Raw genomic sequence first — 208,823 nt, 5'->3', positions numbered from 1 at the left:
CCACAATAAATAAAAGCCAACTTTACTACAGAAGTGTTTTCAGGAATATATATATACAGAGATATTACTTGATTTGCTCTCCTGAAGCCCTTCTGTTACAAACGGTGCCGGAGCCAATAAACAACAATCAGCAACTTAACAATAGAGGAGAGATAACTAAATGGGGAGGAATAACTGTGCAGATCCTGAGAACAGAAAGTTAAGATGGCTTCTAGAGTGCTATACACATACAGCGGGTTTCTAATTCATAGATTAGCTTGTTTCCAAGGCTGATGAAGCCGGGACGCCGTTGAACTTTGGCCGCTGTGACTACAATTTTTTCCGCGTTAAAACACTTGGCGACATAACCCTGCCCTGTCCTCGGCATACATTATGCTAAACAGCCAGCCATATGTTACAAACGCCAGTCCCACCAATGCACCAACAGGTCGCATTCTAAACGCCCCAGGTGGAGGTTTAAGTGCCCTGGATGGCCACAATTTGACCCAGGCAAGAGGCCAAGTATATGTGGCGGCATTCCTCACCGGATCCCGGGAATATCATGGGGCAACCAAGAAAACGACGCTGCCTCAGTGCCTCCCCCATCCGTCTAAACTTGGTTTCATGCTTTGGGTACGAAGTCCAAATGCTCAACCTTCCAAATTTTTCCATATTATTTTAACAAACATGTAAGGAAGTTTTATTCTACAGAAATGGTAGTAGATAAATAGAACAGCCTCCCGGCAGAAGTGGTAGAGGGTAATACAGTGAGGGGATTAAACATGCAGGGGACAGACATACGGCTCCTGAATCTAAGACGAGACCAACGACTGATTAAGGTTTGAGTCTTTACAGCAGGAGAAACGGGCGACTAGACAGGGGCCAACTGAGGGCCGCAACCCCAAAGTCTGGTCAGAACCTCCAAATATACATAAAAAAAGATATTCAGATTTTGGGCTGATTCACTTAACGGTAAGCAACATACTCAAGTAAAATCAGATAGGACTCGGGGTCGATGCGGCCGGATATGGCAATTTATGGCCGTAGAGTGGGATAAAATCTAAGCCAATTCTGCCCCAGATAAGGGCTTTTAAAGAGTATTTGCTGGGTGTGCGCTGAGTTCTCGCTTCGTTTGTTTCAAGAAGATTCTCTCATTGAAAGGAAGGAAACAAAAGAGAAACATTGTTACCTAAAGCATCTAAAGCTGCCCCATTATACTCCGTGGGATCGGCCATTATTATTATTATTATTATTACGGACTTAGTGTAATGGAAACAGAGGGGTGGAATAAACCGATCGCAAGAATAACAGAGGGGTGGAATAAACCGATCGCAAGAATAACAGAGGGGTGGAATAAAGGAGAAACGCCCGACGGTAAGCGCCAGGGCTCTGTCCTCCCCACCCGCTCTTCCCACCGCCTTTTACCTCGTGACGTGGTGGAGCTGTTGGACCTGAAAGAACTCATCGAGGTCCATTAAGGTCAATCTTTTCCCAATCCTCTCTCTCTTTTTTGTTTTTTGTTTGGGACTAAAACACTTGCGTTAAATGGGCTCGGGCGTTAAAGGAGCGGGACGGGGCGAGTAAACAAACCACACCAAAAGTCTCCCATTCATCATAAAGAACAAAAGGAAGATCATTTCTTTGGGAGGGTTGGAAAGGGCGCTGAGATTATCGAGTGACTCCGATTTATTTTTAATTGCCTGAATATTCGATCCATTATATATTATCCATGTTTTATGAGGACGTTGATGGGGGGAGGGGGTCTGGTTTTCACTTATGGTCTTTGGTAACATAGTGGATCTGCCGCTTCCCTCTAACCATTCTCTCTAACACCGAACAGTCTACATACTAAATAAACTGATATATACAGTAGTAGTGGTTATTTATGTATTTGAAACCCGTGTTATGTGTATCTGACGGGAGCAGGCATCTCAACTTCCTGTTCTCGGGCGCAGCGCGAATATTCCTCCCCCTCTGAGTTATCTCTCCCCTGTTGTTATGTCGCTGATTGTGGTTGATTGGTTCCGACTGCTTTCGTAAGCGGGATAACCTCAGGACAGGCACCCGATTAGCCATCCAGAGACACCAGCGTCACGAGGAGCCTATGTAGGATCTGTAAAGGGGGTATGTGCTGCATCAGAGGATCTCCCCAACTGGCTCATGTCTGCAAAAGTGGGACAGCTGCCCAGGAGAGCGCCCAAAAATCGTGACTGTCCCGTAGAACCCGGGATTGTTGGTATGCTATCGTAATAGATATTTCAAGACTATGAGAATGTTGGTAAATAACTACAAGCGCCTCATTCAGGCGGCTAGTGGGTTATAGCCCAATGAGCCACAAACACCCATATATTATTTTTACAGCTATTAAGTGTATTAATTTTAGTCAAACAAATTATAGGAACCAAGAAGCGGATAAAATAATAATAATAATAATAATAATAATAATAATAATAATAATATCACATAAATAAACTATGACTGTAATTATATAACATATAACAGTGTGGCAAATGATCATTCACAATTTACAAAGAAAAAAAATACATTTTTATCCATGTCTCTGAATTGGCTCATGAAAATTATTTATTTTCTCCATGTCTAGTTACAATTGGATCACTGTGAAAGAGTTTTACGTCACTGAGAGTGTAGTAGATAGACGGAACAGCCTCCCATCACAAGTGGTAATGCCTGTATGGGATAGGCTCCTGAATCTGAAATGAGACCAACGACTGATTAAGGTTTGAGTCTTTACAGTAGAAGAAACGGGCCGAATGGGGCCGATCTGATGGAAGATTCTATGTTTCTATGATCCTTATCCATGCTTTTGCAAGGGGGACTTCATCAAAATTTTAGGGGACTTCTGAGCTATGATATGCATACGAAAAACTGCAGAATATGTGAAATATTTTACAATAAAATATTTTTTAATTATTTTTTTTTTCTGCCATTCTCCACCGCGGGATATCTTTTGGTTATTAATTATACATCATACCCTCCCCCGATCAATTTCTCTTTAATATAAAACCATTTCAAACACCACTGCGCTCCTCCTCGTCGTACAAAAAACGGATATCGTATTTCAATGCCTTTCGCGGGGAAAATTCCATATCTAATTCCCCAGCGCGTTTGGCGTCGGGAAGCAGTTCTATTCAATTAGGAACTTCTGAAGACGCGGAGACTGAAGAAGGCACAAAAAAAATAAATAAATAATAAAAAAAAAGTCTGAAAAGCGCAGATTAGTGCTTTAATGCGGCTTTCAAACAATAGGCGTACTGTACGCGCATGGGAGAGCCGGGCTTAAAGGCGTCTGACTGCGGCAGTTCTAGTTTCCCGGGGACGGAAGAAAGGAACACAAGTGCTCGGCAGGTTAAATGACTCAGCGGGGCAGTTGCTAGCAATTTGCCGGTTGCTATTTTAAAATCCTGTTTTATTGCCTTCGTACAGAACAGGCATTTTCCTCCCCGGTACCGTGTAACAATGTAGCCCAGCGGCTAACAGCGGGGACGTACAAATGTTAACATGTGTGACTCAATTCTATCAATTTAGATCTTCCCACACAATCCCACGGCAACGAACACCTAACCGGCTCGGAAAAACCTGCCTTCGGCAAAAAAAAAAATAAAATAGAGAAACAGGGGCTCCTATTGTTCGGCCCAAACGCAGGGTCCGGAATAGCAAACTGTAGCTAACAACGGCGAGCGAATGTCTGCGAAAGGATTAGAAACTTCATGTTTTCAGCTTGGAGATCGGGCTTCGGTAGTCTAGGAGAAGATCAAGTGCTTAGTTCATCGGCATTATCATTTATTGATTTGTATAGCGCCGTCGTATTCTGCAGCGCAGTACAATGGATTAACAGGACACAATCAGTGTTACAATGTATAACAATTTAAAAAAAAACCAAAAAAACACTATTGTTGCGTTTGGAAAATTATCGGATCCCCCCCCCCCCAATGGAATTTCACCAAAAGAATATTTAAAGCTAGAAAATGGGTTCGGTTTTGAGGTTTTCTGTGCATTTTGAGAGATAGGCCCTACTGGGTAAATCCTTCCCAGATCTTACCGAGGCTGTCTTCCCCATAAAGGCGTCTAAGCACTTGTTAAGCGCGTTACGTTGTGAGGGGTAGGCCCAGGCTGCCCATTCCCACCAAACGGGACGGGGCCTAAACGGGACGGGGCCTAAAGGGGACGGGGGCCACGGCCCTGCAGCATTAAGCTCCGGTACAGATACTGGGTAGTTTGGAGCTCATTTGCAAGCGTGTAGGCCATGTGTGTCTTAGGCATGCACAGTTAACATGCGACGCTGCCTGTGCGGGACTGCTGGCAGGTATGCCATTTGGCTGAGAACGGCATGCACTCACCTGATCTGCAGCTCCGCGACCAACAGCTGTATATGCCCGGCCACATGCTACGTGGGCACAAAAATATAGTGCGTGGCCGCGCATGTCCAGCCGTCGGCAGCACTGGCGTCATCCTTAAAGTGCCGGGGGCTGCCCCACCTTTTGCCAGTCCGGCCCTGGCCCTGCTGCTGGGAAAATCAACTAAGCTTAAAGCGCCACTAAACTTTTAAACAACATTGGTTGTTTTGAAGACGCAGAAGTTTTTTTTTTTTTTTGTATGATTTCGAGGAAGCAGCTCGTTCTTTAGAGGTTACGAGCTGCTTTCTCAGGGAAACCTCCACTGTCTGCTGGAAGGCAGCGATCTGGCAGCCGACGGTCATCCGCTGCTCCTGCGCCAAAGAAAAACCTAGCTCAATAATCGGAACTAGATCACCTCTACCACCAAGAGCCATAAAAAGGATCCCTCACCGGAGGAACAGCCAGAGATCTCTTGGTCTGGGTCCAGCCTCAGTGGATTGGTTGAGACACATTATCCAATGGGAAGTAAGGAATAACTTTGGGATCTATAAGTTTTAAATGGCCTTTTTTTTACACTTCTTAAACTCAATGCACAAAACCCTTTATGTTACCCTGAAGGACCACCGATATTTGTGCCATGGGGCAATCAGAATGCTGGGTTTTGCCCTGTTTGTACCACTTCAAACTTAATCCTCGTTACAAAATTCCTGCAGAACGAGACTCCTCTTCTTCGAAATAAGTTCATGCCCTTAAAAGAAAGAATCTCCGATAAACCCGATGCATTACGCTAACAGCCCCGTCAGCGTTTCCCATACCGGACGCATTAGAGCGCGCAGGAGAGTGCAGCAGAGTGCAGCAGAGTGCCCGATCAAATACAGCTGTTTAAGAAGTAACATTTAGAAATCTAATGACAGAATCTATAACCCGCCTGATCAAAACGAAATGATTAATTGCAGCTTAGCTCGGATTGGGACAAACTACAAAGAAGACGGTTTTATTGCTTTCCAGATGTAAAGACGCTGATGGACTCAACCACCTTAATATATTCTTAATATGTTTCCTTATAATAGGGGCAGAGAGGAGAGTTAAAAGCATAACAAATTAAATATTACGAGATTAGAGTTCGTCGTTTCGGGGAAAAAGAACGGTTGCGAGGATTTTGACTTTCTCTTATGTTTTCAGATAACCCTTTCTCTCCCCGATAATTTGATATAATGTAAGGAATTTTTACTTTATTGACAGGGTGGTAGATACGTGGAACAGCATCCCAGCAGAATCGGTAGAGGGTAATACGGTGAGGGGATTTAAACATGCGCGGGATAGACATACGGCTCCTGAACCTAAGCCGTAGTTGAACGCATAGAATATACGTTATGATCTGTTACAAATCACTCCAAGAGGTGAACAAGATGGTCCTGAGTATAGATCCCTCCTGTCAGAGGTGCAGCTTTAACATAAGTACCATATTTGTTGGGAATGCACCATAAAATGAAGACAGTTTGGACGCAGGGATATTCAACAGAAGCCAGTGGACTCTCCTCTTCCTTTACTCTCCCTCTTTCTTCCCTACCCGGTCTCTTCTTCCCTTTCTTCTTCCTGGAGACCTGACTCCAGAGATTCTGGTGAGATCAGGAGACCAAACATGATCACTGCCCAGTCCTCAAGAAGTAGTCAAGATCCCACCATCTTTGTAAATTCCCAATTCTGCAAGGGAATTATAGGACATTTACGGCTGGGATGGATTTTTGGAACCTAAGACCCTCAACCACGATTAACATACATTCATTATTTAGGGCAGCGCCATCCGGGTTATCCTGGTCTAACTTGTTGGAAACATAATAGAAACATAGAATTTGACGACCAGGTCATCTTTCTTTCTAACTACATATTTTGTCTCTTTTGTACATGAAGATTTTCATGCAAACATAAATTCACAAACACGTATTCACGAATAACAGCTGAAGAACACGACTGTAAACTCATGGAGCCAAACTGTGCTAGAACCGCCATCACTGGAACTTTGTTGTGCTTCACAGAACATGAGCAGGATATTGGGGTAAGTCTGCGATTGCCCCCTGGTCTCCTCTGATTGAAGATTTTGGGTCATTGCCTGAAATGTTTTATATTTTCCCTGTAATTACACAAATACCCAACTGGGTTCTTTGCAGATTCTCATGCAAGTTCTTCTTGGCAACATGTATAGAACCGTTCTACATACACAGTGGAGATGCCATGACTCCCAAATGTTTTTTGGGCTGCTCCAGTATTGGGCTGTTTGACATATTTTGGCCAGTTTAGGCAATCTAAAAATAAAAATGAATTATTATTATTATTGGATCATCAAACAATGGTCATATGACGTCATACAGCCACTGCATCAAAGGTCCACAAAGCTGTCATGGTTTTAATCCTTTGTACCATTAAAATATAATTATATTAATAGTTTGTTGTTTTCATAATAGTAGAAATTATAGGTTTCATTACCTAATAAGGGAAAAAAAAAAATTTATTTATTTTTTTTTTTTTAAAAGTCGGTCCTTTAAGAAAATTACAATGCATTTATATTTGAAATCATTTAACTGCATTGCTCTGCCTTGTATCGTTTAGACAGTTCATCATTCGCTTTCACAAACAATCATAACAGATGCACCTTATAAATTGGAATTAAATTCTATAAATGTTATTTATTGATATAAAAAAGACTGGTTCCAACTAAAGCTTAACTTGCCAAGTGAACATAACGGCACATGGTACTGTCTGGAATCAGAGGATGGAGATGCGTCCATGTTTAAAAAACACAAAATGAAGAAGCGGAATAATGAGAAGCGTAATAATCCAAGCCAACGGGTTCAGGCAGGGAGTGCGGGGCAGAGATGTATGTAACAAAATAACAATACCAAATCACCACTTCGAATAACATTCCAGCGCTCCAACGGTTAACCGCTGCTGCTTAATTGCGCGCAATAAAAATAGTTCCATCATAAAATATGTACCGTATTTTTTTTATTGTAAACACGGAATGTCTAGAGTTTAAAAACCTTTTTGGCTGTCAACTTCTGCGTTCTTTTAAATAATGAATCAATAGTAGCTGATTGTACCTATTATTCCGGCTTTTTTTTTTCTTTTCTCCTTTATAAATGCTATTTCTTTTCAACTCATTAAAAAAGAAAATAACAAAATAACAAAAAAAAAACAAACATAAATTGGGAACAATAAAATTTTATATTTGTAGAAGCCTTTTATGAGCTGTCTTTTAACATGAAGTTTTAAATACGTTCATTGTTATATTTAATTATGCAAGGAGAATTATTTTTTTATTTTTTTTTTTAACAAAGGCAAATACGCTCCTTAGCCTTTTCTGAATTGTAAAGAGATTTACGAAGGCATATCGTTTTTAATTGTATTTATCTTTTTTGGTCAAGTTTGTTTCTAAATGTTAATAATCAGTAACAATGTATTATTAACAAAAGCATTCTAAAACCACAAATTAGCCTTTTTTCTAATTAAAAAGCAGAGACGTTATGCGAGTATACCACGTGTACATCTCCTGTGCAGCACATAGCTGGGAGTCAGCGAGGGGGGCAAATACATGGGGGGGGGGGCAATTCTGCACAATGGGGACCATGTGCAGGTTTAAAGGGACCACTCAGCTATCATAGCATTAAAGTTCATATAAAGGCAGAGAGTCCCTTTAACAAATAAATCATAAGTAAGTACCTGTTTTTACCTGATTTTAAATGCATTCTACTGACTCTCATTGTAAAGCGCTACGGCATCTGCTGGTGCTATAGCAATAAATGTAATATAACAGCCACGGAATGTATTTTTCTATGAGGCTTTGGGGCAGACGTTCAAATCTTCTTCTCCAGTAGTTATGAATCATGTTGGGATCATTTGGAAAGACACTTGGTTAGCAGCCAATCAGGACAATGAGATTCTGCGCATGCCGGTCCTTATTAGGTTCTAGACCAGCGGCAGCCAACAACTCATTTTCCAGCTGTTCTAGAACAATGATTCCCATGATGTTTAGCCAGCCATAGACAGTGTTTGCCAGCACTAGCAAAACTGCTAGCCCTGTTTGCTGGTTTTACTGTAAAGTGCTTCACATGTTAGAGGCATCAATAGGAAAAATCAATAAAAAAAAAAAAAAAAAAAAAAGATAACATGGAAAAAAGATGGAACATAGAAAAAGACACTGATCCTCACCAATCCTTTGACCCTCAATCTTTGTGATGCTGGACTAATGTAAATATCAAGAGAGAACTAATTAATAGCTAATTATGATACCTGAAAATTCTCTGTGGCTGGGCCTCTGGAGCTATCCTTCTGCTCCTCATGGGAGGTAGAAAGGGTGTGTCTTGTTAGGGAGGCGGGGCCAACAAAAATAATTTAAAAGGAGTTTAAAAGGAAGGGATCAAGGCAAGACCTGGGTGGAGAGCAGTCTCTGTAGATGAATCATACTGACCTAGAGGCCTGATTTCAGATAGGAGAGTATGGCAGTGTTCTACATCCCTAAAAGTCACAATAATGTGTATAAAACCAGCAGGGATTATAATTATGTAAATTAATCACATTATTCTTCTTCTGATTTAGTCAGTTGCATAATTATTTATAGACCACAAAGTCACATAAACGGTGGTTTTATTATTATTTATTTAAAGAGGGCCAGCAGATTCCGTAAAACCCTGCCCCTGAGTAACCTCTCTAACCCCACCCCCTAGGCACTAATTAGTATATTTTATTTATATAGTGCCAACAATTCCTGCAGATCTTCTTACAGTCCATACGTTCAAAGGGTCTGACAAAACTACAACTGACAGACAAAGACAAGCAGCTACATTAGGTAAAGGGGACCCGGCTCCCAAGAGCTTACAGTCTAGATATTCCAAAGAAAAGAAGGCTAATACCTTTAAACCCTTGTCTTACATAGCTGTAGCACTTAGCCTTTTGTATATAGCATTCTGTTTATGTCCTCGGGGTTAACGGGTTAAAGACATAACCTGAGTAATTGTTTAACTGCATGAGTTCTTGCTAAAGTAACTAAACTGACCACTAATGTGGATTTAAGATCAATTATTATTACAAAACCTTCAAGTTATTTCTTAAAATCAATTTTCCCATTCGTGGTCGATTCATACAAAATAATCATGTTGGCGATTCAGCGTAGGAGTCAAGGCATGTAAGAATATGCCATTTTACAGCTCAAATTTTTTTTTTTAAATCCCAACAGTGCAAATAATGAGTAACGTAGAACAGGGATATATTTTGCCAGCGACCAGTCTCACTACTAGTAAGTTTTCTAACTTAAGTCTTAATCAGTCGTTGGTCCCGTCTTAGAATCAGGATCCATATGCCTATCCCATACATGCTTAAATTCCCTCATTCTATTAGCCTCTACCACTTCTGCTGGGAGACCGTTTCACTTACCTACTAGCCTCTCGGTAAAGCCCTTTTACATGCATCATTCACATATGCATAGTTATGATGCAACATTTAATGCTACTAAGTCTCCAGTTTATATGTGTATGTGCAAGAAAGCATGCAAGTGTATGCTAGGATGTTTGTGTGTAAGGGCAAGTGTGAATACATGTGTGTCTATGGGCAGGTGTTTGTGAAAGCGCAGTGTATATGTGTGTGTGTATCCTGACAGTCTATCTATTACTATTTCTAACCTAGGGGTAATAAAGTATTTAATATTATTTTTAATTAAACATGTCTTTCACTAGGAGTAAAAAACAAAGTAAAAAATAAATAAATAAATATATAATATAATATACATTATATTATATTACATATGTATTCTAGCACCATACGATTGCTTTTTTTTTTTCTATTTTCAGTAATCGGTTTTATTTAAGTTTCACGCAGCCGTCATAATCCCCAGGATATCAGAAAAAAAAAAAAAAAACAACTAAAGGACTATTAAGCAGTCTATAAAAACAAGGCTACAATGTACATGAAAAAAAAATCGGATTATTGTACAGTAAAGATATCACTTATTCGCATGACACATAGTTTTCTGCTTTGATGGGTCTCTAAAAGCGTTATAAAAAAAAATTAAAATGGCAAATCAGCAAGTACTCTATTAGCCATGCATCAAAACTAGCACTTTTGTTGAAATAGGTCCTTAGTAATGTTTTTAAGAGGTGCAATTAGCTGGGATATAGCTTACATGAAAGCGACTGAAGTGTAATTGATCATTGTGTGGTTTTCTCACATTAAGGTGGGACGACGCATTTTTCGCTATACTAGCTATATTATAATAACACGGCCGCAATATGGCATGGAACCATTAAACAGAATGGGGGGGGATTTTTTCCCTCTTTTCTTTCCCTTTTTCATTTTTTCTCCTCCTCTTATTTTCCTTTTTTTTACTCCCTTTTGCCTCCATTCCTGGGGGCATTTTTGGGGTTTTCTCTATAAATAATGGCCTGACTTAGATATCACTTCATTTGTATTTCATGAAAACCGATAATTTAATTAAAAGAAAAATAAGAAACAAGCCGAAATGTGTTTTGGGGTTCACAATAATGGCCTTTTAGTTACTGTAAGAGTAGTATGGCTAAATTTAGATAAATAATTGATTTTCTATCTTCCCTTAGTCATGTTTACAGATACAGAAAGTAATCATTTTATGTGGAGTCAACGTACAGCAACTCACGCTTACATCATAGATACACAGGGCTAATGATCTGGGGCTGCTCTCAGGGTTTGGGCTACGAAATGTTGATGCTACGGCATACAAAGACATTTTAGACTATTGTATATTCCGTCTTCGTGGCCGCAGTTTGGGTGAAGGTCCTCTCCTGTTCCAGCACGACTGGTCCCTGCGCAGAAAAGCAAGGTCCATAAAGACATGGTGTGACAAGTTTGGCGCTGACCTTAACCGACCTTGCATACCTTTGGGATGAAGTGGAATGCTCTTTTGGCTGAATAGCTATGCATTCCCACAGAAACGCTCCAACGTCTTGTGGAAAGCCTTCCCAAGAAGATTGAAAGCTGGTATGGCCGCAAAGTGGGGGAGCAAATCCCATATCAATGCCCATGGTCTTGGAATGAGATGTCCAACAAGTTCATATAGGTGTGATGGTCAGGTGTCCACATGGCCAGGACTGGCCATCTGACACATCGAGCAAAAGCCTAATGGTCCGGTGGTCGAGAGGGCTGCATACTTACCTAGACTGGCGCTCCAGGCGCATATCAGAGTTTTAAAACCCCAATGCTGCAACTTACCCTGCCGATGCCGCTGGTCTCCCTCCCTGTTCAATTAGTTAAATGTCCGTACGAGCGACTTTATTGTTCGCTCGTACGGACATTTAATTAATTAAACAGGGAGGGAGACCAGTAGGATGTGCCGGGTAAGTTGCAGCATTGGGGTTTTAAAACCCCAATGCTGCAACTTACCCTGCAGATGCCACTGGTCTCCCTCCCTGTTCAATTAGTTAAAGACCAGTGGCATCTGCAGGGCAAGTTGCAGCATTGGGGTTTTAAAACCTCAATGCTGCAACTTACCCTGCCGATGCCACTGGTCTCCCTCCCTGTTCCATTAGTTACATGTCCATACGAGCGACCTTATTGTTCGCTCGTACGGACATTTAATTAATTGAACAGGGAGGGAGACCAGTGGGATGTGCCGGGTAAGTTGCAGCATTGGGGTTTTAAAAGTCTGCACGAGCGACCAACAGAGTGGCTCGTGCAGACTTTTAAAACCCCAATGCTGCAACTTACCCGGCACATCCCACTGGTCTCCCTGTTCTATCAGTTAAATGTCCGTACGAACAACTTTATTGGTCGCTCGTACGGACATTTAACTGATAGAACAGGGAGACCGGTGGGATGTGCCGGGTAAGTTACAGCACCAGGACCCTAAAAGTCTGTACGAGCGACCAACAGAGTCGCTCGTACAGACTTTTAAAATCCCAATGCTGCAACTTACCCGACAGATCCCACTGGTCTCCCTGTTCTACGGCACCAGGAGTTTAACAGTCTGAACGAGCGACCCTATTGGTCGCCAGCAGGGGGCTCGTCTGCCATCAACCAATGGCAGACGAGCCCCCTGCTGACGACCAATAGAGTTGCTCATACGGACATTTAAACTCCTGGCGCCAGAGCGGCTTTAACCCCGTTTTAACCCCTTAACCGGGGAAAACGAAGAAAACCCGAACACGAAGAATGTCCGCGAATATTCGCCCGAAGAGAAGACAGGACCAGGCGAATATTCGCGGAATACGAAGTTTTTTTTTGTTGCCGAAGACGAGCACGAAGACGAACACGAAGAGCCCCCTGGTGCCCAAGTCTACACCCAAGTGCCTCTTCCCAAAACGCAGCTGCTCCACTCAGCTGTGTTGTGCTGCTTGTGGCACTGCTGCTGATGCTGCTGCTAGGGGTAGCAGACCACATCATCTCTTCCTCCTCCTGCACCTCTCCCTCCTCGGACAGCATTCCCATTTTACGCTGCCAGTCACGCACCTTGTTGACCAATTGCTCCCGGTAGCTACTGAGAACATTGAATTTCAAAGCTAGCTTTCCCTTAATTCTTGGATCGTAAAGGCACGCTAGCATCATTTCGGGACTCTCTTCCATTCGCTTGCGAAGGTGTACTTTTAGCAGATCCTTCAGCTTCCTGACTATGGCTGCTACGTCAGGATGTAGAGTGCCACCTTGAACAGCCTCACGGTTTCCAAGGAACACATCCATCTTGCTGCCTAGATGGGAGAACACTGGGATTACCTGGGCCAGACTGGCAGTGTTTGAGCTTAAATTTTCTGTGGCATCCCTGAATGGTTTAAGGACTGCCACTAGCTGGGCGATCACTGTCCAATCCTCCCTATTCAATGGAGATGTAATCCCAATTGTGCTCTGAGCCAAGATTATGGATTGCCCTCTGCTGCTCCAAAATCCTCTCGAGCATGTCTAACGTGGAGTTCCACCGTGTACTGACATCCTGACGTAGGCAGTGTACGGGAAGACCTGACCTCTCTTGCTCTTCCCTCAAAAGTTGGCTAGCCTTAACACTATGGTGAAAGTGCCCAGCGATCTTTCTGCAGCGGGACAGAACTACTGCTGCCACATTAGTTCCTTCTGACATTGCTGCCTTCACTACAAGATGGATGATGTGGGCTGCACAGCGCACACCAACAATATGACCATCTTGCAGCGCTTTCACCATATTGGCACCTCCGTCAGTTACCACAAAACCAACTTCAACATTGGTGCCCGCCTCTGCTCCCACCCAAAGGCTAAACATTTTCCTCATCGCATGCAGAATGTTTTGGGAAGTGTGCTTTTCATCCATCACTTCTGCATGGAGAAGGAAAGATCGGTAGCCTGCTGCAGCAGCTTCCTTAGACACACCGGGCTGCCACCAGTGTGCTGTCAAAGAAAGAAAGGCATGCTGGGCGCTAGGTGCACTCCACAAATCTGTAGTGAAATGAACACACTGACCAGCAGCCTTGGAAAGCTCCTCTTTCACTGCTGCAACACAGGACCGATACAATGAGGGGACAATGTTCCTGCTGAAAGTGGAACGTGACGGAACTGTATATTGTGGAGCCACAGCCGCCATCAATTGTTTGAAAGGCTCCCCTTCGATCATAGAGAAGGATGCCCCTCCAACAGCAATGAACTGACCAATCAGTCGCGTTACTTTATTGGCCTGCTGTTTGGGCATTGACCTTTTGGATTGGAATGCCACAAATTGTTCCAGGGTGGGCTGGACATGCAGTGCTCCAACCTGCCTTGGTCTCTGGCTGCCCGCACTAGCTGCTGCTGCTGCTGCTGCTGCTATTGGCTCAGAAGAAGAAGCTGTTGGGGTTTTTCCACGGCCACCAGCTATGCTGCCTGCACTAAGTTTTACTTCTGCATCTTTCCCCAATAGCACAGCGTTGTGTTGAGTGCTGAGGTGATGCTTCATGCTAGCACTGGTAAAATGGCCAGACACTTTCCCTCTGCTTATTAGCTTCCCACAATGTTTGCACTTTCCATAGCGCCCTTCTTCAACATTTTCAAAGTGCTCCCAAATTGGGGCGTGCATAGCCTTGGAGTGTGCCTTGGGTGCTGCTCTTACTGCTCGGGGTGGATGAACAGAGGCAGAACTAGTGGTGGTGGGACTGGTGGTAACAGTACTGGCCATAGTGGGACTGCTAATTGCTTTAGCTTTAGATTTGCTAGGTTTTGCTGCTGCTGGTGGTGGTGATGGTGATGATTGTAGCGGAGAAGGTGGAGGCTCAGGGGAAAATTGTGCACTAGTCATTTGGACACTGCTCCCTGAGGATTCCTGATCACTCATCTCCTCTACTTCCTCTGGCTCATAGTCTAGTTCTTCATTAGCCAGATCGAATGGAATTCCTGCTAGGCTGGAGCTAAGACTGATATCGTCGTGAGACGCGTGACTAGTAGTAGTGCGAGCAGGAAGAATAGACTCTGCACTTGGCCTCTCAGTCTCAGGCTCCTCTGCTACCTCGCTAGGTGGAGTTCCACTATGTGTAGCCCTCTCTCTAACTGTCTTTACAAAAATATTGTAAGGACTTGGTGGCTTGCTAGAGGTACTAGGAGGACACCGGTGGGAACAGTAGGCACAGCACTAGTGGTGGTGGTGGTGGTGGTTTTCCCTACAAAGGAATGAGATCGCTTTGGTTTGGGACCCCTCTGAGTCTTGCTGATAATTTGGCTCTGCTTGGTACCTTGCATGCTGCTCGTGGATGGGGAAGATGCTGCTTGGGGCAAAAGGCACTTCTTTTTACTCACTGGGCTAGTAGAAGTACTAGTTGTGCTACCCTTTAACTTTGAACGTGCTTCTGGTGCTTTACGCTTTCCGTAAAAAACCATAGAGCTTGTGGGCCTAGCCGCACTACTACTGCCTGCTTTTGGTGCCTTTCCTTTACTTGATGATCCTTCAAGCAATGCTTCCCCAAATGATAAGCGAGAGCTTGGCCTACTTGGCCGACTAGACTGACGCAAAGGCTGCGTCTTAGAACTGGTGGTGGTGCTGGTGGTGCTGGTGGTAGATGGAGCTTGTCCCTCCTTAGTCCCAAAAGGAGGATGCATTTCAAATTTTGTGTTGTGTGTGTAGTGTAGTGTTTAAAAAAACTTAAATAAATAAAATAAAAAAAATAAATAAAAAAAAAGGGGGATAAAAAAAAATTAAAGACTTTGAATTTACACGGGCCTAAGAGCCTATCCTACTACTATGCTAAACCTAAAGCTATATTAGTATTCTAGTCTAACTCTAGGCAGACGCTCTCAAGCCCACTAAGCTAAAGTGAGGTTATATATTATATTATATTTATAGATTAGAATTACTTATATTATGGATTATAGATAGAATATAGATTATGAATTAGAAAGAATTACTTATATATATTATAGATTATGAATTAGAATTTATATGATATATAATATATTATAGATTAAAAAGATTAAATTATTATTTTAGTACTACAGCTAGTAGCTTGAAGCTTTGCTTAGTACAGTAGTTGTCGTCACACAGTCAATTTTTCTTGAAAAGAAATTAGAAATAAAATAAAATGTCACAGCAAAACAGTTAGCTTCACTGCTTGCTGAAACACACAGCACTTATGCGGCTGCACTCACTAGCCCAACAAGTTCACTTCACTGATGGACTGAGGTGAGCAAAACAAATGAAATAAAATGAAAGATTATTAATTAAGAAAAATTGACTTGGTCTCTTGCTGTTGCTAAAACAAAGCACAAACTATAGAGCTGCAGCACCAGTACTAATAAGATTAGCTGAACTATAAGATAGTAGTAATTATTAATTATATTTTTTATAGCTAATTTAATTAACTATTAAGATAAGAATTATAGAATTATTGATATTAATGATTTTAGATTAGACACTAGTAGATGTCTTGAATGTCTGCAGTACACTCTACACTAGTATACTATTACTAACTATAACTGACAAATATATATATAATTTTATAATGTATTCAATTATTAATTATTAATATTACTGATTTTAGATTAGACACTAGTAGATGTCTTGAATGTGTACAGTACACGCTACACTAGTATACTATAGTATATAATATATATATATGACTGACAAATATATATATATTATAATGTACTATTAAATTATAGACTCTATTAAATTATTATTTATAAATTCTATTTAATTTATTTAAGCAGGACAGGCAGTAAGCACTAGTGCCAGCCCAGGGCAAGGGCACCCCAGTGCCACTGAGACACTGGGTGCACTGTCAACTCAACAGCACTACACAGTTGATGAGAAATAAAAAAAAAAAAAAATTAAATTAATCAAATTATTATTATTAAATATATTAATTAAGTAGCACTGAAGTGAGGATGAAGTACACTGTGAGAAATGGCAGGCTAAGGCTTACCAGTCTCACACAGAACAGAACAATCTCTCTCTGTAACGCTCGGATGCAGCACAGCAGTGTTGCCAAAGCAGTCACAGCGAAAAATGAATGGATCTCTCAGGCAAGCTCTGGTCTTATAAAGGCGCCTTCAGAATTAAAAAAACAGCAGCACAGGCATTGGACGAGACCCTTAGCGTGACGTCACAAGAGCGAGCTGATTGGACAGACGAGATCAGCTCACTCCTGTTTGAAATTTTGGCGGCTGCGCGAATCTTCGATTCTTCGTGGTTGTGAGTCTTCGTCTTCTCCTACGTTTTGCCGGCACTGTATTCTCTTCGGCGCGTCTTCGGCACGAACAAAAAAACGGCCTCTTCGAGCTCGTTTTCATGTTCGCCCGAAGACGAATGCGCAAGTCTACTAAAGACTCAGAGACTGAGGTGTAATGTAGAGAAGTCATACTTTATCGGGAGGGTGGCAGGAACAGCCTCCCAGCAGAGGTGGTAGAGGGTAATACAGTGAGGGGATTTAAACCGGCATGGGATAGGCATTTGGCTGCACCTGAGGAGGACAGGTCTGTCCTAGGAGGATCTCTGAGGCTGGGGGAAGGGTGGAGGTGTGACGCAGGTGTTGGTTATGATGGTACACGCCGGTACCTGAGCGATGGGATACTTTACCTCTCAGGTATCAGATTTAGAGTCCGGACTCGGATGATGGAAGACCGTTGCCCTTTGACATTCTTTCCATGGATGTTAAATGAACTCTGACATCCTGATCCTGACTTCTGCCCAGAGGCTAAATTACCCTCCCCCCCCCCAATACCAGTAGCAACCAGTCCAACTTTAATGACCTGTAGACTCTACACCCAAATATTCCCCCCCCCCCGGGAATCAGACCGGGATTATCACTTACATTAACAGCTGTGACAAGAAAACCACTTCTGATACTTTGTACCAGAATCCCTTTATAATCGTACCTCCTACATGTGCTGAGCTCAAAACATGGGAGTGTTGGCAGCTATTGAGGAGGGGTCCCTCTTGTTTATGCCGGTACATGCCGGTACCTGAGTAATGGGTTTACTTCTCACTTTACTGAGATTCAGATGATGGAACGCTCTCACCCTTCGACATTCCATCCAGGAAATTTAACCCATTAAAGACCGTGCGATGCGAGCCGGTACATGCACGGGTTTTGTTGTGAAGGGGTTAAATGAAGGTATCTATAAAATGTACGTGTAACAGCCAAAAAAATAAGCCTGCAACAATGTTAAAAAGAAGAATGCCGTCCGTTATATTGTGAAGGAATTGAAAATGATAATAATGACACTTTTTTTCCCCAAAACGGAGGATTCTACCAGTTTTCAAAATTGTGCCGCTGAAACGTGACCTTAACGTGAACCAAGTCATGCCACATGCGTGTAAATGCAATACATATACGGAAAGGTTTCACACTCGGAATATATATTAAAGGAAACGGCCCTAATCGGCCCCCGTCTAGTCGCCCGTTTCTCCTGCTGTAAAGACTTAAACCTTAATCAGTCGTTGGTCTCGTCTTAGATTTAGGAGCCGTATGCCCATCCCGCGCATGTTTAATACCCTCACTGTATTACCCTCTACCACTTCTGCTGGGATGCTGTTCCACTTATCTACTACGCTCTCAGTAAAGCAAATCTCAAATATAAAGCAGATATTAATATTAATAAGTAGCGCCAGTTGATTCTTTTTAATTCTTTATTTATAGGATTCGGACCAGTTACAGGCAACAGAGACTTAAAAAGAAATGTATCCGACATACCCAAAACTCCAATAAATATGTCTCGCATTTCAATCATATTAAATTCATTTTAAGGCCAATATTTAAATTTTTAAAAATAAAAAAATAAGCTGATGAGGATTATTATTATGTTCCATTTATTTAAGGACATTTAAAGGAAATGTAAAAATATATATTTATATATTGAAATATAATTTTGGTTTAAGAGGGTTTCAGGAGGCCACAAACCGAGAACAGAAACGTCAAACGCGGGCTTTTAAACTAAAATCGGGGACTTTTGGTCAGCCTTTATGCACATGACGGGGGGCGTGCGATGCAGTCCATTCTAACGTACGCATAATGTATATAACGAGCATTAAAGGGCCGGCCTGTTTAGGAGACGGCCGTTTTTAATAGATAGTTTGCTTGTAAATCTTTCATTGAGTGGATTAATGAGTCCTCTGGCTGCTTCGCTCTTTAGTAAATAATAGATATGCCACAATAATGCTCTGGATGGATTTGATTTCAGTCGCACAGAACGATGGGAATGAAAGAATCCGCTGCTTAATACACAGAAAAAGGACGTACGCCGGGTACGGGACGCTTAAAGCTGCAGTTCCACTCAGATACCAAGTAAAGCAAATACACCTCAGCAGATCGGTCATTCTTTTGACCTCTCTTTTTGGGGGGGTTTCCCCTTTTTATGGCAACAACCTATCAGCGCCTGCTTTTTGTGTCACGTGACAAATAGGTCTACCCGGTAAAAATGATGAATTATGAGACTAAATTTTATATGATTAAATAATTATTTGTGGGAGGGTTTGGGGCATTCAGCAGAACTAAGGATAATGTTTCTGATAGTACATTTATTAGAAAAGTGGACAAATCTGTGACAAATCTTTAAACTTTCTATATATCCAGTACACCAGATCTGAAAATAATGGTGCGACTCTGCCACCCAAAGCTCCATTGTCTCCCGTACAATTGCCCCTACCTCCCCAATGCCGCTCCTGCCAACAGAGATCAGACTGTGCCCCCGATGCCCCCAAATGACCTATGAGTCCGGAGCGTATGACCCCATTCATAGAGTTTGCGGGGAAGAATACAAACTTTATCCACAAAACCAATTATAAGATCCAGAAAAAAATGGAGTCTATTCAATGAGATGGACCCTGAAAATCTGACAGTTTGGGGTATTCAGTGATTTATCCCCAGATGCAACAAATTCAGCATTTAATTATTGGATTTTGCTTAAAATGTAGTGGGGGACGAAGCCATATATGGGCGTATAGTGTGACGGAATTCACAATATTTTTTTTAATGCCATTTGCTGCAGATGCCCCGAATTCTAGCTTTGTTTTATCTACATGGTTTGGTTCTGGAGGAGAAACTGTAGAAAGTAGGATTTTGGAAAAGTGACATTTATTATTATTTTATTATGATTATTATGATTATTATTATTATTATTATTAATTTATTATAATTATTTTATTATGATGATTATTATTATTATTATAATTATTATTATTATGATGATGATGATTATTATAATTATTATTATTATGTATTGTTTTATATATAGGGCCATCAGATTCAGAAGCGTGGCGTCACTTGGTTTATTCCTCATGGATCTGCTGTTTATTTGGCTTTTGCGGCTATTGTTTTACGAGATTTATACAGCAAACTACAATTGTACGTTATTAATACACCCCCCCCTGTAAAAGAATGTCGCGGGTACTGCATTTAACGGGCTAACAGCCTATAATTGCAATCCTTAAACAGTCAAAACAGAAACCCAAAGTCAGCGCACCTTGCCAATCATTTCCCGCTATTATTATTATTTGATCTAAAGGAAATCAGCAGATTTGTGGATTTGCGCTCCCGCCGTTTGTTGCCCTGATTTGAGATGATCGTGGATTTTTAAGATTTTTATAGAAATCTGATACATGATTTAAAAAGTCCACCTGGTGGATTCCCAGAGGGCGTGAGGATGGAGTTGGGGCTAAAGGTCGCCAATGGACCTGGATTCTTCATGTTTTGTGGTTATCATATAAGGAATTTTCTCTTTTCTTTGCTGATTTTTGAGGATCGGGTCCGGGTCCACCTGCAGCTCCTCTGCTTTTGGCTGAACGGAACTTCCTTCACATACCTTTCTAGACGTCTTTGTTTCGGACGATCAGGGCCACCCCCGAGGTTCCTAGTAGCCTAGGTGAAACATATCTTAGATGTCTCCTCCTTGCCACTGATCCTAATACCCTTCTTTCCTCCCCTGATGCCCCTCTTTCCTGTCCTGATGCCCTTCTTTCCTCTCACGATCCCCCTCTTTCCTCTCCTGATGCCCCTCTTTCTGCCCCTGATGCCCCTCTTTCCGCCCCTGATGCCCCTCTTTACTAGGAGGTCGGAATGTTTGCTGGGTATGAGGGTATCGCAGGGTTCTACAGCCCTAAAAGCCCTGATAATGTATAAAGGATCAGCAGACAAGTGTTTTTTTTTAAAGTAACTCATCCAAATAAAGACATTCTTCTTCTAAATGATTGAATTAATTATTAACAGCACAATTGGACCTCACCACTTTGGGTTGGATTGATTATAAACCCTTATTTCCAGTTTTCAGCTCCTTGAAGTTCACCCTCCAAGCCTAAAAAGCCAATATAATCTCCTTGGTCTGGAAATTTCCATGTTCCGTTTGTTTCTATGCGATCACCATGGAGATTATTTCATGGAGATGTTTCATCTCTTTCCATGTCAAAGGTCACGCTTCCACGTTTCGGAAAGTTTTGGATGCGAGAAAGAACGGTTTACGGATTTTCACATTCCAAATATTTTTTTCTCTAAAGTTGGTAAAAAAAAAACAACAATACTGCAGATGACCGAATTCCGTTCTTGCTGGGTGTTCTAAATTCTATAAAACATAATAGAATTTTGGGTATCTTTATTCCATAAAAATAAGCGGGTCCTTGAAAACCTGTGAAGAGGAGGGACGTGAATGCAATTAAATTATTTTAGTAAGAGACGATCAAACGTTCAATGATTCAGTATTTATTCAAAGTGCTGAAATTCCAGTCATTTATAATTGGTTACTCCTAAAAATATTTTTCAGGGGTTTTTTTATGTTTTAAGGATTTCTGGCGATTCGTTGCAATTTATAAGAATACATTTTATTTTGTCTGTTTCCAATACCATCGGAATGATTTGTTGCAACGCTCCAATAGCTTCACTCTGAACTCTAGGGCTGGCAGGGGGGCAGGAGGTAGAAAATTGCCCCCGGTGCTGCTTTAGTTTCAAGATTCTGGGACGCTACTGCATTTTTTTAGGTATTTTTTTGGTGCATTTTGTTTGTAGTGTTTACACCATGCCTGGATCCTTTCCGTGTTCCTTTTACGGGACCCTTATTCTGTGCAGACCCCTTTTGGTTCATGTGTGAACTGGGTCACTTTGTGTTTGTTGTATCCTGATCTGTTAATGGGCCACCTGGCTTGGTTCAACCAGGCCAAATGGTGCCAGTCCTCCCCTGCTGGCTGCGTTTTGGTCGCGTCACCGCTTACTATTTGGGGGTCGACCTGTAGCTCCTGTGTTTCGTGTTTTCATTGGTGGAAATCCTCGGAGTTGGAGTCTTTCTTTCAGTGGTGTTGATGGCATCAACGGGCGTGGTTGAAGAATATGCCTCCAAGAATATAAAATGGACATCATTACCCATGAACTATTTGCCACCTAGCATGACCTCTCGTGAAACCTTCTGAATTCTCACCATGGCAGAACTCTAGCTCTTGGGGATCTCTCCGCTGAAACATTCTCAGCCCCGCTACATCACCTTGGCGTGGGGCTATAACGAATTTACGCCCATCATGCTGCAGGTCTCCCTGACCCTAAACTCTTTTGTAACTTTGTATCTAAGCTAACGAGGTGAGGTCTCGAGCCCAATGGTGTTACTAAGTAAGGCCACAGATGAGTAGGGCAAACAATTGAGAAAAGTGGTCTCCCTGCTTGCCCCAGGATTTGGGGAGGGGGGGCAGAGCTGATAGGTGTGATGGGTCAGCTGGCCCCTTGTCACCCTTTCGTCTACGTCTTGTCATTGGCGTGTCTGCTCTAGATGTTGGAAAATTGCCCCCCGGCACTTTAAGACCAGTGGCCGAAAAGTCGGACGCTTGTGGCTGCATGCTGGAAACGCCCATGCGCACGCTTTTAGTCCGGCCACCTTTACGAGAAGAGTAGCGTGCAGCCACGTGCATCCGGCCAGTGTCCACACGCTAAAGGATTTAATCATCGGCTCATTAAGTATTTGCCCCGTATGCCGGATGGCCAGTCCAGACACGAACCAATGTCAGAAGAAAATACCTGTTCCTTTTTAACCAAAAGTCTTTGGGGCTGTCGTGTATCAAAAACTCAAGTCTGCCATTTCTCCAACCCGTCATGGATAAATAATCTATTTAAATTAACAGGTTAAAAAAATGATGATTCAGCAAATTAAATCACGGCATCCTTTATCATGTCCTGTCTGCCCATTGTACAGCGCTAGGGAATATGATGGCGCTATATAAAACAATAAATAATAAGAAGAATATATGGATACAGTTACAATAAATTAAGGGGATATACAGAGGACTTTGGCCAGAATTCATCTCACTAACTTGTTTGACTGACCCTCAAAACATCGAAATATTGTTGTCGATTATGTATACTGTACATAGTTTTACATATTTTACGTATTCTTTAACATTTTGTGCATTTTAGGTCATGTTACTTCCTCCAGCCCTCGAGAACCGCACGTGCCACGATCAGACGCTGTCCACCATGATGAATGGGTGGCGACTTCCATCACTTGGGTCAACGCTCGCTCAGTGACCAATAGCCACTAGGAATATCTAGAAAAAAACTACATTATTGAGAGGGTTGCGGGTCAGTGGAACAGCCTCCCAGCAGAAGTGGTAGAGGCGAGTACAACGAGGGAATTTAAACATGCATGGGATAGGCGTATGGCTCCTGAATGTAAGATTTTGAGTCTTCACAGCAGGAAAAACAGGCGCACCAGACGGGCCGAATGACAGCAGAGAAAGAAACTTTGTCCGCAGACTTGGCCGCGTGTGATCCTAAAGGTTCCCAGGGGCGCACACGGAGATTCTGTTTGTTTTAAAAAGGGAGCAGGTGGCCTAAAATCTAATCAGCGAAGCCAAAGGGGCAAAGGGTTCTTCATTTGACCAGTTGGTAGAGATGTTTTTGTGTATAGAGCATGGGGCAGATATGGAGAAATTGATTGCTACGGTTACTGCACAGCTTTTACCCCTGCGGACTAGAATCAGGGACGGGCTAAACCGAGAGGCAATTGCCCCCGGGGTCGGTCCTAATTATCCAAGCAGTGCTGGCCACAGTGGTCACAAAATGCATGAAGCCCCCCCCCCCACTGTCCCAAGAAACATGTTTTAGACACAAATTAAGCATAATTATAAGGACCCACACGAGACACTCCAGCCATGCATTCTACAACTCATGCAGTTCTTCATTTGACCAGTTGGTGGCGATGTAGTACTTTACAAAAAAAAAAAACACCACAAAGCCAACCAATAAAAAAATAAAGATTTCAATAGAACAAATTTATTAGCGTACCAAAAGCCTTCCAAAATCTTTCACAAAGACACTACGTGAATCCTTGATAATTTAATTTTTCAAATATTCCAAGGACTGGTTGCATAACAATAAAAAAAAAAAATCTAAACAAAGTACAAAGTACGTCCTTTAATAAGTGGATTTGGATACTTGGTATTTTTTGGAATCACTGGCTAAAGCTGTTTCATCAAATGTAGTGTCGTCTTGTGATATATAATAAAGTATATATATATATATATAGATAGATATATAGATATAAATGTATAGATAGATATATTTATACTGGCACACAACTTTGTGATACATTATCGCTCTCGCTGGCAAGTTTCTCCTCTAAGAATGATGTACAATGTATAGTTTAATAGAAGGGTGACTTTTAAGAAATCTAATTTAAGTATGCTTCGTATAGGGCCACCCAAGCTAATCCTGTCTCTCGTGCATCATGATGTCAGCGGTCCGGCTTCAATGTTCCTGCAGGAGTTGCCAGTGGAAGGGGTTAATTGTCCGCTTTCCACCGTAAGATGCAGGAACTCACTTCTCGTACAGCTCTCTCTCTATACGTAACCCTCCATAGGTGCCGGCAGCCACGTGCTTTCGGAGGATGAGGTCACTGGTTCTTCCTGAGAGCGAAGACCAAAAAAAAAAGAGCATTTCATGTAAGTGATGTAAGACGTTCGCATCGCATATGACACATGTGTGGTTTATCTCCGATGAGCGCGTTGTGGAATCGCGTACTTTTACCAAAGCTCTTTTCTCCATTAATTCTTCAGGCCAAGGCTTTTTTTTTCTCTGCCCGTCCCCTCTATATGGAGTATACGTTAATGTGCGGAGATACTTTAACACATTCATTGCCATCATCCATAGCAAAAATATCTAAAAATAAGCTCTAAAAATAGTAAAAAGCAGACTCCGTCGGCAATGGGCCCGCTAATTTTTAGTATTCGTGGGCAGAAATGTTATGTTGGGCATATTTTTTGCTGTTACAAAATTATCAGAACGATTGTAAGGCAAAAAAAATACACAGGCAGCCCCGATAACGAACACGCGCACAGCTTAGAGGGGGCATTGCCTGTCGGGGTACCTAAGTAATTTCAACCACAAAATCCTTACTACCTTCTGATTCAGACAAAAAGCTAAACATTGAGAAATACACCATTGGTTTCCATGGTTACTGCTCCACTTTTGAATAGTTGGAGCGGTGCCTACCTCTCCACTTGTCCAGGGCCTACGTTTGGAAAGAGACCTGTCATATGATGTCATAGTTTTGATTTGTGTTAGTGGAGTCACTGATCACATGTCCCCTTCCCAGTAGCTGATGACGGATGACAGTCCATGATTTTCTAGAGGAGCTCCGGCAGAACACGCTGTCCTCCGCAGAACCACCAACCTCTACCCAAGAAAACCCACTATTACTGGATGTTATCTCTTGTTGCCTAACAGCATCATCAGTCTAAACCCCCCCCCTGAGGCGTGCGTCTCTCTAATAGCACCGATGACCATTATTTATTTAAAATACTACAAAAAAAAAACCATTTGCAAATATTTTCTAGAATCTCGCCAAATTCCGCATCATGTCGGCATCATAGAATTTCACATAACAAGATCCCTTTAAATCATGAATTTAAGGGTAATTTGATCCAGTGGGCAAAATTCAAGCAAAAATGTGATTTATGGGAGAAGTATAAGACGATCCCTTTTTCCACCGTGGAAAGGAGGCAGCCTTTTATTTTTAGAGAATGGCTAAAATAATCATCGGCAAATGGGATCGGAGGAAGTTTGGCGGTTATTTTTAGTTTAGCACAGAATGGCCTTCGAAAAAAAAACCTGTAAATATTTAAAAATATGAAATATTTGTGCCGTACGGAGCTGTTTGCACACATGCTCACGTACCATCGCATTTCACGGACACTTGTTCACGGAGACATTTGGCACTGGAAGCTCTTGTTGTCCGAAGTGTGCAGCGAGCAGCCACCTGCCCTGGAATGTGTCTGAATGTCAGTTGGAGAGAAGAGATAAGGCTGCATATTCCCTAATAATATAAAAAAGGAACGTATGTGCCGTTTACACCGTGACGGGATACCTGGCGGAAGAAATATTATTTTTCTGATTTATTTAAAACATAGGATCAGTCATAATTTATACTTCATTTTAATCTTGAATGGAAATTCTTCATTCTCATTTATTCCCATTTGTGCTGCTGGGTTCAGTAAGTGGAACAAAACTCAGCATTAGGGCACAGAGCCCTAAGTGTCCCTGTTTAGTTTGACAAGCCCCTCTTTGGACCCCCAAAGTACTGCACCCCTCTTTCCTCCCCTGAGACTCTTTGCTTGGTGCTCAGAATGTTTGATGGGTGTGAGGATATCATGGGTTTTAAAGCCCTAAAAGTCACAATAATGTATAAAGAGACAGCAAGGGACACCTCGGAGCAATTTGGCCTGGGGAGACCAATGGCTTTGGCACCAGGATTTAAAAGGTCTGTAAGAGCGACTCTATTGGTCGCCGGCAAGGGGCTCCTCTGGCATCAACCAGTGAAGGGCAGCTGCACTTCATTAGTTGATGCCAGACAAGCGCCCTGTCGGCGACCAATAGAGTCGCTCTTACGGACCTTAAATCCCATAGCTCCATAGATGCTGCTAACTGTTACAGTGTTAATCCCACATTAACCCTTGCTGGGAAACCGGCAGAAAACGAAGAGAGGGTATACGAATATTTGCCCGAAATCTACGTGGAAATGTGTCGACCCAGTTTATTTTACCGTCTTCCTCCCTGTCATTCAGATTGACATGTATTAACTGAAAAAAAAACTATAGTGTTTTTCTTATGTTAAATATTCTAATGTCTATGCTACATTACTTGCTGTCTAAAAATTGTGCAGCGATACTCATACTGGATGAATTCTGCAGAGCATTTCATGTTACGTTCCAAAAGTTATTACAAATGAAAACCTTTGTAAACTTTCTAACTAGTGCACGCAAAAAAATCTATTCCATGGAGAAAAGAATCCAGGTCAAGTTTGGACCTCGTGGATATCCTGAGAGTCTGCTACGAGGACGATTCGTTTCTCTTGAGTACAATTTTATATTTCCTTTCATGTTAGGAAAGAGGTGAGCTACACGCTTATTTTTAAAACGTAGTTAACGCAAGACAGTGCTGCAGAGCCACCATTCAATAAGAGGTTTATTTATCATGAGACTTCACCGTCCCTAGAAAGTATACGTGTGTTCTGTGCCAGGCATGTCGACCCCAATTTAAAAAGAAAGTTTCATCAAAAAAATAAAATACTATTATTAGATTAAAAATATGTTTTCAAAAATATTGTGCCGGGTTTTTTTTTACAGTGTTTGCCCCATAATATAATGTTTTTAATCTCACTCTGTTATCTGAGCCCCAATCTACTAGTCAACCCCCCCGACTCCTTATCATTGAAGGAACAATAGAATGGCTCTGTTTTAATCACCCAACCGGACACTCAGACTAATGAAAGTCTACATCACTGCATGCACAAAAATATTATATTTAATGATATTTCTATATTTTTTCCCATCTGACTCCCACTTTAAACGTTAAAGATCTAAAGTTGCAATTTTACAAAAAAAATTTGGGTTTAGAAATTATTTGACTGTAATAATCTTGTGTTTCAATTCTAAATTAGATAATAACAAGCTTCATCTCTTGTTCCTTTAAATACTTCCATTGTGCCCATAGCCATGGATGGAGTAATTTTATCATGAAAATATGGTCACCAAGACGCACCATATGTAAATGAATGAATGCAATGGAAGATACTTTCTTTATATAAGGTGCCACATGGCGATATAACCCAAATCCGGCGAGTTTGGGTTATCACCATGTGGCACCTTATGTAAAGAAAGTATTCTCCATTGCATTCATTCATTCATTCATTCATTCATTCATTCATTTACATATGGTGCCTCTTGGTGACCATACTTTCATGATGTAAACCCCATTTTAGGAAGCAACTCAGTTGTTAATCTATGCAAATATAATCATTACATAAGTTATGGTGGGTAAAGGTGATGGAAAACCCTTCCACTAAAATTAAGGCGGTAGTAGAAGTATTATTAAATACTCATCTACAGACACCAGACAAGCCAGAAGGGTTGTTTTTCCCTCAGAAATCTCATGGTGCTGCCACAACCACAAAGGATTCTGGGTAGATACATGCAAATAAGGTCAACAATTATCACCTTTGCCTCTATATCTACTTTATACATGGACCATTTTTCTTGGTGTGTATGATTTGTGTTTGCATACGCCGGCCATGGTGGTGCACAAGCTGCGCCACACTACACCGTCGGAAATGTCCATGGCACAAAGACCATCCCGACAAGCTGAGGTCTCAAAACAACGACTGCTTGTCGGAACCAAATTTTTGTAAATATTTCCAAAATCTGAAAACCCTTCCTAAAAGGTACGCTAATAAAATTGATCTTAATTACACCCTCATATATTAGTTCCAACATCTCAAGGCCATGACCTTCAATCTGGATGCAGAATGCATGTGAGTGAAATTACATTGAAGAACCAAAGGTTCCTCTTTAACATTTCCATTTAAAAAATGGCATTAACATCTTTTTTTCCTTTTACAAATTCCACGAATAATCTTCTTTTTCAGTTTATTTGCTTCAAGCTGACATTTTTAACAAAACTGTTTTCTACAAAATAATTTGCAGATCCAGCTTTAAAAAAACACAACAGATTTGAAGAAGCATTATGGAAATAAATAGCAATTTCTTTCCTAAAAAAATAAAATGATAACTGTGACCCGAGAAACAGCTCTTCTCAGGTCAGATAAAACCAGAATTTTAAGGCATTTTCATTTGGTGCTCAACTGCCGTTAATAAAACTCAATTAGAAGTTATTTGATTAAAGTAACAAATAAAAGATGGATGTTTCATGTGGAGCACCCTTCTCTTATTGGCTTATACCCTACATAAAAAGGTTTCTGCAAGATTCTATGGACATTTATTGTGCATTCCTCTGCTTTAATAAAAGCTTTGTGCTATCAGCCGTATGTCTGAACAGCCTCCCAGCAGAAGTGGTAGAGGCTAATAAAGTAAGGGAATTTAAGCATGCATGCGATAGGTCATGACCTCAACCCCATCAAACACCCTTGGGATGAACTGGAATGGAGATTGCGAGCCGGGCGTCTCGTCCGACATCAGTGTCTGACCTCACAAACCCTCTATTGGATGAACGGGCAAAAATCCCACAGAAACTCCCCAAAATCTTGTGGAAATCCTTCCCAGAAGAGTGGAAGCCGTTAAAGCTGCAAAGGGGGGGCCGACTTCAGATTAATGTCTATGTATTTAGAATGTGATGTCATCAAAGCCTCTGTTGGGGTAATGGTCAGGTGTCCCAATACTTTTGTCCATATAGTTTCTAACAAACTAACCAGTATTATAGAATGAACACATCGACTTATTTACAAAACAAACAAGTTATGCCATCATTATGTCAATGGTTGTCCTAAGAAGAAGCTCGAGAGATCCATGGTAAGCCTGATCTTATGATCAGACTTTTAAACATTGGTGGGTCAAAGGTCATCATGTTGGTGGATGTGGTTTAACATATTTTTGGACAGGTTGTAAGTATTATGTGACAAAAGAATGTTAAAAGCAAAGCCTTAAGTAAATATTAATGAGCCTCCCCTCAGACAGGGTTTCTGCCTTCTTGCTGGGTGTGTAGATATTATTACCCCCACGCCCCAGACTGGCCATCTGGCACACTGGGACCACTAGCCAACAGCACCCCATACACACCCAATCTACCACTCCAGATCCACCCGTCACCCGCACATATGTCATTGCGTGGCCACCGGAGTCCACCAATTGTTTAGTGGGTACGCTACGGACCCTCTCCGGCGGCTATTCTAGAACCTGGGTTATCTCAGAAGCCTAAACTGTGCAAATAGGACCAAAAAATGGAACACAATAGAGTTTTAAGGAGAATAACATAACACTTTAAGTTGGAGGGGAGTTTATGATTCTTTCTTGTATATCTTTCTCCTCTTTGACAAAACACAATGATTAAAATCACATATCACGTTGTACTTAACTTCTTTCTGTACTTCTCTGTAGGCTTTATAAACCGTTGACTCTCTCTATTATCTGAATTGAACCTCCTACCTTAAGTATTATCACTAGAAACACACAGAGGCACAAATACATTAAATAACAGGAAATATCAATATATCAATGCGTTCCGTGTAATTACCAGTTTCATAGAGTGATAGGGAAAGCTGAATGGCGTAATTTTTCTATAAACGTTGTTCCTTTGTGCATATAGGTAGCTTTCGACAGCCGTATCAAAAAGCAGACATCTCTCGGATGAAAAGAAATGATGACAAGTAGGCGAGGGTATTGTCACGTTATGAATTCATTACTAACTACATGCCTAAGCGATAACATTTCTCTCTCAAAGAACATGCTTATTTCATGCTGTATATTAGTTTGGTTATTATATGTTATGCTGTTTGTTTTTTTTCATTGTTTCCCCGCCATTATACTCACCAGGACTGTGGTTCTAGGAACCCAAAACGCCAGCATTTTAAAGAGACAACTTTGCGTTCAAGATGGGTTTGAGCGACTGGACTGGAGTCACTGGAGTTGGCTGTAATGGAGCTATGGGTTGTCAACTCAACCACAGTTCAAGTCAACTCATCAAACTTATCTGCCAACGTTCCGCAGCCGAGTTGCCCGTCAAGTTACTCCTCCAATGGGGAGAATCTGATCGCAAACTCCATAAACGCAATAGGACTTCTAGAACTCCTTCACTCCACTTTTTTTGGCAAAAAATTACATTTGGTCAAAAGAATAATAAAACAACGTTTTTTTGGATGGCCCAAGGAAAGGGCCATCTTAATGAATCTACCTTCCACATTAGTGAATTATCCCCCAATAATTCAATGTAGATGAATGGAACAGCCTCCCAGCAGAAGTGGTAGAGAGTAATACAGTGAGGGTATTAAACATGCATGGGATAGACATACGGCTCCTGAATCTAAAACGAGACCAACGACTGATGAAGGTTTGAGTCTTTAGAGCAGGAGAAACGGGCGACTAGATGGCTGTATCTGCCGTCAGATTCTATGTTTCCGTGTTTGATTGTTTGATTATCTGTTAAATAGAGAAAACAGAAATATTTCAAAAGAATTTCAGACATTATTTAGAATATATTTTCGAAGAGAAATAATTAAGTAGAGAATAAACAATTAATTTCGAAGCACAGCTGTGGAAATGTCCTTTATAACATCATCGGATAGGCATTCAAGCTTCAGGAACATCTTCTCAGTATGGAGTATGGAATCTGCCAGAATGTATTCACCCTACCAAGCATCAAGCATATCACCTTCATTATTCCAAATCAGACTCTTTCTTGTAAACATGGAGATCCGCAGCATATATATATATATATATATATATATATTCTTCGTATAATGGCTAAACTATCATCCTCCTAGATGTTCTGTGGTTGGTATTGCTTTTGACTTGATAAAGGGAGGTTGATTCTGTTGAACGTTCGTCTCTTAAAATGGAATGTTAGTCTAATAAAAAGGTATTATTTTATATTGCAGTACTCTTTTTTTTTTTTATTCAGTTTACACTACTGGACCAACACTGCTGTCCCGAGCAACGTAATAATAAATAATATACTCAGAATAGGCAACACAAAGAGAAACCGTAATAAAAATCGAGAGGACTCCAAATTAGAATTCCATGGAAACAAGAGATGGCAATGAACGGGAGAGAAGAACGGCGCATGGAAACAAAGTGGCATTTTATAACATTTTATCACACTGATGGAACGCGCTGATCTGCATTAATCATTGATGACGGAGGGACATGTATCAGGCAAAAAGCTTAAGGTCCGTATGGATCATGTATGTTTTAGTAGTGGAAGTGACTACATACAAAGCTCGTCACCTGTTTTATGGACCATGCCATTCATTGGTATGGTGACAAAGCCAGGTTTCAGAGATCTCATTTTGGAGATCTTCTTTATAACCAGCCCATCAAGCGGTGATGATCTGCCCCTGGTTTTGTGGAAGGGTAGACTACTGCCCCACTGACCTGCTGCCCTAGGGCTAGTTGGCCAAGAGTAGAATACGTTACTGCCCCCAATGACTCCTAAATCTCTCTCCTGTTGCCAGTACAACATTGGAATTGGTAACTTCTGCGTAACAGTTAAAGTTTTAGAAAAAATTGACTTATACAGTCTTCTGGTTGGATGTATGGATGCTGTAGAGCTGTAGATGGGATTATGGATGTGTTTCGCTTTGTTTTGTTGAATACATGCGGTAATAAAGGCTTGAAATCTTGTTGTCAATCCAAGAGTCTGTGGCTGTTTGTTCTGCCAAATTGACTATGAAGGTCTTGGTAATTGGCTATTCAGAATTTGCAGTTATGAATTCCAAATACAAGCGATGATGGGAATAAGTCTCTCCGTACCGGGTGTCCCAGACATTGTCCGGATATTAATAATAAAAACCAACACACTGTAAAGCGGGGATTGCGTACCGCAGATCAGTGCGATTGGGAAGTTTTTTTTGTTTTTTTTTACACATTTCATGGGAATTGGTAACTTCTGCGTAACACTTAAAGTTTTAGATACTTTACTATAGTAGTAACAAGGATCCTTTTGCTTGCTTTGGAAAATGCACGTTTACCTTGATTTTGCTTACATAACAAGCAATTTCACTCTGTTGTGTATTTCTGCTTTCTTTATCGTCGAGAGCAAGGGGTTTATTCTGTATCAGGATGAAGCAGCCATTTCTAGACAGAAGAATCAAATATAAGATACATTGGAAATGCACGGACATGCGCAACCCTCCAGCGGAGCTGCCACGGTCTGTCCATGGTGGACGCTGAGATTGATGGCACTGGACTGGCATTATCTGATGAATTTCCTATTCGGTCAGGGAGTTCCGTTCCTCCATAACACCCTTAGAAAGCCTTACCGAACCAATCAGAAACAATCAGCAACTTAACATTAGGGGAGAGATATCTTAATAAAGAAGAATAATCATGTAGAACCTGAGAACATGAAGTAGAGTTGGCTGCTCTTATGTCACATAGGATAGATTTCTATAATTATATTATTTAACTCTTTAAGCATGAGAACTATAAAATGTATAGACTCAGGTTAGTGACAGATCCACGTTAAGAGATTATGGGCTGAGTTTGACCCCTAAATTTGGTCATCGGTTGCTGACCACTTTTCGGCTTTTGTAAGCTAATTTAGATAGTTGAAAATGTAACGGTCTCCTAGCAACCGGCTGTATTTTCGTCGTCACCCTCCTATTCCTTTCTCTCCTTTTATAGAATTAGAATTCGCCGAAATATCCCGTGACCTAGTCCTACAAGGGTGCCAAGTAAAAGGTGACACAATGTCTTGCGGTTCTAACGACACCGGCGGTGGGTCATGTACTATAAAGTGTGCCTTATTGCGATGAGTGCTCTACTTAAAAATCCCCACCGATCCATGTAGCCGTATCACTTCATGGTTTGCAGCTGATGCGGACACCTTGTGATTAACTGTTTCGCTGACGTACAATGAAAACCTTTAATCAGTGTAAAAAAAACGCTAAAAACTGAGCATAAGAAGGCCGAGGGACGTAAAAAATCCTTTAACTTCTTCTGTAATAAAAATGTGTATTAATATATCGAAGCTACATACCTGTCCATCATTTGGTTACTCAAAACCAGTTCCCAATAACCATTTTTGTTTATTGCTATATAGTTTTCTTTTCTTATATATTAATTAAAAATCATTTTTGCCTTAAAGGAGCTGGTTTTTGCATCAGATTTTTCCCTAACATAAAAGAGCACATAAACATTTGGGGGGGGGGGGTTCCTGCTGCTATGGCAACAATATTTTTCCACTTGATAGGCCTCGCCGCTTCTTCTCCTCCAAAAGTATACAATACAGTGTCACAAAAAATATGAATGGGGCAAAACTCAGCATTCAATTCATTGTTTTTCAACATAGTTCAAACTCGGGGGGATTTTTCTAATACTGAATTTGATGATGTTCAAAAGAGAAGGTGGAAGAAAATTATAATTATTATTATTAATATTATTATTTATATAGCACCATTATATTCCGCAGCAATGTACAACGGGGTAAACCGAAAATAAAAGGTCGTACAATCTATTAAGTTATAAAAATGATCAAATAACACTGAAAATGCCTCTTTTAAGAAGTAATGTACGCTCACATATGGTTACAAAATATCTGTCTAGTTCTTCCCTTGAAGCTTTGATGATCAGTTACCGGTTACAGATATCTTATCTGCTCCTTTGAAAGCTTAGGTGATGACAAGGACCAAGTGCTTGTACTTGTTTCCTAGCTAATGACCCGGGTAATAAATCACAGCTGGTAACAGATTTTGGCACGTTAAGAAATTCCTTGTATTACGAAACTTGCTTTTTCTTTCTATTGTTCCTTAAGGCTAAAAAACAAGTAAATAAAAACAATAAAAATAATAATAATTCTGATTGGACAACTGGAAATCACGATGGTTTAATTTTTATTTATTTTAAGTATTTGTCATTAAATTAATATAGCAATAGATATGTTTTTTGCTTTCTCAGAAGTGAAGCAGAAAATAGCTGTAATTTATTCTCTAGATTGTAAGCTCTTTTGAGCAGGGCTCTCCTTGCCTCTTGTTTCTGTAAGTCAAATTGTTATGTTATATACAACTTATTATGTCCTGTTTACCCATTGTACAACGCTATGGAATTTGATGGAGGTATATAAAATAATAAATAATAATAATTTAGTTTATATTCCCCTCTAGATTGTAAATTTGTGAGTAGGATTCTCTTTTTTGGTTTGACTTTGCAGGGCGCACCGAGGCAGGTGCGAGGGGTGCCCTCAACCTAGGGGCCATGAGGGCTGGTCTGGGTAGCAGGAGCCCAGGAGGCACCCCCTGCCCCATGAGCAGGACCAGTTGGGGAGATCATGGATCTCCATCTAACTGGCCCAACTTTAATGGAGTATGTGGTCTGTCACTTCAGACCTCTGATTTCATGCTCCCTTGAACTATGTGCCGGCAATTGATGCCGAGCCCCGGGATACAATGTTATACCCCGGCACTCAGCACTGACGCCACGGTCGCACTCCAGGACAGGATGAAGGAGCAGAAGGAAAAAGGAGAGGAAGAAAAGGGGGTAGGTGACAGTGAGAAAAGGTAGAGCTACAGGAAAATGAGACAAGAAAGTGAAGAGATAATGAGAAAGTGTAAGGGCACTGTATATGTTTATATATGGGCAGTGCATATATATGTGTGTGTGTATGGTCAGGAGTTTGTAATGGCAGTGTATATATGTGTGTGTATGGTTAGGAGTTTGTAATGGCAGTGCATATATGTGTGTGTGTATGGGCAGGCCTGTGTATGTGCATATGTGTTTATTTTGCCAATCTATCCATACCTTTACTGCTTTTGAGCCTAAGAATATTGCCTGGGGTGCCACTTGGTCTGGGACCAGCCCTGGGTGTCACTAAAACAAAAGCACTGCGAGTTGAATCCGGGGGTAGGCGAGGTTGAGCGGGGTCATGAAATTTTTTTTGGCAATCTTCCATTATTTGTACCCAGCATGGCTTAGACATTTAGGTGTCTGATATGTTATGTGATGTCCCGCGCACAATGCGGGTGGAAAGATGTCCCTACAATAACGTCTAAGGTGCCACCTTGAAGTGAGGAAGAATGGGTTGCCCAGGACCCTGCCAGCTCCAAAGCCCGACTCCTTCATGGGTACCATTCAAAATAACATAATTATTTATAAAACATACCCGATGTTTTATAAACCCTGACCCGCATATCCCACAAAGAACCCAAAGAGTTTGTATTGCACTTCGGATTTGATCTTTCAACGAGGTGTTTGTCAGTTTTGATTGCGACTTATAACTGACACATTGTCACCGTGGCCACCGCCTGTACTTGTCAGAATTGTACGGATACTTCATGTAAGAGTAATGTAAGTGCTTGCAGCTTCTCATTTTATGAACTGCCTTCGGGCGCTAAAAGGTTAGCAACAGTTTTCCAAGCACCCGAAGGATAATACAAGTATTTTGAAATATATGGCAAATAACTTCCATTATAAAGGCTATTCTTAGTGAAGAATGGGATCAACTGCTTAGAGAGACTTTTAGCCGCCATTCATAAAAAAAACATGCCAGGCCAAGCATGCAGCTTAAACGGCTGAAGTGGAATTAAGGCTTAGTCAGCACGATTTTAAGCTTGGCTAAGAAACTTTGACATGTTTAATAGTAAAGTTGTTCTGTCTTCGATGAGGAAAGCTCTTAACTGTGGAAGAAGTGGTGGGGCGGCTGGCCGTTCCTGGGTGCCTCTGCCACCACCTTTCCAGGACACACAGTCGGTGGCGATCTGGGGGTAAAGGCAGGGGAGGGCTGGCAGCCTAAGGCCTGGGGGGCAAGTCAAGTGAAGTGGCTCCGCCCCCTCGCACTCACCTTTCACCCTTCACGCTACTCCCATCACTATGCGGCCATCAGACTGCTGGAAAACTGATCTAAACGGCCGCTGGGTGCTGATGCCACCGGCCGGAGCTACTTTAATCCTTTTTTTTTATTTATTTAATATGCCGGATCGGCTTGCCATATTAAAAATAATTAAATAAAGTATTAAAGTAGCGCCGGCCGGCAGCATCAGCACCCAGCGGCCGTTTAGATTCGATTTCCAACAATCTGATGGCCGCATAGTGATGGGAGCAGCGTGAGGGGTGAAAGGTGAGTGCGAGGGGGCGGAGCTTTCACCCCTCACGCTGCTCCCATCACTTGGCGGCCATCGCACACGGCCGCTGAGTGCTGATGCCTCCGGCCGGCGCTGCTTTAATACTATTTTTTTTTTCATTTAATAGCCGATCCGGCTTGCCATATTAAATTTTTTAAAAAAAGTATTAAAGTAGCGCCGGCCGGCGGCATCAGCACCCAGCGGCCGTTTAGATTATATTTCGGGCGGCCTGGGGGGCAATTGCCCCCCTGCCCCCCGGCCCAGCCCGCCCCTGGGTAAAGGAACCCAGAGATGTTCTTTGCTATCGTGCGATGACCTCATTTCCACTATCTGAATTTATGACTTCACCACGGCCAGCGTGGAGAAACAGGAAAAGAAGTCTCAATGGTTTCTTACCCTACAATTAGGGGGTTCATGGAGGTAAAAAGTTGCTAAGCTAAGTTCCTAACTTGGGGACCTGTCGAAGCTGATAATGACATCTGATATGATGCCTGCTTGCCTAGTTTTACTCCGGTGATCGCAATGTTTGTGTGATCCGGAAAGCAGGGCAGCAGAGCACCGCTTCCTGATCCCTCGGTGATCAAGTGAGATCAGAGAGGTCACAGTGGAAAGCAAAAAAAGTAGATCTTTCTTCAGAACAAAAATGAATAGTTAAAATAAATGATAATGAACATTTTTTAAAGGATTAAAAATATATGAACCGACCCTGGTGATGTCATTACTATCCTTCTAGTTACAAATCCATGAAGATTTTCATTCGAACTTAAAAATAATGTCCCAAATTTAAAAAAAGGAGGAAAACCCTTAGAACAAAAAATTTTTTGCTGCCCTCTGACCAAAAAGTATAGGCGTATGGCTCCTGAATCTGGGATGAAGCAGACTAGATGGGCCGAATTATACATGCCAAACCTACGTTTCGACCCAGGCCACTGTTGTCAGTCATGTGATTTTTTGGGTGACTTTCCCTGTTCAAACACCACACTGAGCTGATGCTTTATGTCGATGATAATGAAATCCTGCTTATCTAATGAAATCCTTTCCTCAATAGACCTTCGTGAGTCAGAGGGTCCCTCTTGGTGATTAAAACACAGACATTCTATTGTTCACTATGACGCAGTGAAATAAGAAGTCAGGGGGATGCATACAGCACTGGCTCTGTGATACTGTAGGGTCGCCACTTTAGGGTAAAATACATTTATATGATCCTTTTTGTATATATATATAAAGGAATGTAACTGTAAAATACTTTAGAATAAACATTTGCATTGAAATACAGTGGCAATGGTTTGTATGTGACTGTGAGTGGTGTGTGTGTGTGTGTGTGCGCTAGAAGTGTGATCTATGTGACTAGTATGTGTGATGTATGTGCTGGAGGGTGATCTGTGTAGCTGTGAGTGGCGTGAGTGTGAGTGGTGTGTGGTAGAGAGTGCCTTGTGTGGCTGAGTGGTGTGGGTAAAGTGTGATATCTGTATGGCTCAGGGTGTTATGTATGGTATCGTATGCTTTGTGCAGCTGAATGTGGTGTGTATGTCACAATACACACACTATACATGGGGTACATATATACACATATAGTACACATAAATACACATCCATACCAGATATACAGTAGACACACACACTATGAACCAATAATTATGGGTCCATAAGGTCCTAACAAACTGATATTTAAGAATTAAAGAGACTACCCCGATCCCGCAAGCCCCCGAGGAGGTGATAAGATCCCACGCCACTGCCCTTCCAATGAACTCATGGGATTTGCTCCTTTGTTTAAGTTTTTCTGGAGCTGCCATTCCAGAAAGAAGCTGGCTGCCTGCTGAGCCCCCAGAGCCACAACCAATGGATTCCGTCCGCGTTACAGCTGTTACAATGTACTTCGTCTTCATTGTCAGTGTCAAAGTGATACATATGGTTTTGATGGTACTTATGTTATGCAACAGTGTTTTATGGGGTATCATGACCAGAAATATCTTTTTTTTTGTATTGGATTCCCGGGTTTATGACTCTGCGGGGAAGATTCTTGTCTCCATTCCCTCTGGTTACCGCAGAGCATTCAAAACTTGGTTTAAGAGTTGTGTGTAGTGTTTGTGGTTTGTGTAACAAGAGCCACGATGGGTGTGACGTTAGAAAGACATTTATTTATTTTAAAGTAAAAGTCTGGTTCCAAAATCAACTTTTTAAATATATATATATATATAAATGTTCAGCTTCAACTCCATTGAAGTCAAGGATGGTTGTGATTAAGGTTGCCATCTTCTGCCGAGCTGTTTCCTGGACACCTAGGAGCCATGGCGGAGGAATGGTCAGGGTATGGTTTCCCATGGTTTCCCATTGACAGTGAAAATGTTTGGTTAAGAAGAGAGAAAGACATAGAAGTAGAGTTAGAATGGAGGAGGGGGCAAGAGAAAAGAGAGAGAGTAAAGAGAGAAGAGGAGGGAAAGGGGGTGAGATGAATAAGAGGATGAACAGAAAAAAGAAGAAAGAAGAGAAAAAGAAGAAGAGAGAGAGAATAGAAGAAAGAAAGGAGAGACAAGAAGGGGAATAGAACAAATAGGAGAGAAATGGGAAGAAGGAGAGGAGAGAGAGAGAGAGAGAACAAAATATATAAATGTAAAAGGAAAGAGAAGAGAAAAAAAGAGGAAAAAAGGTAAAACAAGAAATAAGAGAGAGTGGGATAAAAACCCTTTTAATTGGTTTAATGCTCCCCCACACACCCTGACTCCCCCAATCAAATGCCTTCCAGGACCCCACAAGGTGCATCAATGAGCCACTTTAACTTCTCAAAAGGCCGCCCACCACCTCAGCATTTTCCGGGACATAAAGAGGTGCATTTGGGACCTGGGTTTTACCTCTTAACTCTATCGCTGTCCAGCTGAAAAGTAAACAGATGAGCTTCCACCGAAATCAGTCCCAGCGGCCAGTCACAAGTATCCCGAGAAAACATCTGCGTTCAGATAGCGTGCATGCACTTGGCTGCCATTACTTCCATTTATTGATATGGGAGCTCATACAGTGCTACATACATAACAACACTCATACATACCAACACTCCCTGCTTTTTAGTAAAGGCAGCCATTTTTTACCTCCAGTAATTAGAGAATGCCAGCACCGACATGCCCTGGAGTCTATAAATAATGGACTCTAAGAAGAACTTAACACGAAAACAGGGTCGGAGCGGACCTTCAAGAAATATTTTGTCTTCTCTTCCATATGTCCATAAGAAAGTCTGTGTGCACTGAAAATTAGGGGGGTTACCCTAATTTCCCTACCTGGAATCCTGGTAGGTTGTGTGTGTCTAAAAAGGTCAATTAACAGGGGAAAAAAAATACTAAAAACACATCTATTGCTAGAAAGCAGTCTGCTCACTTAGGCGCACCAGAAAGCCAACATATGATTCATAAGAAACCCTAAAATTACCCATAACTGCGTCAGCTTTCTAAATCTTTACCACGAATCTGGAAAAAGTTTTTTGTTTTTTTTTAACTGATTTTAAATAGGATCCAGTCATTCTATTTTGTGACATTATATCAATAATACTCTTCCTGTTCAATGAATACATTACTCTGCAGACTTGCTCAGCAAATAATGGTCCGCTTTGATCTTTTTTTTTGTCTGCAACTTGTTTTAAGTCATTAAGGTAAGGGCCGCTGTATTTTTTTTTTTTATTATTATTTTTACAACTACTGCAATAAGATTTTTTTTTTTATATATATACACAGGATATTTGCCGCTACAGGAAATTATAGTTCTTTATAGTAGATTTAGCTCGTGTCTCCAGCTTATTGAAATACCTGGGAAATAGCGTAGGTTTGTCATGGATAAAACTGGAGCTCAGGAAGACGGGGGAAGGATTTAATCACCTGTCTAAACCTAAATTGGTGTCAATGATATGATTTCCATCTCAACTTCCTAACTAATCCTCAAATAATGATTTAGGATTCTGGGCCACGATAAAAAAAAAAAAAAGAATCTACATTCTGATCAACCAAAAACAACCTCTACTGTATTGATAAGTATTAGCGTGAATAAATAGATACATTTTTACACGTTCATTCCAGATTCTACTGTACATATTGTAGAAAGATCGGGCATGTAAATGTATATAGAGGATGATCTAGCTCTTATGATGTCTACACTGTAGCATGAAAAAAGCCATAATACTACATCATATGACCATTAAGTCTGGTCCTGCTAAGACTAAGCTTTGGATAAGAGGCCATGGCTTCCGACCGGGGGAGAGGAGGATGTGTTCCGGGATGCTTGGTTAATGGAGAAGATAGCGGGGAGAAGTGGACCAAGAGAGAAAGAGAAAACAGAAGGACAAAAAGAGGAGCTCCAAAAAAAGGAGACAGGGACACGGAAGCGGTTGGCGGAAAGGTAGGGGGACATTGTGAGAGACTATGACAGAGAGTGTGAGAGAGTGAATGAAGGGAGAGAGTGCGAGAGAGTGAATGAGGGTAAGTGACAATAAAGTTTGTTTTTTCAGCATGGTACATAAGGCATATCAAATGTTATTATTTTGCAGTATTTTGTGCTATAATGTTAACCCCGCTTACTAGTTCCCCCAAAATGTCTATAGCCTCAGAAAGGAATCTTTATGCCGAAAAGAACATAAACGCGAGGAGTTTATGGATTTCTTGGCATGAACGTTGAGATAATGGATCAAACTGCAAAATGAGCAAGTTTTACATCATCCAAATGAATCGCCGTCGCTGATTAAACGTTAACACACAAACACTACAAAAAAAAAAAAAAGATAACAATTACGGTTATCACTGATATGGGAAACAAGCAAAAGTGAAATCAATTATTACAAACATTGCGGTTAAATACAATTCTAGTCTGTTTGTTTTTCTGATGGGGTGATTCATAATAAACAATGAATCATACAAAAATGGGAGATTTGCCATCAAATCAATAGGGTTTAATTCCTTTATGCAATAACATTTCTTGACATGCCTACCATTCACACGCTTCCACACACTCTTCCTCTGGACAGATTTCCTAAAACAAGAGGTGCCCAGTCCCATCGTTTCGGTTCATCACAGGCTTAGGTCCCCAACTACACAATAATGACCCATACGACTATCATACATCCCAAGTGTCCCTTTTTTTGGCCCTCAGCGCACCCTCACCGTGCCCCTCTTTTCTAGGAATGCACAAAACGTCCTCCATTGGCGCTATAGTGCTAATGAATGACCCTATAAATGGGCACCAAGCAAATCCATCATTGCTTGGTTGACCCTTGGATTGACTCCAGATTACGTTATTTCCCACCTGCCCCGACCTGTGCTTGTCTGATCATTTATGAAATTGTCTCTGCCTGCCCTTGACCTCTTGACCTCTGGGCCATCTGACCATTCTTTGGTGTTTGGCCTTCATGCTTCTGCTGCTGCTTGGATGGTCTTGCCACATTTTAGACTGCTCAGGTTATGGAGATCCATTACCCAACTTATCGTGCTGACATCTGGTCTCCGTAACAATACCTCCAAGACAATTCCACTAGTGAACAATATATATATATATATAAATATAAATATATATATATATATATAAGTATGCTATTTGAAGCTTCAATAAATTAATGTAGTTATTGTAAGCCCCCTTAATGAATAAGCTTCTGACTCCCCCCTTCTATCTACTTGGTAAATTTGCTATTGAAAATGGTTGCCTTTTTTTAGCTTTAGCTGAAATTGTACAATTCCAGGTCATGCTGTGTTTTTCTGACTTGAACAAACATGAATTTCAAGTGGCTTCAAACATCTACCTTTTCTGAAATAGTCTAAAAGAAAAAAAAAATCTATAGAGAGTCACTAATCGTAACTTCGAACGGGAAAGCTGACATTTAGCATCAATTGTTCTCGAAACCATGTGAATTCATCAGCTATTTCTTATTACGCAATCCCATACAAAAATTCTGATAAATCATGTTCTATAAGAAAATATTTTTCTAATTTTTTATTTTTTTAAAAAATCTCTCCCTCTTTCGCCATTTACAGCGTTTTTATGGGTCTTAATCCATTTAGTTGTTACAAATCCCTTTGGGAGCAGAATCATAATCTGTATTCCGACAAGTGATGGCAGACCATCGCTGTCAGTGTGCACGTATGTAAAGGCCAAGCACATATAAAAGCTATGCGGTATATGCGAATGTTTATACAGATTTGGAGATTACCGGAAATTCTTAAGTACACTGAGATTCGATGCTCTTGTATCTATGTTGAGAAAAGTCCATTAATATGTGTAATGCAAAAGCAATCTTCGTTAATTTACTCTTCTCTGTGTAAGAACAAGGCAGTGATAAATAGTAACATTTCTGTTAACTCTTCCATGCCAGTAAAGTAAAATCCGGAGGTGTTTTCAATGCAATAATACATCGTATGGACAAAAGTATTGGGACACCTAACCATTACACCAACAGGGACTTTGATGACATCACATTCTAAATACATAGACATTAATATGAAGTTGGTCCCCGGTTTGTGGCTATAACGGCTTCTGCTCTTCTGGGAAGGCTTTCCACAAGATTTTGGGGAGTTTCTGTGGGATTTTTGCCCGTTCATCCAGTAGAGCATTAGTGAGGTCAGGCGCTGATGTTGGACGAGACGTCCGGCTCACAATCTCCGCTCCAGTTCATCCCAAAGGGGGTCGATGGGGTTGAGGTCGGGGCTCTGTGCCGCTGGTCAAGTTCTTCCCACCAAACTCATCCAACCCTGACTTTATGGACCTTTCTTTTTCCACTGGGGCGCAGTCATGCTGGAATAGAAGAGGGTCTTCCCAAACTGTTCCCTCAAAGTTGGAAGTATAGCATTGTCCAAAATGTCTTCGTGTGCTGAAGCGGACATACCAAGATATTTTTCACAATGCTATGCTTCCGAATGAGACAAGCTGGAGTCAGGAGTGCTAAATGCTGAAGCAAAGCTGGAAACAGGACCACTGGGAAGTACGATAACTGAACAATGGATCCATATTGTTTATATAGGTGCTGGTGATTGCTCAGCAGCCATGCATGTGCTCACAGGTAGAGACAATGGTCTAATAATCAGGAGGCAGAGAACAGGGCCACAGTTCACCGTGGCTCACTATATAGAAACCCAGAATTTCCCATCACAAGGTCACAGGTTCACATTTGGTCCATCTGCTGGAGTGCCCATGATGGAAACCTACTTGGGCTGATCATGTCTGAGCTTGGTCCAATTTGTATGGGTGCTTTTTTCAGTCAACTTGACCGCCCTCGTTTAGTAACTTGGGAACTAGAGTTGAAGTGCTAAATCTGGAGCAATCATTACAGAAACTCATGCCTCCTGCTACAAATGTAACCAACCACTCCAGAATAGTTACCGGTTTTCTGTGAAAATCAGTGGCAATTATGTTTTGTAGAAACCCAAAGAACTATGTTTCAGAATTTAAGCCACACGCTGCTTTATTTACCCAAAAATGTCGCATACCAAAGACCCTTTCAGCATCTATCAAAACAAAATCAATAACAAAACTAATCCTGTATATGGCTGATACACCCCGTGCAAAGAAAAAAAGCCCCGAGGTCTTTTGAAAACAGACCGCAATGATTACTTACAGCTACATTTTATTCTCCTAAATAAGTGGACACTCAAGATCACGGGGATTATTTATTATGCTGTAAACTTTCCTCGCCGAGTTGAAAGCAGCTTGGAAAAAACGCGGACGCCGGTTTCGCTGAGCATTAACCCGAAATTGCAGCCTGAAATGTTCGACTGGAAATACCCGGCAATAAAATTATTTATAAGGGAGCACAGCTGTATACAAAAATAAAAACTTCTTACAGTCTTGTGATTTAATCAGAGAGAGATTCAGTCGAACCTTAATGGAGTTGCTACAGCAACCCGATGTGGCAGCCGTACACACAAAGCCATCAGATATTCGAAGGAGTATCAACCTCCCGTATCCTGCAGGGCTTGGAATTAATTTTTACATCCAATGTTTCCAATCCAAGAGACTGGAACATAATTCGATATACGAGATTACCTTAAAATGGTTAAGAGAGAGAGAAAAAAAAAAAGATTTACGGAAGAACATCCAGGAGACATTTTGTGGTTTTTTAGTAATTTTTAGTAATTTTATTTTATTTTTTATTTTTTTAAATATATATATAATTATAATTATAATTAAAAATATAATTTTTGGGGGGAAAAAGTCACTGTGTTAAAGAAATTAAGAATCATTAATTAAATTACTGAATTAAAGACATCATTTTCAAAAAAAAATTTGAAAAATTTGTTGAATGGTTGAAAAAAGCTGGATCATTCTGTAGAGGCAGGGACCATTACAAGTGTAGAATGAGAAGTTTGGTGAGTTAAAAACATGGAAGTTCTGTGTTTTTTGGAATAGATGAAAAAATATATTATGATTTTATTCAAAATAACTCTAAATAAGTTTGGTGAATTTGTGTTCCTTATATGTATCCAGCCATGCCATCATTGGCCCTGGTGCTTTAAGGCCAAGGGCGTAAAAAGATGGCTAGATTGATGCGAGGGACACCATTGGGAGCCAGCCCACTGTGAACCTCCCCCCATGGCCAAAATGCCTACTCAGCTACTTACCAAAAAACATCTTTATATTTTTCCCCAAATTATTAGCATTTAAAAAAAAAAAAAACATATTATCTTTTGTCCATAAACACATTTTGTTAAAGTTTATGGTATATCCTACAGCTAGTAGAAAAATGATGTCATGCATTAGAAACCATGTCAGAAACGGAGTCCAACGGATTAATTCTATTCACACTGGAAAACCTAAAGGTGACCTGTAGGGTCCCCACCATCATTTTACTTCCAATCTGCCAGCTGCGACCGAAATACCAGGCGCTCGAATAAAAGTAACGGATTTAATCTGTTTTGCACAGCTAACGCTAATTGCAAGGCACCTGTTGATCTTGGATGAAAAGCTGATGCTTATAATGCTTATTATATTTCTAAATGAATTGTGGGAGTTTGTATAATGGAAAGAGAAATGTCACAACTTGCAAACATTAATTTGATGATTTATATACCAAGGTAACCTGATTGTCTTCAACCTGCGGAATAAAACATTTGTTTTTAAATCTGTACGGAGCAAATTGGTTTTGCTTCTTGTGCGCTTCACCCACGCTCGAGAGATAACAGAAGTAATGAGGAACATTCCGATCGTAGCTCTGTCCTGTATTAGTATAAGTAGAATTCTACTTACTTACAAAGGTTTGCAGTACATCGGACGATCTGGCTAATAAAATTCTATGGAGGGATGGACTTCATTAGCATTGCCATAAAGCATCAGCTCAGTGCGGTGTTTGAGCCGGGAAAGTCACTCAAAATATCACATGACTGACAGCAACAGCGGCTCCAGGTCTGCAGATAAAGGGAGTTTATTGGAACAAATTCCATTTTTAAGCCCTTTGGTGCCATTTTATTTTACGTTACACTTGCCTGGTAAGCGGTTATCGGTTTCTATTTATACCAAACAATTTTTTGTATTAAATTTGGTTAATATGTAAGTTTTTGGGAGTGTGATATGTACGTTTTCTTCAATTTGTCTTTTTTTTGGCAATAATCACTACCCTTGTATGCAAAGAGTTGAAGGCTGGTGGCAGTCTCTGGCAGGAAATCTGTTTGTCTCGCAGTGGCCTGTCAGCGGGATCGGACGTGTTGTGTCGTATTCCACGGGTTGGAGTGTTCGGAACGTTTCAGAAGCTGTTGATAAGAAGCAGGATATATTCTCAGTACTGGAGACTCTGGTGTTCCAAATCTAATCAAAGGCACTTGAAATGCATTCTGCACGTACACTTCAAACTAAACCACCAAAGATTGGCCAATAAAGACCTCACTCTCCGAGTGGAAACCAGGACATTTGAAAAGTATGAAAATACATTTTGTAATAATGGTGTGGGGAGCAACTGTGGGTGAGATTGAACCCTAAACAATCCAAAAAAAGGGATTCTAGACAAGGCACAAGACATGCGCACTCCAATCGTTCTGCCAGATGCTACCATAAAGTCTTCTTTTGTTTGAACGCTTGTAGGTTGTTGCCATAGAAACTGAAAAAGGCTTCCTAAAAGTTTCTGTGTTGTTTATGTGATTAAAAACATACAGATTTGGCAGATCGAAGATAGAAGGTGTGGAAGCGGAGGTGGTCGGCAGAGAAGGTACAGAAAGATGTAGAGAGCATGAGAGCGAGTGAACGAGAATGAGATTGTGAGAATGAATGTGGGCGCTCATCCAATGTTATAACGACTACTGAATATCCAAATATAATCAAGTATCGTTCATAGTGGCTACTAAGCTGATATAAATAGACGCACAAAGGCATACATGCAGCTATATGTGTCCTTACAGAGTCACCCCTACAAAAATACACTCGGCCCCCATAAATATTCACACTGTCATATTAAGATTCACATGCACATACACGCATTATTACAATGTATCTCTGCTCCTGCTGCCTGAGGTATCCTCACATAATGAGCCTTGCTTTTTACTTACAGCGAGAGCTATGTCCCTTCCACTCCTATTTACTATAATATGTGATCTTGTCACATGACGGGAAGTGAGAAGCTCCATCTGCCTGTTCATACTCCAGCAATGGGTTCTGTCTATGTCTCCGCCATTGCCCCTGTTGCAGGAGAGGGGCTAAATCCACCAAGTGGCCCCCAGAAATACACAAGAGCTGTGTTCCTGCTGTGCAGTGCCGGCAAATATATGAAAGGCACAACTAGTAAGATGCGAGGGGGGGTCCCTTTCCACAAGATACCCAATGGAAGTTAACCCTTAAATGACCCATCTTGACCTCGTATTGAATAAACTATCATGCTAAAAAAGCATTTTTGGACTTTTGCGGATATTAAAAATTGAATTAATATCAATGTTTTATCTTAATTATGTATGTGTAACACTCTTTATGCGTATTAGAGCAACCACAAGACTACCTAGAAGTGGACGACACATCTCCGCACTTTTCAACGGACATAGAGGGTAATAAAACATTATTGTTTTATGTGACTTTTTAGTCTATCGATAGCTGTTTCTGTAACAGGGTAAAGCATTTAGATAAAAAAAATAATGTATTTTATTTACACAGTTTCCTTGATAAAAAACATTTATATTTCTATACACATTATCGGGGCTTTTTGGGCTGTAGAACCCTGTGAGACCCTCATACCCAGCAAACATTCTGACCTCCTAGAACACGGAATTTCAGGCGAGGGAAGGGGCAGATGGTCTTAGGAAGAATGCACCTCGATACAATGCTAACGCTCTGTCAATGAGAGGCTTGAAAAAGGCAAAATATTGCGTGTCACGGCTCAGCTCCCGGTCTTACTCAGAAAACCCGACACTTGTAAGCAGCGGCTGCATTAATCGGATTCCTAGATCTGTGATTCATGGTGACACTTGGAGCTCGTTCTTGCATTACCTCTTCTCCTGTTACTCCGAGCACTTTCACTTCCTGTATTTTATTTCTGGGATATCTTCGTCGCATTCTCGTTATACCCCCAGCATCTAATTGGTAAATTAAGACAGGCAGTTGTCCGCACTAAAATTTAACTGTCAGCCAAGGGACGTAGTGACTAAACTGAGAGTTTGCTAGAGAGGGGAACATGTCGTCTTCCCGGGCTTCTCCGTGAGGGCCAACCTCGGTGGACATCTCCTGCATGAACATCTGAGATGGCCCCTTTGTAATGTATAGATAACGTGGGGGATCTGTTTTCTTTATACTGCTCAGATAAGCTACAAGGCAAACAGTTTACCGTATGATATACTTTATTGGATCGGTTGTCTTAAATGTCAAAACTGTTTTCTATGGAATAATATACCCATGTGTATTTTGATACATGACTGTAAAATGCCAATAAACTTTAATTAAAGTGCGGAGATTTCTTAAAAGACACCTTACAGAAGCTAAGCAATTCTTGCTGAAGAAGCTGACTCAAGTAGGCCCTACGTATTGACATGCATTATATGACCAAAAGCGTATGGACACCTGACCATCACACCTAAATGAGCTTGTTGGACATCCCATCCCAAAACCATAAGCATTAATATTCAGCTGTACTATATCAGCCTCAACTTTTCTTTAAAGGCTTTCCACAAGCTTTTAGGGTGTTTCTGGGAATTTGTGCACAAAAAAGCATTTCTGAAGTCAGCAATGATGTTGGATGAGAAGGTCTGTCTCACAAATGGTGTTCTAATTCATCCTAAAGGTGTTCGCTGGGGTTGAGGTCAGGTCTCTGTACGGCTGGTCAAGTTCCTCCACACCAAACTTATCCAACCATGTCTCTATGGACCTTGCTTTATGGGCAGCGTCCAGTCATGCCGAAACAGAAAAGAACCTTTCTCAAGCTGGAACCACAAAGCTGGAAGCAGAGCATTGTCTAAAATGCCTTGGTGGAGAAGCATTAAGATTACTCTTCACTGGAGCTGAAGGTCCAAACCCTAAAAAATAGCCACGGACCATTATCTGTCCTGCACCAATCTTTACAGTAGACACTATGTGTTTAGGTAACATTCTCCTGACATCCCCAATTCCAGATAGAATTGTATAGATTTAGGACAGGGGCATATTGAACCTCATAATTTTCACCTGCCTTTCACTGCTCCAATCTGTTCTGAAAACCACTTCTTCTTATCCCATTGCTCTTCACACATATCGGCCATTAAGAGTTTTGGAGTCCATCGCTACAAGACAAGGAGAAAGCAGCACCTACGGTAATTTTTAATCCTTTGGCATCAATAATGTTGGAATTTAGGATCAGGTTTTTAACAGGTGCCTTTATCACCATATTAACTAGTTTAAGGGTGACAAATGTCATGTGACCTATATATTAAACCATAATAACCCCAAATGGCACTCTTTCCAAATTTCTCCAACGTATTCGACGAAAGGAAATGTTTACTGATTTACGTCCAATATGTTTTCTTGAGCCGTTCGTCTCCGCTGAGCTTGATTGACACTCGACCGGTTGTAGCCACAACACTTCTTGGTTGGATTAAGATGGAATGCAAGAATAACGGATGTTCAGGACGCACGCAACTGACCAGCAACATTACCAACGCGATACAACATCACATAGTAATGCGGGGTGATTTCACTATCCGGAAAATACCGTAAACAGAATTAGGTTCAGCCCCCGTTGCTCCCGTAGAGACACCGTCAACATTTTTTTCTGAAGACCACTTAAGCGTTTAAAGCTAGCGAGACCGGTCGCGGTTAGAAGCAGGTGTGAGCCGTAACACAGGCGGCGTTGAAAGGAATCTCTGCGTTCTTGAAACTAGTCTAGTTTGCTTACATCTGCTTACAGGAAGCACGATCATTGTTCAAGGGCTGTATGGGAAAAACATAAATAATTAACAACACTTATTTTTTAAGGTTTTTTTAAAAATAAAAAAAATAATTGTAGTACTGTAGATGTGACCTATACACAGACCATTTTTGGGGGGGATATCAAGAAAGATTTAATTTTGTTGAAATGATTTTTCTAAAATATAAAGTGCTTATATATAATATATAAAATAATATTTTCATATAAAATGTATATAAAATATATAAATACTTTTAAAAAGAATTAATAATTGTAGTGCCGTAGATGTGACCTATACAGAGAACATTTCAGGGTGGGGATGTCAAGAAAGATTTAATTTTAATTAAGATCTGGCTTTTGATTTCAGCAGGAGACAAAATTAAGATTTGTTTATTTGGAAGTCAAAATGGTAATTATTATATATATATATTTATATATATATATTATACTGGCGATGACGGAGCAGCGCTGGGCCTTTAAGGCCAGCGGCTGCCAGGTGGCATAAGTGCGGCCGATGACAGGATTTGCCCAACGCTCGCTATGTTTTTACCCTAATGTAGCTTAATACGGGTCATTCTGTGTTTATTTTCGGGTTCCTTATTTTTTGTAACATGTATATGAAACACAAAGTTTTGATAAATAGGGAAACGTACTCAGTACACAGCCCCGCACCTGTAAATACGTTATTTTCCATAAGATCAGCTTACAGAGTGGCCACAGAGGTACTGAAGATAGAGAATGGCAACCTGGATGAGGTAATCGGTTGGATTAGGTTTTGGTGGATACATACATTACCCTAACATGGTAATAAGAGTTAATCGTTCATTAGGGCTATGATTGAAGCGGAGTGACGACTCTCCTTCCCGGTACACGGCGAGCGACGTAACTGGAATTCTTCCCTGTCTATTCCCAATAGGACCGGATAACAGCTGCGGCTACGTGAGAGGCTGCGGTCCTCGCGATCCAGACAGCGCTACTGAAAGCCTTATTCACGTCGAGGAAGCCAAGCTGACTCAGAAGCTTACAAGTTGCCATGATTTTTTTTTTTTTTCTGGAGGGTTCTGATGATGCAAGATCTTCTCATTATGAGAATACAAGGGGTCCCGAAGGGTAGGGTGGCCAGAGACCCCCCATACACACCAGACCGCCCGACTGAGAGCTCTCTCCCTGACTTCTGTTTGTCCTTGAATCCTTTTTAACCCCTTAATGACAAAGCCCGTACATGTACAGGCTCAAAATGCATTGTTTTCAATGGGTTTAGGGACCGCCCATTGTCCTTAAGGGGTTAAACCTAAACGAAATTTATTTTTCAACTTTTTTTTTAAGGTGAGAAAAATTCTACTCTTAAAATAAAATGGTGATTTATAACAAATAACATAAATCAGACAAAACAAATATATTTCTCATCATTTTTCCTTACATTTCTTTTTTTGTTACACAATGTATACGTGTCTAATGCTAATTCGCCCACACCTGATGAAATCATAGAAAAGGACATTTAACGGGAAATCGCATCAAATTTGCTATTCCTTCTATCAGATTAAAAATAAGGTTTCAAACATATGGTGCTGTTTGTTATGTTGTTTTTGCCCCATAATATAAAGTTTTCAGGCAGCTGCATATCAGCCATTTGTATGATTCTCACTCTGTTATCCGATCTACTAAACACTGCGACACAGACTGCCTGTGGGAAACAAAAGATTTGCTTAGTCTTAATCACCTAGCCAGGTTATTACTGTTGTATACAGCACTAGGGGTTATGCCCAAGGAGAAAAATCTTTCTCATAATGGGACTTTTGGATTTCAGAGGGACGAGGATAAAAAGCCTGTGCCCCCTATCGCTGACTATCATTTCCTAAATGTGTTTCTAATCATGCGTTAGTAAATAGATTCATAAATTATCGGACCTTTCTCCAGACCCTAAAGGCAGCCGCACAGCTTGGGTTTATTTGATTTAATGGGAGTTTAACTGCGACGTGGACTAATAATGTGATAATATCACATGTAGTCCACCGATAACGAGGTAATACCATTAGATTAGTCAGCTTTATCTCTGTCTATGACTAGGGGGTATTCATGGTTTTATTTAGCGGCCTAGTACTGTCTTTCTCCCTCATAATCGTTCTATCTGGGCATTTCCAAGGGTGGGCCATCCAGAGCTCTCTCTTCTCGGGGTGGCTTCTGGTGGAGATGGGGCTGTCCATGAATGGTTAGTCTTATATAGGACAGGGCTGACCACACATGTGGGCGGGGCTAGCACCAGGCTGCCTTTACAGAGGTGAAAGTAGGAGGGGAAGTGAGGGGGAGTGGGCGGGGTCAATCACCGCGCCCCATCCAGGGAAAGAGACGAGGGACCCGGAGACCCGGGGAAGCAGAATTTCACCCTGAGACTCCAGGTCACACCTGTAGACTGTAAGCTCGTCTGAGCAGGGCCCTCCTCACCTGTTGTCTCTGTTAGTCAATTTGTTATGTTACACACTACTTGTCATGTCCTGGCTACCCATTGTACAGCGCTACGGAATTTGATGGCGCTATATAAAACAGTAAATAATAATAATATATATATGAATATAGTGTACCCCACTCCACCCGATTAGACGAAGAGGTACACTTCTGATTTAGGGGGTGTGATTAGAGGCATGGAGTTTTTTAAAGCTTTTAGAAGAAGAAATGGGTTTTATTTGAAATCACACACAATAACAAACTGGTACAGAAGGATACGAAGACTGCTGTCCTTTAATTTTTATGTGTAGTAGGCCCTGTCAGTCTGGTAGCCTTTTTTTCTGGAAGGTTTTTAAGGAAGCGTATATATAAGAGACTTGGGAGCGTCTATCAGTTTTATCCATACAGAGAATCAAAATATTACGTTTCTGCTGCTAATTGAGTTCTTCTGTGATGGGTAACTGTTGTTGTCACAGTGTAATTCTTTTAAAAATAACTAGTTTTTAACTCACGGAAAGTATACCATCTAAGATCTACCTCTCAATGTGGCAAAAAAATCCGTAACCTAATAGAGGAGAGATACAGGACGTTAAGATTTCTGCTTCCAAAGCTATCTTTTTTTTAAAAAATTATCTTTTGTAATAATACATATTAAAGTACTCTTTAATAAGCATTTTTTCTTTGGGGGGCCGTCAGGCACGGTACGCTGTCTCTTTAAAGAGTTTAGCTTTGTTTGTGTTTTGTTGTGCCTTTTTGCCATTAGGGAGCAGACAGGGCCCATAAGGCAGGTGATAACAAGAGGGATATCATCTAAATGTAGCCCAAGACTATTTGTTCATTCCCAATTAAATATCGCACTTCCCGGGGGGAAAAGGTCACCCAGCCAAACACCTTACAAAACGAGGGACACGCATGTGAGTGCTCATTCCAAACATACATAGGAGAAAGATTCATGATATGAAGTGGGCAGCTGTCAAGGAGAAGTATGTATAGTGTTTGTCATATGTCAGCTATAGTCTAATTTGGGTATCTTAGATGTCCCGCACACCATGAGAGCTCCAGCAGACCAGGAGGTTCCTGCTCTACCATATACGCCTTCGTCAAGCCAGGCTTTGAGTCAAAAAGTCACGGTAAGTATGCGGCCTGGTCTTTGAAACTAAATGCTGATGGCTTTTCTCCTTTAATGTGGTTACTGGGATACCGTGGATATCCCCGCGTGTGTTATAACATATACCATGTCCGATGGAATTCCAGAATTGGAGGGTTCTTATCTGCCGACAAATTCTGTGTATTTCTTTTAAAAATAAACTACATGTTTTAAAAGTTTCGTGTGTGTGGCTGAGTGTGATCTGTGTCCTGGTGTGTGTGTATAGGTGTTGGTGTGGCAGAGCCTGTCCTGGTGTGTGTTTGGGTGTTGGTGTGGCAGAGCCTGTCCTGGTATGTGTTTGGGTGTTGGTGTGGCAGAGCTTGTCCTGGTGTGTGTGTCTGGGTGTTGGTGTGGCAGAGCCTGTGTTGGTGTGTGTGTTTGGTCATCTGTTTCCTGGGACTTAACTTACAGTAGGAATTATTTAATTTATATTTATCCTGAGATAAAATGCCCTCCTGAAGTTGTAGTGACTTCAGGGGACAAAACATTCAAGGCCCTGGAATCATTTAGTGGAAAAGTTATTTATTGTGTTATAATATTTATTTCAAGGATTAGTCGCACTCAATTGTGGCTTCAGGCTTCCCATGTTGAATGATCAAGTATTATTTTAGCCCAATAACAAAAGTATAATTCCATAGCACATTACTTTTGGAAATTATGAATGCCCCCCCAGTTTGACTGTGGTATCTTGTGTGCCCCCCCTATATATTGTTTCTAGAGTCGCCACTGTACACACGGTATACATATTCATACACACACACTACACACTACACAATAAAGGGGGAGAATCTCGCCATTTTAATTCAACTTCTTCTACGCTATTATTTCTTGTATCCATGGCAACCCAGAAGGATGAATGAGATTTCTGAAAACGAAAATGTTGGACAAATTTTTTCCGAACAGAAGATGGAGACGGACGAATTTCATTGAAAACAAAGAACATTTTTTTTTCCCTCTGAACTCGAGAGTCTAATGCTTACATGTTTAAATTTACTCATTGTATTAACCTTTATGCCTCCTGCTTGGAGGTTGTTCCACTTATCCACCACCCTCTAAGTAAAGTAAAAGACAGGTGAGGAGGCTAGGTGCACAATGGGAAATATTCCATTTTAAGCAGTATAGGATGCCACATTCGGTGGACTAGGCCCATTCTCAGAGAATTCACCAAAATAAGAGGTGCTTAGCAGTAGCCCCGCCCACTCTTTTACAAGACCCACCCTTATTTGAACAAGTTCCGCTAATTTGTGAGCCTGATACCAAACCTTACCTTTACTGATTGTTTAGAGGGGGGGACAAGATACAGTTTATGCCCACGGTACCTGGAGTATCGTTCAGGTTCGAGACTGGAAACAGTGTAACTATGTTATTAACCCCTTAATGACAAAGCCTGCACATGTACGGGCTCAAAATGCATTGTTTTCAATGGGTTTAGGGACCGCCCATTGTCCTTGAGGGGTTAAAATATTTAGAACCCGTGAAGCCATGTTAAGGATGCTAAAAAAAAATGGATCTGCTGAACAGATCTGTCTCATTGCACTTAATCCCATGGATGACGTCGGAAGGACTGCTTTCGTAGGTTGCCAGGGTTATCTATAGTCTTGTCTCAAAAGTTCTTAAACCCTTTCTGTGAGGGATGCTGTCAAGAGAAGGATTTCGACTAAGGACACGCTCCCTAATGATACATATGGAATAATTTAAATGTGATTAACGGAAGCACGGCGTGTGCCCTCGGGGGCAAGTGGTCTATGGGTCTCCTGAACATGAGTTTGGTTTTTTTCTTGTTTTAATTGGTTCTTTGACTGAAGGCTGCATTTAATTGTTATTCCATTAGTACATCTGTTTTTATTGATCTTGGCTGAGTATACATGTTAATTGTGAATAAGAAACATACATTACCAAAAATCTGTTTATTGGTATTGTTTAGACCCTATGGTGCCAGAAGTCATATTTTCTTAATGAGGAAGGAAGCTTGGGATCTATGCCGGGGGGCATCTGGGGTTAGGAAAGGACAAAATCAAACGCAGCCCTTTACCTCCTTTACTAAGAGCTACTTTGATCCTTGATAAGGGATCCAAAGGATTAGTAAACTGGTTGGCGATGTTCACATTCAGGAGCACAGGGCTGGGTATATATATTTATATAGCGCCAGCAGATTCTGTATCGCTGTTACAATCAGTGGAATAATTATAAAATCACAAACAATAACAAACTGGTACAAAAGGAGAAGAGGACGCTGCTCTTGTGAGCTTACAATCTAGTCTGTTGTGGGGGGTGAAAAAGGAGAGGACGGCTTGGGCAGGGATGAGTTGGCCAAGTCTGGATCAGCTGTTGAGGTTGTTGGTTGTTCAGATGGCTTGATTAGGATGCCGGCTGAGAGTGTTAGGAGGAAAGGATCTACGCTTCTCGGAAAAAGTGGGTTTTCAGAGAGCTTTTGAAAGTCGCGTACGATGGAGAACTGGCGGACCAGGGAAGGGAATCCCAGAGAAGGAGTGCAGCGCCGTTGAAATCCAGGTGAGGAAGACGTAATGACAGTAGAAAAGAGACGAAGGTCATGCGAGGATCAAAGAGAGCGGTTAGAGGGGTATTTGGATCGGAGGGTAGAGAAGAAACACGATGGAATCCAATCTATGGTTTCAGTCTGTAGGGTTGGCAGCCACCTTGTGCCGGGTGTCACCTCTGGTTTCTTCGGTGGGTTTTATGAGTTCTCCAAGTGAACAAACAGTTGTATCTCCAAGTCTCCGGTTGTTTCATTCCCCTGTCTATGACACTAAAGGTGCTGCTTAGAAACAAAACGGAGACCGGAGAGTTCCCAGGTACGATTCTGAGAGCGCTCGCACGTGGCAGCCTTCTTATCCGTATGCCAATATGTTCTAAAGTTCACTAATAATTGTGCATTAGGAGGCGATGCTCAATAAAACAAATGGCTTTGTGTGGATTTTATGAGACGTTCTCTACTCTAAGAATGATTTATCTGTTTAAAGCAAAAACTCTGAACATAACTTCATATAATTTCTATTATTACCCTTATTATAGAAAAAAAAATTATATTGATACAATGGAATTTAAAATATTTTGAACCTTATCAAAGGAGTACAAAACTTTATATATATTTGCAAATCAATTCACCTTATAATCATCCGATAAAATGTTCATTTTACCTGCTGTTTTCCTTTGTTCAAAAGAGCGTAATCATTTTTTGACTGCCACTTAATACAAACTAAAATGAAACATTTTAATACATTAAATTAATGCCAAGGATGCAAACTAAAGCTGTAATTTGCGCTCTGGTTCCTGTAGTGCAAACGTTTAATTTAAATAATTATCGACTTCAAAAAAAACCCCAAAAAAGGTCAAAAGTTTCCAATGCACTCCAATGGTGCTGTTCCACCTATTCTGCTCAGTTTAGGAGTAAATGCATTAGAAACATCATTCCCGGTACTGCTGAATGCCCAAATTTATGGCTTATTTATAATTTAACCGGGAATGCTTAAATGCCATGTGACATAAAAGTAGACCCTGATAGCTTGTTGCCGTAGAAACTGAAACAGCCTCTTTTTGTTCAGTGCAGGAAATGTTTAGTGACTTTTTTTTTGGCCCTTTCTCTCTTTTAATACAGAATATATTGTGTGATTCTCTCTGTTCTTCCTCCTAAAGCGAGGTCCGCTTGGCTTCTCCCTATCAGTGTAATTAGTATTGTAAGGGTCATAGGTTTAGGGGACAAATGAGCAAAGATTGGTCAAAATTAGTAGTTAGAATTTTAACCAGCTCACTGCCGGCCCACGCTCCTCTTCTTTTTTAATGATGATTCTTGATGGATCAGTCCAGCTATAATGACCCTCAAGCAATATGTTCTAATATATATATATATGTATATATCTAATATATATACATTCTAATAATATACTGAATGATTGGTTGGACTGAGATTATCCATGGGATTCATTTTCTACACGATGCTCCTAATAAGATGCACTAGAGACTGAAATAATCCTTGGTTAATAACATTTTTTGATTAACCCCTTAATGACAAATGTCAAAATGCATTGTTTTCAATGGGTTTAGGGACCGCCCATTGTCCTAAAGGGGTTAAATTGTACAACATGCAGCATCATGGGAGCTGAAGCCGGTTCCTCCGAAGCATCAGAGGATTGAAAGCAAAAAGAAAAATGCCAACAGTTACCAAAATACTTTTTTTTTTGCCAAAAAAAGTCTACCAAATTGCACTTGTTCTAGCTTCAGCGCCGGTTAACAGAACATCGGGGGGGAAAAAGCCATGTTTCTTTATTTTTGATTTTGGATTTCTTGGTTGCTTTTAGTCCTAGTAGTAATTCACATGCATAATCTAAATGGATTAAAAAAAAAACCGACTTCATTTCATTAAAATGTTCATTCCTATTGAAACCGCATCAATGAAACCTGCGTGGAGACATAACGCGTTCATTTTCTCACTGCCTTCAAATGGATATCTCCCGTAGGTGAGAATAATGCGATATAAGTGGTTATCTGCTAAAGAATATAATGATACTCGGTCTGATTGCAGCTTTCATTCCAGATTGTGAGACCACTTCCCTCATCTGATGTCTGCACTCAAATGTCAGCTCGGATAATAAATCCCGTATTTTAAGAAAATAAGTCAATCAAAGAGCAAAGAAATTATAACAGATGTTACACTGACTCCTTCTAAGAGTTAATCCCTTACATTTATTATACTATGCATTTGTTGTGGTTTGCCTCATAGAAGAGTCGGTCTCTGCTTTGGGGACTATAAAAATGAGTGATCTGATTTCTATGTAAGCTGGAAAAGGAAGGAAGGAGAAAAGGAAAGAAAGAGACTGAAAAAGAGAACGAAAGAAAGGAGATAAAGAACAAAAGTGGAAAAGGAAAGATAATAGAGACAAAGACATGAGTTAAAGAAATGAGAAAAGGCAAGGAAGGAAAGTAAGATGAGATTGAAATACCGTATTTGCTCGATTATAAGACGAGGTTTTTTTCAGAGCAAATGCTCTGAAAAATACCCCTCGTCTTCTAATCGGGGTCGTCTTCTAATCAGACCTCAAATAGAGTCTGATTAGGAGACTAAGATCCAGATCCCCCGCACCGCTGCAGGGGACCTGGATCCTCCTGTCTCACCCCCCCCCCCCCATCATACACACTTACCGGTGCTTCCTGCTGTATTGCCGGGGCAGCGGGTTGACGTCTACGCGATCCGCGTAGACAACGTCCGCTGCAGCCGGAAGGAGGTGTGGCTAGCAGCGGGGGTTGTCTGCGTCCGTCGCGTAGACCTTCCCCGACTGTCAGAGATCTCTGATCTCTGACAGCCGGGGAAAGTATACGCGACGGACGCATACAAACCCCCGCTGCCAACTCCACCTCCTTCCGGCTGCAGCAGAAGGCGACGTCAACCCGCTGCCCCGGCTGGAAGCACCGGTAAGAGAGGGCTGAGAGGGGAGAGAGGGGAGAGAGGAGAGAGGAGAGGAGAGGAGAGGAGAGGGGAGGGGAGGGGGGGGAGAGAGTGTGTGTGTGTGTGTTAGTTAAATGGGGGCATAGGGCATTTCTGGAGTGGCGTTAAGGGGGCATTTAATAGAGCACTCTGCCTCCTGAAATGCCTTATACCTCCCTATATGCCACTCTGCCCCATAATATGCCTTTTAACCCCCTAAATGCCAGAGTGGCATATAGGGGTATAAGGCATTTCTGGAGGCAGAGTGCTCTATACAATGCCTTTTAACTCCCTTAATGCCACTCTGCCTCCTGAAATGCCTTATACCTCCCTATATGCCACTCTGCCCCATAATATGCATTTTAACCCCCTAAATGCCAGAATGGGATATAGGGGTATAAGGCATTTCTGGAGGCAGAGTGGCATATAGGGGGTCAAAAGGCATACCATGGGGCACAGTGGCATATAGAGGGTTAAAAGGCATATCATGGGCCACAGTGCCATATTGGTGTGGCAAGCCTGGGGGCAGATGTGCGTAACTGGGGGACAGGCTGGAAAATACAAGAAATAAAAACAAAAAAAATATTTTTCTCAATCATAGCTTTTATTAAAAAAAATAGTTTACATGAATTAACATTTACTGGTAAAACTTTTTTCCTTTAGGGTCGTCTTATATTCAGGCTTTTTCTTTTTTCCTAAGTTAATATTCAGATTTTGGGGGGTCGTCTTATAATCAGGGTCGTCTTATAATCGAGCAAATACGGTAAAGAAAGAAAGAATGAAAAGATACAAGGAGAAAGGGAATGAAATGAGAGAAAGGAGAAAATAAAGAAAGGAGAGGATGCATTCTGCTGGATAAAACATGACTAAGAAAAAGTGGAGGCTATGAGTGGTTTACGGAACACATGCTTATGATCTAATATATACTGTATATATATATATATATATATATATATATTAATATATATGCACCTATAGAGACGAAAGCTTCTGGCAAGCTTTGTCATCTTAGTGTACGCACACAAATTATATTTTGACTTTTAAAAAGGAACATGCAAGACATACACCCATCATTCAGTATAAATAAAACATTTATTTTTGTTAATATTTTTTCTCCCCGCCCTACATTAAACACCCAAAATCTACGTAATCCCCTGCATTATAATGCCAATACTTTGCATTTATACACAAACGCATTTCATTTATTCACTGTAAAAACCTGTTCACTGATACATTGTAACACTTCTTGGTCTGTCTCTCTGCTTCGCCATGGGATTGAGCCACGTAGAGAGGACTCCAGCCACTGGCTACCGTATGTTATACCAGCTGTGATTGGTTATATCAGGTACGTTACACCAGCTGTGATTGGTTATGAGATCCTCGCCAGCGAGGCGGCCCCCCGCATCTGGAAGCAGCGGGAACGCGAGTGATCATGGAGACTCATGTGGCAGATTTCCTCATTCCTTACCATGGCAATTGCCTAAAAGCCAACATTTACAGCTATAATTGTACTGCATTTTTTGTTTCCAGGATAGTCTAGCCCTAAATAATCTTCTAGATTTTTTAAATATATTTGAAACGCAAAATACAAAAGCAGTTCTGATCAGATTGGCCCACCATTTATTTTCCTACCCTGTGGTAGAAGCTGGTTACCTAGCGGTCTAAGCTGGACCCGGGAGACCCATGCATTTGTTACCTGGACCGTTTACCATCTTTGATTGCCCTCCTCGTGATAGCCGCCAGTACCATAGATGTTGTAGGTGATGGCACCGGGCTGTTATGTTACAACCTTACAACCTAGACCCTTTGTGCACTTGGTGGGAAGGGGCAAAAAAAAAGGGGGGTTTTTTCTGAAAGGTGCACAGTTCCTGTTCTTATGCTAGACATCAAGGGATCGTGGCTACAAGACATACCCCCCCCCAGGGGCAGGAAGGTAGTATAAGCATTAGTGGGGACAAAAATATTTTGGACACACGGAACCCAAAAACTAGATACACCGCCGGTTATGTTTGATGAGACCCTTGCTTAGAATTTATCACGCATTAGGTATCCCCTTTTTGAAATCTTTATTTGTATTCATGCCAAGCAATAACATATCAGCTTGTAATAAACAGTTCAAATATCTTATAACAATTTCAGCAGCAAGATCCGAGAGTTCTCCATTGTTTATTCTTCGTCACTCGTTATTGTTTCTTTTTTTTATTTTTTTCCATTTTCTTTTTATTATTACATCATCCGATTGTTCAGAATGCAGATCTTTAAATATGGATCCGCCCCCCCCCCCACCCCTCCATCATGGGAAAAAAAGAGAACATTGTTTTTATTTTATGTAAAAAAAATATCAAATATAAATTTATGAAAGACCATTCATGACATATACAGTAAGTGTATACATTTTGCTACGGCAGCCTGTGATATTTGGAATTAATTTAGAATGGTCATATATTACCCTTTTTTTTTTTTTTTTTTTTAAACTAAACACACTAATAATATAAGACCATAAATGAATGTATACAGTCAGGCATCTTTCTGTGTATCGAGATACACTGCGTTACTCTTTACAATTAAGTATAATTCATAATCACACCACTGTTTTATTAATTCTTTGACTAAGGTTTTTTTTCCATGTAGAAATATAAACCTTAAAGTTGACTGCGCTCGACGGTTGTAAAAGCATTCGGTTCCCAGTAGTTCAGAGAAAATAAAAGTCATTCGCAACTACATTTCATAGAATGGCTGTCCAAACATTTTGTGCACTTACGTCTTTTTGTAAACAATACCTGAAAGCATTTTTTTTTATTTTTTTTTTTAAAAACAAGAAAAAAAACAAAACATTGATTATACAAATGATTCTTTATCTGGATCTGCACGTATTTTACAGTCATCATTTTGTGTCGAGTCTTCCCGTTTTAACAACGTGCTGTCGCTCGTGTCTCTAGTCACGCTGTCATAGGACGGTGGGAAGGAAGTCGAAGATATAGATTCTGTTTTATCGAGGGAGCGGCCGTAATGCTCATTCATCATGAGCGCAATGAGTCCCTCTTTTTCCGGGGCGTCCTCTTCAATAATGTTACCATCAGAGGACCTGTGACGGTATAAGAATGAGGCCTGCTTCATGGAACGGCGAAGCAGGTGCCTCCTGTAGGCCCTCTGAATCACACAGATGGAGACCTCTTCTTGTTTCCGTCTTAGGGTGGTTGTAATTGGTTCATAGGAAATTTTGGACGGGTTGGCCGCCATGAATTTTTCTTCCATTTGTGCTTTTAGCGTATCCATCTCTCCGGATTCACCAAGGACCCTTTTGGTGAAGGCAAACAATATATCCAAGCAATGGATCCTGTCCCCGCTGACCATGGGAAGATCCATGGCGATGAGTTTAATCTTATTTGGTATTGGTATGCGCAAAGGCTCCGCCAGGGAATCAGCGAACTCCGAGAGGCGGGAGTAACTGATGAATTGTGTCGCTTCGGGGTCAAATTTTTCCCAAACTTCGTAGAACATCTCGAAGTCGTCTTCGCTTAAGGGTTCCGTGCTTTCCTCCGTAGCAACGCTAAAGTTTTCAAGGATGATGGCAATGTACATATTTACAACAATGAGAAAGGATATGATTATGTAGCTGACAAAAAATACAATTCCCACGGAGGGGTTCCCGCAGTTTCCGACAGTAAGGCTTCCAGAGTTGATAAAGTGTGGGTCGCAGTCTGGAGGTCCGCTGTTTAATATCGGGCTGAGAAGACCGTCCCAGCCAGCAGACGTTGTAATCTGGAAAAGGCATATCATGCTGTTTCCAAAAGTCTGGAAGTTGAACATGTCATCGATGCCAGCTTCCATCTTCACGTAGGCAAAGTTAGCCATGCCGAAAATAGCGTATATGAACATGACCAGAAATAGCAATAGGCCAATATTAAATAAAGCGGGAAGTGACATCATTAAGGCAAACAAAAGGGTTCTAATTCCCTTAGCTCCGCGTATAAGTCTGAGTACACGTCCGATTCGAGCTAAACGGATTACCCTGAACAGAGTTGGAGACACAAAATATTTTTCGATAATGTCCGAAAGTACAATTCCTGGAAGAAGCAAAGAAATAGGTAATTAGTATAACTAATCTAAGCGCAAATGCTAATTCATTAAAACGACAGGGAAAAGGGTGGAGTCAAACTATACATACACTGTGTGTATATTATATATATATATATATATATATATATCATATATTATCGATATGATATATTATATAACATATTATATATCTAATATATATAATATATTATATATCTAATATATAATATTTATTATATATCTAATATATAATACATATATATAATACATAATATATTTATAATATATAATACATTAGATATATACATATATATAAAACATATATAACACATAATATATATAATATATATATATATATATATATATGATACGTAATATATATATAGTCCCCCTGTTGCTTTAAGTACATATATTTCATGTAATCCAAGGATAATACATCCATTTGTTACATTTTAACCAACTGGCAAGGGGTCAGAAAAAAACACATTGTTTTGCAAACTGTAAGTGAATGAATTCTATATTTTTAATACTTTTAATACACAAATATGTCAAAGCTCTGAATGTATCACAGATGTGAAATTTGTGTTGTAAAGCATTCCGTGTGCCAAACAATGCAGTTAATGACACAATACTCAATATGGTGATATATGTTTAATTTGCCACGGAAAATGAAAACCATGTGCTGACGTTATTAATGTGCGCGCATGTTAATTGGACACAGACAGCGACATGCGCGCCAGGCAAGGCTGTTTATTAAGAATTTCTACGTTTTGTCACAATCAAGCTCGTATGTAAATCCCTGTTAAATTTCATTACAATAATTAAAAACGTGTCAACAGCTTTTTAAAGGAATGAAAGTATTTTGATTAGAAGGGAGATATTTATTTTGCTCACGTTTTTAATGATCGTTTGTTTTGGACACTTACCCACAATGGAAAGGATCACAACCACAAAGTCGAAAATATTCCATCCGATGGTGAAGAAATAATACCTGAGGGCCAGGATTTTAAGACAGCATTCTCCAGAGAAAATAATCACAAACGCCAAATTGATCTTATAAAGTAATGACTCTATGTCTTGGCTCTGCTCATCAGTCTCCACCATCATGGTGACCATGTTCAGGCAGATAAGGACCATGATGATGATGTCGAAAGCTTGTTTCGTCACCACGTCAAAGACGAAACCTTGAAACTTGTTCTGTGAGATGATAAAAAATATATGTCAGAAATAGCATGGGGAAAAAAAATGTCACACAAAGTTGTTACTTTACGAAAATCTCCGAAATACTAAATTATTTTTTTGTTTCTTTTAAAATTAAATCCACTAATAATCCTTTTCCCAAAGTCATAACCTTACTTTTCTTGTTGTGATATAAAATTCCCATTACATTATGTATCACGTCATCAGGTTATGTAGGGCTATTACAATAAGGGAGAATAACATTAAAATTAACAAAATCAGTAGATAATTCTCCGTTTTGGGCTTGGCAGAACTCTGGGAAACATTATGCCGTTAGTTCTACTGGTATTGCGCAATATTAACAGCGCAGTACGTATATATATATAATAAATATTAATGCTCGGGTCTTACGTGGGGCCTGGGAATTGGCTTTTGCGGTTTCTTTGACCCCAGTTTTTTCATGGCATTGTAGTATTTTTTTTGCTCCTCAGTCATGAAGATGTCCTGACCCCCTAAGTAAACAGATACACAAAACGTTAATTGGAAGAATATTCACCAAAAGTAACAGATTGGGAATTATATTATTCACTGGATCCTTACTTTCAACCTAATTAACCCCTTAATGGCAAAATGCATTGTTTTCAATGGTTTTAGGGACCGGCCATTGTCCATGGGTTCCACAATAACATATTTGAGTTTCTGGCCTTAATGACCACTTTCTAAACTTTGCAACAGTAACATGTCGACTATTCATTTAATCTATTAAAAGTTTGTACATTTCGTAACATAGAATTTTCCTGTATATTTTTTTTATTTTCGAGTATAAGCTCTAAAAATCAACAAAAAAATACAATAAGGCAAATCCAGCAGATTAAAGAATAATAGACATTTGAAAGTCTTTTTTTTCCCCCCAACCTAAAATACTAACTAAGACTAATTCTATTGAAGTAAAAACTGGTGTCATATTTGTTTTTTCCGGAAAGATGGTAACAAAACAAGACGAACGATAAGACGTTAAACTAAGTAGGTATGTTCTGGGCTTATGTTATATATATAGATAACGTCTCAGATGATAATGATGTTGATTCATTCTGGTGCGACATGTTTATATATAAATTACTGGATCAACTGGCGGAAATTAGATTGGCGACGCACACTAATACTGTATCGGTTTCAATTAGCGTTCCGCCGGCTTTTTCAGAACGTTCCATATAGAGATGTTATTGAGTGGTATATGTTCTACGTGATGTTTTCTTATTTAAAAGCACATGTTCTTGTAATAAAGTAGCGATAGCCCCCCCCCCGGCAGAAATATTACATTTGATTCCTGCCTTCTCTATGGCTTCTATTTAGGTAATTTATTCCAGTGAGTCACATCGCCCAGAACACGACTTCGTGAAAAGGGACGGCTCGCTTATCTGATGGAGCAGCGCAAATCCGGGATTTGATGTCTAACGCGAGTAAATGGATACCGTATATTCATTCATTCGCCGTATAAGCCGTCCACAGATCACAGCTAAACCGGGGGGTTTTGTTATCTTTTGTAAAAAGGACGGAATGCTGGTAATTACTATGCTACATGCACATTTTTTTCCCAAAACCTATTAAAAATAATTGTAGTGTTTTACATAACTAAAAATGCATAGTTTGTATTGACAATCAGGCTGCGAATTTAAATCTCCACAAATACAACAAACAGCATCAGACGACACGCCGGATTCTTTCTGTTGTGACTTTGACCGCACGCCATCATAGTTAGTGTTTTGTGACAAAACCGTTGGACGCCATATTTTTCTACGTTGCTTTGTGACATCTGTAAATGTCAGCCTTTGTATTGGCTGACATGCTTATGCGTCAATCGGTGCCTCTACCGTCATACTGGAGCTAGCCTAGGGTATTCTGTATACATAGTAGAGGGTATGAAGGTGAAGAATGAAATACCCCCACCACTACTTACATTATTAACATGCCTGGCAGGGGTGGGATTATTTTAACTCAACCCTCAGCCATATATAAAGTCTAGCCGACCCTATTCACTAAGGAGAAGGAGGTCAGAAGAGTTGTGGTTCCAATTATCATCTTCACCCTGGAGGTCCAGCTGCAGGGTGATTCTACAGCAGGAAGAGCATGGCTGGCCCTGTATAATGTATAGTTAAATCATTAATAGTGAAGAGAGGGAGTTAAAACAACAACTCTCCTAAAGATTTAGCTTTTAGCGAATGAACTCAAAGGCCTGTTATTTCATACACGTTTTTCTCAGTCGCTTGTTAAATTATCCAATTTGTCTGTCCGTTCCCACCCGCGGTGACTCGCTGGAACTATATCTGACCTGAGTTACAGCACTCCGAAGACGATACATTTTCAGATGTGCGGAATTTAATATTTTTTTTATTAATCTAATTAAGTGTTAAGGCACTAACTAAAAGTTCTGTGTTAAGAGAAGCCCAACGGCAGCAATCGGGTTAGTGCAGGTTCGAGAAGGTCCAGGTCTTGAAGACATAAAGCTAACGTGAGCCCAGCTTCTCGGATCTTTACAGAAATAACAAGAACGCATTTTTGTCGTTTCTTACATGTGAAAAAAAGCCAGGAGGAGGTATTTTGAGACGGTATAATACAAGAAAGTGACCGATTGATACTTGAGCTAACAATACCATAGGTCAGATACTTATCTTCTTCTTTTGTTGGTTAAAATTGTCAATGATTACACCGATAAACAGGTTCAGCGTGAAGAAAGAGCCGAAGATGATAAAAATCACAAAATACAAGTACATATACTTGTTTATTTCATATATCGGCTGAAGTTCAATCTAAAGGGAAAAAGAAAAAAGAAGAAATAACACACAATGAGTTAAATAATGGTGCTTTCTATGATTTTTATACATACATACAATAGAAGGCTTTCTATGCTATTGTATCTTCTGCATTTTTATATAAAAAAATAAATAAAATGATTTTGTAGGTTTTTATATACGACGAACAGTGAGGTTATTTGAGGTTAATATTTAATTCTCCCAATTATTCACATTATTGGGGGTCTCTATTATGATTTAATGTACACGGAGTTGGTCCGACTTGTGATTTATGGTCAATGGTTTCTTGGTGGCTTAAGCAGAAGGAATGGGACGCTAGTTGGTTTTAGGACTGGAAAGTCATTGGCTTCTCTATATAGAGGTCACATGGGATGCTGTTAGGACTGTGTCCAAATCCTCGGTGGCCCAGAGTCCCCAGTGTTTAGTAGGGTGGCTCAGAAGACCCTGTGGGTACATAACATGGATCTGTCTATCCTGCCATCCTCATGGGTTGCCCGCTCTAGCACAGAATATGACATCATATGATGGACGACTGTAAGGGAGCATGAAAGATGTCTACGCTACTCATGCGCAGGTCTACTGCCCCACACTACATAGAGGTAGTTGGGAGTTCCTGTTCTTAACGCCTCACACCCATCCTGCAGTGTGTTTTAGGTGGTAGATGCCCCACAGCATAGCCCGGGAAGCTCTTCCAGCCATACCCTGAGGTCCTCTGTTCTAGGTGCCAGGACATGGCACAACATCCCAGCGCTCTCTGTCAGAAGGAAGCGTGGGGGAAGGGTGCAACAATGGCTGCGCTTTCATCGTCCCAACTGGCCCATTCAGTAAGTGGAGCTCCAGGGAGTCTTAAAACCCAATAGGGTGATCTGGCTCATTAATGTGGGTTGCCCCCATATCTGCCCCCATATCTGCCACCATTTGTCTAGTTGGCCCAGGCCAGAATGTGCACTATGTGCCCATATTTACACAAGGCAATTCCTTGCATTGTTATGCCTCAAGGGAGATATAAAATCATTGGATTTAGGATTTTTTCCACTTTTTAATAGAAAGGTTATGCCCTCTCCGTCTAAACACACCATGCCCTCGGGAAGAGGTTTCGCCAGCGCAGCTTGTTGCAATTCCGTCCAATGTTGTTTTTTTTTTTTTGTAGAACAATTTGTTTAAATGACTAAATGTCTGCATTTCTGAAGGAAAATTATAATTTACATTAAGCAATTAACTCGACGGTTCAACGCAGGTAAGTTTTCATAAAATTAATGAGGCACAGTGGGAGCTCGTTTGTTCGTTAGAGTAAAAAGAAAAAATATATATAAATTAAACTGGAATCCTGCTTACCTGTGAACCCAGCGTTAAAGGCATATTCAAAATCAGAATTTTAAAGTATTTTTATTTATTCATTTTACAAAATGTGTTTTCCCTCACATGTGACATATTTGTCCCTTTGTGAAAGTAGAAGACGCAGAGATTCTTGTTTCTGAATTTCTCGGCACTGAGAATCCTATACCTGGTGGGTGATTTTTTGCAATGCATGGGGGGGGGGATTAACCACAAGGCAACCAGGGCTACTGCCAAGGTCTCCCAGCCAAATTATAGGCATCACCAAGTCATACTGCGCTCTCACAGCTCACCCAGGTGGGGACGCTCTCTTAAGTTTTGACCTCTTTTAGCTTCCCCTGAAATCCCATTGCTTTATGGGACATGACCTTTGTTGTTTCTCCCTCTTCTCTATGTCTGTCTCCCTCTCCGCTCCATGCATCTCTCCCCACTATGGCTTTCTCACTCCTCTCTGCCCATTTCTCTCCCTCTCCCCTATCTCCATCTTTCTCGTTCTCCTCTACGTTCAATCTCTCCCTCTTCTCTACATCAATCTCTATGTCTATTTCTCTTTCCTTTGTCCACCTTTTCTTCCATATGCCAATTTCACTCTTTCTTCCCTATATCAACTTCTCTCTCTCTCTCTTCCCTGTGTCCATTTCTCTCCCTTATGCCAGTCCCTCTTCCTCTCCCCTATGTCTTTCACCCTCCACTCAATGCCTATTTCTCTCCTCTGCCCCATGACCATTTCACCGAAACGTCCATTTGGCTCCCTATGACCTTCTCTCTATGTCCACCTTGTCTCCTGTCTCCTGTGTGTATTTCCCATCTGATCGTTATTACCCCTCCACATTTTATTTGACTGGCCTCGTCATCCCACTTTCCCAATTCTTGTCGTTTTCTCCTTTCCTTTGATCTTTCCTCTTTTGGCATGGACACTTTGCCTATCAATGTTTGGCCCGCAAACTCTATTACTATTATTTATTTTGGACACACAGCAAGACCAACCTTACGTTGGCATTGAGAACTTGAAATTTAGATCTTCAGGAAGGATAAAGCTAATGAATAAATGGTGGCTGATATACTAGATCTACAGCTCAGCTCTTGTACTTTATACAGTCTTCCCTGTGAAGTCTCAGCCCACCGCATATCATTAATAAGCGGCCCCCAAAGAACTCTGGATACATATTATCCTTGACCCAAATGGTAACGTTATCCTCAAATAAAAATAAGCCTGAGATTTGGAAGACTATGTGTCTTAATTTGGCTTTCGATACAACTTTAGACATTTGGATCATATTATTTCCATTGTCTAATTAACCACAAACCTCCCAAATAAAGCCCTTCTGTTAAGTCATAAATGTAGAATTGGACTTTTTTTTTTTTTAGTATAACAATATTTGTTTATTGTAAAAAAGCAAAATTGTGGAATGTCATTCTGTTACTACAAAATACTATTTTTTTTATTTTTTTTTTAGATTTAATTCTTAAAGTAAAATTTAGCTAAACATCATAAATCCTCCGAGTAATAATCCTCCTGTAATTCTCCAAGTATGAAATGTGTATGGGGCAACGAAATAATTAGTTAAATCTGGGTAATTAAATGTATTTTTACGATGGAGCCTAAACCTCAATCGAGCCCATTGTTATATATCGTTTGGAAATGAAATCCGTGTAATAAAAATCACGTGTGGGTTAAAGGGAGTGAAAAACCGAACATACACAAATCAATTGAATTAGTAAATTACATATTGTAATGAAAAGAGACCACCGGGTTAGAACGAGAGTGGAAGACCAACAGAGAACTTTGTGATGACTGAAGGTTGTTTTTGGTGCAAAATATATATACTATATACTATATGCATTTATATATATATGTGTGTGTATATATATATATATATATATATATATATATATATATATATATAGCCGTGAAATATGGGTTGGGATCGTTCCCTTAATTCAAACTTTAACACAAATGATCTCTGCGTGTCCAGTATGCGACCCCATCGAGCTTCTCCTCCGCAATGCGCTGGCCCTGTATAATGTATAATTAATGTTGTGACGTGATCGGGCCAGATGCATGCAGATGTCGTCGCATAAGCTTTCGGTTGCCCCGAAGAAAAGTAACACCATCGACTATGGACACCATCGCTGACAACGGATATGAACCAATCCTGTACTGACCTTATCGCGCGAGTCCACCGCTGCATACATGATATTCATCCATCCTTTAAATGTCGCCTGTAGAAAAAGTAGCGTGTGATCAGCTCAAAGCATTAGAAACATAGAACCTGCCAGCAGATCGGCCCCATTCGGCCCCCGTCTAGTCGCCCGCTTTTCCTGCTGTAAAGACTCAGTCGTTGGTCTCGTCTTAAATTCAGGAGCCGTATGTCTATCCCGCGCATGTTTAAATCCCCTCACTGTATTACCCTCTACCACTTCTGCTGGGAGGCTGTTCCACTTATCTACCACCTTCTCTGTGAAGTCAAACTTTACATTACAAGCCTCGAACGCTCTAATTTGACATGCTATGGCCATTGCTAATATTCCAAATGAGAAATATATTACCATCCTATATCAAAAAGAGTATGTATATTTTAGACCCGGCGTGACTCTGGGAATCTCGTAATAAAAAGACCCTTACATAAATCTTTAAATCAGCATAAAAAATGGCTTTAAAAAAAAAAAAAAGAAGAAGAAGTTTTTACAATGCCTCCCATTCCTGTACTCAAAAAGAAACAGCTGCGTCTCTCCGCCAAGGGGGGGAAAAAACAGAACAATGCTGAAGTTTAACGCCGGAGAAATGGCTGACGGGGTGCCAGCAAAGCATCATCGTGTCTGAAGTCTCCATATTGCAGTAATTAGCACCGTGTCTATGTACATATTACATTACTGAAAATCTATGTCAGCCTTGGCAGAGCTCTAACCCTAACCGATCGCTGCTACAACGAAACGCAGCGCATTCCTCGACCGCTTAGGAGCCGGACGCAAAAAGCCAAAACAAAAAATTTAAAATTGCTCATTTTTTATTTGGATCTAAGGATGTTTTGACTCATTCTGCACATGACCTGACCATCGTCCTTAATGTTTGTTTTCCATAACGAATAAGCGAATGAATTATACAACAAATAAGCTATAAATTATGTAAAGATCCCCCCAAAACAGCCAGAATATCTCAATAAAAATATATTTCCAAAACTTTTCTCCCCCCCCCCCCCATTGTGTGAACAGAATTAGGTTTCTAAACCGGGTTCCAAATCCCAACCACGGCCTGATAAGTAAAGGTGGGGATTCTAGTTGATTACAGATCAGTTCTAGTGATCTATAGACTTCGGTAAGGCGATACCATGTCTCCTGTGCTATATCGTATTATATTATATATATTATATATATTATATATATGTTATATATACGGCGCTTAAGCTGGAAGCGCCCAAAAAAAATTGATGGACGCTCTTGTGATTGGAAACCCAGTTTTAGAATCCTGACCATAATAATGGCCGACAAACGGAAGCCCGTCCAGTAAACTCGAGACACGGTGTAGCAGATGACTACAATCATAATTCATCATTAAATAATCATTTGAAATTTAAACGACGCAAAGAACACTTTTGGCCATTTATATGGGATAACGGGTCCTACACGTACCACTTGTAGTAATGCGAGGTATCCCGCGCCAACATTGTCAAAGTTGACCTTCTCTTTTGTCCAGTAGGCCACCGAGTCACCGAGGGCATCGCATTGAGTTTTGTTTTCAACAAATTCGTATGACAATTGCTCCTTGGTCGTGGCGTTAATGCACTTGCCAAACTTTCCGGCAAATAAATTCACTCCCATGATGCTAAAAATGAGCCAGAAAATCAGACAGACCAGCAGGACGTTCATGATGGACGGGATAGCCCCCATCAGGGCGTTTACTACAACCTTGGACAAATGGAGCAGAAGAAAAATGGAATTATTTTATAGGGGGGAAAAAAACTAACAAATTGATTCAGATTAGCTTGATTTTTCCTTAATTTTAATACCAATTATGTTTGATTTAAAATAAAAATGATACCCCACCATGCTTAAAACCCCGTCTAGGTTTTGGAACTGGTTGCAAATATGTAGTGACGATTAGAACATCACTGCAAATGTTCTTAAAACAGGGTTTTTTTTCCTATTAAAAACCCCAGCTAACATTTTTGTTTTTTTAAACATATCAGTAAAAATCAAGCTAACACATAGAACGTAGTTTCATCATCACAAAATAATTTTATTACAAATTATAACTCTAGTCTAACACATCCAATGTTAGCTGTAAAACCAAAAATAACAAAAAGTGAAAATCTGCCGAAGACAAAATGAAATTAAGGGTTTGTTTTTTTTTGATGAATAATAATAATGGGAAAATTCTCTCTTTGTAAAGTTTTTATCGAGAGTGTGCGGGGCCCCCGGTATAACTTAGTCGTCGGCAGATTTTAATGATGATAATTATGGCTTTAATAGCCCAAGCAATAAATTAATTCCATACATAGTCATTCACAGAGTCACCATCATAGGAACTTATATTTTTAACCAACGGTTTTGGAGATCGTTCAAAATGAAATCAGAGACCCTTTCGACAATCTCGGCATAGAAGATCCCAGGACGTCTTGTGGGTTTATGATGGTGATTCTTATTCCGCATTGCATTCTATTAGTAGGGTCTGCATCGGTCATGGTATTGATGTTGAATAGTGGATCAAATTTAATAATTTCTAAGTGAAATTGAAAGATTCTGTATCTGTAGGTTAGTCTTCTGTATTAGAACACCGTGCAGCCAATGTGAGATAAGCCGCGTTCTCTTATTGGCATCATCCACTTTTACCAATGGACGTCTTCAAGCCGATGGGACTTACATACCGTCCATGTTACACCAATAGAAATAATATCAAATACGCATGTATTTTATGGCTTCGATGTATCAACGATGTAACATTTAAGATTTTTGTTTGCATTTTTTTTTTTAAAGCTTTCCTTTCGGTCACCATGACATATGCATGCCCTTCATGGGGGTTATATGCAGAAAGAAAAATAGGTAAACATTCTTTTTTTCCGAAAAAGGAAACAACGCTGTTAAAATATTTAAATATATATTTTATATATATATATATATATATATATATTTATTTTATATATTTTTATATATAAAATATTATATTATATATATATATATATTAATTTTATATATGTTTATATATAAAATATTATATTTATATATATATATATATATATATATATATAATCATTTCAAGTCCTAAATTTCATTAAAAAATCACAAAGAACATGTTAAGTGCAAATACGCCAAATAACAATTAAGAAGTATTTAGCAAACCGGTGAGAATACGATCATTACAAGACTATCGTTCCTAAAAGTGCATTTAGTTATTGTGGTTTGATGTTAATGACCGAGAAGAAGGGGCTCCTTGTTCATGGGATATCATCTGGTCCTTTACAGGAGGACTCCGAGATATTTGGGGGAAGGGACTGAAGTTTGTGAGTCTGATTTCTAATCCCACTTAGCAAAAGTATCCATGACCGACAATAAGGACGATTCACTGTGAAAGTTAAAACTGCTTCGGTGCCGGGATAACAACAATAGAATCGTTTATGCCAGCTGATAAATACAACAGATAAATGGGAGGAAAATAGTTAAAGGCGGGTGTTAGTGGCGCGCATGCACATGGGCAGAGCGGGACGCAAACATGCAGATCAGGCAAGGTACAGACTAAGCATAGAGGGGTAGAAAGATGAAACTTTTCAGAATGCTAGAGGTATACAAAGCATAAAATTTCTATATTCTAGAGCAATTACGAGCTCCTACAGGACAGAGCAGCAACTGGAACGCACAAATTACAACAAGGATGTTTGGTATACATCTCACTCCTTAATAAAGTCAACTTTTTATGAAGAAAGAGGAAAATAACAATTTTAAGGCCTCTTTTATAGATATAGCTTTTTTTTGTTAGTCCGTTTGTTGCTGATGGCTGAAGGATACTCCACAGTACTATATAGTAAAAATTACCATTAATATAATAATTGCCCTGGTTTTTTTTAGCTCCAAATGCAAAACCTAAAGCTTGTCTATGTTGAGCAACTAACAGATCTACTTTTATTCAAAGCATATTAAATTAGATAGATAGATAGATAGATAGATAGATAGATAGATAGATAGATAGATAGATAGATAGATAGATAGATAGGGTAGATAGATAGATAGATAGATAGATAGATAGATAGATAGATAGATAGATAGATAGATAGATAGATACAGTAGATAGGGTAGATAGATAGATAGATAGATAGATAGATAGATAGATAGATAGATAGATAGATAGATACAGTAGATAGGGTAGATAGATAGATAGATAGATAGATAGATAGATAGATAGATAGATAGATAGATAGATAGATAGATAGATAGAATATATACTGTATGGATAGATAGATAGATAATAGATAGATAGATAGAGTAGATAGATAGATAGATAGATAGATAGATACAGTAGATAGGGAGAATAGATAGATAGATAGATAGATAGATAGATAGACAGATACAGTACATAGGGTAGATAGATAGATAGATAGATAGATAGATAGATAGATAGAGTAGATAGGGTAGATAGATAGAAGTATATATATACTGTATAGATAGATAGACAGATAGATAGATAGATAGATAGATAGATAGATAGATAGATAGATAGATAGATAGGTAGACAGAGACAGTAGATAGGGTAGATAGATAGAAGTATATATATACTGTATAGATAGATAGACAGATAGATAGATAGATAGATAGATAGATAGATAGATAGATACAGTAGATAGGGTAGATAGATAGATGTATATATACTGTATAGATAGATAGATAGATAGATAGATAGATAGATAGATAGATAATAGACAGATAGATAGCTAGATAGATAGATAGATAGATAGATAGATAGATAGATAGATAGATACAGTAGATAGGGTAGATAGATACATGTATATATACTGTATAGATAGATAGATAGATAGATAGATAGAGTAGATAGATAGATACAGTAGATAGGGTAGATAGATAGATAGATAGATAGATAGATAGATAGACAGATACAGTAGATAGGGTCGATAGATAGATGTATATATATATATATATACTGTATAGATAGATAGATAGATAGATAGATAGATAGATAGGTAGATAGACAGATACAGTAGATAGGGTAGATAGATAGATGTATATATATATATATACTGTATAGATAGATAGATAGATAGATAGATAGATAGATAGATAGATAGATAGATAGATAGATAGATAGATAGATAGAGTAGATAGATAGATAGATAGATAGATAGATAGATAGATAGATAGATATGCTTATATATGAATGGTTCTCGGTGATGGTAGAATTTACAGTCTCTTTAAACTGGATATTCTGCTTATTAATTTGCTCTTAATTGACTTTGCTAAACCGTGTGGTTTTTTTGAGGGTTTAAAGTACAGACAGACTTTTGTACTGCAGCGCGGTGCATTCAGAAACCCAGAGCCCGGGCTCTGCTTTTATTCCCTTCAATTAAGGGTGACAGGGCCAAGCGCGGCTGCCAGCGACAATAGTCAGAGACCAGGCAAAGGCCAAATCTTTAGACACTTTAATGGCAAATGAATTAGCTCATTGTGCTCTAATTAAAAACACGAGAAACTGCTTCGTTTCAACGTTAATTATCTAGAAATCAGAAGCGAGAGCCTGCAGCATACCTGTTGTTGATAGACTATAAATCCCATCATCCTCAACAATATATATTTTTTTAGATTAAATGTAACAACAATACACTATAATGTATTTTTTAATGTAGGTATTCTCAAATCAGATCTCTGAGGATCAATTATTTATATTTTTTTTATAAATTTATAATTTTTACTTTTTTTAAGCCATTTATTATGCTTGACAGAATTCTCTATCTTTACTGCTCTCTCTGTAATCAATCATTTCTGCTTCTTCCTCATCTTATTTCTAATGTGCGCTCGGCTTGTAGTCAGCTGATGTGTAACTTTACCCCCTATTTTAATTATTTAAGACCCAGTGGATGGGTTTCCTTACTGAAATAATAGTCATCCAGTATAAAAACATCTCCATCATCCCCATTTACCTTTAGAACCATCATTAGAGTCTAAACAATGGCAAAAGATCTCATTTTGTGGGTTTCTTTGAAATGTTATTGGCTGAGGACCACAGCTCAGCCAACGAGGACCTCAAGGACTTCACGTCACCAAAGTAGGGGGGAAAAACAACAGAAAACCCTATTTAAAGATGAAAATGGACCGTAATAATTAATTTAATCCTAAACTATAATTACAATGTTACCTTTTGTTATGTTTAAATGGCAACGTGTGGATTGACTCGGAATGGAGTGCGCTCTGGTTGTCCTCGAACCCTCTGAGATCACAGGTGTGTCATTTTTCATCTTCGTGTTGGGTTTGGTGACAGTTTATTCCCCAAGTCAGACAATATAGCCTGCAATTAAGTACCGATTCCTCTACACGATATGCAACATATGCCCGAAAACAAAATACACGGTGATATCTTGCATCAGTGAAATCATTAGATTTGAGGAACCAGACGCACGGCATAAGCGGCAGGTGCCGGCTGAGATTAATTGGTTTTGACTGGACAATTAGGAACGGCTATCACGCTGTCAGAGTGGAGATCCTTCAAATCTACTCTTGGGAAATTTAAGCAACTCTCCACCTGGCGAAATATATTCACAGCAGAAATAGTAACCGGTCGTCTGGGGCTTAACTACGTCTGAAGGGGAGGAAGAAGGCTTTGTAGTTAAAATCAGGAGGTGGTCCTGAAGAAGTCCTTCCATGGCAGAGTACGATATGATATTAATATGTGATCTATAAGGTGCCCACCTGAGCCACCCCTTGTATTCTAAGGTGAAAGTTGAGTGGACCCCTGGTAAGTAGGGGCATCTCCACTGTCTGGCCACCAATAGATATAAAAAAAGCCTTAACGACTTATTTAACTGTGCGATACACGGATAAGAGGGGTCGCTCTACTTTATGCGTCCATTTGTCTCGTAAATTAAATCCAAAAAATGTTCTTGGGACTGGACGTGTTGCTAATCAGTTTGTAGAAGAAAAACATGAAGTTCCTTATTTTTAATGTATTAGTTTATTTAGTTTATTATGTAACCGGGTGTCATTAAAATAGATCTGTCATCTAAAAAAGGGTCAGGTCGGTTAAACTGAACACAAAGTAACTCATTACGACTTGCATCTGTTTAAAGCACTCAGTATGAGTAAGACCTGAGGTGAGCCAGGAGTACCGGGTATTGGTGTAAATACTTCTGTACCCTCATTAAAATGATATAAGGGAGATTAAAACAAGCCACATATAGACAGCTGTTTAAAAGTTTGGGGTCACTCAGCTGTTTTCATGGAAAACAAGGACATTTCTGGCTGTAACATAATTACAAAAAAGTATTTCTAACCATCAATTATCCTTTTAAACTTGGATCAGAGAACACAACGTGCCATTGGAACACAGGAGTGATGGGAGTGATAAAGGGCCATTGGAACACAGGAGTGATAAAGGGCCATTGGAACACAGGAGCGATGGGAGTGATAAAGGGCCATTGGAACACAGGAGTGATGGGAGTGATAAAGGGCCGTTGGAACACAGGAGTGATGGGAGTGATAAAGGGCCATTGAAACACAGGAGTGATGGGAGTGATAAAGGGCCATTGAAACACAGGAGTGATGGAAGTGATAAAGGGTCTCTGTACGCTATGAAGAGATTTCATTAAAATCAGCCGTTTCCAGCTACAATAGTGATTTACAACATTAACCCCGTCTGCGCTGGAATTCTGATCCATTTCATGCTATTTTAATAGACTAAATGAGCTTTTCTTTCAAAAAGAGGACATTTACCCCAAACCTTTGAACGTTAGTGTATGTATTAGAAACCCACTTGAAGTATATATTATGGAAGCAGCCTTCCTGCGTGATTTTTGCTCCCTATTATGTTATCGTTCATCGTTTAAGTTGCTGGTGGTTGTTGATTGGCTCAGGATGCCTTCATAAAGGCGGAGGGAGGAAAAAGAGAGAGAACTTCAGGACAGGAGTTTTCCGTGGTCCTTCCACCGATCTCAGCTTCTACGACATAAACTTTATACTCCAAATGCCACGAAGTTCATGCTCCAATGTGTATTCTACATAAAATAAAATTCGGTGTGTTCCTTGAAGTAACGTTATTGTATTTCTACCAACCCGACCATTACATGACATAAACAGGGCTACAGCTCACGGCATGCGAGATCTATTCAAACCAGGCCACGTGGAATCATCCGAATGAAACGGGAGGAAAATGCTGAAACCGAAAGGGAATTCAAGAAAATCAAACCTCCCCCCTAAACAATAGCTAATTACGAATATTGTTAATTGTTGTTTACTGCAGGGGAAGAATCAGGCGCTGATCCAAGTGCATTAATAGGCTATTAGCGAGTACTTAGCCGAGGGCTCATTAGTCAGCAGGCTAATCAACGCACTCCGTTCCCCGCGTTTTTTAAGCGGTACATCGAAAAGGTTAAACTGACGAGAAGGCAGCGGAGTCGATTGGGCCCCCCAAAAAGAGGCTGAATAGGAAGCCGGGGGTTAAAAGTAATGGGTAAAGTTATGTTCTGAGGGCCGGTGACTCCGGAACAGCTTTCAGGATATCTAAGTTCACTTCTTACAAGCGTCTACGTATTGAGCTTTTTTTATTGGTCGATCAGTGTAATTGTTAGGGAGATAGTTGGTCTAGTATGCGGGTAATTTGTGGCTATTTGTGGCAAAACTAGCATATCTAATTCACTTTTGATTATCTCCCATCCCCTCCCTTACAAAGGCTTCCTGAACCAATAAAGAACAATCGGCAACTTAGATAACTTAACGGGGAGGAAAAATCATGTAGATCCTGAGAACAGGAAGTTACGGAGGCTGCTCCCATGTCATACACATAACGGGGGGTGTTTATTAAATATATATATCGCCCATTTTAATCTATACACATTGGAATGTTTTTGAGATCCATTGTTTTGCTGTCTTTTTTTAATGTTACAAAGAAACATAGAGACATAGAATTTGCTGGCAGATCGGCCCGTCTGGTCAGCCCATTTCTCCTGCTGCAAAGACTCAAACCTTAATCAGTCGTTGGTCTCGTCTTAGATTCAGGAGCCGTATGTCTATCCCATGCATTTTTAAATCCCCTCACTGTATTACCCTCTACCACTTCTGCTGGGAGGCTGTTCCGCTTATCTACTACCCTCTTGGTAAAGTAAAACTTTCTTACATTACATCTAAGATCACCTGCCAATTTTTTTTTTCTTGCTCCTTAATAATACAGCCGTAGACATGTTCTCATTCTTAATTTAGTGTATTACATGATATAGAATTATATATTTTAGATATTATTATTATTATATTATTATTATATAACTTATTATGGGGTTACTTTTTACCTTTAAATGTAGAATTCTCAATACCAGTCATCCTCAGACAGATGTGGGGAGAGGTCACGGATAATATAGTTAATTTCACATAAAACAATCATTTGGGATACTCTGTTTACATTTACGGTAATCGGAGGCCATGACACCGCAAAGCCACCGGATGTAGGAATGACAGGACTGCTGTATGTTCTGCGTTTAACCCAATTAGAAGAGGGCTGGGTATCCATTCCATACCGCTGCCGTTAGACTGTAACTAAGCGATTAGACGCGGAGAGCTGAAATCCTAGAGGAGAGACCGCAAAGCCTGCCACGGCCTCGACTATAATATCAGAAAGGAGAATAGAGAATGAAATCATGGTTTGTTACTCGGGCTTAAAAGGAGTTAATACGGGGTCATCGGGCTTCTGGCCCATAGGCATTCTAAGCCTGTTTTTTACTTAATCTTCAGTAGAATTGCGCACCAAGCAGAAGGAGAACACAACCAACATGTCCATGTATCGCTACATTCAAAGTCCTTTGTACTGAGAGACTCTCCCTGCAGCTCTCCTTCCTTATCCCTTGCAGAGCCACGTTAGGCTGCCTTCTCCTTGTTCTTTCCCTGTATGCCCTGTAGATCCATGTTCTGATCCTTATCTCCTACAGAACCTCAGGCTGCTCCGTTTCCTTGAGCAGAGCCTTGTTGTGACCTCTTAAGTCCTGTAGAACCTTCTTCTGCCTCCACGACTCCTGCAGAACATTTGGTCGCCCTCGGAGAACCTTGTGTTGGAGCCTTATTGCCAGCGGAGCTTTGTTCGCCGTCCTAGTCTCCTCTTAAGTCTAATGCTCCGTCCTGATCCCCTGAAGACCCTTGTGCTGCTCCCTATGCATCTATACAGAACCTTGTCCCACTCCTCCCCTCCGCCACGTCTTTCTCCGTATCCCCTGCTATCCTTATCCCAAGACCATAATAGAGAATTGTGCCTAATCTCATTATCATCTTATTGTAGGCCACTTAATAACTGTAATATAATATATGCAATATGTGAAGAAAGGATCGACCCACAGAGCAGCCACACCGCCCAAAACAAAGAGCCCTTCCAAAAACATCGTATGAGTTAGAAAACTTCCAAGGCATGCATTGTGAAGATCGGCACGATAGGTAAGAAAGAAGAACACGCATGCAAACTATTTACTTATGAAACGGTCTAATTACAGCATAAAAAGGTGCATGCAAACATTAAATCAGAGTGCTGGCATGCGTGCAAAAAAAAAAGAAAAAAAACTGGAAATATTTCAGAAGAAAGTATTTGCAATGATCGTAATAATGGATTTCAAAAATGTTGATGGATACACAAAATTTTAAGGAAAAAAAAAAAATTATAAAAAAAAGCTCCATTTGTAACTCATTGCACGGATTGTTAAATGGTTTACCCTCATCTGAAATCTTTTTTTTTTTATTATTATTATTATTATTATTCATTTATTTCTTTCTGAGTGCTGGGATTTTTTTGATTTTTTTTAATTTAATTATTCATTCAATCCCACGACAGAAATGAAACAAATGTATCAATCTATAAGAAAAAAAAAAAAACTACTGTATACCAAATGGACAAAGCCATATTTGTATACAGGTCAACTACAAACAAATCCAAAGGAAATCGGGTCCTCCACATGCTTCAAGTTCAAACGGACCCCTCGGGTTGCTGTTTTTTAAATCTTACCCTCATCCCTTCAAATCGTGATAGCGCTCTCAGAGGCCTTAGAGCTCTGAGGGTCCTAAGGGATTTAATAGGACCGAAATCGGAGAATCCAAGGGCAGTAGCTATGAGGCTTACTAAAGACACCTGAATGGAGACACAAGCAGAATCCAAGCTATTAGCAAAATTCTGCAGAACCAACCTACGCCTGTTAAATAAATGACACCGGGACGTGAACCTGTAGGAGATAAAACAAAACGTTAGCAGAAAAGAGCTACTGTCCTGAAATGTAGAAGGAACTTCAAAGTTCTCATTTTGGAATGTTGACCAATGACCGATAATTCTATGGCCAAAAAGTTCTTCAAGAGGACCACTTTTTTCTGCCAGCAACCCAGAAACCTTGGACCTACAAGACCATTTGAACCAGGAATGAGAGAAAAAAACAGATGAAGGGGAAAAGGAAAACGGGATGAAAGTGGAGAAAGGAGAAAAGGAACAGTCTTGACCCAAATTTTCCATTAATTTTAAAGAGCTAGCAGGCACTAACGTTAATTCCATTTACATGTCAGGACTGTAACTGTTTTCAGAATAAAGTCGGCGGACATCTAGAAAATAAATGAAGGTGGGAAAAATGATATTATTTTCGGCCTGTAGGAAAAAAACAAAAGGTTTAGAGACATTAATTTAAGACTTATGGTGAAAATTACCCTTACCCTCATGCCTTCAAATCTGGACAGGGCTCGGAGAGGCCTCAATGCCCTCAGTGTCCTTAGAGACTTCACGGAACCCACATGCCCTTTGCCAAAAGTTGTTACCATCAGACAAGCTACTGAAATCTGCACGGATTGAACGGAATTCAAACATTATTGGTCACAAAGAAAGAAGAGCGTCAGAACATTCTGAGAAAATATCAAATAAAAAGTAAGTTCCAAACCTCCCAAAAACTTCTCTGACTTATGGTCTTAGCCAACAGATATGAACCTCTAGGTGTTACTGGACTGCAACACCTATAATCCTGTAGTGATCACTAGCCGGCAAATCAATATATTAATATATATTATATTTTTTATATTAAAAAAATTATATATTTTATAATTTAAAAAAAGATATATTTATATAATTATTATTTTTTATATATATATATATATATATAATTATATATTATTTTATATACCGTATATATTTAAATATATATATATCTCTATATAATTTTTTAAATATTCATATAAATTCCAAAATTCTAAATGGCCAAAGATGGATACTTATTATGGGATATGGATAGAGGCGTGGTTTGGGGCGGGACTTTACCATTCATTTTTTACGGCTCTTTGTGACCTACTGATGCAAATGCATATATGTGACACATAAGATTTCGTATACAATGGTAACGCAGAATGGTACGGGAAAGAGCTAGCATTCCAGACTACAACTCCCAAGTGCTAAGTATGATAGGAGTTGGAGCCTGTAACATCTACATCAACAAATCTTGCTAATGGCTGGTAATATAGGGGTTCAAAAAATAAATACAAATTAAGATAGAATGAAACTTTGAATGTCAGTACACACGGGCCGCTGCTTAAAGTATATGTATAGTTTTTTTTATTGATAGATGACCCATTTTACGTTAGCATGTGTTGGCGTTGGAGTGAATAATATAAAATCCCCCTTTTTGATATGTTCAGATAAACCGTTTTTTTTGCTCCAAAAAGGGGCTCACATTAAATAAAAACACTGGGGAACAAAAAAAACATTAACCCCATGTATGCTTAAAATGGAAAATCAGAAAAGATTTTCAAAACCCTGTGTCCCAATATGAAGGAGAGCTTTTCATGGACATTCAAGGGGCCAATTTCTATAGGGGGCCAATTTCTATAGGGGGCCAATTTAGCTAAAACACATGATCCCAGCATATGCTTCTCCGGGTCGGGGGGGGGGGAACCCCGGGTCGCGGGAGGGACATGCCGCACTCTGCCCACTTCCCCTGCAAAAATGGCGGACCACCCACGTCAGTGGGACCACCTACCCACATCCCCCAACGGGAGCTCCGTGTAGCCGGAGCCAAAGAGTTCCCAGGTATTTATCCAAGAAAGTAATGACTTTGAACTTAGGTGCTTTACCTATACATGCCTTGTGCTAGATATGGTTATTAAATGTGTCTTGTGTTCCTACACAACCTATGAAAGGAGACCCCTGCTTTTTGGGGGGGATTCCCCCCGGTCTGGGTTAGGTGGGTTTTCTTTACTTGTACGATTTAGGAGTGTAGAGAGCGGGATGAGATGCTCTTCAGATTATCTTTCATGCCTTAGAATGTTGACGATTTACAACAGTAAAGTAAATATCTTCATTAGCGACTTCACAAATCATCTGGAATGGACGGAATGCTTTTTTTGAGATGGAGTTATGTCTCGAGGCTGACATCAGGGGACAGAAATGATCAATGGCTGAGCTGACGAGGAGGCACCGAACATTGTATGTACGGTAAGGTGGGGTATGGCTTTTGCAACGGGGTAGACATTCCGGGTGGAAAAAGCCAAATGGCGACTGATTAAAGTAAATCAGAAGAATAGTTATGAGTGTGGCAGCTGCAGTTTAATGTTGATAAACATCAAATAACGCACTTGGGATGCTGTTCTGTCAGTGACAACAGAAGAGAGGCTCAGGAGTAATTATTTCTGAGGTCTTAAAGGCAATAGAATTTCACAAAAAGCAAGCAGGGTGCTGGGTTGTATAGCGAGAGGCATCAGCAGCGGGAAGAGGGAGCTGGTTCTCCCACTTTACAGATCTCTGGTCAGACCTCATCTAGAATGTTGGGGGCAGTTCTGGAGACCCCCATCTCCAGAAGGATATTGACATCCTGGAGAGCGTACTGGAGGGGGGGGGCGACTAAAACGAGGAATGGTTTCCAGGATAACAATGTATCAAGAAAGACTAAGGAATTGTCTGGCTTGGGGAGGGGGGCATTTAAATACTTAAAGGGATTTAACAAAGTACAGGAGGCAAGTTTATTTTAAAGGAGGAGAAACGTTAAAACTGGAGGGTCAGAGGATTAAATGTAACGTACGGTTAGAGTCTTTACAGCAGGAAAAACAGGCAGACTAAACGGACCAAATGGGTCTTATGTGTCGTTTCTATGTTTTAACCCACGGTGTATTCATGGCTGATCCATCTGCAGTGGCAATATAATAAAAATAAAAGTAAGATATATTTTTTGGAACACAAAGAGCACAGGAGATGCTAAAGGAATCCCACCATTGGAGGTTTGGTTTACAAACTGCTAATTCACACTAAAGAGTAGTTGATCCATTGGCTAATCTCCCATTAGTAGTGTAAGAGGCTGAACGTTAATAGAATTCTAACACAACCCGGGAGCTGGCGGGGGTGAAACGAATATAAAAAGTATTAAAAAAACCCCATTTATTTTCATGTATGGCTGGTCGGGAAGGCAGCTCAGAGGTCTTGGGTTATTTCTTGACAATCGGATCCAGAGAAGTGAAGAGGTATAAATTAGCGCGGCTTTACATCAAACCCTCTCCTCCTTCGCGCTGCGACGGATACCCCGGCGATAATCCCGTTTGATCCTTGGAATCAGGGATGTGAATCCCACCTGTTGTATCCACTCAGCGAGTCCAAGTGATTTAAGATAAACGACTCCCAACTGCAAAGCGAGGCGACAAACTTCTGGATCTACAACATGCCGACCGCCTGCAATAATAAAATCTTAATTTCTTTCCTTTTTTAATATATATATATTTATTTTTTACCTTTTGGGTACAATATCTACTGCAATTTATATCAACGTACCCAAAGCTTTACACATTCTTAGAATTTTATATCAATAAAGCCCGTTTTCCTTCTGGTTCGTTGAGTATATCTGTATATCAATGCTTTTTTCTAATTCCTCCCCGCGCGGGGATTTATCCAGCGCCGAGATACTAAATCGCCGAATAAAACCCAATATACAGAAACTAAACCAGAGACTTCCAAGGGGAAAAGTAACTCATTCTGCATTCCGTGTCGTTTCGAACCACACTGGTTTTGCAAAAAATCCGAAGCTTCCGGGTAATCAGAGAATCAGACAGCAAGGTGGATATATAATGTCAAAAAGAATATAATAAATAAATGTACAGCCGGGTACGGATAGATTTACTCTACTGGGATGTAGAAAGACTGCATGCTGGGATATTTAGTTAGTCTTGATTTGACTGCACACTGCATGGGAGATTCAGCGCAGTGATATCAATGAAACGGAAGGTCAGACTAACCGGCTCGCAGTTAGGTGCTCCATGAAAAACCAAAGAAGAAGGTCGTATGCAGCAACCAATCTTATAATATTAGCGTCCGACACACTACTAACTGGTAGCTCTTCAGTGGACACCGAGCTACGACTTGTGCCACCATCTGCCAGCTTTTGTCAGGCCAAACATATCCTAGACCTGATCCAGTATGTAGCCTGGACCTGTCAATAGAGGAGGACTACAAGGAGAAGATGAACCGATTAAATGCCCGCTCCTCTGTAGTAAGTATGTACTTGCGCAGTTCTATGTGGACACGGGCAAAGACTTCTGTTGGCTGAGTGCTTTGTGTCATGTATCATAATTATAATACATAAATAGCTATCATACAATGTTATTTACACTGTAACTTCTCCTTTTTTAATACATTTCCATGTTTTTCCTTTTTCTTTTGATTATTAATATGACAGCTCTAGTTTTGGCAGCTACCACTGGAGTCGGCAGCGTGCTGTACGGAGTCCGATGGGTCACCGGATGACCTATTGAGGCTCCTAAACCTCTGCAGATCTAAAGATTGAAATATAATATATAATATAATATTATACGTATGTAATAAATAAAATTCTGTCCCATTTTCACTTTAGCCAGTGCTAATTAAATAAACGAGATGTCTTTATTGTTCTGTCATTCTCATTAGCTGTCAAATAATTCTGTATTTAACAAATTAACATAGAATCTAGCGGTGGATCAGACCCGTTCGGCCCGTCTAGTCTGTCTTTTTTTTTTAATGTAAAGACTCAAACCTTAATCAGTCGTTGGTCTCGTCTTAGATTCAGGAGCTGTATGTCTATCCCGCGCATGTTTAATACCCACACTGTATTACCCTCTACCACTTCTGCTGGGAAGCTGTTCCACTTATTTACCAACCTCTCAGTAAAGTAAAACTTCCTTACATTACACCTAAATCCTCTGACTCTCTAGTTTTACGTTATGACCTCTTGTTCTAACGTTTCTCCTCATTTGCTATGTACTACAAACACAGAAACTATCCTCTAGATTATCAGCCTTCAAACGTAATATATATCTGTTTATTTTTGTCTGTCGGTTCTAGTTTTGTCAGACCCTTTGAATGCATGGACTGTCAGAATTGCTGCGGGAATTGTTGCCGCTACATAAATAAAAGATACTAATAATAATAAATATAATAATTATAATAATAATAAATAAAATAATAATAATAATAAATAAAATAATAAGTATAATAATCAATATAATAAAAAGTATTATAATAAATACAATAAATAATAATAAATAAAATAATAAGTATAATAATCAATATAATAAAAAGTATTATAATAAATAATAATAATAATTAATAAGCCGCTACAATATCTTATCGCCAATAAAGTATCTGAAATATTTTCCAGAATGGCTGGTAACTGCTGTTAACTCCATAAATGCCAAAGTGCGGCCAACCCACCAAGCCCTTTGGTACACAAAGGGTTTAGCAACACCCCGGCAATTTGAAAGCGCATTTAATGCAATTTAAACACATTCAAACGTAACAATGCCATTTGTGCCACTCGAATTCAAAGTTGTTTGTCCATTATGAAAATCGGAACTTTGCGTGCCACATAATATATATTCTGTGTTCTTTACATTCAAAGCGGCCGTATCCCCCCCGAGGGCTCAGCGGAAGGGGGTCAGGAACACCAAATTACCACTGTGAGCTGGCATACAAAAAACTTTAACAAGCCCCGGCGTGGGAATAAAATAAAGAAGGTCCTGCACGTGCCAATCTTCTCGGTATGAACCGGGCGCGAGGTCCGAACAGCGAAATGTCAAGGGGTTGCTTCGCAAAACGTACGCTTAAATTAACACCGGATTAGTAAGGGACGGAATCATTTAGGCAACTGGACTGTGTCCGGGTAACGCGCTTCTAAAAGCTATTTACAAAATAATAAAAATAGGAGGGAAAAAAATCGCTAATAAAACAGCCAGAAAAAGTTTATAAAATAACTTCGTAAGCCAAAAGGTTTTTTTTTCAACGCGGTACTTTGAACATTTTTTAGAGAATTTAGAAGGCGTCTCAATCTTTTTTCTGTAAATTTAGCGTAAAATTTGGTTTTATATTAAAGTGAGCATTAATAAAAATTCCCGTTAATCAGTCTAGTTGTCCCTCCCTCTCTATCCCGCTGTCTTAATTAGATGGTATTTATTATTATTATTATTTATTGCTTTATATAGCGCCTTCAAATTCCGTAGCGCTGTACAATGGGTATTTAAAAGCAGGTAGGATCGGTAAAGGGGATGGACTTATTTTTGGTTCAATGTTCTGATGCTCCAGAATGGGACAGAGAAGCAAATCTTGTTTAACGTAAAGATTTTTTTAAAATAAAATCTTTAAAAATACCTTAGAAATGAATTTCTAGTTAAGAAATAAAATATTAGTAAAACATATATATATAGGGATTTTTTTATTTTATAAATATAATAAATATATTAAAAATGCTTCAGGGGTATAATTACGGGGGATCTCCCAGGCAGAATTCAGCTAGAAATCATCCGGACTCCATTCTGCGTACAATTAGTGGAAGAAAAGGACAAGAATAGTATTGTAGTAACTGTGGGGTTTTTTGTTTTTTGGGGGGGGGGTTTGGTTTTTTTTTGTCGTTCTTGAAAAGGCCAAAAAAATAATTGTCTTGCTCCTTTAATTATTTTTTGTATCTGTCATCAAGATGTGAGGAGCCTTCAGCGCTGAAGGAGCTTAATGAATAACACAAGAATCCGGGCCGGAGGGGGAGGAAGAAGCTCGGATATTTTTATTGTTAAATCAAATAGCGTTACCTTTTATTCTTTCTCACATTAAAATATCTTGATGACACATTTTTTTTTGGGGGGGGATACTATGTATTTTTTATTTTGGTCGACAAGTAACATAGAATTCTGCAGAATCCCCCCGTACGCCTTTGCCCCCTTATTTTAAGCCCAATCTCCCTGCGCAGGAGATATCTACCACCGCTCAGCTCCAGGGCTGGCTCGCCAAAAAAACCAGCAGGCCTCGCGCCCATGCATAGAAAACACTTCAATGGGAGTGCTCTCCTGCCTCTGATTGGCTGCTTCAAGCATCGGACCCCAGAGAATGAGGGCAGCTGCAGGGCTGCAGCTTCGACCTCAGAAGAGGTAGTTCTAGAACCCACAGCGGAACTTAGTGAGGGACCTTTAAGGGCGGAACAGAAGAGGTTATTAAAAAAATATCAGAAAAAAAATATTTATATGCGATTTAACTGGGAAGGTCAGGGCAGATTCTCTTCATATTGAAGTGGAATCCCTGCTTGAATACAGGTGACCTCATTCTTTAGCTATCTTTCTTTTTTTATTTGCAATACACAACCAAACACATTACAGACATTTTATATCCCGAACGAGGAGCGCATCACCGAAGAGGGGGGCGTCAGGGGAGTTTAACCCTTGCCCCGGAGATTCTAACATTGTCATCACTACTTAAAGAGAACCCGAGTTCCGCTCAGCCTTTCTTCTCATGCCGCTCTTTTTTCTTTTTATCTTTTTAAAGCTTTTAAATCCATCCTTCGGGTTTCACATTCCCGACGTCTATCTTTACACCCCCCCCCCCCCCGCCTTCCCGAAGAAAATTCTTACACTACAAAATAGCGCAGATCGCCTGTTTTGGACGCCCGGTCCCCACGGCATTTATACTCCAAAGATTCCGATTCTGTTATTTATTTAGACGATCCCTGGTAGACAGGTGTGACTCCATTATTATTATAATAAACATAGAATTTCCCTGCATATCGGCCCTATTTGGCCCCCGTCTAGTCTGCCCGTTTCTCCTGCTGTAACGACTCAAACCTTAATCAGTCGTTGGTCTCGTCTTAGATTCAGGAGCCGTATGCCTATCCCGCGCATGTTTAATACCCTCACTGTATTACCCTCTACCACTTCTGCTGGGAGGTTATTCCACTTATCTACCACCCTCTCTGTAAAAAACGTACTTTTTTATTTCTTATGTATACGCCCAAAATACAACTACTTAGCAAATTATGGATTATGACATCAGGTATATCAGACCTTACAAAAGTAACAATATTTCACGGATTTGTGTCGTAACTTCAAATTAAGTGGGTTAATTAAAAGGGTGGCTTGTACATAAAACGATAAAAAAAAAAAAAAAGAAACTTTGATCTCATAGAATTCTTTTTTGGTGTCTTCCGAGTAATTTGTGTAATGTAACAATTTGCGATTCCTATACTACAGCCTGAAGGGAGTTTTAAAAGTCGCTCTATTTATCTCTTAAACTATTCAGGGCCGGTAATTTCTGGCTATTGATTTAAGATTATAGCGTTTGGTCGGACTGTATATGTAAAAAGCTTAAGAAAACAACTCAATCGATAAGAATAAACAGGGACCAATAAATCTGCTCCGGGAACATTGACAAGTTTAAGTCCGTCGGGGGAATCGTCCGTTTGGCAAATCCGTGCCTATAAAAAGTCATTTTACACTGGATTATTTTACCAAATGTATCATTATTTTTACTATCTAATGGGCAAGAAAGCTGTATAAAGGGGCACTCGTAGGCCCTTCAATACATAGATCTCTGATACAATCACGTCTGTGGACTCAGACCTTTAGGGGCACTTAGGAGATACACCCTCACCGAACAATCTTCCATAAATCCCATCAGCTCTTGCTTTTCTACTTGCTCTACCAGGTTGGACAGCAATAAAACTCCATCTGGGATATTAAGTCATTACGTTGAGGTAGGTAAGGATATTATATTCTCCAGGTACAGAACTGGTAACGGCGTTAAGCAGCGGAGCCGTGCGTATTGAGAAGGAAACGTGATGGCCGCTCGTTCTACCAACGTTCTTCTGGCCAACATGATTGTGGATGAGGAGCTTTGGAAGCAGCCTCTAGATGTTCGGAAGAGAACAGGAGAATGTATCTGATATCTAAAAACCTTACCTATCCGTCACTGAATTCATCCTAGAAAATATATCTAGATCCACGTTCAGGAACACCGGTGGAACCCTAGACTTGTCTCTCCTTCCACCCTCCTCCTCCCTATGGTCATTCTAAACCCTCTGTTGGAAATTTAAGTAGAACCCAAGTATCTAAATCATTAAGAACATTAAAAAGCAGAGCTGTGCGTATTGAGAAGGCAACGCAAAGGCCGCTCGCCCTAGGAACGTTCTTCTGGCCGACTTAATCATGTATGAGGTTTTTTGGAACCAGCCTCTAGATGTCGTGACTTCTGTGACGAGTCTCCTCTCCTCCTTCTTATGGCCAAGTCAGACCCTCTTATTGAAATTTAGGGACTTACTTAAAAAAACAACTTTGCCTCAATTAATGGAACAGAAAAACCCTCCGTAGTTGTGTTCTAAGTCATCGATTTCAAGCTACCTGCTGTAAAGGTTGCGCAATGAGCATTTTGGGCACTCCTAGTGCTCTTACAGGGAACGTAAGCTGAACTGAAACAAAAATGTCAATGCAGCAGAGAGGGTTTCTTTTAAATTAAAGGGTGTCCAATTAAATACTGGGCAGGATTTGTTTCAGGAAATTAAGAGTTAATTTGGTGTTTATTACACTCATCATTAAACATTTCTATATAACACATAATATATCTAACATTACTTTAAGGGATAGCAAAGCTTTATGCTGGATAAAGGAGTTGGTACGGGGTTTGCTGCGCTGTTGGAGAGCCTAAAATATATCTGCGGATCTCCAGGTTACCTGCGAGGTCCAATACTGATTCTTAAAAACAGTAGGTACTGGAATATTTTTTGTTTTTAATTGGGAGGATAAATAAATGGTTAAATTTAAAAAGTGCCGTAACCATCTTGCATTATGGGCTTGGTAACCATCTGCATTATGGGCTTTTAACTTTGCTATCCCTTCAAATAAATGCAGGTTTCCCTTGAAGAATAAAAATATTAAAAATAAAACAATAAATATAAAATGTATATTTAAAAAAAAAATCATATTTTTGCAAAACAATAGAATCTAAAAAAAAACATAAAAATGTGTTTGTTTTTTTCAAGGCTGTCCTCATAAATTATAAAAAATAACCAATAATACCCAGTTGGGTGTACTTGGATAAATGATTCAATATTTTTGGAAGAAGCGAGTCCTTAAAGGAAGTCAGCAATAAAAAAAAAATACTTTCAGAACAAATAGTCAGAATTATTCCCCTTTGGTTATTTATGTAAATCCCTTCCAGGCAATTTTCAATCTTAACATTTCCTATTAGTACATGTTTAAAAACAAAATCAAGATCAATAATTATTATTAAAAAAAATATATCAATTATTTGACCAAAACAACAAATTTTGACCAAAATACAAACGATCACGTCATTTCAGCATCTTTGTTTTCAGTATTTGTAAGAAACCATGGTCATGGCGCACACGGCATTAACCCTTTAAGTGTAATTCTTACAAAGCTCGTTTAACCCTTTGGCTGCAGGATGAGCTGGCACTACATGGGTACTTTTTATTACAGGATGTCTACATATAGTAAGAAAGACACGCTATGCAATATGTGTTGTATACAATATAGTGTTATGTATTGCATCGTGAATCACATGGGAGTGATAAAAATAAATAATGCCAAGGAATCACGCTTTCCAGTTTATTGCCCCTAAAAGTGAAATAATTATTAAAAGGCTCAACTTTGGGGTCTTTTTATGCACCAGATTTGTTGGTTTTTTTAAAAAATAAATAAATGTATGTCAAAGCCTTGAAGAGGTTGCATAGAGCAGACATCTCCTTTGGTTTCACAAGTTATTGGGCTACGGTTAGAGCCCTATGAACAAAGCCAAAAATATAGGTTCGGAAAATGCCCAACTTACCGCAACAATGAAGAAATCTAACCAGCACCAAGCGTTGGTGAAATACTTCTTGAAGCCATAGGCCACCCATTTAAGGAGCATCTCCAGGACAAAGACATACGTGAAGATCTTGTCTGCGTACTCCAGTATAGTTCTGACGGTCTTCTTCTGGTCAATGTAAATATCTTCAAATGCCTATGAAAAAAAATAAATATATATATATATAAATATATTTAATTAGGATTCCAAACAGAAAGTTGTAAATTAATTATTTAGAATGAGAAACCAAAATCAGTTGTAATGAATATAATGACTGCAGGGATTTAATAATTAACATTTAAGCTAATTCATTAAACTTTCATAGCGTGAACCAGTAATATTTTTCAACAAGGCTAGTAATAGATTCCGCGGGAGGTGCTAAAACCAAAAGATATTATTTTAAGTTTATTCCCCCGGAATATAATACAAAAATATATATTTTTTTCTATTATCGTTTCATTTTATTTATTTATTATCTTTATTATCTTTATAAATGTACTTGAGGGTTCTTTTGTATTTCTTTCTTGAAATGTTTAGCTAACAATACAATGTTTCAGCTAGTGGATACTTGTGGGGCCAAAATTTTCCAATATTCACAGTACCTCCCATGGGGAAAAAAAATCTGACATTTCTCCCAGTTCTAGGAATTGACTTTTATCTGTATGTTGGATGAAATTTTAAGATATTGGACAAAATTCTAACATTCGTATTAAGCATGTACCGGGATACATTTACAGACCGCGTGATACTTACAAGCGCGCCACTGCTCAGCAGGATCATGAAAATGATGAACGTCTCGAACCAGTTGTGTTCCACGATCCTGTAGCAAGTTTTTCGGACTTTCCACCAAACTCTGCCAACTCCTTGAGTGATATCAATTTTGCAGCAAGGAGAGTATCGCAAGCAGCCTGAGGGTTTGATAAGAAGAAAACATAACCCACAAAAGAAAAAGGTGCAGGTAATCCAGAATACAGCAGATAAATACAAATCTTGTCTACAATGTTTTATCTTTGGCTCTGTACTAAAGAGCTTGCAATTATTTCCCCCTGCAACCTCTATTGGTCTGTGGAGCCCCAGAGAGGGTCATTGGTTTCTCTTTCTCATTTACAAAAGTTTCAAAGTGATGTTACAAGAGATAACAAATACCCTGTATACGTGATGACGTGTAAAACAATAGCCAATTAAGACCCCGTTTTGATGATTTTGATGAAAGAATTGCACGTTTCTCCAGATTGTAAACTCTTGAGAGCCAAGCCCTCTTTACATAATGTATCGGTTTGTCTTAGTCTGTCAATCCTAGCTTTGTCAGCCACTGTGAATATATGTATTGTAAGAAGCGCTGTGGGGATTGCTGGCGCTTTATAAATAAAAGTTAATAATAATAACTGCATTAGACAATGGACCTTTAATCCATCTTTAACCATTTTTTCCGCTATTGTAAACCCATTTTCTGCTGTTACATTATTGTAACTTTTAGGGCTGTAGAGCCCTGCGATACCCTCATACCCAGCAAACATTCTGAGCTCCTAGAAAAGAGGGGCATCAGGGGTTTGGGAACCAAAGAGGGACTAGTCCTGCTAAACAGGGATGCTTGGGAGATATGAGTTATGCAACTTCTTGAGCCAACAAAGAAGCTACGTAAATGGTTGGCGCTATATAAATAAAATATAATAATAATAATAATAATAATACAAGGAATATTTATAAATACATTTTTGGGGGTAAGTAGTGCTGCCATAATTTCCTGCATAGTCTTTGGTAAGAATGATCTCGCCTCACCGTTAAAAAGCAGAACCTCTGGATCTCCAGTTAAAAAAAAGTAGCCCCATGAAAAAGGGTTTTATCTGCTCAACAACAGCAGCGCAAATTACACAAAAAGGTCAGTGCACATAAAATTTTTAAAAAATCCAGTAGGAAAAAAAATGTACATTATAAGGAATTAATTGTGGGGCAATTTTTTTAATGTGTACCATCAAACCCCCCCCCCCCCCAAAAAATACAGAAATAGTTAAAAAAAATAAGGAATAAGGAGACTTTTTTGAATGTCACACTGAAATATATAATTTTTAGCATGCAAAGTGGACGGCATGTCCAGGTGAGTAAGACTTTTGAAATGAGTGCAATTTAAGCGTTGAAAGGGCTCGGTGAGAATCGGGTAACATTTAATTTTTTTGCACAGTCCCTTTTTTTTTTAAACTTAATTTCTGTATGACTAATTCGGACGGAAGAATATTTTATGTCAATGTAATTATAACATGATAAGATTGTTCATTTAATATAATAAGTGTTTATTGTGATTACTCGCGGTGACACCAACATTATCAGATGCCACCTTTCTACTGTTTATAGAGTAATAAATTAAATGGGTTTGACATTTGCAGTCTAAAATTCAGTGGCTGAGTCAGTCTGAACGACGGGGAAGAATGGGGAGAAATGAGCAAAAATATCTTTCCGAACATTAGCTGTGCGGGCAATTTGAAAACCATACACACGGTATTTATATTTAATGTTAAAATTAAGCATTAGGATATGATGTGAACATTTACTTGGTTACTTCTGCGAAAGGTCAAACACAAAAATGTTATTTTCTTCCAAACGGTGTGAGAAAAAATGTTACCTGACTAAACCTCGCGGTTTGCGCCTACAAGAATAACAAATGCATGTACAAATTAAACTCCGGTCCGCATTCTAGATTTAATCTTAAGCGGTGAAAAAGAAATGAATTATGGAAAAGGCCAGTACAGAAGTGTGCACAGTATGGGAGGCATTTTCAGTATGAAAGAAGAACTGTCGGAGATAAAAATAAATTAATAAGGTTCTGAAGTTATTTGTTGGTGGTCTTCTTGGTCTTTGGCTGTACCTACCAAAACTAGTGTTACATTGTAACCTAGTGTCTCATATCCCCAAAATTATTCTGGAACACATTCTACTTTTTGTCTACTAGAGGGACGTCTAAATCCAGGTCTCGAGGGCCAAAACCAGAGAGGACCTTCAGACATCATAAAGCCCAAACAGCTCAATCAAAAGGATGGAGATTACATTGACTGAATCACTCGCACTAAGTCTTGGATTATTTGTGGTCACATTGTGACAGTAAAGTGCGGGGGTCTGACACCCCGGGTTTACATCCTTGGTCAACGTCTCTCGTCCCTGACAAAGTCTCTTTCCGAGAAGAAGCTTTGTCTCCAGGTTGTTATTTCTCACTAGTCGTTACAAATCACCAATAACTCCTATCACTGATTCTGCCATTATTTCTTTATCCATAGTTGTCAAAATCCCTTTTTTTTTCTTCCTTCCTTCCTCTTTTTCTCATTTCTAAGATGTTTTTGCTTCTTCTGCAACAATTAGGTTGCATTGACAATCGAATGGTTCTAATAAGGGCACTGAGCTAAACCATAACTTGTCAAGGGTTTATATTCTGAAGTTAGTCATCTGTATTTCAGCAGGGATTTCAGCTTTGATAAATGAACCAATACGGTTCTTAGATTTCATTATTTCAGAGCAGAATAAAAAGTAGTCAACTCCAGACTGTGTGACCATGAGAATCTGTCCATTTATCCAAGAGCTTAACATTTGGGGTAAAAACCATGAGATTCAAAGGGAAACCCAAGAAGGCCTTTCCTTCTTTCAAGCTTTTTTTGTGTTTTTACACTTCAGACACCTGTCATTTCTCTTAAACATAGAAACACGGAACGTCAGATAACAGCCATTTGGCTCCACTCGTCTTCCCATTAATCAGTCCTTTGCCTCTCTTAGATTCAGGAGCCGTATGCCTATCCCATGCATGTTTAAACTTCCTCACCGTATTACCCTCAGCCACTTCTGCTGGGAGGCTGTCACCACCCTCTCAGTACAGTTAAACTTCCTAACATTACATCTAAGCCTCTGACTCTCTGAATGAATGAGTGCGTTTGTGAGTGAATGAGTAAATGAATGTATACTTGTTTGCAGGTAGAGGTGGCACAGACAGCCTGGTTAGGGGGCATAGGTGGCACAGGCAGGTTGTTTAGGGAACAGAGAGGGCATAGTTAGACTGGTAAGGGACAGAGATGGCACAGACAAGCTGTTTGGGGACAAAGATGGCACTGTGGGACATGTTGCTTGTGAAGTTGGGGTGCCCTAGGGCAATCTTCCCTACACGGCCCTGGAGTTTCTAATTATGCCCCTGGTGTGGTGTGTGGGCACATGAGCACATGGGCTGCTTTTCATTCCCAGTCCCTCCCAGCTAGATGAGCCAATTGGTTCTTATCTGCTATCAAGTTGATTGTTTCGATGTATAACCCATTAGAACCCCTTTAAAAGCCTGGATATATGCACTAAACATAACCTTACAGGGACGGGGACTAAAATGTATTGCGTTACAAGTCTCGCTAGGGAAGGCTATTAAAAATAGGCATGCGCAAGCACAGGGAGATTGTTACTTAATCTATTGACTCCATGAAGCATTTTCATATTATATGTCCTATGAAAATAAGATTACATTATTGCATAAGGTAAGACAGTAAGTAAATGTGATTTAAATATTTTCTGAAAGGAAGGGTAAGTAGAGGGCCGATATATGACAACAGCTTATGTTTGGCGATTCTAGAATGCAAAATTGAAGAGCTTTCTCTCCTAAGAGCTCTGTTATGCATCAAATATCCTCCAGCAAGGAAAATCACATTATTCTATGATGCATGTATTTCCATTAGAATCATTTAAACCCTACTAAATGATCTTGTTACAGCGCAGCCTAAAATGGAAGTGTGGAGCCAAACATTGGAAATTTAATTTGCACTGAACCCAATGCTTTTTTGCTTTTTGTGCGCGGGGGGGGGGGGGGTTAAAAACATTGAAAGATTTCAGCACTGACTCAAAATATCAAAAAATGCATATATATATTAATATATATATTTTTTTTTTATTCCAATATATATATATATAATTTACCATATTATATATTTTTTATATATTTTTTATTATACAATATATATATACATTATTTATTATATAATTTTTAATATATTTTTTATTATTATATATATATTATTTATTATATATTTTTTATTTATAATATATATATATGTGTGTATTATTTATTATATGTGTTTTTATATATTTATTTATTCTAATAAATATATACATATATATATAGATATATTTTGTTATATTTAAATGCCCAGATGCTGTAAGTATTGAAATGCAAATTGCATATTTACTGAATTGAGACCTCTATTTATAGGTAAACTTGCGTTCCTTTAATACACATTATCTTTATTTAAGCTGCTCACTTTATATCTGCTTCACGCCTGGCATTCTGCTATTTTGTAGGTTACATTGTTCCAACTCAGACGTAAGAGCCTCCGGCCAATCAGAAGCTCACAGGGACGTTGAGCGAGTGTCAAGAAACTTATCACCCTGCAAGCAGCAGCAATTCGAAGAGCTCCCGGTCTTATCAACCATTAGAAATTCAAAAGTTAACAGGTTGCAGCCGCCTATTAGGTATGTGTTGTGTTCCTTATCTACGAAGTGAAGTGTACCAGTGAAATACGGCCGCACGTTCCTTGAGAGCTTCAGCGTTAATCTGGAGACATGTTCGGTGCAGGGGAAAGACACGGCTAGTTATGGTACATGTCAAAAACATGGACATTTTAAGATGACTGTCTAATCTTTGTTTTATGGGAAACAAATGAAAATTGGTCATTCCCACTTCCCACTTTTCCTGTCATTGGTACCCAAACCTGTTCTACAGGCTTACATACCATTAGCAATGTGGATTTGTGGTCTACGCGTCTTAGACTTTGAAACTGGATACAGGGTAACAACGTTGACAGATAATTCCATGAATTTCCGGTATCTTTTTACAAATGGATATTATCTTACAAAAACAATATGAATGAAAGCAGCCAATCAGGAATGGGGGCTTCATCGCACATATGGGGTCATATACACCATGTTCTATGATGGCGACCTTAGCATGCTACATTATTGACGGAGCGCGGATCTGTAATTTCAATCCGTAAATCATATAAAACAAAGCTAGACATTGAAGATCTTTGTAAAGCGTAGGGAACCCCCCGTCCCTCATGGCCGATGGTTCATGGCATTATCCAGATGGCTTTTAATGCGCTCAGTCAAAAAAGGTCCCAATGAAACAAAACAACATTTGATTTAAGCATCCATTAAGACTTTTCTTTCATTAAGGCTCGTGTTTTTTTGTTTCGGAAACCATTCTATAATCATTCCAAGATTCGCAGCACTTCTATATTTTCCAGGTCTGAATAAATCTGTCCTGAAGACATTTGGGGGACCTGATGAGGTTTAAATGCTTAAAATTTCCGCTTTCGGTTGTTTGTCGTGTTTGTATGTGTTCAAGAATATTGAGGGAAGATCTGGTCTATTTCATATAATTTGGTAGAACTCTTAATGATGAGTTTTGTAAGCAGGACCACAATAATGGAAAGTAGGGGTATAAGTAACAGTAGACACAAGTGAAAACACGGTTTGCTTGTGACTCGGTGTGCGTGAACAGCAGATGGCACTCCAACTCTGTGGCTCCGGATATATCTATTACAGATAATCATATGGTAATGGTGGACAACATCCACATAACCCCTACGGTATGGATCTCCATAAGAGGGCATCAACAATCTGCTGAGTCCCACAATATATCAGAACTGATAAGGACTTGATCTAGCATGATCTCTACCTAAGATGATGAAGGCCCCATCTCCCGAACCCATGGAGTCAGATGGAACTTCTATTATAACAACAGGTTGTCATCACTTGTAGGCACCTCTAGAGGATCACGAGAGCTGTAATTAGGACATCGCTTACCCTTGAGCAATATGATTTTATACACTGTATCAGATATTATCACAACACTCCAATTTGCTTCTATGTTGCCAGTAAGATCAGTTCAGCTAAATATCTACCAGGCTTTTAATAACATCACTTTTATGAGCAATGTGCTTAAGGAACTGCTCATGGAGGCCACCTGAGGTCTTCTCCCTAGATTTAAGTAGTAAAGCTGTATGCACCGTCTGCAAAAGAGGGCCAAACGATATGGAGCAGAAGAAAAGAGAGGTGCGAGTCCAAACAACGTGACACGTGGGATATATTCCCGTACCTTCTGTGAAGCATTCCTCAGGTTCCATAAATTCTACTGGGGAATCTGGAATTTGCTCTATCAACTCCTTGGACTTCCTCAGGTCTACGGTACTGCACTCGGAAATACTGTCCTGCTTCTGGTAAATTAAAAAACACACACAAAAAAACATTTAAAAGCAATAATAATGGTAATTTAGTTCTTGTAGCAGAAAAGACCAAGTATACAAACTGGAAAACATACTTTTTGTTACTGTTTACAGCAGATCTCTCAATGAAATATAATAACTAAATATAAATATAAAAAAAATATCTAAATTATTATTTAAATATATTAAACACAATGTGAAAATACGGTACCATCCTGGGTTATTATTCAACAAAATTCCTGTTCACCATATTTTATGATAGTTTCCATTATAAAAAAAAAAAGAAACCTTACATATCTTTGCAAAAAATAAAAAATAAATAAAAATAAAATAAAAACAATTTTAAAAATATCGCAGTTCCCCTGAATCCATTAAAAGTATTGCTGGACTAGTAATTGGGGCAAATTAGATGCTGGCTGAAAAAAAAACACAGATCCATTCAAGGCAGGTAAAAAAAAAAAAAAAATGCATTAAAAATATTTTAGGTGCATTTATATTCCCTGAAAAAACAGCGATGATTGTAATTATGTAATGACAGGGGAACTTTAACAGAATACGCAATCAATAAAGGATAGCTGAAGAACTCTCAGAACTCTCATGATTTCTATCAATCTAAAATGATGGATACATTGTGAAGCCATGATGATTTTTAAAAAAAAAACACAAGTCTGCTGCCTTTAACCCCTTAATGACAAATCCCGTACATGTAAGGGCTCAAAATGCATTGTTTTCAATGGGTTTAGGGACCGCCCATTGGATCCTGAGAACTCGGCCCCTAAAGGGAAACTATCGCCATCGCTGCTTTTATTGTTAATAATAAAACTACATACAAATTGTGTTTTTTGGTTTATAAATGTTGCGGAAATGTTTTCGAAGATATTTTGTTTAGAAGTTTATCTCTTGTGGATGGCTCGGGCTCATGGGATTCCATATGCAAATTACAGAACCCATGAATTCAGGGGAAAGGAATAAAAAATTTACGCTGCGTCCTTATATATAACATATAATAATATATTATAATAGTAATTCATATCTAATAATATATCATTTTATTATATTGCTATTCCTATCTTTTTAGGAGCCTTCGTAACATAAATTTACCAAAATTGAGTTTTTCAAAGACTTGATGTTTAAATTTTTTTTATTTTTTTTTTTTATTGTTTTCAGATTTTCTAATTTCTGTGAAACACGCTTTAGGTTACAGATTATATATAATTTTCTCTTGTCTGTCTGTTATTTCTGTTAATTGATGCGATTTGGTAACGCATTCATCAATTAGGTATAATAACGATACAAATAAATTAGACAGTAGAAAAATAATCTGCCGGAAACACAAAATAATGATTTAATAGATTATAAATTAGAAAGGGAAAAGATTTAAAGGACGGCTAATTCGATGGTTGGGTGGAAAATATTAGTTTAAAGGGATAGTAGAAGTTTATTTTATTTTTGGAAGAAAAAATATTTTTTTAGATCCCGTCAGAAAAAAAAAAGTCTTTAGATGAAGTTGATATATTTTATTGGGCCAACACAGCAAAAAAAATATGTTAAATTGCATAACCTTTTGGGATCTCAGAGGTCTCAGAGTGCATTCCTTTTGAAGAAGAGACCTCTGAGGTCCCAAAAGCATATTTTGTTATACGTTATTCAGAACCAATTGTGGCGATCATGCTGGCCTCATAGTTGGAGAAGACTCAAACCCTGGAAGGGCTTATGGAGCCCAGCCAACTTTGTAGACATGACCTTAAGGACAGTTTGGGGAACAAACACGAGAAGGGGAAAACCGCTTTAAACTGGTTGTGGCTCACTCTCACCCCATAACGTGAATCTGACCCGAGCCAGACATATGTATGGAGCCCAATTTCATGTTTTTTCACCCAATTTAAATCAACGAGCCAGCAGACTCAAGTATGGGCTTTTGGGATTAGTCTATTTCGTACATTGCATATTGGGTAAAAGCAGAAAATCTGCCCCAAATTTTAGCTACTTGTTAGGTTAAAGAGTTGGGGACAGATCGTAAAGGGTTAATTTCTCTTGTGTTATACATATAGAACCTAAACCCCTCCCCCCCCCCCCCCCGCTTCTCCCAAGCTACGTGCCTGTTTATTACACTAAGTGGACATTTAGAATAGTTTAAGGAAAATATTGTATTTCACTTGCAGGACGTAGTAAGACGAGGCATCAGTCAGATGTTAATCGGATTAGGTGCAGGACGAAACCATTTGCTTGTGTTGTTTGGGTCACGCAGGTGACTTACTGGCAAAATTCACTGAAACGGAACCAAAATAAATACGAAATTCGACCCATTCAGAACGCTACGTCTAGCAATAGCACTTTTTGATAACTTTCAGGTAAATGCTTGCATTTCAGAGATTATTGTCTGATCCGCTCGTCAGTGATAATAAACAGGCACTTAATACGGATTCTTGCTCGGTGAGGCTGCGTGGGACATTTAAACGCCTCTTGAAGAACCAAAGTAGCGAAGTAAAGCCATCAGGGGCCCATGGGGCCCAGGGGACAGGAATGGGAGGCCTCTCTAACTTGTCAAGGGTCTCCTCATTGGCCCTTGCAGCCTGCCACAAGGGACTGGGCCTTTACCACCTGCGCCTGAGAACTTGCAGGCTTTGAGGTCCATATGGCTGCTTTCTGGCGATTGGGCCCCGGTGGCCCCTTTGCGAACATGCGATGGAGCAGTGGGAGGGGCATATGCATGCCTAGGAGCTCTCCAGGTTTCGCCCCGGAAACTCAGGGTGAACCGCCGCTTCTCCAGGTCTCCATGGAGAAAACTCGGGTCTCGCGTGGAGCTCCTCCTCTCCGGCCCGCGCAGTCAGGAGGCTGCAGCCAGTAGAGTAAACAGAAGCATTTCACCACGCCCCCTCCCTGACCATTTCTCCTCCTACTTCCTGCCCACCTGCATAGCTAACCCCACCCCATGCATGGCTAGCCCATGAGAAGCAACTTCCTCGAAATAAGGAGAGCTCGGGTTAGCCTGCCTTGGGAAGTTCCCTAGCGTGATTATATATACCAGAGCCTCCGGGTATAAAAACCGATAAGGGGATCTCCACGACTAAGTCTCCTTTACCCAGCTCCCACCACTTTCACACCACTTTCTCCCCATTCATGCACGCTTATCCCAGCCCCCAGGTTGTCTCCTCTCCCACGTCCCACACCCCCCAGCATGATAAATGAGCCATTTTTCAGCGACGATAATAATAAAACATTGTTCTTGTGTCTTTCTGTTACCGAGCTGGATAAATTGCGCGGGTCGGGTGTTCCGAATGCCTCTGTCTGCCATTGTCATGTAATGAATCCGGCGTTCCCCGCTGCCGCGCTCCTCTGCTATTTATTTAAAGGTGACAGAGGAAGCGGGGATTACGATGTCATTACTCGGTCACACGATATTAGCAAAAGAATGTTCTGTTCAAGGCTCGTTTCAAAGCTATTAGCCCTTTCTGAACGCGTGCGTCTACGTCTCTCATTCACACGCACGCGCATAAAGACGATCCTCGATAAGAAAAAAATATTCCTTATTGTATAATGTGGCCAGAATATGCGGAATAAACAAATAAAAACTGAGAATTGATTCATTTTAATAGAAATTGCCGCCCACTGTATTACCCTCTACCACTTCTGCTGGGAGGCTGCTCCATTTATCTACCACCCTCTCAGTAAAGTCTTTCACATCAAAGAACCACGGCACTCAGTTTGGCCAAAAACCCAGCATTGAACCACAAGAACTCACATTCCTTATTAAAACCTTTATTCATACCCGGTATAGAGAACGTGTTGCAGAAACATTCACGGCTGGTTACCATCAGGAGGGGGGGGGGGGCGCTTTAAGTGCAAAGTCATGTCTTATTTCAACATACAAATCACGTCTTAACCTGAAAGATTTAATAAAAAAAGAAGAAACAGAGATGCGGGACAGAGATACCCACAGAAAGAGACAGTCTGCGAGGGAAGTGTCCGAGAGCGATCGCACAGTCCGAAAGCTTAAAGCGACGGTTAAAGTCCCGCCAGAGGTGAACGCATATTAAATAAAGTTTCATCACTGTTTGTAGTAATAAGCATTCCTTAACCAAAGAGACCGTCCTAACCGTGCAACGCTACAGAGGGCAGACTTCATCAGCACTGCCATAAAGCATCAGCTTAGCGTGGTGTTTGAGCCGGGAAAGCACTGGGAGTCATACAGCACTGGGGGTTTATATTACTGCATACAGCACTGGGGGGGTTATATTACTGTATACAGCGCTGGGGGTTATGTTACTGTATACAGCGCTGGGAGGTTATTACTGTATACAGCGCTGGGGGTTATATTACTGTATACAGCGCTGGGGGGGGTATATTACTGTATACAGCGCTGGGGGTTATATTACTGTATACAGCTCTGGGGGTTATATTACTGTATACAGCGCTGGGGGTTATATTACTGTATACAGCGCTGGGGGTTATTACTGTATACAGCGCTGGGGGTTATATTACTGTATACAGCGCTGGGGGTTATATTACTGTATACAGCGCAGGGGGTTATATTACTGTATACAGTGCTGGGGGTTATATTACTGTATACAGCGCTGGGGGGTTATATTACTGTATACAGCGCTGGGGGGTTATATTACTGTATACAGCGCTGGGGGTTATATTACTGTATACAACGCTGGGGGTTATATTACTGTATACAGCCTTCAAAATTATAAATCATATTTGACGCATGTCCTGGATTTTGAGAGACAGTCCCTATTTTTAATTTTCCAGCACGTTATTGTGCTATCATATATATGTTAATTTTTTTAAGTATTAATATATGTATATAGGCATTTATTCATATTTTTTATTATTATATTATTTTATTATATGTATAAGCTAATACCAAAATTGTACAAATTAAAAATGTGAATTTAACCCCCCCAAATGATATCACATGATAATGATATAAGCACACATATCAATAAGGTACCCTGCCCTTACATACATAGGATCGCGGTTTGATGAAGTCATCACAAAATCGAGACCGCGAGTGACAAGAAGAAGTAGGTGATGGATGGAAACCTATCAACGCTGTCAGAAGACATCAGTACCGCACTCACAGCCAACTGGGACGTCATTAACGGGGCAGATAGCGACGTGTTGGAATGGAGAGAACACGAGGAGACGCTCGGGGGCTGCCAGACAAGGTGCGGCGACAGAATACCGCAGCATGTCGCAGGTAACTCGCTCAAAATACATTGTTCAGGAGATGAGGAACGTACATCGCGTCCTCTCACCTCAAGTCATTAAAGGGACGCTTTAATGCATGTGACAGCTGAGTGGGACCTTTAAATTCTGCGGTGTCCCCCTTGCAAATGGAATGAATTCTGCGCATGTTCTTCTCGCCGGTATCGATGGGATGCGGACTCAGGTCTCACCTTCCGAGCGTTGACCATCAGCGTTACCCTCTTCTGGGGGAGTGGCTTTGATCAGTGGGCAGGGCTAGTAACTGCAGGGGTGCGGCTAACCCAATTAGACTCTGGTGGCAAGGGGTTAGATGTAGGCTGCGAGTAGGCGGTAGTGGGTGGGGTTTAGTCAGGAAGTGGGCGGGAAGTAGGTGGCGACAAGAGATTGGCAAAACTGACAGGGAGTCACTGGGATGCAGCCCTCCACCCGGAGACTCCCGGTCAAACCTGGAAAGCCCCCCCCCCGTGGCACAAACTAATGCCCCCCCTCGATCCTGCCACCATCATGGTGCTATGATGAGGATGAAGGGAACATGGGACTGGGTCACTGACAAATATTTATTATTTCGCCCAGCTTGGTGGCGAGCGTGGGGTTAAAATCACGGGGGGGGGCAGACAAAGCGGAGGAAGCAGGAAGGCCGGGAACACACAGGACGTGCAGAAAGTACATCGTATCCTATGGGGACGTTCCAGTTAGACCTGGCAGGGAACACTGGGACGCCTGGCCTTTTATACTGGGACAGCACGCGGCTTGAAGAGGACAGGTGCGTCCTGCCAGCGAGACGGCTGGGATGAGGTTGGGTGCCAACAGCTGGCATTAATATATATGCCAAGGGGCAGCTCAAAATCCAGAGGCCAGGTAGCTAAGGCTCACTGAACACCTGCCTGGGCTGTCGTATACTGACCTATTTGGATGCTTCCCTTCCGGATAATAAAAGAGAAACATGCGGGGAGGAAAAAAGGATACAGAGAAACGGGCATTGGGAGCTCCAAGAAGGACTTTCCTTTGCAAAGAGGGACACATGGGAGGTATGAGTGAGGAATGAAACATTTAATGTGGCAGTGCTTACATAATAAAGCCTCCTAGTATCGATATCTAATTCTCACCCCTATATAAATATCGATGGGTTTTCTCGTCTTCGAAGCAAAAAGGGGACAAAGTGACAGCGGGGGAGGGGAAATCTGATGATTTGTGGCTCTTTTGCCCTGAAAGCTTTGGGATGTGGTTAAAATGAACCATTGTGAGCATTTGCACTGAATTATTAAAGGCAGGTACCGAGGATGAACTGGCGGCTGCTGCCCCAGAAGCTGAAATTCCCCGTGACACTAAAATGTGGTCTCGTTACTGGCCAAAAATAAACCCTTTGAGTCCCAGAGGGGTTAAAGGGTCATTTCAAAGAATACATTGTAGTTCTGCAGGTAGTACACACGCAGGTAAAAGAATTCAAGGTGCGCTCCAGCGACCGCATGCGCTCTCATTCATTCACTCTAATAACTGTCTATGCATTTGCACTACTACCTCGCCACCACTTGCCCCTTGGCTCACAGGCGATGCATTCGGGCGAATGCATTTCAGGCTTGCCGGTGCTTTATTACACATGTTAAAATGCATTCTTTGTTGGTTGGGATGTATGGGGCAGTATACCATCCTTTAACTGTACCTCCCAAGGTCCCCTGTTTAGGTAGGATAGTCCCTCTTTGACTCCCAAATCTCTGTGCCCCTTTTTCCTCCCCTGATTCCCCTCTTTTTTTCTAGGAGGTCAGAATGTTTGCTGGGTATGAGGGGATCGCAGGGTTCTACAGCCCTAAAAGCCCCGATAATGTGTATAGAAACAGCAAAGAATGGGTTTATAAATTATACTGTGTAAATAATAATACATTTGCTCATCCCTGGGGGGATTTTACTCTGAGGACCATGAGGGTGGAGGTAGGAAAAGGCCGCTGAGGGGTTGACCCCCATATGTTTTTATATAAAATATATGAATTAGCAGCAAAATGATGAACATTAAGAGGAAGACCCCGAGATAACAAAGCTCTTCTGTGTCTTTGGAAACGAGGCTTTAAAAATCCGGCCGCCTTCACCGACGGGGAGAAACAAACAATTTACCGGCAGATCAGACCTGTCCGGCCCGTCTAGTCGCCCTGTTTTTCCTGCTGTAATCCTTAATCAGTCGTTGGTCTCGTCTTAGATTCAGGAGCCGTATGTCTATCCCACGCATGTTTAATACCCTCACTGTATTAGCCTCTACCGTCTCTGCTGGGAGGCTGCTCCACTTATCTTGTCTAAACATCTTGGAACAGGAGGAACATGTCTCCCCCACCCAACCAGTTATATACGATTTCAAAGCTCATTTTCTACTTTTTTATTCCTTTTTCCCCATTTTGTGTTAGTGTATTTCCTCGTAAGAAAAATGCATATGGCCGTATCAACACAGAAAAAGATATAAAGTTACATAAGCTTTCGGAACACGGAAGTCTCTTCTTCACGTGGAATTCCATCTTACAAAAACTTAACATCATTTTTATCTGCTGGTCCAATAAAACTAACAACTCCGGCAGTACATATGATATATCATGTACAGTATCGGGGTTAAAAACGAACTAAAACTACAAAGAGGATAAACAATATTATTACTTACAAGAAATTAATCTTTAATTTGGTCAAAATATCTTCCCAGCCAATCAAAACACAAGCTTTCTTTCCCCCTACCAATCAAACCAAATCTTGTGTCTATCTCGATTTCGTCTTAACCAATGATAAGTCAGAATCTAAATTCTAAAATCCAATCTGATTTGTCTCAAACACCTCTCATTATTACAGTTATTTTCAGAAAAAAAAAATAGATTCTTCCTTATGGCTAATATATATATATTAAAACCAGTGAATATATTCTCTATTGTGGTCTGGCTCAACTGAAGCAGACTAAAATGATAATGATGATGAACATAAAATATATAGATTTTTTTTACATGATTTACATAAATTTTTAGTTTTTTTTTTTTAATAATTAACTTGATTATTTTGAGACAACCAGCCTACCCGTTTTGTATCATTATTCATTATCCCATCATGACAAAAAACACCACGTAAATTATTTAAAATCACACCCCTTTTTTTTCCCTCCAATCACCAATGAAGCTGAAGCAAGTAAGATGATGTTTTAGGTAAAAAAAAAATAAATAATAATTTAAAAAAATAAAAACGAAAAGATCATTTTTGGAATAAAAATTTGGCGTGAAAAAAAAAAAATTACTAGGTAAAATAAAAAAAAATAAAAAAAAGTTTTTTCAGATAATTAAGAAAATACCATTTATTTGATTTTACCTCTTTGCTGATTTCCACATCGGTGAAGATACTCTGTTCGTCCTCGTCGTGGTACTCGACGTCCGATTCGCCCAAAGCGATGGGGACGCAGACGGAGAGGCGGGGGTTGGTCATGTAATCGTCGCTTTCGCTGACCACGTATTTTTCCCCGTTTTTGGATATCCCTCCGTTCGTGCCGTTCCCTTCCGCGTGATCTTCTTTTTCCTTCCCCGGCTCGCTCACGCTCATGTGATTGTGCATGTTGAAATTGTTAATGCTCCTGTTCTTTCCGGACAGGCCGCTTATGAACGTCTCCCCCGGCTTCTTGGGTTTGCTGAACAGATTCCGAAGGAAGTCCAGGACGATTCGCTGAACGGCCGAGATTCCTTTCTGGATCCGGGCGATGGCGATCTGCAGGTTGTTCATCTCCCCATCCTCGTCGGGGGCGGACAGGTTGTCGGCGCTGAAAGAGCTGAGGAGTAACGCCAGGAAGAGGTTCAGCACCTGTGAGAGCGTCAAGGACATAAAATGACATCATTAACGGATTTTTATTTTTTATTTAAAAAAAAAATAATTCAAGAATATATGTTGTTGTTGCAATTTTGGTGATAAAAGTGGTGCGGTCACCATAGTAACAAATCGAATAATACCTGGGAACTCTCCGGGTCTTGACACACCCCATTTCTCCTTTAAGCGGGGGTGTTTCCCGCGATGTAAGTGGGCACGCCCACTGACATCAGCGGGAACTCCCCCGACATCAATCTGCCACTGGAGCAGGAGATCGGGTGAGTATGGAGCGATGTTGGCCCACTGGGCATTTGCCAGATGGCCAGTCCAGACCCGTTTGGGGTGTAACAGGAGGTTGCTGACCCAAGGAATGGACAGGGGCCACCTTAAAGCACCACCACTGAGCAACGCAAGGGGGCCACGTCAGAGCTCCAATGTGCCGCCAACGTCCACTGATTTTACAGCTCAAAAGGAGATCAGAGGATTCCCCCCACGGGTCAACGATCACCAGCCCAGGGTAGCAGGCCCGAGCCTGGAAATCGGGACTGTCCCACAAAAACCAGGACTGTTCATATTGTTTTACAGCACCGCTAGTGCATATCCTCCTATCCCAAAAGCCCAGCTCCCTCCAGGGCTGCAGCTTCATCTCAAACGTGACCAGCAGAGCTGACACACAATCCTTCCCACCGGTGTACGCGCTGCGCACGCGCAATCACGCTGATCTTAGAGAGCTGTGTTTAGGGCACCGCGAATGGAGCGAAAATCTAGCCGACCTGTTAGGGCTGGTAAAGTGGTCGATTATTGTAGGATGTCAGACATTTCAGCAGCAATCCTCATAATACAGTAAGAAGAGTTACTGTGTACCCCGTGACAGATAAACCTAAAACATTTAGGTGTAAGGTGAGGAAGTTTTACTTTACCAAGAGGGTGATAGATAAATGGAGCAGACTCCCAGCAAAGGTGTCAGAGGCTGATACAGTGAAGGGATTTAAAAATGCGTGGGATAGGCATAAGCTTTAAGAGTTTGCCGGGCCAATTGTGCATTGGGAGAAACACATCTGAAGTGCTCCTGGGTGAAGATCAACTCCCATTTCTTAATGAGACTATAGAACCCTATATTAACCCTTCAATGACCCATCGTGAAGCTTCTATGTATTGGCTCGCCGAAACGCGTTACCCAAATGGCTCTAATATCGGCCCTCATGGACACCCTGACTTGTCATTATTTAAAGATACACTTAATCAAGTCACCTGCATTCAAGCAGGGATATCACCCATAACATACTGGGAGCAAAAGCACCAACTGGGAGTCTTATATATATATATCACAGCAGGGGGGGGGGGATAGGAAGGAGTCAGATGCAGACTGTGTGACCCCCTGATAATCTGCCCCGAGACCCTGAGAGTTCCCAGGTAATCCCAGGTAAAGCGTGAATTGTTTGGCACACAATAGACGGTCGTTACATAAGAATCACTCCAGAGGGGACTGACTCTCTAAACGGGACGTAAAGAAAAGTATGTAAAAATATATCTATTTTTTCTTCTCCGGTTCAGTAAAACTTGAAATTAGATGTCCAAAAATTTTTTTTTTAGAATTCCTTTCATTTACTTGCATTTCTCATCAAACTCCGTTTATATCCCGCCCCGCGCATCTATAAAAAAAATAATACAAGGTATAATCACGCCGGCTAAAAATAACCTTTACCCCCCCAAAAAAAAGTATATGCAATCACACAAAAGACTGAATGTTACAGAATCCCTTCTTTTTTAACTTAATTACAATAGCGTTTTGTTTAGTTTTTTCGATGAAGAAAAGAGAAATATTTTACGTATCCGCGAGCAGCGACGTGCGGCCGGTGAGCGCTTTGGTGTCTATTCAAGCACAAAGCCGTCAAAAAATAGATGTGGACAGAAATAGTACGGGAAGCGAGATATTAATGCTGCGTATGCTCGGATTCTGCGCTGATAATGAGGCGGGGGGGGGCTGAGAAGGTATTTTTGCGGCAGCGTTCTGAGCGAGTGGGAGCGAGCGCTCTGAGCGAGTGGGAGCGAGCATTCACACCCGAGAAACGGCAACAAGGAAACCGCTTCAAAATGGAGGCGACACGCTGTCTTCTTTGATCCATAATGCATTGTACCCCGTGAAGCCTTAATCTGCGGTATTGTGCGATAAATTACGGGGGGCAGCATGGGGTCTTTTCACCAAACTGAAAGCAGAACTCTGTTTTATTTTTATATTATTTTTTTTGACTCTTGATACTCGTGGATTGAGTGGGAAATTTACATTGTAATTCTTTCCCCCCAAAACATATACACTGTATATATATATATATACTTATATTATATACTATATATGATATAGCATATATAAATACTATAGAAATATTGTATGTATATTTATACTGTATATATATAATATATTGTGTATATATATATTATATATTATATACTGCATATATATATATATATATTATATATATATAATATATATATATATTATATATTATGTACGGTATATATATATATATATATATATATATATAATATATTATATAGTATATAATATATTATATATAGTATATAATATATATTATATACTATATATTATATATTGTGTATATATATATATATATATATATATATATATACTATATACCGGTATTACGGTATATACTGTATATATATACTATAAATGATTAGGTAAAAGGTTGGGGGTGACAGTATATAATTATAATCAGCTCCATAAGCGATACGCTGCGGGGGCAGGAAAAGGTTACGAATAAGATTTTCTTTTTGAAGATTTTTTTTTTTTTTTACATTTTTTGCAGGTCTTTGATTTGAAAGAAAAATGAAATGTGTATAATAATCGCGTGTATAAGGCATATGTGAATATTTCATTTGCCGCTAATATAACAAGGTATCAACTTCTTAAAGGCGTATCATTATTTAACCCTATGAGTGCCAGGGTACAATGTATTGTACATCAACACTCTGTTCTACAACAAATAGCAAGAAAAAAAGAGCAAAAAAATAAAAAAAAACACAACAAACTATTTAAATTTATTCATAGGCTTAAAAGGGACAATCCCCCTCCCCCCATGTATTTGCAGGAGGGGTGCCACAAAAGTTTAGAAAGACCAAGCAGCATTATATGCAGTAAAGTTGTCCCCTTAAGTGGGATTTAGGGGTACTTTTGGGCATAAAAAGCGACATGCAGTGCCTTTTATGGTCACAATGTACACTGATGGATTATGGGAAATTAAGGGAAATTTGCATGAAAAGCCTTAGGTGGAGGTCACAGCTAAAAAATAATAATAATACCGTAATAATAATAATTTCCATAATCTAAAAAAAATAAAAAATGTATATTTTTATAAATATTAAAAAATTTGTATTTTTTTTTATTCTTATATTATTTATATTATTAAATATAAATTAATAATATAGTGATAGATTCTTTTCAATATTGAGGTCAATAACGGTCAGATCTCAGAACAATTACATTTCTAGTCTGTCGGGCCAGATCGTTGGTCTATCCCACGCATGTTTAAATCCCCTCAATGTATTCACCTCTACCACTTCTGCCGGGAGGCTGCTCCACTCATCTACTGCCCTCTCAGTAAAGTAAAAACGTCCGTACATTACATGTAAGCCTCTGACCCTCTTCGGCGGTATGACAGTTACATTCTCAGACTCGTACTGGCTATTTTAAATACTTTTTCTTCCCTGTAATTGCCTTTCAGTAACGTGTATGAAAATAGCTTCCTCTTACAGTTTTGTCCACATTGATACAATTAGTACAATCATCTAAATGCCACCAAACCCGCGCCCCACTTTTGTCTGTTAAAGCGGGTGACTCATGCGCTGCTGCGGAGCGCCGCGTTCACAATTTAGTTGGAAAGGGCAAGACTTCAAAGAGGAGGTAATAATAGGACTTACTTTTTAACGTCCATCCGAGGGCTCGCTCTTTGCTCCTCATTGGAAAAAAAAACTCCGAAAAAAACAAGAGAATCTATTGCTTTCGACAGATCTTATTTTAGTAGCTGAATAATTACAGAAATTGTTAAAAATAAGCTACAATTATAATTTTTTTAGATTTTTATTCTATGGAATAAAATCAGGTAGTCGCTTATTGGTGTTTTTAGTGCTGGCCCGTGAGATACGTGTTTGGAATTTTTTGTGTGAATACTTCTGAAGCTCTGGAGCTGCAGCTCCCTCGTGGGGTACACTACTGCTCAAAAGTTTGGGGAGACTTAGACATTTCCTTGTTTTTTGAAAGAAAAGCAGACTTTGTTTGTTAAAATAACATGAATTGAATCAGAAATCCAGGGCAGACGGGGTTAATGTTGTAAATGACTATTGTAGCTGTAGTTGTAAATGATTTTTAATGGAATCTCTTCATAGGGGTACAGAGGCCCTTTATCACTCCCATCACTCCTGTGTTCCAACGGCCCTTTATCACTCCCATCACTCCAGTGTTCCAATGGCCCTTTATCCCTCCCATCACTCCTGTGTTCCAACGGCCCTTTATCACTCCCATCACTCCTGTGTTCCAATGGCCCTTTATCACTCCCATCACTCCTGTGTTCCAACGGCCCTTTATCACTCCCATCACTCCTGTGTTCCAACGGCCCTTTATCACTCCCATCACTCCTGTGTTCCAATGGCCCTTTATCACTCCCATCACTCCTGTGTTCCAATGGCCCTTTATCACTCCCATCACTGCTGTGTTCCAATGGTCCTTGATCACTCCCATCACTCCTGTGTTCCAATGGCCCTTTATCACTCCCATCACTCCTGTGTTCCAACAGCCCTTTATCACTCCCATCACTCCTGTGTTCCAATGGCCCTTTATCACTCCCATCACTCCTGTGTTCCAATGGCCCTTTATCACTCCCATCACTCCTGTGTTCCAACGGCCCTTTATCACTCCCATCACTCCTGTGTTTCAATGGCCCTTTATCACTCCCATCACTCCTGTGTTCCAATGGCCCTTTATCACTGCCATCACTCCTGTGTTCCAACGGCCCTTTATCACTGCCATCACTCCTGTGTTCCAATGGCCCGTTATCACTCCCATCACTCCTTCCTCTAACCACAGCCCCTAAAAGCTAATTTTTGTGCTCATAAAAAAGTAACAAAATGTAAGAACTTAGGAATTGCGTTTTTTTCTCGCTGAGCGGAAAACCCGAAAAAGCTTTAAAAGCCGCATGAAATGTAAAGACGTCGGAATTCATCGATCCAATAATCCCGGGGAGAGCAAAAAAAGCAAATTTTCATTATTAATTGAAAATTTATTTTTGCTCCACCTGCGGGTAACAATTCCTGCCAGATTTAGCGCTCCGGGGCAAGATCGGCCGGTCGGATTATCGGAATGTTACACAAAGCGTGACGGCGGGGGGAGCCTCTTTCAATGACGTCCCAAGGAAACGTATTCACTAAGACGCCCGGCTGTATTTTTTTTTGTTTGGTTTGTTTTTTTAATCAGCGGGGATTGTTTTGTTTGAAGAAATTAAATACTTTCCTGGATTCCGTGGGACCATCTGTGCGGAGCGGCTGCCAAGCGGCGTTAAGTTGAGAAAAGGCCTTTGATGATCGGGATACACCGTTGATACGCTTTAGTGCTCCTTTCTGGGCAGCCGGTCGTGGCTTTTAACAGTCATGGCTGACAGATTTGCACATTAACCCTTATTAGCGACGTAGACTTCTTCCGGTAAATCGGCCCCCGTCTAGTCGCCCGCTTATCCTGCTGTAAAGACTCAAACCTTAATCAGCCGTTGGTCTCGTCTTAGATTCAGGAGCCGTATGTCTATCCCATGCATGTTTAAATACCCTCACCATATTATCCTCTACCACCTCTGCTGGGAGGCTGCTCCACTTATCTACTATTTATATCTGATTATTAACACAAGTCCAAAGGTTTTCCGCCGCTAAATAGTAAGATACTCAAGTATTTGTAGTATATGTTTTATATGTTTTATATATATATATATATATGTTGGTTCTATGGACACCCCCCTCGTTAACCTGTTGAATTTCCTCCTGTCTGACCTTTTTTTTTACCAGCTCCCCGTTGAATGATCTTCCATTAAATCTTACTTTGTAATGTGTTTCTGACGCGCTCTGCTTTACATTTGCCGGAGATAATGCGCTTAATTGCCACTCAGCCACTCCAGGATTGACCTGGTAGCTTTAAGTTGTTGATTTTCACGCGATGCTTCCATTTGTCTTTTTTGCTCACGGGCCGGTAAACCAACTGCAGGCGGATGTAACGGTAACGGGCGCAGCTAATGGGGTGATTAACCCTTCTGTGCTCCAGAGGATTATCAGCCTCAACAATCCGTCAAATTTCCGCTTTTGACTCGAATGGGAATCGTACAGAATAATGAATAATAAATAGAATCTGAGATACTTTACGGGGAACTCTATGGATTGGCTCCAGAATGGGCCTAATTTCATGTCTGGGGTAACAGTGGTAACTGCCTCTTCTCACTCCCTGCATGGTTCCAACCACGTCCATTCCTCCTCTTCTTCCCACTGACTGCCAGTCCTGGACCTGCATAGACTACTCAGAACCCAGCCTCAGCTAGTGGCCTTGGACTACAGGTGCCCTATTGCCCTATTAACATATATGGGAACTCTCCGGGTTCAGCCTGAGAACTCCAGGAGATTTGCTGCTTCTCCGGTCCTCTGGGTCAACACCCCAATCCTCCGGGTCACAGGGTCTTGACACGCCCCACTCCCCGCCCATTTCCTCTTTAAATGGGGGATGTTACCAGCGATTTCAGCTGGAACGCCCACTGACATCAGCGGGAACACCCACGAAATCAGCAGAACCGCCCACCGAAGTCCGCGGACTGCTCTACTGGCATCAGAGGGAACTCCCCCCCGATATCAGTGGAACCGCCAACCGGTACACTTCATTGGTTGATGGCAGAGGAGGCCCCTGCAGGCGACCAATAGAGTTGCTCTTACTGGCCTTTAAAATCCTGGCACCAAAGCTGCTGCATAGTCCGTACCGCGTTAACCCCGTATTAACCTCTTCTACAAAAAAACAAAGAAAAAAAACCCAACATGGACAATGTACACGAATATTCACCCGAACCGAACACGGGAACGGGCGAATATTCATGGAATACAAAGAAGTTTTCCTCGCGAACACGAACAGGAAGAGTTAGCCGGCGCCCAAGTCTAATATATAGCATCCCCAGATAGAAACATGGAATCTGCCAACAGATCGGCCCCATCCGGCCCCCGTCTAGTCGGCCTGTTTCTCCTGCTGTAAAGACTCAAACCTTAATCAGTTGTTGGTCTCGTCTTAGATTAAAGAAGCCGTATGTCTATCCCATGCATGTTTAAATCCCCTCGCTGTATTACCCTCTACCACTTCTGCTGGCAGGCTGCTCCACTTTTCTGCCACCATCTAAGTAAATTACGGTAATATAACAGGAAAGGATCATGGAAAATGAAGTTTGGCCTATAACTGTGGTGGGTAAAGAGTAAAAAAGGGACTTACCACAAGGTTCCCTATAACCATGACCAGCATGAAGACAAGAATGCACAATGGCTGGCCGGCCACTTCCATGCAGTCCCACATGGTTTCGATCCATTCCCCGCAGAGTACCCGGAACACAATGAGGAAGGAGTGGAAGAAATCATTCATATGCCACCTGGGCAGCTTACAATCCTCGTTGATCTTGCAAACACAGTCAAGATAGTTCTTTCCAAAAAGTTGTACCCCCACCACGGCAAAAATAAAGACAATGATGGCCAAAACGAGCGTGAGGTTACCCAGAGCACCAACGGAGTTACCGATGATCTTGATGAGCGTATTTAACGTTGGCCAAGACTTGGCCAATTTGAAGACTCGAAGCTGAAATAAATAAAACGGACTAATGAAGAGCTAACCCAATCAAAAATATTCAACATACAAAATAAAAGGTTTTTTTAAAAAAAAACTTTTTTCCCCAACTTTTTTCTGGTGCTATGGCAAGAAAACATTTCAACGTATCCTGGCATATCCTGTAAATTAATTAAAGAGCCCCATAAAAATTATATGATGGAAGAATTACCTATGGGTAGGGTTTAGGGAATACAACTGCGATGAAGTTATTTTTTTTAGGTAAAAAGCAATTTTTTAAGAACAAAAAAAAAAATGCAAAATTTTGATGTAGAAGAAAGATAAATTACCAGTCGGAAGGAGCGTAGAACTGACAGGTTTCCCATGCTCGCTAGGCATAATTCCATTAAACTCAATGAGACAATGATGCTATCGAATATATTCCAGCCCTGCTGGAAGTAATAATAGGGATCTAAGGCAATTATTTTGAAGACCATTTCAGCCGTAAAAATACCCGTGAAGACCTGGGGGGGGAAAAAAAGTCAGAGAAAAAAAATCGTGAGTTTTTGAGTGTCATGGTTTTTAAAGAACTAAAAATGAGACAAAGTAGCAAAAGTGACCTAATAAACACCACGGCACGATCATCATCATCAAGTTTAATTGGGTTTTTTTTTTGAGTCCTAAACATGTATGATGTCACTCAAGGACCTACATTAAATTATTGTATGTAGGTCCTAGAGTGACATCATTTAAAGATAATGATTTAAAGATATTTCCATTAACCAGTCAGAGACTGACTTGCGTTGAATCAGGTGTGTCAAGGTGACTTTCAATATGGACTTCGTGGTTGTGTCATCGTCTCCTACGTTAGTGATCTCTTTTATGCTGCATGGAGCCTTCTACAAAGTTACTCCTCCCATTAGGCGGAAGATGATTGGCTCCACTGGCCAGGAGGCGGAGGAGTGAGTGGAACAGAGAATATGCGAGCATTGGGATTTCATTAGTGGGCATCATGGGCCGGTTGGGGTAGATCCTCTAATATCCCCTGTTCATGCTGCTGCTGCAGCTCAGACCTCCATTGTAACTCCCACGGGACCACCTATTCAGGTAAGACAGGTGAGAGGGCATGCCAAAGCCCCACCCACTTATGGTCTGAGCCACACCCTTCTTAATTCTAGCCACACCCCTCCCACAGAGGTGTCCCTATTTCGAATCCTGAAATGTTGGGGGTATAGGCATATCTCGGAGCTCTCTGGGTGAAGCGATGCTTTATCGGGTCTCTGAGTCAAACTCCAAGGTTGCGGGAGCGTCGTTGCGGCACGAACCACTCCTCGTCAACGTCCCCGTTAAAAATAGTGTGTGACCAGCCACGTAAGGAAGACCGCCAACTGACGTCAGCGGGACCTCCTAGGGAGACTTTGGGTAGCCGTAGCCAGAAGGTTCCCAAGTATTGGTAGAGGTTACCCTTTGACTTTAACTAACTGACTTTGGTAGTACGGACGCGTTAGGTATTCACGCAGGGTAAGTCAACTGACTGCTCCTAGTTTGAGTGATGGACCACTTGGCCCTCTAGTCCCAGAGATCTGGGTAGTCCTCTCAATTAGTAGGAGGATGTGGTGTAGAACGTTAATGATGTTTGCTGATGGCAACTACAAGCCGCCAGGAAGGAGACACAAGAACCGCGCGCAAATGAATGTAGCGAGAAACACACATTAAAAACGACCTTGCTCCGATTCCATTCCATTTTCTCATCTCCTCATTGGCTGTTCGGAATTCTACGAGTGGAAACGCCGATCACCTTCACGCTACCTTCATAACCTCCTTGTGATGACCCCGATGATAAGGTCACGCATCAGCCTTACGTGGCATTATCCAAACATGATTATTTAAACAGGGGCACAAATGGGTTCAGCGATGGGTTTTGCCCCCACCGCTCCGATGTACCGGCCTGACTCTTCCTCTGCCTGGACGAGAAGTAATTCCTGGCAACTTCATCGACATGGCATTTCCCCGAGGGACGCTATAGATGCTTCCAGCAGCTAAATATAGCCGCCGAAGTCCATTTTGCTGCATAAGAGCCACTACTCGTTATGTGAACTTTTGAAATGTTGCCTGGAACAAGTTAAGTGGAGGGTTTTTTTTAAGCTTCTAATTCTCCTTCGTCTAGATAATGCATTGTCAATAACAAGTCTGCCCTTCGATGTTTTAAATGCAGTTTACAATTACTGTAAACATGTAATAACCTCTGGGAATGTATCCTCGCTGCCTTAACATATCCTGCGCTGTGCCCTTTTTTCATGCGCAATATGCCTTTCTCGCTCAACTACTTCACCAGAGGGGCTTTTTACTATTCTGGCATTATAGGTATTGTAATGTTTTCTAATGAAAGTCTATGGAGGAACGGACTTCATTAGCATTGCCATAAAGCATCAGCTCAGTGTGGTGTTTGGGCCGGGAAAGTCACCCAAAATATCACAAGACTGACAGCAACGGCGGCTCCAGGTCTGCAGATAAAGGGAGTTTATTGGAACAAAATGAGATAAAACCAGGTTTTTCTCAACAAGATCAAGATTAATGTATACAGCGCTGGGGGCTTATATTACTGTATACAGCGCTGGGGGCTTATATTACTGTATACAGCGCTGGGGTTTTTTATTAATCTATACAGCACTGGGGGTTATTACTGTATACAGCACTGGGGGTTATTATTACTGTATACAGCACTGGGGGGGTATTACTGTATACAGCACTGGGGGTTATTATTACTCAATACAGCACTGGGGGGTTATTACTGTATACAGCACTGGGGGTTATTATTACTCTATACAGCACTGGGGGGTTATTACTCTATACAGCACTGGGGGTTATTATTACTCTATACAGCACTGGGGGGGTTATTACTCTATACAGCGCTGGGGTTCATGCTCAAGGAGAACCAATGTGACCAATGTCAGTTGTCTGAGCCCTAATATCTGGTAAAGGGATAACAAAAAGTTGGTAGGGGTGGGAAGTTTTAATAAAGTCTGTATTCTAGTTACACCACTATCTGACATGATGACCCCTTTAACCTTTCAAGTGTTTCACGCCTCTTGTACACTCAAAGAGTTAATCTATTCATCGCTTAGGTATCTGTTTGACCGGCGGGATTTATGAACAATCTGTGAGTTCTCAGGCTCTAGTCAACGCCTGTAATTCCTGGATTTTATTTTTTTGTGTATCCGCCTGACGCAGCCGGCAAGACGGACAGTAATAACCGTCTCACTTTAACTTTCCCGTGCTTACAACGGACAAGGAAACACCAACGATACCAGAGAATCACGGGCAAAAAATAAACGATGGCTCTTCAAGGGCTGCAAACTTCCCATGGTGTCAACTATTTTTTTCGGATTAGTGTACAATCAAACAATTAATTGGAGATCAGTGGATTATAGGTTTTATATAAATATATATATATTATTATTATTTATTGTTTTATATAGCGCCATCATATTCCGTAGCGCTGTACAATGGGTAGACAGGACATAACAAGTATATAACATAACAATATGACTTACAGAGACAACAGGTGAGGAGGGCCCTGCTCAAACGAGCTTACAGTCTAGAGGGTATATATATATATAGATATATATATATATATATATATAGATAGATATATAGATATAGATATATATATACCGGTGTGTGTGTGTGTGTGTGTATATATATATATATATATATATATATATTATTTCTCTCTCCTGGGAACAGGGCTGGACTGGAGATTAAAATAGCCGCTGGCACTTTAAGGCCTATAAATGTGCTCCTGCATATATCCAGCTAATTCCATGGTAAAGGCTATTTAAAAAAAGGGAAAAAAAGATATTTGGGCGTTTTAAGGCCATACAGCTCAGTTATACACTTCAAAGATGGACACTGGGATTTGGGTTTCAAAGACGCATATTTGGAGATGTTATTAGAGACCATTTGATACATTTCTCCTTCCTAAACTATCCCCCCATTCACTTAGACCCCCCAGAATTGGGGAACTGCATCGAAGATACTCACATAGTTACCAATAGACAACATCCTGTCGAATTCCGTGGTCATTTTGTAGTGTTCCAGAGCCATGAATATTGTGTTAAGGACGATGCAAATAGTGATGGTCAGATCAATAAAGGGGTCCATTACCACAAATCTCACAGTCTTCTTGATTCGCACCCAAAGTTCGCAGCAATCCCAGATCAGAAACCTCTGAGCGAAATGCGTCCAGCAAGGAGGACACCTCTGACGCGACTCCTCTAATTCTAAAGAGACATCAAAAAAAGAATAAAAAAATTAAATTAGAAATAATAAAATTCCAAAATATAGGAACATAAAGAAGATCGAGCTATAAATCTAATGAGCAACATTTATTTGGCCAAATAAAACAATAAAATGATAAAATATCCAAATAAGGGTAAAACGGATGTTTTTACACATTTTTCTTTAATATATTATTTCCATTTTTTTTACAAAGCCTCAACAGATATGACAATACTTTATCAGTTGTTACATCTCAACAGGATTTACGGAAGGTGAAAAGAATTCTTAGGAGCGTCAAGGAACTCTTAACGCTGATCACCTTCTGCTTAACGAGCCAAAAGATGACTAATTTGTTATTTGGAGAGAAATTAGGCTTTTGTTTCATCTCAAGTCATATATCGCGCCTGGCGGAGAAATCACAAACGGCTGGTGATCTCTCGCTACATTATCAAGTAACGAGACCAGTCATTGACGATCAACACTTAAGACCACATCGCATAAAGCTGCCAATTATCGGTGAGTCATTGAGACATTACTGTCAGGGTAAAGACAGCTAAACGATTGATTTAAAGAGAGAGGTACCCGGTTAGCTATTTCAGGGGCAGAAATAAAAAACAACCACATTTAGTAGATGGGACAACATTCCGTTCAGTATCTCCGACTCAGTTTCATGTTTTACTATAGGAGGCACCGTCGACACTTTCCGAGCGTCCGGTGAACTCTCAAGGTGTCAATGACTGGTAGTCGTCTTAGGACCCTGAGAAGAGACGTTTAGGGAGCGCTGCCATTCCGCATTGTTCCAGGGCAGATCATGTCGGAAGGCTGCCGTGAAACTAGACCAACGAGACATGTAGCCGTATCATATATGTGCTGTAAAGGGGAGCCTGCGCGTATTTTGTACGGGTCTCCAGAATGTCGGATGGCTTTCTGATGGGAGCGGCTGCGGATCAATCAGCCACTCAATCATTTAAACCGTTCCATTTGTGTTAAAAATAAATACACTTGTCTCTATAACCTCCTTGGATGAGGGATACTCAAGGACATACTTACTATACATAATGTAACGGTAAGGTCAATGGAATCCATACTTATTCAAGTAAGTAGTACATCGCAACTAATTAAGATCATCCAACAGGGCTCTCTACTGTCACAAACCAGGCTTCTTCCAAGCCGATCTGATTCTTATTGTGATACCACTGGGGTCGATATCATAAAGGACTCCTGATTGGCTAGTCAGGGGAAAGGGGGCAATAATATGTATTTTAACTTGTTGGTAAAGTCTATAAGAGATTAGTTAGGGATAGGTTGGGTTTGCCCATCCAGCCGCCTGGATAAAGTTGATTAACGTGTTCTTCTTTACCTTCCATGGCATTGGTCAGGATGCTAACGGCGCTGACGGCACGTTGTCTTTGAAACGGTTGGTCGATGTAATCCACGGAGAGGCGGTGGGGCATCAGCAGCTGCATCTTGCTCATTTCCAGGTCTAAAGGAGACATCTGATAAAAAGAAATGTAAAAAGAGAATTACATAGTATCCCTGATATCATTAATTAGATTAATAACAAAAAAAATACAGATATTATTTTAATTGCAATAGAGGGAGAATCTCTCTAGTTTGTGTGTCCGGTTCTAACACAAAAAACTCATATATGTGACGTTACAGTGGATGGAAAGTGACATCAGAATGTGACATCAGCGAAATAAGCAGTGAGATTTTAGGAGATTCTATAAAGAAGTAACAAGCTTTGCGATAACCATGCGTATAAATTCCCCATAGGTGTCATCCGGCAGTCCAAGTTTTTGTCAACTCCTTGTGAGAAGTCTAAGTGTTTATTGAACGCCAACTTATCTCGAGTTGAATCTCTGTGAATAGACAACGCGCTATGCTTTTTATTTGAGTTGCTTTCAGCTTGACTGTCAACTCGACGCAACTCGGAACTCAAGAACAAAGAGATATATAGCCAACCTCCAGAAGCTGCAAATTAAAGGATAATTTGGAGACAACTAAATAATATTTTTTAAACCATAATTATTAAAAATGAAAAAAAGAAGATAAAAGTAAAAAGACTGGAGTGTTCCATTTATGTATTAGGCATTGATATGTTAATAAAACCGTTGGCCATGTCTGTTCTATATATCAGCCTAACATCAAGAAGAAATATTTTGATCCTATCACCATACCTGGGAACTATCAAGGGTCGACCCAGAGTCTCCGGGTGAAGCCCTGCTTCCCAAGATCTTCGGGTCAGTTTTTTTGCTCTCCGGGTGAGGGGGCGACACACTCTCCACCCAAGCCCTGCCTACTCCCCGCCCAGTTCCCTCCCATTAAGGGGTGTCTGGGGCCTTCATGCCACGCCCACAAGAGAGAGCATTAGGTAGCATACTCCGGGAAGCTCCCGTGGATCAGTTTCCCTGATAAAATCTGATCCGCTAGAGCCTGTGACCATTTGTGGGACTACAGAATTTCCATACAGGTGTTATAAATATGGTTAATGCTTCGTACATCAAGCATTATTCAGACATATATATCATGGTACTGGATGTAAATAGGCCAGTGTGTCACCGATTTCCAGATGATCCATATACGTCCGCTAAATTCATAACACACAACAGATTATTACTCCGGGCTGACAGGCGTTTATTGATTAGCGTCTCCGGATTATAACATGTTTTCTTGTTTTCTGCAGTGTAAGCGATTCCTGTTCACACACAGGGTGACAAGTCCATAAATTAACGTTCCTTAACCTATTTTTTCGGGAACTGAACTAGGCCACAGCTGGGGCACAAGTGAAGTTCTGGATTCGGTGCAATTAGCTATAACAAATGTGTTTCTTGAAAACATTTCCTGGTAAGTTTAGAGAACGGTCTTTTTTCCTTTGGGTATGAGGGTATCGTAGGGTTCTACGGCCCTAAAAGCCCCGATAATGTGTATAGGAACAGCAGGAAATGGCTTTAGAAATTAAATAAAGTATATTATTCTTCTAATTGCCTTATCAAGTAGTATGCAAAAAAAAAAGTTTTGGAAAAACCCCACCCCAGAGAAATGCCCCTAACCACACCCCCTAAAACAAAAGTGCCCCTCTTTGTCAGTGCTGTGGGGACACAATCCAGTAATTTTGCACGTTTCCACCAGACTCCAGTATGGCTCCATGTCGTCATGTGGTCATGTGTGGATTCAATCAATATGTTGACCCTTTTAACCTCCACTAATTCTTCATGCTCCAGAAAATTACCTCCTCCATTAGCGATTAATTATATTATTTTTTTTTTTTCCTGCTAGAATATTCCTGCCACAAATGGAGAAACCGTGCATTCAAGAGTTTAACAAACACGTGTCTCTGCGGAATTAAAGAGGAACCACCTACAAGAATAATATAATGCTAATTACAGCATAAAAATACAGTCAGCTGTTATCATTTTTAGAGCTTTTGGGTGTTTTTAAATAATACATTTCAAACTAAATGTTCTGGACCTTATTATGGAAACATAAAATCATTAAACCATTTCCTCTCCTTCTTCTCCACCAGCTATAGAACGAGGATACATTTGAAACTTTGTTGGGAAGGTACATGTTGAGAAGAATCTCATGTAACTTGTAATTTTCTTGTTTTCCTGTTATTTTTTTTCAGTACCAAACCATTTTTTCAATGTTTCTACTGGATCAGGGAGTGTACTTAGGTACACTTCCTGTACGTGTGCTGTAGGGCTCCCATTGGGCGTCAGCCAATCAGTGAGAACTAAGGGTTGTGTGTGATTATTGGGTTATATTGCATTCATCATGAGGGCAGCCAAGGTTAGAGGAGGGGGAGTGGGAATTTGGGGGGGGGGGGGTTCATATAAAGATAAGAAAGAAAAAAAAAACCACATTGTGATTATTGTTGGGGGGGTCATAGTTAGCGAGGCGAATGTATTTTTGCGGTACCTTTTATAGCTACACTAGGTGTGTGCGATTGTTTTTTTATTATATTAGTTTTACTATATTTTTTATTATATTTATTATTATATTTTTCATACTGCCTGATGGATTAAAGTTTATTTAAATATATAGTCCGTGATGAAATATAGTTTTTATTAGATGCATTTAATAACAAAGAAGGCATTCTTTGTTAAGCAATAAAAAAAATGGCAAAAAAAAACGTGTCCAAAAATCTTGGACGCAAAAGGGTTAAACATTACCCTCACTAAAGCCGAATTATATATCTGAATGTGGCAGAACTAGCATCGTTTCACTAATTCCCTGTCCTGAAGTTTTCTCCCCCTTTTAACCTCACAAAGGATGCTGAACCAATCAACAACAATCAGCAACTTAACAACGGGTGAGTGATAAGTTCAGGCGGAGTAATAACTGAGGATTCCGAGAACAGGAAGTTAAGATAACTGCTACAATTTAATTTCTGTACATATTATTTCTGATTTTTACAGAAAAATGTACAATTTTTTGGGGAAAAGTGATAGATCCGTGACAAATCGGAAGGGTTAGGCGGGGAAATGCCTCCACCCGTATGCTCCAGCTGGAGGTAGCCGTGTCTGCGTGTCTCTCCCGGCAGAAGACAGGTGGCAGGCCGAGGCTCGAGTCGTGTGTTTATTTTGTTGAAACATTCCTCTTCCTGGGAGGTGGATTCGACTGTTATTCAAAGCCAGTTGGGAACATATGCCAGAGAGAATACAGCTCATTTATACAATTAACCCCCGCCTTCCTAAACAAACACGCAGAGGAATGATGAGTAAGTCAATGATAATCCTTGCCGGATGTCCATTAAATATCAATACCTGTTATAAGGAGGTTTTAACCTGTATGACGTGTAAAACGCCCCATATCTATTGGGATAACAGTAAAAAATACTTGATGAGTTACAACAAGTTCTCCAGGTATCACATAACTTGAAGCGGTTGGACTTGACCTATTGGTCAATGAGCTTCTGATGGGGCAACGTCATGATATCTAGCACCTGCCCGATCAATCTCACATTGGGGATGCCATGTTTGATGTACGTTGGCCAAATGGTCAGGGGCAAAAACGCAGCTGATCAGGCAACAGTAATTACATTGAGGAGGCCAAACTGAGCTCTGTCATACTAACAGTGATGGAGGAAAATTACTAAGCCAACAAACTACCCTTATGGCTGATAGGAGCTGGCAGACCAAGAAATGGGGAGGGGGGTTCGATTTTGGAACTAGAGCGGGTGCGGAAGTTAGGAATGAATCAAACATTAAGATTTAATATAGAAACTTTGCTATCAGAATCAGAATTTGCCAGCAGATCAGACCCATTCGGCCCCACCTGGTCTGCTTATTTTTCCTGATGTATACTACTATTCAAAAGTTTGGGGTCACTCAGCTGTTTTATATATATTTTTTTAAAAAAGGAACTTTCTAGCTGTAACATAATTACAAAAGGGGTTTCTAACGACCAATTAGCCTTTTAAACTTAAACTTGGATCAGCGAACATAACGTGCCATTGGAACACGGGAGTGATGGGAGTGATAAAGGGCTATTGGAACACAGGAGTGATGGGAGTGATAGGGCCATTGGAACACAGGAGTGATGGGAGTGATAAAGAGCCATTGGAACGCAGGAGTTATGGGAGTGATAAAGGGCCATTGGAACACAGGAGTGATGGGAGTGATAAAGGGCCATTGGGACACAGGAGTGATGGGAGTGATAAAGGGCCATTGGAACACAGGAGTGATGGGAGGGATAAAGGGCCATTGAGACACAGGAGTGATGGGAGTGATAAAGGATCATTGGAACACAGGAGTGATGGGAGTGATAAAGGGCCATTGGAACACAGGACTGATGGGAGTGATAAAGGGCCTCTGTACGCCTATGAAGAGATTCCATTAAAAATCAGCCGTTTCCAGCTACAATAGTCATTTACAACATTAACCCCGTCTGCGCTGGATTTCCGACAGACCAGGTTAGACTCCCATGTATAGCTGGGAGCGGGTAGAGCCGGTGCATGTGTGTGACTAGCCCCACCTCCTCTACTTAGCTCCACCCGTCCTGACTCCCATAAGAAGCTGGCTGTTCCCAGGTATGCCCCATACCAAAGGGTATATAGCCAGTAGTCGTGGCTTCTGAGAGGTGAGACATATAGAATTTCAGGTCTGCTCTGCGCATGCACACGTGGAGCTCGACTTTTCTTCTCAGATGTCCGCATGAGCCAAAATACCAGTGAAGCAACCCTGGACTGCAGGACTTGGATTCTGAACTGGGACTGTTGGAGGTTATAATAAGTGAAATTAAAAATGTAAACACTTATTCATAACAACACAACCCCCAAAAAATCAATCAATAAGTAGAAACCGACTATTAAATCAAGCAAGTAAAGTATGAGCAGAGGCTAATAAAACTTTTATCAAGAAACATTGAGTGTAAAAATAAGTATTACAGAAATTCTATAAGAATAAACATTGCTGTTCCAGTTGGTTGGCCAATCAACCAGTTCTGGGAATAATGATTTCAATACTGCATTAAAGTGTTAGATTCCGCAGACCAGGTGGAACAGCACCTTTAAAACGGCACATGGGCAAAACTAGATATGCAGAGCCGTAGCAACCGACAGCTAAAATCCCCAAATTCACTCCAAAAAGCTGCGGTATAAAATATTTACAGTAACATATTCGAATGCCATACACAGAGCAGCTGAGACTCTATTCCCTTGTGCCGAATTTCACACCACATCTACCCAGAATGCCTCTGCAAGCCTTTGCCCCTTTCCCCCGGAGACTCTTTCGTTCCATGCACCAAGAGAAAAGCAGGACATGGATACAAACAGTGATCCGGGAGTAAAAATGAATACATTGAAGCACCGAGAATATCACCGCGTTGGGCTCATAACGCTCCTTTTCTATCATTACGCACCGCGGACTTCCAAGTCCTCTCTCTTATGTGCGTTAAGTCGTGGATCGGGGCTATTGATCCCGATACATAAATGGAGGGCATATGTACAATATTCTATCCTGGAATATTCTAGATATTCCGTACCTGGGTCTTCTCAGCAAGGGTGCGTTTGGTATCCCTCTAGTCATTGATCAGCCAGAAGCTCCATGACAAACCCAAGAGATCCCTTTAAGGGAGGAACGGTGGACAAACAGGTATGAGACCAACTCAACTAAGAGTATTCCGTTATCAGCCTGCGCTATGGTGCCCCCACTCAGGGGAGTCTTAGGTTTCAGCTAACTTGTTCCATTACAGAAGAAAAAATCCAGAAAGACCCATTTTCCTCGGCAACAATCCCAGGCGTACGTTTCATTCTTCATGGGCATCATCAGTGGGGTGCAGGCGGCGTCCCTCTAGGTAAAATTAAACAAGGAGGGCCACATCTGGAGCCACCGTTACACTCGGGGTTACCCTCAAGAGATCCCTAATGGGAGAACATGCGTAGGAATGAGGCAAACTCAGGTTTTTGTGGCCCTATGTTTAAAGGGGCACAAAAGCCTAAGGCTGCAACCTTTTTAAAGTTTTTGGATGAATTTCAATTTTTTTTTTTTAATTTTTCCTTTTTTTTCTCTTTTTTCTCTCAAAATGATTTAGTTTGAATCGTGAATAATAAAAATAAATCATGATATATTGAGGTTGCTCCAACGAAATGACTCTTTTTTTTTGATTGATTAATGAGTTCTGTTTTTTTTTTTTTGTTTATGTCTAATAAAATCAAACGCATAATTTTTTTTACCTCGGCTACCTTCATTAAGACATTTAGTATGAATTTACCCATCCGTCAGGGACTACTCTACTAAGCGCCACCCAGGGCGCCACAGCTCATATCAGCTTTTATATAAAAAAAAGCTAATGCAGCATGTAATTATTTCCTCGTAATAACAGGGAGTATAGACGCCGGATTCCTGCGCGATACAGATGGAGCGGATAAAAGAATGTCTAATGATAACTCCTCCAAGATTCTTTTTCTCTCCGAGAGATAGATAAGTAAACAGGTAGACAAAGGACAGGCTGCTGAATCATGGAGCAGATGGCGGCCGCGTTCCGAGGCGGCTTTGTTTTTCCCGCGGTTGGGAGCGTTTTTGATGAGGGTACATTATGCCACAAAGTATCGATGGTTTTGAAAATGATACGTGCCGACATTCTCTGTGATCAGGCCCGGACTGGGACAAAAAATAGGCCCGGGCATTTAAGCCTGAGCAGCCCATTTTTATTTATTTATTGTTAAAGCCCACCCTTCATGTACCATCTTTGCATTTACTCATTCACACAAATCATTAACACATTCATTAATGCAGTCTCACAAATCATTCAAGCAATTCATGCACACATTAATTCATTAATTGTTATGCACATTCACACAATTCATCCACATTTATTCATTCATCCTCATACGCATTCACACTACCCCCTCTCCCCATCTTATCTGCCCCTTCTCACTATGTACCCCCTTTTCACTATATACCCCCTTCCCCACTTCTCAATATGTACCCCCTCTCACTATCTAACCCCCCTCTGCCCCTTCTCACTACACCCCCCTTCCTCACCCTACTTACCTTGTTGCCGGAGCAAGCAGCAACTGCGACCAGGCCCGCGGCAGGGCCGGATTGATTTAGGGGCTGATGAAGCTGCAGCTCCAGGCCCCTACCTTAAAATAGGCCCAGTCAGGACCGGACTGACTGGGCCTATGCGGCCTCTACGGCCGCATTAACGCAGGACCCCTCAAGCCCGCCGCAACTGCGACCGGGTCCGCCACTCTAAGGGGCCGGGAAGCCCCCACCAGGGCCGGCCTTAGGGGTCTGCGGCCGCACAGGGCTTAAATTAAAACATCGGGGGTTTTTTTTTTACTTTATTTAACATCCTCCATGTTAAATAAAGTTAACAAAAACTTTATTTAACATGGAGGATGTTAAATAAAGTAAAAAAAACAACAAAAAACCCCCGATGTTTTAATTTAAACCCTGTGCGGGCTTATGCGGCGGGCTTATGGGGCAGATGCCCCTTATGCCCTGCGTTAATGCGGCCGTAGAGGCCGCATAGGCCCAGTCAGTCCGGTCCTGACTGAACCTATTTTAAGGTAGGGGCCCGGAGCTGCAGCTCCATCAGCCCCTAAATCAATCCGGCCCTGCCGCGGCCCGGCCCACCGGGCAGATGCCCGGTGTGCCCGATGGCCAGTCCGGGCCTGTCTGTGATACACCGAAGCGGAAACCTATTTAATCCTCTTTTTATTCCTTTAATGAAACATTCCACAGGGACAGGGTATGTCTGGGTAGGGCATCGTTTTTGACCCATGCGTTGTCCTAGCGTCCTACCTGAAGATAGCTCTTTAATCTTTTTGTGGAAGTAGAACTTCCCTGAAGAATCGTAAACTAAAAGAAGTGCGTCGATAGGCATGATGGGAGTTATGGGGCAGCCGGAGCGCGTCCTGTTTGGTATCGCTGTGGATACTAGGTTGTCTGTTGTGTTGATGTATGGAACTCCATATCCATGATGGACAACACTACGTTAAACTAAAATTACTTTAAAAAGCACATTTCGTACAAAGAACAGCCATCGTTCTTTTCCGTTGACCCCAAGCTTGCCCCATGTAGTCTCCGGCTCCCCCGTTCCCAGACTTAATGGGACACTCCGGCCATCATATGCACTTTAATGCATATGACAGATGAGAAGTCCCTTTAAATGCTCATGGTGTCCCCCTTGGAAATGTATGAATCCCCCCCATAAGCATTTGCCCCCTTACCACCCCAGCTTTTTGCCATGCAGGTGATAGATTTGACTGAACACATCTTGTGACATTATTACCACCAGTCGGCTCCAGCGATGGCTCGGCGAGTGTACGGGGGGGGGGGGGGGGCAGCTATGGAATCCTGCTTACCCCAGGAGATTGGGCAGCAGGGGTTGTACGGAGGACCCAGCTGTAGCCTTATTAACCCCTTTATTTATATCCTTGATCTTGCTATGGCTTTAATTTGCACCGACCGTTCTCTAGTTCTGAAGTCTCTCACTTTTACAGATTAGACCTTGAAGATAAACGCTTTATTCCGAACAGCCATTACCAAGTGTCTGGAGAAACACTCTCATCTCTTTAATATCTTCACAGGGGGCATTTCTTAATTTATCCAGACTGCAAGAAAAGTGTGCCGGGAACATTCAACGGGCGCTATGTACACAGTGGATGCCGAATCCCAGCATGCTGATCCCAGTCTGAACTGGGAGGAGTGGGAATGGAGTGGAGTCGAGAAGCAGGATTAAGGGCTAGAGGAACGTTACAAAGTCTCATCTTTTAGATGAAGCACAATACGCAAGCATCTTGGGGTTTTTACCCTAATCGTGGGGGTCTCGGGAGGATTCTCCGGGTCACATGGAACTGACTTCACCTTCTACCCATTTATGATGATTTGCCAATGGGGGGGGGCGCTGAATCTTAAAGGTACATCTACAAAAAACGTACTGATTCTGATTGCGATAAAATGTGGCAAAAACCAGATCTGTACATAAAAAGGCTCACGATTACACTATAGAAATGGCTCATCTCCTATAGAGGTACGTTATAAGGTGTAAACATAAAAACATTAAATTCGCCAGCAGATCGGCCCCATTCGGCCCCCGTCTAGTCTGCCCGTTTCTCCTGCTGTAAAGACTCAAACCTTAATCAGTCGTTGGTCTCGTCTTAGATTCAGGAGCCGTATGTCTATCCCATGCATGTTTAATACCCTCACTGTATTACCCTCTACCACTTCTGCTGGGAGGCTGTTCTACCTATCAGCCATTTTCTTGTATGCATCCCCTTCGTTAGAATAATAATGCTATCCACGCTACGAAGCTCGCTGTGTACCGGAGCCGGTATACACTTGAGCGCAGAGTAGCCCTCCTGCCTTTTCTTGCTCCGTGTCAGACAAAGGACTCCCTGCCTCGGCACATATTTTTCTACATACGTTAGATACCAACCCCGCGCACACAACATCCTTGTCACTGCATCACCAAATGAGCATATGTTGCCATGGCGCTATGGATATATTACCTAGACAACGGTAATGCAGCCATTAACACCATTCCACCCCCCCCTCCTGACCTGGGTTGATTCATAGAAACTATCCATTACATCAAATCTGTAAAGGCAGGACGCACCGGCGGAGACAAAACTTCTGTACATCCCTCCCCACCCCCACCAGAAAAGCTGAATTTACATATATATATATATAAAATTCATTTTCCCATATATAGCGTGTGTGTGTGTGTGTCAGAGTGAGTGAGAGTGCGTGTGTGAGTGTGCGTGAGAGTGTGCATGAGACTGTGAATGTGTGTGCATGAAAGTATGTGTGTGTATGTGTGTGCATGATAGTGTGTGTGCATGAGAGTGTATGTGTGTGTGTGTGTGTGTGTGTGTGTGTGTACATGAGAGTGTATGTGTGTATGAGAGTGTGTGCATTAGAGTGTGTATGAGAGTGTGTATGTGCATGATAGTGTGTGTGTGTGCATGAGAGTGTATGAGTGTGTGTGTGTGTATATGAGAGTGTATGTGTGTGTGAGTGTGTGCATTAGAGTGTGTATGAGAGTGTATGTGTGCATTAGAGTGTGTATGAGAGTGTATGTGTGCATTAGAGTGTGTGTACATTTTTAAATGTAACAAAAATCTAACATCACGGAATTCTGCGACTTTATTTCCATGTTCGCTTCGCACGCGCACATCCGTGTTGACAAAAGCATCATGTTGTGCGAGGAAAAATCTATATATGAAGTAATTATTTCAACTTGTGCTTCGGCTAATCCACACTTAAGCAACACAATAACAACGATACATTAGCCGGGGCTCGGAACACTTCCCGAGTTCAATGGCTTTATTTCTTCCTTCTTTTCTTGATCCAGGTTATCTTGGCAGGAGACGGAGTCTCAAAGAGTTTCTTTTCTTCCAAACAGCACCTTGTAATAAGTAAACAGCGCTTTTACGGAGCGCGTGGAACAATTACACGTGGGGGCCTCGAATCTGCTGCAAAGCGCTAATGCTCGCATCTATTTACCCCATACAAAGCGGGGCAATTATTACCTGACGCCGCAGTACAAAGGGACGCATTCTGGCGCACTAATCAGAATAAAGTGCTTACGCGCTGATTTGGAGGAAAAGAACGTCGGGGAACCTCGTACGATAACGTGGCAGGCTTTACAAAGCGCATGGCAGCTTAACCCTTCACCTTGAGTGTAAAGTGAGTGATCTCTGTGACTTTCGTCACTCAAAGGCTTAAAGGGACGCTCCAACCAACATACGTCCCTTTAACCTTTTGTGCCCCCTTTGCCTGCCCCCCCCAAAAAACTATTTTCCTTTCATGTGATAAACTTACTGCAAGTCACCCCCCGGCTCCGGCTCAGCCAGTGCTGCAGGTTGGGGGGTCTGTTGAAACCCCCGAGCGCATGTTACGAAAGCACTCCCATTCAAACAGCCAATCAGTAGCGAGAATTTTTGAGAGTGGCAGCTTCTCCCTAAGGTAAGTTCTTTATTTTATTATTATTAGGTAATTTGATAATATGCATTCATTGGTGGAGCTGTAAACGGTCCCTTTAAGAAACAGAAGAGGGTCCTCGCAACATTTCATATGACCAAAAATGTATTTATGGGGGTGTGGCTAGAGGTGTGGCTACAGGTAGGGGTTTATAGATCATGGTAATGGGGTAGAATGATGAGGGCAGTTAATTGGGATTTGGCCACTATCCCCCCCCCCCTTAAGGACCTCAGTGGGTTCTCCTCTTGGAGGGGGGCCAAGAAGATCAGGCCTTCTTTGCCTTAGGCCTTGGGGGGGGGGACTGCATATCCCGCCTGTGAGGGCCCTAAGACTGTGGCCCTACCACTGGAGCGCCGTTTATCACTTTCTTCAAGGGACGATCGGAAAGCACGAATACCGGAAAGTACAAAAAAAGAAAAGAAAAATTGCATGTCATGAACATGCGTGTCACCTGCTACCGGAGACCGTGGAGTATTTGGAATCCACCTTTAAAAAAAAAACTGAAATACAACGCACAACCCGCCACCTTTTTTCCTGGGAATATTTATTTTTTATTATTTCATATTTTTCTTAATGCCTTATTTTTTGTAGCTTTAATCCTACAGCATTTCTTTGTACGTCACAAAAAGTATTGATTTTCTTTGATTTTTTTGACAAAGCTCCGAAAATTGTGACACAATTGTGATTTAAAAAAAAAAAAAAAAAAACACGCTTAGGAGGTAAGCTTTACAATTGCAAGGGTATTATTTTTTCTTCTGGATAAATATAAGGTTTTCACACGGCAATAACAGGTGTATTGTACATCCTAGCCGGCATTCATCTTTCTTCTTAAGTTACGTTAGGACAATCAAATTGTTCCTTGTAACTGTCAGCGCTTCCTGAAACACAGATTTAACAGAAAACAGAAGGTTTTTAGCCAAAGTTTTGGGTCTTTATAATAGCAGGACCAGCACCAGCGGACAACCCGCCGGTTAATCTCAACAAGCGGGATTGATCCGTAACAATGGCATTTTCCTGCCGCCAGAAACACAAAACTAGGTACGTTTTCACTGCCACCGGGAGTGCCGTAATCTGGCCTAGGGTGGCAGTTCCGGTGGGGTGGCAGGACTTCTGCTGCATAACCAGGGGCAGATTGCCTTAGTGGGGGGCGATAAGGCTCTTCGGGGGCGTGCTACTCCATGGGCTGCTTGGCGGGTCGCCACCTTTTCTTTGAAAAACTACCGACCGTAGTTACGGGAACGTGGGGGCGGGGCCACAAAAGGGCAGATTTATAAAAAGGGGTGGGGCATAAAAAGGGGTGGAGTCCCTCAATGTTGCATGCAGCAGCACTGACCGCCTGTCTAGCGGCTGAGCCCACCCTACTCTCCTTGAATACATGCGCATGTATCTTGCTGACATATGACATCATATCACAACACTCAGCATAAAGGATGGGGAGGAACGCCGTAGGGGGGTGACTTGGTCAGGTCTACGGCAGCGTCCAGCTTCCTTGGAGACTCCACATCCCCATCCATTTCCCCTTTCACCCCCATACAAAGTTAAATTAGGGGCTATCCCCGCCCACAACATTGCTGGATCTGCCCACAATCATCATCGGATCCGCCCACCTGCATTAAATTGTTTATTTCTAACTGAAATCATCGTTATATTGGTTTTTTTTTTATTAATAGATACAATTTAAGAAATATTAACTCCTCACTCTGTAGGATACAAAGATCTATAGGGTTATATAACTTCTGTGAATCTATACTATCCATCTGATTTATGAAATATTTGTGATTTATTGTATTGATTTATTTATTGATTTCTCTATGCTATAGTGTATTTCCCGCAGGAACTATGCATAATATACTAATAGTAGCCCGATTGGTACACGGTGACGCCTATAAAATATATGTGAAAATTATTTTAAAGGGGACATGTCAATTTAAATTCTATTATACTAAACAAAAACACGGATATTAAACTCATATGCTAACATTCTTATTAAAACATTTCAAACTGCGGAGGAAACCATTGCTAGATTCGCTTTGTTATCACTCACTAAAAGTAACTGAAAAGAAGAAAACACGAAGAAATAATATTTAATGGAACTCTCAACAGATTTATTTATGTGGCTGGCCCTTTAAATTGTTAACTATTTCAGAAGTGGTATAAATTATTAATTACATTACATTTATTTGCATAAATACAAATTACATTACAATCCTATGGCCAATTTAATACAATATTACATATGTTTTTTTAACCCTTCCTTGGTCACAGATATTTTTTAACCCTTCCTTGGTTGAAATGAATAGTGTCTGTCTATAAATGATTTATTCCACCTTAAATCTCCAGTTCTGTGGGTTTGACCGGAGAAATATTAACCCTGCCAACTGTGTCGGGTTATCTCAAGACAGCCGAGTCCATATTATATGACTCATAAGGCTCTTTCTTTGATTTTGAAGGTAAACAAGGACTTTTAGCCTTTAGAGCTGCTTTTAACCTTGTTTACGAGGGTTCGTCTGCAGTGAGTGGGAAGGAATCTTGTAAAATCACAAATTGGTCAAATTATTGTAAATGTTTGAGCACAGGATAAATTTTTTAACAGGTTTGCACAGAAAAAAAAAATGAAATAGTTTTTTTTTACATCTTAGTATTTCCTGAAACATTAAACTTTTTTTGTAAAATGAATAATAAATTATTTATATATATAATGGGAATTAATATGTATCAAGATGATTTTGGTGGGGAAATTTATAGTCTGCAGTTGATACATTTAATTGGTTGCTATGGTGATATTGCTCCAAAATCCTTTTTTTTTACTCTTAGCCCTCAAACGGGGTTTTGGGGAATTTTCTAAATAGAATTGTATTTATTATTATTAATATTTGGTTTGGTCACGTTACGATATCACTCATTTTTTCATATTCTGCTACGATGTTTCCCTGAAGCTCTCACAGCTGCCCTAACAACAGTTGGAAAGTGGGAAATGTTAAGAACACGCCAGACACAACACAGAAAGTGCTTAATTCCATCATCATTTATGGGCATTAACTCGATTCTCATTTAATGTTTTATTATTGACTTTTTATGCGAGGTTTTGTGTTGACTTTCTACGTAATTGGATTGCGCTGTCGTTTGTAAACGGCTATTGAAATGAACATAATCAACTTTCAGTTTCCCAACATTCTATGTGACCAAGGAGGGTTCAAGGGGATTTCTGGGACCTGGCACTTCAAGGGTTAAGATACTGATCAGATCATTCAGGATTTGATGGCATTGACCCGAATATAAAGCCCACCTTTTGAGACATTTATACCAATATACAGCTTATAAATCCTACTTTACCGGGTTTACAATGAAGAAGATTTCTAAGAGGATCGATGTTTTAGTTAATTTCCCCATCCCTGAGTGTCAGTCCCTCAATTTCATGGTAAACGGGCAGATTCTGAGGGCCACACAGTCTGGAGCTGAATCTTTCAAATTCTTCTCTGATGTAATGATATCGGAGCATCCTGATTGGTGCTTTTCTCCCTGCTATATCACAGCTGTTATCCCTGCTTGAATACAGGTGACTTCATTCAGAATAGCTTTAAACCACAATACTTGAAGAGTCTCAGGGGCAACTAACTATTTTAGAAAGCTACTTGGTATATTCTTCCTCCTCAACCTTTTATCCAAGCGCACAGATCGCGTAGAGACCATGCGGCTCACCTGTTCTCTTTTCAGGAGAAAGGGTGCTAGATAAATGGAACAGCCTCCCAGCAGAAGTGGTAGAGGCTAATGCAGCGAGGGTATTAAACATGCACGGGATAGGCATACGGCTCCTGAATCTGACGAGACCGACGACTGATTAAGGCTTCAGTCTTTTCATCTGGAATGGGGCCGAATAGGGCCACACATTCTATGTTTCGGGAGGTGTAACGAGACCTCCTCCAGCACTGAATTACATCTGAGATAAACAGGGCCGTCTTTTAGTGTGATTAGGGCGAGCATGGCACAGAAAAGCTGTTTGGGGCAAAGGATGGCACATGAAGGCTGCTTGGGGGTGGCCCACACAGGTTGCCTGGGCACCTAAAGCCAGCCCTGATCATGACCGCACGTCCGTTTCATGTCACTCGCCATGGTATTGTGCTCCTCCTCTGCCCTACACGTGTGGCTCGTGGTCTCACGGGGGGGGGGGGTCACATTAGGGTCTTTTATGTTTTGTCTCTAAACAGGCGTTCGCACGTCAACGCAGCATCGATGAGTTAAAATCTGCCGCGTTTGTCCCAAAAGTTCCTTGGCTCTGGAGCGTGTAATTTAAATCTTACAACCCGCGTGGCTTAATATCTGTACCGGGGGTAACTATCCTGCAGGAGTATAAAGACATCATACGCGTAAACAGCTCAATAAATCCTAAAATAGACAGCCGCAGAAACCTCAAGGACATCGGGATAAACCAAAATAAACCATGAGGACGCGGTCCAGGATCTGGATGAAGAGGGCAATCACCTAGCGCATTAGTCGACTAGTTTTATTCCAGCCCCCGGGGAGGGGGGGTAGAATACAGTCTAAAGCCGGTCCAAACCATGATGAATCGCATTAAATCGGGCAGAGATGGACTTCGGGTAGGATTTACCCCAAATAAACGCCTAATGTCTGAATATGAGTTTCTGCTGCCGAAGAACAAAAGCCTATGGACAACCTATTCATATGGCCAAGCTTGCGATCGTTTAGGTTTCAAGTTAAATTCAAAGAAGCTTAATCAAGCTTCGGGGCGACTTCAGGAGAGCCCAGCAATTAACGCTGACCAATACTGGATCCTAAAAAGGATTTTTGTAACTAAAGAAGCATAGTGTCAATCGTAAGCTCACAAGGACAGTGCCATCTTCTTCTGTGCCAGGTTAAACCAGGTCCTTCAACCCATTTCCATTCCTAGAGTCTACTCGTTCCCGACCATATCAGCCAAAATCATCAAACTAAGTTAAATGAAAGATTCATACGGATATTTTTTTTCTCATTGGATTCCCACAAGTTGGAATTTTGAACCAATAAGGGTTATTAAAATGCGTTGGGACCAGCCTTCTGAACCCTTGGGGAACTTGCCTCCTTAGCTAACTCACCATTGGCTCCAAGGACTCAGGAAGGAATCAAAAAATCGCTAGGACCCAACCTGCCGCAGTACCTAAAATTTGGCCATGGACCCCCCATTAAGTGCGACACAGAAGTGGGTTAACTGCATTGAGACAAAGTATCACAATTAGATGTCTGTCTCTCTGCGTAAAGGTGCAACCACGGACAAAGCAAAATACAATAAGGCATCTAAACGCCTTTAAATAATCATTTCCACCTAAAAGGAATTTTTATGCAGAAATCCAACAGGCCAAATTCTCGAGACGTGCCATTCCTACGAAAGGAGATTCTCCATCTTATCTCAACTCTCCCCAAAACTCACTGCTTAGTGGATAAACCCCACACTGAGTATTTCATCATTCATCTCACATAAGGCGAGCGCACGACAACAGATGTGACTCTCACTTACACTTTCCTCGGCTCCGTTTTTTTCCAGTATGACCGAAGGCAAAAGCAATCCTCCCGGGGATGCCGGGTTGGAATACGTCCCGGCTCCGCCAACCAAAGACACCACTCCGTTGCAGTCCACGGAACTGTTCCTTTTGCCATTCTGCGTAAATCCGGGTGTATTAGGGTAGGAGTTGGGGCTAGTCTGGCTTTGCGTGCTTTGGCGTCTTCCGGTACGGGGTACCAGCAGAGACCCCCGATGACCATCGCTCGCGTTGCTCACTTCATCATCTGCGAACTCAGTTTCCGAGCAAGGGTCCCTGCCGCGGATCCGAAAATTAAATATGCTTCCTTGGCTTATCCTCCGTTTTCCGGAACCTGGCCCAAAACCAATTCCGAGCACCGACTGCAAGCATAATAAAGGGGGGGAAATACATATTTAATTATTAATAACTTTTCAATTTCTAACTTTTATGTTTGTTTTATCTCTTTTAGATCTTTTATTCTGTTTTTTTGTGGGTTTTTTTGTGAATTTTGAAGAATCACACCCCATCACTCACTTTATCCGGACGGTAAAAACAAACAAAATGTTATCTCGGTGGACAGAAGGTGCTGTGCCTTAAAACCGAAATGATACTTCAGGATAAATCAGGATAATAACACCGGGTCTTAGCGTCGCTGCTGTTTACGGACAATGTGAAAGAGGCGAGACAGCTGCCAAGATCCGAGAGCGTTCCCTTTAATCTGTTCCAAATTAGTTCCTACACCGAGGTGCGGAAAGAAATGGCATTTGCCTCTCTCTCTCGAGCCGCTAGCGCGGAGGCTACTTCCTCCCTCGACAGGTGCAATAAGACTAAATTAATTTGTTCAGATGAGTGATTTATAGAGAAAAGAGGACTTCAAACGGGGATTGAAGGGTTCGCTGGGTCTGCGTATCGGATGTGTGGGTGGCTCGTTCCGCACCCGTCTGGACCAGGGTGGCAGGTCTGGGTGCGGCAGGACTTGTGCTGTTTTACCGGGGAAGATTGCACCGATTTGTTGTGGGCCAGTTTGGGAGATCAGAGATATCTCATTAGCCCATTTAGACTATAGAGATCTGTGCTTAGCATGCGCGTCCCATAATATCCCACGCTGCCCTCCCGAGGCATGGAGACGAGGTGGACCCACTCGGTATAGGAGGTCCCGAGGGGGGCAGCTCCCAATAAATGGATTCCTAACCTACATTACTTTCAAGGTGTCATCTATAATTAAAGAGAACAGAGTAACGTTCAGATGACCATTAATCATGCAACAGCTCGAAAAGTGCTTTTAATCTAGAAATGTGTTGAATAATACAGCTGCTAACTTGAACATTTTTATATGACAAGGAAGTTAAAGAGTCACCAGAATCACACACCACAGGTCGAAACGTTGTTGTTCTTCTCCTTCAAATAAACCTGCCTGAGTGGAACCCTTGAGTGCCTGGAGCCTTTTTCTATAAGGAAGTTAAAGAGACCTCCCAGCCCTCGTGTGAACTTTAATGCCCGTGATAGCGGACATGTATCGAGGGAACCACAAAAAGGGAATGAAAGAGTTAAAGGCGCAAGGTATTAAACGGTGACGGAGAACGTTAACGATTTGGAGCGGAACGCGTTGGCCAGGAAAATAGAAAACGAAGTTTCTGTTAATATCAGCCCAGCAGCCGTCCGTATGTCTGCCAGCCACCTGCCAACCATCCATGACAGGTGGAAGCAAAGATGGCAGCTCAGGACGTTCCGCCATCTTTCAAGTTTCCTTACTGACAAAAGTAAACGTCTTACCATCTTCCTCGTACTTTCTTCGTCGGACTCGCCTCTGGCGTGCTTCATATCCTCGCAGTACTCTTCCACTTCCGAGGATTTCTTCTTTTTCCGTCGGTTTTTCCTTTCTTTAGCAAACTTGGAGCTAAAAGGTGACATTTCACAGGAGCTATGAGAGGCAGCGTCGGGTCCTCGGGCTGCCATGGCCTGTATTGGAAACAAAATAAATTGGTGGAAAAGGAAAGTCTCTAGAAGCCCTAGAAGAAATACATCAGGTAGCTCCCCAGACATTGACCCCCATTATGTCTACCATTAACTAGCCTATGGCTTGCCAATCATGCTGGGAGTTGTAGTTCCAGAACACCTGGAGTAATAACTCCATCTATTTTATAACCTATTTTACTTTATTGACCATCATTACTTAATTTAAAAGAAGAAGACGTTACTTCAAATGGCTAGAACTATGTTATTGAGTTTATTTTACTCTACTCTCATGTGATATGGGCCATCATTGGGAGATGTTGCCATAGCAGCAGAAAATAACACATTTTCGTATATAATACTGGTGAGGACAAAATAATGTCATAGGTCACAGGCTAGAACGCCTTTCTAATGTTAAATCAAGGAAGACAATCACCTTGAAATCTATAGCTACAGTTCTCGCAAGGCTCCATAGTGTCAGTACCAACCTCTTGCTCCTTCTTTAGATGCTCCAGCGCTTGCTGAAACTCCTTCTCCTTTGCTTCAGCCTCAGCAATGGTAGCTTGGTTCTGCTCTTCATAGGCCATGGCAACCACGGCCAGGATCAAGTTCACCAGGTAAAAAGAACCCAAAAAAATGACGAATACAAAAAATATCATGTAGGTCTTCCCTGATACTCGAAGAGTCTGAAAAAGAAGCAAAAAACTATGAAAATGAAGAGGCTTCGGGATCAAATGTGAGCTGGATGATACCATACTGGTGGCATCCATTGTTTGTATGGCTATGATGTCATCGGGAACAAGCCCTATGGTCGTGATAATGACCACCATGCCTGCTACACACCCCCACTTACTAAGAAACCAATAGGTTAAAGGTGTAGCCAGAACTTTATATATAGAATATCACGTAGTAGAAGTATGTAGATGTAATTATGGAGTACAGTTGCCCTGCTTGGTCATCTTGGTGGACTTCCTAGTCACTAGGACATCTATTCTTGTGTTTTCGCCTTGATTTCTTCCACCTCTTTCTGTCTGACAACCTCAAACTCATTGGTCCGGTTAGCCTAAACCCCATCCTTAGAAGCCCAACACTTATTCCCACCTATTCTTCTTGTATCTCACTTTGGGCAACCTGAAACAACAGGTGTCCATAGATTCCTTGGGATCCAACCTACGCACATAAATAATGACCCATGAGTTCCTCAGGTAACTCCTACTGGGTTTCATCTCAATGTTTCCAGACAGTCACCCTTACACCTAAACAGAACAAACAGCCTGGTGGTCTAAGAATATTTATAAGTAATAATGTTAGATTTCTGCCGTACCTGCTGATATAGGTTCTCCCAGTAGTCTTGGGTCATGAGACGGAAGAGAGAAAGGAAGGCCCAACCAAACGTATCAAAGCTGGTATAGTTATAATCTGGGTTCTTCCCGGTCTTCAGACACCTAAATCCCTCGGGGCATTTTCTAGCAAGATCAGAGAGCGTGAAAACACATTAGCGATGTTTCGTTATTGGAGATAATTAGAAGATAAACATGATAAATCTTTATGCATCAGCTTGCTTCGTGTGAACACTAGTTATGTAAAAGGAAAGATAAGGACGTGAGATTAACCATTTTCCCCGACTTCTCGAATAAGAAAATAAATAAAAACGCACATCAAAGCAGCTTCTGGTAAAATCCCCATAAATCTCTGGCATGTGCATCAAACTATACTCATCACAAAGTCAAAAAGCTGAAAAAAAGACCAATTCCTGATATATGCCCCATTTTTTGGAGAAGCGATGATTACTTAATTCTTCTCCTTCCACGGCACTCGTGTTTTCCCCTCTGATTGATTCGGTCTCTTTCTTCTTCCAGACCTCTCTTCTCTTTCCACTGATTTGTAAATCCATAAACTACCTCCTTTTTTTTTAGTTTTCAGCGTCTTTGTGGGTCTGGACCTGTCCCTGCACGTCTGAGGCTGTCTCTGCTTGTATCTCTGTGTCTCGGTCCCCCTGTGCTTGTCTCTGTGTGTCTGGACCTGTCTCTACATGTATCTGAGTGTCTGGGTCTGTCTCTACTTGTATCCCTGTGTGTGAGCCTGTCTCTCGTTGGCCTGTCTCAGGTTATCTCTGTGCGTCCTGGCCTCTCTGTGCTTGTATCTATGTGTATGGATCTGTCTCTGCATGAGCGGAACACTTTCTTTTGGAGGTGCGGTACACGTAGCTGGGAACTCTCCAGGTTTTGCCCGGAGACTCCAGGAGAAACGTTGCTTCTCTGGTTCTCCAGGTCAACACCTGAATCCTCCAGGTCGCGGGGTCCTGACATGCCCCATCCAAGCCCATCTCTTCTTAAATGGGAACATGTCTCACAACGTCAGCAGGAATGCCCACCGACGTCAGCAGGTAGTCCCAGCCGCATCCCGCAGCACAAAATTACCCAGGTATGGTGGTACAGCGCCATGTGGTATTCCTACCACTAGTCGTTCCAGCGCTGGCTCGGTAAGCATTCTGTTTGCACAGAAGGCACTCCTACTGATTATAATAGGAGTGCTTTCCTGGCCCTAATTGGCTGCATCAAGCAGCCAATCAGTTGCATGAAACATCCTACCACGGAGTAGGCTGAGAGCTGCAGCTTCTTCTGAAGGTAATATGCATTATCCAGTAATCACTGGGTTACTCGCAGGGCAACTGAGACCTTCCTGAAAAGGACCACGCAGTTCTAACCTGTGTTTGGTGCTTCACATAGCATCGCCCATATATAACTGCTCTATAGAAATACCCGGCAGTGTATAATTAGTATGCCAGTAATGACGGCCACTCTAGGTATTGTGAACCAACCGTAGGCCAAAATGTACTGCCATTCATTCTTGTTTTCTGTCATGTTCCTTTAAATCAGGTTTGCTGAACAGGCAGCAGAGGATTCTGAAACGTGCTTTATTTTACATTAATGTCACATAAATTCCTCGGGTATTACAGGAGTGATTCAACGAGGTCCATTAAGGATAATGCAGGTCACCCGGCCTTTAATTCCCATCCGAGAGAGACCGCACAAACCGCAAGAGACACAGAAAATGTCCGAATGATAAAAAACTGTAGTGCTGCAGGAGATTTGTGTCCACGTAGAAAAATATAACTAGCTTCTGTTTTTTCTAGTAATGTACTTAGTTTTAATGAAATTATCACTAATTTTCTCTATAAGTAGGGTCCCCACTAAGTAGAACTTGGTATCTTCCACTGAGGGGCGGTGCCTATATCCTGAGATGTGTACAAGATGTTTCTCAGCGTTAAACAAAGCCATATATGGTAAGAAGGTTGCAATTGGCTCTACTGATGTCATGTGACCAAAAAGAGATGCGTGAAACTATCTCGGTTGCTAAAGATTCCATGTTTTTCTTGGTTAAATAATAACATTTTAAAAACAGAAGGATTGGCCTTATTTAAATTATTTAATTTAATTTCTTTTCAAGCATCCATTTGGATATTTGAATATTTTTATTTAATAATAATAATAATAATTCAATCTAATTATCCATATGATCCATAACAATTAGAAATGTCCTTGTTTTAGAAAGAAAAGCCAATTTTGCCCATGAAAATAAGATGAAATGGATCAGAAATCCATCGCAGACGGGGTTAATTCTGTAAATGACTATTGTAGCTGGAAACGGCTGATTTTTAATGGAATCTCTTCATAGACGTACAGAGGCCTTTATCACTCCCATCACTCCTGTGTTCCAATGGCCCTTTATCACTCCCATCACTCCTGTGTTCCAATGGCCCTTTATCCCTCCCATCACTCCTGTGTTCCAATGGCCCTTTATCAATCCCATCACTCCTGGGTTCCAATGGCCATTTATCACTCCCATCAATCCTGGGTTCCAATGGCCCTTTTATCACTCCCATCACTCCTGTGTTCCAATGGCCCTTTATCACTCCCATCACTCCTGGGTTCCAATGGCCCTTTATCACTCCCATCACTCCTGGGTTCCAATGGCACGTTGTGTTCGCTGATCCAAGTTTAAGTTTAAAAGGATAATTGATGGTTAGAAACACTATTGCAATTATGTGACAGCCAGAAATGTCCTTGTTATACACACACACACACACACATATATATATATATATATATCATATCATATACAATAATCGTAATAATAATGGAACAAATGTTTACCTCTGATAAATTAAGATGCTATTATTTAAATGTCGCATGTACTATTGTAATTCAGAATTTGATATGTGTTCTTAGGGACATTATTAAAGCCAATCAAAACCACAAAGGTTTTTTAAAAGACGTCACTGAATATGCTTTTAAGAAAGAGGTAAAAGCTTTTAACACTAAATACTGATCTGGGTCGATTCTGTATTATGCACACGTTACAGCGATCACTCCCTCAATATAATTTTGCATTGATTGACATTACAGAGGTTCTAAGTACATTTGCTGCCTTGCCATACAATTGATGAAATACGTCATCGGCATTGACAACGGGATTTCAACGTTCAATTATCCTTTTAACATATCACTCCAGCACACGAGACATCATGTTCAGGTCTGCTCGGGTTGCCCCATCTACGTTCCTATTTTTGCCCCAAAGTGGGCATTGTGCATGACATGTTGCCTGCGGTCTAAAAATCAGGGCATTACCCAGGAGAGCCTGGTAGCCATTCCCTATGATGTGTGCTCCTTTGTGCTCCAGTGATCATTCTACCCTTATCCTACATCTAATTGGGCATTTCTAGTCCTTTTATATCTCCTTCCTACTGAAGTCCCACCCATGAGGAACAGAGATGAAATGATGGATAGGGGAGGAGGAGCCTTCTTGGCACAGGGAAAGTGGAAGCTCCAGGAATAGAGATATATTTAACAACGGGCAAATTGAGAAGCTGTCTAGGGGGCCAGGTTTCACATCAACTGACTTTTGCATCTGTCTAAGGTGGAAGGAAGGAAAATGGGTTGAAATAGAGAAAATAACGACTGCTGTGGAGGGGTACTTAGATGTGAGAGAGGAGTGTAAGGACAATCTAGAGGTAGGGGTGCTCTGGGAACTTGAGGGGGCAACAGTTAGGAAACATGCCCAGTGCTCCATTCATTTTAAAGGCACCCATGTCTGCACAGTGATCCACCAACCAGCTATTCCTGCATCTTTCTTCCCAAGAATCATAGGACTAAAGAGGGACTGGGGGGGGGGGGGTATGGTTAGAATTGTGACCTTATGGACCAATAATAACCATTATGTAAGGGAGGGGGGTAAGTCATTCAAAGTGGAAACAAAACATTTAAGTATTTCCGATTTCTTTACATTAAACAAAGTGTCAGGTAACTTACCCTGCGTCGCTACTGTTGCCACAAAGTAGAGGTTGCTTCGTGTCAAGCTTTCTAAAAATATTTGCTTAAAAAAAGAAAGATAGAGGAAGTTAATGATACTTGTTGTCCACACAAACCCTTAGCAACTATACATGTGGTCACAATGCATTAAATGGAAGATACATAGTTACAAAGACGTGAACACAGATGTGGCTTAATAACCCTGGGTTACGTATGTTTTGCACTGGAAGAGTTAAAGGTGATGTGCCACCTATTTTGCCTAAGATAACATTTTGTAACTAAATGCAGCATTCGTAATATCATCCTTAGTGCCTTTCAATGTCTAAATCCTTTTCAGAAATAAGTCTTTAATGATGTAAAAGTGCTCATGGAGCATGTGTCATGTGACACAAAAAACCAGGTACTTTTAGGTTGTTGGCATAAAAAAATTCTAAAAGGTTCCATTGTGTTTTTAAGACTAAATGGCAGTAGCTGCAGTTCAACGTTGATAAATGTAACATAATAAACTTGGAATGTAAAACTCAAAACAAAATTTGGCACTGGGGACACTTGTGGTGTAGAACTGTGACCATCATGACACTCAGCCAGCACCTAAAAGGTAAAGGAATACCCTAAATTTTCACTTAGTTCCATGAAGGTCATAATTCCACGTAAGTGCAACAGCTACCGGACGGATCCCCCGGGACAGACCCTTCTTGTTAGCAAAGTGGGCATCAAATTTAATCCCGAAAGACCATGACCCTACCAAAAGATTGCCATACGAGTAACACTATAACAATACCTTCCGCCGAATCTTGTGCTAAGTATCCTGAAATCCTGACGGCCCTCGGGGAATGGATTTCAAGATCCCCCTTTACCAAGATGCTTCTGGCTTACTGGCACTTAAGGAGTTAAAGCATTAGACGGCACCAAAGCCTTTAACGATCCCGTTTTATGGTATTTTGGCTTTGCGCTCCTTTCAGCTGCTCTGAGGGCGACCTGTAACGTGATACTATTGTGAGCCGTGACTCTTTGACTCGCGATAAATCGGAAATCGTGCTCTCTGGGGGGTGTAATACTTTAATCCTAACCGGAAAAACAGGACGACCGGAGCAGCCGGCACACCTTGGAAGCTCAAGGCTCTCTTGGCCGCTACCAATCACCGTACAGACGGCGGCCAGTCAGAGCCCCCGATCCCCGGACGTCAGAGTCCTATTTACTTAGCAATGTAAACACGAGCGAGAGCTCCAATGCATGCTTACATAAATGGGTGGAGAAGATTCTGTCTAATGAGACAGCTAATTACTGGGTGCTTAATGCCCGGATATGCTTAGCTTCGGGGTATTTAGCCTTTTTGCCCGTTATGGGTGGGCATTGTGTCATCTAAGGTGAGGGCGACCGCATGTTCCCGTTTTCAGGGGATTCTGGAAGTGATCCTTGAACACATTTACAGCCTAAAAATAAATTCTCTGTTCTATTGCTTTAAATACCATGAAATTTATTGACTCCCGTCCTTAAACTGTAGCAACAACGATGCGTTTAAACGTGAATATCGAAGACAGAACGCACTTAATTAAGCTAATTTGTTTAGTATTGATATGCTTTTTTTTTCATTATCTCAATGCAGTATAGAATATGGAACTTTTTGGAATGATAGAAATAAAGATATTTTTATTTTATTTTAATGTGTAGCCGTGAGTTTTGGGGTTCCCAGGCAAAAGCTTATTTGCCCCGTTTTCTTATTGCGCTTTTGAGTTCTAATGCAATTATTTGTGACAATCTATTCCAGTGACACATATTTTGTAGTGTAGTGTGTGTGTGTATATGTGTGTGTATGTGTGTGTGTACAGTGCTCCCACTGATTTCAAAGGGTGCACTTTCCGGCCACTGATTGGCTGCTTCAGATCACAGAGGAAGAGGGCGGCAGCTCCTTCGTTTCGGAAGAATGGATATTAAAGTACTCACAGGGGGTTATTCACGGGGTACCTGGGAGCTGATCACCGTTGCATCCCTTGCATAACTGACAAAAGTTAATGTCAAAAACAGTCTTGATATGTGCCAGCAGTCGGGCACAAAAAGCGGGGAGGAAGACCCGATAACCGCACCAAATCCACCCGATAACCTCCCCAAATTTACCCAATAACCTCCCAAAATCCACCCAATAACCTCCCCAAATCCACCCGATAACCCCCAAAATCCACGCAGAAACCTGCCCAAATCCACCCAATAACCCCCAAAATCCACCCAGAAACCTGCCCAAATCCACCCAATAACCTGCCCAAATCCACCCAATAATCCCCCAAATCCACCCTATAAAGGAATGCTTGAATCCTTTATCTTTAAGTCTCCAAGTGTCTCTTTCCCCCTTTTTATTTTCAGATCGGCACAGCAGCACAGTATAGCCGGAATATATATTCTCTACACTCCATTCCAGATCCAGATGAGCCGGCGTAGCGTTGCGGTTGTGCCGGGTGTTACTATGTTGACAGGATCGGTGTGTAACACAGCGCCGGGCGTTATCGCTGCAGAGGAATTTTCTGACGGAGACAGGTCACCAGCGGAGAGATAAAGGAAACGGCAGATATTTGGGAGGCCGCGCGTTCTCTATTTAGGAAAGGTTCACGGCGTACGGAATCTGTTTTCCTTCCAAGCTGCTAATCAGCTGAGGCCCTACTGTATCTGAGTCGAGCGTCACGCACGGGTGCCGACCGCGAACAGATGTCGAATGTCAAGTGGTGCGCGCAGCTCTCCAGACAAAGTGCCACGGCCGGCGACCGAGCTGACTGTCAATTTGTTACTTAGCAAGCAATGTGTTTGCGGCCATAAAATATATCAGGAGATGGCCTTAAAGGGACAGTCCAGCCATTGAGCCCTTTAATGCATATGATAGCTGTGAGTTCCCTTTAAATTTACTTTTTTTTAAAAGCTTTTTTCTGTTTCTATGGCGAAAACCTCTCAGTCTTTGCTTTTGTGTCACATGACAATTAGGTGTTGCCAGCAAAGGCTTAATTTCAGCAGGTTGGTGGAACAGGACATTGAAATGAAATAGTCTACGTCAAGGTCATTCGCCACCAGACTGGGGATGACTAAGCGGCGCTGGTACTTTAAGGCCAGCAGCCGCCAAGCAACGTTCCATTTTTATGGTTTAGCCCCAATACGACTGCACATATCTAGCCGGTGGCCGCCCGCACTGCAGGACCTCTGTATTTGGCCCTATTAACCACCGGCAGACCGGCAGATTGTCAGTCCTGGTCTGCCCTCCACCTACATACCCTAACCCTGCAGCTCTGTGATTGTCCTGCTTCAGATACAGCTCCACCAACGTCTAGCGATCCGTACGTGGAGGCGAAGAACCTCAGGAGAACCAACTTCATCATCATCGTCATCATCATCAACTTCAATCATTGTCTATGTGCCCCATCATACTGCATGAGTTGAACATTAATGGACTACGTTAACGATCAATACTGAGCACGATGAAGCCCTTAAAGCCAGGATTGGGACTCCTTCTCCGATACATTAGGACGTCTCAAGAGCACTTAAGACGGAAAAGCCAACGATTAAACAAATCTGCGTCTCTTCACAGGAACGTTTTTAAGTTGACGGGGCAGAGTAGGATCGCCAACTTGTCCTTATCTCCCATCAAATTCTGTTTCTACGTTACGCGGCAGAGCCGTTAACAGCCCCGCGAGCTGTAGTCGGGGCTATTAGACGGCAGACAAACTGTCCCCTGTCACAACTCAACAGGTTCCAGTTTCCGAGAAGTGAATTGATTGGATCTAGTGGTCTGCAGAGACCTATCGAGCGAAGTCTCGTACCTTATCCCGCACAGCAGTGTAAACACTGTCTATCTGCTTTGGTTACTTAAATGATTCAGAGCAGTTTGTCTCTTGTGCTTAGAATGCAACCATAGCTGCCAACAGTCTCATAACTCATTTATGTCCAGACTGCCACGGAGAGTGTCCCATTTATAGGGACTGCAGGCGGTTGGTCAATAAGACAGAACACCCCATGACATCACATAGTGTGGGCAGAGCGTGACGCCAGCCACGTATTGTGCGTGTGATGTCACACGCGTTGTATTGTCCATGCTCCCAGTTGAGTTTAGTGCGTACTGGTAATTATTCTGTGTATTTAGCGAATCTCATGTCCTAGGGTTCTCTCCCTTCTCCTCCTCGACCCTTACAAAGGCTGCAGGAACCAATCAACAACAATCAGCAACTCAATAATGGCGGAGAGATAACTTAATGGGGAGGAAAAATCATGGAGATCACGAGAACAGAAATGTATGTATATTACATAAATGTTTCTTGTCTTACTCAGCAAACACCATAGGTTCCGTTACTATACTGAACGCTAAAAGTAGAATGCTGGAAACAGATTGTATCTAAACGTGTCCATGAAGACTTCGGAACAGCCCAACATTCTAAATGTGAAGTGGACCCCCCAGGGTGTACCTGTCTATACATTCTCATTCTGCTGCATCCCTTATTCAATTCCAAGAAAGTGATACAATACGGCCTTTATAAAACTGCAGAGAACCTGTCATGCGAGACCGACCAGGAAGCGCGCTCAGCTGCTAACAGAAAACAGAATCCACTCTTCGGGGACTTGCATGGAGGATCCAAGTGACACTTTGACACCCCGTGTGCTGTCACTCTCGCTAGGAGGGAGTGAATGAGACGAAGTGCATGCCGGGGAAGGAAAACTATTACAGCTTCCCAGCGGAGAAGTAACAGATATTACTCTATGAGCCACTTTATACCGTTCATTCATTCGCCTCGTTCATTACCCTCGCTACGGTGTGTTAGATCCGTCGTACTTTAAAATGTAGAACATACCTTCTATGTGAAAGTTAGGAGTTAATTGAAAAGGAAAATGCGAAAAAAGGGAGAAAAAAAAATGACGTATGACTTAAAGGGCCGCCACAACCTAACCTTAAATAATGTTTGCATAAAAGCCCGTGATTTTCAGAGGGTGAAGAACAATTAAAATCACATTGAGTTTCTGGGCCGTATAGCAAGTGCAAAACGGTCAGCAGATGGGGGAATATGGTCAGAAAAACATGGGAATGGGTGGAGCTATGAGTGTTGTATTAAGCCACACCCACCTAAGTAGGCATGGATACATATAAGCCCCACCCATCCCCAGGGGTACAAAAGAAAATCTACGCAAGCAGGTAGTGGGAGTTGCGAGAAACGCATTGTTGGACTCCGCAAACCCATTATCAGAAATGGGTCCGGTCCAGGACAGCGACCCGCAGAAATCTAAACCCGGCCCGTTCTCCTGTCCGTGATTCAGCGAGCGAACGCGGTGTGTCTGCGTGTGAGAGCCGTCACGGCTGATACGGCTACACGTACAGTAAGTGATAAAACACCTTGGTAGCTGAGAGAGATCCCATCTGGATATGTTGCCCTCTATTATTCGCTGCTTGTAAAGCAATCTCTGTTGGGACTTGCAATATCGCCTCGAGGGAGATTTAACTGAGACAGGAGCTCCGCGCATGGTGAGAAGCAATCAGAAGCAAAGACAAAGGCCAAATCGCACAGATAGAGACTACCCCGCAAAGCCTCTCCCTGTAACTGATTCACACGGCCGGTCAAAAGTTTGGGGTCACTGAGCTGTTTCCATGGAAAATGAGGACATTTCTGTCTGTAACATAATTACAAAAGGGTTTCTAACCATTAATCAGCCTTTTAAACTTAAACTTGGATCAGCGCACACAACGTGCCATTGGAACACAGGAGTGATGGGAGTGATAAAGGGCCATTGGAACACAGGAGTGATGGGAGTGATGAAGGGCCATTGGAACACAGGAGTGATGGGAGAGATAAAGGGCCATTGGAGCACAGGAGTGATGGGAGTGATAAAGGGCCATTGGAACACAGGAGTGATGGGAGTAATAAAGGGCCATTGGAACACAGGAGTGATGGGAGTGATAAAGGGCCATTGGAACACAGGAGTGATGGGAGTAATAAAGGGCCATTGGAACACAGGAGTGATGGGAGTGATAAAGGGCCACTGGAACACAGGAGTGATGGGAGTAATAAAGGGCCATTGGAACACAGGAGTGATGGGAGTGATAAAGGGCCTCTGTACGCCTATAAAGAGGTTCCATTAAAAATCAGCCGTTTCCAGCTACAATAGTAATTTACAACATTAACCCCGCCTGCGCTGGATTTCTGATCCATGTCATGTTATTTTAATGGTAAAATCTGCTTTTCTTCCAATAACAAAGAACATTCCAAGTGACACCAAACTTTTAAACAGTAGTGTGTGTATATTTAACATACATTGGGTAACGCATTCATAGTGCAGCAATGTAAGAATTTAACCCTCGCTAACAAAGGCCAATGCGAAAAGAAACGGTATATTGTAGCTGCACCCCTTCCCCCACTAATGATAAAGAAACTTATGTAACTTTACATCTTTTTCTCTGTTTGTGTAAAAGGTATCGGCTCCAACTAAACACTCAGACTTTAATCAGTCGTTGGTCTCGTCTCAGATTTACGAGCCATACGCCGATCCCATGCGTGTTTACATTCCCTCACTGTATTAGCTTCTTCCACTTCTACTGGGACGCGGTTCTAAGTATCTACCACTCTTTCAATGAAGAAAAACAAAGATATTTGTATAGTTATACTGTAAAAAGCTCTTATCTGGAATGGTGGAACACCATCCCTTTAGCTTGCAGGACTGCAAATCTCAGCATGCTTATCCAGCAGCCAGCATGTCTCGGCAGAGAGTGCCAGCGGTACGTCCGGCCGGCAGTGTGATTGCGGAGATGCATTATTTGCAGCGGCGCGTACTTCAGATATTTGAAGGAAACGTCACTCGGCTTTAAGTGCTTTCAGCAGCTCAGAATTCTGTGAAATGCCACAATCTTCAAGGAATCCTCCGCCGGGGCCGTCAGACTATTCTCCCAGCATGCACTATTCTGCCTTTTATCATTCACATATGTCGGTAGGGCGCTGTGTAAACTACCTGCAACGTTTTCAGGTAGGCGGGTAGTGGGCGGGTAGTGGGCGGGTAGTGGGCGGGTAGTGGGCACGTCACTACTCCCCACCTGAGACTGGGAGTTTCTCTGTGGTGACCCGGAGTAGCAGTAAGTATCAGGCCCCCTGGACTCCCTTCTTACTGTAAAGTAGCCCCACTTCCCAGACCCCCCTCTGTAACCCTACAGAAAACTTCCCCTTTAAGGGACATATCGTCGCGTTTAATCTAATGTAAAGACCCCATTACAGACCCCGGCGCTCACCTTCGTCGGCGATGAAGTCCTCGTAGGACGGCCACGTGTCGTTGCTCCATTCCAACGCGCCGGACATGGTTTCGTTTAGAGCCTCGAAGTCTCGAACGCATTTCTGCTTTAAATGCCCCATAAAGAGCTGCAGCCCGATCAGGGCAAAAACGCTCAAGCAAAACACCGTCAGGATCATGACGTCCGCCAGCTTCCTGACCGACTGAATGAGAGCCCCGACGATGGTCTTCAATCCTAGGAGAAACCAAACGACCAATTAGTGACAGCACAAGGTGACCTCAAACCCACAAAATAGAACCCTGCCGGCACATCGGCCCCTTTCGGCCCGTCTGGTCTCCCTTTTCTCCCGCTGTAAAGACTCAAACCTTAATGAGTCGTCGGTCTCGCCTTAGATTCAGGAGCCGTATGTCTATCCCATGCATGTTTAATACCCTCACTGTATTACCCTCTACCACTTCTGCTGGGAGGCTGTTCCACTTATCTACTAGATTTTTGTGTAAATACGCAAACCTTACAGGACCTCCCCGATGGCCCATGATTCCCTCTACCTGCAAAAGTGTGACCGAGGGGCAGCTATGCGAGACAGAGCCTGACCATCAGGACTGTCCACGTAAACCGGGACTGTTGGGAGGTATGTATATGTACAATGTTTGTTAAATAAGATACACCGGATAGTTGGCAGGTCTGTGTGTTTAAATCCAACAAAAAACAACTTAAGTCATAATTTGTGGAGACGAACTATTTACGTTAATTAGATATAAACACAAACACTTTTAGGATTTAAATACCACGATTTAGGCCAATTCCTTGTCCAAAAATGACATTTTGCTTTAAAGCCGAATTTAAAAAATTTCCAGAATTATTTTTTTTGGAGCAGATTTTCGGATTGGTGGATAATCTACATCCGCGGCATGCGCAACCCAATCAAAACCATAAGCAAGAAATCCAGCCTTTTGATCTATATATCTGTTACTAGCTTCTAGCACAATGTATAGTATGACGTGGTAGAGCTCGGTGGGACAGCGGGTTAGAGCGGCAAAATACAGGACAGTTGGGAAGTATGCTCATCTGCTCCATCACTGTATAGCACTTTAAGCTCTAATGTTATATCCCTTCTAACAAATATTATTACAATATTACAAATATCCGTATATTTTGCTTATTCTGTTTTTACTTTTCCTGTAAAATATTTTTTTACTCATTTACCATCATCTAAAATCTATACATCCGGCGGCCAATGACACGGACATCATTCATGAACATTCACAGTTAAATCACACACATCCACGCAACGTGCATGCAAAGCACCCCAACACCCAGAAGGGGTTATTACTGTATACAGCGCTGGGGGTTATATTACTGTATACAGCGCTGGGGGGTTATATTACTGTATACAGAGCTGGGGGTTATATTACTGTATACAGAGCTGGGGGTTATATTACTGTATACAGTGCTGGGGGTTATATTACTGTATACAGCGCTGGGGGGATATATTACTGTATACAGAGCTGGGGGTTATATTACTGTATACAGTGCTGGGGGTTATATTACTGTATACAGCGCTGGGGGGGTTATATTACTGTATACAGAGCTGGGGGTTATATTACTGTATACAGTGCTGGGGTTATATTACTGTATACAGCGCTGGGGGTTATATTACTGTATACAGCGCTGGGGGTTATTACTGTATACAGCGCTGGGGGTTATATTACTGTATACAGCGCTGGGGGGGTTATATTACTGTATACAGAGCTGGGGGTTATATTACTGTATACAGTGCTGGGGTTATATTACTGTATACAGCGCTGGGGGTTATATTACTGTATACAGCGCTGGGGGTTATTACTGTATACAGCGCTGGGGGTTATATTACTGTATACAGCGCTGGGGGTTATTACTGTATACAGCACTGGGGGGTTATATTACTGTATACAGCGCTGGGAGGTTATATTACTGTATACAGTGCAGGGGGCTATATTACTGTATACAGCGCTGGGGGGGGTTATATTACTGTATACAGAGCTGGGGGGTTATATTACTGTATACAGCGCTGGGGGGTTATATTACTGTATACAGCGCTGGGGGTTATATTACTGTATACAGCGCTGGGGGTTATATTACTGTATACAGTGCTGGGGGTTATATTACTGTATACAGTGCTGGGGGTTATATTACTGTATACAGCGCTGGGGGTTATATTACTGTATACAGCACTGGGGGTTATATTACTGTATACAGAGCTGGGGGTTATATTACTGTATACAGCGCTGGGGGGTTATATTACTGTATACAGCGCTGGGGGTTATATTACTGTATACAGCGCTGGGGGTTATATTACTGTATACAGCGCTGGGGGTTATATTACTGTATACAGCACTGGGGGTTATATTACTGTATACAGAGCTGGAGGTTATATTACTGTATACAGCGCTGGGGGTTATATTACTGTATACAGTGCTGGGGGTTATTACTGTATACAGTGCTGGGGGTTATATTACTGTATACAGTGCTGGGGGTTATATTACTGTATACAGCGCTGGGGGGGGTTATTACTGTATACAGTGCTGGGGGTTATATTACTGTATACAGCGCTGGGGGGGGTTATTACTGTATACAGTGCTGGGGGTTATATTACTGTATACAGCGCTGGGGGGGGTTATTACTGTATACAGTGCTGGGGGTTATATTACTGTATACAGCGCTGGGGGGGTTATTACTGTATACAGCGCTGGGGGCCAGACATTATTACGCACGCAGTCTGTTTTTGCCGCTCAGGTTACATTGAGGCCAAACGGGATTTGTCTGCAGAATCTGAGCTTTTAGTTTTTGATGCTGAAGATTCCCCCGGGGTGGGTGGGGGGTGCGTTAGCGACCCCCCCCCCACCTCCCAGCCGCCCTACAATCCAATTAGTCCCCCGTTATTATTTATGCAGACTGTGATTATGAGGCGCGCCCTCGCCGGTTCGCCTCTATAAATATGCAACGGCAGCTCTTTCTTTCTTTCTTTCTTTCTTTCTTTTTTTCGCTTCTGTTTCAAAACCTGGTTTTCCTCTGGAGAGCGAAACAGCAGGTAATAGCGGGGAGGAACAAAGCGGGGAGAGACGCGCGTTCCATCTGAGGACACAGAATTATCTGCGTGTAACAAGACACAGACAATAGCATATAGATTGCAAGCTCTAGGGAACAGGGCGTCTCCCAGTCATACATTTCTATTTCTGTAGTCGCCCATAGGTGAAAAACTGTTTCCTTTACTGATCCCATAAAATGGACACGACTGTTCCTTTAATAACGTTGCTTCCATTTGGTCAACTTAATTACTGAGAGGGTGTTGATAAGAGGAACAGCCTCCCAGCAGAAGTGGTAGAGGGTAATACAGTGAGGGGATTAAACATGCATGGGATAGACATACGGCTCCTGAATCTAAGACGAGACCAACGGCTGATTAAGGTTTGAGTCTTTACAGCAGGAGAAACGGGGGACTAGACGGGGGCCGGATGGGGCCGATCTGCCTGCCGATTCTATGTTTCTATGTACTTTCTACAAACAACGCAAGGAAAAGGGCTCTGATTGGCTTAGAGGCCCCCTTGGCTTTTCTACCGTTTTCTATGCTGTATGATGTGGTTAAAATGAATGATACGTACAGATCGACATGCAGGGTTACTTCTCCCCAGAATTCGAGAATGACATCACAACACAGATGTGATGTCAGAGGTGCTTCTGCCAATGCCCTGCCCCATTCAGCACTCGCTACTTAAATCCTCTCGTTCATTTATATGGCCTGATATTATTTTTATGTCTGTGTTGTAACCGGAGTCCCCCAGGTTGATGTCATTAATTGGGCCGACATACGAAACGATGTAAAGTCACGTGAGTTTCCGGACCCTCGGAGGTCTCTCCTGCCGGTTCGATTCCAACTGAAGACCCTCGAGGCCAATGTTTTATTGTTATCAATAAATCAGGATAAATTATAATCATTTCAGATAAAATATCCCTCGAATGGAGTCACTTACTTTCCTGTTCTGCTAAAACTAGTATTTTTTTTATTATTTTTTATTATAAATTGTCTTATTAGCCCTACTAATAAAAAAATTATTAACCCTTTAATGTCCGGGTCCACTTAAGTCATATTTATTCCTCGTTTATCTCACGTTGCGATACATGATCGTGATACATTGTCTTCGATAATAACTCTCAAGCATCGCAGCCGCGGCCCGGGGTCAGCGGGAATCACGCGTCTGCGGTAAAAACCCGGATTTAACCCCTTTCTCACCTGGAATGACCGAAATAGTTTTCAGTGCCCGGAGTACCCTGAATGTTCTCAGCGCTGACACGTTGCCCAGGTCCACAAACTCGGTGGCGTATCTGTAATCACAAAAACATATCAGGCAAGGACAGGGTTTGAAACGCCGAGATACCGCTCAGTGCTTTATTCACTAAACGGAGAGCTGTGTTCTCAGCTCCTTGACTTCAATGCCTATTACGAAGGGTTAACCTCGGTGAGCTTCTGCTGCAGGAAGAGCTTGGCTGGCCCTTTATAATGTGTAATCAAATCACATAGATTTCTATTGTCCCCCTCCATTTTCAACTATACATTGGACAGGGCTCATCCAGCCCTTCTTGATGGCGAAACCTGAGTTGAATCTCTCTCTCTCTCTCTCTTTGGTGAATAAAAAAGAAGCTACCAAAAATATACATTTTTTTAAATAAAAACAGTATTCTTTAAAAGACTAACAATGTTTAACTTAAAGTAGGTGCGAGTGGCATCAGAGGTTAGGGACTGTCCCTGCTAACTAGGGCCACTTGGCAGGTATGTTACAGCTGATGAGTTAATTAAAATGTGTCCTTTTTTAGGCTGATTGATTGATACTTTGTCACCATTTGTTACTTTTAATGAACTCTCGTAGTTATTACAGTCAGACTGAGATATATCTATTGGCTGATGGCCGTATCGTCAGGTCAAGGAAATCCTTGCTAATCGCTGACCTGCGTCTTGACTGTACGTCGTGATAGTGATTGGCAGTTCCTCTTATAAAGAGGCTCCGCGGCAGCTGAGGCATCTTATATGTTCTGGGCCGCAATCATAAACAATCATCAGTCTGCATGGAAACCCATAACTGAGGCCAAGTGTTACCTCTAAGGTGAGCAGGGCAGCAGTCGGACACCCTAAGTATGGTAAATATAAGACTCCCAATTGGTGTGTTTGCTCCCGGTATGTTATGGTTGATATCCCTGCTTGAATGCAGGTGACTCAGTTAAGTGTATCTTTAAATAATGAGAAGTCAGGGTTTCCATGAGGGCCGGTATTAGAGCCATTTGGGTAACGCATATCTTCACTATGGGCCATTAAAGGGTTAATATTCCAGGAGTCTCAGGGTCCGCTCATTTAGAACGCCCGCAGGAACGAGGATTTTCTCATCTCAGAGGAAAGCCCAAGCTGGCCGTTCCGTGTGATATTCCCAAAAAACTCTACGTGCCAAAAACATGAATCTTTAAGTCGTAAACGGAAGTCATTTCACTCGAATATTAACAGGATTTTGGGACGAGAGCCAAGAATTTTAACTGAACCAGAAACTCGAACTTTTGCCCCTAATTAATTTTATCTCTAATTAGTGAAATACATCAGTCTGTTTTGGTCTCTGAGTCAAACGTTTGGATGAATCAGCGACGCTACATGATGTGATCCATGCTTCCTGCCACACGCTACATACGACTGTCGCCTGATAACACGTGACATGCCGTGATAACACCGGGCGAACCGGCAGCCGCAGATCCCTAAATCAGTATTAATTATACCTTCTTATCAGATTATATATATTTATATATTCACTACAGCTCAAAAGTTTGGGGTCACTCAGCTGTTTTCATGGAAAACAAGGAAATTTCTGGCTGTAACATAATTACAAAAAAGGCTTTCTCACCATCAATTAGCCTTTTAAACTTCACCTTGGATCAGCCAACACAACGTGCCATTGGAACACAGGAGTGATGGGAGTGATAAAGGGCCATTGGAACACAGGAGTGATGGGAGTGATAAAGGGCCATTGGAACACAGGAGTGATGGGAGTGATAAAGGGCCATTGGAACACAGGAGTGATGTGAGGGATAAACGGCCATTGGAACACAGGAGTGATGGGAGTGATAAAGGGCCATTGGAACACAGGAGTGATGGGAGTGATAAAGGGCCATTGGAACACAGGAGTGATGTGAGGGATAAAGGGCCATTGGAACACAGGAGTGATGGGAGTGATAAAGGGCCATTGGGACACAGGAGTGATGTGAGGGATAAAGGGCCATTGGAACACAGGAGTGATGGGAGTGATAAAGGGCCATTGGAACACAGGAGTGATGGGAGTGATAAAGGGCCATTGGAACACAGGAGTGATGTGAGGGATAAAGGGCCATTGGAACACAGGAGTGATGGGAGTGATAAAGGGCCATTGGAACACAGGAGTGATGGGAGGGATAAAGGGCCATTGGAACACAGGAGTGATGGGAGTGATAAAGGGCCATTGGAACACAGGAGTGATGTGAGGGATAAAGGGCCATTGGAACACAGGAGTGATGGGAGTGATAAAGGGGCCATTGGAACACAAGAGTGATGGGAGTGATAAAGGGCCATTGGAACACAGGAGTGATGGGAGGGATAGAGGGCCATTGGAACACAGGAGTGATGGGAGTGATAAAGGGCCATTGGAACACAGGAGTGATGTGAGGGATAAAGGGCCATTGGAACACAGGAGTGATGGGAGTGATAAAGGGGCCATTGGAACACAAGAGTGATGGGAGTGATAAAGGGGCACTAAAACACAGGAGTGATGGGAGTGATAAAGGGGCCATTGGAACACAGGAGTGATAGGAGTGATAAAGGTCCATTGGAACACAGGAGTGATGTGAGGGATAAAGGGCCATTGGAACACAGGAGTGATGGGAGTGATAAAGGGGCCATTGGAACACAGGAGTGATGGGAGTGATAAAGGGCCATTGGAACACAGGAGTGATGGGAGTGATAAAGGGGCCATTGGAACACAGGAGTGATAGGAGTGATAAAGGTCCATTGGAACACAGGAGTGATGGGAGTGATAAAGGTCCATGGGAACACAGGAGTAATGGGAGGGATAAAGGGCCATTGGAACACAGGAGTGATGGGAGGGATAAAGGGGCATTGGAACACAGGAGTGATGGGAGTGATAAAGGTCCATGGGAACACAGGAGTAATGGGAGGGATAAAGGGCCATTGGAACACAGGAGTGATGGGAGTGATAAAGGGCCATTGGAACACAGGAGTGATGGGAGTGATAAAGGGCCATTGGAACACAGGAGTGATGGGAGTGATAAAGGGCCATTGGAACACAGGAGTGATGGGAGGGATAAAGGGCCATTGGAACCCAGAAGTGATGGGAGGGATAAAGGGCCATTGGAACACAGGAGTGATGGGAGTGATAAAGGGCCATTGGAACACAGGAGTGATGGGAGTGATAAAGGGCCATTGGAACACAGGAGTGATGGGAGTGATAAAGGGCCATTGGAACCCAGAAGTGATGGGAGGGATAAAGGGACATTGGAACACAGGAGTGATGGGAGTGATAAAGGGTCTCTGTACGCCTATGAAGAGATTCTATAAAAAAATTTCCAGCTACAACAGTCATTTACAACATTAACCCTGTCTGCACTGGATTTCATGTTATTTTAATGGAGAAAAGGACATTTCTAATTGACCCCAAAACTTTAAACCATAGTGTGTGTGTCATATATATATATATTTGTCACTTGAGGAGTCTAGTATGTGCACAGCATATAATAACATAATAATGCATAAGAAAAATAATTTTAAGGAAATTATCAAAAAACAGTTAGTTTTATATATATATATATGCTTAAAATAACTTAATTTCAAATTGTCGTATAATAATTATTCATTAAATTTACTTTATGAGACAAAATATTCCCCAAGACTCAACACATTGATTATTTCCAAACCGTGTCTGACAAACCCCTCGGCAGGTGAATGGTTAATAATAATGACTATATTAATAAAACGGAGGTAGAGAATAGTTAATAATTTATTTCTCTAAAAGTCCATCCCGTCCTCCCTTCTCGCAGTGAGAGAGCAGAGAGATCGGGCCCCCTAGTTTGGCCCTGTTGCGCTTATGGGGGGATCATAAGGCGAGGTGATGAGTCTAATATGGGCGGGGCAATAGGACGGACAGGGGGCGGTCTGATGGGAGGGGCATGGGGATCCAAGGCTTTATATTTGTATCGGGCCCCTAAGATTTCTGATGGTGGCCCCGCGGTTAAGGAGCAGGTTACCAGAAGAAGGTATAACTCACGCCATGACGATAACGCTGAAATCCAGCCAATTCCATGGGTCCCGAAGAAAAGTAAATTCTTTCAAGCAGAATCCTCGTGCCAGGATTTTTATCAGTGATTCAAAAGTATAAATACCGGTGAACGTGTACCTGAGCGGGGAGGAAAAAGTAAAGTCAGCTGTTACAGGTCAAGGACTTCTTCAAATGGCATCACAGACAGCCGCAGAGAGAATCCGGAGAATCCAATTGGCCGATTCCTTCCCTTATTTAAGTCTTTCATTATAAAAACAAACTAAAATGTGATTTCTTCCTCGTAATGATGGTGTAATCGCACAAAACACAGAACTTTGTTTTAAGTAACTTTTCATTGGTCACGACAACAACCAATCAGCGTCTGCTTTCGCGTCACACGACCATTAAGCGTTCCCGGGAAAAATAAGGAATGAAACAAATTTTTACAAGATTTAGTAATTATTCCTGGGGAAGTTTGGGGCGTTCCACAGTACAAGGAGTGACGTCTTTAATGCAGCATTTAGTGATAAAAGTAGTGAATTCAGCAAAGAAGGTGGAACAGCTTTTGGGTGGGGGACTTGGGGGGTTGGTGCCACCTTTTGCCACTGCTTATGCACCTCCATGTATCTACTGGAGACCCCATGGCCGCCAGTATACATTTATTAATGCCTCTTTATCAATCAATATTTTATTTCACCCAGGGATATTCAGAAGTTTAAATGGCTAATGGAGGACAATGGGCAAGGACCCCAAAACTATTCCATTTACTAGAAATGTAACCCCTACTACGGCAGACTGGAGATGCTGGGATAATCGGGAGCCATGAGCGTCCTAGGGGTTAGGGGTTACTATGCCATGATATATACATTTTGATGGCGATTGCCTTCGCACCGTGCAGATACCGCTTTACTGCTATCCACTCGCATGCTGCAGAGAGTTAAGTTGTGTCTGTTTGGTGCTTCGCCCGTGTTGAGTTCATTAATCTGCGCATGAATGAAAGCTCCGGTACAAACACATCCGTACGGGCTGCTGGTAATTAGATCAAGCCTGAGCGCCGCGTCTTGGAAATCAATTCATTAACGAGCGCAGCCCACATAGGGAAGCGTGGCCTGGAAGCATCACCGGGGCCCGGGCCCTTCAATCCAGAGGTGTAATACGGGGAATAGCAATCATATCTCCCAGCTGTCCCGAGGCAGGTAAGTCCCTCTCGTACGAGAAGTATGGAACGCCTGGCACCGCTGTGAACTGCAACTCCCATCATGCTAAGACTGCGCAAAATGATATACAGAAGCCCTCAACTAACTGCATAGTGGAGGATGAGGACTGCAACTCCCATTAAGCTGAGCCAAACAAGAAATAAAAGTGGGGATATGAAGCAATGCTGGCATCGAGGAGACTGTGGACTACTCCCATCATGCTCAATCAAAAAATAAAAAATGCAAACAATCAGCTGCAGCTTAAGTAACAACCTCATCCCTGTCGCGGCTCAGGCTGCGGATTACAACTCCCATGTGCTTAATAAGCCGGGATACATAGTGACTACAACTCCCATCATTCTCAGACTGAAATTGTGGCAACGTGTCGGGGTGCTGAGCCATTCCTAGAACAGAGTATATTTCTTTTAAAAACTCTGTTCGGTGGCAGACCCGCTTAACCCTATGTGTGCCGTGTGGGGGGTGCCCTCAGCTGGCACTGAAGGAGTTCCAAAGCGCTATGATCCTGACCCGCATTTATCGTTCGATTACGGATCTGAGTTTTCCTCTGCCCTACGAATTTTCCCTAAACGTAATTGAAATTGATCTTTCCCTGCAACAGATGTATCCAGACACGGCAGGCCTCGATATTTAACCCGTTCAGTGCTGACACGGCCTGCAGTAGGCTGGATCATTTCTGGGTTTCCTCTAGAGGTTTCATGATTTCCAGTAAAAAATAAGCATTATGTCCAAAGATCCCTAAAAAACTTTATTTAACCTACTTAATACCGTCAGTTTGCGTGTATAAATGAACATAAATTAACAATCAAATTATAAATATAATATAATATAAATTAACAATTAATATGGAATATAAAAACACATAGAATTTGCCGGCAGATCGGCCCCCATCCGGCCCCCGTCTAGTCGCCCGTTTCTCCTGCTGTAAAGAATCAAAGATTAATCAGTCGTTGGTCTCGTCTTAGATTCAGGAGCCGTATGTCTATCCCATGCATGTTTAATACCCCTCGCTGTATTAGCCTCTACCACTTCTACCGGGAAGCTGTTCCACTTATCTACCACCCTCTCAGTAAAGTATACAAAATATTCACAGGACAAATATAGGATACATCAAAGACTACATACTCCCAAACTCTGTTTTCCTGTATGGATGATTATGACACGTTATACCATACATCTCTGGGCCCTGCTGTTCTCTCACTGATTGTTAAATGAACGGACGACTAATCAGAGCGTGTGGGCGGAAGGTGTATTTGTGAAGCTGAACTGGTTTCCTCTGCAGATCCCCCCCCCCGATACATTCATTCACACCGTGTAAACAGACCTCCGAGACCTGCACAGAATATTTCTCCAAAGATCATACTTTACGAGTATCTCAATATATCTGATCACAATCAGCTCCCTCCACAGTCCCGAATTTGATGTGATGGTCCCGACGACCAGACTGGCAAATGCTCAATGGCAAAGTTCACGTGGTGCATGCGCAAAAAATGATACACTTTTAGAGTGGTCTTGTCAACAGAGAATCCGTCGGCCCCCGTCAAGTCGCCCGTTTCTCCTGCTGCAAGGACTCAAACCTTTATCAGTCGTCTTTCTTGTCTATATAATCCTCACCGTAGCACGACGTACTGTATACGTTCTACCGATCTCTCATGCAGAACATTCTAATATGCATTCTAAGCACAGTTCTTGAAGGAGGCAATATTTCCGCTGTCTTTCTGCCCCGGGCAGGTAATCAGCCTAATGAACTCATACTTATTTCCAGACTGCTCTCAGGTCAAGCTATAAGATATATGATTGCTTGATTCTCACTCGAGGATGTAATGAAGGATCTGTCACATGCCAAACGACTTGGAATCATTCCAACCCATAAGGTGCTGACCTTGTATGAGAATGAGTTATTGGCAACAAAGCATTCACATGCCATACCTTATACATCATTCACACGCTATACATTATACATCATTCACCCACCATACATTATACATCATTGACATGCTATACCTTATACATCATTCAGCCACCATACCTTATATATAATTCACACGCCGTACCCTATACATCATTCTCCAACCATACCCTATACATCATTCACATGCCATACCTTATTCATTATTCACCCGCCATACCTTATACATCATTCACCCACCATACCTTATACATCATTCACACGCCATACCTTATACATCATTCACACGCCATACCTTTTACATCATTCACACGCCATACCTTATATATCATTCACACGCCATACCTTATACATCATTTACACGCCATACCTTATACATCATTCACACGCCATACCTTATACATCATTCACCCACCATACTTTATACATCATTCACACGCCATACCTTATACATCATTCACACGCTATACCTTATACATCATTCAGCCACCATACCTTATATATAATTCACACGCCGTACCCTATACATCATTCTCCAACCATACCCTATACATCATTCACATGCCATACCTTATTCATTATTCACCCGCCATACCTTATACATCATTCACCCACCATACCTTATACATCATTCACACGCCATACCTTATATATCATTCACACGCCATACCTTATACATCATTTACACGCCATAACTTATACATCATTCACACGCCATACCTTATACATCATTCACACACCATACCTTATACATCATTCACCCGCCATACCTTATACATCATTCACACGCCATACCTTATACATCATTCACACGCCATACTTTATATATCATTCACACGCCATACCTTATACATCATTCACACACCATAACTTATACATCATTCACATGCCATACCTTATACATCATTCACCCTAACCCCAGTTCCAATGAAGGATTCTACAATCGGAGATGAGCGCTGAGTTTTTCTTCCGCAACATCTAAAAATTGGTGCCTTTCTTTTATAACCGTTGGCGGCTGTGATTTGGACTAAAATTGCCAATATAACCCAGGGGCATCCCCCCCCCCCGTCTGTTGACTGCGATGAGATAAGCCAATAAGTGCAGCTGATGTTTGCCAAACCACTGCCGGCTCAAAACAAACCTTTATTCATTATTGTTTTTTTTATTATTATTATTATTTTTAATGGCGTATCGGACGTTTGTTCCGACTGTATTTGTTTGTGTAGATTAAGAAAAGACTAATTCAAAACTAGTTTATATTTAGAAGGGAAGCAAAACCAGCATCCTACCTCAAAAATGCACATGACGTTTTATTTCATAACAATTTTCCTTTCATTTATGGGATGTTATAATTTATATAAAAAAAATTAAATACACACTGACGTTCAAAAGCTTTTATTACTGTATACAGTACTGGGGGGTTATATTACTGTATACAGCGCTGGGGGCTTATATTACTGTATACAGCGCTGGGGTTATATTACTGTATACAGCGCTGGGGGTTATTACTGTATACAGTGCTGGGGGTTATATTACTGTATACAGCGCTGGGGTTATATTACTGTATACAGCGCTGGGGGTTATATTACTGTATACAGCGCTGGGGGTTATATTACTGTATACAGCGCTGGGGGTTATATTACTGTATACAGCGCTGGGGGTTATATTACTGTATACAGCGCTGGGGGGTTATATTACTGTATACAGTGCTGGGGGTTATTACTGTGTACAGCGCTGTGGGCTTATATTACTGTATACAGCACTGGGGGTTATATTACTGTATACAACGCTGGGGGAATATTACTGTATACAGCGCTGGGGGTTATTACTGTATACAGCTCAGGGGGTTATTATTGTATACAGCGCTGGGGGTTATTACTGTATACAGCGCTGGGGGGTTATTACTGTATACAGTTGTGGGGGTTATTACTGTATACAGCTCCGGGGGTAAATTACTGTATACAGTGCTGGGGGGTTATTACTCTTTACAGCGCAGGCAGCAGCATATTAGCCATTTGGAGTTCTCACTCTGTTATCTGATGCCAATCTACTAGACAAACACCCTGACTCCTTACTGCTTGTAGAATGGCTTAGTCTTATTCACCCAACTGGACTCTCTGATTAATGAAAGTCTATGTAAGGCAGACTTCACCAGCATTGCCATAAAGCATCAGCCCAGCGTGGTGTTTGAGCCGGGAAAGTCACCCAAAATATCACATGACTGACAGCAACGGCGGCTCCAGGTCTGCAGATAAAGGGAGTTTATTGGGACAAAATGAGATAAAACCAGGTTTTGTCAGTTCAATCCAACATGGGGTTATTATTTTATGGAGCACTAAGTGTTATTACTGTATACAGCGCTGGGGGTTACGCTCCCTGAGAAAAGTAATTTTTGGAACTTTCCCTTTAATGACACAAACATTAGACTTTCTGGGGGGTTTTTTATAGTGAACGCAGCTCAAAATCTGTCCATTTCTCTATTATGATGTTGCAGGACTGGCGGGTTTGCCAGATGGCGTGAGATGGCAGTGAGGTGGATATTGCGTTTATTTATGTGATGAGTGTAGCTCAAAAGACTAGCAAACCCTGGCAAAGCATTATATCAGAACACAATTTAATGTCAGAATAGCTGAATATTTACAGTAAATTAAAAAAAAAAAAAAAGTAAATACAGAGAGCGTTCTACAAATTCGAACATGTTCCAAGATTTAGGCATTCAGCCGAATAATCCAGTGCTTAGAAATTGTATGATTAAATTCTGGGCAAACCGTGACATTACAATCCCGGAAATATACCAAGTGCATAAAGATGGAGGGATACAGTGTCATAGAAATATGATAAAATCTTCCCAAAATGACTTTCATCCAAAAGCTGTTCAGCTAGATGTTCAACTCATGAAAGTCAAAGACGTCCCAATGGAACCAATGCAGTGGTTTGTCATTATAGCACTGCTGGTGGTATGTCCTTATGGAATTGTGGTGGTATTCCTTATGGAACTTAAGAAGGTAGGTAATTACAGAATTTAAAGCAGTACATCTTTATGGAACGTATAATAGTAACATAGTTCATAAGGTTGAAAAAAGACCAAAGTCCATCAAGTTCAACCTATATACATATTGTGTCCCTACTGTGTTGATCCAGAGGAAGGCAAAAAACCCTTATGAAGCAGATGCCAATTGCCCCATACCAGGGGGAAAATTCCTTCCCGACTCCAAATATGGCAATCAGAATAAATCCCTGGATCAACGTTCTGTCCCTATTAATCTAATATCCATAACTTGTAATATTATTGCTTTCAAGAAACACGTCCAGGCTCCTTTTGAACTCTTTTATTGAGTTTACCATCACCACTTCCTCTGGCAGAGAGTTCCATAATCTCACCGCTCTTACTGTAAAGAACCCCCGTCTGTGCTGGTGTAGAAACCTTCTTTCCTCCAGCCGTAGAGGATGTCCCCTTGTTATAGATACAGTCCTGGGTATAAATAGGTCCTGGGAGTGATCTCTGTACTGTCCCCTTATATATTTATACATAGTTATTAAATCCCCCCTAAGCCGTCTTTTTTCCAAACTAAATAACCCCAATTCTGATAATCTTTCTGGGTACTGTAGTCCTCCCATTCCCCTTATTACTCTGGTTGCCCGTCTTTGAACCCTCTCCAGCTCCACTATATCTTTCTTGTACACTGGTGCCCAGTACTGTACACAGTATTCCATGTGTGGTCTGACTAGTGACTTGTACAGGGGTAGAATTATTTCCTTGTCGTGGGCATAGAATGTTCTTATAGAACTTATGGTTCTACATCTTTATGGAGCTTATAGTGGTACGTTCTTATGGAAGTTGTGGCGGTATGTCCTTATGGAACATATGAATGTACGTCCTTATGGACATTATGAAGGTACGTACTTATGGTTCTATGTCCTTAAGGAAGTTATGGTGGTAGGTTCTAATGGAACTTATGGTGGTATGTTCTCATGGAACCTATTAAGGTACCTGCATATGGAACTCCTGAAGATACGTCCGTATGGAACTTATGGTGCTACTTCCTTATGGAACTTATAAAGGTACGTGCATATGGAGCTCATGAAGATATGTCGTTATGAAACTTATGGTGGTACGTCCATATGGAACTTAAAGTATAAAGTCAAAAGTCCTTTTGGAATTCACGGAGGGTGTATGAAACAAAATCACATTGCATTGATTAAAATCATCACAGCCCTTTATGGTTTATCTTTTATGTGGTCTCTGGTTAAGGAAAACATCAGGTTACCCTAATATAGAACCCAGAACCTCACAAGATTTGACAAGTTCTTATAGGATCCTTATAAAACTAGTTCCGGGTCTTCAAGGGAAGCCTAATTGGCAATCTCTTACATCAAGTCCATTCCTTCATCCACATTCATCTATTAATTTGTAAATGAATGTAACTAATTCCAGAGAATGCTGGACATTACAACCCTTCCAAACTCCCAAATATAACGCATTTCAATTGTTTACAAGAATAAATGAAGACATATTGTGTTTCTCATGGCTTTTTATCATGAATAATGAAAAATAACAAACTTGAAAAGAGAATAAAATGAATACTTACTCGACATACTTGCTCCACGTTCCGGACTCAGACATGGCCATAAACACACAGTTTGTTAAAATAGTGCACATTATAAACATACTGAACAATGTATGGGCAGTTTGTTAAGGAAATTACTTATTTTTTCAAAATATAATATAAACCCTCCTTTCACAAAAAATAGGCTGAATGTTGGATATTATCTTCTAAGCACCAAAATCAGGCAATCCGAGTATTTTATTAAAGATGCTGTTCCACCTTCTCTGCTGAATTTAAATTTTGTAACTTAATTCAGAATTAGAAAAAACATCTCACACTACTAAATGTCTAAAAACTTTTTTTTTTTTAAAGTGGAACAGCATCCTTAAATTATCTTAAAACTGCTAGTGTAAGGTGACCAGGGCGTACAGAGGCCCTTTATCACTCCCATCACTCCTGTGTTCCAATGGCCCTTTATCACTCCCATCACTCCTGTGTTTCAATGGCCTTTTATCACTCCCATCACTCTTGTGTTCCAATGGCCCTTTATCACTCCCATCACTCCTGTGTTCCAATGGCCCTTTATCACTCCCATCACTCCTGTGTTCCAATGGCCCTTTATCACTCCCATCACTCCTGTGTTCCAATGGCACATTGTGTTCGCTGATCCTAGTTTAAGTTTAAAAGGCTAATTGATGGTTAGAAAACCCTTTTGTAATTATGTTACAGCCAGAAATGTCCTTGTTTTCCATGAAAACAGCTGAGTGACCCCAAACCTTTTAATGGCGGCGTGTACCTATATACGGTTAGTGAAGCCGGCATTCTGCTTTTATCTCCTGGATGAGTGCATTATCCTAATAACAGGAATGAAAACACTCGACACTCGAGCCCACATCAAAACTAAAAGGGTGGCCAACACTGTAAAAGCCTTCATCACAGCGCTTCCGCTTTCTGCTTTCCAAGATTTCATGGCTGAAGAGTAACATTTTTTGTCCAAGATTTTTTACGTAACCTACTGATTATTATTCACATAGTAATATTTATATATACCTCTTTCCTGCTGTTTCTATACACATTATCGGGGCTTTTAGGGCTGTAGAACCCTGCGATCCCCTCATACCCAGCAAACATTCCGACCTCCTAGAAAAGAGGGGAGTCAAGGGATTTGGGTGCAAAATCCCTCAACCGTAAACAGACATTTAAACATTCTGAATAATTTGTTAAAAACATATTCAACATAATATAATCTAAATAAAAAATATAAACTGTAACATTCTTTTTAATAGGAGACACCATAGCGAATTCCTAATTCGGAAAACGTTTTTGTGCGCCCGTGTCTGTTGGGTTGATTTAAATGATAACATTTCCATCAGTCACTCCGCTTTAAGCGTTTAAATATATCCCCGTCATTAGCTGTAATTGATTCTAAGCGGTCTCCTCAAATAGATTCCATCTTGGCTTCCTTATTTTTTTTTTTGGTAATTTGACATTATTTTCGAAAGATTATGCTTTTGAGCGAGAAAAGTTTTAAAATAATTGGGGATAGAGAAGGGGATATAGAAAGCAGACGCGCTGCTTATACGTCCGGGCTAATGGTTTGGAATTACAGATTAATACGCAATTATCGTGTTTTAGCTACTCACAAGAAGTCATTTACTAATCTCGCACAATTTGTATTAAAAGCTTGTTTGAGATTGTTGGCCAAACTGACAAACTCGCCGACATCAATATCTCATATCTAAGCGGCTTATAATTATGTCTATTTTGGTCAAAATGTTAAAAAAAAAATAGGTAATTTAATCGACAGCATCAAAGCAGCAAACAAGGTTCTGATGAAGTGTCTGCTCAAAATTATATTAATATATATATTATATAAAGTGGACATAAATAATATACGGTGTGAGGGCTACAAAGCACATTTATTTTGAAGACTTTTTAAGTAGATCTAGTCCGATTTTCCTGCTGTAAAGACTTTTATCAGTCGTTGGTCTCGTCTTCGACCCATGTTTAAGTTCCCTGGCTGTATTAGGATTTACCACTTCTGCTGGGAGGCTGTTCCACTTACTTACCGCCCCCTCTGTACAGATACATAGCAAAAATTGTCATTGCTACTTAAATATTAATGAAAACCTCCAAATATAATACAAAGGTCTGAAGTAAAAAAATTTTATTATATGGCCTGAGCCATCATGTGATCGCACATTTTTTTTGAGTTTTTGTTTTTTTAAATATTATTATTGGATTTTTGAAAAATCATATTTTTTATTTTAAATAACTAAATAGTCTCTAGACGTCACAAAATCCTATTTTGAATAAAGACCTCCCAAAAAAAATAAAAATAATAATTTATATATATATATATATATATATATATATATATATACTTCCCTTGTATATGTCTCCTTATCTCCTCTATATATGTATGTCATTTATTATTATTATTATTATTATTCTCTCATATATGTGCACCTCCTGCCTTTGGTTGGCATATTTTTATTTTTCACTTGTTTTCATCCATAATTAAATATTATCTTAAAATAGATGTGGATTTTCGTTTGCCACAAACTGAAAACTCAAAACCATTTTTAAATTTTAAATTTACTGATGCAAATAAATTATTATTTTTATTATTTATTCATTTTTTAAATTCATTGCATTTTATATTTCCGGCATTATTTATTTTGGGGGGAAAAAAACACGTGTTCTTTTGCCAGTTTAGAAAAGGATCCTATGGAAATTAAAACTGGTTATCATAAAAAGGACGCTCCAGTGTCTTGGGCAACCTCGTCAGCGAGGAATGCATATTAAAGTACTTTAACATACAACATTTAACTGGAATAAATTAAAAATGTAAATGCATATGGGGAAAAAAAGAAAAAAAACACATTAGAATACAATAGCTAACATTTAGCCAAGTTTAATAAAGTGCACAGAGTATAATATTAATTAATGATATTTATGCCTTAGCATTTTCTACAACACAATGCTTCTGTTCTCAAACACAATACTACTACACAGCCCTACCGCAAAAATATGTATTCTCCCGAGTAACGCAGATCCCACTAATTAACCACAAAGGGAATACAAAGGGCTGGATACCATAAAAAAAAACATTTCCATTCACGCTAGCGAGAACCAAATACTCTAAATACGCAGGGCCGAGGAGCATCAGGCCTGGATTCGAACATCTGAAATAATTAGAACATCACAAGCTAAGTTATAACCCAAGAATGGAACTGTAGCGTTTAATGCAAGGTTCCGGAGATGTTCCTGTACCTGCTCTCCTCTTCTTCACCCGTTTCACCTGCTCATCTTTGTGTCGTCACAATCCATATCTATGTCTCTTTTCCTTAACTAAGAACCTTTATTGCCTTCAGCAGGAACAACAAACTTTCCTAAATTCTATCTCTCCTGTAAGGTTCCTGTGCTCCTCTTCCTTATATCCCTTAAACCGACCCCATCTGCCTAATTCTTTCTCCGCTTTCCTCCCAATGCCCATCTATCTATCGTCTGTCCTTTAAATTCTGCCAGAAAAGTTGGTGCTGCCAATCGCTTTCAGAGAAGATGGTGTAAAGACAATCGGGATATGGTTTCCTTGGGTCCTTTTCATTCGCTGCCCTGACGTTGACACCCGGCTCTCTCCTTTGTCACCAAATGATGTCACCGTCACCTATGAAATATCTCTCAAATTAGACCTTTCCTCACACAAGACGCAGCAAAAATATTAATCCACTCCCTTGTGATTTCCCATCAGGATTACTGCAACCCCCTTATTAATTGGCCTCCTCATCACCGCTCTAATCCATCGTGAACATCTCTTCCAGAATTTGTTGCTCTTTTTCTTCGTTGCTCTTTTTCTTTGTGGCTCTTTATCTGCTGCAGTCCCTTAACAACACTACACCACCGTTATCTCTGCTCTTGTCTCCAAACCACCCTCTACGCTCAGCCCACAACCTTGATTCTGACTTTAAACACTCGCTAACAAACCCACCTATTCTGAAAAGCTTACAACCTCCCCTCCGACTACCCTCAACCTGCATCCTGAAGAAACCATCTGCTCTTCCCACCTTCTCACCACCTCTCCCGCCATTGACTTCTCCCCATGAGCCTTAATAGTCAGACCTTCAACCCACTAACGGATTGTAAGCTCACACGATCGTGGCTCTCTTCTCCCCCTTTATGTCTTAACGTGTGAGTTTAATGTTACTGTTAATCTTCACTCTCTCTCCCGTTAAAGAATCTGCTAGTGCTCTATAAATAAAAATGTAACGTAACAGAGTAAGAGGTGGAATCAAATAAGCATTCAAGGCCTCAAAAGGTCCCGTCTTCAGAAGCATAAAGTGACCTTTGAGGTAATGAAAGCTTGTAGGACTGAAAAGAACGACAGACTTCTTTATACTACCAATACCACCTGGTCCTTTTATTTCTCTCATCTCTCTTGACCCTGACCTTATCCTTCTTCTCATCTTCTCAAGTACCTCCTCCAACTTAACCATGTCCTTCAGCCTCTTCCTCCACCCAACAAAGTCTTCTCCATCTCTTTTTTTGAATCCACCTTCTCATCTCTCTTTTAAAAGTTTCTCCAATCATTCCACCGAGCGAATCACCGAACCTGCCCTCCGTTCCCTTACTGGCTGTCCGACTGCTTTCTTCTATTATCTCGTCTGCAACATTTCCTTCCTTCTTCCTAATATTGTCCACCAGCTTCGCTTTGTCTCGCACCTAAGAGCTACATTGTTTCAAACAATGAATATAACGTCCACCTCGTCGTATGATGCATCGATTAGAGTCCAGCCCGGGTTTGAAATTCCGGAATCTAAAACTAAACTTTCCACCTGACCTTCATTGCGGAAAACCGAAGATGTTGCCTCTGTTGTGCTTGAGAACTCGCTCTATCTATACATAAAAACGTAAAGAACGGTTTGTCCAAAAAGATTTCCAATCACACGGCAATCGGACGTATTGGTTTTTTTTTCTTCTAATTTTATATATTCTTAATAAATTTTGCATTCTTTCTAACCTAAAGCCACCCACCCCCTGTCCATTAATCATGTGTCACTCACGTTGATTGAAAATCACATCCGGATAAACAAAAAAAAAAAATGCCATTTGCTAAACGACAGCAAACATCATTCCCGGCGACAATGGAACATTTACAGACAGCCGCCATGCGAAACAAGGAGCAATTTTATGCTGATTATTATTTCAAATGATAAAAAAATATATATATGTTTTTTTACGCATATTTTTCATACAGATTTGGCTTTTCAAGACTACAAGTCTCATCAGGAATAGTGATCACAAGGTGGCCGCGGGGCCTTAAGCCTAAGGGCCTCCTGATGACATAGATACAGCAGGTGGATGGATATTCATGTCCCTCTCCTCTTTGGGCCCCAAATCGCTGATGCCCCTCGTTCCTGCCCCTAATGCCCCTCTTTTCTAGGAGCTCGGAATGTTTGCTGGGTATGAGGGTATCGCAGGGTTCTATAGCACTAAAAGCCCCGATAATGTCTATAGAAACAGCAGGAAATGGGTTTTAACATAAAAAGTTTTAAATAAAATACATTATTCTTCTAAATATATAATCGATGCCAGTGCTGGCTACTTAAACATTTTGCTTGACTAATAGACATGAAAAAATGAAAGCCAAAATAATACATAAAGTTAAACAGAATGCTGATTTATCTTAAAACACTCATAAATTTGATATAGGTTAATCTACCCCATGCATGTTTCAATTCCTTTGCTGTATTAGCCTCTACCACTTCTGCTGGGCGGCTGTTACGTTTATCGGTCACCCTCTCTGTACATTAAAACTTCCTTACATCACATAAAACACCTAAAAACATAGCGAGAAGTATCATATCGGATTCGATTTTTTATGTCTGGAGCTGACGGATTGCGGGATCACACCAAATATAAAAGGGGAAAAAAAAAAAACATAACAGACGGAAGGAAGAATTTCACATGAAAGGATATGAATGTACCAAAATTTTGATTGAAGCTCTTCTGATAGGATTGAAAGGGCTAATTATATACAAAGCAGGCGTGGCACTAAATCGGAAGATTGTTTTTCCTTTGTTTAGAACTATAAAGGTCTGCAAAAAAAAACAAAACACAAAAAGCTGAGTCAGATATGCAGGGATACGTAATTAAAAGAAAGAAAACAAACGTAACAGGCGCTCGGCCGCTGATAAATTGTTTCTATGAAAACATTTTAAAAAAATGAAATAAGCAGGAACATTCCATGGGTTGCTATGGCGATAAAACTACTTGTCAAACTTTACACCAATCACATTGTGCGTATAACCCACTGTGAATCATAAAATGCTGACCGTGTCTTCCTGCTACGATTGACAAACGTTGCTTAGTTATGTATTTGGTTTCTACCCCTGAGGTGCACCTCGTGTACCCCGAGAAGGATGCAGGACGTTAGAAGCTGCGTACCTCCTATTTGTCTCTTTCTTCTTTTGGCCCCAAATCCCTGTGCCCCTTTTTCCTTCCCTGATGTCCCTCTCTCCACCCCTGATACCCCCCTTTGCTCCATGATGCCCCTCTCTCCACCCCTGATGTCCCTCTCTCCACCCCTAATGCCCCCTTACCTCCCTGATGCTCCTCTCTCCACCCCTGATGTCCTTCTCTCCACACCTGATGTCCCTCTCTCTACCCCTGATGCTCCCCTTTCCTCCCCAATGCCCCTCTCTCCACCCCTGATGCCCCTCTTCTAGGAGGTCAGAATGTTTGCTGGATATGAGGGTATCAGCCCTAAAAGCCCAAATAATGTGTATAGAGAATGTGCTCTCCTACATGCCTTACTCTTACATGGACACCAATGCACAACACATTTCTGGTAATGCCCCTACCCTGAGCCACGCCTCTAACCACACCCCCTAAAACAAAAGTGCCCCTCTTTCCCAGTCCGAAACGCTGGGAGGTCCCAGGCTGCTCCTCACCTTCTGGTTTCTGTAGTATGGGTCGAGATCCTCAAGGGGCTCTCCGATGAGGTTGGATGGAAACTCCCCGTAGATGCGGGGCAGCTGCTTGCCGGCCTCCAGGTCAGGGTGCGGCACCGGCTTGGGCTCCTCGTTGATTCCATCTTCTCTGTACTCCTGTTTGGCGCTCCTGGCTTGCTCCTCGGCAATACGTTTTTCGATAGCAGCCAAGGATTCAGGGGTGAACCGGCGGAAGCTTTCAGGACCCGGTGGTAACAACAGGACTGCCATATTTTCATCCTGCTCCTTCTGTACTAATTCTTACTCATAGCATTGGAATCAGCTGGAAAAAAAGAAGAGGGGACTTCCCGTCAGATAGAGCAGCGTTCCTATCCCCAACCTATTGTCGGGAGCCTCTTATAGAGCCTATGACAAGAGAAGGACCATTGAAAATGGAAGCCTCTGAAGGCTTAACTGCATATTTAAAAACAAACAAAAAAAAAAATTACGTTTCTAAGGTCACAGCCAATCAGGGCCTGATTTGGTGTCATGAGATAATTCAATGTTCCCGGCCAAAAAATAAAAATGAGGCGAAACTTTACTTAAATTAAAGAAATCTTCAATGTTACGTTAAGCAGTGTATGTAGAACACCTTTAATAAGTATATTATATGAAAACACCAAAAAAACATAATTTTTAATATTTTGCTTTGAGACATTTTTCCCGTATTGGCCGTTTAACAATGAGGGTTAGGTATAAAATGTATAAAAGTATTGTTGGGTTCAAAACTTTGTGAGTTTCCCAGATCAATTGGTTTTCTGTTTTTAATTCTATTTATCCCGAGTTCAATAATTGAGAAATTTCTATAAATAATCCAGATGGTTCATCAAAAACCTTAAAATATTCAAATCCAGCAGAATTTTTTTTTATTTTTTTTTAAATAGAACATCTTTCAACAAAGTATTATAGTTAAGAGGATTAGTATATTTTTGTTTATGTAGATTAAATAATGAAGACATATTTTTTAAAAATTGCATTTTGCAGATTAACCCTTAAAACTCTATGAATGTGGAAAATAATATCCAAAAAGTTAATATCCATAAAAAAAAAATAATATCCAAAAAAATGTAAAGGTCCCTGGGAGCCCCCTAAACAATCAATGCATATAAAAGTACTTTGTAATTTTAATTTGTAAGTATATAGATGTTTAATGCTACTGATTGGCTGTTTAAAGCAGCCAATCAGTGGCAAGAATGTACTCCCATTAAATTCAATGGGAGCGTTTTCCTACCCAGAGCAAGTACGTGGAAAATAGCTGGGGGCAAAGGGAGCAAAGGGGGCAAGTGCCTTCAAACATTCTAAATGAGCTGATCTTGAGACTCTTCCACCATTAACCCTTTAACAGCCAATAGTGATTCACCAAAGTAGCTAATATTCTAGATAGAAAGTGAGAATGATGTCTCCCTCCTGCTTGTTTATGCTATGAAAACCCGATATTGCTGTGTTGGCCCAAAAAAAGGAGTCTAATCAGTTGATAGCTTATTTTGGGCCAGCATTTAAAAAACAATGCAGTTCCATGAGTTTTGGGGACCTCAGAGGTCGGAAGCTGCTTAATCCAATGAAAGACAGTCAGCAACTAAATGGGGAGGAATAATATTGCAGATACACTGTTCAATGGATTTATTTAGTCATAAAAAAGTAATATTTGCCAAAAGCGACAAATACTTTAAGCCGCGATGACATTATCAGCATATCTCTCCTGATATATATTTTTCTGCAGAAAAAGTGCCATCGCTAATCACAAACATGCATTTTTATGACGGAGCCATAGTAACCGTTTCAAAATCATTATTGGGATCAGAACAACTCGCTGTTTATTTCTCAAACATCCCTAAAAGGTGAAAGATGTGTGATCGCTGAGAACATTGGCATTAAATGTTCAGAACGATTCGAAATCCATAGCAACGTTCTTAATATTCTGCTTGTTTTCAGCCCTTTGTTAGAAAATATATATATATAATAAAAAAAGTACAAAAATGCAAATTTTTATTTTTAATCATTTTATTAGATACATTTTATTTAAATTGTAAGTATTCGGTCTCCTATATCAAGTGGACTTTGACAGGATAATGTATTCATTTATTGTTTAAATGTATATATATTGAATGTATATGCGATGGGGCATTAATAGTAAGGGATAGGTTTAGTAGGGAAGGGGAGAGGCATTAACAGGAAGGGGTGGTGACAGAAGGGGTGGGGCATCAGACATGGGCTGGGTCAATGTTATAACATCTCCCAATAGGGGCGCCGAGGAAATTCTGCACCCAGGCGCCAGTGACTCTAGGCTCCCCCTGAGGCTAGGCCTACGGCAGCAAGTTTAGGAGGGCGGCAGCAGGTTTAGGGGGGTGGCAGGTCCAAGGGGGGGTGGCAGGTTTAGGGGAGTGACAGGTCCAAGGGGGGTGGCAGGTTTAGGGGGTTGGCAGGTCCGGGGGGGTGGCAGGTTTAGGGGTGGCAGGTCCATGGGTGGTGGCAGATTTAGGGGATTGGCAGGTCCGGGGGGTTGGCAGGTCTGGGGGGGTGGCAGGTCCAGGGGGGGTGGCAGGTTTAGGGAGTTGGTAGGTCCAGGGGGGGTGGCAGGTTTAGGGGGTTGGTAGGTCCAGGGGGGGTGGCAGGTTTAGGGGGTTGGCAGGTCCAGGGGGGTTGCAATCTCCCTGATACAAAACGTTTGTGTGACTTTTTTGTGATCTATTGGTGTTTTTTGGCATTTAGAAGAAGAAGAATGGATTCATTTACCTAATCTAATTTATTAACCCATTTCCTGCTGTTTTTATACACATTATAGGGGATTTAAGAGCTGTAGAACCTGGTGATGCCCTCAAGAGTTACACTTGGGAGGAATAACATCTGAAGAACATGTTGCCATATTGATTCATGGGCCTTTTTTGTTGGGTGACAGATCCACTTTCTCTTAATGCTCTCATAGCTTTCTAGCGGAAAACAATACCGAGTTGGGTCTTAAATATATCCTCGGGTTTTAGCAGGGATTTGGTCGGTCGCAGCAACGGGAAAGCCTCGGCCAAGAGTTTCCAGAAACATTAATTCTCTCTAAAGACCAAGGAAACACTTCTAGAATGACGTAAAAAAAGCTGGAATAAGTAAACAAATATTCTCGTGATAAAAATAGCAATTTACGGAACACTCCAGTTTAACGATCACTTTACAGATAATATAGACTGATCATTAAAATGGAGAGTTCCGTAAATTACTATTTTTATCACAATAGTATTTATTTATGGAAAGATATTCATGTATTTCGTCCTTTTTTTTCCTGAAAATGTTACGACTACAAGCATAATAATTTGGGATGGTCTCCGGGACGGTTACCGAGTGAGTTTCCAAGAAAATGCCTTTTCAGCGCCGTCTTCTCATTTTAACCAGACCCCTCGTTACCGTAATCTGTAAGGAGCCGGGTTTATTTTTAGCCGGTTTACAGAGACCAGAAACGGACGCTGATGACAAAGGTAAGTCTTCCCGGGAAGCAATTAAGAAGAATTTTTCGGAACGGCAGGAAGAATCGTATCAGCGCCGTGTCACGGGGGGGGGGGCTTTGTTGGGACCGGCTGCTGGACTTCTGGAATTTATTTTTTATTTTTATGGGGCTGCTGCCAATCCAGTGGGTTTTTGCCGCAGAATAAAAAAAAGACACAAAAAGTACCCTCCGTTCTCATAATTCTCCTATTGACCCGTTATGGATTTCAGATGGGCGATTTGAATATAGCGGGATAAACGGACTGGAAAAGTTTTTATAGTAAAGCATGTTTAAATTACCCTCTACCACTTCTGCTGGCACGATGTTCCACTTATCTACCACCCTCTCGGTAAAGTAAAAATATTCTTACATTACATCTATGCCTCACAACCTATAGTTTTAGATTACGGCCGCCTGTTATAACATTTCTCCTCCTTATCACCTTCCCTATTTAAGAATATCCCCCATTTACATTTGCCCCGCGTCCCCCAGCTCCTCGGCTTGAAGGAGATGCATTTTCCTGAACATCGTCTGAATGTGGCTGATGGTATACTCACCGCTAGTCAGCTCTACCGCTGGTTCAACGAGAACCCTGTGCAGATGCAATGAAAGCAATCCGGTTGATTTAAGAGGGGTCGCTTTCATGCTAAATTGGGATCACGGAAGGGGTTTTGTGCTTCTCCTAAAGGTACGTGACTTTTTCTTTTCTTTAGCGGTTGAAGAATGCATGTTAAGTTACCTAAAAAGCATTCTGAGCTCCTAGAAAAGAGGGACACCAGGAGATAACAGAGGAACACAAGGACTTTGGGTCCCAAAGAGGGACTTGTCCTCCTAAAGTACTTGGGGGGATATACCAAAAGGAGACATATTGCTTGTGTCTGGGTACCAATAGTTCTTAAACCCTCATGAAATGTCTCAGTAACGTCCTACCCTTTAACGGCTAAACCACAGCGGCCCCTCTTATGATGGAAGATCAGCTTGGATGGGGTTTGAGAAGATAAGATGGCCCCATCTCTAAACGTTCCCTACCCGCCGATCCAAGACTGTCAAGATGTATCCGTCGGTGTGCGATGAGAAGCGGGATTAGTAACGTTGTAATTCTTGTTGGATTCCTTTTACTTTACAGAAAAAACATCATATAAATTGCTAATTTAATGCATACGTTCGGCCTCCGCAGGAAGCGGGAAAGGGGAATATGTCATCCGGCTGCGAGAGGTGATTGCAGCCTTTCATAACGATATGAGCACCATGTGTTTTTTAAAGCACGGCGGTAAAAGTGTGAGTCACTTCCATTAGAGACGGGAAGGGAATTTTATTCTGTGTCAAGCCGTGGAACGCCGAGAAAGCGAAATGACGTGTGGCGGCGAACCATCACAGCGCGCTACGGGCCGTGCCGTCATCACGGGGGTGCAACCAAAACCCGTGCCTGGGGACGACCAGGGTGTTTGCCCCAATCTCAGGGTGAAGGGGCAGATTCTGCGGGTGATGCAGTCCAGAGCCAGCTACTTCCTATATGACTCCCGATCGTATATAAGACTCCCAGTTGGCGCTTTTGCTCCCAGTATGTTATGGTTGATATTCCTGCTTGAATGCAGGTGACTAAGTGAATCTTTAAATATTGACAAGTCAAGGTTTTTGGTATTAGAGCCATTTGGGTAGTGCCTTTGAAGAGTCGCTACATAGAGTCTTCATGACGGGCCATTAAAGGGTTAATATTTAAACAAGCGCCCAGGTATGCCAGTACCTGTGTATGGTCATGCAAGGGGGCTCAGCCTCTCTGATCTGTCGAAAGACCTCTTATTGGCCCTTGGAGCACGTTACCGGGACTATGCTTTCCAGGGATCGGGGCCCAGTTGCCCCTGTCTGGGGATTGGAGCTCAGTGGCCCCTTTCCAGAGATCGGAGCCGGTAGTGGGAGCTGCATGGGGGAGGACAGAGTAGAGGGGACTTTAGGTCCAAACTGGGCCCCCAGATTCTTAATGGCGGCCCTGCGCATGGGTTGACCCTAAACTGCACATTTCTCAAATTTTTTGATAAAATTCTATTCCAATATGGCAGATATTTTAATATTAAGTTGCTTTGAATGGCCTTTTTTATTTGTACGCTCCATATGGAGGATCGTCTTAACCCTATCATCACCAGATATAAGCCGATGATGCTTTGCACGTACCCCTGGCACATAAAGGGTGGCGATCGCATAAAAAAAAAAAGAATGATCTGTCTCGGTTATGACAATATAAGACTTGACTTATACGCAATCAGCGTTTAAAAGAGAATTTGGAATGCTTAAAATAAATGTACCGATGCATAAATATCACGGAGGGGGCAATCAACGGCGGTAACCTATCCGGCACGCAGAGGCTACACGAATGTTAATTCTTAACGTGTAATGATTGAGGGTGTGGGAAAGTTAAACGTGTTGATGATTTTAAAAAAAATGGCCAAAAATAAAATAGCTGAAAAATGGAATTGCAGGTCTTTCGTTTGTCCAGCCAATCAGAGACAAAAATCTCCCCGTGCCGGCCAATCAGTATCACGTGGGACACAGATACCCATATTACTGGGGGTCTCGTTATTTAAATAATATATAGAACTCCCTGAAAATGTCATCGATACACAGATGCACCCCTTCTTAATGGTGCTTATTTCAGATACATTTATCATAATGGAATGACATCATAGGCAGATATCATTGTTGTGAATTTAGTTTTTATTTATGTTATAAATGTTATATATTAGATTTATTTAGAGCTTTACAGTTTACAGAATAACAAAAGGGGAACAAAGTGTGTTCATGTAATATGTAACGTTGGAGGTCCTTAGCCCTGGAGCTTACAGTCTAATTTTAAATAGATTTATAGCTTTTAGTGTAACTAATCTCATTAAATATTAGCGTTGTGGCAAAGGGGGGCACAACTAGCATATAGTCGATTTCCAGTTCTTAAGTTCTTTATCTTCTCCCCCAAAGACAGCCTAAACCAACGACAACCAAAAACCACAAGATGGCCCTGGCACTTTAGGGCCAATGGCCGCCTGATGGAGTAAATGTGGCCGGCAGCTGTACATGCAGTGGTCGCGGGCTACTGTGGATCTGTTGTCCAGCAGCGTGATCCAGATGGCCAGTCTGGGTCTGATCAACAAAGTAGCAACAGGAGAGAGATAGCTTAATGGGGAGGAATAATCATGCAGTTCCCGCGAATCTAAGACGCTTTCTTCCATAATCCACAAAGGTCGGTCTCTAGTACATATATATTGTTTATCGACATTTGAAATCGTCATTACATGTGGTTTTTGGTGCTTAAAATAGCAGAATTGCGACAGAATTTTCATAACTATTCTTGAATCCTACAAAGGGCAAAACACTAAATCAGGGTATTTACTCCACTTATAGGATCACGCAGTCCGAACGCATCTCTTATTCTTCATCCTCCCAGCCGGCGCTCTCCATAGTTAAACCCCCGCTTTAATCTGAATGGCTCAGTCAAGGTTTCCATGAGAACCCGGACTGGAACCATTTGGTCGCTTTGAGCGGAACAAAGAAAACATTAATATTTTGGTTTTTCCTCATTACTACAGAATTATTATCACTGTATTTTTTGGGGGGTAATTAACGAGACAATGTGAGAGTTTTGTGTCGACAAAAATAAACTTTTTGTTTGCTGAAATGATACATATCGTTATACCAGACTAACCATGTGGCCTCTGCTTGCACTTGCTAAAGGGGCGCAATCAGGGCCGGACTGGCCCACCGGGATACCGGGAAATTTCCCGGTGGGCCGGCAGATTCGTAGGCCGGGCGGCTGCCCGAAATCTAATATAAATGGCCGGTGCTACTTCAATTCTTTTTTTATTAAAGTATTAAAGCAGCGCCGGCGGCATCAGCACTCAGCGGCCGTGTGCGATGGCCGCCTACTGATGGGAGCAGCGTGAGGGGTGAAAGCCCCGCCCCCTCGCACGGACCTTTCACCCCTCATGTTGCTCCCAGCACTACGCGGCCATCAGATTAATGGAAATTTAATCGAAACGGCCGATGCGTGCTGACACCGCCGGCCGGAGCTACTTTAATACTTTTTTTTATTTTACTTTATATGGCAAGCCGATCCGGCATATTCAATTTAGAAAAAAAAGAATTAAAGTAGCTCCGGCCGGCGGTGTCAGCACGCATCGGCCGTTTCGATTAAATTTCCATTAATCTGATGGCCGCATAGTGATGGGAGGAGCGTGAGGGGTGAAAGCTCCGCCCCCTCACGCTCAGACTGCTGGAGCACCGGATGTCCTGTCACTGACATCCTGTCAACATAGAAAACGGCGGCCTGCAGCTACCAGAGGACGGAGGCCAGGATGAAAAAGCCCCAAAGTGGAAGAAGTAGAAGGTAAATAAACAATTATTTTTTTTTAACAAACTGTATAATATTTTTTTATATAAAAGCCTTATGCCCCCCATATGCCACTCTGCCTCCCTGATATGCCTTATATGCCACTCTTCTTCCAGAAATGCCTTATACCCCTATATGCCACTCTGTTCCATGATATGCCTTTTAACCCCCTAAATGCCAGAGTGGCATATCTCTGCCATATAGGGGGTTAAAAGGCATTTATAGAGGCAGAGTGGCATATAGGGGGTTAAAAGGCATTTATAGAGGCAGAGTGGCATATAGGGGGTTAAAAGGCATACCATGGGGCACTCCAGAAAAGCCTTATACCCTCCTATATGCCACTCTGCCCCATGATATGCATTTTAACCTCCTATATGCCACTTTGCCTCCAGAAATGCCTTATACCCCTATATGCCACTCTGTTCCATGATATGCCTTTTAACTAGGGCTGCAACTAACGATTATTTTAATAATCGATTAGTTGGCCGATAATTTTTTCGATTAATCGATTAATCGGATAAAAAAAAACAATATGCAAATTTGTAGTTTATTTAAAATAATTTAATGAACTGGATGTTAAAAAACAACTTAAAATTTACATTAACATTCTTATTTTGTTATGATGTAATAAAAAACAATATTTTCAAAGTACAAAAACCCAAACACAATATTTATGAAACAAAATAACCCCAAACATTCTGAAAAGAGGTGGACTATTACTGTTCAAGAAACTTTGCCCCAGCCCTGGCACTTTGCACCCAGCACTTTGCACCCAGCACTTTGCACCCAGCACTTTGCACCCAGCCCTGGCACTTTGCACCCAGCACTTTGCCCCAGCCCTGGCACTTTGCACCCAGCACTTTGCACCCAGCCCTGGCACTTTGCACCCAGAACTTTGCACCCAGCCCTGGCACTTTGCACCCAGAACTTTGCACCCAGCCCTGGCACTTTGCACCCAGCCCTGGCACTTTGCACCCAGCCCTGGCACTTTGCACCCAGCACTTTGCACTGTGCACCTGCACCCAGTCTCCAACTCTGCCCTGCCCCCACACTCACACCCTGCCCCCCCACTCACACCCTGCACCCACTCTGCCCTGCACCCACACTCACACCCTGCCCTGCATCCACACCCCCACTCTGCCCTGCACCCAGTCTCCCACTCTGCCCTGCACCCCCACCCCCACTCTGCCCTGCACCCAGTCTCCTGCCCTGCCCCCACACTCACACCCTGCCCTGCATCCCCACCCCCACTCTGCCCTGCACTCAGTCTCCTACCCTGGCCTGCCCCCCCACCCCCACTCTGCCCTGCATCCCCACCCCCACTCTGCCCTGCATCCCCTGAAACCCCACCCCCACCCCCTCGAATCGCTCTCTGCGAACGGAGCCACTCACACAGAGCGATTCGCACAGACATGAAGAATACTTACCTCCGGAACGCGTCACATCCGTCACGCAACTAAAAGAAGGCGGAGAGTGCAGAGCGTGTAGCGGAAGCGGGGAACGCTCGCGGAGGTAAGTAAAAGGAGCCAACAACGAATCGATCACTCGATTAATCGATAACGGAAATCGTCGACAACGATTTCCGTTATCGATTATTATCGATTTTATCGATTCGTTGTTTCAGCCCTACTTTTAACCCCCTAAATGCCAGAGTGGCATATAGGGGTATAAGGCATTTCTGGAGTCAGAGTGGCATATAGGGGCTACAAGGCATTTCTGGAGGCAAAGTGGCATATAGAAGGTTAAAATGCATATCATGGGGCAGAGTGGCATATAGGAGGGTATAAGGCTTTTCTGGAGTGCCCCATGGTATGCCTTTTAACCCCCTATATGCCACTCTGCCTCTTTAGATAAACTATATGGGGCTGCTCTCCAAATGTTTCCAGGGCTGCTTTTCAGTCCCAGTCCGGCCCTGGGCGCAAAGGAAATTTAATGGGTTCCCTTGGCTATGATTTGCATTAAAGGGCATTTGATGGCTGGAGTGTCCCTCTAACAGAGAATGGATGGCATTCTACTCATTTCTGAAGACCCCTGCTATAAATATCTCATTATCAGATGCCTGCAATGGCCGAAATTCAACCTGACTTGGCACGCGTTAATATGCAGAGGGCAAACCCGATAGGAAGAGGGGAAGCCGTTGTATGACTCAGAGAATATCGGGAAAAAAAAGAAAATGAAAACCGAGAGTGGATACGATGTTACCAAGTATCAAAGGCTGAATACACAATCCTGATGTCTCCCGTTCGGATTTATCGTGAAAACTGACACAGTCATCGCTGGATACATAGATCAGAGGGAGAGCGCAAGGTCGCATGTCGCTCACATGACCTCTAGGAAGAGGCAGAAGGGTATTTAGGAAGGTATGGTATTTGTAGAGCGTGCCCTGCGGCTTCACTTTTCTATTCTAAGCACATAAAATGTGGGTTCCTTTCAGTTTCCTAGCACAATTCTTTGTGTTTTTCACCACATTTTATTTGTATAGCGCCAACGGATTCCGTAGCGCTGCAGCAATAGGGGAGACTGAAGATTATTAATAACGTTAAAATTGATAATATATAAAGCTGTGAATAACGTTAACACACAACAAGACATAACGGCACAGAAGGAAAGGGGCACGTGGAGAAGATGGGGGGTAAAAAGTTTGATAAATGGGTTTATTTCTACTGGTTTCATTCGAGGACACAATCCCTTACTGGCCACATAAATGTGTGTATTACAAAACGCCGGGTTTGAAGATTTATTTCAAAATATAAAAAAATAAACAGAATTTTCCATGGCAAATTAATTATTAATTAATAAGCAGTTTCCATGGCAATGAAATAGGGGGTTTTATATTTATTTGGTGCGTACCTTCACCTAGTATGGTTCCCATAAATACCATGCTATCTGTTGACTGCAGTAGTTGAGGAAACTTAAAACTAAATCATATTACAGGGCCCGGCAAATGGTGTCCCAGCCAAAGACGCGGTGCGGTAGACATTGGACAGCGGACGCCGGGGTGCAGACAGCAGGGAATGTGGGTAAATAAATTACATTTTATCCAGTTAAATTTTCCACCAATGGCAGCAATACCTAGGAACTGTACAGATTTCTCCCGGAGACTCCGGGTGAATCGCTGCTCCTCGGGGTCTCCGGGTCACTACAAGGAATCTCTGGGTAACAGGAGCGGCGTTGTGGCACGCCACGCCCACCTCCCCTCCAACAATTGGGTGAGTCCCAAGGGGCCTGCCCACTGACGTCAGCGGGACCTCCGACCTGCATCCCACAAAGGGGGGGTAGCCGGATTTGAAGTTCAAAGAGAGACTGGACCTCCTAAACAGGGACACTTGGAATGTGTGAGTGCTGGGTAAGGGTGGGTTTGATCCTTATTTCCTTCCAATGAAATAGGGCTGACTGATCTTGTAACGACAAGAGGCGGCTGGTAAAAGTCAAGACAGCTGGAGCTAAATGGAACTAAAACATGGGACTTTCCCCGTAAAGTCAGGAAAGCTAACGGGTATTTTATCAAAAGAAAATAATACTCTAAAGATGAGATATCCGCAAAAGATCAGAAGAGACGTGATACTGTATATAAGAAGCCTGGGCCCATTCCAGGGACCGGGCACGGGATATTACGAGGCTTCGAGAGATAATGTATCTCGCTCAAGATCACGCGAAGGACAAATAAATAAAAGTCACATTTTCCAGTCCTCTAAACGAAGCTCTAATGATTTCAGCAAACCAACTCCCCTTCCCTTCCTGTCTCAAATGTCTCGAGATATTGATTGGTAAACTATCGTCAGCTGGTGTGCCCGGGCTCTTAAGATACCATTTGGAGTGAAGATTCCTTGGATTAGATCAGCTGAACCTGTGACATCATCAGTGAGAGCGTATCATCGTTTCATCAGCTGGTCACAACCATGCAAAATCAACCTTCATTCCAAATATACCGAATTTGGGTGTTAATGTAAAAAAGTGAGTGCGGGCGATGGGTGGGTTTATTTACTCTGTCACCATTGTCTGATCTTTAAGGAGAACTGTGTTGCTCGGTGATTAAAGGGGCGGTTAATGTCCCCGACAGCCACACCATAAAAGAATGCATATTAAAGTACTTTGAATGGTTCTCGCCACAGCGGCAGGAAAGTGCTCCATGGTGATAATTCACTATGGAGAATCATTAACACGGAAGTTTATCACACCTTGGACCCGCTCTCCTAGTCCACATTGCTTGGATCATCACTCAGAGCTGACCAGGCTTTGGTTGAGACGCTGCTCTATGCCTTTCCCAGGGCAGCACTCAAACGCCTACCACTGTAGCTAAAGCAATGAGTTTATCTGGTGAATAAACTCATTTTATATGTAACACAGTGAGGGTGCAGACAGCGTCATTTAATCCGTTACGATACATAATAATACATTTTCTTTACTGCAACTGTTTATGCTACAGAACACTGAATCCTATGTCACACGTAAAAATGAATCCTAAATATATTTCACAGTGATATCCCTTTAAAGGGGAAGTCCCAAGGGAAACAATATACCCCAGCGCTGTATACAGTTTTATCTCATTTTGTTCCAATAAACTCCCTTTATCTGCAGATCTGGAGCCGCCGTTGCTGTCAGTCATGGGATATTTTGAGTGACTTTCCCGGCTCAAACACCACACTGAGCTGATGCTTTATGGCAATGCTAATGAAGTCCGTTCCTCCATAGACTTTCATTACTCAGAGAGTCTGACTGCGTGATTAAGACTGAGCCATTCTATTGTTTCCCACAGGCAGTATGATAAGGATTAAGGGTCCAGTACACAGGAGAGGCCAGGGTAAAGCAGGGGAAAACCAGGAGCAGCAGAGAGCCGAGAGAAGAAGAAGTAGAAGAACATGAAGTGGAGAAGAGGAGCTGCAGAGAAAGAGATGGAGAGGCAGAGACACAGAAGTAGTGTAGGATAAGGTAGGAACGCATTGTGAGAGAGATTGTTAGAGGGAGTACGAGATTGTAAGAAAGAATGAGCGAGTGTGAGAGAGTGAATGAGAGCGATTGACAACATTTTTTTTTTACCTAATCAAAAAAGTCCTCGGAATTTCATCCAAACCGAAAGAGCAAGAAGCGAAATTTGTTGTCCGAAAATGAACAGACCAAAACATTTGTGTGGATCATTTTTGGTCCATGTGCACGAGTCTCCTGAAAACATTATATTATGCAAAAACTAAAACAGAACGCGTTTTCCATCTGATGATAGCAATGAAAAAAATGATTGGAGGTTCTGCTTTAAGGAGTTAACAGTCACGGAGTTAGATGACACGCTCTCCCTGGTTTGTTTCAATCTAAACCACTCCAAGATTAAGACATAAAGATTAGAGAGGGATAGATGTGTGTCACTTTACACCTCTCTCGAGTGTGCCTTAGAAGAACCTTCCACACTGTGAATTAACAGAACAATGACTGGAAATGTTCTCTCGTTAATCCAGCGCATGAAGCTAATCATGCTTTTAATCATTAAAATCCGACGTGTAATATGACAGACACGCCAATTTAAATTCATTAGGGTATCTGTCCGCAAAATTAAATCAAGGGCTCCGTTAAATTTGTCAAAAGGGCAAAAAAAAAAAAAAGAAATGGACAGAAACAAATTTACGAAAGAGCCAAATTGAACGTAAAAATTTTATTATTTATAATTAAATCAAATATAAAAAGACAACTTTAAATGTTTTTTTATAGAAAATAACAGCTGTTACGTAGAATATAATGTACAATTATCATTTGCAAAATAGTCTAATTCTTCACCCTAATGTATAATATTTGTGCAATATTAAGGATTAAAATAATATTAAAGAAAGAGTAATGAAAAAATAGTACAGTATAGCTGGTAAAGTATACACATGCTTATTGCCCTAGCCCTGCCTCTAACCACACCTCCTTCTGCCTCTAGCCACACCTCCCCCAAAAGTGTCCTGTTTTGGGCACCTGAAATGTTCGGGGGGTAAAACCCTAACACATGGTTAATGAGGTGGGATTACTTTTTAACCCACCCTAACTTTCCGACTTCTACTCATTTTTTACTGGTTAAAAATACCCATTCATGCACTGATGCCTCTCCCTCCTCCTCTGATGCCTCTCTTTTTAGTATTTTCAGAATGTTTGCTGGGTATGAGGGGATCGCAGGGTTCTCCAGCCCTAAAAGCCCCGATAACGTGTATAGAAACAGCAGGAAGTGGGTTTCTAAATTACATTGTGTACATAAAATGCATTATTCTTCCTTTAAATGCCTTACCGGTTACATTAATAGCTATGAACAGGTCACAAAGTCACATCAAACGTAAAAGACTTGCTTCGGGCCACACCTCTAGCCACGCCCCTAAAACAAAAATGTCCATATTTGGCCATTTGAAATGTTGGGATGTATGCCAATGATTGGACATTCACAAAGACCATTCACAAGTATCATTTAAAGCATTGATTATTTAGCCAGTAGAGGGTTGAGAAAAATTGGCCATAACTGTCCCTTTAAACATTACCGAAAGCATCGCATTCCACGGATCAATTTAAACACTTATTTAGGTGAAAGGTCAACGTTCAGTCCCACCCCAGACATGGCCTGGTAAGGGCCACACGATGTACAATATTAGCAAAACATCTCGAAGGACAAATCCGTAATTCTATATTACATCGATTTGGTTTATGCTGCAACATCTTACATCTGGTGAGGATCATCTCAAGGGGGAAGGGTGGACTGAAGTCATGTATTTTGTTTAATAAAATTCTACGCTTTAGCAATATTTGATATATTTTAGTAGCCAAGATACGAAGAAAAAAACCTCAAGATCTATTGTCATAAAAGCTTTCAGATCCTTAGATGCCCCTTAATGTAACTGGGGGAAAAATAATATTTTTTTTTATTTTAATAATTATTTTATTTTAATTATTATCATTTTATTTTTACATTTTTAAATTTTTTTTAATACAAAAGGGGAATATGCTTTTAGTCCCGTTTCTAGATTAATTTCTATTCCCCCAAAACTTTTTATGGGACTTGACGTTCTTTCTGGAATTTAAAGGGTTAACATGAAACCATTCTAAAAAAAAAACAAAAAAACCCAAAGCCGTTTTGATGGGGCCAATAGTTATAGTAAGCGGTTATCAATAATTCAGGAAAATAATATCTGTTACTCACATTTGAAGGATATTTAGTTGTATTTTTTTGTACTGTGTCCTGCAAATCATCTGCTTTCATGATCTAGAAAATTCTCTATTTGGAATACACGTGAACTTTTTTATTTATTTTTTTTCCGTCAGGCCGGGCTTTCGACTCTATTGTCAAATTGACCACTGCTAAATTATACATCATAGAGAGAAAGAGACAGGGAGGAAGCTTTAGTGCAATTAGCACGGGGACCAGGGGGATGACTATAAGTCGCGATGACCTGTAGCCAAAGCATATAGGCTTATGCTCGAGAGAAAATAAATTATAGATCAGGTACATCACCGAGACGGTTGCGAGGGCAAAGGTAAAACACAAAGACAAAACAAAAAGAGACTGGGCTGGATTATTGCTAATGGACGTGAGCATATATATACATGCGGGGGCACCCGCAGGGTGTAGGAGATGGATGGGGCATGGGGCAGGGCTGTCACAAATCGACAGTTAATCGGCAGAAACTGGAAGAGTTAAATGCCACCCTACCGTTGATACCCAATAGGTATGGGCAATTAGGGAACGCTTTAGCCCCTGTGTAAGTCAAATGCATATTGGGGTCTCTTTTTGGGTATTCCAAGTTGGAAGAAGGTGGCGCAAGCTGGACCTGGCCCTTAGTCATCAAGGATGGAAGGGGAGAAAGTAAGTTGGCTTGGTTCTGGCTCATGGTCCAGTTTCATCGAATCGGGGCTTTGTTCTTAAGGCCATGGAGGCTCGGCCGTCCCTATTCCACCAAGAGTCAGTGAGTTTTACTTTGGTCCCTGCGCTTGGTGCTGCTTTCCGGCATCACCGCTGCACTCAATGCTTCCATCGTCTGTACGATTCTATAACATTTTCCATGTTTTCAGCCACGCGACCCGTTAACAAATCACATCCAACATCCGAAACATTCTAATTTTGTTAAAGGAGACGTCCGACACTTAAATAAATGCATATATATATATATTTAAAGAAAACGCCATGAAAGCGTTCATCTCATATTCACAAGAAGGGCCAGTCCTCCTTGAACCGGAAAACGAAAAACAGAAATTTCCAACTAAACTCCGATTTTGGGTGCGCCCTACTGGACTTAATATTAACCAACAGACCTGACAGAGTAACTAATGTGCAGGTCAGGGGGCATCTAGGAAATAGTGATCACAATATGATACATTATAACTTGTCCTTCAATAAGGGAACTCTTAGAGGAGCCACAAGAACCATGAACTTTAGGAAGGCAAAGTTTGATCAACTAAGAGAAGCCCTTAACACTGTAAATTGGGAAAATGTCCTCAAAAACAAGAGTACAGACACTCAATGGGAGATTTTTAAGGATATCTTAAATTCTCACTGTGAAAGGTACATACCGTATGGGAATAAAAGAGTCAGGAACAAGAGAAAACCAATGTGGATAAATAAAAATGTAAAGGGGGTAATAAATGGCAAAAAAAGGCATTTAAGCTACTAAAACAGGAAGGCAGTGAGGAAGCACTAAAAAGCTATCGGGGAAAAAATAAAATATGTAAAAATCAGATAAAAGCAGCAAAAGTGGAGACAGAAAGACTCATTGCCAAAGAGAGTAAAACAAACCCCAAAATGTTCTTTAACTATATAAATAGTAAAAAGGTTAAAAATGAAAGCGTTGGCCCCTTAAAAAGTAATGAGGGAGAAGTTATAGACGGGGATCAGGAAAAAGCTAATCTATTAAATATATTCTTCTCTGCTGTATTCACAGAGGAAAATGAAATGCCAGGTAATATACAGCAGGATGAGATAACTGCCCCAGTACATGTCGCCTGTCTAACCCAGGAAGAAGTGCAGTGCCGCCTAAAAAAAATCAAAATAGACAAATCACCAGGTCCAGATGGCATTCACCCCCGCGTTCTAAGGGAGTTAAGTAATGTAATAGACAGACCCCTATTTCTAATATTCAAGGACTCTATAGTGACAGGGTCTGTTCCCCAGGACTGGCGCATAGCAAATGTTGTGCCAATATTCAAAAAGGGGACAAAAAGTGACCCGGGGAATTATAGGCCTGTTAGTTTAACTTCTGTTGTGTGTAAACTGTTTGAGGGTTTCCTAAGAGATGCTATTTTGGAGAATCTCAATGAAAATAAGTGTATGACTCCATATCAGCATGGGTTTACAAGGGATCGGTCCTGTCAAACTAACCTGATCAGCTTTTATGAGGAGGTGAGCTCAAGACTGGATCGGGGTGAATCGCTGGATGTCGTATATCTTGATTTTTCCAAAGCATTTGATACGGTGCCACATAAAAGGCTCGTACATAAAATGAGAATGCTTGGGCTGGGGGAGAATGTGTGTATGTGGGTAAGTAACTGGCTCAGTGATAGGAAACAGAGGGTGGTTATTAATGGTACATACTCTGAGTGGGTTACTGTTGCTAGTGGGGTACCACAGGGGTCAGTTTTGGGTCCTATTCTTTTTAATATATTTATTAATGACCTTGTAGAGGGATTGTATAGTGAAGTATCAATCTTTGCAGACGATACTAAGCTCTGTAACGTGGTTAACACAATAGAGGACAGTGCACGATTACAAATGGATCTGCATAGGTTGGAGGCTTGGGCTGGGATGTGGCAGATGAGGTTCAACACAGATAAATGTAAGGTTATGCACATGGGGAAGAAAAATCCAGGCTGGGAATATGTATTAAATGGGAAAACACTGGGGACGACTGTTTTAGTTAACAGTAAATTTACCTGTAGCGACCAGTGTCAGGCAGCTGCTGCTAAGGCAAATAAAATCATGGGGTGCATCAAAAGGGGCATAGATGCCCACGACAAGGAAATAATTCTACCACTGTACAAGTCACTAGTCAGACCACACATGGAATACTGTGTACAGTACTGGGCACCAGTGTACAAGAAAGATATAGTGGAGCTGGAGAGGGTTCAAAGACGGGCAACCAGAGTAATAAGGGGAATGGGAGGACTACAGTACCCAGAAAGATTATCAGAATTAGGGTTATTTAGTTTGGAAAAAAGACGGCTTAGGGGGGATTTAATAACTATGTATAAATATATAAGGGGACAGTACAGAGATCACTCCCAGGACCTATTTATACCCAGGACTGTATCTATAACAAGGGGACATCCTCTACGGTTGGAGGAAAGAAGGTTTCTACACCAGCACAGACGGGGGTTCTTTACAGTAAGAGCGGTGAGATTATGGAACTCTCTGCCAGAGGAAGTGGTGATGGCAAACTCAATAAAAGAGTTCAAAAGGAGCCTGGACGTGTTTCTTGAAAGCAATAATATTACAAGTTATGGATATTAGATTAATAGGGACAGAACGTTGATCCAGGGATTTATTCTGATTGCCATATTTGGAGTCGGGAAGGAATTTTCCCCCTGGTATGGGGCAATTGGCATCTGCTTCATAAAGGTTTTTTTGCCTTCCTCTGGATCAACACAGTAGGGACACAATATGTATATAGGTTGAACTTGATGGACTTTGGTCTTTTTTCAACCTTATGAACTATGTTACTATGTTACAACAGTCTCTCGCTTCATTGGTTCAAGTCACGGTGTTCCATAAAATGCCTGGGTAAATTATTAAGGAATCCTTAAAGTTCATTCTTTGGCTTAAATTGTCGAGCGTTCCATTAGGATAGAACACGCGGATTAAATATGCATAATACTAATGTTTACTCTTAATACCGTAAACCGGGGAAATCCCTGACACTTAATTACTATGATCACCACGCTGCTTCATTAATACCTTGGGTATTTATGCTCTCATTCTGGAAACGATTTACACTCCAGCAAATCATTGGAGTGCATCCCGTGGTTGCTGCCAAATAGTATTTTATTAGACGCCTCAAACACCATTCACCGAAACCAACTTTGTGATTCATGGAGTGAGATGTACAATCACATTACCTATCAAGACCTCAGAGGTCTCATCCTCAAATGTAATCTGAATGGACTTTTTTATGATCTGGAAAGCTCTACTTTTAACTTTACGGATGATGATCCACTAAAAGGTATCGCAGAAGTCAAGCAGATGAGAAAGTTGGCCAACGTACTTAGGTGACTTCTGACACCAGAGAAGCTCATTGATTGTCTATTGGTGGTTTCCTTTAGTTACAAAACAGCAAGGGTCAAGAGATTTCCGAGATGCCCGGCAAATACCGAATTCAACCAGAGTGACACAAACAAGTAACCTCCGAGTTTCAAAATTCCTAATTTTAGGGATTATTAAGGTTAAGGAGGTACAGCTAGCCAATCAGAGTTGGGAAAATTGAGTGACAAGTAGGGAGTCATCTTTGGGATCTAGTGCCAGATTATTGGATGGTACTAGAGACAGGGGCGTGCTCTGGCATAGACCAATTAGGTAGCAGGGATGGTGCATAACTAGGAGCCAGTCACCCTATTGGTTGATCAGGCTCCCTGTAGCGCCACTGTTCGATGGGCCAGTTAAAAGGGAGATCGCTGATGTGTGGGGATTGGGGATAGAGCCGCTCCGAAAATAAATATGCAACTGGCTAGAGGCACGGAACGCATTGAACGACCGGAATACCCACTAACATACAGGGCAACCACAATGAAAATTCGGCACATGGTGGTTACTTAAGGAGCAGCCAAGCTCATAAAAACAGAGTCATCTTATCTTAGTTGCATAACCAGAAATATAGTGTTTATTTTGATAAGACGTCCAATAGCAGATGCCGGTACCTGTAATAAACTCTTTCAATTTACTTTAATGTTCTCGTAGATCCATTAACACCAACCACATAATTCGTGAAAAGAGACTTTGATTCACTGCTGTCAATATCACATTGACCTTGAGAGGAAAGATGAAGCATCTGTTCTCCAGAGGTTGGGAAGTAACCGTTAGTAAAACACATATTGACTAAGCGCTAATCACAATGTTCAGACATCAAAATCACCCACAATACACCCAAATTATCCAAAAATCAAGGTTATTTTTACTATTGATAACCTAGGTTATTAATACTTATAATACTTGTATAACCTATAGATTTATGCAACTACAAAGCAACGCACATTACGGAAATGTCTACATTTAGAGGACCGCTCGCGGTGCTAGAAGTGGAAATTATTTCAGAAACGCCGGTTATTTAATAACGCAGGTAAAATGTGCAGAAGCAAAGCTTTACAGAGGAGGGAGATACAGGAATGGGGCATGTTATAATTAATCAGGGCCAGTCAAAGCAAATAAAACGGGAGGGAACACGGCTGGGTCAAGTAACATGATGTTAGGTGACCTTGCTGTAAAAGCGAGGCTGCATGCACACTCTATGAGCAGCCAGAAAGAGGGTGAGGTCCAGGTGAGATACAAGTGTGAGAATAGGTAGAGAGTTAGCATGTAAGGGAGGGAGTGAGTGTGTATTTATGTATGTATCGTAGAATGTGAGTGCCTGTATAAGTGTAAGTATGTGTGAGCATGAATGTGTTTGTGTGAGAGTGTATAAGAGGGAGTGTGTGTTAGAATGAATGTGTATGTGTAAATGTGTGCATGAGCATAAATGTGTATGTGCATTTGTGAGCTTTAATGTGAATGTGTAAGTTACCATGAATGTGTAATTGTTTGTGTGTGAGCATGAATGTGTGTTTGTTAAAACGAATGTTTATGTGTGTGAGAGGGAGTGTGTGTTAGCTTGAGTGTGTAAGTGTATGTTAGTATGTGTTAGTATAAGTATCTTTGTGTATGTGTGTTAGTGTGTATGTGTGAGTATGTGTGCCAGTGCGTATGTAAGTTACCGGTGGGTACAAGAGGCCACCTGGCTGCACCTGCTCCCCAGGCCAGAAGGTGCCAGCTCCCCCCTGGGTATTATTCACTTTCAGATATAGCATTTTACATCTGCAAAATCTGGGATTAATTCTTTGGGGAGATAAAGCTGTCGGTGACACAAAGAAGCCACACGCTTTCCCACTGAAAAAAATATTACTCAGACTGACTCATCACTTTAAAGTAAGTGAATGGATCTGTATGTAGTTTTGCAGATATGAAGATTTTTATCCCGCTCACCGCCCTGCAACACCGTACGAAAAAACGTGGGAGGAACATTCATATAATTTGATTTTCAACGCGTTTCATAAAAAATCTCTAAATAAGTGCTAGCTTTGTATGACAAAGACCGGAGCAGTAATGATTCCACCATTCTAGATAAAGGCGTGGATTAAAACCTGTACATTTCCGCGTAATTCTGCAAAATATAATTTTTTATTATTTATTTATGCAGCCAGAAACATATCTTCATAATCTTCATAAGCCTCACAGATTTGTTCAAAACTTTTCCCACAATTCCATTGAAATAGGGTTTATTACTATTAAAAGTATTATTATCATATATATTTATATAGTACCAACAGGTACTCTATTTTAACATATATATATAAACTATATATATATATATATATATATATATATATACATACATTACTTTTATGCATAGTGCTACTATTGTCATTAAGTAAAATTTTCTTGTTTTCGGAATATTTTAGTACACTACCAACTATCTTCTTAGTAACCATGTCCAACAGATCAAGATATATACACAAGAGACCTAACACAACAGAACAAGTGCACATGTCCGTTATGCTGCCACCTACTGGCAAAACAGACTGCATAGTACCCCAATACATAACACACATATATATATATATATATATATATATATATATATATATATATATATATATATATATATATATAAACCCTTTGCTAATGTTGGATGTATTAGGCATGCTTTTTAAGACAAAAACTCAGAATTACTCTTTTGCACCTACCTACATCCACCAGACTCATTCTCATTACATCTGAAGAAGATACCCCCGAGATCTCGGAAACTCTCCATGACTCCGTATCTCACTCAATGAAAGCAGATAACTCCGTAAGACTCTTCTCTGGGGCCAATAAGACATTATCCATCCTTCTGTAGCCGTCAATACATATGAGCTTTCTGGAAAAGTGTCAGGATAAATGAATCCCGAAGAAGCGTCACGTAAACAGGATCAAGACGGATGCCTTTAAGGAGTTAAGTATCTGTGAAGGTGACAGGTAATGAGACCAACATCTCAATGGTAACAGAGTCCATGCGATATTGGTCCTCAATGACATCATTCTAGTCCTAATCTCTGTGACCTTCCCGCTATTGACGTGGGTCGCGTGAACCCCCCGCCACGCGCACTTCATTCCTAAAAGGTATCGTTATTTGGTTTCTACAAATTGGTGATTTCCGCCAGTCTTCAAACTGTACGACAAGGCAGCGGCGCTCCTTGGGAATCTTGGACATTTTCCTTTTACTCACTTTTACTTTTAGCTAAATTGCAGGAAAATTTATAAAAAGGTAATAAAATTAATTTACCTAAAAAAAACATTTAGACGGAAAAAAAACGTAAATTTTAAAATAGCTGTTGTTTTTTCCATTTAAATGACCGACTCCTAGCATTTTTAATGCTAAGAGAGGGTATTTAAGTCCTCTGCGGCAACATTGCTGCAAACAGATTTGAGATACTTTGTGTCCAAGGTTCCCTATCGCCTCACTACCTGATTTTTACAATGCAAATTGTATAATCCAAGTCATTTTTTTTATATTTTAAGCACTAAATGCCATATTACGTTATTAAGCCATTTAATAAGAGTATAGGAATAGTTTTATTGAGTCAGGTCGACTGGTTGGACAGATAATCTCAAGGATAAAGGTTTCAGCCTGAGGACTGAAATGAGGGAAATTGGTCACTCCTCTACTGGACTGCCCGCTGGAATTCCACAACATTCAATGGGGCTGATGCACTGTGGATCGATCTATAATAAACCCGCAACCAATCACGCGCTAGCTGCTTCACTGATGATCCCAGTACTGATTGGAACGTCAACTGTTAATCAGGAAGAAATTCCACCGGCGACCAGCGAGTGGAATAATGGAACGTCTAGTAATTGGTCATATTTATAAACCTGGGGAAAGAGGCTGAAAATATATAGATATGGATATAAATTCTGGGGGGGAAAAACAATTGTTTTTGGGTGATAGATTTCCTAGGCGTCAGTCTTCTAAATGACTATAGGGTCTAAAATCAGTAAGATCTTTGATCTTAAAGACATGCTGAACCAGTTACAGAAAATGTATCAGGATTGCCTACTGAATTAAAGGGACGCTCCAAACATCATATGCACTTTAATGTATATGAATACTGAGAAGTCCCTATAAAAATTGACATGGTTGCCCCCTTGCCATATGCATTTGCCCCTTTGCCCCCTCCAGAGATACAGCCCAAAACATCTCCTGGCATGTGATATACTCACCTGCGGGGGGCTCCAGCGCTGGCTTGCTGAATGCTCGGGGCAGATTTCCAACAAGACCCCTATATGTGCATGCATGGAAAGCGTTCCTATTCATTTTAATGGGGTGCTTTCTTGTCACTGATTGGCTGCTTCAATGGACCTCGGGGGCAGGCACATCACAGCAGTACATTAATATGAATTATTCTATGGTGAGGCTGGTGATACCCTCACACCCAGCAAAACATTCTGCGCTCCTAGAAAAGTGGGGGATCAGGGGAGATAAGAGGGGCATCAGGGGTTTGGGGCCCAAAAGAGGGAGTGTCTATTCTAAACAGGGACACTTGGGAGGTATGATTCCACACTTGCGGTTTTTTATATTGATTCTGAGAATTCAGCAGTAAAAGTATCTCAATACCGATTATTTATATCATTCTATAGCCCTCTTGCACTTATATAGTTAACGTATTTCGGATACACGGGAATATGACAGTATTTTAGGTCTGGGTTCACAAAGCTTAGAAACATTCATTTTAATTATTTTCAGTGTTGAATTATTCCTATTTTTTTTTACTATTAGTAGAATTCCTAATTAATTCAGAAGGCCGGAGCAGCGTGACATTATCCACATCCCCGCAGCTGTTGCTTAATTGTAACAATACGTGAGATTATAAAAATGTTTTAAAAAATCATTTCATTATAATTGTGCTTATTATGGTAATAAAGAATGTTACCATGTTGCTCATAATAGTTTAAATACCTCTGGCTTAATCCATTAAAGTGAGAGTTGCCGTTTAATTTCATTATTGTCGCTCCGCATTCGGAGGGGGCGACCCCCCCTTACGAAAAATTACTGCAGTTTTTTTCTGAAGTAATACTGCAGTTTTTTGGACATGAAAAAACAGCAATACTGCACTTTTACTGCAGTTGTACTTCACTGTACTGCACATTTACTGCACTTTTTTTTTATATTGCAAACCTACAGTTGTAATTCAATGTACTGCAGCTTTATTGCATTTGTACTTCCTTGCCAAAATAACTGCAGTAAAACTGCAGTACAGTGAAGTACAAATGAAGTAAAACTGCAGTAAATGTGCAGTATTGCAGTTTTTTCATGTCCAAAAAACTGCAGTATTACTTCAGAAAAACTGCAGTAATTTTTTCGTAAGGGCCGCCATGTTTTTTCTGGCCCTGCATAATGCATGGTTCAAAATGTGAGGTGACGATCCCTAATATTACCGGTCAGGGATGGGGGCACTTTTGGGGGATACTGTAAACTGTAGCGAGTTTAATTAAACACACACACCCCCCCCATGCCTCCTGAATTTACAACACAAAAAAGTTTTAAGAGGCCTTTACTGTTTCTATGGCAACGGTCCCTGCTTTTATCACATGGCAATAGAGCATTCCCTGAAAAAAATCAGATTCATGATTACAAACCATTTAAACGAAGGACTTGAGCATTGAACGCTAGGGGGGGGGGGAGCCGTCCGCACCTAATACTTAAATCTAATACGCTATTTTTGTATTTATAAAAACGGTAAAAAATGCCCTGTAGAAAAGTAAAAACGCTAAAGGGGTTAATAGGCAGTGAAGATAAGAATTACCAGCAGTCACTGGCAGACTTTTATTAGAATGTTAAGGAATACATGGTTTTATGGAACAGAATATGATGATTAAATAGTAAGGGGGGGGGGTGAAGAGGTGCGCACGTCGTGCAGTAAGAAAGGACTTCCCCGTGTTCACAGGAAGCCTCTTTAACCCTTTCAGCGCGGAGGCTGTTTTCTGGGAACGTCTGAGTTTACGATTAAACGTTTTAGTCGCAGGCAGACGTTTTGGGGGGTTTGTGACGCGAGGACAAACAGCTTACCGTCCGCACCTTTTGCATTTTCATGATTATTTTTTTTTTTTACAGATCTCATTAACTGCGTGCTGGCAGATGATGTCATTCCGCAGCGACAGGTGCTGATGACGATAACTGAAGTGCTATTGTGAAAAGCACAAGCGTCGGCGCACAATACCCGTGTGCACCGGCGATTCACGCTCGTCATTAGTATATAGAGAGAACACAAAAACAAACAAACGTCTTGTTCCCTGGGCACAAACGGTTAAAAAAACCAAAGCAAAATGAGAATAATAAGCTGCCTGTGTTCTTTAAGTTAATATATTGTGAAAGCTCATAAGTCTCTGTTTCAGAAATGTTAAAGCATACTGCGTTCTGCGTAAATATGTTCGATATGCCTCTGGGATGTCGGAGGAATAACTTCCCAATTAATTAAGGAGATGCTGTGGCGAATTATTTTGGGCCATCGACACGTTCGGCGGCTTCGATTCCCGTGACATACGAGACTCTGTCAGTCCTGACAGTTCCCCGAGACACCCTTTAATGTCAGCGCTCTGATACGGCAGACACTTCCTGCGATAGGATATCGAGTCCTTCAGACGTGGGACGGTGCCAAGGAGAAGCTCAGAGACACAGCCTTCAGACACGAGATTAAAGAGGCTTCCAACGGTCAAGATCGCCCTACTCTATAAAGGGAAATACCTCCCAACAGTCCAGGTTTTTGTGGGGCAGTCCTGATTTTCAGGCACAGCCCTGCTGTCGCCCACTGCCCTGCTTTTTGTGGGCAGTGGGGATCATGGGCCGGTTGGGGAGATCGTAGGGTCTCTCCTGACCGGCCCAGGGACCTGACCTGTGCCGACCTCCACCGCAGCTCCCCTTGCAACGTTCTGCATGATAAAAAAAAACATTAGACGGCCTTATTTAGCGGATAGAACCCTAACAGGTAAAATCTGGACACACGGGACGATATAAAATCCCGATTATTCCCTATTTATCCTCATTATTCTTATCGTCATTACAAGGAACGAGGCAGATGACGTAATGGCCAAGGAGAAGCGAGCAGCGGGACCACAAGACTCTGAAAGCTCCTGAAAGGAGTCATCAAGAATCAGCTCGTTGAGGATAAATTCGGGTTAAGAACCTGTCACTGAAGATTTCCTAAACACCAGGCAAATGTTTGCTGTCATCTTGTTAGGTGAGATATTTCAAACTGCTTAACTTTTGGGGTAAAATACTAATAATAGATGTTTTTTTGGCAGGAAACGGACTTATAATAAGCATTCTGTACAATATTAACTTACAACTCTAAATTTCAAGGCAAAAAAAAAAAGAACCCAAAATGATCCGGTTACCCTTTTAGTGCTAGAAAATCAATGTACCTAACAGGGCTCACATCCCGCGTGAATACAAGTCGATAAGGTCACGGAAACCTCCCCGTCACAAGTAATTCTAAGTATCGCTAACAAGACCAATGGGTTTGGGGGTCAATGAATAAGCACAGAAACAATTCAAAAGAAATGTATAGGCGATTTATATAAATAGACACATAGAAAAGGAAGTTTTACTTTACCGAGAGGGTAGTAGATAAGTGGAACAGCCTCCCAGCAGCAGTGGTAGAGGGTAATACAGTGAGGGGATTAAACACGCATGGGATAGACATACGGCTCCTGAATCTAAGACGAGACCAACGACTGATTAAGGTTTGAGTCTTTACAGCAGGAGAAACGGGCGACTAGACGGGGGCCGAATGGGGCCGATCTTTCTATCTGATCCAAGTTCTTTAAAACTCAGCAATTGTTATAATTGTATCAAACGTCTCCATGAAACCAAACAAACCAAATCAAACCGTTATCTGTACTTACAAACTGTGAAAAAGCGACGGGCCGCCGCCGCAAACGTTTAGTAATTCCGTCCCCTGAAGATCCCCGACTTCCCGGGTCCGAAAATCCCCATTCGGATGATTTCTCTCCCGTAGCGATCCTTCGGAGGGTGTTTTGCCGAGGCTTCGCTCACGCCGTGTAACGCGCTTACGGATGAGGTCAAGCTGTGTAGGAATCAAAGCCCACACCAGCGGCCGTCATCGCTCGCTTCCCCAGGCAGTCACACGCCGGCGAGCGCTCTCCATATCTAACACACATACAACTCGTGTCTACTCCAGAGGGGTGGAGAGAGTCGGATCTCTCGTCGGAGGAGCTTCACGTCCCGAAAACACACTGACTACGGCAACCGAGATTACAAGAATTACAACACAGAAGAGTCTTTGTGATCCACCTTCCAAGTACCCCTGTTCTAGGCGGACAGTCCCTCTATGTTCCTAAACACACGGGCTTGTACTCATTCCAAATCCCAGATCGGAAGTCGGCATTAGAGCGTCTCATTGGCCCAGAATATCCAGGTGAATGACGCTCATGCCTAGTTGATCAAATACCAAGTATCCCTGTTTTTGCTCCAAATCCCTGATGCCCCTCTTTCCTCCCCTGATGCCCCTCTTTTTCTAGGAGCTCAGAATGTTTGCTGGGTATGAGGGCATCACAGGGTTCCACAGCCCTAAAAGCCCCGATAATGTGTATAGAACCAGCAGGAAATGGGTTAATAAATATAGGGTACTGATCCGTTCAGACAAAACGGTAATTGTACTCTATAGTTTGTTAATCAAAGAAACGCTGGGCAGATCTGTCGTTTTACTCTTTCATTTATAGGTTTAAAAACATAAAAACAAAAAAACACACAAACAGAAAATGTTTTTGCTTCTATGGCAACAACATATCCGTGCCTGATTTTGTGTCACATGACAATTGAGTGTTCCTGGGGAAAAAATATAAAAAGTCCAGTGGGACTGTGCTGTGAAACAGGGACAGTTGGGAAGTATGCAGAGCAGGCGCCCAGGGTCCATGCATTTTATTTCAGGAGGGGAAAAAACTTAAATGGAGCCAAGTATGCTGGGGATGGAAGCCACGTAAGAACCTCTCACCCCTTTGGATTGTTCAGGTGCCATTGTTCTGGGCAGATGCTTGTTGGTGTTAATACTGGATCAGGCCACTAGGGGCGCTCTAGGAAACACAGGCACCTGTACACACACACATACTTACACATACACAGACACGTGCACACCACGCTGCTCGCGCATGTGCAGGATTCTGCCGTTCTGGCAGCTAAAAGATGGACAGCAGCCCCTGGGAAAGTGAATAGGGTGTAAAAAAAAAACAAGTTGTGTTTTCAGTTCCATTTTTAGTTTTTTTATATATATATATTTTTTTAGTTAATTTACATATGAAACTGTCCTCCAGGAATATCTTTTTTTTCTCCCAGCTGCATCACTACAATGTAACAGCTGGCATCAGAATCTTATTTCCAGAGAGTAGTTCTTCAAGGATCCTTGTCTGTAAATCAGCTCCTTCACTAATGTAATATTCTCATTTCTTGGAAAGACGAAACTCTCGGTGGATACATAAATATAATCAGGTTTTGTGGCAACCAGAGAGCTGGTGGATATTTTCCACATTTCAGGAAATTAATTGTTGGGCAATAAATCCACATTTCTAAGAAATAGTAACAAGCAAGGAATATAGTTCCGCTACACAAATTTTCAATTTGAAAAAAAAATGTTTTACTGAAAATTCCAGCAAAATTCTAGTATGTACAATTTTTGGACAGTTCAGTGCTGTGACCAAGAAAAGGTCAAAATCTTTTATAATAAAATGTAAACAACACCCAAGAAGTCAAAATAAAGAAATTTATGTATTTTTAAGATTTTAAAGTATTTTTACAAACATGTGATTTACATTTTTTTAATACAAGAAATTATTATTTTTTTATTTGCAGTATTAGTATAAGTCCAAGAATCTCTGAGCTTTCTCCCCAGTCTTAGGGTCTTACGGGGAATGGACAGATTCTCAGGGTCACATTTTCTGGAGCCGACTCCTTTATATTCCATAAGCCTCAACATTTTAGGGGTCCGTATCAGGACACCTGTTTGGGGGTGCGGCAAGAGGTGGAGGCAGGGCGGGGCCAACCACTTAAGTGGTCGGGGCAATTCTGCAAATTCATGCCGTTTGCAAGGTTGGGGGGGTTTACACTAAAATTTCAAGTGACCATGCAGCTATCATATGCAGCGAATATCATGGCGGGATTATTCCTTTAACAACAATTCAATTTACTAATTGCAAATTTAGGGTTAAATATACTTGATTAAAAAAAATAGATAATTTTTTATATATATATATATATATATATGCATTCCATTTTTCAATATAAAAATTAATAAATAAATATATATTTAGTATTTATTTATTATTTTTTATATTGAAAATGGAATGTATTCTTTAATTTTAAAAAAAAGTTTTAAATTGAGAAATGTGCTTCTTAGACTTCGACAAACTTTACCAGAGGTAAAAAGCACAGAAAATGATTGCAGAATAAAATGCTTCTAATCCGTCCGGCGGTGTTACGCGGCGCTCGGTGAGGTTGCAACTTTTTTTTTTCAAAACAGATTTAATAGCTAAAGGGGGAATTGTAATTGTTAAAAAGCATTAGAAAGTACGAGGAGAGTGAGCCGCGCGCATCTCCACATTTCCTGCTCTCTGTGGCATTACCTAAGATCGCTAATGCAGTCTTTACGCCGACTTCCGATATTGATACGCAAATAACTCCGCCGGCTTCTCGCCGACGGCATCTACCTCCCCTGGATCACTTAATACGTTCCGCCATCATACTTTCATCATACTTTCACGTCTCATCGTCTGCGCGCTTCTGCTGTCAGGTCCTGTTCCAGGAACCTGGATCCTGAAATATTAATTTGTTAATAATGGGAGATTCCTTTATCGGCTAAGATTGTGGGGTTTATGCAAAAAATAGGGGGATTTGAGGTGCTGTTCCATTTGGACACTTTCTAGCACATCAAGCAAATAAATCTTAAAAGTTATTCTTTAGTTATGATGGTAAAACACAGAAACCTTTTATGAAGCCTTCTAAGCTTCTATGGCAACAACCTATCAGTGTCTACGCTTTGTCACGTGACAATTTAGTGTTCCCGGCAATTTAGTCACGCCTGCATTGTTCAATGTTAATTCCACGGGCATCCGCGGGGGTTCAGCTTGTTCAGTTTTGTTATCTGCTAGGAATAGCGTGAGTGCAGAGGCTGAGAGGCAGGGGTGAGTAAATAGTGAAAAAAATGAAATTATGTTGAAATTAAGATGGCGGAAACCCAACGGGGTGACTTTGCAACCTTAAATATTTGATAGCCAATAGCTGGGGGGTTCAGATGATCTCAACATTGACTCCTATCAGAGAAGACAAAGTTTTTAAGAGCTCATCGTCTCTTTAAATTATATATCAATGATATTAAATGTAAGAAAAAAATAGATTACATTCCTATTGAAAAACAAAAACTCTGTTTAGTCAACTTTTTAAAAAAAAAAATATATTAAAATTATGGATCCTTTTTTCTGCCAAATACAGGGAACACATCTAATTTCTTCATATGTAACTTGTTAGATTCATACAAATGAGGCTTTTTTTTTAAAATGTCCACATATTATATGCCAAAGCCAAAGAGCCACATTTACTTTAATGAAAAACCATTTTCTATCCAAAAATTTTATATTGAATGGTGAAACTGGCTTAATTTGGGGTTTAATAAAAAAAAAACAAATCTCAAAATCATTTACTGCATTTAGTTTTAAGGTGCAAATAACTTGACACAGGGTAATTCGTTTTTTGGGTAAAAAAAAGCCATATTGACCAGTCTTTAAAAAAAAATAAAAAAAAATAGTATCAATATCAAAACCATTTCCAAGTTGTTCCGGTTTATTAAATATTTTGTTTCCGGGAATAAGATCCACTTTATCAAACAATGTTTTATATAACATAAAAAATAAAATAAGTCTTTACAGAAAATAATTAAGTAACCAACAAGAATTCCAACGATTGTTGCCTGTGATTGGCTGCTTGAAGCAGCCAATCGGTGGCAGGAAAATGCTGTAGTGGAAATCAATGGAGCGCTTGCTGTGCATGTGCACGGTGCTCAGAACAGAGCCTCATATAATGTCTGGATCGTCCCTTTAACGTCGAGATATTTATGGCTTATTGATTAGTTTGAAATTGCTGTTAGGTTACAGTCCTACTTGAACTTTTCAAACAGTAAAGTCCAGACAGAAGAGACAGTGCCTGTCAGACAATTTATTATTCATTGGCCATAAATATTAAGCGAAAATACGCTGCCTATCGGGATAATTCTCATTCTGGTAAGTTTGCCTGTGATTGATAGGTCTTCATCTCCGTGGGTTCTTGCTCGGTGGCGCCGACATTGTCTTGAAACCTGCCTAGTACGCCATGCAGAGCCTGCTGTAAATACACGGGCTGGCGTTCCTGCAGGGTAGGTCGCAGTTAGAGCATCTCAGCCCTACCTATCACAGTGAGCAACACTCATGTATGGGCGATCAGATACATCCCGAGTGTGCCTGTAGAGTGTGACTAGTCCCTCTTTGGGACCCAAATACCCCAATCCTTCTTCCCTTCCCAGTTGTCCCTCTTTTCCAGCAACCATCCCTGAAAAGCTCCAGGCTCGGGCTACCTGGAGTCCTTCTTTGGTGGGGTGGCTTTGGAAGCTTAAATCTGTATGGGGGGCCGCTTAACCCGATGACTACCAGGTTTGCAAGCAGCCTTGGACCAGGGAGGACGAGGTGCGCTGCAGCTTCTCCTAAATGTATATCATTGATTTTAACTTTTCTTTAGTGATATTGACTGTATTTTTAAATGTATTCTTTGTTGCAGATCCTGCCTGGCACTCTCTCTCTCTCTCTCTCTCTCTATATATATACAGTATATATGCACGTACCGGGATGGATGTGAAGGCTGCAGTGTCTTTGGCCTTTGTTTTCCGACACCAGCCATACTGAACAGAACGCACTGAATCCCACATTGCCGAGGGATATCTCGCGGGGTGTTGTTTAACAGAACACATGCCCCTCGCAGCTTGCCAATGTTCTGGCCAAAGACCTACGTGACACATACCATTAAAGCAACTGGGAGCCTGCGCCACCCAGGCAGCGGAAACTTCTCCAGATCCACCGGGAGGCTGCGGACACGGCCAGGCCCACAC

At 41.2% G+C, this 208,823-nt stretch overlaps 1 protein-coding gene across 1 annotated transcript; it reads right to left on the bottom strand.

Moving 5' to 3' along the window:
* Positions 1 to 61,979: 61,979 nt before the first annotated feature.
* Positions 61,980 to 176,847, bottom strand: LOC149278875 (sodium channel protein type 5 subunit alpha-like). The gene is made up of 27 exons (XM_089501675.1): positions 176,578 to 176,847; positions 175,604 to 175,722; positions 169,667 to 169,756; positions 161,964 to 162,092; positions 157,907 to 157,998; positions 153,637 to 153,870; positions 146,400 to 146,463; positions 142,412 to 142,553; positions 141,576 to 141,773; positions 140,908 to 141,093; positions 139,131 to 139,514; positions 122,545 to 122,680; positions 120,948 to 121,186; positions 117,254 to 117,427; positions 116,580 to 116,936; positions 108,561 to 109,060; positions 106,127 to 106,256; positions 99,913 to 100,030; positions 93,558 to 93,712; positions 92,787 to 92,960; positions 81,711 to 81,833; positions 72,155 to 72,430; positions 70,691 to 70,747; positions 67,049 to 67,186; positions 64,791 to 64,895; positions 64,127 to 64,397; positions 61,980 to 63,208 (listed from the first exon to the last, which is right to left on the bottom strand). The coding sequence occupies exons 1-27, from the start codon at positions 176,845 to 176,847 to the stop codon at positions 61,980 to 61,982; spliced, it is 6,090 nt and encodes a 2,029-aa protein (XP_089357801.1).
* Positions 176,848 to 208,823: the final 31,976 nt, after the last annotated feature.

Source organism: Sceloporus occidentalis, unplaced genomic scaffold (genome assembly GCF_023333645.1).
Source record: "Sceloporus occidentalis isolate IW3139 unplaced genomic scaffold, rSceOcc1.0.p SCAF_178, whole genome shotgun sequence".
In the NCBI taxonomy this organism is placed as follows: domain Eukaryota; kingdom Metazoa; phylum Chordata; class Lepidosauria; order Squamata; family Phrynosomatidae; genus Sceloporus; species Sceloporus occidentalis.
The sequence above is the reverse complement of the archived record's forward strand: the minus strand, read 5'-3'. Positions and strand labels throughout refer to the sequence as shown.

Excerpts from the sequence above, each read along its gene's own strand:
- LOC149278875 (XM_089501675.1), bottom strand. The coding sequence starts at position 176,847 with ATGGCAGTCCTGTTGTTACCACCGGGTCCTGAAAGCTTCCGCCGGTTC. Across the intron at positions 92,961-93,557 it reads TGCTGAGCAGTGGCGCGCTT|GCATTTGAAGATATTTACAT; the intron begins GTAAGTATCACG and ends TTTTTTTCATAG. Across the intron at positions 64,398-64,790 it reads AGCCAATTCCCAGGCCCCAC|AACAAGTTTCAAGGTTTCGT; the intron begins GTAAGACCCGAG and ends ATCATCTCACAG.